At 37.5% G+C, this 288358-nt stretch overlaps 1 protein-coding gene across 6 annotated transcripts; it reads left to right on the top strand.

Annotated features, from left to right (window-relative positions):
• Window positions 1-73715: 73715 nt before the first annotated feature.
• Hrb27C (Heterogeneous nuclear ribonucleoprotein at 27C) lies at window positions 73716-214508 on the top strand. 6 transcript variants are annotated; one of them, XM_083118351.1, is made up of 14 exons: window positions 73717-73877; window positions 99889-99945; window positions 117331-117371; window positions 136761-136927; window positions 145522-145563; window positions 155396-155582; window positions 158072-158154; window positions 161586-161687; window positions 165431-165569; window positions 181212-181349; window positions 190562-190684; window positions 191386-191549; window positions 193952-194036; window positions 213591-214508. In XM_083118351.1, the coding sequence occupies exons 1-14, from the start codon at window positions 73840-73842 to the stop codon at window positions 213749-213751; spliced, it is 1527 nt and encodes a 508-aa protein (XP_082974477.1). In that variant the 5' UTR covers window positions 73717-73839; the 3' UTR covers window positions 213752-214508. The 6 variants fall into 6 exon arrangements, with proteins under 6 accessions (XP_082974479.1, XP_082974477.1, XP_082974476.1 ...); XM_083118350.1 differs by having other exon boundaries at window positions 181209-181349; XM_083118353.1 differs by lacking the exon at window positions 145522-145563 and having other exon boundaries at window positions 73716-73877.
• The last annotated feature ends 73850 nt before the right edge of the window (window positions 214509-288358 follow it).

Here is a 288358-nt window from a genome sequence, read left to right as displayed (position 1 = left end):
AACTTCAACGTGCAATAAAGACAAACCATGAAATTCATTATGTATGCTTTGTTCACCAACAATAGCTTCTAAAGGTTTAATATTAGACGTAGATATTTGATCACTTGTAATTGTCTTACTCGCAACTCCACCATTATTTTTCCTAAACTTGCATTTTACATGCCAATGACCTTTCTTTTTGCAAAATGAACATATCGAATATTTTGCTGGACAATGTCCAAGATCATGTCTTCTGGAACATCTGTCACATTCTTCGGTGCTTTTATAACTTCTATTCTGAGGATTAACGAAGTTCTTTCTGTGTGCTTGCGAGGACTGAAAACATGGTTTCAATTTCTGTGTCCCAGAAAATGCAACTAGATTAGGACTATAATCTTTTTCACGATGTATGAACATTTGTGTTTCCCGTTCAATTAATTCCATTTCAAGCACAATATCTTGACATTTTGCTGGAGTCAATGTAGGTTCAGATAGTAATTTCTTTCTAATGGCGTCAGACCGAACGCCTACAATTATTTGCTCTACAATGGCTTCCTGTAAGTAATGGCCAAAACTACATTTAAGTCCTTGTTGCTTAACACGTACCATAAATCGTGTTGCATCCTCGCCGCTTTCCTGTATGCATTGCCTGAACTTAAAACGTTCCACATATTTGTTTGTTCTCTGGCCATAATGTTTAAGCAGATTGTCCTTGAGGGTCGAATACGTTTGCCGTTCGACTGGTTCAGGTGCTAGGATAATCTTCAGCACTTTGAATGTTTCAGGTCCTATAACTGCAATCAGTATGGGCACCTTCCTGGCTTCATTAACATCATGAGCCAAACAAGACTGTTCAAACCTCGTTAAATAATCTTCTATTTCTTCCGAATCTAACCGGAACTCAGAGAATAAATTCAAACCGAACATATTCATAATTGTGGTCAACTAAATATCACAATATCTTAAACACAATCCGTATCACACTGATTTAAACTTTGTTCTTGTACAATTATTGTAATCAATACACAAACCGTGTAATCTTGGTTCTTACCGTAGAAATTGATCAAGCCGACACAATTTCTGCTTGCATAAACCTATGCTGGAATGATGATCGTCGCGTACTCTTCGTGACGTCTTCATCCATACTTCTTCTTACGAAGAATCACCAAGAATATCCTACCGACTGCGCCATAGATGTAAGCCTTGTTTTGTTGTGTGTGTGATTTCTTATCTATACATATACAAGACATACAAACACGTAGGTTCAAATTAACAACATAACTTTAATGCCTGGAAGCCATTCACGTACATCTTACACACTGTTACTATAACAACCAATCAATAACATAGAATACAAATTCTTCTTCTCCCTCTTATCATGCGTCTATCAAGTACATATCCAGGTACAGTTAGAAGTAAATTTTCGTTGTTAGGGATGAATGAAACATAGGTTGATATATATTGAAACTTAACCCTCATTCTGAAAAATAACTTGTCTCTTGGTTTTTACCATTACCTAGTCTGTTTACGAAAAAGGGATATAATTATAATTACTTTAGATTACGATATTATTTTAACAATAATCTCCTGATAGAGCATGAGGTTTATTGTGTCCTCTTTCATTTTGCTTTGGACTTCTTAAATAAAGTAAGTTGCTTGCATGTTGCGTTAATATTCTCAACGAGTTTCCGTGTGATCGTAAATCCCTTTTTATAGGCTTGAATTACTGTTACATCATTTAAGATTAGTGTTCTTAGCATCTAGGTATTGCGAATAGGTTAGGCTAGTACGTTTGTTGCATTAATATTTGTACACTTTATCTCTTTGCTCGCATGTACTAAGATTTTAATGCAAAAAATGATTTTAAAGTAATGTAACATACAACCAAACCACGGGAACTTGTGCTTCCAAATATTTTCCAATTAGACACGGGAATTGAGTTTTCAAAGTTGGAAAGCTTATTTAATACGAAATTCCAATCTTACAAGCTCCTTCCTCAACCTTCTGTACGTAAACTTTTACAAAATTATCTTGCATGCATAACTTGGACAGTAAGTTTTCATTCCACAGCAATTTGATAGCAATTATATACTAACGATGATAATTCTTTACGAACTTACAGTAAGATCCAAATGTAGAATGAAATTTTATCTATATCGCCTTTTTTCCATTGGCAATTTGAAAAATAAAGGTACGTTATGCAGAACGGTAAAGATTGGATTTTACTTTTATCAATATTCTTTACGTATTCTCTGATGCCAAATAACATTTCAAATGTTCTTCAGTTGAAAGCAACGTTCTGAACGAATAAGAGAGAACTATTTACTCAGAGAACTAAATATAATACTCTTACATTACACTTTGTTAAATGATGTAAATGGACTCTACTTGACTAATCCTGTGACGTCACGGAAGCTGGTGGGAGGTCCGTATGTAAGTATCTCGGAGGCTACGATCTAACCCCCGATAGTTGACATAAAAGTGTTGCATTGCCCACATACAAAAAAGCAAGGTTATTAGAAGTATCAAAAAAGAGCACAATGTCAAAACTTGAAATGAAGCACAGAAATGCTTATATCTTGATTTCCCAGTTCATTTATAGTTCATACTAAAACTCTTTACAGGTTTTCACTTCAAGGGGGTGGAAATTGATGACTTTCAAATTGAAATGCAAGTTTTCTAATGTGTAATCCAAGGCCACGCTTCTGCATTACAGATATGCAGAATTGTTAAATCCTTCTAATAACCTTGGTTAAATCAGTATATTTTGATTTCTAGTTCAAGCCTAAAAACAATAGAAAGCATATATTGTATACTCAGAGAACTAATATACTAATATACTATTTCATACTTTATTTAAAACTAATACATATTGTTGTGGCAAATTAGTCGAGTGGTATCGCTTTTGCTTTACTATTTAAAGGTTGTAAGATCGAATCCAGTAACGAATGTTTTTGATATATATTTGCAGTTTTCTGCTTTGTCACTTTAATTCTATCGCATAACATGATTATTAATTGAAACATCTTTCATTCACTTAATTATGATAAATTAAATATATGTATATTTTAGTGAGAACTGGTAGAACTAACTTACGAATAATTTGTGTCATTATTAGTACAGTGCATTTTAATATGATCAATATTTATTGACTCGAGAAAAATATAACATTACGTAATTGTGAAATTAAAACCTGATAATTTCTAAAAGAGAATGATGTCTTAGATCTCAATCTTCCAACTGAGGAATAATACATTACTAATGTTTTCACTTACTTTCTGTTGTGCCATAAAAGAGCGTATAATTTCTTTCTTTATATATAAGACTATCAAAATTGTAATTCATCTGCCAGACTGTTGCCAGATTAAATTATGAAAGTTAATATGACAATTTTACACAATTCTAGCAGCATAATTCATATCAACGATTCATGATCAGTTTTTATATTGAGTAAAAGTTGTATAATAAGTACTTATATTACGCTGTTTTGTTAATTTGCAAATAGTGAAATTATAATACTACTAGCTTCCGCTGTTGCTATCAGTCGTAGGTCCAAAGATGCAAAGAACAACTATTTCGTACCATTCATTTCCAAAGGTTTCATCTCCTTTGTGACCAATAGATTCGTTCTTGCAAGCATATATATGCTAACAATATGAAACATGAAATAATGTGTATAGTTTATATTTCAATGCAGAAGTCTACATACAGAATTCCCTAGCATATGCAGGATTTCTTCGGAAGGGATGGAATTGAAGAGGTGTAATTCTAGGCGCCAGAATACACAATAAAATAAATAATTTTAAAAGTTGTTCCAAAATGGTGTCTTGTGTCATTTTAAGGGGAGTTTGCATTTATCACTTTGGTTCTTTTGTACTGCTTTCACTTTAAAATTTTGATTTTCTCAAAATTTTGGAGGTGGCTGTAGTCTCACAGTTTTCCCCTGCGTACACGAGTGGCGGAATCTAAAGGTTCTAGCGCCTAAGATGATTTTAAGAACCAAATGTAGGGACAAGAAACGCCTTCCTTAAATACGACTTGTTTACCTAACACTTCCACTTCCATTATATCCGTAAACGTGTCTTTAAAGGAACAGCATTGACTCCCGCAGCTATGAATTAGAGGTATTATGAGTTATTAATCCTTTGGTTTTCTTAGAGAGAGAAAGAGATCTCATCGATCTCGTCCCAAAAAGTCTGGAATTGTTTGGTATCATTCTCGCCTTTAGTTTTAAAAGAATATCGCACGCTGGTATCGAAATTCGAGACGGGACTGAGATAAAACAGAGATTACTTTCATCTCCCCACCATCTCTAATTTCAACAAAATCTCCATAGGCCTATATAGGCATAAGTATAGCTTTGCGAACACCTATTGACAAAGTTAATAACTTTAAGTTATGGAAAAAAATAATGGGTGATAAGTTAGTGAAGCTAAGGTGGACCACCGGCCCACGCCAAAAAAGTTGTTTTCGAAATTTCCTCTCCTTTTAAAAACCGCTATGATATCCCAAAATCTGACAAATCTGCTTGGAATTCCTTCCAGAACATTTCCGTGAGTCTTCGTGTGTTTTAATTTCGTTTTTGTCTAGCTAGATATTTGAAATAGTTTCGTGACTTTGTAAGCCTATTAAACTATTGCGAATACCTAGACAACAGCGAAATCAAACGACACGAAGATTCACCTGAATGCTCTCGTCGGCCAAAGGCCCAGCCAAACCTTTATGGCACATGTCGTTCATATAGACTTTCACAATTGTCGATTTTTTTATTCCAAGTCAAAAATGAAGTGGGCTGTGTAGGGTCATAGAAATATCTGCACAACAATTATCAGTAACTTAAGTGTTTTCATGAGTCTCTTCAAAAATTATTAACAAGATCATAGTGCATGAAATAAATTTTAAATAAAGCATATGAATGAACCTATAGGTCAAATCACAAACCCTGACACCTTCTGTAAACAAAACCACCTGCATGCAGAAAGCATTGCAAACTCATAGAAGTAAAATAATCCACACGAAAATCCAGCGTTGTTACAGGATTCATTACGTAAGGTAAAACAATGGCAAATTTGTAGTATGGAATACGCTGCCGCAAATGACGTCTCACTTTAAACCCAATGCTCTTTCTTTTTTTACTTATTGCTTCACCTTTATGGTTAACTCTTTGCACCAGTAATCATTTCCCATAAATTTGGCTTCTTTCTTTGAATATATTTTACTTGCATTTTTTAGACAAAATGATATAACATGGTAATGTATATTTCTAAGGTTTGATATAGATAGGAGTGTATTTGAAATATGTTTCTACATTTTATGTAAATTGTATCTTATGTAAATAAAATATATAATGGGCATAAACAGCCATATGCATTGCTGTAAGTCCAATAAATATATTGATGATGATCAAAACAAGACAAAAAGTTCGTAAATTTATTGCGGTTGGAAACTTTGACAAGCATCCTAATAACGATTTTTGTTCCGCCAAATATAGTGCACTTCGTAAAATAACTTGGTGACATGGCAAGGCAAGATAAGTGTGAACATTTTGTAGTAATATAACTTTCAATGAGCTTAGAGATTTGTGTACATAATGATATTTTATAACGTTGGTTATTTTCTAAAAATAATCATGTGAACAGCAAGGAAGTAGTGCAACTTAGTAATATTGCCTGACTTAGCCTTAAAAAATAACATGCCGAGTTCTATGCGTGAGGGAAAGTCTTCGTTTACTCCGAGCTTGTTTTCAAAACACCAGCAAGGACAGCCTTTGAAAAGGGGTGAGAAACAGATTCTACTCAATATTTATGTAACGTTCTGTCAGTAGTATCCTGAGAAACCAGTAAATGAAGTGGTTAAGTTGGTATCCCAGTGCAGTGGTGTGTCAGTGTCTGCAGTTTTAAGGGTTATGAAAGAGAGAAAGACCGGGAGAGTAACAATGTATGCGGCTGCATATTCGTCTGATGTTTTGAGAGCGGGTTCTCACATTCAGAGGCTCTTATATAAAATGAATAGGTGCGGCGAACTATGAGTGTAACAGCAGATGATTGCGGTCATGGATCAGCTGACGCGGAGTGATACATCGAATCGGTGAGACCGTTTGTTTACAGAAGGTCTCAGGGATGGTGATTTAAACCTTAGTCATTTCCCAGTTGGTTCCGCAATTTTGAATAACAACTTCTTCTTGAAGTTCGTCTTTTTGTTCGATAGTTCGGTATTCGACCTGCAGCTTAAATTAGGAAATAAACCTCTGAAACGAATTCAGGACACCTTGATTCAAAGATAATAACTAGGATCCGGAATGTATTGTCCTATAAAACTGTAAAATATCTACGAGGTTATTATGTCATAAAAATTGAAAAAAAATATGTAATGAAAAGTTAAAAATATGTCGTGTAAAATTGAAAATATGTCAGAAAAAGGCAGGAATATTCCCAGGAGAGCCAAAAATATGCATAAAAGTGCTTTCGAATTTCTAATTATACGGGAAGTCAGTATCTTCCAGGGAAGTTTCCACTAAGAAGAAAAGGGGGGGGGGGGGGTTTGAGGTTTTAAATGAAAACTTTATTGTCCCTCAGCTCCTTCCTCTGCAGCCAAATGTGATCTTCCAGCAGGATGGTGCACCACCGCACTGGAGTTTGGATATTCGTGAGTTTCTGGACAGAACATTCCCACAGCGATGGATAGGACGCGATGGACCAATCAGGTGACTACTGTAATCTCCCGACATAACCCACTCTGGATTTCTTCTTGTGGGGTGATGTAAAACACGGTCTACACTTCACCTGTGTGCAGGGGTGCACCCCCCCAAAGACCAATGGCGATCCCCCAAAATCATGTCATGCGTCCCCCCTAGATAATATCATTCGGGCCCTCAAACGATATCGTAATCCCCACAAAGTATTTAATTACGACAGCGTGTCTACCGAAAGTAACTTTTTTCTTAGCTTTACTGAACACTATACTTGGTCTGCCCCTCCTTCCTAAACAGAGGGTGCCCATCACTCAAGACTGCTCCTATAATCGTTCATCATAAAAAATATGTTGGATGAATACGTAATAATTGATGACTATTTGAATGAAATACCATGTTAAACTGTCCATATTTTTTCATTGTTCGATTTTCGAAAAACTTAAAGCTAACAAGCACATTTATTGGTAAAAGTAAATTAAATTATGTTAACATGCATATAAATAGTGTTTATGATAAAACTCAGTATTTAACACAAATTGTTACACAACTTAAGATAAAGATAGAAAATTCAATCTTGGCAAACCAAATAACATGCTCCAGCCGTATGAGCGCTTGCGATTCAATTATTGTTTCACGTTACATTACAGAACCCTAGCTAGAAATTCTTTAAGCTCATGGCGATAATCTAATGTGGTTCCTCTTTCAAAGATCTCACCACCCCTTGTTTTTTTTGGGGGTAAATATAATTAATTATTTTAGTAACCCATAACAATAATTACGGGATTTTATCTTCAGTGAAAATTTAACTTTCTAAAGTAAAATTTTCCTGTGACAAGACGTTAGAAATGCGGATTCGCTTAAATTAAGCTGTATACCAACACTAAGCATTATATTTTAAGAAGTGATGTTATTAACGAATATCGAGAATATCGCTTATGTCTTGTAATGCAGCTATAGTATAAAACTTCACATTCACCTCAGCAGAGCGCCTAACACACATTCTTGCAACACATCATTGCGAGCGAAGAGACCAAGAAAATTTTTGCATCCATTTCTTTGCAGACTTTCAAGAATATTAATTTAATGGGGGTGTCAATACTTTTTTAGGGCACCGAGATATTTAGTCCTTTCCAGCTTCCCTTTTGGCACGTTCGGGGTCGAAAACATGTGGATACCGTATCGCTAAATACAGTTTCCAAAATTTAATGTTCGAACTCTCTCTCAACTACAGAAATCCCTTGACAATCTAAGATTTAACACTTTATCAAGAGCTTCTTATCTCCTCCTTTAAATTTAATGCTCAATCCTACCACCAAAATTTCCATGAGAATTTTAGACTTACTGTTAATATTTAAGAGTAGATATTGCCCCCTCCAAAAAATTAATTTTCAGTCTCCACACCAGAATTTCCGCAACAGTCTAAGACAATAGTAATACACAATAATTGGATACCCCCATCAATTTAATGCTCAATCCCCCTCTAACTAAAATGCCCGACATAATCTAAGACCTATAGTTCTTGATACTGTCTTCCCAAACGTTCAATTCAGAATCCCCCCCCCCAGAACTTACGTGTCAATTAACGCATAATATGTAAGAGTTGAATATTTCTCCCCCCTTCGAAAACACCCAAATACTTTATTTTCTTCATCTAATGGATTATATATGGTGCATTTAATGTGTAAAATCTTTACATATATTTTGGAAAAATATATAAATGTTGAATTTTATATTATTTGAAAGGAGAAAATCCCCCCAAAAAATCTCGATGGCGCAGCCTGCGCCATAATCCCCCTGTAGGCGCCCCTGCCTGTATGTGGACCTTCGTATCTCCACAGGAGAATTGAAAATGTCATCAACTCCATCATCCCTGACATGCTAGTGCGCATATGAGTCGATATAGAGTAATTTTGAGGGTTACTAAAGGAGACCACGTAGAAGTGCACTAATTAAAAAACATATTTAAAAAATCGGTAGACAATTTTCACTAGTTTTGTGTCATGAATTATAATAAAAATGTGTTTTCCTTTTTTTCAAATACAACAATTTCATACTGCCGGCCCCTGTGGCGGAGTGGTTGGCACATCGCGCTATGAGGCCAGGGGTCCCGTGTTCGGATCCCAGCTTGGCCATGATGTTTGTGAGTGTCTATTCATCAATTTCATCATATCGTATCAATTCTACAATTTCATACATTTTATGTATGACGACAAAGGTAATTACTTTCGATTCTTGTCTACCAGAATCACAGCCAGGAAGCAGTCGCTAGAAACTCCAAAGTGCTATCGTAGACACTCGCTTGGCGAATAACACTTATGCGAGAGGTTGTACTTGAATAGCAGTGAATGGCAATGAACACACAATATACTCTAATTTGGATTTTAGGTCTCACTATGATTATCTCGGCGTGATGTTAGGAAAATACCTGAAGTAGCTGATGTTCTCGAAGTCTCGTGGTATGGAAGAAGAACATAGACAACACATACAACAAAGACTAAACGAATATATTTTCCATTACTTAATTTTAGTACTTGATAAGCCTTTCGGGTGGGGGGTGTCCCCCTAAATACGTCCTTCGTGTCCTTCAAAGCAGTATGATTCCAATATAATCTTACTCTTCCAATAACTTCAGAGGAAATTATACAACAAAGACTAAACGAATATATTTTTCATTACTTAATTTTAGTACTTGATAAGCCTTTCGGGTGGGGGAGGGTGTCCGGAGCCCCTGGATCCCCCTAAATAAGCCCTTGATTGTGTGGCAAAATTGTTACACTGTAAAAAGCTCGTTCCTGTTTCATTGCAAAGTGAGCATGATGAAACGGAGAACTGTACATGGCGAAAGCAGAGACGTAATATTTAACGTTGTTGAATATTTGGAGGGAAGTTAGCAAAGCGCGCAGCGACTACAGTAATAAGACAGGTAAGGCGGGAGGGAAAGGAAAATTCTGAAGTACGAAGAAGGGCAGTGTGGACTGAGTGAGTACTATCATTTTCTTAATACTTATTATTCTCTTGATTTCGCTTGATTTTGTTATTTTGGTCAGTCTGTCACTAGAAATAAACAACTGCTAGATAGATTGCAACTGATTTTCTGCATGTGGTCATTTGATCGGCTACCTTGTTTGCAGGAGGGGCTCAAGATAAAATTTTTCACCCGGCGAGGTGAAATTTTGGGGCCCCCTACTTTCCAACACCCTCCAATGTAAATCATAACCATGCTATATATTAACGGTTTTAATGACGAAAAATAATAGCCTTATTTTAGAAATACTTTAATTCTGTTAAAGAACGTGTTTATTGTAGGTAGGTGTTTATTTAATACCTACATTAATTGATTGATTGATTGATTTGGTGTTTTAAGTCCTCTTTATGCACAGTAAGGCTAATCGGGACTGGACCTACAGTTTAAAGTGGGATCCGAACCACTTGTGCCTCCACCGGGTATCGAACACGGGACCCCTTGAATACAAGGCGACGACGCTACCACTGCGCCATCGGGGAGGCCTATTTAATACCTACATAATGACATGAAAACAATAATAATATCTTAGCTTAAATTGCTATATGATTTTGCAATATACTTATTAAGTTGTTATTCAGCAGTAGCTTCAATTCATTCTTGACAACAATAAATCCAACTCTTTTAAAAACCAATAACCACGCACCCGCTGGAGACACATAGTGGTTCGGACCCCTCCTTAAACTGTATGTAGTTTCTATTTGCTATTCTGAGCATAAAGTGTAATTTAAAAATAAACTCACGCTTAGGATTTGACTCTAATCAAGGAAGATGCCCCGGGTAGTGGACCGGTCCTGCTTGTTACATGTATGCAAAAATTATTATTATTCTTGTTCACTATTATCAGTGGAGCGAAGGAGAAAGTATATAGTAAATATTTTGCAAATCGAGAATAATATTGATACTGTAGATCGGTATTTTTGTGCTTTTAGTGATTTGTCAGGTGATCGAATGTTGAATTATCTATACCCAATAACATCACTCTTCTCGTGATCGTCGGAAAATTCACCGAGATATTTCATTAATATTTTTTACATTTTTCATGAAAAAAACTCTCCCATAGCCTCATTGTCAGTAAAAGGTATCATAACTTTGGTTGCCAATGCCAATACATTTTGCATCATTATGTACAAAAAAACGGGAGCGAGTATTTGAGAGGGGTGATAAAACACTTCTTATGGACGCGAGGCTCAAGTGCACACCCATAAAGTCAGACCACCGGCCGCCACTGTCGCGAAGATGAGGATGAGTCGTGATATGATGAAATTCATGAAGGGACACTCACAAAAACCCATGCCCAGACCTGGATTCAAACCCGGGACCTCTGGCGTCGTGGCGCGCTGTGCTAACCACTCCGCCACGGAGGCCGGCTTATTGCAATTGTAATAAGAACAATAAGTTAATATAAAATAAAACAATTGCAATAAGGTGATGTGCTCCTACAGTCCCGATGGCGATACACATGTCCAAAGTGTAATCCAGTCTGGATTATTTTCTGTTAAATATGATAACTGGTTATTAATTACTAGAGGAAAAGGTAGTAATATGGACCCTTCCATTTTGTGAATTACAACGCATAGAACAATTTTAAAAATTACAAAATAATGATAATTTTAGAAGAGTATTTTATTTTTTAATGAACAAAGTTAAGTATTACAAATGTTTAACGCTTAAAATAGCTGATTCTTTTGATAGAAGAAATGAAACAAGGCGTCATCGATTTTTAAAACTATCTAAAAAGGTCGTACATACATACATGCATCCCTCTCAGCACATAAGAATATAAACAAAGCTTTCTAAAACGTGTATGTAACATGGAACTCGGTTCCATATTACCAGTACTATGGGATTCATAATTCAAACATTGTCGTCTTGAATAACATTGGGTCTAACAATTTAAAACGAACATGACTCATTACGTGGAGGGCAAAGTAATAGACAACTGACAAGTGTCATTATTAGAGTGCAGCATCGTGTTCTTGAGATATTCAGGGGTTTCATATTATTTATCAACAGGATTTCATATTACCACTTTTTCCTCTATTCAAGAAGAATCAATTGTAAAGCATTAATGTGCATTATCTTACTGTTTTATGTAATTATACTGTTTTGATGATTCTTTTAGTTTTTTAATTACTCAATATTAGTAATAATTTAGATAAATATTAACATTATCCTTTCAATATTTGTGGGGTAAACAATATTCCTGGGGTAATTGTACTAAAATCAATAATTCAAGCATAAAATGCAACCGGCATGCAATGCTAAATGTATAAATCGCGATAATTTCGTTGAAATATACACCACACCACAGATAGTGAACTCGGCACTCCATACGCACCCCTAGACACCAGAGAGGGCGAACTGTTAAATTAGTTAAAATGAAACTCATGTTCGGACTCTGTTTATGAAGCAGAATTTTCGTATTGTCTGAAACAAGTAACAGCATTTTCTTTCAGTCTCCGAACCCCTCCTAAAACTCAAAATACTAATAAGGTTCTAAAAGCACGATCTGCACAAAAATAACAAAAACAGAAGAATGGAAATCGAAAGCAGGAACCAAGAACTTGGACTTAAATTTAGGCCCTGGGCACTGGATGCGGCAACAGTGGTGCATTCAGGACTTTCTCTTAGATTACCGGGGAGTATGACAAAATTTTCTTGTCTGTCTTCAACTATCCGGAGCCTGCGTCAGTCTTACGACATGTATTTTGAATGTTTCTTAAGTTGTATGAAGTTACAGCTGCACAACGTGATGTACTTTATTGTTTTTTTATCATTATAATCAAACGAAAGGACTGCTGAATGCGATATAAACTTTCTGAAATCTTATTAAAATATTATCACGAAAAATCTCCTTATTTTGTTTTTACTTTATGAATCTTGCTCGAAGCTAACATCGTGAGAACACCCTATTATGGAAAAGAAATAACTGTATACACGAAAGAGCCTCGACAAGTATGCGAGTACTATGTTTATACGGTCACGCAATTGGTAGTGCACGATGTAGTGATTGAGTTGTAAGATTACAATGCACTCTCATTATAAACAGAACGTAGGGGAGAGTTGCCTATATTGTACCACTTTCGCAATTTTTGGATCATTGTCGACAAAATATTAAATATATATTCACTATTGCATTACTAAAATAAAATTTACTATTTTATGCAACACTCCACTAAGTTACAATTGACTTAGTGAATTCAAAATATGTTAAATAGCTATTTGAAAAGAAGTTTACAAACGGTACAATATTGGCAACTGGGCTCCTAATTTGTACCAGTGGGTTCCTATTTCGTACCGGATAAAAAGTATCACAGAAATAGTGTCAAAGTAAAGAAGTAATACATTTAGGCTTTTATACAATCTTTCAGAATGTATTTACTGAAGCTAATAGTTAAAATGAGAACTTCTACATTCAATATAACAAGTTAATGTGCAAATGAAAAGATAATAATTGAAAGTTCAGTTACTAATATGAAATTTGCTGAATTAGGGCTATACTTTCATATTATAGCCTGGGAGCAGTAAATCACACATCACTTTCACAACTACTACAGATATAGATCACAGCATTTTTCTTTACTCCTGAACATGAATCGTGGGTCCACAGTTTGCACTGGACACACTGAGTCATTGCTTCCACGCTACATGCATCGCAGATATTGCAGTACCAATCTTCTGCATGTTCATGTGGAAGAGTGGATGAGGATGTGCTGTTATCGGGGAATATTGCCTCTCTATTTGATGCTGGTTCAGTTTTCGGTCGACACGTTTTCTTCGTTTTCTTTGTACCTCGTCTGTTACCAGACGTAGAAGGAGCTTCGAACAGAACCGCAGATGCAGTGGTGTCGGGATGAGACGTTTTCAACTTTTTTTTACTCAACTGTCTTTTGTATGGATAAGCAGTTAGTTCTACAGCTGGCTGGGATCTCTTCCGAGTAGAGTGTTTCACCCTGACAGGGGATATTTCTGCTGGGGTCACCTTTGCTCAGGTCACTGGTCGTGGGAAGTCAATAGGAGCTACATCGGCGCCCTGAACCTGATCGACAACCTCTGTAGGTTGCTGAGAAATTTGAGAAACTGCAGCAAAATCAGAGTCTATGAAAACGTGACGGTTTACAGGCCAGATACCACACGTTTTGAAATAGCTCTCTGCAACAGCTGAAGTGCATGCACGACCGTAGGCTTGTGCAAATAGCTGGGACACATGATATTGGGTTTGTTTCTGCAGATCCGACATTGCTTCTAATCCAAGTTTCTATGGCTTCATCATAGTACCTTTTTCAGTGGCGAGAAGAAACCGACGTCCAAAGGCTGAAGTCGATGGGTTGTGTGCCCAGGAAGCTGCGCAGCATTATTATCCCGTGATCTCTGACCACAGTCAGAGCTTTAAGATTTTTAGAGTGGGTGGCCATCTAGTAGCAAAAGAACTTTCCTTTCCGGGGAACAGTTCACGTGCTGGATGAAATGTCGGAGGAACTTCACAAATAAATCCGAATTCGTGTACCAACTCTCGGAGACTTCCACCACACTTCCAAGTGGCGCGCCCACCTTCAGGGCATCCTCATTCTCTGCCTCTTGAATATGATCATGGGTGGTACGTAATGTCCTGAGGCGTTTACACAACACACAACAGTTGTAGTGACACCTCTCTCTGCTGACGTGATTCCTCCGACCTGCTTCTTTCCTTTCATTCCCACTATTTTCCTCGTGTGTTTCTGCACATTGGTCACTCCTGACTCATCCATGTTATAAAGTCTTGTGCCATCCAGTCCATTTGAATCTACACACTTTTCCAATACGTCAAAGAAAGCGTTTACAGATTCTCTGTTAAATCCCCTGGCTCGAGCGTATGATGTTGGCTCTGGCTGTCTCACAGATAACGTGGGGTGTCGTCTCATGAAATTATAGAACCACTTTTTACCTGCCCACGTTTCTGTTTGTTGAAATTATGGGACAAATTATGTGCTTCCGTTATGTCGAAAGCTAATCTCCTAACATCTGATATTGACAATCCAAAGAAACTTTCCTCCATCTGAAGAAGGTATTCCTCAATTTCCTTTTCCAGTTCTGGCGAGAAAACTGTACCACGACCCATTTGCCTCACAGATTCATTCGCATATGCATTTTTGGCCTCTAGATGTCTCTTCAGAGTGGATTTTGGGATGCCGTACCGTCGACAACATTCATTTATCCCGCAATCCCCATTCCTAAATGCAGACATGGCCATCTCCAACTCGTCTGGTGTCCATGATCCGTACGTCCGTTTCGTATACATCTGAAAAATAAAATTGGGGTACGGACCATTAGTCACTTTCATCGCAGTTTCCTATATTGTACCGCCTTCGACACAATTATTACTTCACACACTGCTAAAACCTTCAAATGTTTCTAGCAACTAGCAGAAACGTGCACAAACACCAAACATCACTGCCTCCCTCGCTACTGAAGATCTTTCAATAAATGCCGCTAGATGGTACTCATTGGCATGGATGACAGAAATCCAGCTGTGGTACGACTTAGGAGGAAGTACAATATAGGCAACTCTCCCCTATAATCATATCCATGTCTGAAGAACATCTTAAGACAAATACTAGTATAATTTTTACGATATCAGTAGCTTTAGCGGTATTTCTACAACATGTTAATTAGAAATATATATATATGTATATCCAAGTTTAAATTTTAGAAGCAACATTTTATTTCAACTTCACATGTTAAATCGTAAATTTTTGTGACAGAATTTGGTACTACTGTAATATAACTTAATCCACACTTTACATAATACAGTATTTATTGGCCTATTTGTATGAGATGCATCTGTCAGAAATTTACTACATTCAGCATGTGTAATTTGTTTATACCCAAATATTACATCGTAGGTTAGGCTGTTTTTGAATTCATGAAAATATTGATGCTTTTGAGCTTGTAGTTTTTTAAGTTCTTGTGTCCCAAAACAAATACTTCTATACAAAGTTCTGAAGTTATGATAATTGTCCAAATAACCAAGAAATCCACTCAAATCATTATCCAATTAATTGTATCATTAATTTTGTACGAGAAGTTTTCTTTGCATTAAATCATAATGGATAATTTACCAAGTTGTTGGCTCAATACTTTTAAATAGCCAAAATTACAACCATCCCTTTTATATTGCTGATTCCAGTCTATTACAACAATCGATGAACGGTATGTTAAGCAGATTTTTACGGATTACATGCTTGCAGAATCACTGGATGCTCATCTTCTTATAGAATACATTAAAAAAAATGTCATAAGAACTGCATACTTATCCATTACAAAACTCAAATTGGTCTTCGATGTGGATACTTAGACCGAATAAGGCATGCTACACAAGCGTCCTCATACCGTATGAAGCACGCCATTATGAATCACTGATGCCATTTCAGCCACATCCTAAGTTACCAGACATTTTTCGATTTAAGCGCGGTAGTACAAAATACAAAACTTACATTTTTTTGTGCGTGAATACAACCAAAACTTTTAGGAGGACAGCAATTAATTTTTATGTTAATTTTGAAATACAAGTTCTCTAATATTTAACTCGAAATTCAAAGTAATGAAATATTTCCCTCTTGCGGAAATTTAAGTTTTACCCTTTTTCCCTATACGTGAGATTACAGACTTCATACTGCCAAAATCAAATAAGAGTTGAAATAAAATAAAAAAATCAACATGTCTGCATTATCGAAATATTATTAGATTTCGAAAGAATTTAGTAATTAGCCGAAAATCAATGAAGATTTATAGAAAATCGCCCGCGAGTTAAAATCTTCCCACAAACTATTAAAAATAGGAATTTCTTATGTCTAAAGATTACGATTTTTGTGATTGCAAGAATAACATGCATAAATCAAGCAATTACTATTATGCTCAGAAATTTTGGGTATCAATATTGATATTATTGTGAAATTATTAGTTTTATGACCAAACACGTAAGTAAAAAAAAAAATATGTGACTAAAAATTTTTAACTTTAACCTCATTAAAAATGATGGTCATACTATGTACAATTTCAGTTATTTTTACCACCACATTTCAAATATTTCCATTTTTCTTTTCATCTTGTGACCCATCCAGTCCCAGGCCTGTTTTGTGGCCTTGAGGCTAATCAAGACGATGGGAATGGAAGTTGGTGAATGAGGGAAGCTCACAAAGGAAAACCTACGTTCTTGGGACTCGAACCCGGAACCATAGGTATTGGAATAGTGATCCGAGAACTCAACTTGCTCAGCCACCGAGCCGGCTCTTTCAATTTTTAATAGACGAAAGAGTCCATTGCCTTAACCCAGTGGTTCGCAAAGTGTGCGCCGCGGCGTCCTGGGTTACAGGGGCGCCGCGAAATGTTTTAATATTTTCACTGATATAACACTTACTTGTTAGTCTACACTACAGCGCCTTGAATAACGTAGTGTGGAAAACGACCCAAGAAACTGGTTCCCCAGACGGATGAGAAACATAGATGGCAGTGCGATCAATGTCGGTGCTAATTTTCTTATGAAAGTAATGCGGCTTTGTTAGTTTTTGGAATATATTATGTAGATTTGTTTGTCTTGAAAGGCGGTATGTGAATTGATGGAAACAGTTATATTTGTGGAGTGATTTGCAGTCACGAAATGACATTAATTTGGAAAGAAAAGTAAAATAAAATTAATAAATAAATAGCATGCGTAACACAAGAAGAAACATCGCAAAGTGATTAAGGACGTCAGGGGTTGGATTGTGTATTAGAGTTTTATTTTTCTATGTTATTAGGATATAAATAGTATCCTGAGAGATATTTCATACCGAAGCGACAAACCACAAGTGTCGCTTGGAAGCGAGCAGTCTGTAATCAATGCAGCCTTTCGAACCGTAGGGACACAAGCTCTGACTGCACCATTTCCTCAAGAAGATTTTACACCAAAGCGACACGCGACAAACGATACGAGGATTTCACACTAAAGCGACACGTGTCCTTCGGTCCAAGGCAACTTTCACACCGAAGCGACACATGTTGCTTGGAAACGAGCCAATCAAGAGCAACATTTCACATCGTGGCGGCATGACGGGAAGCACAGGCCAGCGTTCGGTTGGTGAAATCCTCAAGCGACAAGTGTCGCGTGCCCCATGTCGCTTTGGTTCGCGTGTCGTTTGCTGTTTGGACCCTCATGTGCAATGAATGCTATTTTACAGTCTGGAAGTGTGTGTCACTAGTGTGACAGTATGAACATCCCGTGTCGCTTGTCCCATTGGTTTGAAAGTTTCCTTACACTCGTGTCGATGGCACTAAGAAAGTTTTGTGGGGTTCCCCTTGTCGTTTCAAGGAATCATCATTATCATCATCGCCGCGATTTTTTTAAAGCGGAAGAAAAGAGACAGTAAATATCAAAAATACAAATGCTTCAGTGTGTATATCTTTAGAAGAAATGATGATGATGATAATAATAATGAACCTAATTCATACACAAAAATTTAGTTGGCAAGAGCATTCCACGCGTATTTTTTCTCCCGTATTATTAACGAAAGTATGACGATAACAGGACGTGATCGACTGTCTAGAATGTTCGTTAATATCCTCGCGACCACTGTACCAAATATCATAGCAATTATCACATTCATAGAAATGCTTCATGTAAAAGAATTAGACGTTGCAGCGAAAACTCCATTTACTTCCATTATAAGCAGACGAATACCAATCACCGGGTTCAACAGCAGCGCCTCTAGCGGATCATTTTCGAGTGGAACCAGCCAGAGCGCGCAGAACTCTGCCGTTTTCCACACTACGTTATTCAAGGCGCTGTAGTCTACACATGGTTTTGAGGCTCAGTTGTCCCACTATTACAATTGTAAATTCAATCAATGATATGATTTTCCCAAATATGTGCTTATTACACTTCTTACACTTAAAATGTTTCTGAATTTGAAATATGCATTTATTTTTAAACTTAATGCAAGCAACCTAACCGCACTAAGTGAGCGTTGCAAGTGTTAAATAGGCCTACATTCTGACTTGGGTGCCGCGTAAAAATCTTGAAACACTAAGAGCGCCGTGAAGTGAAAACGTTTGGGAACCCCTGCCTTTGCCGATAACACATTCGGTATTTCGCTTTGTATGTACTGTCAAAAGTAAAGATATTTAGTCTTCTGACAAGTGTCAAGATAGCCTTGTTAAACTTGCATATTGCTAAAGCTTTTAACTTAGCTATTACTTAGCTAGGTTGTATTAGTATTTCTCTCTCTCTCTCTCTCTCTCTCTCTCTCTCTCTCTCTCTCCTTCTCCTATTTTTAATCTCGCCTTTTGAGTACGCTTTGAACATTGTACTTTCACTTACGTTTATAGTGGAACCCAGGGGTGCCCACAAATTTTTTGGGGGACATTTTATACCAATTCTACATATCTTCACACAAAAATGGGGGGATCATATCTTTTGATTGACTTATTATTGATTTTTATTTTTGGTTATTATGTATAGTTTTTCTACCTACCTGTGGGTGATCGTGGCAATAGGGCTGAAATAAAACACCAGCTCTTAAGCCTTTAGAATCGGTTTGGATGGAGGGGGGGGGGCGTGGTATTCGCATTAATACAAGGTTAGTCGAGCAGACAAACTGTGCAGAATGAGGTTCTTAAATATGTGTGTAGAATACATACAGTGACGCATACACAGGGGGTTTTTCTACGGAAGTCAATTCTAGGGTAGCAAGGGGAGACAAACATTGACGGCCAAAGACACCTGCAAAGGGGGCACAGAGGAGCAATTACCCCTTTGATTTCAAATTTTATGCAATTAAAAATAAAATTTGCAAAATTTTCTTGCTTGCTTCGCTCCCATTATCTCCTTTTCTCGTTTTCGTCAAGTTCAGAACTGTAGATAAGGGCGGCAGAAGCCGGCCATGGGCGCCGAATGATCTAAAAAAAGTTGTAAAAGAGAGAATGCCATTAAATCAATATTGTTTTCAATTGCAAAAATTGGATCAAAAAATGTTCTTGCTCGCTTCGCTCGCATTCTGCTAGTTTTCCGTAATCTAATATATTTAAATAATATGTATTGTATATTTGTATTGAATAAGCTTTGAATACGTACAAAATTTAGTGTTAGCTTGTTGCATATGCATTTTCTATTTTATGTTGCTCCATGTTGCATATGTATAAACATATGTTGTACGTGAAAGTTACACATGTAGCTTCGGAATGCATTTATCATTCATTTTCTGCCATTCAAAAAATACAGTTTGTGTGGTTTATTTCATTATTAGCTAATGTGAAATTGACGGTGTTGAAAAAATATTTCAAATCGTTTGTTCCAAGCAAATGCTTTAACACAGACTTCTACCCCCTTCTTGCGTAATTTATGAGGATAATAACGTCTTTGATACTACTACTTCTGGTAGTAGTAATATTATTAATAATAATAAAGCCACTATTAATGTCATTATTATTATTATTATTGGTACGGTTATCCTGGTAATCCCTGTAGACAAAAATTCGTGGTTGCACCTCTGGTATTATATTTTTCAGCAAATTTTGTCTGACAAAAATAAGTTGAGTAATGAATTCAGTATAAACGGGGGGGGGGGGGGTATTCTACCTTTTGGGGGGAGTGCGTCATAGGTCTTGGGGGGGATGGGCACCCCTGGTGGAACCACAAGCAAAGAAACCTATGCACACCCGCGACTTCTGTTACCGTCTGCCACCTGGAGGGGAGGGGGAGAGTGGCCCGAGTTGAACGGAAGAAGTGAAAGGTGCGCGGAGACTTTTCGCCGAAGGTTATTTTCCTTGTGGTCGCTCTATAGTGCCGACACACTACAAGTTTAAGATGAAATTATGTTCTTCTTGTAATATAATTAATTACATTGAACCCCATGAGTACTAATTAATACATTGGCACATACATTGGTTTTATCTGTTATAGATTTCTAACGAATTACTAGTGAGAATCATCATAATAAATATTTTCTAGTGGGTATATTTAACAATACACTGCTTATTATGTATCACACGTCATAAAACATGATATACAGGGTGTCCCAAAAGTCCCTTAACAGCCGTCCTAGAGACGTGTAGTGCAGAGATTGACATGATTTGAGTATATAGTAATACTGTAGGGGTAGTGGGAACATGATTGCTGTGGGTGACCATGGTGGCGGCCATCTTGGTATCCGCCATATTGAATGGAGGTCAAATTTTTTAAATGGGAAGGTATATGTGTGGTACATAATTTTAGGCTAGAATTGCACCAGAAACAAGAATATGAAGTCAGTTTTGAGATATCTTTAATCTGTGAAAAGTTATTGCGCTACAAAATGTGCTCAATGTGCTCGCCATGCTCCCGTAAACACATCCGTAAGCAAGTCTCCCATGCACGCGAACATTCAAAAGAGTTTCGGGAGTGACAGCGGCACAGGCCTCAGTGATTCGTTGACGAAGGTGACGCATATCACGTATTGGAACTGCATAAACCATGGCCTTAAGATGGCCCCACAAGTAAAAATCAAGAGGACTAAGGTCTGGGGACCTGGCTGGCCACTCTCTTGGTCCTCGTCTGCCAATCCACCTACCAGGAAATTGGACATCAAGGTACTGCCGAACAATGTTCCCATAATGAGGTGGTGCACCATCATGTTGAAAAAATTCTGGGAGAGACCCATCCGGCATACACACTAACGGTAAGACAAGATCGCGTAGCAACTGCAGGTAGGTCTCTGCATTCAATGTCCCCTCAATGAAAAATGGACCTATAATTTGGGTATTCCAAATTCCACACCACACCATAACTTTTGCTGGCCAAACCACGTTCCCCGGGTTTACCCAGTGCGGGTTCTCAGAGGACCAATGCCGCAAGTTTTGATGGTTGACCTCACCATTGGTATAAAAAAATGCCTCATCCTCCTATGAAGATCATCTTCACTGAGATGTTGTTGCGTTTGCATCTTGTAGGGATGCCACTTGTGTTCTGGCATAATCCTGCTAATCGAACTCTTGCTAACACCACATTGGGCGGATAGTCGTCGAATACTTTTTTCACGAATGATGCCAGAAATGCCGTTGTTGTTTCTTCATCCGTGGCTGTTTTTGGTCTTCCCGATCGACGTCTATCGTGCACTGCACCCGTTTATTTGAACCGCTTCATCACATTGGCCACCCTAACATGCGACACTGGCGGCCTAAGCGGATGTCTTTGATTGAAGTCATTGGCAATGTCCCGTGAACTCCTTTCGGCGGAAATGAGGATGATCTCAATTCGTTCCTCATTGGATAACATCATGTTCTTTGTCACTTACACTTGCAACAAAAGAGATATGATATCAGTTATCACAATTTCCATACTTTATCATACGTCATCATTTATTCAATATTGCATCAATAACTTTTCACAGATTAAAGATATCTGAAAACTGACTTCATATTCCTGTTTCTGGAGCAATTCTAGCCTAAAATTATATACCTTCCCATTTAAAAAAAATGACCTCCATCCAATATGGCGGATACCAAGATGGCCGCCGCCATGGTCACCCACAACAATCATGTTCCCCCTACCCCTACAGTATTACTATATACTCAAATCATGTCAATCTCTGCACTACAAGTCTCTAGGACCGCTGTTAAGGGACTTTTGGGACACCCTGTAGAATAAATATTATGTAACTTCCGTTTTATGATATCATTCAGTGTGCCTAATAAATGGATTGTTTTTAATTTGACAGTCAATGCTGCCATCTCTCGACAACCAACTCAACATTATAGCCTCGTCTCGACTGTGGGATTTGTTCTTTGTATCCTGATTGTCAAGTAATATTTCAATGTCCCCAGATATCAAAACACACCAGTTACATCTGGTTTTTCAACTGTCAGAACTCTTCTGCTTTCTGGCTGCCATCCAGAACAACCATGACGTCATTCTGCAATGCAGATTGTCGGCTTTATATCTGAGCTTACGAGCTGTAAACAAAGGTCATACACAATCTCTCTCTTCCAGCTCTTTTATGGTGTGCAAAATACAATAAAACTGTTAAAGCACACGTGTTACGGGTTCTCCACTTTGTTGTACACGCTAGTTTTAGCCCAGTACCAGTGGCGTACCCAGGATTTTCGAAAGAAAGGGATTACGTATACTTTCTTTTGAGTAGTCAGTCCTCATTTTGCCATCTTATCACGCCTTTGCCGGTTTTTTTCTTCAGAAATACTGGGCCAACCACCCTTGGGCACGCCACTGCCAACCAAAGTTAGGTTAAATCTCACAAATTTACCCAGCACCCTCTGGTTTCCTGTGAGCAATAATTTCCTCCTATAAATCTCCCAGCTTGTTTGATACAGGGTGTCCCCAAAATGTATACACACCCGTACTCATGATACTCTGTCCCAGCCCAACCCTGTGGCCGAGTGGTTAGCACATCGCGCTGCGACGCCAAGGGTCCCGGGTTCGAATCCCGGTCGGGCTTGGTTGTTTGTGAATGTCCATTCATTTCATCACTCATCCCCATCTTCGCAAATTAGCCAAAAGGCACAAAACGCGAAGTAAAATAAACTAAATCAAATCAAAAATCAAATCAATACTCTGTCCCGACTATCTCCGGAGCAAGGCCGGCCTAAGCGGCAGAGAAGGGAGGGGATCGAGTGGTCAGAGCGAAGCAGTACACGCTGCTGAGAAGGCTAGTAACTGCAGTCGTTTCCCCCTCCACGCATCCCCATTTCCTCTCACGTATTCAGTGGTGGAGCCGTCTCGCGTCATTCACTAGATTTGTTCGCTTGCTGCAGAGTTAGCCAGGACAGACTATAAATTTTCATTTGTAATCGAACTCAATCTAAATTTTAAGGAAAGAAAATTCCTCCTCTATTGTTATCGAAAACGAAGAGAGAATGTAAGTAAAGTTGTTGTTGATGATTTGGTGTAAGTCCAGTTTATGCACAGTAAGGCTAATCGGTACTGAACCTAGAGTTTAAAGTGGAATCCGAACCACTATGTGCCTTCACCGGGTATCGAACCCGGGATCACTTGATTACAATGGGATGACGTCACCACTGCGCCATCGGGGAGGCCATAAGTGAAGTGCAAAGCCAGTTAAGGGACCTTCGTGGAGTTACAACAACGTGACTCACAATTACTCGAATTAGAGATAGATTTAAAGAGGTTGGGTCAAAACAAAAAAACAGGCCTCCCCGATGGCGTAGTTGTAACGTCATCGCCTTGTAATCAAGGGGTGCCGGGTTCGATACCCGGTGGAGGCACATAGTGGTTCGGATCCCACTTTAAACTGTAGGCCCAGTCCCGATTAGCCTTCCTGTACATAAAGTCTAAAACACCAACTCAATCCATCAATACCGAAAACACTATTGCGTGTACAGTCACGGATACTTATGTGTGGTAATAATCCTATTGAAAGTCAGTGAGATTGTTGCAACCCAGAAGTGTCCGTGATTGTACGTCACATTAAGCACAGAATTTCACCATACACCCTATTCCTTTTTCATGCTGCTGGTTCCGTAAGAGACAGAGACTGTATGTTTTAATGATACACGCTGATATGCGTAAAATAAAGTAGGCTTCCAGTATTGTTGAGACTGGCACCAAATCAATACCCATGAGCTCAAATATTTCAATAAAGATAATTCCATTCTATCACATGGTCCGTTGTAGAGGATGGTTGAAAAATCCATCCGTTACACCTACTACCGTGCGTCCATTTCGATCTTCAGCCGAGAGATCGGGAGAAGCGTGGCGGCCGGCGCTGACGGAGATGCCGACATTTGCGGCCTGTAATGCCCGCTTATTTTTATGGACGTATGCAGACATTTATATAAATATTGCAAAACAAGCACTAACCTGTGTTATAAGAGTTGTTCAAACTGATATGCAGCAAGTGCCAAGTATGTAGACTTTCGGGGAGAATACGTTGAATAGCCTGAAACTTTCGTGCCTGTAGCTAAAGTCCTTCTGGGTCGGGCCGAGAACATATCAGTCCCTCGTAACGTGAACCTTGCGGCTGGCATTCCAATCCTCTCACTGACACAATACACATACACACTGCAGTAACACAAACAAGTAACGGCAAGTAACCAATAATAACATTCTTGCGCACAGTACGAAATTAACACGCTCTTGGTTTACATCTGCTCGCCACTATATTCACAGCTCTGTCGCGAAGGAACAAAAAAGTCGAGCGTAATCTTGATACAGTGTTGCACATTCGAAACCTCCAAACGATCCCCATCGGCACAAAACTCTTTCAAGGATATAAACTTAAGCAGGACGTTACTGGTCAAAACTATGATTAAAATGTTTTATTATCTGTGGCTCTTAACATCGTTTCTAAAGCGTATTTTTTGTGCAGAACTTGGATGAATTACAGATGATAAATTATAACACAGGTTAGTGCTCGTTTTGCAATATTTATATAAATGTCTGCATATGTCCATAAAAATAAGCGGGCATTACAGGCCGCAAATGTCGGCATCTCCGCCAGCGCCGCCCGCCACGCTTCTCCCGATCTCTCGGCTGCAGATCGAAATGGACGCACTGTAGATGGTCACCTAGATTTGATTCTTTATTGGCAATTAAAGTCGATTTCCATTTAATCTTAAACTGCTTGTCAAAAAATCACCGTAACGTCGAAGAAAAATGCAAAAATAGCTGAAGCATCTGCTGTTGTTTCCAGAACTTTACAAAATCTCAGCACATTCCTTGATGAGACATGCAGCCTTCTAGAGAAGTCTGTACGTGGTTTTAACGAACTTCGGAATAATTTTGGGGTGTTAAAAAATGAAGTTAAAGAAGTGGCCAGAAGGTAGCAAATAGAAACGTCAATTTCTACGAAACGGAAAAGAAAAGTAAAAAACTTCTTCGACGAACTGAAAGAAGATATTGAGTTTCTCGACCCAATGGATTGTTTTAAAGTAAAGATTTTATACCGTGCTTTAGATATTCTAGTAATCAAGTAAGCATTAGATTTCAGAGTATGAAATAAATCAAGGAAGAGTTCATCTTTTTAAGCCCCACCACCCTAACGGAACACACCGACAGACTGTTGAGTGAAATCAAAAGAAGAAGCATGTCGAACAGCATTGAAGTTGCAGAATTCCTCTTGATAGAAAACAAAATTCTGGTTATTATAGCATTCCTGACGTATGGACTGCTTATATGCTGTATCTGACCCTACCTGTGACGTCTTCATCAGCTGAGAGGTCGTTTTTCAAGCTAAAATTAACAAAAAAATTACTTGAGAAGCACAATGACAAGAATGACATTGAGTGGAATGGCGCTGTCAAGCATAGAAGGCGATCGGGGTCAAATACTGGACTTGACCAAACTAGCAAAATAATTTGCTTCCATCAAAAAACGCAGAGGACTGGTAATGGGCATTTAGCAATATCGTAATTTTTATAGTAACAGTGTACTTTCATATATAATTATAGCATATCGTTACCGACCATACCCGGAAAACGTATCCTAAGCATTTCCCAACTCCGGAGAGCACTATAAATGGGGTTAACAACCTGCCTCGGGAGCAGAAGCCAACGAGAACACCAAGGATCAAGATCGGGTCGCGAGAGCGCGACAGTGCCGGAAGCGGAGAATCGACTACAGGGCCGCCCAGAAGCCGTGGGGCCCAAGCCGGAGCCTGTCCAGGCGATCCGGAAATAAGTATCTGGCCCTTTATGGTGCTAATCCTTTCCCCTTAACTTCTCCCTCTTAATAATCTATTGGAGTGCTTACCAAATAAAACTTAGTCAATTAACTATTCAATTTGTGTTACGTTAATTACCTGCGCTATCTCTGTCTCGTCGCCCGTAGGGCAACGGCCCCTACCCTCAAATACAGAGGATGAAATCCGGTACGGCTAAGGTTTTGACGCCCCCAATTGTGTCTCCAGGAACCAGCCCTGGGACAGAACCTTAGCTCGTAACGATATATTCTTATACAGTTTGTCTGTTGTCTTAAGCTTTCGTACCAGTTCTTTCTCTGATTCAAATTACATGTATATATTTTCATATTTTATAGACCTAAAAGAAATGTAGGAGTGAATTGATATTATAGAAAAGAAAGCGTTTTTTAACGAGTAGGGGCGGACTACTGAAATTGGGGGAGGGGGGCGCAGAGCGTATTAGTTATGCTACTGCTAATAAGGTATCAATTCTGTTCAGAGCAGTATAAACGTCTTTAATAAATAAATAAATTATATCGTCTATCGCCCTCGCCAAATTGTTACGTATTCACATAACAGCTTCATAAGAAGTGACTTTGTATGTTTCGCCACGCCACGCCTCAAAAGCAGGTCTGGATTTCGGGACGATCAAAAAAAAGCTGCTCACTCCTATAAATTGAATCAGAATTCTCAGCCAAAAGGCTGATTGAATATAAATTCAGGACGTGGAGAAATAATCCGGTATTGATGTCTTTGGATATTTTCCCTCCTTCAAGTTGCAGGAAAATCCGAGGATAGAATGGATGCCACGTTTGCATTGCAGCATGGATTCCGCTTTCCCTGTGCCTTAATGTGTATTGCATGAAGAAATAGAAAATCCGGCATGATCTTATTTTCTTTTTCTTTTCTTTATGCTGAAAAGAGAATTAAAAGTTGATTTGAAACCATTTCAGAGGCAAAGCTACAGGAGAGATGGATATTTCGCAGTGGGGTCTGCCTCTTTGGACCACCAAACACGACACAATTTTAAGACTGTATTACACGTATTACAATACGTGGGGGAGGTGAACGAAAAGGTCCGTTTACCCCCTCCCTCCCGGAACTTTTAATTGTTCATTTCAGAAAACAAAAGAGCAGAAAGCGTGTTATTTTTATTATTAATAACAGAAATAACATTGATTTAGTTAGTATTCGAACAGATTAAACAAAGTAAAATTTACTATATAAAAAAATTAGTGTAAAATACAAGAACTAGGTTAAAATTTCATATTCTACCATTTAATCCAAATTGTAAATTGCTCCAGTTTTCAAAATTCAAAAAAATATAGTTTTACGTGAGAGGTCACAAAATTTACACTTTACGAGGAAAATTTCGCCCTAACTTTCTTGACCGAAACTTGTATAAATTTCAGTACCTTAACTCGACGCCAGGGGTCCCAGGTTCGGATCCCGGCCTGGGCATGGATGTTTGTGAGTTCATCAATTTCATCACATCATAACTCACCCCCATCTTCGCAATTTAGCCAAAAGTGGCACAAAAGCGAAGTAAAATGAAGCAAACAAATCAAGCAATCAATCAGTACACTAACTGTAAGAAATTTGTAGAAAAATGGAAAAGCAGTTATGTTGGATATTCACATGTCTGATAGATCGAGTAGCAAAGTGTCCCCATTGACGTAAATAATAATAATAATAATACATTTGCAATAAAATTAGTTAATATTAGGTAATTACTTTGTAATGTTTCCTATTGTATAATAACAATTATAACCGTGGTAATAATAATTATTGTTGTTATTATTTAAACTATTATAGTTTTATCAAACCTGATCCCCCCCCCCTGCAAAAAATTCTGGTGACGCCCATGGTATCACATAGCGATCGTTCCAGGGAACCTATTACAAGCATCATCTTCCAGCACAGCATACTGAGCTGAAAATTCAGTGGGGATAGTATCACGAAGAGGCGAGAAGTAGGGGCTATCCATCGGAAGGAAGTGTCTTGGTGTGGACGCCATACTTGTAGCACAACAATTTCCGGTTCGTAGGTTCACAACATGCCGCTAAAGGGAGTTAAGATTGTGTCATATAGGAAAGGAACGAACATTTAAAAAAGGTACTTACTTGGTCATAGTCAGTTAGGTTACACGTTAAGTATACTTGAAGAAGACATGAACCAGAAAAAAAATTTTTTTTGTACAACCAGAAAACTAAGTTGAGGTATTATTATTACTTTTTTGTCTTTGGCATTTGGTAATCTCTGCAACATTGATAGAGAAGGGGTCCTAGGTTTAAACACTGGTCAGGCAATGGTGTGTCATTGTGTTTGTCCCATCATCAATTTTTCCCAGTTTATTATTTATATTCATCGTCATGATTAACACAAATAGTAGAATAGTGACTTAAAATAAAAATGAGCGTTTTGTATGTCTGCATTCTAACGGGAACGAAACCATGTGTATTACCACATCCTGCTGAGTCACCCTGACTGAAGAAACAGGAAAATAACTTATTATTCCGCTTTTTATATGTCCGTACATCTCGTACTTTTTCACATACATATAGGCATCCAAAGATTTATATGCTTTAAGCGCTTGCGCTGTGTAGGGAAAATGTATTTCTATTAAATATGTAGGCTACAAATATCGCCAAATGTAGCGGACTCTGGTCCGTAAAACAAAAAAATAGCGGAGATAGTACACGATGTGCTGACAATGCGTCAACCAATGATACGCTAATCAGTCAATATGTAGGAATAATAAATACGTACATCTTTCTTTTCTTCTTGCATTGTTCAAGGGGGAGAAAATTACCACTATCCTCCTGACAGTCCCAGTGCAGCCCAGTTACTATTTTAAGGAAACGGAAATAGTAACTGATTTACTTCTTTGCGCAAAGTAACATTTATTTCAAAAAGCACCTTTCTAAACAGTGTGATGAAATGCAGTTATGATTTTATTCAAGGAGTTTTCCCTTACTGGCTGCTATTTTTTTTAATCCAGGTTATTCCAGCGAAAACAAATTAAAATAAAGGATTTTTGAATGGGGATCCCCTGCATTTGCTTCAATTTGATCGCAACTGGCATGGGGAAAGAAAAAGCAGAAAGAACAAAGAGGGTGCGAAATAGGAAGAGAGAGAGAGAGAGAGAGAGAGAATAAAGAAAGCAGAGAGTGGAAGAGTTAGAAGAAAGAGGGAGAGACGCAGGGAGAGAGAAGATCACATAACAGAGTGATATAGGAGAAGCACGAGAAAATAAAAGCGAGAGATAGGAAAGAGAAAGACATAGAGAGCGAAAGATACAGAGGATATAAAGAAAAAAGAAAAAGAAAGACACGATAGGAAAAACAGGATGTATAAAGATAGAGAGGGGGGAAGGAAGTAGTGAAATAGAAACAGGTGGAGTTATAGTGTTAGAAAGAAAGAGATAAGATAAGCAGAATCAACCAGAGAGAGAGAGAGAGAGAGAGAGAGAGAGAGAGAGAGAGAGAGAGAGAGAGAGAAAAGAAAGGAATGTGAGTAAAAGAAGGAGAGAAATCTTAGCAGCCAACACCAAAGCAGATCCATCTAATATAATTTCTTCCGTCCTTGAGCCAAAAAAAGAAATCTTCCTGCACCATCGTTAATGCCTCGTTTAAGCAAGCAAAACAACTCCTTCTTGGTTTAGGGCATTTGTGAGGTTTTCCATAAAGGAATTCACATAAATACCTATTTCGAACTACCTTTATGTTGTGATATTCATCAGAAGGGAAAAACCAGGTGCGCGCGTCACATGCAAACATGTTATGAAAAACGAAAAAGAAAGAGTAATCACAAAAGCACGTTCTTTCTGTTAAAATCAATTCTGGAACACATTTTTATAGAGCGATAAAAGCAACACATTTTTTCACAAAGCTCTGCATCATAAAGAAACCTATAAACAAGCGTCGATACAGAGTTTAAATGAGCATTTTATGCCCAGCTTTTATTATGGATTTGCTGACTTTATAGAGCTCGGGCAGAATATTTGATTCCCTCCCCGGACCCTCCATAAACGGCGCCAGGATTTGTGCTTATGGGGTGCGGTTTAATCCATCGCAAAAAAATAAATAAAAAAAAATGCAATTTTTATATTTATTTATCTATCCTTATACATCCTTACTGTAATACTCCTTGTTATTGTTACTATGTTTCTTGTTTGCAGTAAGGTTGTACTTACGCTCGCATTAATGAATGTGCATATTTTATAATGATTTGCGTCCCACATTATAAATATAATACTAATTTATTGTTTGAAGGGCTCGGGTTTAAGATATGGTAAGTGGCATTTTGGTCATTTTTGATTTACAAATTAAAATGTTCCATCCTTCAATTTTCGAGTGAAATTGCCATGTCATACAAATTACGTTGGAATCTGTGAAGCCTTCTGATTTTAGTAAACACAACACGAAAACAATTTATCTACAGCATAGCTTTTAATAACCATTTTTCTTAATGAACTCAGAAATGACCAAATAAGTATTGTTAATACTTATATAACAGCGTATTGTCTCCAATGGCAATAGGCGTATATAGGGATGGATATTTATGCATACCAATTACATGAATACAATAGATTACAAGAAGAAAGAACGAACAAAGTATATGGAAAGAAGGGAAACACAACTGCATTGACAATTGCATAAAGCATAAGAGTACATCACTTAGTACATCATTACTCACAAGTTTTCCTTGTAGAGAGGTTACTGAGTATTACTACCTAGTACATAATGATAATAATACACAATTTGGTGGGGGGAGACGTGACGTGACGAAATTCTTTCATCACCTTTATCGTACTCAGCATTCCTAAATCTGTAAAAAAATCACACTAACATTCCAGGCATCATTTTGGTCTTGGGTTATTTGAGAGGGAATACAATTCGAATCAAAGTATTGAGGGGTGTGTTGTACCCCCTCCATAAAAATTGGAGGGTACAATCATGGGCGTATATAAGGGGAGGGTTTAAAATTTCTATATCTCGCCTGTTGGTTTAATAAACATTTTGCACTAATTACATAATTAAATCAACAATAAATCATTTCATTATAATGTAACTTGAAAGACTTTTAAATTTTTCATGCAATAAACAAAATGAAGATGATGTTGTTGATAATTATCAACTATTATAATTGGTGCGCAGTGATATACAGGCTACAATGAAAATGTTGAAAAGAAAATATTTTATTGATTAATTGTAAACTGTTTAATGATAGTAATTAGTAACCTTTTAAAATAAAAAGATACTTAAGCAATGGATTACTATTATTATTAACGGTCTCTAACTATTACAATTTTACTACTCTTGGACTTCTGAAAGCTGAACCCTTCCATTATTTTTATATACGGCCATATGGGTAGAATGTACTATACCTTCCGTTCTTTTGTCACTGTTCAGAACTGGCTATTGGTGAGACCACTCTATGAACATTTTAATATATAATTCAGTCTTTTGCATTCTTCTCCTTATATTTCGTCATAGAGGAAATGTATTTCTGTTTGTGCACGTTTATGTTGGTAGCAAGCAATCATCATCAATGTTCTCTAATGTGTAAACACTGTTTGAGTGTCCTGATAACAGTGTAACCGATAACAATGTACTGATTAGTTGAGTTCAGTCAAACAATAATCACGATTGGATGGAAAATATAGGCTTGGTGTAACTGAAGTCCATCCAATCGCGATAATAAGGTAGATAGCCTGAGATCAGAGGAGTCCTGAGAAATTTAATTTCAAGTGGGTTCAAGGGTGGACGAGATATTTTGAGATGTCCTCTGCTTTTCTGCTCATGGTTGAAATTATATATACGCAAATATCTTTATCTCTATCCCTCCTCTGTTGTAACATTTTTCCTTTTCACGTATCCCCCCCTCTCTCTCTCTTTCTCTTTCTCCCTTTATTCCTTTATTTCTTTCTCTGTTTCTTTATCTCCCTCTCCTTTATTTTTTATTTTGTATTTGTAGTTAAACACTTAGTGTATTAATTTATTTTTGTGAATCTCTTACAAGTATATATGTATTATTTTACATATAGGTTACTGCTCCATTTGCAGTTTGTCATATACAGGGTGGGGCACGAACAGTTGACACATTTAATCTTTGAACAGCACCTTTATTGTAGAAGGGAAATGAATGACACCTGACACACAGGTAACTTGGTCCTTGCAAAATACACTGCACTACATCATATGTTCAATGTGTCCTCCATGGAGGAGTACAACCTCTTCCAGGCGAGTAGACATGTTTCTGACAACTTTCCTGCACAGATCTTCATGAATTTCAGCACACAACTGAACAATCCGGGCACGCATGTCGATAAGAGTTTGAGGCCGTAAAGGGAACAGTCTCTCTTTCAAATAGCCCCACAGAGAAAAAATCGCAAGGATTTAAATCTGGCCTTAAGGGTGGCCAAAGGAATCCATCATGATGGCGCTGTGGGATAAGGCTATGTTGGAGAATGAATTTGTGCCACTTTGCCACTAATCTGTCAATGAACACCTAGTGGTTTATGTAAGACGGGGCCTCACCTCATACCGCAAACAAGATACTGGATTATCTGCGGGGAATATTCGGTGGTCGCGTGATGTCCCACAGGTACCCACAGGTACAGGAACATGTCTACTCTCCTGGGAGAATTTGTATGCCGTTATAACACTGCACTACATCACATTGAACATGGGTCATTCCATGTCAAATCATCCAGAATTTTGTGAAAATGTCACCCACCATCCCCGATTTTGATGAAATTCGGTATGCTTATAGAACTTTTGATGCTGATTACAAAAATGACAACTTTTTTTAAATTGGTCAAAGGGTTCAGAAGTTACGCGCTTTTTAAGATCTCCGTGTACGCCACATGCGGCTCCACTTTGAATGTCACGCATTAGGTTATAAACGATTGTATCTTCCCTCGGGTTTGCCGTAGAAACTTCAAGTTTGTTTTCTTTTGTTCAGAATAGTATAAGCTTTCATTTAAATAACGTTTCAGATGAATGCATCAATAAACATGTATTTTTATATATAGTTTTATGTATTTTTTTAGAAAAATAAATGACTAACTTCAAGAGCGAATTTCATGCAATGCCCCCCTTCAATTTCCACCCAATTTTATATGTAGGTAGCTCAGATGCCTGATGAAAAAATTGTGATGGGCGGTTCAGAGACAGGGTGATTAAAAAATCATTTGCATAAAATGACATTAAAATTAAATCTTCTTAAAAATTAGCACAAAACCTGAAGTACAATATGTTTCAAGCTACAATATTCAAAATTTATGTTCACTATATGTGAATGTAAGCATAGGCGTAACCTGGCGGGGCAAGGGGAAACACTTGACACTACCGAATTTATATATTAATTAAAATTTACAAGTTAAATATATTTTGTGATCCTCCTGGCACTTGAGGAACAAACGAATAAAGAGTAATAATTGTGGTTTTTCAAATGTATTTATCAAATAATCCTGGACACTATTTTTATGCGATGGAAAACTTTGTGATTATCTCAACCCGAAGATAGTTTCCAAGTGACACCCATTAAGATAGTACCTAAAAATTGTACTCTATGCATTGCCAAAATTCCATGTACTACTTGTATAAATTGTGCCGTTCACATTTTACATGGATATTTTGACCATTCCAAACACACTAAAGTATTTGACTTATCAATAAGTACATATGTCCATACATTTGTATTGTTAATGTCCACTGGACACAGAATATTTTGTGGCCAGTAGTAGGAAGTTGATGGATCAAGTGGATGCGAGAATTTAATAGCTGCATCTCCATTTTCACGTGGACTTTTGAAGCAATCCTACAAACAAGTTTGAGTCACGCACACACATGCTACTACATAACTGTTTACAGTTTGAATTCGGAAAGTCACTTCTTCACAAAAGTCAAACCATACAGTTATACAAAACATATTACATCAGCACATACTATTTTGCTCTGACTGTTAAACAAGTAGTGTTTCGAAGTAAATAGTTACAAAGTTAGAAGTACAGTTACTTTTTATTTAGGAATTCTAACTGTAACTAGCTACTTTTAAAAGTAAGTACCTGTAACGTTAACAACGGTAACAGAGTTACTTTTTACAGTAGGGAAATAGCTAAATTGGACAATTCTGTTCAAGACTATAAAAATAAAATATGTACCTTCTCCGGATGCTACGTGAAAGGATTTTCTTGGAATTGCTGGCAAGGAAGCTATGCTTTGTTGCATGCTAAATTTAGAACATCCACGCTTTACTGTAACTCATTTCTAATTGCATGTGAAAACTCCATTGTTTTTGGTAGACTGCTGTGTTCGTTTGGAATGTTGTTGTCCAGCTAGGAAAAAGTCATTGTCGAGGGAGTGGATCTTTGGATCTTGTTGAACTTGGAATGGAGGAGAAAGAAATAGGTGCAAGTGGAATCAATGACACCATATTCAAAATACCGTGGTCAGCATACAAATGATTTTTTAATTATAATCGTTCAAGCAAAGCTGACTGTGTTTTCCATAATTTATTAGCAGTAATAATGTAAATATATGAATACATATTATGTACTAGAAACATAAGTAAAACACGGAAGTCTTCATGATCATTGATTTTGTGTAACTTTTACACAAATCAATGATCATTAACAGTACGTTACTGTTACAGTAACTGAAAAAGAAACCCAGTTACTTGTAAAAAGTAACTTACGGAACCTGTAAGTTCAAAATAGTGCATACTTCCTAGTAGTGTTGTAGTACTTTGCAGTCGCTGACACATTGTACTGTGGGTTGTCATTTCACCCTAGATGATTACTAAGAAATTTATGCCTTGAATACTGTTTCTACGGAATTGGTACATAATTGCCGTACTTGTTGCTTTATACTATAGAAGTCTATACAAGTATTTTTTTCTGTTCCAACCATCCCGTCACAAGGATATTTTCTGTGGTATATGGCGAAAAACTCAATTTGAAAAAAAACTTCAATCAGCACAAATGTGTAGTATTAATTCTTACTTCATATTCCGTATCCCCATGAAGAGTAGCCAAAAAAGAACTTCCATATTGAGATAAAATGCACAAAAAGAATGTTCTCGAAGATAAATTTGCTAAACTTGAGAATGTTAATAATGATTATATATATATATATATATATTATATATATAATTATATATATATATTATATATATAATTATATAATATATATTTTTTTAAAAAAAATGAAGACTGTTGAAACTTAGATACAGTGGAACCTCGAGTTTACGTTATCCAGGAGACCAAGCTGAAAAAAATTAATACGCGGGAAAATGTAAAATCTTAGAAAATTTCTAAACAATTTACTATGTTGGGACCACCAAGATTGAATGCAAAATGAAGGAAAATGTAAAATCGAGGAACTTCAATATGAGTTCCACTGTAATTACTACTTGCAAATTTTAAATTAATCTATAAATTTGGGAGAGGGCAAGAGCTTCCCTTTGTGCTTCAGGTTTTGTGCTAATTTTTAAGTAGATTTACTTTTAATGTCATTTTATGCAAATGATTTTTTAATCACCCTGTCTCTGAACCGCCCATCACAATTTTTTCATCAGGCATTAGTACACACTCTGAGCTATCTACATATAAAATTGGGTAGAAATTGAAAGGGGGGGGGGCATTGCATGAAATTCGCTCTTGAAGTTAGTCATTTATTTTTCTAAAAAAATACATAAAACTATATATAAAAATACATGTTTATTGATGCATTCATCTGAAACGTTATTTAAATGAAAGCTTATTCTATTCTGAACAAAAGAAAACAAACTTGAAGTTTCTACGGCAAACCCGAGGGAAGATACAATCGTTTATAACCTAATGCGTGACATTCAAAGTGGAGCCGCATGTGGCGTACACGGAGATCTTAAGAAGCGTGTAACTTCTGAACCCGTTGACCAATTTTTAAAAAGTTGTCATTTTTGTAATCAGCATCAAAAGTTCTATAAGCATACCGAATTTCATCAAAATCGGGGATGGTGGGTGACATGGCCTGGATGAATTGACATGGAATGACCCATATGTGATGGCAGTGTATTTTACAAGAACCAAGTTACCTGTGTGTCAGATGTCATTCATTTCCCTTCTACAATAAAGGTGCTGTTCAAAGATTAAATGTGTCAACTGATCGTGCCCCACCCTGTATGAAACATTATATTAAAAAAAAAAAGGTTACACACGCGGCCTTGCTGCACACTTAGCTGGGACAGACTATAGGCCAGGGACTTTCAGAATGTGTTCCGTTATTTCCTCCTTGAGATTTGGCAGGATGGGTTGATTGATTGAGTTGGTGTTTTAATCCACTTCATGCACAGTAAGGCTAATCGGGACTGCACCTACAATTTAAAGTGGGATCAGAACCACTATATGCCTCTACCGGGAATCAAACCCGGGACCCGTTGATCACAAGGCGACGACGCTAATTCTGCGCCAGCGGGATAATGGGATAACAGGGAACAAGCTCCACACTGCGGATCCCATCTTTGGTGCATGACGTTCTCACACCGTCCCTCCCGCAGAGAATTGATAATACTAAGTCGGCTTCTCATTGGACATGGTTGTCTCACCCATACTTCTCATGTGCAAAAGTTGGATCCTCCACTCTGCTGTGTATTTAATGTTATTTTAAATGTTCGGCGCATTCTCGTGGAATGCGCTGTTTTTAATGTCCTCAAATTTTTCTTCTTTCCCACACCTTATCGTCCATGTTGGGAGGAGATGACAATGTTTAACCAATTATTTTAGATTTCTGAGAACCACGGATCCTTTACACTGTCTCTTGGTAATATTTTAGTGTCTCCTTATCTTTTATATCAAAATATTTGTATGCTTTATTTTTTTATAACGTTCATAGACATAGGTGTAGCTTGGGACCTAACTTTGGGGAACAGAATCTAACTTGGAGCTTAGCTTGGAGGGGCGAGGAAGGGGGGAGTTCAGAATTGAAAAGTTTTCAAGCCCATAAAAAATATCATCCAGGACTATTTTGATAAATAACGGTTACATTTGCAAAACCATAACAATTTTGTTACTTTACTCTCTCAGGTTTCAGGAGGTTAACAAAATACCATTACGTGTAAATTTTCATAAACTGAACATTTGGGGGGGGGGGTTGTGTAACCCTTGCGCCCGCCACGTTAGACCTATGCTCATAGACATTTATATTTCCACACACACTTATACATATCAAAGCATTCGTGTTACAACGTGCCAGCACATAAGTTTCCACTACATGTTTTCACTTTAATACAGGGTGGGGCAAAATTCAGTTCCCAAAAACAGTCACAATTTTACGTTTATCAGTTGTCCACCATCTCCTAAACCATTCCTGACAAAGCGAAATTGCAAGGCAACCCCAAGATATCAGTGATTACGAAATATTACTATCAGCGAACTCTTTCGATCATTGTTTCCTCATTCCGTTATTAGTTCCATATGTAATGTGTAAGGTGACTTACGCTCCACCCTGTACTTCTACAATTCTGACTTTACACTCTATATACCTTCATACATTGAAATGTAACACATTCCAGCTACTGCTACAATTTATGATAAAGCTTTGTGTTCTTCATGATATTCATGGCAAAGCCTATTTGAGAGGAAATAGCGAATTATTATGTCTTGATAAGAACTACAAAAATTACAAGTATGTTCTGTATCTCATAAACAGTTATAATTCGAATACCGTGAGATATATATTGATACTGTTGTTAAAACAATTTTCAACTTCATATATAAGGATAATTATTTAAGAACTCTTTTATAGTTCTATAGTTGAAATGTAACAATTGTAAATTTTAATGCATTTTTAATTTTTTTTTAGTTTTAGGTTATGTTTGCTAAATATTTTGCAATGTTCTCTTGTCCAATACTGTGGTTTTGGATACCATGTAACATGTAACCTTGTAACATGTAATACTGCTGTATTGAGGCTGAAAAGCTGTTCTCGGCAGTTTAAAAACACTTTTAAATAAATAAAAAATAAGTAAATTGTTCCTTAGATATCTAGATTTGCCCAAGGAGTATTTTGAAAGTGGCTCTAAGATGGCGCCATGGTAACGATGTCGCCTAGCAACTGGTCCAGGGTTCTTACTATACCTTAGCTTACCTTAAACTGTAGGCCCATTCCAGATTAATCCGTGCAAAAGTGGATTTAAACAAACGTGTTCATTTGCGAAAGAGAAGCATGTTATGATTTCTTCTCTTCTGGTGTACAGTGCTAAGTATTTAACTTCCTTTTCATGTATATGATGTTATTTTATGTTAGAGAAGCTGCTTTTAAGAAAACATTACGCTATTCAACAATCCACTTTCATCATGCCTATACATACTCACACATACTTGTATAGTCAAATCAAGGTCAAAGTTGTTTCAAGTTCACAGGACTGGATCTACAACTTAATGTGAAATCTAAGCCACTTAACCCGGGACCTCTTGATTATAAGGCGATAGCGTCACCACCATGGGCGCCCGCAGGGAGGGGGGCAGAGGGGGCACTTGCCCCCCTGAGATTTCTGGAAAGAGTTAATGTAATTCGAATGGTGAAATTGTAAGGATATTCTGTAAAAAAATATTGTTTTCTATGACTTACAGGCCGTAAGTTACAGCAACTATTATTATTATTATTATTATTTCAAGTAGGGCTACATTTAAGTTTACAGTCTATTTTACACTGATTATATATCTATAAAAACAGCTTTTTGTACTACATGAATTAATGTTAAGTATACAGTTATGCAAATTGTATAGATATACAGAATATGGAAGTTACAAATGTATGTATTTTTAAGAAAAAAACATTAGTGGTAATAATAATAACAAAAATAAAAACAATAATATTAACAGAAATAATATTAGGCCTAACAATAGTAGTAATAATACTAATAATAATAATAAAAAAGTTTGTGACTCTGCCCCCCTGAGAAAACATCCTGCGGGCGCCCTTGGTTACCACTACGCTTTCGAGGAGGCTCGGTTGTGTGTGTGTGTGTGACCGTTATGTGTTGCTCATTAAGTTGAATTGATTCATTGATTTTTATAGTATGGGCACATCAGCACATATTTTTGACAGTCACGCAATACGGGGATAAGACACTTAACTAAAACAGAATAGGTCCCTAACAAGAAAATAAAATATATGTTAAAACATCTTTATTTATTTTTTTAAATTAATTAATCCATTCATTCATTACTTAACAAGAATTAAAACTGTGCTGTCTCTGAAAGTTAAAATCTCTTTACGTATCTCACTCAGCACAAAGAAGGACAAACATAGGACAACACACAAACCTGCAGGGAATTATACTGGTCGTAGGTTCCAGAGCCACGTTGGCTTGCAATAAGAGTTACCGGGGTGTCCTGCATAAGGTTAACATTTGGGTGTCTTACCAGAAGTTCGCTCCTTACACCCCTCATTAAGTCGAAATGCGGTAATCACTACGAACCTGCGTTTCCCAACGGTTCCACATCGTAATGAAACCTGCTAAAAGAGCTTCTGCCAGACGTGCGACTAAGATTTGGTTTGAGTGTGATTGTAATAAAGGGAGTTTTCGTTGTAACGCCTAATTTTTTCCCCCAAAACATTTCTATGGATGGGAAAATTGATATGATATTTGGTACAGTGGTTGCAAGATGATAACTAATATTTTCAAATGCTAGAATTTTCCCAAGGAGTATCAATAATAATAATAATAATAATAATAATAATAATAATAATAATAGTAGTAGTAGTAGTAGTAGTAGTAGTAGTACAGTGGCAATACAAATATGTTTATTCTTGTTAGTTTATTATCGTTAGTGATATTTTATTATTGTTGTTGTTCTTCTACAATTCAATTTATTGTACGACCTCCCCCCCTTCCCCCTCCACACACACACAAAATATTGCTGGATACGCCCATGATGGCACCTGACTCCCTTTTCTCCCCAGCACAGCTTGAAATACGGATACTTGGGAGAAAATTATAGTTTTCCGTTATTTAGCCTATACTTGCTTTTCTGTCACTTTTGGTTAATCGCGACGATGAGGATGAGTGATGCTATGATGAAACTGATGAAGGTACACTAACAAAGAACACCCATGCCAAGGTCGGGATTCGAACCCAGAATTCCTGGCGTCTTATCGCGTTGTGAGTAACACTGGTCTCCAACTTAAGACAGCCAGTACTTCCCATGAGTGTTGGATAAATTTAACTAGTTAAATATTAGACCCCGTTATAGCTTATTTTCACATAGATTAATGGTAGATGGTCAGTCGAAATTATGCACGGAAAACCTTAACTTGAGCTTTTCAGCATTGACACTTTCGTTACGAAATCCTACTTTTCAACATGGCTACCCCTGGATAGAGGGTGCTGTCACTTTCTTTCCCAGCGTGTTGTGTCGCCCATCAGCAAATGACTAACGCCTGCTGAAGAGGGGGGATGTCGTAAGATGTTTTGTAAGTCATTTTGCAACTGAAAATAATGAATATTGCATAATTCGTACACGCATGACTGTTCTAAAATATTCATGCTGCTCTAAATTATCGTTTTCGTGGACTTATTTGCTCATTTCCATTCAGGGGAGGAGTGTCGTACAACAAAATATAGACACAATGTAAGATGGCGCAACGTTATGGTAATTTGTAACGTTTTGTTATATTCTGTATATCCAGGGAATTAATAAAGAAAAAAGGAAGTCTTATGCCCCAGTACATGTGAGTAATATGGTAATTTACCGTAACAACAGCCGTATTTCGAGTTTTTCATTACGCATAAAATAGGTGAATTGAAACAAAACAGCAACTTGAGGAACAGATGATTTTTCATTGGGTGACGCGTAGACAGCGCATCTAGTCTCATCACTGCTGAATTCTGGCTTTGGAGATGGGAGGCCACTATGATGCTGGGTCAACACCGAAATTTCGGAGATCGAGCCCAGGGCAATTATCACTAAAGGAGAGAGCACTAACCCGAAGCCCAAAGAAGTATTGAAGAATTGTTGGAGCCTATGCCACTATATATTTATTTAATATCCGTCTGTCAATAAGGACAATGCCGACCCCCATGGCAGAGGGGTTAGTACATCGTGCTACGTCGCCAGGGGTCTGGATTCGAATCCTGGCCTGGGCATGGATGTTTGAGTGTCCATTCATAAATTTCATCATATCTTCACTCATCCCCATCTTCGCAAATTAACCAAAAGTGGCACAAAAAGCGAAGTTGTTTAGTTGAATTGATGTTTTAAGTACAGTATGCAAAGTAAGGCTAACTGGGAGTGGACCTACAGAGCCACTATGTGCCTCCACCGAGAATCGAATCTGGGATCCGTTGATTACAAGGCAACGACGCTACCACTGTGCCATCGGGGAGGCCTAATAATTATAAAATTTGTAAAATATTATTGAATGTACTTTTAGCTAATCGCGACGATGAGGATAAGTGATAATTAGACGAAACTCAATAATGGGGGAACCCCCGAATGTATCCTAACCTCCACCCGCATACATTCGAGGGTATGCGCATGTCCCAGTGCCTCTGTGTTAAACTGGGACGGCAGTTGCTCGTTTTACGGTTCCCCCGTTATTGTTACGCTCCATTACTTTATTTGAAATTTGCATTTTACATAAATCTGGAAATAAAAATTTGATAATTACAATAATATTTAATAACATAATATATAACATAAATATAATTTAGTATAATTACATTGGTATCAGTACAGTACAATGTTAATACATCTATACCTTTCATTTTTACATGAACCTTCCCTGGAATATGTTTAAAATACGATATAAGTATTGTGTGTATGTATGCATTGTTTAACATATACCGGATTTCGGGATCCGAAATCTATAGTTTTGAGCTCACGCGCCCTGCATGTTCAATTTTCTTGTTACAAACAGTGCATAGGGAGCCAGAGAGCGACAGTAGATCAGCATGTTGTTTAAGACCATTGATTTGAGTTATAATAATTCAGTTGAATGGGTATGCTTCACCTCAGAAACTAGGTGTTCCGCTGTCGGTCTCCAGATCCCATATTTTGAAGACAGTTTGATGTGATCATGCGCGGTCAGTTCCCATTTGGAATTGTAAAATGTGTGTGGAAGAAAGGTACCTGCTGCCTTGTATATCTGTTTGCTGAAATGAATACACTTCAGCGGAAAGCAGCATAGTAGATATGAATTATTGATTGATAAAATAGAGGTAGTACAATACAAAAGGTAAAAAGTATTTGAAATATGAATGAAATTTAATTTCAAATGAGATTTATGGATTAGAATTTATAAATGCATTGTATGATAATATGTAGTCTAGAGAATAACGCCGGAATACCGACGTTTGAATGGTAGCTGGCGTGCCAGCTAGGTGTTGTGAGTTTGTTTTGAAGCCATTGATCTTTCCATTTAATCCTTATTTCTCACTCCTGGTAATCGGTCGGGGCGAATTCTTCTCCGCTCTGCGGCCTCCCTTCGTCCAGTGGAGACCACACAGTGCCTTCGTCTGGAAACATTGGTGGGTGCTTCCTCCTCCTCCTCCCCTTCCTCCTCTACAGGAGTAGGAGGCAACGCACGAGAAGCAAGGGGCCTTCCAGCAGTTCTTCTCCTGGTTTCCATGGCAGATTGGGTCTGTGGTATGTGTATTGGCTGGGGTGGTCGCCTTTGCTGTTTCTCGAATCTTCCCAGATCCTCCAAAGACACGGCGTCTGCGATAGGGATGGCCAGATCCGGATCCTGGCGGATCCGAAATCCGGATCCGGATCCTAAAATTTTTCGGATCCGGATCCGGTACTTTCGGATCCAGAATTTTCGGATCCGGATCCTTTTTGCCAACCCACATGCGCTTCTTTGGAAAGTAAGAATGTGCTTATAACATATTGTTACCTGCTAATATACACATATATATAATATACATACACACACACACACATATGTACATACATATATATATATATATATATATATATATATATATATATAGTGTGTGTGCGCGCGTGCAGGATTTGTAATTAATTAATACACTTACAAGGAAGGTCTAAGTCTCCCCCTCCGATTTCCATGAAACTTGGCAGGTGTATAGAGGCACCCCCCTCAAATGTCAAGATGAGGAGAAATTGAAGTGAGGATCTGACCCCGAAACCACGTAAATATGGCATAGGGAGAAACAGGAGGCATAGGGCCTCTCTATACACGTGTCAAATTTCATGAGAATCGGAGGGGGACACAGGGGTCAGATGATCCCCACGTCAATTTGTCCTCATCTTGACATTTGAGGGGATTTTGCCCCCTGAAACAGTTTTTTAGCTGAAACAAAAAAAAGTATTTCTTCCATTGGGCCCCACTATACACCTGCCAAGTTTTATTGAAATCGGAGGGACACAGGGATCAGATCCTCACTTCAATTTGTCCTCATCTTGACATTTGAGGGGGTTTGACCCCTAAAACAGTTTTTTAGCTGAAACAAAAAAAACACGTATTTCTTCATTTGGGCCCGTTTATACACACACCTGCCAAGTATCATGGAAATCGGAGGGGGACACAGGGGTCAGATCCTCACTTCAATTTGTCCTCATCTTGACATTTGAGGGGGTTTTGCCCCCTGAAACAGATTTTTAGTTGAAACAAAAAAACACGTATTTCTTCCATTGGGCTCCACTATACACCTGCCAAGTTTCATGGAAATCGGAGGGACACAGAGGTCAGATCCTCACTTCAATTTGTGCTCATCTTGACATTTGAGGGGGTTTTGCCCCCTGAAACAGTTTTTTTAGTTGAAACAAAAAACCACGTATTTCTTCCATTGGGCCCCACTATACACCTACCAAGTTTCATGGAAATCGGAGGGACACAGGGGTCAGATCCTCACTTCAATTTGTCCTCATCTTGACATTTGAGGGGGTTTTGCCCCCTGAAACAGTTTTTTAGCTGAAACAAAAAAAACACGTAATTCTTCCTTTGGGCCCCACTATACTGCCAAGTTTCATGGAAATCGGAGGGGGACACTTAGATAACCTCCCTTGTTAGTCTTACACTTTGTAATTATTTAACACTGCATATATTATAATGTTTTATTTTAATTTGTAAAACTGTAACTGTAGAACAATTGTATAATTTTTGTATAACATTTCTATCTTGTTATATGTGTTAAAGGTTTCATCCTGGAATGGAATGTCTTACATTTATGTGTGTTTTCATTTCCAATACATTCGAATGAATACATATTCGTTTCAATGGCATTTACAAAATCACCTCTGACATTTGTGCACGAGTGTGTTAGCCGATGCGTAGCAAAGTATTTTAGGAACAACACTTGAAAAAAAATCTTGTAGGACTAACGAAAAATTTATTTGTAATCGAAGATCATAATACCTTTTAAGGTGTGGTAATATTATAATGGAATTGAGATACGAAACTCTCGGATCCGGATCCAGATCGAAACTTTCGGACCCGGATCCGGATCCGGAACCAGATCAGGAACTTTCGGATCCGGATTTTTCGGATCCGGATCCGTTTGGCCATCCCTAGTCTGCGAGTGCCTTGAATCTTCCTATCTGTTGCTTAGAGAGCAGGATTGTTATATCATATGTTGGAGGTTCCCTCCTCATGTTTTTTGATGTTCTCACCTGATCCTAGGCAGAAGAAGACCTTATGCGAAACTGATGGAAGGACACTCACAAAGCATGCCCATGCCTTGGCCGGGAGTCGAACTCGGGAACGTTACAGGGGAGAGAGATCGAAAGTCCGCCACTTAACCTACTAATTTTTATATATAGAAAGAATACCCCTAAGCGGTAGCCTTCCCCACACATCTTCAATTATCTCAATTATCTTTTTCACTCAAACAGACGAACACAAACATTCATGTACGAACCGGAATTCAAACCCGGAACCCCTGCCACGGAGGTTGATAACCTACTTCGGCCACCGAACCAGCTAAAGTATTATTGAAGGCACAAATTCTTGAGTAATAACAAACATACTATGGTGTCTTGATTTTTATCGGAGTATAGTAAGCCCATTAAGAAAGTTCAAATACCATGCGGCTACAGACAAAAAGTGTTCGTGTTATTCTCACAAGAGAATTCCCGTTTCGGGATTTCATTCGAAATACAGAATCTATGGGTTTATAATATCGTTTGAAGAAACAGGTACATACAATAATCAGTAAATTGTTATTTGTTTTCATATACTCTCAAATTATGCTCTTTTATTAGTTCACGTGAGTCTTGTGGGCCAGCACTTTTGTAAACATGGGACCAGTTCAATAAAAATTACAAATAATATGTTAGAAGAAACGTTTACAGTTGTCTTTATAATAAAATTACTCAAACACATGTTTGCTTGTCCATTATTATTTTGTGTCATTTTAAAATCCCTGAGGTTCATCTTGTACACCCTGTACCTCATCATCAATTTGGGAGCTCTTCCTGTGTTCCTCTGAAAACTGACAAAATACCAGTTTGTTGTTTCAGAGTATGCAAATTTGACCTGAACTTGATGATTTCAAGCAAATTTTAATGCACTTGCGTTACGGAAATCACTGTGTGTACCCATCAACATTTGTATTTCGTTCATCAGATTGATCTATCAATTACTCAAAATCATTTTACCACGTGCATGGTATCAAATGATTTGACAACACAAGTTCTACAGGGGCTGTAGAGCCACAGGGTAAGGTAAGGTAACTGAAAGTGTTCCTGCCCTAAATCTGTGATGTAATAGGAGTAGAGATTCTACTGTACGTACATATGAGTTAAGAGGCGAGACGGGTCCTTACTACACGTAGAAGTCTAACACGGCAGAGCAAGGACAAAAATCTCGTGGATAGAACGAAATTACGACTTACTTTGGGTGCCCCCAAACCTGATTTGCTTACCCAAACATCACTGCATACCCAACCCAACGCATGATAGCGAAAGCAGACCAATTGCAGAACTGTTATGAAACAGGTATTTGTACATCATTACCACCTGAATTGTATCTTTAAACAGCTCTCAAAAGTTAATTATCAAAGAGTTTCATCTGTACATGATATTACAAGACTTCTGTATGAGAAGCAGTGGCGTCGCCGGATTAATCATCTGGGGCGGGGTGTTGAGGGGGTGCGGAATAAAATTTAGGGGGTGCGATGTTGAAAATAAAGAAAGCATGAAATATGCATGCATGTTTTAGCAGAGGCGCAACTACGTATTCTTGTTGGGGGGCAAGTAACAGGATAAACGTGTCAATAACAAGAATGACATTATTATTATTAGTAATAGTAATAATAGTATCAAATATGTTATTTTCCTCGTAAATATCGCAAAAAGAAGTCGGTGTTAAACATTTGTGTTGGACAAACGATTTGAAATATTTTTTTCAACACGTTAAATATCACATTAACTAATAATTGAAAACAAGCACACAAACTGTATTTTTGAAAGACAGCAAATGCATGACGAATATAATTATTTTTGTACATATGACATGTATAACTTTCATGTACAATATATGTTTTACACATATGCAACATGTTAAATTGTGTACGTATTCAAAGTTTCTTAATACATACATATATAACATTATTTAAATGCATTACATAATCAATTCATCCGCCTCATAACAGACCAACATCAAAAATGATACAAATCTCTCAAATGTGCGCGCTCCTTTTCATCCAAACTATTGTTCATGCATATAAGACCAAACTGCTTAGCAGTAACAGTCTGAAGTACTTAGTTGGTGTTCCTTCTCTCTCTGGTAATTTACAATGCACTACATAAGAGAATGATATCGCATGCTTCGCGCGCAGATTGCAGATTATGGCAAACTGAAAATAATATTAATTTAATAGGGCGCCACATTCTCTATTTTATAACGTCTTTGTTTAGATTGTTCGCCGCTCCCTAGCTTCGGTTTTGAACTTTTACGAATTTACGAAAAAAAATACGAAATATACTTTTATTTGCATAAAATTTGAAATCCAGGATCGCAATTGCTTCTATGTGCCCCTCCCCCTCCCTCCTGCAGGTGTGCCAAGGGCAGTCTGGAAGAAAAAATAAAGAAATACATGAAAACTAATTCCATCTTGAGTATAATTTTGTCCTGCTACTCTTAGATTCTGCTAGCCTTGCTCTTTTTTTTACTTCTATGTTTGCCCTCTTGCCCCCATACAATTGATTTGAAACCACGGTTGGGGGTGGGGTAGTGCCCCCTGTCCCCCTCTGGTTGCGCCACTGCTTATCTTCCCCCTGTGGTTGCGGCACAGATGCTGTGGTGTCAGGACAAAACTCGAAGTGCACGGTAACTTTATCTTTGTAAAAATCCCCTTTCTGCCCACACTATCCCCACCAACGATCTGTAACATTTCATTGCGAATTTTGGGCTCCTCGACAAAGTCTGAAATGGTACTTTACTAAACATGTTACGTGGAAGATCTAGAACGTACTAACAGGTAAACTACCCGTCACGATATAACTTGTGTTAAATAATTTCCCGAACACGACCTGATGATAACTTGAAAGCACCTGAATTTTTTTCTTCCAGTGCGACTTGGATAACAGAGGAACTACAAATAGGCGGACAATAAAACCGTTTAATGCCAAAAAAAAGAACTCACTGAGCTGTAGGCAAATTTCGAAAACCACAAACAGGCCACTTAAAACAAAAGAAGAAACAATTCTTAACAATACTGACGAAAGAAAATTCAACGAACGGCCTCTGATCTTTATAGAGGCTGCCGACAGTACAGAAAAATATATGCGGCTTGGCTTCTCTTTCAATGCTTGACTAGCCTCCCCGATGGCGCAGTGGTAGCGTCATCGCCTTGTAATCAAGGGGTCCCGGGTTCGATACCCGGTGGAGGCACAAGTGGTTCGGATCCCACTTTAAACTGTAGGTCCAGTCCCGATTAGCCTCACTGTGCATAAAGTGGACTTAAAACACCAAATCAATCAATCAATGCTTGACTGTTGTATACAATAACAGCAGTCTCACTACAATACCTAACATTCGGGCGCTCAATGTGACTACGACATATGACACTGTAAGAGTTAATGTTTTCAACATATGTTTTGAATAGGGGGTGCGTAAGAAAATTAGAGGGTGCGCAAGTACCCCTTCGCCCCCCCCCCCATTGGCGCCGCCCCTGATGAAAAGTACAATACAATTCTACCTAGCTCTCCAAAAGTATGCCGACCTCCATGGAGGAATGGTTAGCACATCGTGCTACGACGGTAGAACCGGGTTCGAATCCGGTTCTTGGCATGGATGTTCTATGTGAGTGTTCCTTCCTCAATTTAATTCTATCATGACCCTCATAGTCGCGATTAGTCAAAAGTAGCACTAACAAAAATCAAATAATTTTTTTCAAAGGTATACACACCCACCCACATGCGTGTGGGTGTGTGTTTGTGTGTGTGTGTATTATACACACCATCGTACACACATACACACATACATTGAAGAAACTAAATAACAGCGAAAGCTTTGACATGTTCTTTCACAAGTACCTGTATTTTATATAGAAGGGGCCTTTAGTAATATTTTGCTGGAGGGCCCAAAATTTGGAGATCCGGCACTGTACACAACATATAAATCTTCAACCTCGAGATTCCATGTCAGTCATATTTGATTACCACCCTACAAAGAAACAGAACATTTGTTTGCACTTGGCCAGATCCTTGACAGATCGTATTTCCCCTTAGTAGTCTCGACTTAAAATGTACAATTTAATCTAATCACCCCCACCCCCTTGTAACATACACTGATTTTCTCTTTTTTTCCTATCATACAGCTGCTCTAAAAATAATAATGAAAATAACATTTCAGCAATAAAAACAAATGAACTTTTGTTGTTATCTGTTATTTTTCTTATCATTATCTTTCACCCAAAACGATGACTGTTGCCCTGACGAAAGGGATAGTGTGCAGTGCATGCTTGCTCACATTAGATCAATACGTTTTATTGTTGTCTTATCCGTGAGTGTGTGTTTCTTTATGAATAAGTAAGCTGCTGTACACAAAGTCATTTCATAACTGCACAGTATTTCGTCATTTTATCGGCACGGTGGCTGCGAACAGGCCTTTCAATAATTATTAATGCATAAGCTTCGGGTCGGGTGGCATGAAACTGCGTTCAAGTATTCAATGTTGCAACAGCGCTCGAGTCCATGTTGCCAAATCGCTCAAACATGGTCTAAAGCTTCCGTGTTGCCATTGCTTACTTCCATTGTTCGGTAAAATCAACTTAAACTTCTTGATAAGAAAGATCCTTTATGTTTCTTGCGTGGCTTTAAAGTGTCCGATTGCCTGAATACAAATTTAGTTTAGAAGTAATGATTCTTTGCTTTCAAACCCCCCTTCTTTAGAATAGTTAATTACCAAGGTGTCCCGTCCCCTGTATTAGCGCAGAAACCTTATTTCTGATACGTAAACGTGGCTTGTTTGAGTTTATTTTTAAGCTCCCTAATCGGGACTGGACCTACAGTTTAAAGTGAGATCCGAATTGCTATGTCGTTCCACCGCGTACGTGGTTATTTGTTTTGTTTTTTTAAATAGAGTTGGATTTATTGTTGACAAGAATTAATTGAAATTACTGCTGCATAACAAAAATAAGTATATTGCAAAATCATGTATCAATTTAAACTGTTGTTCTGATGTCATTATGTATGTATTAATAAACACTTACCTACAATAAATGTGAACTTTAAGGAAGGTTTCAAACCGAAGCGACAAGCGATATGTGTTGCTTGGAAGCGAACTGTCAGGAATCAATGCAATCTTTGAACCGAAGAAACATGGTAAGTTGCACATGTTGTTTGTCGCGAACTGTACGTTTTCTCAATACCATGTATCGTTTCTCCTCGGTACGTTGTTCGCGCATGCGCGGTGAATGTTTTACATTAGACTGAAGGCTTGCGTCGTGATTCACACGCTAGATACCCCAGAAAATAGAGCTGATTTTAAAATTTAAGTAAGTTATGAATGTATCTCTAATATTTTATAACCCTTCCTGAGCTACTTAGGTATATTCCTGTAAATTCACCACAGGCTTATGTATTTTAATGCCCGCAGCCCCGCCAGCCTTCTTCATCGGTGCGCCCTTGCCTGGAGTTCCTAACTCACCAATTAATCACCACTGCGAAGGGGTGCGTTTAAAATGTACAGGTATCTCAATTGACGTGCATGTAAATAATTTTACACGACATAGTGAATGACACATACAGTCCTAATCACGTTGTTATCAGTCAGCTCCTTTGAGTCCCGAGGAAATCCCCCGTGGTCGAATCTGAGGCCAAGCTCATAAGAACATAGATAGATACAGGATGTCCGAAAATGAACTTCGGTGTTTTGAATTCAAGTTACTTTATTACATTCTTAATCATACGTGTTTGTAACGTATTTTATGGAAGTACAATGTTCAAAGTTTCATTACCTTCAGTGTAATTAAATGTGTGTACCATTTACAGCGTTACACACATCAAGCCGATATTCCACTTGAGTCCACACTCAGGTGCCCATATCTATACGAATTTCATCTATGTATGGTTGTGGTTATTCTTTAGCCAAGAGAAGGATTGTTTTCCTTTATACACAATGTCTTTTACGTAGCCTCAAAAGAAAAATTCAATTGGCACCAAATCGGAACTTCGCGGTGGCCAAGGAATGGGACCTGCTCTGCCTGCTGCTATCTGGTGAAGAATGTGAGAAGTAAAACTTGCTTGTTGTCGCTTCACGATTAAGCTCCAAACACCATTTCATGCTGCAATAAAAATAATATACTCGTGTTTGAAACTGGAGTTTCAATTCTATTTCCACCACTCTCGCGGTGATCTATTCGGTGAAGCGTCTGACTGCCACGCGGGAGACCCGTGGGTGATCTAAAGCGAGCTGGTGATTCCGCATAAAGGGTCTCTGGGGCTCACCTAAACTCAAATCAACGTGTGTGTATGTGTATATATATATGGGGGGTATAAATAATTGTGTGTGTCAATAACGGGGTCAGAGGGCAGACTAATCTGTCCTTACCCAAATTAAACAAGAAAAAGTGTGTATATATACGTATATATATACACCGTGCGTCCATTTCGATCTGCAGCCGAGAGATCGGGAGAAGCGTGGCGGGCGGCGCTGACGGAGATGCCGACATTTGCGGCCTGTAATGCCAGCTTATTTTTATAGACATATGCAGACATTTATATAAATATTGCAAAACGAACACTAACCTGTGTTATAACACGCAAAAGTTCTTCTATAATTCATCCAAGTTCTGCTCTTATATACACAAATAAATACGCTATAGAAACGATGTTAAGAGCCACAGATAATAAAGCATTTTAATCATAGTTTTGACCAGTAACGTCCTGTTTAAGTTTATATCCTTGAAAGAGTTTTGTGGCCATGGGAATCGTTTGGAGGTTTCGAATGTGCAACACTGTATCAGGATTACACTGCAGACGAAACCGATAAAAGTGAATGGTTTTCTTGAGCTTCCTTGCAATCCGAAATATCCGAGCTCGAGTTTTTTGTTCCTTCGCGACTAGATGAAGACAGAGTTGTAAATATAGTGGCGAGCAATGTAAACCAAGAGCGTGTTAATTTCGTACTGTGCGCAAGAGTGTTATTCTTGGTTACTTGCAGTTAGTTGTTTGTGTTATTGTAGTGTGTATGTGTGACGTGTCAGTGAGACGATTGGAATGCCAGCCGCAAGATTCACGTTAGAACAAAGATTTTTTATGTATGACACGTACGTGAAAACAAACTCGTGTCGAGACGTGTGTAGGTAATTTGTACAGAAATTCCCATGCGTTTCAACTCCACACAGAGATACGGTTAGACATCTTGTCCTTAAATTACGAGAAACTGTATCGTTAAATTTTAAAACACCTAAGCAAAAACGACGGATTCTAACCGAAGCAAAACTCGATGATATTGGTGCAGCGTTAGAACGTTCTCCAAACAAACCTCTACGCCGTGTTTCACAAGAGGTGGGCGTGTCAAAATCATCGGCACATACAGTCACTAAGCTACTAAAATTAAAACCATACTCTTATAACACAGGTTAGTGCTCGTTTTGCAATATTTATATAAATGTCTGCATATGTCCATAAAAATAAGCGGGCATTTCAGGCCGCAAATGTCGGCATCTCCGTCAGCGCCGCCCGCCACGCTTCTTCCGATCTCTCGGCTGCAGATCGAAATGGACGCACGGTATATATATATATATATATATATATATATAATATATATAAAGTGCTCCCTTCTGCTATGCACCGCGCCATGAAGGCGTATAGGGGGTGTGGGGTTAGGGAGAGTCTCCTCCAGGTACCCATTTTATACGAAGCTGGGTGGGCGCCGGAGCCGCTTGAACAGGTGGAAACATATAGGATATATAAATGCTTTTTAACCCAAATATGCATTTTTGCATAGTATATATTTAAGTGTACACTAAATGCGCCTCCTCGAGAAGAAAATACTACCCCCTTCTATCTCCCGACTAATTTTTCTTGGTGCGTGTTTGTGTGCAAACATTGCATAGGGCAACTATTGCTTTTCGGTTCACTTACTTTCTGCACAGGCATGGCAAGGAAAGTGAACCAAAGGTGGCCAGAGTTCCCAAGGTGGCCCACATCACGAAAATCATATTAGTATTTAACAAAGTTAACAAATGGTACTATATCAATGTACGCAGTCTCCCTCTGGTGCACTATGCAGAAAACGAACTGTCTCGGGCTGCCAGCAGCCATTTTATGTAAGTTATTGTGTCAGGGATCAAGCAGATTAGTTGCCGTCGTTATTTTAAGGTAAGTAAGAAATGTGTGTGTGTGTGCACGTCCTTGAAATTAACGAATGTTAATATTTTATACATACTTTCAAAGCTCGTTTAATTATTTTTTTGATCACATAGTTACATTGTAAAATGTTATTGTGTCAAAGGAACGATACCTATTTATGTTGAAAAACGTAGTCCAGAGGCATGTTCTTAAGGTGGCTTATGGTGGGGCACCTTGTGAACAGGTTACACTCGCCTCTGGAATTTACACTCTTTTCACATTAAAATACGTTTTATTATTAAAGATTACCTACTAATGTTAAATTTGCACAGACTTTCATGAATTGCTAAATGTTATTAATATGCTGGGTTTATATGTTAAATACTTCAGTGATAATTTTTTTGCGGAAGTTTTTCTTCTATTTATTTCGTTATGCGTCTTTACTGTACATAATGCATGTCACCAATCAAAACTGTGATACTATTAATTTCTCTAATAAATTATAAAAAAATAGTAAACATGAATCAATTTTTTTTCTTAAGCGCAAGCAACATTTCCTACGAAGCTATAAGCAGTGGGCCACCTAGGAAACAAATATTTAAAATTTCATAAATTTATCTCTCATTGGAGATTTGTAATTTGCCCTAGAAGCAGATATTACTTTGCTCACAACTTGATGAAGGATAAATTCACAGAATATGAACAGAAACTATCACATTCGTTCATCTTGTCTATGAGCGGAAGTATAATTAGCTGCAAGTATTTAGAAGATTCTTTATCTGTACCTTTGCTGTCTTGGTTGATGCCTCCCGTTTAGACAAAAATCTGTGACTTGGACGTCATCATCCGCATTCCTACCACATCTGCATCAAAGGTCAATAGCTCCCAAGTTTTTGGAACGAAGGGGAGTTTCATTGCTTTGGCCGGGGGTGGAATGCACGCTATAGTCACTATGATTGAATGCTGTGCATGTATCTTGGTTTGATGATGCAGATATACACATATAAAAGTAGCAGAGTATGTAGTGAATAATGATGTTAGTAACAGTCAAGTAACACTTCAAGAGATGTGGAAAAAACTGTAGCATCTTTACCTTCATTTAATACTGTTAACTCTTTGAAGGGTGGTGGTTTCCTGTGGTAACCACGTTTTTTTACCCCTTTGAGGGGCACAAATAGAAATTGCACTTCAATTTTGAAAATAATGCTAATGGTAATTCTTATACTAATTGTAATATCATTTCTATAAACAACATCAAACTGTGATCAATGTTTGTCTAGATATGACGTCATCAAATGTGGTTACTGATGCTAACCACTGCACACACACAATTGCATATACAGAGATGCACAAAATGCAAGCAAAGCAGAGAGAGACAAGAAAATGTATTTTATTTGTAGCATTTAGTTAGTGCTCAAACAAATTATGGTAATTACTTCACAGGTGGAGATGAAAGTCTGAATTTTAATATTATTTCACTTAGTTCGAAGGTAATTTGCATGACAATTATGCACAAAATTGTATAGCAGAAGATGTCTTGCATGTGAAATTAAATCTTGACATAAATTTTCTTATGATGAAATATGCTGATATTTGCTGATGAACTCACAAAAAACTCTTACTTGGAATGAAAATCTTGAAAGCAGGTCTTGCGGTTCATACATAAGGGTACTTGGCATGTACTACATGACCAGATGGTTTGCACAGGTTTTTTTCCTTGAGCTGCAGTAAGCACATCTTCTTGATGTAGACTTCTTTGGCTGATGAGCATTCTCTGTCAATCGGATTGCCGCATCCACCGATGGCTTGTATTTTTTGACGGCTACAATTCCTGTATTCTGCGATCGTGGACTGTCAGCTTTCCTTGATGACACTATCTGTTTACTCAGAAGTCCCTGATAAACTGCTCTTCGAAGTCTTTGTGATTGTACTGTTCCAATTCCAACTCCGTATGAATGATAAAAACATTCACAACACAGCAATCAACAAAGTGAAAAAACAGCCGGTGCCACCATTTTCTGCTCTTTCTGTCAGTCTCGTAGTCTCCTTTAAGACTAAGTTCCTTTTCAGGCTTATTGCCTACTTTTCCTGTATACACTTGGAAACGCAAATTATAATAAGACTCATCGCACAGCATCCAAATTTTATAACCTCTTTTTGTGGGTTTATTACACATGTACTGTTTCATTACGCTCCTCCCTTTGAATTTCATCATAGACTCATCTACAGCAACTTTTTTATGAGGTTTGTATGACCTTGCAAATGATTCTTCTATCAAATTCAGCAAAGGTACAGTTTATCAAAATTGTCTTCCCCCTTCTTGGGCATCAAATTGTTGTCATTTACATGTAAATGGCTCAATAAAAAACTGAAGCGCTTGACTGTCATTAGGGATGAATTGTAGGAATCATGCAAATCCGGAACAGACGACCAATATTCTCAATAGCTGGGAAGAACCTTTCTACTCTAATTTCTTGTCCACTTGTTGATACAAAATGTTTTCCTTGTTGGGTTGCATAAAGGTTTGTGTGAAAGCAATGTGATCTACCAAATCGTCCGTAAAGAGTTCCTAGAACAAAGAATATGGCGTAGGATTCTGCAGATCGTGTATATGTTGCGAAACTCCTCCATCTCCAATGAAGTTAGGAACGTCAGGCACGGAAGCAGTCTGAGTCCATGTCGGAGTTTGTGACACATCTACCGGCACTGAAATGTGGGATGAAGGAACGGTAACAGTTTGATTCCCAACAGGCTCGGACTCCTCCCTCACACTATCACTGTCACTTTCTCCTGCTGTGATGCACGTAGTGTTATTTGGTTTATAGGTTGGATCGTCATCTGAATCGGTACAATCATCCAGGTCACTTTCAGGGTCCCAAGAAATGTCTTCAAATAGAATCTGTTCTATCGTAGTTTTATAAATATTATTGGACGCCATTTCTGCCTAACACAAAGCAATGTACCTTGTATGTGCCGTGTTTATCGCTGCTAACCACATGCAAAATATAGCATTTCAACAAACAACATGCAACAAAGCATTATATACTTCTTACCATCAACAATAGTGAGTGCAGATAGAAAAAACGGACACTAAATGTACAACAAAGCTTTTCTTACAACTGATCCATTCATCAATGTTAAAAAATGTCACAAACACGCGAAAACAGCCAACCATGCCAAGCACAAGACCGCTGTCTATTCACGGTAATCTTTTCAGAATGCAATAACTTTCTTGTGATGCGATCTACCGGCAACTATACGAAATTTATCTGTGGCCAGCACAGCTAACCACATCTGCATGTAGCCCCACAAAAATCCAATATATGTGGTTACTGCAACTAACCACCGCCCCTCAACCGGTGCAGTGGCGAGCAAATCCTTGCCCCTGAAAGAGTTAAACTTTAGAAAAATGGACTTGGTTTACAAACCCCCCTGATAACCTCTGAGCCCCCTTGGAGATCAATTCTAGCTACGGACCTGTCTAGAAGATTAACTATGGCCACCTTTGGTTCACCTACCTTATTCGGGACTGACCCTGCAGTTTTAATACGACTCCAACAACTACGAGCTCCACTGAATATCAAACATGGTACACAAGGAACGACATAACAAGTAGCGCTTATTTCAGTTTCTATGGTTACTATACGCAAATTACAAGCGTATGAAATAACCTACAAACGTATTAACAGTGAAAAGATACAACTGCAGTGCAATAAAGAGAAATATTAAGTGGCATGTAGAATAAGCGCGAGAGAAATAAATGTGAAAATAATTAAGCGCAAAAATCAAATACAATAATTTGAACGGGAGTCTTTTTGAGCAATCACGAACAGGATGCCCGAAATGCATTTAGCGCGAAAGTCGACACCAGACTCTTTCTCTGGACTCTGTTCCTGTAGTCTTACTACTATTATCACACGATATCTCTTTCTCTTTCTTCCTCTTTCTATCTTCATCTCTTTCTCTTTGATCGTATATTTACTTTCTATTTTTATCTCTCTTATTATTTTCTATTCTCTTCTGTTTCTCTGTGTATTTCTACATTTCTCTTTCTCTCTCTCTCTCTCTATTTTTGTCTTTCTATCTCCAGAGCCACACAGAGAGGAAAGAGTGAGAAAGAAGGGGGAAGGAGAGGGGAAAGAGAAAACAGAGAAAGAGAAAAAGAGCAGAGAAAGTGTGAGAGGTAGAGAGAGAGAAATAAAAATAAAGGAAAGAGAGGAAGAGAACAAAGAGGGAGGAAAGAGAGAGAGATGGAAAATAGTGGGAGGGAGGGACAAACATAGAAAGTGGAGAGAAAGAGAAAAAGGGAAAATGAGTAAGAGAGAGAGAAAAGAGAAAATAGGGATTGAGAAAGAGAGAGCAAGAGAGAGGGAGAGAAAGAGAAAGAAGAGAGAGAAACGAGAGAGAGGCCTTGTAGCTTTCCCACAGGTCTTTCACCATCACGTTTCCCAGGAAGAACCTTGAAATTTTCTATCCTCTCCCATGCAACGTGGCCTGCCCAACAAAGTCTTCTTGATTTAATTATTCTAATAACATCAGGGCATGAAAATAAATTGTGCAGTTTAGTGTTACATAAACTTCTCCCTGTTGTTTCATTCCTTATTAGATCCAAATATCTTTCGTAATATTTTATTTTCAAAACAAGCTTCCGACGATCAGACTATCCTCGCTAACAAAATACTATGCTTAACACTGAGTTGAGGACTATTTTAAAGTTCTGGAGATTAATGAATTATTACACTTCAGCGCATTTGTCCACAGGATGGTATTAGGTGGTCACAAAATGGCCGTCATCAAAGTAAATGATATCACGTTGCGGGAAGGAAGTACGAGAAGTATCATTTCATGGTCGAATAAAAATATACATAACAGGAAGCCATAATGATGGATATGACCGATCATCATCATTACGGCTTGCAGAATGGGTAACGGAAATGAAGTCAATCTATGAATGGTTCTGCTTTAATATTTCAACCGGCGTGTACGTGGCAAACACTCTTTTATTTATCCTCCTGTGACGTAAGTACGTACATATAAAAGTTGTACTTGTCGCTGAGAGGCAGGAAGGGCGGGAGTAAAGTTTGAACAGGACCGAACTGGCAGATATTGATATACAGGTATTACACTTGTCAGCTTCAGCTATGTACAGTCGTCGGCAATACAAATGGGACACAAAGATCCCGAAATGCTCGCTTCCCTGCAAGGCGTCATGTGTGTTGCCTAACTTTACGGCGATAAGTGGATTTTAATTGAAAATATTCAACTTCTACCGCCGGTGTAGAGTTAATCAACATACATAACGCCTTGCGGGGAAGCGAGCATTTCAGGATCTAGGTGTCCCATTTGTATTGCCGGTGATTGTACTTACTTTTTTTTGGATCTTCACAAATAAATAGGCTGTCAAAGTTGATTCTTGAGGAGAACTACATGCTCTACATCAGTCAAATTAGTAATAAGTTGATTGATTGATTGATTTGATTTATTTTACTTCTCATTTCTACCACTTTTGGCTAATCGCAAAGATGAGGATGAGTGATGATATGAACTTTTTGAAGGGACACTCACAATGAACACCCATGCCCCAGGCCCGTAGCTAGAATTGTTCTCCAGGGGGGCTCACGGGTTATCAGGGGGGCTTTGTAAACCAAGTCCAATTTTCAAAAGTTTGACTGTATTAATTGAAGGTAAATTATGTGTGTGGAGGTCATTAAGTTATATGAATTTTAGAAATATCATACAAATACTACATTTTTTCTATATCTCTTAAAACCTCGTTTTTTGAAGTGTTGACTCCTTCTGACATCATCCTTCACTACGCACCCCATACTACTTTTGATGATACAGATATTTATATCACAGAAGAGAAATGCGCAATATTCAATGATTGTGCCTACAATACATTCCACCCCCGGCGGAAGCAATGAAACTTCCCTTCGTTTCCAAAACATGCGAGCTGTTGACCTTTGACGCAGATGCGGAGGTAATTTGCATGATGACATCAAAGTCACAGATTTCTGTCTAAACGGGAGGTCCCAACAGGGGCAGCGAACGTACAGATAAAGAAGCTGCCCTGTGAAAGAACCTTCTAGAGTCTAGAGAAGACAATCTTCTAAATACTTGCCGCTACTTATACTTCTTCTTATAAATAACATGAAGAAATGCGTTAGCTGTTGTTGATGTTCTGTGAATTTATCCTTCACGAAAGTTGTGAGCAAAATAATATCTGCTGTATACATTTTTACTCTTCACTGCAAACAAATTACAGAAAATAGTTTTGCCTAATATCAAGGAGGCTGAAGCCGGTGACACGGGTGGGCGGGGGAGGGGCTGACGGCAGTTCCAGGGGCCGCTCAGCCCCAAGAGTATATTAACATTAACTGATTTCCCAATTGGTATTAATTGGAATTGTTAGGTGTTGAAACATGCCAATGACAGTCAGCGCTTACCAAATTAATTTAAAGATGTTTGCTTGAGAAAAATACAAGATTCCATTAGATCCAGCAGTTGACAATGACAACAAATTTTAGCCTAATTGTATTTTATATTTGTCAACACATCTGGTCAGCCTCTGCGACGAAGTGGTTAGCACATGTAGCTAAGACGCCAGGGGTCCCGGGTTCAAACCCCCGGCGTGGACGTGGGTGTTCTTGGTGAATTTCGTCATAGCTATCATCACTCATCCTCATCGCCGCAATTAACTAAAAATGGAAGAAAAGCGAAGTACAAAAAACCAAATCTATAAATTAATCAAGTCAACACGTGTGGACAGAATCGAACCATACAGGTTCGATAACCGGTGGGGGCACATGGTGCTTCGATCACACTTTAAACTGTCGGTCCATCCCGATTAACCTTTCAGTGTATAAAGTGGGCCCCCGTGGCGGAGTGGTTAGCACATTGCCAGGGATCCCAGGCTCGAATCCCTGTCTGGGCTTGGATGTTTGTGAGTGTCCATTCATTAATTTCATCATATCATCACTCATCACCATCTTCTCAAATTAGCCAAAAGTGGCACAAAAACGAATAAAATAAAGCAAATAAATAAATAAAATAAAAACACAAACCAATAATAATGTAACTATTACTCTTGATGATTATGCCTTAATTTATTTATTAATAGTTTATTAATTAATCAATGTATACAGTTAAAAATGTATACTGAAATTTTTTGGTATAGATTTTATTAAGAAAAAGAGAACCACTGCTCTAGATTACAACGGAGGCTCCTTTCAGTATTCCAGAGCATTTCGAGTGCTCAAGGGGAGGTTCGTGTGATCATACCCCCCCCCCCCCCGGTCGACCCAGTATTTCTAAAAAAAAGATCATAAAAGGCAGGAAAAGATTTTTGCAAGTTTAATTTCATCTTAATCTCAGAAATTATATCGGAACAATTATGTCAACATGATAGATGAATAATCAGCGCTGTAAAACTAAGATTTTCTAAAAGATGATCGTCAAAACAGAAAACATACCCATTGGAACTCAAAAAATTAACATTTGCACAGTATTTGTTTACGTCACTTGCAATTTTCACAATTTAAGTGTTATATTGATATTAGTCCGTTAAAGAATAATACATAATAATTCCATACGACTGTACTTTTATTTTTATAGTTGTTATTAGTAACCGACTCTTTTTTTTACATGATATCGTACTTTTCGACATGGCTAGTAAATATGATCCTCTGTTTTATATACGCACATTTATCGAGAAGAATTGTTATTACAAAAAAATCTTACCTTCTCTTTCATGTTTTGCAACCTCTAGGAAGTTTTTATTTACAGGAATTATAATTTTGAAAGTGTTGTAGAGTGAGATTACTTTCGTAACATCTCTGGGTGTTCTGCATTTCGTAACGCAACTCCCATGCTGCGTTTGGGATCGAACCAAGAACCTCTAGATTGAATTGGGTGATGTAGTTATTTCTCATTCATCTCTCAGATGGTTATCACTCGCTTGGCCTAAATGTGATAAATGCAAGAGGTTACCTTTTAAAGGAATGGCGATAGAAATTAGCTTAGATTAGATATGGGTTTTATACTCTCCATGACTGAATCGATATGGATTGGTTAATGAAAGGATATTACTTGCCTTACAAATATGTGGAGATTGTTCCTAGCTTGTCCTCTCAACTATCACTTGTCTGACCTCCCTGTCAGACATCGAATCTATCACACACCATCGTCCAATAATCGTTCTCCACTTTGCTCCTCTCTCACAATCCGCAGACCTTACTCTCTCTCCTATTCTCGCCAACTGCTCACACCTCCTGACAATTCCAATACTCATGCCACATACGCCTTCCAAGTCAATCACCCGACCTTTGCCTGATTACTTATTCAGCATTCCTTTCTCTGATACCTGCTATGCTAAGACTTTATACTTCTTGCCCAATACAACTTTTAAAGTTACAAAATCTATATCCTGTGCTTCCTGAGTTCGACTCCAAGTATTGAACCATTCCAATGCTGAATCACTCAAAAATACCGGTAGCATTTGCCTTTTCTTTGAGTCATTCCACTCATTAAGAATAGCTAAACTTTCAAATTTGTCAATGAATTTTAATACATCCTCGTGAATGTTACCTTGAAACTGGATAGTTTCGAGAATGTCGGGGTGGATAAATCTAGATTGCGCCATGATTTTATGATTAGCCTATGCGCAGGAAAAATGCTTGATTAGCTTAAAATTAGCACTAAGTTGCTTGTTTTCTTTTCTCATCCCCCCGTGGCTTTGACAGGGCATTATCAGCAATCCAATTGTTTACTCTCCCGGAAATTTTATAAGTTAGGTTCAACAATCGCGTAACAGAGTGACGACAGTACCGAACACATCTTTAAAATATTTAACCAACCTTTATGCAACATCCTAATGTTAATTCTCATCTTTTCACAAGCCAATCGCCGAATAACCTAGTTAAAACTCTACTCTTATTTATTTGCGCCTTACCGCGTAGCATATTGCTAGGCCTACCTTTGGCTTTCTTTTCTTGATCTTTGGTAACAATTGATAATTAACACAACGTGAAGCGCTAACAAGTGAAAATTCCGGCGCCATATCGCACGTACGTAATTATAAAAGCTAGAAGGCTCTATTATTTTCATCATATTTCGGGATGAAATAGATGAAAATCGCAGTATATCACGTACTGCAGTGTTTTCTCATCGCATTTGCAAAAAAATGGATGAGAAGCCCTAAGCAGACTCCACCACGCATGACTGAATCGATATGGATTGGTTAATGAAAGGATATTACTTGCCTTACAAATATGTGGAGATTTTTCCTAGATTGTCCTATCACTTGTCTGTCCTCCCTGTCAGACATCGAATCTATCACACACCATCGTCCAATAATCGTTCTCCACTTTGCTCCTCTCTCACAATCCGCAGACCTTACTCTCTCTCCTATTCTCGCCAACTGCTCACACCTCCTGACAATTCCAATACTCATGCCACATACGCCTTCCAAGTCAATCACCCGACCTTTGCCTGATTACTTATTCAGCATTCCTTTCTCTGATACCTGCTATGCTAAGACTTTATACTTCTTGCCCAATACCTTGGGTACGATACGATTTGCAGCTTGGGAGCGAGTCAAAAGGTTCGAAGCCTCCAATCAAGAAACGAGCCGCTGACCTCATCTCAACCCAGCATCTATCGCTAACTCTCCCGCTCACGCTCTACACTGTTGGTAGGCTCGCTTGCTGGACTCACAGAGGAAGCTGGAGATGTTTTGAAAGTAATCGGACTATAACAAAAATTAATAAATAAATAAATAATGGATGAAAGTAGTACGAGGACAAATATGTGCTTAATACAGGGAAACCATACATTAATATTAAATTATCAGATAGGGCATAGTGTATAAGAAATATCATGCGCATACTAACTCAATATTCTTTTTTTTGTTTGGTATGATTTTGGGAGTTTCTCCGATTCCTATCCCCCTCTTTGAATTACACATACTCACAAACAGAAGGGAAAGCGTAGTGTAGAATCTAAATTCTTGTGTTATCTAACCATGGCAACTAGGAACGACCAAAATGACGTTAAGTTTAGTGTTCTTTGTGCGTTAAGATAGAATTTAACCCGTTCGAGCTACCCTGCCGTTGCGCTTTAATATATTAATTATTAGGTTCAAAATAATGTAATTTTCGTGAACTTATGACTTGCTACATGATCTTGAAGGTTTTATTAAACACATTTTTATTATCGATTTACGCCAGAAACTCTTACCTTCGGTGAAAATAACGTTTGAATAGCACTCCAATGTAACGGTAACCAAATGACGAACGAAATTGTTTTGGGATACAACGAGCTTGGAGCCGCCATCGGAAAAGTTTGGCATTATCCATTGTCTAGTGCGGCGACGTCTTTGTAAATTATTAGTATTTCTTGTTCATAGGAAATTTTCACGTAGCAAGGAAGAGCGTCCCTACCAATGTTAAGAATCATAGGAAGGAAGACGTGCCTGTGTTCCGAGCGGACAGGATAACATGGAAAAGGGGTCTCTGAACGGTTTTTCTGTTCCTCGCCGTAACGCCGAATCGGAAAGTTTCAAAGCTGTTCGACTCTTCGTGTCTCTTGATCTCAGTTTGAGGACTTAACCGACGTAAAGATATATTATTTTAGGACAATTGCAGTATTAAGAGAAGGGATAACACAGAATTATTGATAAAGTGAAAGGAAGTAGTGAAAAAAATGTGGTTGTTTGTGTTGACCTAGGACTTAGCACAGTCAATGAAGGACAAAAAAGGGCCAATGCACAGTGATCCGGAATGCGAGAAAAATCGGCAAAAATCAGGAGCTCGCTATTTGACCCCAAAATCAATACAAATGTGTAAGATTAACATATTTAAGGTAAACTTGACATTTTAAGTCCACAGATTTCACATGAGATTGATTATTTTGATTTTTTATACAAAAAGTATAATTTTGGCCTTGAAACCACAGTAAAACTAAACAATACACTTGGAAACCGAAATCCATTTCTAGAAATAGATTGATTGATTGATTGAATTGTTGTTTTAAGTCCACTTTATGCACAGAAAGGTTAATCGGGACTGGACCTACAGTTTAAAGTGTGATCCGAACTACTGTGCCATGTGCCTCCACCGGGTATCGAAACCTGGACCCCTTGATTACAAGGCAACAACGTACAGAAATGGATTAAATAATAACAAAAATAACGATTATAATGATAGTAATAAAATAATAACAATAATAATAATAATAAATGTGAGAAGTATCGTTAAAATGAATTTATGCGCAATAAATGTTTAAAGCGAGGAAAACAGACTTCCTATCAAATCACTTTCAAGATAAATTAATATCTTTTAAGGCATTAAATAATATTTATTTACTAGTTCCGATATCTTTCCTTCTTCCTTTAAATGTACTTTGGTTGTGAATGCGAGTTTCTTAGACGTATTTATTTTCCCGGAGAAGCTCTTCAGTTTATCACCTATTATTTTTGTTGCTACTTTCTTCAAAACTGATAATTTGTTTTTGAGATTGCATAGAGTGAAGGGAAACCACTACAAGCCACATTTTTTAAAATGTCAACTGAAATTATTTTTAAGAAAATTATCTTCTTTTCGGCAACAGTTTTCATATCCTTAAAATACTTTGCTGCAGCACCGCGACACATCAACACTAAAGGTCTTAATTACCGTAGAGCTGGTAATTAACGTAACACAAATTAGAATAATAAAAGGGAGAAGCTAGGGGTGAAAGGATTAGCACCATAAAGGGGCAGATACTTATCTCGGGATTGCCTGGACGCTGGAACTGTCGGTTGGGCGTTGGTCCCGCTGGCTGGCCTGAGGTGTCTCGCCTCTGGACAGACCCCGGCTTGGGCCCCACGGCTCTTAACACAATCTTAAGCGAAATTTTTAAAATTTATAGAATCTAACACGAATGAAACAAATAATTAATCTGATAATTTCTATCTTCATCAGATTTTTCAGGAATAATGTTTCGTGGATTTCTATGAGACACCATCAGCATTAACCCGCAAGGACAGGTGAATGGGTAAAAATGACCCAAAAGATTTTGAAACATTTCTTTCATCTTTACCAATGAGTGTGCCTGAGGCGACCCTTCTCAGTACCTTTCCAGTAAACACTTTCGAATGTCATGACCTTGAATCAGCTATGAAGCTTCGTTACTTGCCCTCACAGGGCCGTAGAAACATGGCCTCTGTAAATTTCACCCACATGGACGCTCCTGCGTTTCAGCTTGGTATTTAATTAAACATGATCTTTTCTCTCATTTTTATCAATCGTCAAATACAATAATAATGTTCAAAATTAATACAATTAGTTTAACCAATAAAGATATTGTTAATCAAATGCTTTAATGTAATTATAACTCGGATTTACAAAGTAATTTTGCTTCTGGGTAATATTTATACAGCCGTGTCTTTGGGGAAAATTTTAGGGAGGGTGTTGATGAAGGTTTTGGGAGGTGTTAGGGGTTTCTGGGGACGTTTCAATAAATTTCTGTTACACTGCACTACTTCTATATGTATTGATTATCAGCTGATAGCGAAATGGAGACGACCTATTTCCCTAGCGCGAGCACACGTGACCACGTTTGATTCAGGGTTGCCAGCTGACCCATTAACAACGGAGCACATGTTCACAAATAAGCTAATTTGTCAAAAATAGCAAAAAGTAGCAAAACTTTTCTCCCGTACCGTTTTGGCATTATTTTAAAGTATCCTTTGCTTTAGAAAGCGTCGCGGGAAATACGTAGAAACGAAAGCTATGTTAACTCAAGATAACTTTTGTATTTTCAAGTCAAACATAAAAACATTATATTTTATTGTAATTCAAATATGTGTTCTTTTTCTGTGCATTACTGATAAGTTGTGAGTCTACCTAGCACAATTATATTTTTCGGTGAAAAAACAATTGCTACAACAAGTCTTAAAAATAAGTACAAAATATAGTCCGAAAATTCCATTTTCACGAACCGTCATTTTGAGGCCCGAAAACAAGAACAAATAATAAATTTAGAGATTTTTTTTATGGCAGTTTCATGCCCCATTTAGTTGTTTACAAAAGTGGTAATGTTTAATCCCCTTATCGAAAAGTCAAAATTTCTATTTTTGCCGATTTTTTTCGCATTCTGGTTCACTGTGCAATGTCGGGAATAAATCCGTAAAAGCTGAATTTTGGTCAGTTTTTAGAACACTACTAGTAGTGCAAAATCCCAAAAGTCCCCACCCCTCCTCGCGGTGCTTCCCCCCCAGCGCCCCCCCCGAACATCAATTTCGCAGACTCTCAGTTATTAACCTATATCTCCGTAACCAATGGTCGTGGTCAGCATATTTTAGTCCTAATCCTCATTAGATGGGCTACAAAAAATATTCTGTTTAATATTTCGATAATGTCGGTGGTTTCTCCGTAATTTAAAAAATAATCTTCAAAAAATTATTGTTTTCTAGTAGTTTCTGAAGTTTTTGCCTTGTGACTTTTAAATTAAATGACAAAAAATTCTTTCGAATAAAAGTTGTAGCCTAAATTTATAAACTTTAAAACGATATCAGTTTTAATATATTTTAATGAAAGATGCGCCATAAAATGTGTCTCCAAATGGAGGACAACACCAAAGGGGTGTATTTTTATCACAGTCCGTCGGTTAAGTCCGGAATCATTGACTTTTCGATAAAAGCATGAGACTCAATAGATATAGTCAATTGTTATACCACTTAAGACATGTTCAGTCGAGTAGCCAATCGCCATCTGCGTGCTGATGGCCGCCATCTTGAAAGGAGTCCGCCATATTGGATATTTTTGATTTGATATATCTCTGGAACGGTGACACCTTTCAACTTCAGGATTTTTCAGAAATGCTCCAAATAGTGTAAACTTTCATAATATATCAATACATCTATTTTTGAAAAATAAAAATAGTGGTCTTGTAGAAAAACTCACTATTTATAATACTCTATGTGAATAACTCCGAGTTAAAAGTCTCAATAATTCTCGAACCATACAATAGTATTGTATATTTGGTAACTTTTTGTATTTATAAATTTACCTAAAATAACATTTTTAATATATATATATATATATATATATATAACACAATTTGATTTCTGAAAATATGAACGAAAGAAAAACAGATTTTCTTGTAACTGATGATACGAAAATAGTGAAAATTGTTTAGAAAATATTTTGCTATGAATTTTTCATAAGTTCATTTCTCTTCTTTGATCAGATCTGAAAATTGTATCCTTCACATTCGCATAATGTAGTGGAGGCAAGATTTTCCATTCAACACTTGGAACATCCAATTCACTTTTACCTTGGCGCCTATTTTATGATTTCTTTCTATACCGCGTTTGTTACAACCTGTCCCGGTTCCCGCGCTAGCTGATGCTGGCTTTTCTCGGTGCTGGGGAAAGTCAAAGCCAGGCAGCCAATTAAAATACGCAACGTGGCAACAGCGTCTACGTAAGCTCCTCTCTTCTGGCTTCTATTTGCTCCTCGCTGTCCAGCAGACGATTTTTTCCTCGTTTCTCATTTGCACCGAAACTGTCGAGCGATCCCTAGCGCGGGAAACGGGACAGGTTCTAACAAACGAGGTATAGTTATCAGCAGCAAATACTTACATACATTGCCAGCCATTGACGTATCTAAGGACCTCTGTCGCTCTGTACTCCTCCATCAGAAATCAGCAGAGCTTGGTTGAAAATAAAGGCACTTACGAAGACACCAATCCTATGGCTATAAGTGCTGGAGGTTCTTTCTTGACACATAAATTTTATTATTCTAACATCCTCATGTTGACAAAAGTGAATCATAATATCCCATTCTAACCATGTCAAAACTAGGGATGGCCAGATCTGGATCCTGGATCCGGAACTATCGGATCCGGATCCGGCCGGATCAGAACTTTCGGATCCGGATCCGTTTGGCCATCCCACATGAGTGCTTCTTTGGAAAGTAAGAATGTGTTTATAACATATTGTTACCTGCTAATATATATATATATATATATATATATATATATAATACACACACACACACACACACATATATATATATATATATATATATAGTGCGCGTGCGCGATTTGTAATTAATACACTTACAAGGGAGGTTATCTAAGTGTCCCCCTCCGATTTCCATGAAACTTGGCAGGTGTATAGAGGGGCCTAAAGGAAGAAATACGTGTTTTTTTGTTTTGGCTAAAAACTGTTTTAGGGGGCAACCCCATCAAATGTCAAGATGAGGACAAATTGAAGTGGGCATTTGACGCCTGTGTCCCACTCCGATTTTCATGAAACTTGGCAGGTGTATAGAGGGGCCCAAAGGAAGACATACGTGTTTTTTTGCTTCGACTAAAAATGGTCGAATAACATGGGTACCTGGGGGAAACCCTGGGGTGTAAAGGCGGTCAGGGGCGTGATGCTGATCACATCACCCCGACTCACGACCGGATCAAGAAAGTGTGGGGCGTTACCCCCACACCCCCTATACGCCTTTATGGCGTGGTGCTATGCACAGGGGAGCACTTTACCTTTTACTTTAATGAAATATGTAAGTTAATTAATATTGCATTGTTGTTATAACGTGAATAGGTAAAAGATAGTACAATAATAGAGATATAACAGCATCTAGCTTGCATGTAGTTAAGATCGCCAAGATTTGCATAAAAACAACTGCCCTGGCAAGGAATTTAATGTCAAATAGAGAAATAATTGAATATTTATTGAATAACAAACAAAAGTTAGATCCAATTAACGAAAAGTAAAGTTTCTGATTAATATTTTATGGATATTATCATTATTTGTGTGCATAAATATTTGGAACCTTTCATAATAGCCGTATGAGGCAAATTCTTTGCCTTCCAATGAGTTCAGTGGAAATAATCATCGATTATATAACAAATGCTAAACAATTATATTTTGATTATTTACTTTTACTTCTTGGCATGTCTTTCGGGGAAGTGTCCGGACCCCTTCCTAAATACATCCTTGATACTTAGGTGTAATGTGATGGCATGGGAAATATTCTATTTTAGAACAGAACACACGAATGTCCTGTTATTTAATGCAAAATTTGCATAACTATTTTTTTCTTTGTTTTTCTTAGAATTATGTTTTTTTAAACACATTTTAAAAGCAGATAACGATTCTGAAACATATAAAGCTCTGGACTTCGTCCTGGTCTTATTTGGATTTAACGGAACAAACAATCAGGAGTTCGAAATGTGAAAATTTCGAACAAAGATACGTCTATTCATTTTAATGCATGTTGAGATTAAAGGGGGTGAGGAGGATCTTGAGCCACCCCAACCAGGAATAATCATCTCCCACCCACTGGATATAGAAACCACATTATTGAATATATCATGCTTATAGAGTTCCACTTCAGTTCAGTTCATTCTAATTTTAAATTCCCATAGCTACGCATAAAAAAATCTTTAAACAATTTATGGCAGATGTGTACCACATCCAATGTCTTTTAGAAGCCATGTATTTGGTATTTACTCAGACATCTGTAGGGCGTTATATTAAAGAAAGTACTATCATTACATATACAAAACCGAAATCTTTCAGATGTCAGAGTAAGCAAGGAAAGGCATACGCTCAAAATGTTTTTGTTTTTTCGTTTCAATCTTTAGTGGACAATATGAAGAACCGCCCAAGGTTTCTTTTCGTATAGAGTAGTATTAAATGCAGATACATGTGTGTGTTTTAGGGTGACATGTCAATTTCTCGTTTATGTGAAAAGGTAAACTTTAATGTAAGCAAAAGCATGTGCGCGTCACAGTTAAAGATTTTCGCATCTACAAAGAAAATCCAAAACACAATCCCAACTCGCCGGCCTCCGTAGCGGAGGGGTTAGCATAGCGCGCTAGGACGCCAGAGGTGCTAGGTTGGGCATGTGAATGTTCATCAATTCCATCATATCATCACCCATCCTCATCTTTGCGATTAGCCAAAAGTGGCAGAAATGCGAAGTAAAATAAACCAAATAAATCAATCAAACATTCTCATCTCACTTAAAGACCTTGCGAATCCAATCCAAAATCTACCAATAGAACCTGCAGTGAGTTTCATCTATCTCGTGCATTCATCTGACTAATGTAATTTTCTTACAGTTTAACTTTAGGGTATAACTTAAAAATGGCGTTGTGTTCGTGTTGCATTCGATACCAAAATTAGATTTTAAGTAATTAATGTCCAATTATAAGTATACCTAATACATAGGTAAAAATAATTCCCTCCCCCTTCCTCTGATAATATCGCAAATTGACCCTGTTTAAATGTCTAGGAAAAAATTCATTTCACCTAGGAATGATATCGCGATGCGATGAGTCGAGAATTGTCACAGCCTCATCTCATCTCCTGTGTGGCGAGGTCCTTTTCGTTCATGTTTGTGTTTATTTTTGTTTCGGTTTCCACTCAGAAGTTATTAAAATTATTCTAGATTCACTTCATGCTCAGATAGGCTAATCGGGACTCTATTTTCAAAATCTCTTAATACGAGGGTGGATTGAAACGTTCGTGGCCTGACCTAGAAAATGAGAAGATATTTGGATAAGATATGTTTTAATTTTCCACGTAATCCTCCTCGAGGGAGATACATTTACGCCACCTCTCCGGTAACGCTGCTATACCACTTTTGAAAAATGATTCCTCAAGGTCTGCAAAATACCCCAGTGCAGCACTTTTCACCTCTTCATCCGAAGAAAATCGCTGACCCCCCAAAAACTTTTTCAGGTTTCCAAACAGGTGAAAGTCCGAGGGGGGCAGATCAGGCGAATAGGATGGGTGCGGCAACAGTTCGAACCCACAGGAATGAATTTCTGCCATGGATGCAAGGGACGTGTGAACGCGCGCATTATCCTGGTGAAAAACAACACCTTTCTTCGCAGCATTCCTGGCCTCTTAATTTTAATTTCCTAGCGTAAACGTCGCAGCAGGGTGCAGTAGTATTCAGAATTGATAGTCTTTCCTTTTTCCAAGAAATCGATTAAGATAACGCCCCTAGCATCCCAGAATATTGATGCCATAACCTTGTTTGCCGACAAAACCTGTTTGGCTTTTTTTGGGGTAGGAGATCCTTGTCGTTTCCATTGCTTTGATTGTTTGTTGTTTTGATTCCGGTGTATGATGGTGCACCCATGTCTCGTCCATAGTCACAAATCTGCCAATAAACTCCTCCGGATCACTTTCAAACAGTTCCAAACAATCACGGGAAAGGGTGCGTCGAGTGCGTTTGTGTTCAACTGAAAGCAACTTGGGTACCCATCTCGCAGACACCTTAGAAAACCCTAAATCGTTCACGATAATGTTTTGTGCTCGCTCATAGGAAATACCCACAGTCTTAGCTATCTCATGGATTTTGATTCTGCGGTCACTCAAAATCAGGTTACAAATTTTATTGATATTTTCTGTTGTGGTCGACGTTGCAGGCCTGCCACTGCGGGGATCATCTTCAATGCTGTTTCTTCCACGCTTAAATTCAGCCACCCACTTTTTCACCATGGAATACGAGGGCGCGGAGTCTCCAAGCGTCTCTATCATGTCCGTATGAATTTGCTGTTGTGTTAAGCCCTTTTTATGCAGGTACTTAATGACAGCGCGATGCTCTATTTTCTCCATGTCACAAATTTCCGTCACTTCTGCCCACTAAACGTCCTCACCTGAAACAATAGAGCAATGAAATGTAATGAAATTTTACACAGTGACTACCAAAGGATATAGCTATGCAACTAATGTATGAAACTTAAAATTAAAAGCTTCCTTCCTACTCAGGCCACGAACTTTTCAATCCGCCCTCGTATATAGTAGGTTTAAGTATAGTTTTCCGAACACCCTCTTACAAAACTATGAAAAATATGGGTGAGGTACAGCAGTACATTGTACCCCCAAATTGGTCTGTAGTGTCTCTTCGCGATCGTGTAAGTATTTCGTTCTGGAAATTTCCATTTTAAATATTCAAAAGAAAATGGGATCAGTCATATACTCTTCTGATGAAGATTTGTATCTTATCTTCGAATCGACGCGACCACTTCTTTAGAAAAGTGTACACCCCCTTACGCAAAGGAGCATTCGTCTGCAGCGTAATTATCTGAGAGTCAATCTGATTCCATCGTTCCACACACATTTTAAACAATTTTCATCTCCTTAAAGAGGTTTCCAAGAACTTGGGTCAATAAACTAACTAGTAGCAACCACAATGTAGTAGAATAAGTTTAGAATGGTTTGAATTTCTGTGGTAAGGAAGATAATGTTTAGGGCTATAAGTTATAAACAACATAACTTTTTTTTATTGGGGGAACTTAAAATAGGTTCTTTCACCTTGCGTCTGCTGTCAAATTAGCAAGGGGGGTACAGGGGGTACAACTCGATTTACGGATTTAGGGGGTACATTACCCCTTTCAAAAATTTAGGGGTACAATGTACCCCTGTACCCCCCGTTCCTGCGCCACTGCATGTGAGGACAACGCATATGCCCTCAGACTACAACGTATGTACTCTATAAACTGCATAAGGATGTATACCTTGTCAATTGTAACACAGAACCTTACTCAAGATATCTCAATTTGGAAGACTAGCGCATGCAAGGAAAAAAAAAGCCCAAAACTCTCAGTGGCAACTTAAATTGTTCACCTGGGAAAGAGCCTCCATGATAAAAACTTATTTTCATACATCAAAACTTTGTGTAATCAGCAGTGGGTTTTTGACGCTCAAGACCATTACAACCAAACACAGCGTACTAACCTCTGTCCTGGGAATCTATGGAGCAAACGAACGAAAGTAAGTCTCTGCCCAAGAGGGGCTCGAACAATGAAATTTTGCAAGGAAACGGGATTGTGTGTTAAAAGCTTATTTTCAGCATATAAGATGATCCTCACAGACAAAATTGCAGAGTTTGACCGTGGATAACATGAAAAAAGATAGTTGCCTAACTATATGGCGAAGAGTGGATTTTAAGAGCAAATTTCCAAGGCTATCTTCTGTCATCGCCGTAACGTTATGCAAGATAGTGCGTATTTCGGGATATAGGTGTCCCATTTTCATTGCCGATGACTATATCTAATCAGCATTTTTCAGGATTTTTGAACCTAAGTTTTTTGAACCTACTTCAGGATTTTTGGAGCCTAATTTAAGATTTTTAGAACGTATTTTAGAATTTTTAGGACCTATTTTAGGAACTAAATGCACACTTTTTAGAACCTAAAAAATCCGAGGTCTTATTATCACTCATCCCCATCTTCGCAAATTAGCCAAAAGTGGAGGGGAGTAAAATAAAGTAAATCAATCAATCAATCAATTTAAAATAAAATATAATAACAGGCAAATTATTCAGTGAGTTCGACCTCAACAGGCCCATATAAGTTGACGCCACTGCATGGTAATACATTTGCACCCCACTCTACATGAGTGAATGAGCAAAAGAATCAATAATGAACACTTAATTTATTTGAAGGCATGCTACTCTCCACGTTTACGACATTCATATTTGTATTCGCATTAAAAAAAAAAGAAATCTTACCCAACCAGCATGTGTTACGTTTCAGCGTTGCGCAGATGACGGAAAATGAGCGAAACGGGAAGCTATGTTGTAACAGCAATAACGTACGCAGCACCATCTAGCGGAGTCAATCGCCTGTTCTTCAGAAGCCATTTTGAAGTTAACTTGTGTTTTTTCTGTGATCCGGCTGTGCTTGAGAAAGTGCGACAGTATATTTAGAAGTAGAACTAGACACCAAAATGAGAGTGAAAACAGAATCCGACAATGAAGAAAAGGGGTAAGTATTGAATATAACTTGCTAATAATTACAATTTGTTTACAATAATCTAAAATGCGAGCATGGGAATACCGCGGAATTGTGGGAAGTTGTACAATTTCATTTATCCATTCGTCATTTGTAGCCTGAAGGAAGATTTTAATTTCTATCTTAAAAGAAGTGGAAGTGGATGATTTTAATGTTTGTGAATGTTTTATAATTGCTGCTTAAGCGACAGTCGATGATATCTCGGACTGCAGTATAAAATAAGAAACAACCGGTACGTGGCAATGACGTCTTTATGTCGCCGCTTGCCTACATTCTTATTTGAAAAATGTAAATACGGGAGTTTGATTCCCAGTACGTTGAATATAGATTGGGAAAATGTAAACTAAGTTTTTACCGCAGTTATTATTTGGGAGAATTACTCAGAAGTCCATTCTAAACGGAATGCATCCGTTGGAGGTTCCAAGGCATGGCCGTAGAAGAGAGCTTGTGAATATGTAACCGGCATTTCCAAACAAATGTTGATTTTTCAGACATTAGGCACGTGGCATTCGTATCAAATGACCAGCTTTATGCGATTTTATAAAACTCCTAGTAGCTAATAATTGAAAATTCGACTTAATCTACATTGTTGTACATGCTCATCGGACCAGTATGAGAAAAATAGCGTGTGGTAATAGTGTGAGAAAGACAAGTTCGCCTTTCCATCCTGCAAGTTGTTTTTCTCCCTCCATTGATGTTAGTTGTCCTTCACGTTGTTCAGTTTACATGTTAAGCAGAAACTTGAATAAGGCGTGTGTTTGTGGTTAGTCGAAATAACGCGTAAACCGTAAAGGGGGCTGATTGGCAGTAGTGTAGGAGGTCCTTAGTGTGGCACAACTTCTATGATTTGTCCCCAAGGCTTGACCAAACATTCCTCCTGCTAATCCAATTCAGGTGCTTACTAACACATGAATAGGTTGGGAAGGCCAGATTTTGTCCTTTATTATGATTATGTTGAGAAGTGCATACTGTGTTGATTCTATACATTTCATGTAGGTTGTGGTTTTTAGGATTGCTTTGATTGATTGATGAAGTACTTTCTTCCCATGTGCGCATGTAAATGTTTGTCAGTGCAAAAGGAATGCTTAAGTAGTAGCCACTTATGAGGGTAGTCACTTTTCAACCTTCTTTTCATTACATAATTGCTCACAAATTGATATTTTCGGCATGAGTTTACAATACCGGACCACTCTCCAATTTCTATAAAATTTCGGTGTCCTGATGACGTATCTGTAGTTCATATTTGGAGGTCACTTGTTAAAATTGTGGCCGTGGTGGCTCAGTTGGTAACTTGTGTGACTACCATGCTAAAGGTCCTGGGTTCGATCCCTGGCCGGTTCAAATGCGGGAACTTTTCTAACGGAAGCGGCCCCGGTGCCCACCCAGCGTCGAATAACATGGGTACCTGGGGGAAACCCTGGGGGGTAAAGGCGGTCAGGGGCGTGATGCTGATCACATCACCTCCACTCATGACCAGATCAAGAAAGTGTGGGGCGTTACCCCCAAACCCCCTATATGCCTTCATGGCCTGGTGCTATGCACAGGGGAGCACTTTACCTTTTTTTTACCTTGTTAACATTGTACATTTACGTGTAAAATAACCTTGTGATTTACCACGGTGATTGTCCATACACAGCAATTCCGAACCATCTTTCTTTCGCAATTCACTTCCTTTACGCACAACAATCTTGCTACCTTGTGTATTGACGTCAGACGAGGAATGCCTATGAGGTTAGGTTGTTCCATTAGCATAAATACAAAGAAAAATTAATATTTTGGCTAAGAGAACTATACCATCTCTTGCCTAACATGAAAAAGCTCTCTCCCGCGATGTCAGAACACAATGTTGTTAAAGTGTTGTGCAATAAGTGAATGTTGATTTCTTCATGGGAAAATGAAGTCTTCCGTCGAGCTACTGTTCTTATGATAGGGTTACAGTTTATTTAGTTTTTTCTCTATTTCCATACTTGACCGCCAATTATTAGATGCAGATTCGTGATTAGGAGTTCAGAATTAATGAGTAGGCGAAATTTAATAGAAATTGGAAAGTGGTATTGTAAACTCATTCCATATTTTCAATAAATTTAAAATGCACAATTTTCTTTCCCTAAACTTCATAGTTTCTTTCACAGTCATTTCCAAAAAAATGCATACACAGACTGAATCATGTTCTTGGGTGTTTTTTTATCCTTCATTTTCTTTGCTGCTATATGTTTCTACAAATAATTAATTAATGAATTAATTTCATACAGCAGAAATTACAAATCTGTGTAAAAGTTGATTTCCATTTGCCCTAGGGATAGTACTGCGGGGTATATGTGAATTCCGTGAATGGTAGATGAATGATGAACCGAACTGATGGTGATGGGACAAAAATGATTTATTCAATCCTTAACTAGGGTTGAAACATGGGACCTCTGGCTTTGTAGCACATTATACTGGCAAATATTAAATACATGAAAAATATTTAAATTTTTATACAATTTTTAGAATTTGTGGGTGCTATTCGAAACTTGTGATAATCTATCATGTGATACTTTGTGGAACTAGTTTTGAGTTCTGTTGCAGTTCAATGAAGAAGAGTGTCAAAGTAAAATGTACAGATGATCAACAAGTGATAACAAGGGGACAGATCAGGGCATTCTATAACTGTTTCTTAATCTTCATGAAGTCCATATACAAAAAGGACACATTTGTTTCAATGTATAACTTTAACTGTAATCATGTGTCTTTGACACACTGATGTTGATGGTGCCTAGTTTCTCCCATAGTTGGCTCAGTAGTTCAGTTCTTAGAGCAATGGCACAGTAATCCAGACACCCAGGGTTTTGGATCCCTGGATTTTTTGCTGGAATTTCTACATAGTACATCTCATGTGGAGTAGGTAATTTTGTATTACCTTAGAAACTTTTGGTACACTGGAACAGCAAGGTAAAGACCAGTTATAAAGGTCCTAATTTTACCAGTGCTCACTTGATCCTTTTCGATAATGCCCTGGCATCAGCCAAAAGTCCAATTGAGCCTTAATGTGATATCCTGAAGTGTTAAGGCATGAGAACCATTGAAAGCTACCAGTGGCATTTCAGGGTTTTTGTAGGGGGAGTTGGATTTATTTCGGTAACCATTTAGGGATCTTATTGTTATGCTCAGAGAACTTAACCTGACATGCCTAACCTAACTACGAAAGCATGTATTGGGAAGTTAAAACCCAGTGCCAAGGAAACACGCCGTAATTGCTAAAACTCCGCAGTATGCGTTAAAATCAAAATCGAACCATGTAAAAATGCCATACGTAACATGATGAAATCACAATAAAAGAAAAGGAACTTGGGCCTTTATTTAGTAGTCAGCCTCCTGTTTTGCTATTGTTTGCTGTATTTGAGATTTTGGGTGGGGGATGAGACCCATGAGGCATTTCACCGATAAGCAGATTGTTTAAAATATGAAGCATTGTCTGCTTATGTGACTGAGCTATATTTTGTATTTGTAGTTTTCAACTATACTGCATTCCTTGGTGTACTTCTGAATTCAGCCCTTTCACACCATTGTACGTAACTGCAGTAGCCACAGTGCATAAAAGGGCTATGCACATGTACAATTTCAAAAGTGGTGTTTCCTACGCTACTGCCTGAATGCCAGTACAATTCTTCAACAATAGTATGTGCAAAAAAATCATGATACATGTTTGGGAACACATTAGTGGCCTTTGCATGTAAGATATTGAACTATTGTTTTAGAGCTACTGATACGTGCATACATGAAAAGCTTCATGTGTAAAGGTGAAATGGGAGCTCTGTTGGTACCTGCTCAAACTAGCTTTTTGTCATGGATGAAGCAAAAGTAAGTCCAACTGGACCTAATAAATTTCTGATAGATTTAGTACATAGGTATTTACAGAAAAAATCCATGTCTGCTGGTTAGAATTGAACAATGCAGCAATAGAAATCTGAAGATGTTGTATAACTCTGCAAATAGACATTTTGCAGTGCATGATGTTACTGATTTCTCTTGTGATATTTCCTGAAAACTCTTGGGATTCCAACATTCCTTGTCTGGTCATATGCACGGGTGCACATACTTGAATAATATTTGCATGCACTCACATAGAATTGCTGGCATGCCATGGTTAATTTTTATGAGTGTATCGCATGTTACATGTTTTAAGTCAAAGTCTCTCCCCGAGCTCAAAAGAGAAGTGCTTATTACCCTTGAAACTGTTTTCGAAAACAGTATTTTTTACGTGTTTGTATGTATGGAGTATAATTAATTGTATGTATGGAGTATAATTAATTTAAATAAAAATACTTCAGGTGCTATCAGGCTTATACATGATTCAACTTAGTTTCGGGCCGACCTATTTGAAACCCTGACCAGAAACCGGTAACACTGGGCCAAATCGCTATTTTCGGAACCCTATTCCAGGTTTATAATCAACGTTTGAACTACTTCGAGAATTCCATCATTCGTCTGATATTATATTTCCAAACGAATTGCATGTTGGCACGTACATTCCCATTCCTGCACTGTGACACTCTCTTGCACTTTAGGTAAGAGCCCTTATTTCTCTCAAATTTAAAATTACGTTTCGTGCGGCAACGTGACGCTTTATGGTGCTCCATACACCTGCCGCAAAATGACTTTGGTCTTCATAACAAAAGCACAAGAAATACAGAAAATTCATGTGAAAAGCTATTAGATACAGCAGAAAATGCATACACTATACCTGCCGCAAAATTAGTTTGGTATTGAGAGTGTCACGGTGTTGCCATATCATGCGGTACGGTACGCAGTGCAGCCGTCTGACGCTGTGTCGAGGAACACGTGTTATGAAAAGGAACAATGATGAAATGTGTTATTGTTTTTCGAGGAAAATGGAATAACAATGATGAATCTGTTATTGTTTTCTCTCTTCATTTCCATCTCCCTTACAACATGAACGAATTAACGAAACGAGCATTGTTTACAGGTTACCTTTTCAATCCATTCTGTATACACACTTCCAATAATCATTTCTTTCCGAAGTCCCCGTTAAAGTCTGCCCGTCTTTCAATTTTACAGCAACTGAGTTGGTGGGGCGTCTGACTTTCACGTGTGAGACCCGCGGTGGTTTGTGGTACTTTTTCAAATATCCCGAGCGGCTCCGGGGTCGACTCAGCCCAAGTGAGTACCTGGGGCAAACCTGCGGTAAGGGCGGTTGGTGAACCACATCACCTCCATAATATGGCCGAGGTCGAGAATGTGTGGAGCTTTACCTCCACATCCCCATATGCCTACATACTTTACTTTATTTTGCGTCCATTATTTTTTTTTTATATGAGAATCCCAGATATTTTATGACTGGCCTTAAAGATGTTTCCCCACCTTGAAAAAATGCCGAATATTTCAACGAAACTTGCAGTTTCCCAACAGTGGGATAATCTTTCCTCCTATAATAAGAGTAAATATGGCGAGGAATAGCATCTTGCTGAAAGGTATCTAAATTTGTCACGCGTTTATTGATATTCCTCTTCTTTCCTGGGGTTTCCAATTTTGAAGCCTCGCATTTATTTATTTATTTATTTCTACCACATTATATTTTTCTTTCCCTATGGTAACAATAGTGTTCTTAGACACGCTGAAAGCAGCAGCAGTCCTGTCGAGAACTTTATTTACAGAAATGATTGGAGCCCCATTTTTTTTTTCTTGCTCAAATTATTTGCGCTCAGAACAAACCATCTCCCGCGTTTGTCCTTTGAGAAGAATTCCTTTTTCTTTTAGTGCATGGCCTCTTTGGTACATTGTCATCTCGAGTATTGCCTCCTGTGCTTGACATTCTTCACACAAGCTCACGACACACTCAAGAACACAGAAAATTATGTACAAAAAATAACAACTAAAACAACACGCTATATACAACAAGGAATACTCTAAACTCAATAAACACAAAACAACGGACCGGTTAAAATATCACAGCAATGCAACAAACAAACAACACGTCCTCTACCAACAACATGAAATCTGATCGCAGGAAGAATTGCCCGATAAGCGGCAACACCGAGATAAACGTTTTCTGTTGCTAGGTAACCAGGGCTTGGGTCACTGGGAAGATTTTGATTGGCTCGCATTCCAGCAACCCACCCTCCCGCAGTTCCGTAGACCCGATTTCAACACGTGCTTCCCAAGCGTCAATACCAAACTAATTTTGCGGCAGGTATAGTACGGAGTCATGTTGCCTTTACTTTTGAGAACCATTTGGATGCACTTGGGCATGGAAACACCATGACTCTGGAAGTGATTGAAGCCCATGTCAATGCACCACATTTTCTTCAGTTCTGTTTGGAGGGTCTGTAGGTTCTGAATCTTCTTCTTTCCCAGGAATTGCTTCATACGATGCCAACAATTTTCAATTTGGTTGAGATCGGGGCTATTCCCAGGCCACTCTAACATCTTTATCTGTGTTCCTCAAGCCATTTCCTTACCTTCTTAGCCATGTGACAAGGAGCGTTATCATGTATAAAAAGATAACACTCGTGGATCTGAAGCATATCCACCAAATGGTCCTTAAGAACGTTGATATATTGGTCTGCGTTCGTCACGTTTTGCGATAAGAAATATAAACCTGCCCTGCCCTTTTCACCTGAAAAACACCCCCACCCCATTACAGACTGGGAGTGCCTAACGGTCGGAACTGTATACTTTGGGTCGTATCGATCTGAAGATGATGGACGTTGAACCTTAGCAGCTTCCATTAGGAACAGTTGGAATGAGCTTTCATCGGAAAACATGACTTTCCTCCACTGTGCTGGTGTCCAGTGTGCATATTTCTTTGCAAAAGCAGGATGGTCTTTCTTCATGCGGGCAGTGAGTAGTGACTTTCTAGCAGCAGTACGACATGGTAAATCCACATCTTTCTGTAATCTGTGCTGGATCGTGCGAACACGTAACGTTTTCCAGCAGACTCTGGTTCATTTCCTTAGTTCTGATGCTGTCAGTCGAGGGCTTTTCATTATTTCTCTCATTAGGAGAGTGTCTGTGGATTTGTTTCTTTCTTTGCCTCCCACCACCGAATTTGTGCTTTGGAATGGCAGTCCTCTGGCAGATGCCAGTACCTTCATTATGGTTGATTTTGTACATCCTGTTCGTTTACATATAGTCTTTATCGGGACGTTTTCAGTTCGCCATGCAATAATGCTGACCTTTTCCATGCTACTAAAGTACTTTCCCGGCATATCACAAATACGCCTGTACAGTAGTCACATATATCCAACACACATACAGTAGGAAAATATCCAACGCAAAGTGCACCACACGAAAACACAGCAATTTATCACCACTACAGCAGAAAATCACCCTTCCTGTGTCAGTTAACAATATGAAATGAACTCTCTTATCAGCAGTAATACACTGTTGCCAGGTACGTTCATGCAGAAACAATTCTGTGTTCGAAACAAAACAACATAAATACAAGGCTACGAAGTGATAGACCGCTTACTACAGCAGATTTCACATGAGGTCTCAAGTCATTTTGCGGCGGGTGTATGTACTCGATAGGGTTCAAGTCGCAGTGATATAGTGAAAATCTAAAGACCTGGTAGGGCTGTAGGTTTTCAAAATGGTATCAGCTCAATATACCACAGCTCAACATACCAGATTGGGAAGATTATTTTTTACTTTCCGCAACAATTCTGACTTTGTTTTATATCGAAACTGATGTTATTTCTTAATAACCATTCTTGAATCTCTAGTTTCTTACTTTTTGTGTTTGGGACTTTATTGGTTTGAATTGAATGGTATGTTTCTCCCCCTCCCCCCCTGATAATTAATTTCTTCCTTAGCAATGGCTAAAAGTTTCAATATAGTAAGAACTTCTCTTTTCACTACGTACAGTTGATGGATTTTCCATCGCACTATACTCTCATCCATGTCTTCAATATCAATCGTGTTCTGTCAAGCACGTCTCCGTTTACCAGGAGTTGACAATTTCTGGTCAGGGGTTTTGTAAATCTTTTTTCAGTTTTTTAAGCAATGACTAACAGTCCCGTTAGATATACTGCTCTCTTTAGGGGTTGATTGCGAGGATAATTCCACCCGTCTTTTCTCTTCACACTTCTCGATGATTCATAGTAGCAAATTTCGCTCACTGCTGTGCACAACTTTCGACATTTTACACTACCCAAAAACATGTCTATGCACAACAACACTCCTCGAATTCTTGAAGAGAGTAAAATTAGTAACACTGTGTCAGTGGAAGTGGGAAGGTCCTTGCCCTTTTCCGAGGTTGCAGAATGCTTGGTGGATGTATACTTGTTCCATTCTTTCGTGGTCTGTTTAAATCCATATTTAGTTTATGTGATCAGTTCATAGGATCCTGGTGGCAACACCAAGTCTTGGTATGGACTGTGCCAAATAGCCAATTCAGAGATACCTGATCGTTTCAGCCCAAGAGGCTGATTCACAGTTATTTGATTATAATATTGAATACTATTGACATTTTAAAAGCAAGCTAGCTTTGCACCAGTTGCCAGATAAAAATAAGTAAAAATTGTTCACTTGTTTGAGGTTTACATAAGGAGACCATTAACTTTTAGCAACAGTGTAAAAAACGTATGAATGTTTCGACATTCATTAAGAATCCCTGTTTCTATCTTTTATTTGAAGCAATTGAGTTTGTTGTATTTAGAAAGTATATGCATGTGCGTCTCTCTACTCCTGGTTTACATGCCCTGGCAAGTAGTTAATTGCACAATACAGAGCAACCCATTGAAGTGTAGGCCTCAGTGTCAGGGTTTGCACTATTGGCAAGTGAGGCACTTGCAGCATTTGCTCTATCGGCAAGCTATAACATGGAACTTTTATACCAGGAAAGTTTGAACTTCACGTGCTGATTGAGTTTAACACACATGAATCATAGATACACCCTGTTTAGTAGAAAACATTTGCTGAGCCATAACACAATTTTTTCAGTTGAATACACTAGCAAAAACACAATATAAATCAAGGACCCTTATCACTTCACTCTTGAGTCTTCTCTCAGGACCTCTGTAAAACCTGGTTTCTACCCCCCCCCCCCTTGCCAGCTTAAGTTAGTGGGTGTCTTAATAAAGATGTATAAAAAATGTGTGCGCATCGAAAGCAACTAGTTTGAACACCTCCTTTTATAAGTGTTGTAACTAAATAACTTTTAAAAATAGCTTTGGAAACCATTGTGTGCTTGCTTCATCGACACACTACACTGATGTGGCTCTCTATACTTTTGGATCGCGCTGTATTTTGTGGCAATGGTGAAAATGGCTTTACCAGCAAGGTGCTTGTTACTAGTATCTTGAAGCTTATGTCCAATACTATTGCCCCAAATCTGTCTGAAAGGTGTGCCTTTGTTTAACTGGTTTCCTTGCAAGTTGAAGTCTCTGTTTGTGGAAGGTGACTGAAATTTTGAATAGGAGACTTAAAGTTTCAGGGTGGCGACAGACCTGGAAAACCGGGAAATGTCAGGGGATTGGAGGTGAGAAAAAAAGTCAGGGAAATGTCAGGGAATATCGTCTTCATTGAGTTCGAACACTCTTTTGACGAAAATTGTTATAACTCGGGCACTATGGGAGCAATCTACTTCGGATAACTTTTGTTTTGCAGCTAAAACAACCAGCGCATGCAACCGTGTACAATTTAGAACACCGGACCAAGGAAGTGGGCTTGGGGGGGAGGGGGCACGTCTCCCGAATTTCAATGGAAAAAACAAAAATCTGGAGTTTGCCCCCTCTTCTCCCGCTATTTTGGGGAGAAGGCGCAAATGTTAGTATTCTTTTCAAAGAATGGACTTTTCTCAAGAGAATGAAACATGTTTCATGTTCTTGGGTGCCATACAAGTTGAATAATAAGCCAAAATGTTTTTTTTTTATTTTTATAGAAAAATAGGTAATTTGCATTTTTGGAGGAAAATTGTTATAACTCGGGCACTATGGGAACAATCTACTTCGGATAAGTTTTGTTTTGCAGCTAAAACATCATAGCATGCAACCGTGTACAATTCAGAACGCTGAACCGAGGAAGGGGGTTTGGGGGGCGCGACCCCCGAATTTCAATGAAAAAACCATAAAAATCTGGAGGTTACCACGACTTCTCCCACTATTTGTGAAGAAGGTGCGAACTTTAGTATTATTTTCAAAGAATGGACATTTCTCAAGAGAATGAAACATGTTTCATGTTCTTGTGTGTCATACAAGTTGAATAATAAGCCAAAATGTGATTTTTTTTTTACGAAAAATATGTAATTAGCATTTTTGGAGGAAAATTGTTATAACTCTGGCACTATGGGAGCAATCTACTTCGGATAAGTTTTGTTTTTCAGCTAAAACATCATAGCATGCAACCGTGTACAATTAGGATCGCCAAACCGAGGATGGGGGGTTTGGGGGCGTGAGCACCGAATTTCAATAAAAAAATCATAAAAATCTGGAGTTTGCCCCCCCTCTTCTCTCGTTATTTTCGGGAGAAGGCGCAAACCTTAGTATTATCTTCAAAGAAGATTGAAACTTGTTTCCAAACGATTCCAAAGAGAATGAAACATGTTTCATGTTCTTGTATGTCATACAAGTTGAATAATGAGCTAAAATGTGAAACTATGAAAAATGAAATTAACACCACTCTCTGTCCTGTCTGTTTAAACTCGTGAGAGATGGTCATTAATATTTCACTGAGTAAGATTAATGTCCAATATTATGAAATAAAATACTAATAATAAATATGTAAATATTTTAATGTCATATTTACTCGAATCAGTCAATCATAAAAGCAAATCACTTTCTTCAAGAATGGACTTTTTTCTGCCAGCCTTGCTAAATTTTCACTTTCCATTTTTACCAGGGGTGGCCAGAAAGTAATTTCTGATTGATTTTTCGCAAACGCCAAAACCGTGAAAAATGGTAATTGCTGTGATATTATGTTTAGGAATGTGCAGTGATGTCTGGACACATTTTTCGCCCTTTCTAAATATCGAAATAATGCGAATTTGGCATAAAATGTGAATTGTTGGCGTTTTTAGCGATTTTTTTTAAAGAAATTACCTAAAACAACGAAAAATATCTTGAAATCCAACATTCTTGTCTTTTCTAGGCCATGTTTGTGTACATAGAACATGCAAGTTTTCCAACATTTTACTCAAAAGTAAACTATAGAGTTATACGTACATGGAATAATTCCGACAGCCACATTAAATCATGTATTTCCCACGATTTTTTCAACTTCTATCAAAACCATTTGCATCACAGAGCAAAGTGGCAGGGTTCTAACAGGAGATCGAGTGCGTATCTACCGTCACATGGGGGCCACCACATCTTCGTATTTGTCGCACGAGATATGTTTTGAATTACCAAGCTAAGTGCGCTCCATCGGCATTTGTCGAGCGAGTAATAATGGAGCCCAGTCGTTAGGGCGTCTGACTACTATGCAAGAGACTGGGGTCGATTCCCTGCGGGGTAGAACCGGGATGTTTTCCACCTATTCAAACTGCTCCGGCACCCACCCAGCATCATACGAAGCTGGTACCTTGAGGAAACTTTGAGGGATAAAGGTAGCCAGGAGCGTGGTGCTGATCACATCACCCCCACCTTTAACCGTGATCAAGAAAGTGTGGGGCCCTAACTCCACACCCTTATACACCTTCATGGAAAAGTGCAGGGGAGCACTTTACTTTTACTTCCTAAAAAATCTGTTCCAACATATCAAACTGTCAAGAAAATACGTAGACCATGTGATCTACAATTTAAAATAATTGCTTAAAAGCACAATGGAGTATTAAGTTTTGGTATATTTGGCAGATAAATGTTCTAAAACAAAAATGCGAATTTTGGGAAACGTAATGCTGACAAGTCAAAAAAAGATAATGCTAATTTTTGGTGCCATAATATATCGGTATCTGTCACGTGAGATTGATTGATTTCAATTTTTTTGGGTGTGTTGCCACTTATGGTCATTATGCACCCTTCAGTATATACGGGGAAAATTCCATTATCTAAAATCCTTACCTTAAAATTAAAAAAGGGGTATGGAAAATAACTTTCGCAAAAGAACTTTCAAGATATCAAACGCTCACGAAGAGGCGTAAGCCATGTGACTTACAATTTGAAACTTCTTCTTCTTCTTCTTATGGCGCTACAGTCCACTGATGAACCTTGGCCTCCTCTGTGATATGTCTCCATCTATCTCTACCTTTTGCCACAACTTTCCAATTTCTATACTGGAGCTTCCGTACATCCTCATCCACTCCATCCACCCATCTTAGTTTAGGCCTTCCTCGCTTCCTTTGTCCACCTGGGCTATCCAACATCACTCTCTTTGCAGGGTCACTATCACTCATGCGTATCACATGACCTGCCCATCTTAATCTAGCCGCCTTTATTACACCAATAACTGTTGGTTCTTGATATAAGTCGTAGAGCTCCTTATTAAATCGCTTTCTCCATTTTCCATTCTCACATACTGGTCCCAATATTCTTCGTAATATCTTTCTTTCAAAGGTCTCTACCAGCTGTTCATCTTTCCTTGAACTGGTCCAAGTTTCCGCAGTATAGATCAATACAGGTCTTATCAGTGTCTTGTAAAGTGTTAACTTCGTTCTTCTGGACAATATGGTGCTCTTAAAATGTCTCTGTAGTCCATAATAGGCCCTATTCGCTGCTATAGGTCGTGCCTTTACTTCCTCCTGTGAATCATTTTCATGTGTCACAACAGAACCCAGGTAGATAAAGGCATCCACTCTATCAAAGGTATAATTAGCCATTGTTATGGTCGGTGATGGATTATATCCGTGTGCTTTGCCTGCTGCCATGTACTTAGTCTTCCCTTCATTCACCACCAATCCCATCTTCTTTCCTTCCCTTTCTATGGCCAGAAATGCTTCTACTATGTCCACATCATCTGCATATGCAAGTATCTGGATTGACTTTAATATATGGTACCCCTAATTTGCACCCGAGCTTCCCGTATAACCTTCTCTAAGGCAATGTTAAACAACAAACAGGACAGTACATCGCCTTGTCTTAGTCCATTTTCTATTTCAACAGGTTCTGAGAGTTGTCCTCCTACTCTTATCTTACTATTGGAGCCCTCCATAGTTATCCTCACCATTCTTATTAATCCTATTGGAATTCCAAGATCTTTCATTGCCAGATATAGTTGGGTCCTGTTTATACTATCGTATGCAGATTTAAAATCAAGAAATAGATGGTGCGTTCCTATCCCAAACTCCAGAGTTTTCTCCAGTATTTGCCTTAAGGTGAATATCTGGTTAATTGTAGATTTTCCTGGCCTGAACCCACATTGATATGGTCCAATGCACTTTTCTACATATGGTAGTAGTCTTTTATATATAATTCTTGCAAATACTTTATGTGCAACGTTCAACAATGTAATTCCACGATAGTTTGCACACTCCATCATGTCCCCTTTCTTGTGGATAGGTACTATGATATACCCGTCCTCCATTCACTTGGCATCTGTCCCTTTTTCCAGATTATGTTTATTATTTCCTTCAAGCCTCTAATGACACTCTCGCCTCCATGCTTAAGCAGCTCTGCTTGCAAGTTATCTATACCAGGTGCTTTACTATTTTTCAATATCTTGACTGCCTCCCATACTTCATCTAACTTTGGACTTTCTATGCCCTCTTCTCCTTCCTCTTCTTCATTTAACCCTTCTTCGAGCATATCTGCACTGCCATTCAATACATCATTAAAATGCCTTCTCCATCTTTCTAAAATTTCACTACTGTCACTAATTATATCGCCTGTTTCATTTCTACAGACTGTTGTCCTTGGTTTAAAAACATCTTTTGTATTATTTACCAGCTTATACATCTGTCTTACATTCTTCTGCTCATGCAGGCTTTCCAACTGCTTCATCTCTTGCTTCATCCATTCCCTTTTTTTTTCCTATGGACTTTCTTCTCAATCCTTCTTTTCTCTTGATATTCATCCCTAGCTCTCCTTGTTGCACTTCTTTGCTGCATCCTCTTATATACATCATTCTTTTCTTTGGTTACATTTTGACATTCCTCATCGAACCACGTTTCTTTCTTTACTGGCTTTTGTGTTTCAAGTATTTCCTTTGCTACATTACTGATCCTCAGCTTATATCTATCCCACCTCTCATCTACATTTTCCACTTCTGCCGGTTTCATCCCGACAAATCCCTCTTGTAGTTTACTTCTGTACCTCTCAACCACCGTTGGATTTCTTAACTGCGTGACATTAAATTTAATCAGGCTAGTCACCTTCATTTTTCGGCTATTAGATATTCTTGCTCTAATCCTTCCCATAATCAAATAATGGTCGGAATCGATATTAGCCCCTCTAAAAGATCTAACATCAATGGTATCTGATCTATGTCTACAATCTATCAGCATGTGGTCAATTTGATTGTAAGTTTTTCCATCCGGAGCTCTCCATGTTATTTTATGAATATCCTTGTGCTGGAACAGAGTTGTTGTTATTACTTGATTCCGAGATGCTGCAAACATTATTAGCCTCATACCGTTGTTATTTGTTGCTTTATGCATACTTTGTTTACCAATTGTTGGTTGATAGACGTCTTCAATGCCTATCTGGGCATTAAAGTCTCCAATTACTATTTTTATGTCATTTTTTGGGCAATCATCATATGCTTTCTCTAACGCATCATAGAAATCTTGTTTTACATCATCTGTGGATACTTCCGTGGGTGCATGTGCATTGATTATACTGTAATTAAAGAACTCTCCTTTAACTCTTAATGTCGATAATCTTGAACTTATAGCTTTAAATCCTATCACTAGATGTTGTAGTTGTTTATGTATTATAAACCCAGTTCCTAGCATATGCAGCCTTTCATCACAGCTATAGAAGACAGTTGCTTCTCTCTTTTCCAAAACTCCTTTTCCGATCCAACGTACTTCTTGCAATGCCACTATCGCAGGCTTATAATTATTTAGTTGATCCAGCTACATCCTCAATGCACCTGCCCTATACAAAGATAGCACATTCCAGCTCCCTGCATATAGATCCCTTCCCTTTCCATAATTCGCTTGTCCATTGTTCACGCCAGTCCGTCGTTGGTAGATCTGTCCGGCTACATTTCTTTGAGGTCTCGTAACGTGGTTCCTTTTGTGGGATGGGGTTGTCGGCCCCACGCCCAACCCTTATTCTTGGAGGACCAGGATTTGTTTAGGGTTTACTCTCGTAGGGCAGCTGGCTTCACTATGCCTTACGAGTCTGCCCCACCCTTGGTTTTCTGTCAGGGTATCCTTCCCTTAGCCTTTGGGGATCCCTCCCCTCCCTGCAAGGCTAAAAAAGGGGTATGGAAAATAACTTTCGCAAAAGAACTTTCAAGATATCAAACGCTCACGAAGAGGCGTAAGCCATGTGACTTAAAATTTGAAACAGTAGTTTAAAAATACCATGAAGGAATAATTTCAGATATTTGCTAGAAAATGCGCTAAAATGAAAATGTGAATTTTGAGAAAAATAACACCGTATAGTAAAAAATAAAAAAAATAAGAAAATACACCAATTTGAAAAAAAAAGGTCCCTACCGATTAGGCATAAATAAAACCTGAATATAAGTTGTAATTTATTGCGTTAGTAACAGTGAGTCTTAACCTAATTTTCGGCATAATCACCACCGTTATTCTGGTATTTGTAGTAGCATGGCACTAAATTTTGTATGCCCATGGTATATGTGTCTGACAGCAAAGACTGGAACTATCTCTACCGCAGTGTAGCTGTCAAATCCTTGCCCTGCTAGAAACCTCTTCAGTTAAACAAAGAGATGAAAGTCGGTACATTCAAGGCCAGGGCTGTACAGGGAGTGGTCCAAGATCTCTCACCCGAAGTGATGCAAAGGGCCCGTGTGTACTCAGCTGTATGGGGTTGTGCACATTCGATTGGCCTTCTGTGAATTGTCTGCACCATCGTCTGACCATACTATCACTCACGACGTCCGGTCTGCACACCTCACATGATTGCTGGTGGCTCTGATTACTACACGTAGGCTACATCGCAGTCAGTGGGAGACTGTATGAGAGCTGCAATCTTTAAGCTAGAACTGTCCTAAAACGGCTGCATTGCAACTGTACCAGATTACTGCTACATGCGACTTCTTCCTGCCTGCATGGGTGTGTGTGTATCTCTGACCACCAGTGCTGCGTATAGGGACCATTGGAGCTTTTTTCAGGATGCCCCTCGTATATGAACTTTCAGAAGCTTTTATTATTAGAGTGTTCCTGTTTTAGTGTTTGATTAGCTAAATCAGGTACCTATACAATGCAATTCTATAAATTCCTTGCGTTAAATTTCTAATAGGCAACCTACATACCCTTTTCGACAGCAGTAATGGTATAACTGCATGTTGTCAGTTTCACAGTACTTGGGTATACTGTACTGAAGCAGAAATCCCATTGATAATGTAAGGAAATATGACACTTTATTTTGTTCGATTCAATTGTTTCACTTATATGAAAGAGTTAAGTTGTTTGCTTTACAGGGAAGAGAGCTTTATGCATTGAAAAATGAGTCCGCACTCATGGTTCTTGCAAGCAGAGGGTTCCAAACCTCAGTGGAAATATCAACATATAATACCGAGAATGTATAAGGAGACTGATAAATTACAAATTGTATTTCTTAATCAATCACACTTCACTCTAATTTCATAACTTTAAAGTCGTAACTTTAAAAATAATCAAGTATTTTATTTTAAACTTACTGCATATGACAAAATTCCGTAATCCTTCCCTAGCTTGTGAATTGTAATAATTTTCCAAATTCACTATTTTGCAGTTTGAATTCAAATCATAGAGAATAGAGAAATTGAGTCAATTTCATAGAAGATAATATTGGTACTTAACAAATCCATACCTGGATTATTATTTCAATTTGCAAAAACATGGATTTAGTTTAATTTGTAATTGTCAGGGAAGAATGTAAATTTTGTCCTGGAAAACCTGGAAAAGTCAGGGAATTTCATTTCTGCTTGTTTGTAGCCACCCTGAGTTTACACATGCGAGTTCAATAGTAAAGGCTTCTCTAACCCAGAATCAAAACCTGATGTGCAAGCTTTGTAATTTAAATATCACGATTGTCGAGATTCCATTTTAATGCACAATAATGTGAAAAAAATAAGTTTTTTTTCAAAGCGGGAGTCATTTATGCATGTTTTAAAAGGGGCCAAAAAAGATAATTGAAGCTGATTCTTTTGCATTGAATACAGCATCAGGCTTTCTGAAAGCAAATGGCTTGACGACCTGAATACAAGCATGTCAATGGTGAGTTTATAAAAATAGTGCAAAACTTTTTTTTCATTGTCCTCTGCAACTTCCAGGGTTTCCGATCTTGTAACACCTCATTTCTTGTTGAATTTGTTTATTCTAATATCATCTGATATCTTATTTACTCCATTAACCATTCCTTCCAGTGCATCTTCTAGCAAGCAGGTCTTCCTTAGCCATTAGTTCTTTTCTTTTCCTGTATGTTTCACCATAGCAACATTTCTAATGCTTCTAGTCATTTTCATTTCTTCCTGGCATTCATGCTACACTCCACACAAAACATGTCATTACTGTCTTCTGTAATTCTTTGCTCAAAGTGCATAAAACACACTTATTATATTAAAGGCTTCCTTTGTCATTGCTATTTAGATTTTGATTTCCTGATTGCACCTCATGTTGCGTCTTATGTACCAATGTATCTGAAACTGTTATCTTCTTCAAATCCTTTGCCTCAATCTTGTGTTTGATTTGCCTGGATTTGTTCACAATAGCCATTGACTTTGTTTTATTTTTAATTCTGAACATCTCACACTGGACATTTAAGCCCTCTCACACACTCCACCATGGCTGTAGCCAGAATTTTATTTTGGGAGGGCTTCATCCCTTATCAGTAGCTGCCATTTAATGGTGAAAAAGGGGGATGGGTGGGTAGAAGCCTTGAAGATAAATTTCTCAGTATATTACAACTTATTATGCAAGAAGGAATTAATTACCTCTATACACTATTTACATTATATTTGTTGGATTTCAGACCCTCCCCCTGGCTAGATGCCTGCTGTCCACCTTCCTTTTGTCTTCTTGCTAACCAGACCATGTTTTCAAATCTTGTACATTTATTTATTTTATTCTTCTTCCTCTAATTGTTACCCCACCCTTATTCTAGAAACAGTTCTTTACTACTACTACGTAGATATTGAATAACACAAATGATAGGCAGCATTCTTGTACTACTACTCTCACAATTTCACTTCCATCTTGTATTCTCAGTTTAACTCATTGTCTGATGTATGAGGTTGGATCAAATGAAAACTGAAGAGTGGATGTATTGGGTTATATTTATGTATGTGTCTGGCAACAACCCTGTGTAGAGGTAGAGTGGGAGGTAAGGAAGGAAACCCCTACTGCATAATGGACTCGCCCTAGATAATAGTGCATGAGCATGTGATATGCATAGGCGATCAGGCAGCAGTATCGTCGGAGAAGCGGCCTGTTGTCCTCTGGAGCGATATTGCTACATAACAACGCACAGCCACATAACTCAGCTGTTACAAAGAACACGTTGGCAACGTTTTGGGTAGACAGTGTTGGAACACTTGCCATATCACCATGTGACTTCCATATCTTTGGTCCGTTGAAAAAGGCATTGAAGAGTCGGCGCTTCCACTTGGACTTTGTTCATAACTGGTTCTGATCTCAGCCAAATGAGTTCTATGAGCAGGGTATTCACCGCTTGGTGAAACAGTGGCACCCTTGTGTAACTGGAGATTACGTTTAAAATAAACCTTGTTCATTTCATTCTCTGGCCCCTGTTCTGTTTTCATTTGATCCACCCTAATATATATTGCTTAACTGACTCATCTTCTCTTTCCAATCTGAACATTTTTTTTTCAGTATCTCTGCCATTCTAATCAAATGCTTTCTCCATATCTACGTACAAATGCTATAAACTAGGCCCATTCCGATACTGGTACTTGTATAATTCCAGTTTAAAATAACAAAGACTAGTTAGCGAGTCATAACAATGCATCATGTCACATTCTATTAGTTACATTATATTTTCCCAATTATTCTCATATAGCATTAATTTAAAATGTCTTGTGACATTTTATGTGGACTTCTTTCTAGATCCAGAGGATGCAAAAGAAATAATAAGAATTTTTTGAAATGTTGCAAGCCTTTTTACACTGAAAAATTGGTGTATAATTGTAAGTGTCCCTACTTCAGTTTCATGTAAACAACATTCTTATTTGGGTGGACTTGAAGGAGGAAAATTGTGTAAAAATATACAATAATACTCATTCGTCCGGCTCTGTTTATGCTCTTCTAAAAACAAATCTGTGCAGTGTCTGTATCGGCCAGTAGCCACACAAAAGACGTAGACAGAAGGGTAGGAATCCTCAACCCTCCCTCCCCACAGTGACGATGAACTCCGGGATCAGCCCAGGATGATGATAAAGCTGGTTTTGAAAACACGCACGTTATTGCCTTTGATCTTGTCATCTGCTTCCCAGGAGCGTACAGCATTTCTCGGAAATCTACATGGAACTTCCTGTGTTGGACCCCCAAGTCACAAGGATAGGTGAATGATCCTTTGACAAGGACAGATCTTGCCCGCTCTTCTAGCCACTTACGATACCGATACATTGGTATTGGCTCAGCCCATTTCCTCTCCTGAAAACAAACTATTCTTCTAACACTCCATCAACCTTAGTGTATAAACATTTGTTTAATACTTGTAGAAGCCTTTTTACTGAGGGTGTTGTCAGGTTGATTTTTCTGTATTCAGAACTTCAGTTTCCTGATGCTTTCTTCGGTAGAGGAACCAAATCTTCCGTGAAGTCTTTGGGTCTTTCTCATAGATTTCATTACATAAGTGTAGGTGTAAAAGTGTAACTTTCCCTCACCTCACCACTCCTGTTGCCTTTCCGTTCTTCATTTCTCTGTGCTTCATTTTCTATAAGAAGGTGATCATTTTCATATTATCCTTTCATTGTATAGCTCTTCTACATAGTATAAATTCGTATTCCTGATTTATATCTGTGGTTTCACAACTTTTATGATCTTTTAGCATCTGCACTATTTTCATATAGTTTGTTTTGCGGTACATCAAATCATACCTTTCCCTTTTTTCTAGTTTCTCATATTCTTCACATTTTTGCTTCATTGTTCTTTTGCCTTATCAATTTCTCTTAGCTGGTTATGTTTCCTGTTGTTTTGTTGTCCTCCTTTTGCTATACCCTATTGTTTCTTCTGCTGCTTTCTGTAAGCTTTTTATAAGTTTTAATGTCAGGTTTCTTCTTCATCTGGCCTTTGAATGAGCTTTTATTTCACCCTCCAGGAGGACACTTATCTGAATTTACAGCAGCTCCAGGGAAAGTTTCTTTCATTCTTCAGACAATTTTGGATGCTCTTTTGTACAGTAATTCACACTTCTGGGTTGTAACAATCGTATTTACTTTGTGAGTTCATTAGAACCCTGAACTGCTTGTGACTATCAAGATATAGTCTATCTGGCATACTTTATTGTCCTTGGAGGATGTCCACATGTATCTTCTCTTTATGTTGTTGGAGTAGTGTATATCAACAATTGCAGAGATCTTTTACAGGAACTCTTTAAGAGTAATTTCTCTCTCCTAATCCATGACTTCCTTTTGTTTTCATCCTCCTATTAATATGTACCGTAGTTATCCACCTGCTCGGTTAATCTATTATTTTTTTTCATGAAAACTTCACAAATGCTAACTCCTTTTCTTGCCTTGCTGTCTAACCATTATGATCCTGTCAATCAGATAACGCACTATTTGTTTTTCACACTTTAAGAAACAATTTTTATGTATTTCATATTTTTTTGGTTCTAAATTGAACATTTTTTGTGTAGACTGTGTAAATAAAGAAATTACTGATCAGAAGCTTGAATTTATTAAGTGATAAGGTTTTAATGTTTTATATATTAATGTTAGTACCAATTCTTGTTTTAGTGTTCAAACGTACTGGCTTTTAGACACTGGAAACTGATGGTTATGTATTTGTATTGTCCTTACTTTCCCAATATTGAGATTTCAAAACATGATGGGCACAACATTGTCATGGAAACTGAGGGAATGCGAGACTATTTTGTCGTGGCAATTTTTGTATTTTTCATGGACACTCCAGAGAACACAATTACAATTGTGTTTTAAAAATTTATAGATGGCAAATGATTTGAAATGGCAATTTTTGTGATTTTTATGTGCAATTTTTTACTTTTATATGCAAATTATGCAGGTCTCAGGTTATAGCATTCAAAAAGAGTATCTGTGATGCAGTTACTTGTAAAAAGCAGAAAACTTTTCTTTCCTGTTGTTCCTGAAAGCAATTCCTTTGATTGCTTTTGAGTATTGTTGGAATCTTGAATAAGGTGTTAACTTTGTGATTTTGGTGATGTCATAATGAAGTCACTGCTGTACGTGCACAAGTCCAGTGTGTACAGATATGTGTAACTTTTGTGATTATAGCAATACTAAGAAATTGACCTGTGTTGTAAAAAGAACAAAGAAAGCTGAAGGGGTACAAGTTAAAAGTTCAGCACCAAGCTTTTGACTTTGTCATAGAAGTATCACACGGAATGAGATTTGATGCATGTTGAAAGAGGGTATAATTTCACTCAGTTGGCACTGCCACTCTTGGCAGGTTGAAAGATAGGTCTAAATATGACGTTTCGAACATGTGGAACATTTTAAAAAAATATGATTATATAGCAAATACAGTGTCATTTTTTAAAGATATGAAATTATTCTGCCTACAAGATTTTTAGACATGAAAATATGTCCTTGCTGCAGGTTGGTTGTTCACCAAAAAAATATTTTTAGGAATCTTGAGACAAGTTAGTGAATGCACAATGTCAGGGGAAAGAATAGGTCTGTTGTTCACTCCTGTTCACGTAAAGTGGCACACTTCATAGGTTATAATTACCCATGGTGCAGAAGCCTGTAAGGGCCAGGGCCTCACTCCCACCTTGAGGTGGGAGATCATCCAACCAGTTACAGGGTGATGTGTGGTCACCATGATCAACTCCCAGTCGTTGTAGGTTTCTATGATCAGGTTACACTACTTATTTGGAGCTCCCCAATTTCCTCACAATGGAGGGTGGCTGCAGGTCACATGCACAGGTAAAATCTCTGGAGAAAAGTTAAAAGATGCCTTCGGCATCCTGGAGCCGAAGGCATGGTAGGGACACACTTCATAGGGTTGGGCAGTTGAAGAATGTGTGATTTTATCTGAATAGAAGTGTACATGCCACTGAGCAATACTTTGTCAGCACTTGGAAAAGAGAAAGTACATTCTCGAAAATACATTTTTAAGGAGACCTCAGTGGATGGTGTTAGGTTTGGCATTGAGCAGCATGCCTGAATCACTATTTCCCCATTCCACACTGCATACAATTTAGGCACAAGAGATGTGCCTCATCAACTGGACAAATCCAAACTTGAAAGAACGTAGATATGCCAGTGAAAAAATGCATGGTCAAACCTGGGTTTCTGGCATACCTTGCCATTGTTCTAGCAAATGAGCTACCAAGCTAGCCCTGGTTTAGCTTGATTTTTTGTTAATATATTATGTTAACCTAACATTAACTGTATTTGATTCACCAAAACTCTTGATAACTGTATTTGATTCACCAAAACTCTTGAATATGCATAATTCCAATATACTATAATTACAACAAAAGGAGCATGGGCATGCTGATTTACCTGTCTCAAATTGTTTGTGATACTGCAAAGGGATCTGTTACCTTTGAAACACTGTTGACTTCATCATTGCATAGTTTCTCCATGTGTAGAGATGTAAATGACCTTACTGTTTTACACACACAGGAATTGTACTACATGAAGATTCCAGTGGAAAATGTGGGTTTACATGATTTGAACCCCGGTCTCTTGACATACTGTGCCATTCCTCTACCAATGGAGCCACCCTTAATTTTTGCATAATTTTTTGCTCTTGCTGTTTTGCTTGCATGCCTCTGAGCTAGGGTGACCATAATATTTTGACCCAAGGAGGTCAGTTTACCCCCCACTCCCTTGTAAAATCAGTTAGGCCTAACTATAAAATTATTGCTATTATTAACGTATTGTTATCAATGTTATTTATTAAAGAATAGATGACATAAATTATACAACATAAACAATAATTGAAATATGATTTCCTCATTGTCAAGAGGTATTAATTGGTAAAATCTGTATGACTTGCATAGTGTTTCTGGTTCCTTTTGATCAACCTTTGATGTTAGTCCTATGCTGAAGTTGAGAAGTGGCAGAAGTATTTATCAGAAGAACTAATCTCCTTGAGAACAACTTTATTCTTCCTCAAACGCTGATAAAACTCCCTACATATCTGACACACAAAGCGATATTTGTCTTTTGACTTCATGTCAAGATGCAGGAATTCAAATTATTTTGCTGCACTGTATTGGAACTACATGTATGCTTTTTGACCATGCTTCTTCATTGCTCTACAGATAACAGAATACACACAACACAATACATCTGTCTGCTCGAACTTTCTTGGTGGCCATGATGCTAGTTTAAAAATTTAATCAACATTTTTTTTAGCATGAAATTTCTCTCAAATTTAGATTTGGTTCATGCCCACTCCTAGACTTTTATAAAATGGGACAAATAGTGGCTTTTTAATAATATTGACAGGACGACCCAGACATGCCTCTAAACTGGACTGTCCCATTCTCTGAGCTAACGTTAGCCACCTGAGTGCAACATGATAATCGTTGCTCACATTTGATGGTAGCATAATTAACCATGAGTGGCAATTCTTTTTACATATCCCACTGTGTAAGTTGTAGTAATTGCTATTACAAAATATACCTAACAAAAAGGCAAGAGTGAAGCACATTGCTAGTTGCTGTGAATGTATAATCTGTCCCCTCTATCTCTGGAACAAGCGAACGAAAACTAGCCCTTGCAAGTAGTGATGCGAGACAGCTCCAGCAGTGAGCACGTGAGAGGGAATGGGATTGCAAGGAGGGGGAAAATGTTTGTGCAGTTACCATCCTTCACTGCAACGTGTACGGCTTTGCTCTGCCCACTCAATTTCGGTGGGGCCTTTCTCCGGAGAAAGCTGGGACAGATTATAGAGCTCCACGCACTCACAATCTCTGCCATATGGGGTGGTGGTGTGACCAACACTGCTCCAATTGCCTCCCTCCCAGGCACCCATTTTATTAGCTGGGTGAACCCTAAAGCTGCTTCATATGTATTCACATCCGATGTTGTGCACCCTGGGAATAAGACCTGTCTTATACACCCTACCGACTGTATCACCCAATCTCTCGAACATAATTATTTGATTCACCAAAACTCGTGGATCTGCACAATTCCAAAATATGATAATTACAACAAAAGGAGCATGGCCATTCAGACTAATTTGTTGCAACAGACACCGCAAAGAGTATAGTTCTGAACATATTGACTATTATTCCTTTCTGGTTTAAAATGCTTTTGTTGTACTGGAATATCAATAAATAAATTAGCTTGATCTTTATTTTCGTTCCAATCTTGTGAAGTGGCGTCTGTTGCTGATCCAGGCTTATTATTCTTTGATGCAGCACACATTTTTTCAGCTGTTTTCGGCAAAGATTTATGCTATTGAGGTACAGATGTGTGACAAGGCTGAAAACATATTCAAATTATTTTGCTTATCTCTTGGAACATGTGGGGGAGGAATGTTTGAGAAGAAATGTCTGCCAATTTATGTCTCTGGGAAAATCTGTGTGGTAAACCTAGTTTGTTACATGAATATACTCTTGCTTCGTGTTGAGCTTACCACCTTGTGGACTGGTTGGCATAGTGCTACGATAGCAGGTTCAAATCATGGTCAGGGAATGAGTGCATCACTTTAATCATATCATCATTCATCCTCATCATTCTGATTAGCCAACAGTGTCAGAAAAGGAATGCTAAAATAACAACAACAAAAATCTTGTTTGGTGTTCAGGTCAGTGCTAAAGGACAGGGAGTCTGAAAGTGGGCCAAACTAGGAACCAAGTTGGTGCCGTTCTGGGGTTGGGATTCAATATCTGGAGATGCCCTGTTGTCTTTATGTTGAACTAAATATGTACATGTTGCATGAAAGTTTTGTTTCAGTTTGTTTGACATGCTTGATGAAGATTGTTACAGCATGCTCCAAGAGCCACTCTTTTAACTTTTTGCTTATGTAACTGGTGCTGCATCATAATTTCTTGTACTAGAGCATGTGCATTTCTTCTTGAAAATTTCTGTGTACACAGATGGCTTTAGTTCAGTTTCTTCCACAAATACAGTAACAAACACTTTTTTTTCATTTGTCTATTGTTCTTTGTAATTTGTGTTTTATGTGCTTTTCACGTAAGGAGAGTTTGTTTCTTCTGTGCTTTGGGTGTGCTTGTAAAACTACAGTTCATAATTTTGTATTATATTGAGTGGTTGACCTTAGTGCCTCTGTTTTTCTCTGTATGGTGTTGGTGTTCCTGCACATCTTATTTGTAGAAGTTTAGTATTTTGCGCTTCTCCGTTGTCCGCTATTTAACATTATTGGTCATTGATTCTGTTAATGTTGCAGGCAGTTTAAAAGAGATTCAGGAATTTGGTTTTTTAGCTTCGCATCAGTAACTGAGAATCTGAAGTTTTTTGCTTCTTTTTGATAATTCTGGTATCTTGATTTACACATTTCTTCTAACGACTGCAGAGAATATATTTTGGGTCAAAAGATATACTCTGCAGTGTTGCCAAACTTTTGTAATGATTTGCATTTAAGATTTATAGTTTGATAGGCAAAGCAATAAAATACAATCCCCTTGGGGAAACATTATTATATACAGCTTCCATATACAAGAATTTATTTGGCAATACTGTGTCATCAAAGATAGTAAGTTAACTTTAAGGAAGAAAGCATTTGAGTGTTTAATTTCTGGAAGAGAACAGAATCCAGACATAAAAGGCTTTAAAATATTCATTACAGACTTCCAAATGATGGATCTGGGACCAAGGCGCGGGATCTGGCAGAAGATGAATCCAGGTAAGTTTGTTAAAAATAGCCAAGTTTCTGAGAGGAGTGTTCTCACTCTGTCTTAAAAAGCATGAAATTTTCACATAATATAAGAGGGGCACATTTATCGCTCAGATCTGCACACAGTATTGCCAATTGTTGATACAAGTTCTTTTGGTAATTGTAAATATATATATTTGTACTTAGAATGTTAAGGTTGGCAACACTGGATTATCATCTTTACTTCCTATGTAAGGTACAAGTTTTGTTTATCCAATCGAAAGCACTGGGGGGCAAATGAATATGATTACTGCAGTTTTTTTTCTGCATTGATTATAGGTTTGTATTGTGATGCTAATGTTAAGTAGATTACCCTCACACTATTTGGAATTCTTATGGTAGAAAGAAAAGTTTTGTACAGTGTTTCAAATTATAAAGGTGACATTGGACTAGCAAGACTTGATGCTTTGCTATTCCTAACTTTGGTATTGGTGGTTGAATCGTTTTCTGTTTGTCTTCTTTCACTTCATTAATCATTCGTATTGCATGAATTAATTTACTGTACTTACTTATTGCTTCTTGTTCTGCAATAAGTTTTCTGCTTTTTGGGACTATATAGAGCATAGTAACCCTGAAAACTTCACTGATGAATATTTGAGCTGCCTATTACTTGAATGCTGTTACTATTTCAATAAAGGACACACATCCTTCATTCCCTTACATTTCCCTAAGGAAATTGATGTAATGTAGACTGATAATTTTGTGTGTTTTCTTTGCATATAAGCTGTTGATTGGAGCTGCATTAATTCCTTTTAAAAATACTAGAGCGAGAATGGGATCATCGAACGTAAACTGCTAATTGAAGAGTAATTTCAGAGCATCTGTTGTCTTTTTTATCGCTTCATACAACGATGCTGAAACCACATTCATCAGAATACTTTTCGCAGGATTCGTCGCAAAATGTGAGAAAACTTAAAATGTTCATTTTCAAAACACTTGCGAGATTTGAAATTTATAAGCACATTACACTCTTGAGTAATGTAAAAGACTAGCAGCAGAGTGCATCTGAATATAATTTAGCACCTCTTAATTGCACTTGGTTGACCTTTAAGATTTTTGTATATTGTAGCAGTTTTTGTAATCAGATTTTTGAATAAGACTTTTCTGGTGCAGACCAAAGTTCCAGTTTAGCCTTAACAAAATCTGTTCTGAAAGAATGTCGGACTGATTAAATTGTAAATTTTACATACTTAAAAATTACTTTATGCTGCCTACAAATTTTTAATCAGACTATTTTTAACTTGTACAAACCACTCACATAGCCTCAAATTGCTCTTGGAAAGGAACTTACTTATACATTTCAGTAAATAGTTTTGAGCTTTGCAATTTGTAGAAGGGGAAAATATTGTTTCAAAGAAATAAAGCAGTGTATTAAATAGAATTAACTTTGCATTATGAAAACAATTTCATGCTCGTTTTTTTTTTTTTTTTTTTTTTTTTTTTTTTTTTTTTGGCAAATTTAAGTACTTGTATCCCTGATCATAGTTAAAAACTATACTAAAAATAGTATAAAATTATTTTAAAAACCACTTACGTAAGTGAATATGCAATTGTTGAAGAACGATGTTTCAGGGTACAACTGCCCCCTTCAACAGGTTCACAATTCTTTCTAAGCACTAAAACATAATCCTGCGTTGTAAAGTGTAATATGAGGATTAGGTAGACGGTGGGTTAAAACACTTAAAAACTGTCCCTGACATATTTCAATTTTGAAAAGAAACCTCACAATTTAAAAAACACATTAAAGCCGAAAACATCTGTATCCAGTAAGATCCCTTAGAAACGGGAACTCGTAAAAAAGGATAAAAACACCGAATCATGCTTTTGTTTACATTGAAATATTATTAATTAATTTTAAATTGCATACTCACTTACGTTGGATAGTTTACCTCTATGACAACTTATACATGCTTGCAGGTAACACACATATCACTAAGAAATTGTAAAATTTGACAATCTTCCTTATCTTTTTGTTGAGAAGCAGGAGTATCCCCAGGATAAATTAGATTCATATAAGGGTGAAGATAAACACAGGCTAGAAGTTCAATCTTTTAATAGCAGGCGTAATAATTCTGCATACAACAAAGATCCGAACACACAAGCCACCCCAAAAGCAACGTGCCACCATGCTTCATTACTTACATACCATCTCCTTCATGCCATGATGCAATTACACTTTTATATTTACATAACCAATACACTACAATAAAATACAAATTAATGAAAAATAAGTGAGAATTACAATTAGTTGCATGTATAAATTATTATGTTTACCCTATTAAGATTATTAAATTAAGAATTTTAAATCTTGCGTACTGTACTTAATTTGACTAGGGAGTATGACTTCTTCCAGACCCCCTTTTCTCTCTGCAATTGCCACACGATATTCTAACAAAGAAAAGAAAAGTATGAGGTGTATTTTTTAAGTAAGTACCATTTTGATATGTACACAAAACAAGTAAACTTTTTGTAACAATTTTATTGTTACACGAAAGACCACACTTTTATCTACTTTTCCACATAATTCCCACCAATATTAAGGCACTTATCATATCGAACCACAAGCTTTTATATTCAGTCGTCATAGAAGTTTGCCGCCTGAGTTGACAGCCACTGCAACACAGCCGTTTTGAGGCTATCGTCGACATTGTGGCGCTAACCTCCGAGATGCTTCTTCAGTTGCAGAAACACGTGGTAGTCACTGGGTGCTAGATCGGTGCTGTTTGGAGGATGATCAAATTGTTCCCAGCCAAATGATGCGATGAGATCTTGAGTTCGATTGGCCGCATGTGGACGGACATTGTCGTGAAGCAAAATGATCCCTTTACTCAGCATGCCGCGCCTTTTGTTTTTTTTAAAGTCTCACAATATGTTTCGTAATTTATTGTGTCACCACGAGGCAAAAAATCAACAAGCAACACCCCCTTCCTGTCCCAAAACATGGCACACATGATTTTCCGGACTGAAATTGTCTGCTTAAACTTCACTTTCTTGGGCGATGTTGAATGCCGCCATTCCATGGATTGTTGTTTTGTTTCGGGTGTAACGTAGGCCACCCATGTTTCATCGCCTGTGACAATTTGGCTTAAGTACGCGTCACCTTCAGCTTCATAACACACAAGAAAAGTCAAGGCGCTACCTAAACGTTTGCTTTTGTGCACCTCAGTTAACATTTTTGGTACCCATCGTGAGCACAATTTTCGATAGTTTAAGCGTTCGGTAACAATTTCATAGATAACACTTCTTGAAACTTCAGGGAACTCCTCTGATAACGAAGAAATCGTGAAGCGTCTGTTCTCTTTCACGTTTCCGTCGACTTTCTGCACCAAAGTGACAGTGATCACTGAGGGTCGCCCACTCCGTTCCTCGTCATAAACATCCTTTCGGCCATCTTTGAAAGTTCTTATCCATTTGCGTACCATTCCATCACTCATAATGTTTTGTCCGTACACTTCACAAATCTGACTGAATTTCAACTGCTTTCACGCCTTTAGCACTAAGAAAACTAATAACAGCGCAATTCTCAATTGGCGGAGGCATTTTAAATACACAAAAGCAAATGTATACACGATCGATTGTTGCCGCAGTGGCGTCTGTAGCTTGCCAACAGATGTAGGTACACAGTGCGCATGCACGGGACACCGACCACAGCGCTGCATTTGCGGAATTTCAAAACTGTACTTAATTTAAAAATACGCCTTGTACAATGTGAAATAATTAAATATATATGGAAGGTTTGCTTTGCAGGAGCATAACATTTTACTGTGTCCATGTAGCAAAATTTTGAAAACACCTTTGTACAGCTGAAGAACCATTGATTACTATGATATTAGAGTAATTACCGTCCACCGAGGGACACTTCAGATATTGAGATAGTCTTTTTTTATCGGTCGTCGCAGCTTAGTAAGATCGTGACTGCGTGGTTCTACACAATAGCGGCAGCTTTCCCTGAATTGTCGTCACCGATAAAATAATAACTTCCAGCTCTCAGCTTGCGGAAGAAAGAACAAATTGTTGAACCTGATAACCTATGCCAGGGTTTATAGTTTATACATACGATTCGTGTTCCACACTACTATATAATCTACTATTAACACATAAAAGTGTATATACACATACATATAGTATCAACACATCAATATATAAAATCACAGAGTTTATATATATATTGAACGTGAACAGCCTAAATGTTACAAATGTATTTTTGTTCACTTTTCTACCCCTTTTGGCTAATTGTGAAGATGATGATAAGTAAATAATAACATGTGGTGCAAGAGCCCATTGAGGGCCTGGGCCTCCCTACCGACTGCCAGCTGATTGTACTCACCCAAGATATCATCCAACCAGTTACGGGGTCACATGTTTGTCAGTACGACAAACCTCCAGTCGTTGTTGTAGGTTTCCATGACTGGGTTACGCTACTCATTCGTAGCTCTCCAATTTCCTTACGATAGTGGGAGGCCACTGGTCCCATACACTGAACGAAATCTCAGGGGAAAAGTTGTTTCTCTTCCCCCAAGAGACTCGAAGCCTGAGCTCAAAGCATAACGCCTTAGAACTCATGGCCAGGATAAGTGGTGGTGATATGAAATGAATGGACAATCACAAATATGATAAGGGTGACAACACGAGCCCCACATATAAATATATTAACTGAGAGTCCAGATCCCCAAGCCTCGCTAATTTGCCAAATGCCAGGATGCATTAATAGATAAAGCAAGTCTAATTCTCTTGTTAAATACAGCTTCAGTTTTTGTCGTACGTGTTTTTTTGGTAGGTGTTTTTCATTAAATTTTATTTTCTTAATTGCTAATTTCCAACTTTATCTAAGGAGGGGTCGAATTAATAAAGATTAACAAGAACTAAGAAAAGAAAAGAAGGTCAAGATAAACTTACGAAAAAAGTCAAGAATTTTGGATTTGCTATTTTTTTAGACAACCTGATAAAGAGTTCATGGATTGTTTAACTGACTAGTAAACATGTGACCCCGTAACTGGTTGGATGATATCTTGGGTGAGTACAATCAGCTGGCAGTCGGTAGGGAGGCCCAGGCCCTCAATGGGCTCTTGCACCACATGTTATTATTTACTTATCATCATTTGTGGGAAATTGATATTTGGTTTTGTGAAATTATATATAACATTCCATGAGATTTTTATGCTGTTGTTATTTTATTCATATTGTGCTGCCATACTTCATAAGCAATAAGTACTTCAAACCCCTGCACACAACCCTCTCAAGAGGTGTACGGGTTCAAAGGTACTGAAAGGTAGTGATGAACTGGCTACACAGTTCACTTGCCAATTAGCCATCTTTAGGTAAATGGTTTGCTTGTATTTATATAGCCAATTGAAACGTTAGATACACACTATGCAAATATTTTGCATAATTATATTCTGTCTTCTGTGCACAACATAAAAGTTAGAAGGTTAGATGGTGTGATTGTTGACTTGACAATCATTTCAAGGTTCTTTATATTAGTTAGTATTAGGTAGATGTTTACTCCCATCAGTTTTTCCTACATCTTAAGTAGTTTGAGTAATTGAAATTTATCAATTAGTTTCTATTGTTCGCTAGAAGAGTGTTACGGAAGGGCTAATCCAGAATATAAATGTATGATTGCAGAGGTTTTCTCGGGCAATCAGCCAGGTGATTTCCCCGATAGGTTTCAGAGCTTTCGAGAGCTAACATACTCTTATCTTCAGGGATTGAAGTGCAGGGTGAAGTTGTATGTATTTGTTGTGGGAAGGGTCCGGTGTAGGTGGCGGGCCAATCAAGTGGCGTTTCTCCGATGTCCATGCTCCCAGTAGAGACGATCCACAAACCGCCATCGAAAGTCAGAAGCCTACTTTGAAACCCTAAAGACGATCTAGGACAGAAGACACCCGGGGTTTACCGTATCGTCTGTACCTGCGGTAAAGCCTACATTGGACAAATGGGGTAGGACAATGGAACAGCATTGCAAAGAACACACCAGCTACATCAAGAATTTTCATCCCGAAAGATCAGCGTTAGCAGAACATTCCATCCAGGAATTGACTTGACAACCACAGAGATCATCAATAAATCATCAAATTACTGGGACCGTCTCATCAAAGAAGCAATATCCATACACGGGGAAAAGGAAAACCTCAACAGGGACACGGGACTCGAACTGGACCCAGCCTGGTTAGCGATAGCCTACTGGGAGCAAGGATGTCTGAGAAACTCCACCTGATTGTCCCGCCACATACACCCCCCCCCCTCCCACACCAAATACATATAACTTCACCCTGACTTGTCTCTGTACTTCAATCCCTGAAGATGAGAGTGACGGTAACTTTCAAAAGCTCGGAAGCCTATCCGGAAATCACCTGGCTGATTGCCCGAGAAAACTTCTTCAATATTCGCCCCCAGGAAAGCTTCAAGAAATGTATGAAGTTGGTATTTTACTGGTCCTCCAGCTTTGCAAATTTTGTATTTGAATGATTCTCCAAAACTTTTCAGAAATAATACACGAATTTCAAGACTGTTTTTTAAAATCTCTGAACAATTACACTTGAGACATTACTTGAGGCCTTAATCAAAGTAGTTGAACCTGGCTATATGCATTTTAGCTATTATGATGCTGATGTCTGGAGAATTCCATTCCATCAGAGTGACACAAGCAATTCTAGTGTGGCTTAGTAAATATTCAATAAAAGAAAAAGGAAAATGTTATTTTTTTTAATATTGAAAAGTGACCAAACTTGTAAGCTGAATGAATGAAATTTGTGCATGACAATATGTTCTGTAAGTTTTTCAGAATAAAATCACAAAACCAAGGGAGTTCTTTTGAATAACACTGAATTTTACTCTCCTTGCCTGTCAGAATCTCACTTTTGAACATGTTATATTTATTTAAAATGTATCATTAACATTATACAAGTTACATTATTATTATTAATAAATTGTCCGTGCTCAAATAATGATACTATGACGATATGTTCGATAAGCTTAATTCTGTATAATTGAATACATCTGATTGTGTGGATGGGAATATCTAGGAAGAAGAGAACTTTGTAGGTAAAGCCATTTTTTAGTTACTGAACTGAAAAATCACCTATTTTTGACGATTTGGCAACTTGAAAATGATTTGATTTGATTTAGTATATTTTACTTCATTTTTTGTGCCACTTTTGGCTAATTTGTGAAGATGGGAATGAGTGATGACATGATGAAATTGATGAATGATACAAACACCCATGCCCAGGCCAGGATTTGAACGCAGGGCCCCTAGCATCGTAGTGCAATGTGCCAACCATTCCACCACAGCGGCCAGCAATTTGAAAATTAATCTAATGCTCACTTTTAATTGGCAGACAGATTAATCAAGATAATTTGTCACATGAAACTAGTATTTGCCATTACATATAAAAACTCTTTATAAATTTTTTATGTGGAACAAACAGTTGGAGATATCAGTGGGTCATGTGAGATCGATTATTGCCCGATTGCCAGACAGATGGTCTGCAGATGGGATTTTTCCTGAGCATATACATAGTTTATGTGAAAGTGATGTACATTACTGCACATGACACACAACAGTATATACTGAAGAGAAACCAAATACATATCGTCATATCTGTTAAGGTTCGCTTGAAAGATTTTGTTATAAACAGACAAAATGCTTAACGCCAACACTTACTGTTACATGGTGTTGGCTTTATTCTGGAAAAAGATTTAACATCTTTTGGTAAGATGTCAGGAACATGCTGGGTGAAGCAGTCTTTTAGGGTCATTTCTGTTACAGGCAAGTTATGCACGTTTTTTGTGTGTTCTGCCCTGGGAATATGATTGCAGTAATTGTTCAGCTTTGTGCAGGAGTGATGTGTAGAAGGCAGAGACAATAATCTCTTTTGGTTATAGTACTTGCTTTTATCTTGCATTGTAGCTCACAGTGACTGATTATAATGATAACCTGTGGTGCAACAGCCCTTGAGGGCCAGGATCTATCTACCAACTGCCAGCCTCACTCCCACGTGCCTCAGCAGAGATGGGAGATCATCCAACTAGTTAAGGGTATAGTGTGGTCAGCACGGCAAACCCCCAGTCGTAACTGTAGGTCTCTCACATCGTGACTAGTGATATAAATATTGCACCAGTGTGTAAATTCAGATGAAAATTTGCCATTTTAATGGAATTGTTACAATATACTCTACAATTTCTGTAGAAACTGCTTATTTTTTCACACAACGCCAGACTGGTAAAAATCAAGCCAATACGAACACTTGTTGTCCAGGGTAAAGCGCGAGTAATAGGAATTTCAGCATTTTTTTCAATCTGCACATAACAATGGCAATGTACAGGATTAATTTTCATCGCATGTAACATTATATTCCAATAATAGCTCATATTAATGTCTGAAATGCAATGAGACCTCTTCTCTTGAGACAAATCACCTCTGACCCATTTGTCCAGTTGGTGACCATGGACTATCGTTTGATATGTGCATTCCCTGGGTCACCTAACGAGATTACACATGAATTTGTGTAACCCATACAGTGTTGTCATCAGTCATATTCCACGGTTTCATCTTTATCAAGAAATTTCTGTCACTTGATGCAACATATGAACACCTTACATGGCGTGGACTGCCTCTGTTGCTTTTCTTTTGATGTTAAGGAATAGAGGTAGAGTATCATTCACCACTCCCAAGGAGATGTAGATTTAAGAACATTAGGAACTTGTTTAATGTAACTGCTAAAAGCACATCAAGGGAATCAAGAAAGACTGCTGTGAAATATGCCCAAACGTTAATTAGATTAGCAAAAACTTTTAAGTTGGAGAGTAAGGGCCGATTGTATAAAGCAGTTGATCCTCGATTAGCCAGCAAAATTGATCTGCAGTCACGCTGAACTCTGATTTTGTGTTAAAAGTTGAACTGAGATTAAGTCTCAGCATTCGGCGGTCAAAGTTAACCCGTGAATTTTCTCCAATCAGCAGACTTTGACCGTAGTTGTAACATGGTTGTACCAATGAATATTTGCTTAAAATATGTGTTGCAAGTGAACGTATGTGGCAAGATTGAAAGACTGGAGAATAAATATATAAATCCTGTTTCCATAATAACAATAAAGAAGCACCAAGCATGCACAACGAGGTGAATAATGATAAATATTTTTTTCCATTTTTCTTTCTGGCCATATTAGGCTATCGTGTCATTCTTATTTACTGTTTGAAATATTGTGTATTTTTCCTTGAAATTTACCTTAAATTACTGCAAGAGCATATTGTTTAATTTCACAATCAGAGAAAGATAAAATTGAGAGACATTAAGTGTTGATACAAACAGAAAATATGACCCGCTTAACACGTTCACTGCCGGTCCATTTTGCATTGCATACGCCACAGGCCGTTGCCTGGATGTGTTGCACACATCAAAATCAGTTACCTTGATTTTGTTTATATCACAAGTATTTTTTATATTTTGCCAATGTGCAATTAATTTTTGTTATTTTGGAGGGCGTCATGCGGTGTGTCACCAGCCTTTGTCATTTTTTTTTTTTTTTGTGTGTGAGAAGCCAGTGTCACACGGTGTGTGCCATAGTATTATATCACTCCTAACTAAAAAATGTCTGAAAAACGGAATTGGGTATTGCTAAAGATAAACAAGAAACTTTGATTGTTACAACAAATACCATACATTCAAAACTGAAAAATAACTTATCTTCTAAGAAATATACTTGCTTTCGGAATCACAAAACTATCTATTCTTACACACATAAGAGGGAAGAATACTTCCAGAACAATGAACGTGAAAAACAACTTCAATAAAAATAGTAACTGTATGCACCTACTCACAACACTGCACAGGCAATGACACAACTCTTCAATTGTTGTGGAATTGTGCAAAACAGATTTCCAAACACAGTCAGGGTTGATCTTCAGAGTCTGTGCAGTAACATTGTGTTGTCTACTGAATGTTGTTTTGGTTGGACACTCGCAATCTTGTTCTGTTCAAGCTTAGATGGAAGGTGTTCAATAAGCCTCGGCATTGTTGTTGGAGGTAGCTCTTTCTGATAATACCACCATCACTAGAATCGTTTCCAGTATCACCGACACAATCATCATCTTCACCATCTGAGTCATTCATCATATCAATGCATCATATGTTCTATGCCAAGAGTCTTCCAAATTATAGCCAGGGGGTGGAGCTGAAACCCCTCCCCCCAGGAATCCTAAAATATCAAATTTAAATAGTGTATTGTGATGATTAATTTTACTTCATTAGCAGAATCTTGAAGAATATGTTATAATATACTGAGAAATTCTCATGTTCAATGCTTCTATACCTCTAGTGCTTCTCCTGTAGATGGCAGCTACTGATAAGGGATGAGGCCTCCCCGCCTGCCCCAAAACAAAATTCTGGCAAGGGGCCTGGAATCAACAATTTTTTCACTGGAGATGTAGAATGATGCCTGGGCAATTTTATGTAACTTTGCGTTGTCCTCTTGTTTACCCGGTTAGTACATTGTCCTTTTGCGGTCCTGGAACATATGGTTTCATAGAAACAACACAATACACGTAACCACAAAACCAGTGGTGTAAACCAATGCAGTAGTATGTCCCTCAGAGGCCGGAATGAATAAAACCTCCCAAGCTAATAACCAACTTAAACTGGCGAATAATGTCAGTGTTACACACAGTGTGACGTCGGCTTCTGTCGGTAAGAGCTGATGACACACTGTGTGTCACCGGCACTGAATGTGCTTCATCAACGACACACGGTATGTGTCACCGGCACTAAACGTGTTAAGTTTTCTTTTGTTGATATCATTGTGAAATTTGCATTGGGATGAAGAGGGAGTATAAAAATATTACCATTTCACTTTATTGCATACAGCCAAGTATCATTGTAATCATGTAAACTTTGTCTGTAGTGTATATATCTACTGCTTTATGAACTGAGCACGTTGCATTTTAGTTGGTAAAGCTTTCTGTCCTGATATATGAACAAATCGTATCTCCTTTTATTTCGAATAATTATTTGTTTTATTATATAATGAAATGTTTTTGACATATTTAAATCCTTGAGGACAATCACCATTGTTGTTTCAATATTTCTTTCCATTTGGGAAATTGAGACTAATTTTACATTTCAAAACATGGTTATTCAGTTAAGTGTAAGGAAAATTCCATATGTTACTTACAGGAACTAATGGTCCACCTGTAACACGTTATCGTGTAGCCTAATTAAATAAATATAATAAATATCTCCTCACATGAACAATAGCTCCAAATCAGAGTGTAAGGAAGTAGTTATATCTCTTTTTAGTCTTTTTAGTATTAAAAAGGAAATGCAGATTTAAAAAAAATATTTTTATGCAAGCATATATCCACCCATTTGCAACCGAGAACAGATAGTTGCTTTCATTATTAATGACAAATCATCCATGTGCAACTCGCACAAGGAATAAATGGACGTTTAGTATCTAATTTACATGATTTTACTAAATTTGCAACATCTACGAATGTCTACTAGGCCCATCACATCAGATTTATTCTTTATTCAAATTTTAAATATATGCATTTTCCGAAAACTACTTTAAAACATTTGCTGTTCAGTGTTGGACAATTAGTAACATCACAGGCACACTAGCAATATGTCTGGATTTGCCATATTGCCAAATGTATTTCTTTGACCTAAGATCAGGATTTGATCGAAGTTCGACAAATTGACAGCTTTATACAACATGATACAAGCTTGAACTTAGTTCATTCCCGGATTGTAGATCAAGTGTGTTCTCCAGTTAGTGATGTTTATACAACCGGCCCTAAGTGTTTTCATTCTCCATAAATATTTATTCATTGTATTTTAACCTTCAGTAGATTGCTGGTTCGATAATTCACTTCTGTCCAAAAATTGTTATTTATGAATGGGCTTTACTCTTCAACCAGTGATTTTTGCATGTGTTTCACTTTTGCATGTAATAATGAAAACAACAAGAAAAAAAAACTTGTCTGCAACATGTGTCAATTATGAGTCCAGCGGGATACATCTAACTTTCAGAATAGTCAAAATATTTTGATTTCATAAATTTTGCATATTTTCATTTTTTTTTCTTTGAAAATTTGGGATTACATGTGCTCGAAGAGCAGTGTCTTGTTATGCTTTCCTGCAAATTTGGTTCATCCAACATCCATTGGGCCGATGCTAGAAATGATTTACTGGAATTTTGTCCACAAGATGACACACTGCTTTCCTTGTAAATTATTTTCCCATGGCTTTGAATTGTTGTAGGAATATGCCACAGCTACAAAATACATTTTTCTTTAGTTTTGGTCTATTGTGGTGACCACAGGGGTATGTCGAATAAGACATTTCATGTAAAGTTTGTTAGCAGGTAAACTATAATTTTTGCCTGTGCAAAGAGTCTGCTCATAAAAGAAAATCTGCAATAATTGGTTCTCTTACTATGATTTCTTTTGTATATTGTGGCAAGTATGAAAAGCATGCATGTCAAAAGTTCCAGTCTGTAGAGTCCAATTCATGGGAGAGGCTTTGTGTTATTTTAATTTATTAGTTCTGGTTGGCTTAAATGTAAAGCCATATTTTTCTTTTATATCTTAGTAAACAGTCAGTCTAATGAGCTTGATGTCCCATGTTAAACATAAAATAACAATGCTAATTAAATATTCTAGAAATAATTAAAATAACAATACGATATTAATAAGCCAAAACTGAGAAATAGAAATTCATTTGTAAATGTTTGACACTAACAACAGATGTATGTAACAGATGGAAAGATAATTCAGTGAGAATAGAAAAATAGGAGTTGCCAAAGTGAAGAAATGGAACAACGAAAGATAAATGTAAGTTCATTGAACACAAAAATTCTATAATATAGTACTGCTAGTCCTACAACCATGCAAAGTTATGATGGAAATCATTCAATAGCATATCTCAAAAAATTGAATTGTGTTATGCAATATGAAAACAGCAAGATTGGTGCTAATTAGTTGTATGCTAGGTAAATATTGAAGGAATTTGGGCACTTATGAAATTATTTAAAAAATCATTTTGTGAGTAATTTTAGTTTTTTGTGGGATGTTTCCAAACACTTCTAAAAATAAGTATTCTTCTTGCAGTAAGTGGTATTTGTGTTGTACATAGGTTACATAAGCCATTTCTAGAACTAAATTCTAAGTATGTTACCTGCACTTATGTCTAACAATTAATCTGTTGTAACTGCCCCATTGCTCATAAAGTGTATTCTTATGAAAATGCAAAGTGATTTAGGATATTTCATAAAGATATGTTCTGTTACAAGTAGATTTTCTCCTTACATAAGAGTTTATTAAGGACAACTTATAAAATACATAACTTTGTAATTACATGTGCATAATGATGTGATCTGCTAGAATGTGGCTAAGCATGTCAAGTTTTACTTTGATACAATTCCATGCTCAAGGGACATTTCCGATGCCGTGTCAGCAATTATAATGATAATTTGGTTACTGAAATCAGGTTGGTTATATTTACAGATAATGATGGTTGAGGTTTTTCTCAAATCCCCATCAGAAATAATCCAGCAGTACAAATTCCAGCGCTCAATGACCAATCCACTGGCTTGAGAAATGTCTGTTGAACTATCTGCACACTTTATCATACTAATGGAGAGACTTGCATCATCTTGCTGGAAGTGCATGTGCCCTTCATGCTGATCTGTCAGATTGTGGAATGAGGAGCTGTTGAAGCACAGCCACATAAACAATACTGGTTACAATGTTCTTCTTGAAAAAACAAGGCTCTGCACAATTTTTCTATACTGAGGCATCCAGAAAGCACATTTATCTTTGATGATTCTTGCTGCCCCAAATCCTCCAATTGTGGATAACTTCATTGGAGACCTGAAATGTGCAGTCATTACTGAACACTATGGGGTCTAGGGTGTTTACTGTTAAGTGTAACACAAAAGTATTTCACTGTATATCCAGTGTGTCTGCATGTTGGTTTCTTCTGATAGTGACTGAAAATTGCTTGTGGCACAGTGACACTATTGGAACCAGAACACTCAAGCAAGTATGCTTTGTGCCTATGTATGTAGCAATCTTGATATGACAACTGTGTGGGGTTGTCCTCATCTTTGCATCAAATACGCATCAAAACAGAATGTTTTTCTGCTTTGTATCATGTTTCAGCATTATGTACATCCTATGAATACATATCTATCCACTTTATATAAACCATTAAAGCACTTTTTATAACATTATTTGTGGCATGCATATAAGGAAGAAGTCTACTACTTGAAAAATGAATTCATGAAATATATTTTTTGAGGTCTTGCAGTTCCCTTATCTTGTGGACATGTTTTTTGAAATTGAATTACAACAGGGGAGGTAGATGTTTACTTTAGTTTTAAGGAGCCAATGTCCTGGTTTGTATTGTATATCCTAAATGAAGCTCCTTGAATTTGTCATGTTTGTTCGTACTGACAACCTTGATTAAGATACGAGGTGTGGCTAGAAAGAAACCGGATTGATATTGCTGTCGGCAAGCGCGTCAAGCTCAAGCGGTGCATGAGTGTATAATGTGATATTCTGCCTATCGACTGTGTGATTGCCCAGGGTGGGCGGCAGTCAGTGCCTCTGTAGCTTGTGGACGAAGTGAACCGTACATCTGTGCTCCGTCGGAAAAATGTTAAGTGTGAAAGTATTAGAACAGCGTATCAATGTGAAGTTTCTTATGAAACTCGAAAAATCCGCCACACAAACTTATGGTTTGTTGAAGGAATTGTACGGAGATGAGTGTTTATCACTCACGCAAGTGTTTGAGGGGTTTCAAAGGTTTAAAGAGGGACGAGAGGTGACCGCGGACGACTTGCGTTCTGGATGGCCTTGCACGTCAAAAACGGAATCAAACATTGCAAATGTCGGTGAATTGATTCGAATTGGGTACCCGAAGGTCAAACTGTCAACCAACATTATTTCATTACAGGGCTGACGACCCTTTGTGTTCGAGTAAGAAGACGACGACCTGATTTGTGGGAAAGCAAGTCATGGATTCTTCATCAGGAAAATGGTCCTGCCCACACGGCATTGTCAGTCAAGGCTTTCTTGGCCAATCATGGGATCCCAGTGTTACAACATCCACCCTATTTGCCGGATCTCGCTCCGTGCGACTTTTTTTAATTCCCAAAGGTCAAATTAGCGCTGAAAGGAACCAGATTTATGACCGTAGGATCTATGAAAAGAAAAGCGACTGAGGTCATGAACATGGCTTCAGAAAATGATTACCAGCACTGCTTCCAGCAATGGAAGATTCGTAGGGAGCATTGTATCGATAATACAGGGGAGTACTTTGAAGGGGATAATGTTCGTATTGTACAAAATAAGCAATAAAAGATTCTGTAGCAACAGTCCGGTTTCTTTCTAGCCACACCTCGTATGTGTACAGTACTAATAAGAGGGTGTTTATTACCTGGCTTGGGCTGCAGGTAAATATAGCCCTTCCTGTAAGTCTACTGGGGACAGGATACCGATTGAACAGTAATAATATTTATGTAATTTTAAACACAGTATTTGTGTTAGAGGAGGTAACTATGCAAACATTATTTAGGGGTATCAGAAGCAATATTTTTTAGTGCAGGTGGTAAGTATGCACTTATATTTTGAATATGCTTTCCTACCTTGTTACTAAAAGTGATTGTATTTCATAATCGTTTTAGGTTTTCATGTATGTTTCTTCTGTATTTGTTTCCATTTTGTAATTGTTAAAAAAATCATTCTTTCATATGCACATTATATGTATTAATAACAGTATTAGGGATGGGACCGATTAATTGGTACTCTATTGGTATCAGCTGATATAGGCATATCGGTTTATCAGTAAAATTACTGATTATTTTACCGATCTGATATATATCTATTAATATCTTATGATTTAGTGCAAAATTTCACCATTTTAACATGTTAATTATGGATGCCATACTTTGTAAAAAAAACATAAATTTCTAAATGTGGAAGTTCTTTTGCAGTGCATTCACCTTGAAACACAGATTTATGAAGGAAATCAGTGAACCATTCAGGTCTTCAAGGAACATTTGTAATTTTATATCGGATCGGTAGAATATCTGTTATCGGTATCAGTAAATTTTGTATTGGAACTTATCGGTATCAACCAAAATTTCATATCGGCCCATCCCTAAACAGTATATAATTTTGCTCATAAAATAATGTCTCATTGAGTTCTTCAGCTTGTAATGCTCAAATTAGGAGACACTATTCTCCATCCACCCAAAGAATGGAGTTACAATAAACAAAACCATGTGACTTCTGAGAACTCTTCTTATGTGTTGGTTCTGGCATTATTTTGCCTATGAATATATTGGTCATAGCTTCACACTCCATAATATAAGGTCTCAACTTAAGTGTGGCATCTACATTGAGGGGTAGCCCCCCTCTAGTGTACTGCACTCTAACACTGGGTGTAGTGCAGGTGCATCTTAGTGTCGGGCTGGTGCAAGAAAATGGTGTTCAACAAAGTAGACCCTGTATTCAATAATTAGCGGTGTTAAAGATCCAGATTATTCAGCAAATACCAGTTTGCTACTTTAAACTTTCACTGGTTGGTTAACATGTACCACATGACTATACACCAGTTGAGTATATAGTGAAAATTGTGCTGACACCCAAATATGTGACATCAAAGTAGATTGCCCAGTGTTAACACTTTGTACTTGCACTATAGTCCTACATACAAGATTCCTGCACAGTTGCCATTTGAACAACCAATAGGATTTCTCAGAAACTGTGTGTTTGTTTACTTCATTCTTGCACCAGACAGAAGATGTAATCTTGAAACACTACATCTTGTGATTATTGCTAGACAGATTGACAATCCAATGTCACTGATGCACATGGCACAAAAAATTACATGTGTTCCAATTCAAGGCTTATATGTTGATACCCAAATGCTTGATTCCAATAGGCTGGCAGTTATAGCAGTTTTAACTGCTGCTATTTGTATTAAAAGACATGCTCATGTGTCTGTGTTTTTATGGTTGTAGGAAGATTTCCAGTTACCATCTAAGGCAATGTAACAGTAAAACAATCCCTTCATGGTATATAAATGCAATTGTAACCCAACATAAGCAATTTGTTGATTTACATTTGCAATTGGAGTATTTGTGCTCTTATCCTTAAATATTTGATGGAATTATTTATTGTGCAATGAAATATGGCTTCCAAATCATAACTAGGTTTTCTAGCTATTTATAATAATTATTGTGTAATATTTGATGATTTAGGATGGTGGTATTTGTAGCAGCAAGTGTTTATAAATTTTTTATGATTTTTGACGTGGGTCTTACTATTTTCTATTTGTCTTTACAGAAAACTGTTTGTTGGAGGATTAAGCTGGGAAACAACTCAAGGCAAGTTACATAATTTAGCATTAAGTATTGGAGAGATTAGTTCATAGTTTTTCTCTGCCAATGGCATGATCCAATAAATGTCTACACATATTACAGTATCTTCTTACATGCTCCTTTATATTAAGACCTTACAGAGAATGAAACAACCGCTATTTTGTAGTAGTCTATGCACACCTGCCATTTGTTGTGATTCTCTCACACTACATGGACGAAAGGCTTTGTGAATTACTCTTGGAACACGTAAACAACAAATAGATCAACATTTTGTGTTTTAGGATGAATATTGGATGGATATCGTCATAATATATTTCCTAAAAATTAATTTGTGTGGATTAGTTTTCCCCATCTATTTTTTTGAAACCTGAAACACACCTGCAAAGGCTTTGGTCAAAGGTAGAAGCTCTAATCATTAGGCTGTGTGGGAACTTATCTTCGTAAGTCCAATAGTTAATAACACTGAGAAGACATTCACCTCTGAAACTTTAAATGGACAAACAATTGTATGTATATATCCTCATATTTTTTAAACCTCTTTATGAGATTAGCATTTGATATTGTGTATAAAGACAGTTAAAAGAAGCAATTCATGCTTTTACACTACATTCTCCTGTCTTGCCTCTTGGATTGGTTATTTTCCATTTTCAGGAATTCTTGATTCTTAAACAACTGTTTTCCTTCAAACATATGAACTATGCTTTGATCACTACAATTAGTACAACCTTTAATACAGGCTTGGTTTGCAATTTCTTAAAAATGCTTTCTTATAGATTTTTTTTTAAAGAAAGGATCTTCTGTGTTTGAAATCTGGCTCTGTAGTCATGACAAAGACTACTCTGTAATCCATCCATACATTTGAAAATATCCTGTAAAAAGGCAACTTATTGAAAAAGAATTGTACATTTTGGGAAACTTTTGAAATTGAGTAATCTCACCTGGCCTCGTAGGTGCCACTAATTAAAAATAACTGCTCTCAGTATGAACATGAAACAAGAAGTCACCAAAGTTTTGCTCACCTCCCTTGAATAATAGATAACCTGTCAGAGGGGGAAAAATTTTTGCAATGAGTAGAAGTGAGAAATAGTGTTGTTGAAATTTGGTTGGAGCATTTACTCTATGGATACAAATAGGTTGAAATTTGCAGGACGTTGCTAAGGAAGACCATTCTTTAATGACATGTTACTACTCACATCCCTACATTTTGGAAAGAAGCACGTAAAAACATTTTCTTGAAAAAAAGATAAACATTTGGGAAACTTCTGAAATCAGGTATTTCTCATCAGGCTCTTAATTGAAAATGATTCTTTGAAATAGTTCTTTCATGCCCCTAATTGTTGAGGTTAAATTTTGAGGAAAAAAATAGGGCATTTATAATTCACCTTTGTGACCATGTAACCTCTGTGTTGCTCATGGGAGACAGAGGGGATGGGGGTTGTTAGGAGGGAGAGCTTCAACTAGTGTTTGTGCGACTGTCAGAAGCACTTGTTCAAGCATAGTGCCACCTTGCAACATGAATATACCAAGATCCTTCCTCCTACAATACTCATTTCAGAGCACAGCCAGCATCTTCGCAGGGTGTGGTGGTGAACTATCTAACTCATCTCTGTTAGTGCTAGGGTAACATATGTTTCAGTGGATCAGAGTGCATATTGAGGAGGAGAAGAAAGGTATTCAGGATTGGTTTGTCAAAGAGGTGAAGAAATAGCTTTATTGTCCAGTGATGCACATTGTAGGAGTTAGTCATTTGGTCAGCCATGTCAACATATTCCATTGTTGTAGTCTTATACCACAACAGGCTTCAGGGAATAGTCACGTTACATCACCTTGAAAAGGTAGTGTGGAAAATGGCATGGTTCTGGGTGCTCTGCATTATGATCCACTAAAGGTGCTGGTGTCGCCAACGCTACGTGGTATTCGTCTTCTTAAAATGGAAGTAAGTGGAGTTTTCTCTGCAAAGTCTGATTCTTTTGCATGAAGCATTTCTAGGAATGGGATAATTGCTATGACATTCGGTACATTGGATGTGGAGATATAACAGAGATTCTAGACAGTAGACCACGTCCTGTTATCATGACTCATTAATAATACGGGAGAAAATATATGTGTGGAATGCTCTTGGTAAGTACATTTTTGTATATGAAATACAGGGTCCTTCGTTAAGCCTTGAGCGCCTTGACGGCGGCACGCTTAACGGCCGCCCAGACACCAATTCCCGTCAAATCGCGTGCGATATCTCCGCTATGAAAGCCGCTAGCTTCAAAATGATTTCAAGTTCTCAGAATTATAGTTACAATTACATTCAAAGTTGGCATGTTTTTAGGAAATTCCACGTGGCTTTGGTAGCAAGACACGCTAAAAGGGCACTTAAGTTTCCTAACAGCTCGTGGTGGCAGAGTGCCAACTGAAACACATGGCTTTGAGTATAACTTGTGGATTTCTTTCTTAACCCCATTCCATTTCAGTAACTTTGTGATCTCAGTTCAGTCGTATTTTGAAAGTGGGTACGTGTTACAAGTGTTCTTGCGCTTTTGTATTGTTTTATACAGTGTTTATTAAGCATATAGTCTTCCAGGTGTTATTTTGTGTTTTGCTGTAGTTTTAATAATGGCACACATTACAACAAAACGTTGGGACTCCCCGATGGCACCTTGTAATCAAAGGGTCCCGGGTTTGATTCCTGGTGGAGGTGCATACTGGTTCGAATACCACTTTAAGCTGTAGGCCCAGATCCGATTACCCTTTAAGTGGACCAACTCAATCAATACAACGAAACGTTTTTATGTGCGATTCGTATCTGATTACAAATTCTTGAAGAGATGTTTGTAGACGATTTTCAACAGAATTCCCAGGTGTGCCTGTTCCACACAGAAATACCGTACGAAACCGTGTGTACAAATTGAGAACGAGAGTCGGTTAAATTTCTGTAAATGAATTATTTGGACTGTTAGTGATGGGTTAATTGATCCACGATTAATAGTCTTCTCTAACGAAGCAAGGTTCCATTTACAGGGAACAATGCAACCTTACCTCCTTTGTGAAATCATTTTGAATAAGGATATCTATCCTATCTTTCTAAATTTAATTTTATTTGAAAAGAAACTATTCTTTTATCACATTTTGATAAAAAATTGTGACTTTTATCTCTCCTTTTCGAGCAGAAATGGGACCTATCGTCCATTGTTGAACTCGTTTTGAAAAAAGGATATCTAGTATTTTCTAAATTTAATTTTCTTTGAAAAAACGCACTATCCTGCAATATTTTTATCACATTTTGATCACACACTGTGACTTTAACTCTCCTTTCCCAGCAACAATGGGACCTTTCGTTCATTGTTGAACTCATTATGAAAAGGGATATCTAGCCTTTCCCAAATTTAATTTTCTTTGAAAATAACTCACTGGCCTACGATACTTTTATCACATTTTGATCACAAGAAGTGTATTCCTTCATCTGTTGTTTTTCATCAATGAGAGAGCGCTTTTGTTCCATTGTTGTACTTTCTAAGTTTCAGATTTGCAGCCTTGTTTAAATTTAACTTTCTTTAACAATCTCGCATTTCTGCAATGTTTCTCTCACATTTTTATCGCATGTTGTGCCATTTCCCAGTTTCCTCCCAAATTTAGCAAAATCAACCGATTCAGTGTGCATGGCTACATGGACGTAAGTGTTTTCGTGCTCATCTCGTAACTCGAACCCACGACATCTCAATTCTAAACTAACGTGGCTGCTTCTGCCGTTCCTCTTTTGTCAACCTGAGTTATCGGGTAGCGTTAGTAACATGTTTATCTATGGGGGAAATTGTAAAATAAAGTCAATGCAACAAATCTTCAGACATTAGAAGAACTGAAGAAGAATATCAATAGAGAAACTGTAGTAATTTCAGAAGCTGAACTGTTGCGTGTAAATGGATATTTCCGAAAAACATGCCAAAACCGTGTGGATGCATCAGGACATCATTTCCAGCATCTGTTGTTGGAATGGGCAATGCTACCTACCAAAAAATGACTATGCAAGAGAGGATGAATTTCTCCCCATCTTGCAAGTGGAAGCAGTTTTTGAAGTTGATTATTAAACTAGACATGATGTTTCAATAATATAAGATGTATTTTCAGTCCCATGCATTCCTTATGGAGGAAAAAAGAAACAACTTCAAGTTTACGCTAATCAAATGGGAGTTTTCTACTTTTCCTACAACAAATATAATCTTCAACATGACCTCTTTCAGTTCATGTGTTTTTCTACACCATCAAAAATTTGATATCCCCAAGGGATCAAGTAAAATAATGCATCCATTAGTGTAATGCTAATTTTTCTCCCTCTCCTACAACCATCCACCATATATACACCTCTCTTTCTCCCGTTCACCATGGGAAAAGGTGGGTGAAGGAGGGGCAGTTTAGGGTCTTTCCTGAACCTCATGTCTGGCTGGACACTGAGACTCCTCCTTGTGGTCTAAAGTCTTTGAAATATATGACATAAGCAACACACACAGCATGTCAATGCACAAGCTTTCATAGCTAGAGACCTCATTAAGAAAATATTTATCATTCTTTGTTTTGTTTAATGCCTTCCTCGACTAAGAACCCTTAATACAATCATCCTGAATGTGATTCAACTATGATGACATTTGCCATGAATGGATAAATTTGCAATTAAGATAAAATGTGACCTAACTATAAATTATCAGTAGAGCTGAGCCGATACCACCATTTTGCTGATGCCGATACCCACCGATACCGATACTTGTATAATTCCAGTACAAAATAACAAAGGCTAGGTACCGAGTCATACTAACTCGTCACATCACTAGGCACGTATTTAGAAATATATAATTTGGGGAGCCAGTTTGAGCCTAGTGTCTCAGAAATATAATAATAAAATTGTTTCTATTTAATACAATTATTTGTAATTTGAAAAATAATTAATTAATTAATTAGTACATAGTTTCTCCGATGTGTACGGAGTATTGTTGTATGTAACCACAGACTAAGAAACGGAGGAAAGTCAACGTTAATACTTATTTTGTTCTATCTTGACTAAAAAATATTATTACATAAATAGTAAAAAGACGCTATAAAATCAGAGATAAAGCAGCAAATATTCATCTATCTTACATGTTGTTAAGACCACTAAAAACAACAGTCATGGCAAGGAAATTTATGTCTTAGGAAGTAAAAAAATTGAATATTTATTGAATAACAAAAATAATGATTGTACGACCATTTGATGAAAAGTAAAGTTCCTGATAAATATTTTATGTACATTATTGTAAGTACATAAATCTTTAGAGGGGCCTTTCCGATGGTGTCGCCGTCGCCTTGTAATCAATAGATCGTGGGTTCGATACTCAGTGAAGGCACATAGTAGTTCGTGTCCCACTTTAAAATGTAGGTCCAGTCCCAATTAGCTTATCTTCCTTACACTGTCATTCAAAGCCGTATGTTTTCAATCTAATCTCCGCGGAAATTATTGATTGATTTGCTTTATTTTACTTTGCTTTTTGTGCCACTTTTGGCTAATTTGCGAAGATGGGGATGAGTGATGATGTGATGAAATTTATGAGTGGACACTCCCAAACAACCATGCCCAGGCCAGGATTCGAACCTTGGCATCGTAGCGCAATGTGCTAACCACCAAGACTACTAGAAGGAAAGGCTGGGGTCAGACACGCCTCTTTTCGCGACTGCCGCGGGTGTGACGTCATGGGCGGACAAAACCCAGTTGAGTCTTTACCCCATACGGAAAGAAACGTGGAAATGCTGATCTGTTTTGTTCTTTTCGCTCCTTTTTTCTTGTATTTCTGGATTGTTGGGTTCAGGGTACGAAATCCTGGAGTGGACGAGGGGGGGATTTCCCCCCACCAATAATAATCTTGCCCTCAAAAATCCCCCCACCAAAAAATTTCCCGGGGGGGGGGATAGTTTTTGTTATAACAAAGAAAAGATAAGCAATTACTTTTAATTTCAAATATACCTTACTAAGAATAATATCGAAAACACACACAAATTAGTGTGGCTGTGAGTGTTGAATGCTTTCTCTCTCAAGAGATCACTAACAAATCTACATTAATACGCACAATAAAAGTAAAACAAGAATGCAAAACAATAATAACTATGAAATCGAATTGATTTATATTAACATAGTGCACAAGCCAAAAAAAAAACTTACACATAATAAAACCACTTAACTGCCATAATTTATTAACATCTTTAACCGGTTGGTAATGGAATTAGTTAACTGCTTTACACTATCTGATATGTATGAAAGTAACAAATTAATTTCTAATTAATAATCATAATAATTATTTTAATTGAGTAATTTATTTTTACTTTTAATAACATTGAAAAATATGTACTTCGTATAATTCACACATATGTTTGTGGGGAGGGGGGTTTTAGGTTAAGAAGTTTCTCCCCCTCACCAGTTTTCAATTATTTCGCACCCTGGTGGGTTGTGGGGTGCTGCAGTTTACAATGCCTTCAGTGAGGTGTTGCGACGTGTCGTAATCTCCGATGAAAAAATAAAAACAGCGGGTGACAATATATAACTGAACACATCGCATCTAACGAGACTTGTTAGTGGATTGCGATACCAGTAGTCTCATTACACAACATCAGACTACCATACACTTCAATTGGGTTACAATTATTAGAATAAAAAATAATAATATTTTAATTTATAATAATATTGTAATTTATAATAAAGGCTCTCACAAGTATAGTAAGATAAAAACTGCAGGCATATACCCCCAATTTAATATCCTGCCCCACCAAAATTCCTATGTCAGTTTTAGGTTCACTGTTGGTATTGAAGAGTTAAATCTCGACCTCCTCCAAATAATTTAATTCTCAATCGCCACACCAAAGTTCCCACAACAGTCTAAGCGCAACAGTAATTAATACTCAAGACTTGGCTATCTCCCATCCTAGTGCTCAATTTCCTTACTATAGAGTTGGAAACTTCCCCAACCAAGGGTAATTCCACATCAGAATTCATGATAAAAATTTAAGGTTTAATATGTAATAGCTGGATATTGTGCACCTCAAATAGATATACCGTGTTGCCGAGAGGCAACACTGGTATGTCTCGTCGCGTGAAAATTCCATCTCTTCTCGTGTCTAGTCTCGTTAACAACACTAATAATACATAGTAACTGTTATAATTCCCTTGGAAATACACAACTTGCTATTTATATACGAGTGATACTTAAATGACAACGTAGTTCAACTTCCGTCCTCCATTGTTCTATTATTTATTCAGTCAAATTTTCATCACAATCGCCCCCCCCCTCCCCAAAGTTAAGTGGACGCAACCAGCTTTCACATACCCGCCTGTGGGCACCCTTGTTCGACATCCCACTGATTATATATATATATATATATATATATATATATATATATATATATATATATATATATATATATATAATCGTTCAGTCGAAAGTTGTTTAAATTGTTTGTGACATAATACACATGGAACTTCCTCACATTTCTCCCTGTGTAGTTCAAAGATCCATAAGACTCACAACTGTAATCTGAATAAGGAAAATTAATGATGAAATAAATATCAATAGTCGAAGCAAAGTTACCAAATTTGAAGAAGTTAAGTGAAAACAGCCCCTCTCTCACTCCTAAAAGAGAGCAATAGATGAGGTTGTTTTCTTTTACATATTCAATTTATCCATAATTTTGGCTTTCTGCCTTTATTTAACAAAACGCATGACCAGGCATATTAACTTCAATTTTACATGAAACTTTAGGTTTCAGAGAGAAATGTGACGACCTAAAAACTACCGATTCAATACATATGTTAATAGCTGTATAATCCAATACTGAAGACATACATTATCTCGGATCCTAAGTGAACCTGTATATTCAGTCCCAGCTAGCTTCTGGGCATAATGACTGCTCTTTTTTGTTCATAATTTCTGCATTGATTCCGCTGCGAAACCGTGGCGCGGAGCGATCTGTCCGCCCGTGACGTCACGCCTGACGTCAAGGACCACGTGATCAGGTATGGCCCCAGCCTTCCTTCTAATAGTCTTGGCTAACCACTCCGCCATGGGGTCGGCTTTCGGCGGAAATAAATAGCCATCATTGGCCGATACCGACAGTCACACGAAATACAGAAGTGAAGAGGATGAGTATAAATTGCTGATTCCCCTTTGTGCTTGAACGTGACAGAGTGACCTTCATCCCTCTTTTCCAAGAACTCTGCAAATACCTGACCCGGGATTAGTGCCGTGGGCAGGAATTGGCAATGAATGGTTTATTTCCCACAGCATTAACTAAGCAGTTCGTTCCATTCCCTCATGGTCACGTTTAGGTTCAGCATTCGCTTACCCATGCCTTTGATCTTCCTATATGCTTCCCAGGAGGGTGGATTTTTTCCCAGTGTTTCTAGGAAAATCTATGGAACTTCCTGTGCTGGTCTCCCAATCGGTCACAAGGAAGGCTGAAGGAACTTTTAAAAAGTACAAATGTTGAGACGAGCTGTTGCCTTTGCCCGCTCTTCTAGCCACTGAAAATCTTTGGTATCGGATGGTATCGTTAAAAGAAAATCAACCGATACTCACTGATGCCGATACTGCCGGTATCGGCTGATACCGATACATCGGTATCTGCTCAGTCCTAATAATCGGCAAACTGGTATGTTGAAGTTCCCTAGTAATGTAAATTGAGTTTGGTAAATATTTCAAATATCAGACCAAAGTCTTGAATGAAGTGATTCATCTCGGTCTGGTCTCTATTTTAGATATATCTGTCAGTCTTTTGTTGATTTTCACATGACTAGATCTTACACTTAGAAATTCAGGGAATATTAAATATTATTCCTGTACATATACCATGAATTTAGATTCTTGATTATTTGTATATCCTAATTTGTTACAACAGTTCTAACCTTTGAAAAGAAGTTCTTAAACATATGTTTTCACCATTAACGGGAGGCCATGCTATAGATCGACCACAAGGAAAAAACCTTGGCCGAAAAGTCCCCGTGCAGCTTTCCCTTCTTCCGTTCAGCTTGGGCCATAAGGAAGCATGGTCCACTCTCCACTCCTCACAGCAGTATGGGGCAAAGAAGTCTCAGGTCTGTACAGGTTGTTTTGCTTGTGGTTCCACTATATCATAATTCCACTCTAAAACTACATTGTAAACTGGGTTACATTAAGGTAAAATACGAGGGCCACTATTTATATTTTGAGCCTTGGTAACACTGATTGAAGTTAGGCGCGATTTGACGTTTGCACGGAATCGTCTGGCATTATTGACCTTAACGTACTTCAAATGTTTTGTCAATAGCTTGATTTGTGTTGTTTATGTTGCCTTGGAGATTGCGCAACAACAATAAAATGGAATTAACTCGTGAACATTTTCGTGCGATGATTTTTTACGATTTTCGACGTTGATTATCAAGACACGAGTGCATCGATCAACTTACTTCCACATTTGGCGATGAAGCCCCATCCTTTGCCACTGTGAAACGCTGGTATAACGAATTTAATCGTGGCTCACCGACGAGATTTGCGAAGGTCGTCCAAAATCAGTTGTTGTTCAAGAAAACATTGATGCTGTGCAAAACCTAATACTGCAAGATTGTCATGTGACATACTGTGAGATTGAGGCAACCATAGGCATTAGTTCCACCAGCATATATAAAATATTACATGATCATTTAGCTGTGAGAAAGGTATGTTCTCGTTGGATCCCACATAATTTGACAAAAATTCAAAAAGACGCTCGCGTCAATTGGTGCAAACAAATGCTCAATAAATACAATCGTGGTGCTTCAAAAGACGTATATAAGATTGTAACAGTCACAATAATAACTATGAAATCTAATTGATTTATATTAACATAGTGCACAAGCCATATGCATATATCATGGATATATGCATATGAGCCGGAACGTAAACAGCAGTCGACTGTATGGTGTTTCAAGATGAACCCAATCCAACAAAAGTTGTTCGCGCTCGAAGCACATCGAAACAAATGGTCGCCTGTTTTTTCGGGAAAACTGGTCATGTGGCTACTGTGCCTTTAGAGGAACATAGAACGGTCAACTCTGAATGGTACACAACAATTTGTTTGCCAGAGGTCTTCGGTCAAATACGGAAAACAAACAAACGCCGTCGGATCATTCTTCATCAAGACAATGCCAGCTGTCACACATATCGTCTAACAACCGACTTTATGAACAGTCAAAAAATCGAATTAATGGGTCATCCGCCGTACAGTCCTGATTTGGCACCCAATGACTTCTTCTTGTTCCCGAATGTCAAGAATAAATTGCGTGGACAACGATTTTCGTCGGCGGAAGACACCGTTGATGCATTCAAAAACTATATTATGGAGGTGTGTCAAGAAGATTGGAAGAACTGCTTTGACAAATTTGTCAGTTATTTGCAAAAAAAATCACCCAACTCTTTTGGTCACACGGGGACATGTAGTTATTGCTCGAATATGTTGAAAGATGTTCTGAAACAGGTTTCCAGGGTTCAAATCCAGACTTTGCCATGGGGTGTTCTTTGTGAGTGTCCCCTCATCCGTTGCATCGTTGTCTCGATAGCCACAAGTGAAGCTAAATAAAAATCCAATGAAATTTTTCCAAGAGAGCATGTTGCCTCTATTATTTGCTGTTGAGTGTTGACGACTTCACTGTAACCCCGGGCAAGGAACCCTTACATGGGACTATCAACCTGACCAGCTGAATTAGTGCACTAATGAGGTGTTGCTCTTCCATTTTCCCACTTCTCACCCAGTTTAAGGGAGGCAATGGTGGAGTTGGTTTGTATTCTACACATTGAGAATAATGCATAAAATGTTTGATGGGAGCTCGGGATTCCACCATGGAGGTCTTACAAAAATAATATTTGGAAATAAACACTTCCACCTGAGAAAATAAATTAATTTTAAAATGTTCATGCAATATTACTTCAACTGTGTTGTACTAAGATCAAAGTTGTGTGACTTTTGATATGACTGACACTGATAAAGGTCAGGTTAATTATAACTAGGGCTTGGAAGTTGATGACCTAACAAATGTCAAAAAATGATAAAAATTAACTCAAATTATTTTTGCAATAAACATGAAAGCTTGATTATTCATAAATTACAAGAGAGTAGTTGAATAATTCAATAAAACCCGTTGTTTTGCTGGTTTAAACTACTGAAGCAAAGGGATAAAAGCTATCACGTGCCAATGTAATTTTCTTTATTTTACTTCAAGGTTACATAAATTACACATGCAACGTTTTTTTGTATAAGTCATTCATCTTCTTTCAGACTGGTCCTTCCATGATGCAGTAGTCAGTCAGCATCTGAAGATATTGTTGTGTTTTGCGTACATCAGATTACATGTTTTAAAAATTTTGACTAATTTTACTTTAAAACCACATATCAAAGTGATAATAGAGGGCACCAAGGGAACCTCAAGGTAGACTTCACACAAAGTATTTTAAGCTTGGTGGAGGAAAAATAGATTTACCACAATATTCTTGATTAATGGAAAACTTGTTAAAAGATCATGTCAGGAAATTTAAATATCTAAGTTATGCTTGGAAATGCATTTAAAATTCATGAAAGAGGAGGGGAAAAAGGACATGAAAGTAAAAACAACCCAAAAAATGTAAAATAAAATTAATGTTTTCTGGTTCTAACTGAAGGGAAACTGACTGATACCATGTTTTGCATGGTTTTCAAGGTATAAAAAAATATGATGTGTCTTCAACATCAGAGCCCTAATTATAACCATGTTAAATACGTGACCCAATGTGGAACCAGATCTGGTTTAGTTTAATTTTAGTTAATCTGTCCCATTCTCAGTGTTTGTTTGCACTTTTTGAGAAAAGTTATCTTCAACCTATCTTATCTTGCGACTTCTGAACCCAAATGGCATAAATTATAACCAGTAATTCTGAAGTCGATAATACTTGTTTCTTCATTCTTACTTTACAGCATTGGTTCAGCCTCAGCCTACTTCTGCTTTCTCTTTGACTACAACCAATCTTCTAATTTCTAGTGTCTGCCACTTTGGTGACCGACCACGTTGCATTTTATTTTGCGACTGATGTTTGTAGGTTCCCTGGCTGGGCATGGAGGTTTCTATGTGTACCTTCATCAGTTTCTTTTAATCATTGCATCCTCATCAGTGTTAGCTAAAAGGAGAAAAGTGATGCAAAATTACAAATAAATGTCTTTCTTGCAGTCTTCACTTTTCTGTCCAACGTTGTACACTTTAGTTTGTTTTGTTTCTTATTTGACTGCCCAGAAATAATTCTGAGTTCGGAAATGGCAAGCAACAACACTTCAGTCATAAAAAAATCTGAGAAGTCATTCTACTGAATGAAAAGAACTGTTGTATGATATACATTCTCACATATTCCATCAAGTTAGAAACTATAAACCAGTACTGCAGGGTAATTATAAATGATTCATTGGGTTTGAAAGGGCTACATTAATAAATATATAACACATACAATAAAGAATGATACATGAAAATAAACAAACAGTCCAAGTTTCAGAGATACTTTCACAAATGTTCAATGTGGCTTCAGGGTGGCGACAGACCTGGAAAACTGGGAAAAGTCAGGGAATTTGAGGTGTCAAAAAAGTCAGGGAATTTTGTCTTCATTGACTTATCGTTATGGAAGTCTGCACGGGAACAGGAAATCTCGTTCGTAAGTTTCGGCCTCAACTTTTAGGCCCCTTTTATGTGCAACACAACACAACCAGATGGCAGGTGATATATATATATATATATATGGATAAAAGCAAGGAGGGCCAAAAGGGCTAAGTAAAAATCAAAGAAGGTAAAAGGAAACACTCACCGGACAGTAGAAAAATTCAAAATTTTCGCTAATTTCATAGCATCATCGGTGTGAGGAGAAATAGACGGAACCGGAACTTCCTGCAGATAATCGTGCACCATCTGTGCACGGTGTGGACAGGCATTGTCATCCATCAAGACAAATTCGTCACCAATTTCCTGATGAAATTGTTCCACAGTCGTCTGGAGAATGTCCCTGACATAACGAACAGCTGTTTGTGTCCCTCTAATTGGAATTAGGGACGTTCTACGTCCGAGCATGATCCCTGCCCACACCATGATTCCTCCTCCTTGGTATGGATGGACCCCCTGGACACCACGAAGCTGCTCCTGCAGTCCAGGGCCTCGCCACACCCGTCCTCTTCGTGAAGATGGCCTCAGACAGAGCCTTCATTCATCGGTGAAGAGCACATGAGCCCGATGACCGGGTCCCCGATTTCGATGTGCACGGGCCCAATGTACACGGTCGCGCCGATGCCATGGCAATAGATACTGGCGCCGGAGAGGTATTCTGGAACGTAAACCACTTTCTCGGAGTCTGTTACAGACAGTTTGGTTTGACACACGCACACCAGCGGCTGCCTGGAGGGCATGAGTGATGTTCCTTGCCGTCATGGTATTCTGTCGCCAAGCTGAGAGTCGTACATAGCGGTCATGTGCTGGTGTTGTGACCCGTGGACGACCTGTCCGTTGACGATCTGCTACTGTTCCTGTGTCTGTATACCGCCTCCAGGTCCTACAGACATCCCTTTGCGCCACTCCAACAACCCTAGCTACAGTCCGTTGTGACATGCCAGTCTGCAGCAGCGTGATTATCCTGGCCCGATCAAACTGCACTGTCGTACGTCTAGGCATACCTTGCACACAGCTGCATTCGCTCGCCTTCGCTAACTGGACACAAGGACCACCTAACTAACATTCGCCGACTACCGTGGAGCTACGCTCGAACACACGCATGCGCTTGCCGACTCCGGTAGTCGTCTGTGGTGATCGGTATTGCACGTCGACCGCGATACTTCGCACAATGAGCTCTGCTTCATCGTTTATTGTTGGTTTCGGCATGTTGCGGATGCTTTTTTGATCACTTCTCGGGTGATGGAAACCTTTTTGACTGTGTTTATCTCACCCTCTTAATTCTTCCACCCATTACAGTAGCACCATCATATTCTTCACCAACTATTTTTTTTTAAGTCCACACCCACTCAACTCGGAGAGAGTAGAAGTACTACAGTGTGTGTCAAATATCCTGCATATGGCGATAGCCAATAGCAGCGCACTTCAGTGGTGCCATGTCGAAATCTCACACGGAAAAGATCGAAATGCCTTGTCAGGGAGAGCACGGAACATTAGATAATATAACATATATTAAACTTAATGGGAGAAAAGAACGTACCTGATTATGCCAGAGGGACTGCCAGAGAGGGGCTCCTCGTCACTCCAACAACTGCTGTCGTTGTGCTCATAGTCACTGACCGCAGTACTTTCGCCCTCTGTGTCATCCTTGAAATTTATTATAATTGGGTCCAAAATTTCGCCTCGATCTATCTCCCTTACAAAATCGTTTTCCTGTAATTTTTGTGCATGTTTAACACAAGCGGCTCATTGTTCTTGTGTTACATTGTCAAGTTCTTGGTTAACAAGTTAACAACACATTTTAATGTGTGGTTCTGTTTTACCCATGTCTCGTCAAGGTAAAAAAGGGCCTCCCCCATGGTGCAGTGGTAGCATCATTGCCTTTGGAGGCACATTGGCGTAACAATGTCACTTCTCTCCATCAGAAATTTGCGACCGTCATTGGTTTTCCTGTACTTGAAGCCTAATTGTTTCAATATTCTCAAGATGGAAGTTCTAGAGCCTTTGTAAGATATTTTGTCCCGTAAAGAATACGTTGTCTTTTTGACAGTAGGAAATTCGCCACAATCTTAAACTTCAAAGATGGTTCTACGAACTACGTCTTTTTCAAAGTCATCTAAGTTTGTCGTTCATTTCGGTACGTTAATGTGCTTTCTAGGTGATTGAAACATTGGAGCAGGCCCCGATCAACATTGTTTTGCCCCCGAACATATCCGAAAAACGGTAGCTTGATTCACACCACACGCTTGAGCTGTTAGAGCCTGGCACTTCTTAAAGTCCATTTTACTTCCCTATTCTTCATTCGAACATTATTTTAAAAGCAGGAACGAAGGGAGGGCAAAAAGGATACAATGCAAATACGTTTATAATAACATTGCTTCTACAGAGGGTATGGTATAAGCTACAATCATGCTTGTTTTTCATACATAACTCGCAAATTCATTATCTTTCCATCTGTTGAACTACTGACACTTGAAATAATCTATTTATATCAGAGCGCCAGGTACAGGTGAAACAGGTTCTGAACTAGGCAACGCCACACTGATTCGCTGGTGCTGTTGAGCCGTTCAAGGCCATATGCAGGAGATTGGACGCGCACTCTAATAGCTGAAGCTAACCCAGATGCAGTTACAATTTCCAATAGGGACAAGTTTCCCATTCTGATCTAGAGTTTGGAAAATGGTTTATCGACTTGCGGAATTATCAAACAGTTGGGAAATTTCAAATTATCAAATAATTAGAAACTGAGGAATACTTAAACCTTGAATGGTATCAAACCATATCGGGATCTTCTAATGAAATTATAATATTCGTGCTATAAGTTCACGAGCAGCTACTTCGGGAGAAATTAGTGGCATTATAGAATTTGTGAAATGTCAGGATTGTTCTGAGTATTTTCCAGAGAAATTCCGAAACTATCAGGAAATTGCAGACATTTTCTTTTTAGTCCCATCTGGTGTGGAATTAATTTCTTTCCTATCCATATCCCGTTCTATACGCTTGTAATTTATGAGAACAAAATAAGTCGGAAGAATTTTTTACGAACAAAAGTCTGCACACAGCGTATAGAACAGGTAATGTGGTAATTTTACTAAACCTATGGGGAGCTTTGGACCCATTGATCCCCCCCCCCCTACCCCTTAAATATGCCCATGCTCGTATCATACAAGGAACTTGCATACCGGGTGATGGCTTACAAGCCCACACTTTTTTTATTACTAAAATTCAAGAAACAATTTTATTATTGAATCACTGCTTTCTTTGCTGATTATATATGTGCAGTTATTTATTAACTATAATAATTACGAATAATAAGCAATTATTGCATGAGTGTTTCATATATTTTATCATTCACTAAAACTCTCAAAATACATAATTTTTTAAAATGCTTTTTTGTTTGTAGAGGTGCAGTTGCTTATTAAATATAATAATTACCATCACTACCAACCAATTGTACACTGTCACTGGCATGAGTGTCTCGAGTGAGATGCATTCAAAGATTGTGCCTGATATGCCCACCAAGTGCATTTTGCCTCCTAATAACATTACATTTATGGTTTTTATGAACAAAAGTAATACAGAAATATTGGGAACACGCTAGGGAACAATGTAATTTATTTTCAAACAGGTGAAAATCTAAGAAAAAGAGGTGGTGGGCTTGCAAGCCCCCCTCTGCCCCTCGGTAAGCTAGGGTTAAAATTGTATCGGAACCACTATGCAATATGTTTTCCACTGGGAAACTCTTGCTTGCTACATCATGCAAACATTTTTAGCTAGTTGTCAAATATGTCGCTACAAACCTGTAAACTCACAACAGTAACTTCAAGTAAAATAGGTTAGCTGTAATTGGTAAAAACCCAAATTTCTGTTTTTTCGCCCCAAAAAAACTGGCTTTTTATCGAAAAAAAAAGCCAGCTATTTTGCAACTCTAGTATTATGCAATAAAGTCCGGAGTATTTTAGTTGCTGTGACTTATTGCATAATACACATTGTTTGCACTATATGTTGTGAAAAATGTTGCAGAATATGGGCAGGTGTTGGTTTGCTCAAACATCTACACTTTGAGATATTTTGTCACTAATGTTATAGAGCAGTTGATTAGAAGCTTGCACATTTCTTCTTCACTAATGTTATAGAGCAGTTGATTAGAAGCTTGCACATTTCTTCTTTTTTCAAGTACAAAAGATCACATGTTTGTATCCCACTCGGTTTTTTTAGGTGTCCACAGAGCAATGTAATATATATCTAAATATTTATGCAATTCATACTGGAAGGAATGTTCTTGTAGCTCAGTTCCTTTATTTCTGTTCGATGCAATATTCATCAGAAGTCATACTGATTTGGCAACTGAGTTCTGGTTCAACTGCCTCCTTTACGCTACCAGATGCCATTTTCAACTAACAAGAAAAAACGTTGTTAATTACGAATGTTTGTTCAAAACATGCCATTTGCACACTATTTACAAAATGTAACAAAACTCAAATAGAAATGTTCCATCATTCCATTTTAGTGTTTCTCGATTTCTACTGAATATGTTTCCATTTAAAAAGTACCAAGAGGAAATTATAATGATAACTTGTGTGCATTAGGTCCTTCAAGCTGGTAGTTAACTTTAAGGTGAGCTGCTTGAGGCAGAGGTAGTGTGCTTGTTCGTGATTAATATAGTCGTTAGTTTGGTTCTTCATCGCAGAGGTTCTCTCCCCCCCCTTCCCCAAAAAGAATATAGCTTTGGACACTGAGGTTATCCACTCTTATTTGAAATTAATAATCATATCTGTATTTCATAAGGCGAAAGGAAAGATTAAGAGGCCCATTCTTTCAGGAAGCTATTTCAGTGGTGATAGCCCACGTGGAATGTGCAGATTCAAGTATGTAGAGCAAAGTCTGAAGCTGGTAGTTTTGCATGTTGCGAATATATCTTAATACAGGGCATGAAATTTCAAGTTTGAAGTCCGTCGCCGGACTAAAATCTTTGGTCGCCACTATTTTACTGATAAATAATACAAATATGAGCAATTATTAAAAAGAACATACACTGTCATTCTACACTGAAGTACCACTTATTAATCGCAGCTGCTGGGCCAAACACTGACAGAGGGGGTCCATTTACTGAAACTCGGAGCAAATCATCCAGTGTCTCAGTCTTCAGAGAGTTCCTGTAAGTAGTCTTATGTCTGTTGTGACAGCTGAAACCTCTCTCACATGAAGCTGTGCTCAGTGGTAGAACAGCACAAAATGTCAAAATCTGGAGCAAATTGTGGAATCTTGCTGAATATTCCTCACTGTGAATCTTCTCCAGCGTCTGATTCAAAGTCAGAGAAGTAAACAAAAGTTTGTATTCTGTCCACTCTGCTAACAGAACATCCACTTTCTCATTATAGAGGTTCGGGTTGAAGTACATGTAGAGCTACTGAAGAATATTTTCTTTGGGAGGCCAACCCAAGGTGTCGAAAACATGGAGACATGCAATCACATCTGTTGATATAGATTGCAATCTTTGTGTGATATACACCTTCGCATTGTTAATTAAGTTTCCTCTAACAGTCTGAAACTCTTGCTCTCCATTTTGAATGTTTGTGAGCTGCACATCCCTGATCTTCCCTGAAATGGATACATGGTCTAAGAAATCTTGTTCGCTTGGTCCAACATTAGATTCCAGGTCAGCCAAAACTGAAATACAGTGTTTAATTCTTATTTTCAGAGATGAAATCAAAAGATTCTTATTGTGTAATTTTGTAGTGCCACGCTTAAAGTGTTCAGTTTCCTGTAAAAATCCTAAAGGAAGTACAGAAGCTTAGCAAATTTAAATTGCTTCAAACTTTTCAGCAAACCCTTAGCTTTAGCGTCATCATTGTCTCTTCCATGGGCCACATTTTCAAGATGGGTCACAACAGCTTTCCATGATTGCAAGCGATCTCTTACAGCAATGAATGTGTAACGTCAGTACTGTATGATATTGGGCTGTTCATTCTCACAATGGAAACCCCTGGCGAGGAACTCACAACTTTCAAGAAGTTCTTCGTCGCACACGTGACACATGTATCATTAAATTAAAATAATAAATATGCCATTATACATTTTTGCACTGTTGCTAACCAAATTTAAAAATCTTTTAAAATCTTCTGCAATATGATAAGAGTGGGAGAATATATTGCCTAGTTATTTATGCTGTTACCAGTAGAGCCTTGTTTAGGAAGGCCACTCCAGTACAAGAATTAATTATTTTTAATTTAGTCTTGTATTAATTAATAAATTAAATGTTTTAATGTCACTTTTCAAAATGTGTATCTCCATCTTAGCTGGATTCTTGGCTTTCTTAGCCCCCATTTGAAAGAAAATAAAATATCCTGAGAAAAAGCAGCTGACGCCCGAATTATTTATTATTATTATTATTTATTATTTACCCCTGATCATGACATTTCGATTTTCTCTTCTGAAAATTTCTCAACTTTTGAAATTGGGAATTTTTCCCATCCAGAAAGTATGCATTTTAATAACTTCCCATGTTGATCAGAAAACTTCCACCTCGCACACATTTAATGAACACATCTGAAATGTGCTATTCCTTTCACCTTTTCGTGTTGCATACTTGAATTAATTTTTCTGGTTTTCCCATTAATGGGGGGAGGTTACCATTTTTTGTATATATAATTTACTAAAACCTTCGCTTATTAAGGTTCTAAAATGTTGTTTTTCTCATTTTCTTGTAGAAAACCTGCAAAGGTACTTCAGCCGATATGGAGAAGTGATCGATTGTGTAGTCATGAAGAACAGTGAATCTGGTCGGTCACGTGGTTTTGGATTTGTGACGTTTGCAGACCCTGCCAATGTACAATTAGTTTTACAAAATGGACCACACCAGTTAGATGGACGAACAGTGAGTAACAAGCAATATATGCATATGATTTGTAGATGTTTGATTTGCTTTCATATTTTAGTTTGTGCATTGAATTTTAAATATGGATTCCCTAGAATTTCTGTGTAAGAATAGTAATTTTATATACACTTTATAGAATGGGTGTGTATGTGTAATAGGCTGCATGTGTGTGTGGGGGTATGCATTCTGTACTGAAATTATATACATTTAATATACATACTAAAATGTTTTTCATACTTTCGGGTGTAGTAAAGTGCATAGAACATTTTGGAATATTCACAAAAAACTAAAATTAGTAAAAATATAATAATAAAAAAAAGATGACATTAAAATTATACTATATGTTAGTAATATATAAGTGTAGTGGTAATTCTTTTACTACAAATTGCTGTGAATTAGAGATGCACCGATGCATAAGTTTTGCGAATGGTACCGATGGCAGATTCTTTTTTTTACATTCCCTGAAAAGTAATAACCGTAAATTAGGCTGTTTACTGTAAAGGTTACTTGTTCAGATGGTTTGTAACATGGAATGAGTACACTTTTCAGTTGTATGCATTATTAGACAAAATCTTCCATCAAGATTAGAATATAAAATTAAATTTTTATCCCATTCTAGGGATTGAATTGAGTGGCATAATTTAATTACATACAAAATATTTTTTTCTTGGGCTGCATTAAAAAAGTTTGCCACAGATTGGATTCTTCTTGTATTTGTTCATTTATAGTCAAATTAACAGTGTGCGTCATGCAAACCTCCACAGGGTATTCAATAACAACTAATACTAATGATCAATTTTCTATATTTACATCGGGGTTTGGAACATACTATGGTTTGAAGTAATTTTCTCATGTAATTTTGCTATTAGTCTTGCAAATACAGAAGCAAAATTATAAGAAGCCATTTACTTGTAACAGAGAAGTTGTTTAATTTTCCTGCTACATATTATAAGTTAGTAATGCATTGACTACTATCTATAGAGTTTATCACAATATCATTTAAACATTGATAATATGTGAGCACCATGCATGCAAAATTTGTAAAAAATAAAGGAATAGACACTTTGTAAGTTTGACCATCACATTCACAAAAATTAGACTGAATTCATGAATATCTGCAATGTCCACCATACTATTTGAATTTTGTTCCTTCTAAAATATTTTTTTCTTAATTCTCTAGTTTCTGAGATGTTCTAGGCTGAATATCAAATAAACTGATCCTATGGCCATTTCCCAAAGGTGCAAGAACGTACTTGAAGCGAGCATCCTCCGAGTATGGTCTTGGAGTGCGGTCTTGGAAGTCGTGGACTGGAAGTGAAAGTCTTTCGAATTGCACTTTGACTGCAGTGCCAAATACTGTCATTAGATAAAACTGAGTACTCGTTGTTTTCCCCACGTTTTAAACACTTGGCTTTCACCATAGAAATCACGTTGCATTTTCAAATGTTCGTACACATACATTTCCACACATTAGAAGCACTTTAACCAACAACTTGCTGGCCCATAATGTATATTTAACCTGTGTTGGTGGCTTTCTAGCTCCGCGATTTTAAACAAACTAACGAGTGTGGAAATCACGTGACAGAGTCAGCTTCCATCTGGACTGCGAGCTATGCACTTGCGTACTCCTGTCCTTGGTGCTTTCGAACTGTACTAGGTGACATCACTTCCGCCAAAACCATGCTTCAAGTACGTACTTCGTACCTTTTGGACAGAGCCTGTGTTTCAGTGATTTATGTTTCTATTCTTACATGAGTTAGCAACATAATAATAATGTCCAAACCATACAGCATGAGATTAAAAACCTTAAAAGGCTATTTTTGTTTAAAAAATATTGCATCCACCATTGTCAGAATGAATGTCACGTTGTAGCTAATATAATTAAATTACCCTTCACCTGGCAGTTTATATTTGGGGTACCGTAAAGGCTAGCTTGATGATTGTAGGGTAAATAATAGTAAGATATTGTTAATCACTACAAAAATGTAAGTGTAATTCATAAGCTTCTGTGTTCAGCTACATTTACAATAAATTATATATAAATGAAGAAATATCAATATCGTAAAACTTTTGATCGTGTTGGTATATTATTCCTTATTTCCACAGTAGAACTAATTTTTTACTAATGCATATTTGCTCACCTAAACTATGAATTTATGCACATTTTTGGTAGCAGATTTCCCTCTTGCATTTTTGTAAACATTATTTTTCTGTCTTAAAATTTTCACATGTTTGCAAGAATCTTATTTGTGAACACATTCAACTTTGTAATTCATTGCTCAACTTCACATTTTTTTGTGCCGGAAATTGCCATCAATATCTGTGCATCAATTCTCAGACAACCTGCACTATCTGCCAGGGGACCTGGGTTCAAATCCTGGCCTGGGCATGGATGTTTCTTAGTGTTCTTCCATTAATTTAATCATATCATCACTCATCCCCATCTTTGCAAATTAGCCAAAAGTGGCACAAAAAGCAAAGTAAAATAAAGCAAATCAATCAATGCACAGAGGATAAGCTTTACATTTGACACATTTTTGCTCAGCTGATTTTCAATTTGCATTCACTTGCAAGGACACATCTTTCAAGACCAGTAAGGAACGAACTGTTGCTGCCATGTCAAAAACATTACAGCATCTGTGAAACTGAAGTATAACAAGTTTTTCTAACAAGTGTAGTCATAATGTCTCAAAAAAGTTAGACAAAAGTTTTGGTTGAGTGCAACAACTTTCTGACCCAACCTCATAGAACAAATAAAGTTTCATCTTTTTTAAACGATCATTGAATGTGCCAAAATTTAAGAATGCAAAGTTAGACATGAAAATAAAAGACTTCTCTCCGTACAGTGTCCATTTTGATTATTGAAACAGGAGAATTATACTGCATTCCCTTTTATCCACATTAATGTGAAAAAATTCAGTCTCCTTGAGACTGATATTAGCATCCCTAACTTTTCTCATTAATTTACTAAAACTAATGTTGATAGTATCAATTATTTGCTGATGCATGATTTAAGTATTGTGCACACCCTTTAAACAGTATTTCTTTTACATTTATCGATTTTATTTAATATTTGAAGGGTTCGGGGGTGAAACATGGTAAGTGACATTTTGGTTATTTCTGAGTTTATTAAGAGAAAAGGTTATTAGAAGCTACACTGTAGATAAATTGTTTTTGTGTTGTGTTTACCAATTTCAGAAGCTTTCACTGAGTCCCATGCAAATTGTATGACATGGCAATTTCACTTGTAAATTGGGAATGGCACATTTTACTTTGTAACTTAAAAATGACCAAAATGTCACATTTTACTTTGTAACTTAAAAATGACCAAAATGTCACTTCCCGTGTTTTACACCCGAGCCCTTCATTTCTTGGTTTTTCCTACATTTTCGTTGCATTATTAGCGACAAGTGTTTTAATCGCTAATATGCCTTGTCTTCCTTCTCTTACAACCAATTTATTTTAATACACTACATCTCAAGATTTAACCAACATTTTGTTTCTAATTTTTTGTTTTATTTCTATGCTGTGAATTATTTGTCCTGGTTTGTAATTAAATTTTCATTGTAATGCAGTGCTTTCCATTTTAATGACAAGCTGATAAATAGTTTGGTCAATTTTCTTCTTCCTTTAACACACATTATTGGGAGGCACAATGCATAAATTTCACCTTCGCTAGAAATTTAATTAGAACGTTGGTTATCAATGTACACTTCATCAGTATCTACAAAAAAAAAAAATTACATTAGCCCATTCCCAATCAAAAATATCGAAACCTAAGCACATCACTGTCGGTACTCTCATGCTACAGACAAAAGTGGTCGTCACAGTTATGTTAATTCATTTCCATTGTCGATGGCTTTTGGAAACACTGAGAATCCAAGTTTGAATTATGCAGAGAAAGTATCTTTGATGCAAAATTATATATAGGCATGTAGATGTTTCGAGCATAGGTTGAAATGTAGTCGAATGTGCATATGAGAAAAGTAGCTGTTAATGAATGATTTAGGTAATTCATGTATATTACATGTCAAGAATGGCAGGAAAGCAATAATTGATTTGATTTTGTTAGAGGAAATGTGCTTTATTGAAAACATTGTAGTTCACTCACGAGCCGTGAGGGCTAGCAAATGTCATACACAAATGTTGAAATTTTAATATAGCTACAATAAACTTTCACTTCATTCGTCTTGATTGTGTCTGCTAAGCTGACTTTGTACTTCCCATTAAATCTGGTCTGGTGTGTTGATTACCTGACTCGATGTCTCCATCGAAGATTTTGGATCAACCAGGATTTGAAAGTAGCAGCTTTTAGTTTAGCACTGAATATATTGGATTGCCATGGCAAGTATGCAGTTCTCAAGCTGACTGGACCTTTTGTGGATGACAATTTTTCTCTCCTTTCAAAAAAACACTATGATGTTCCAAAATCTGAAAAATTACAATGCTTTCACTGTTGACTAAATATTCGCAAGTATTTAATAGGTTTATGTAGTCGCGAAATAATTGACAATATCTAAACAGCGAAAGCAAACTGTACAAAGGTTTACATGAAATCTCTGGAAGAAATTCTAAGCAGATTTAATTTTTAAGATTTTGTAATATCATAGCAGCTTTTCGAAAGGAGGGTAAAATGTGAAAGTGTCTTTGCTGATGTCGGACAAAGGTATAGTTGAGCCTTAATGAAGAAGCATAGCCTTATTTTGAAATATTTTAATGCAGAACCATGGACTATTTCATGTTCATGTAGTATCATTCCAGTCATTGGGGCAGCTTGACAAGCCATTCCATTCCCAGGGTGGAAAATCTTGACAGGGTGGCGGCTTTGGGACTCATTCAGCCTCTTAAGTAATGAGCACATGGGGCAACCCTTGGGGGGAGGGGGGCTAAAGGCAACTGGAACATAGCATTAATCACATCACCTCCTCACCCCTTATGTGGCTTGAGAGCATGGTGCAATCAGGGCCTCCCCAATGGCATAGTGGGGAGGCCCTGTTGTTGCCTTGTTGTCAAGGGGTCCCAGGTTCAATATCCAGTGGAGGCACATAGTGGTTCGGGTCCCACTTTAACTGTAGGCCCAGTCCCAAGTAGTCTGGGTGTGCACGAAGTAAAGGTAGACTTAACAAACTGAAGCAGGCATGATGCTATGCATAGTGATAACATTACCTTAACTTTACAACAGTTTTACAATTTTTTCACATTTATTTCAGCAATTAATTTTAATTTCCCCTAGTTGAATCACGACTGTGAAGCAGTTGATACTTTATCAAATTGAATAGAGACGAAGTACAGAGAATTATTGACTGGTTTTCAAAGCAATGTGCTTACAATAAAAATTTCAACGTGGAAATAATGGAACATTTTAATTAAGTTATCTTAGGCATATGCCGTACTACATCTAATCTTTTGGTAGTAGGAGGAAGAAACAAAAGGAAACTGTATTTCTGAGAAATAAAAGGGGGAAATGCTAAATTTGTTTCAAAATTTTCCTCCCAAGATATAACATTAGGGCTAAATTTCTATCAATATTTTTCTCCCAAGATATAACATTAGGGGCTGATTCGATATTTTGAATCTATACCAATACCACTGCTGTTACCATTGCTACCACTGATTCCCACCAATACTGATACTTGAAAATTGTAATAACTCAAGGAGGTTCATAATATTTATGAATTGTAATATCTATTTCTTCCATTAGAACCATATCATAGTAATTATCACATTCGGGTCTGGCCTCATAATACAGCATTTTTACCTCTGGTCTGCAGTTTTTGGTTTTTTTTAAAAAAATCATAGAAAAAATATTTTTAATTTGTTTTTATTTACCACACATTAAATTTTCTTTTCATTTTCAGACATTTTTGAATATTTTTTTCAGCAATGTTTTGTGAAAAAAAAAGAGTACAACATTGTAACAAATGTTAATATAGAGATATTTTAACTTTGTAATCTGGAAATTTCAATAATTAACTACATAAAGTATCAGTGCATGTAGGAAAATCAAGCAAGAGGCAAGATGAACAGACCCAAAAAAATTACCTCTTCTCACTTCATTCATAAAATACTAGAGTTTGCAACACTGTTTATATTGTCAACAATTAATTATTACTAATATAACTTACCTTCCAAATCTTCCAAATTCATCTGCATCATCAAAATCTTCGCTAACTTCAAACTCTGAGGCGGAATCCTCATGCAGAATTTCCACTATGCAGTCTGGATCTAACAACACCATTCTAAACAATGCAACATACATCAACCCGACAACAAACAGTCCCAGGTGCGAGATAAATATAGCACATGAGTCACCTAGAGGTCGGAATTTCAACAGAGGGGCTTGAATGAACATGCACATGAGATGAAGTATGAACATAGCCTGTAGTTCAGTTCAACAAATTCCCCACTTAAGGGGTTAAAATTATGCATTTTGCATAATTTTCAGGAAAATTAGGGTGCAAGTGTTGCTTGCCATATTTGCACACTTGGACTCGGGAAATCGGATTGACTGGAATCAGTGATTAAATTCTAACATACTTTCACTGGAATCAGCATTGGTTCAACCCTAATGAAAAGTATTTTTTTAAGAGTTTGAATTGTGAATAATTAGATGTTAGAATTGCACTTCTGCAAAATTTATGCTTGGTCTTGAGTGGAATTAACTGTCATGCCATGGCAGCCGTTCCTATTACAGTACAAGAATTTGAATAAAATAGATGCAGTGTAAACTTTTTGTTTCATTTAGGTGAAAGCAGCTGCAAATGTTTCATGTAGGAGTCTAACTCAGGATACTTGAAACACAAAAACTCTCACTTTATAGTTGTTTACTAAATGCCAGTAAACTTTTCCTAGGACCAATGTGCAATTGTAAAGTAACCAGTTGTAAATATCTCATTTGAAATAAGTTTCATACCTCAGCAGATTACACCAGTACACATATGATATACTTAGTTATATGTGGTGAACAAGTATCATTAGTCTCGCTCCCTGAACTGCTGGTTTGAGCATCTCACTTGCACCTGTGCAACCTAATGAGTGCTCCATGAGGTGTGAGCTTCCTGTCTGCTCCATTGAACTTGCCAGCAAGCAGAAGAGAAGTCAGGGAGCAGTTTGAGTTTAGAAGTAAAATATACTGTGGGGAAAGGCACCCTCGTTTGCACAGAACTACTACCTGTTTCTATCATTTGCCGTAAGTAAAATGCTGCACGAATCGGATGACAAAAGGTTTCCCACTGCACAAAAGTGTCTCTCTCCCTCCTTTTTTTTTTTTGGTCTTTTTCTTCACCACCTCTTACAATACTACAATTATACTGTTCACTATGCAGTCCATACATGTATGTGAGAGTTCTTCCACAAATACATCAGGCTGATCAGCTCTGCTCTACTGTTTTTGGTCCCATAAAGAACATGGTTGTTCCATTGTATTGCATCTAATCCTCATTCTTCCTTATTGTTGTGAGGTTAAGGGACATTAAATTATAAATAACAACAATTATAAACAAGGAAGCTTGCATGTTGGTGTTGCCATCATAATTTCAAACTAAAAGCATCCAATTTTAATGCTTTGTTCTATCTTTTTCATTAGGAAAATGCTATTTTGTATTTTACACATGGTTTGGATCTTCAGCTGTAACCTTGAGCCTACATAGGTACTCTATTACAGTGATGCCATGGCTGTGGCACTCATGTATTTTACAGTAAATAGTACTATTCATTGTGAGAGAAACAGAGGAGTGTAACTCCAATTTCTTAAATGTATCGATCCGCTTTATGAGCTCTATTTGGAGTCAGATTTGATGTATTTCCATCTCTTCTCCTTAGTAATAAAGTAGTCACGTATCATCAATATACTGATTTTTTTGTGAGATACATGGATGTGACACCAAGTAGAGCTCTTCAAAGTGAGTATATACATTAAAAGAACTGAGCACAGCATTTTTTTCTCTTCGTGTTACGTTCCTCTGTTTATCTCATGATACATTGTTGTCAATAGTGCAAAAACAAAGAAATGTGTAAAATAATTAACATTATGCTGGATACTTTTAGGATGGGTAATACTATTACAGCAGTGTGCGGGAAAGTGAATTTGGCAGGAAATAAATGTGCAAATAGCAAAAAAGGAAAAGGCCTCCGGCATTGTCGGATCAGAAAAGTAAAGCAAATATAACTTGTAGCTTCCATTCTGAAAGTATTTGGCATAATATTACTCACATTATGGATGTAAAGTCACTATATGTATGAATTGCTTCTTTTATTTTGTCTCCCCTTATATAATGATATTAATTTGTTGTATAGATATTGTGCTGTTAATTTGACTGCCATAAATATATTAAAGAATCGGACTACGTACTTTAAATGAAGGCCAATTGTATTGGTGCTCCACTCCCCTAATACATTATTGTCTGACCACCGGCACTTAAATAAAAATCGGTGCACCTCCTTTCTTTTCGATGTCGTCCTAAATTTAAGTTGTAATCAATAATTTAATATTTTTTTCAACGGTTCATGTTCATTATGTTTGATTGTTAGGACTAAGTGAATGTTAGTGTAATCATATATAGTATAAAACTACTACTGACCTAAATACATTTCAGATTGACCCCAAGCAATGTACCCCTAGAGGCATGCAGAGCTCTGTGAGTCTGTTTTATTATTTATTTAGTTGTAATTTCTTCACCGGAAGTTTAGCTTCAAAATGAAAACATTTAGTTTCATGTTCTGTTGGTACCAGTGCAAATCTAGTTATCGGTGCACCTCTGCTGCTTAACGTAGATATTTATTTAACTATTACATTATTAGCATATAGTGGAAGAGATATTAATTGTGCTTTGCTGTTTACAGCAAAATTTGGAGTTTTCAGAGTAGAGGAAATTTATATAAAAATTATATATACACACATAATGTTATGTAAGTTGATAAATCTATGGGATATTGTATGAGATGAGATTTGTGTGTAAACAAGGGGGAATGTGAAGTGCTGGATTTGTGGATTGCATGTTCTAGTAAGAAAAATGGAAATAATAAAATCACGGTATGGTTGGGAAATTTTTTCTTCTCAGTTAAGAATTGATTGGCAATGATTAATTTATTTGTAATTCAGTAATATATTAAAATTGATACCTTGTTTTAAAACCTCATTAGCTAGGACCAAGAGGAAGGTTTTAGAATTTAATCTTTACTTAATTACTGTACACCAGCATATTTTCGATTACAGATTCCGTTATTTGCATGTAACTTGATCTTTGACCCACTTCTGTCTTTTGTGTGTTTGTGTGCGGGTGCTTGTGTGCATGCATGCTCACGCACATAATTATTGGAGTACATATACCATTAAGGCATATAAAGATTTATTTATTATAAACTTCCAGGATGGGAGTGGTTTATGTTGATTGCTATGAAGTCTTGGTGCCAAAGGTTTGAATCCTGTGTAAAGCATGGGTCAGAGCTTCATCTAGTGTTGTGTCACTTATTTAATCGATATACCATTCTCAGTGGTATGCTGGGTTCAAGACCTGGGCTATCTCATCATATCATAGTATTTGAATGGACAGATATTTGCGGGCGGGTGTCTCTTTTTCGTTAATTTATGTATCAGTTTCTATATTGAAGTGATTATTAATGTACACTTCACAAATAATTATGAAAATGTACATTGTATCATTAAGAGAAAAAATAAGGAAAGTATTTCATGCTTATTTATAAAAAAATAAGGGCCCAAGAGGTCAACAGCCTCTTGTCATGCTAGTTTCCAAGTGTTCATTTGAAAGTGATGTCCTTGGCCCAGAGGGAATTTTCTGTCGTAAGCAACAATTTTCCCTTTCCTGTAATAGTTTCACTTCAAAATACCACCCTTGTAGGGAAGATGTCACGCCGGGAATAATGAGTTCGCAACACTGACTGTATTATAGCAAGAAGACTGCCAAGCTCGATCCACGCAGCTCCCTGCAGATTTCGAAGAAAGCGGGCAAGATAGCCAACTCCCAGTGTAACAACTTCTAAGAAATTGGTGTGCCAACTCCTGAAACGCCATCATCATCTCATTGAAATGAACAATTTATGCACATTTTGTGATCGATTTTTTTCTTCTCTTCTGAGCCTGGGCTTTGCGGATAGCCTACATAGCCTGGTATACGCCTTTGACTATTTTCTTCCGTCGTCATGATTCACTTCAAGAGGTCTGATATAAAATATTAAACTCGAAGATATGTAGTTGTTGTTATGTTTTATCAGAAGATTGTGGATTGAAAGAAGTACCAAGTATAATCTTAGTGAAACAAATTTTGTTACTTGCCTGGCCAACCAACACTTTATCTCCCCTCGAAGCTCGTTGCACTCCGTACTCTGCTCTGAATTGTCCATGGATATCTTTCGTTGTAAGGCAATAGGTTGCAACAAGTCAACAGAATTATATATTTAACTACAAGAATACCAAGAGACAATGGATAGCCTTTGGGAAACCTTATTTATATAGGGGATAATTTACCTTGTTCAGCAACTGTGAAATCAAAAAGGTCGTAACTTGGGGAAATTGTCTAGTTGACATAAATTGTTTAGGCATAAAAGTCGTATCTGAACATTTATTTCTCAAATTTGCAATATATCGTCGATTTTGTCATAAGCTTCTTGCTCAAGGTTTTGGTTAAAATTATTATTTGTAATAAAATGTTATTCAACTTATATCTAAAGGCCAAAACTAATTTTGTGAGGTTGGAAATCCACCTGGATGCTTTACATTTCAATGAATTACATAAGGAGAACGCTTGTCATAAGGTACTCACGTAACACCAAGTATATCTAACAGGCACAAGGTTGCCGAACTTGTAAATTTTACAACATTCCATGGTGACAAGTCACTTGGTTGCCCTGCACACCTTAATCACTTCAAAAGAACATCCAGTACAAACTACCTAGGCACTAGCTTGTCCAACAATCCAATTTCCTTACATCATCCTTTGTGGGAGACCTGTCCTCCAATCTGAGCTGACCAAAGCGAAACAGCTTCTCCCTTCCAAGGCACAGTTCCTGCAGTTTGAATTATCTTGGTTGCGGCATTGGCTGCCCGTGGGAGTCAAAACTCAATATTGAAGCTGATTTTTAATTTGTTGGAATGAAATTTGAATGGGAAATTTTGAAAATCCCAACATTCTTCATATATATTGGAAGATTTTCAGGGTGGGAATGTTAAAAATTTCCTTACACTGAGATCTTTGAATGATACACACTAATTCTCATTGAAGTGGCCTATTTCACATTTGTGGAATAAACATGTCATGTGTAAGAAATGTTTAGAGTGCAGAAAACTTAAGAATTAAGGACTTTTATACGTCACCATTCAAAACTTCCAGACTGTTTAGGACCCAAAAAATTGCGAAGCAGTTTCCTGAAGTGTGGATTGGGACTGATAAATTTTTCTGCAGAAAAATTTGTATCCTGCACACCCTTAGACACCACACAACATATTAGTTTTGCATAATAGATTAAGGGATAGCAAAATCATACATGTACAACACTGACAAAATTTAAGAGTCCAGGGATGAATGTTGTAGAATGGCATGCAAAGAAGTTCTACTATGTAAATAGTTCACTGCCATGCTCATTCATTGTTTTTACGCATTGTGAGGTTCAAGAATTGAAACGAGAAGCTAACAAAACAGTTGGCAACCTGTGCATTGGCTTCAGTATAATTTTATTACTTAACCTTTTGCCGCCCAAGGCCTTCTTCACAAGTAAGCCTCTATTGCCCGAGCCGATTTTGAGTAAAATGCAGAGTTTCAATTAAATGAGTGTAGATCGGAGACTAATTGCCCTAGAGAGATGAGTGATATACCGTTGTACGTGGAATGAACCAGAGATTCAGACTATATGAAATTTTTGAAAATTCGGCGTATATGTGGCGGGGGGAGGGGCTAACTCTCAAAATTCCAAAATTTCGGAAAAAAAATTTGGTTCCCCCCCTCCCCCCAAGGAAAAAGTACATGACAGTGTCGACATGCACATGGAAATGATCACTGACATGTAAGGAACACAAAAATATTTGCATTATTATCATATGACCAATGTAACTTGAGTTGTACCCCCAAAAGGAATGGTCGGCACGCCACTGATTCAAGCTTCAAAATGCAACGGTACCTTGAAATGACTATAGCTCAGAAACTAAATGCCCTAGAGATATGAAAGATATACCGTTGTACGCAGAATGAATCACAGATTCAGACGATATATAATTTTTGCACATTCGGCGTACATATGAAGGGGGAAAGGGGGGAAATCCCCTCAAAAATACTTTTCTTAAAAAAAAAATGGTGTTTCCCCCTGCCCCCCCCCCCCCCCGTCCCGAAAAAATGTCAAAATGCACAAAATGCAAAATTTATGCAAATTTGGTGTATATGGAGGGGGAAGGGAGAAAACCCCCAAAAATTATTTTAAAAAATTGTCACTTCACCCAAAAAATGTCCTCGCACTTGGGCACAAAACTACACCTACGCACAACATTCACGGACGAAAAGCTGGAACGTAGTGACAAATTAGCGCCAATTCTTGTAGCTGCTTGAAATTCTATTTTTAGACAATGCTGGGTAACCCCTGTTGCCACTTGTGCTAAAAATAAAACAAACAAAGGTTTCCTTCAGCACGCTTCGAAATTCCATTCTCACAGCACAGATTCAACAACCAGTCTTCCCCCCCCCCCCCCTTGCATGCGCCCTCACGGAAAACTTTCATTTTGACATCGGATACTGATAAACAAGCTTCCTTTGAATGCACTTAGCAGGAGGGAGTGAAAAGCATTGCTTTAGAACAACAAAGCCGGTCTTTTTTTGTCGGCAAAAAATTGACCTTGAAAAGAGACTCAAAAGAGAAGGCCATTTTCCTGCATTTCCCTCTCCATTTTCATGAAGACAAAAAAAAATATGCAAAAAACCATTTCTGTTAAATACATGTGTTAGGAACAATATAAAAAAATAAAATCGAAATTCTAGCCAAAAATAGAAAGTTATAACGTAAAAACTACGACCTTGACACAGCGTCTCGATCGAGATGCTTGGTCCCCTGAGGGTTACTTTTGTGTATCTCGTTCGAGACGCTTGGGCAGCAAAAGGTTAAAAAGGCATAGGCTATAAATGAAAATGTCTTGGGCACCTTCGCTGGAAGTGGTTTTGCATGTCCCTGTACCAATCTGATATAAAACTAATTAGAATTATTCACATGGCTCCTTAAGTGGTGCCAAGCTGCAGCTATCAGCCTTTACAGCTGTCTGAAGTGCTTCACTGCCCACACAATTTCTTCCTCCTTTTTTTTCTCTCCAAAATTGGGGATAGGGATTACATGCTCTCAAAGAGTGGCCTGTTCCTCCTCCCCTGCAAGAAGTCCATCCAGTGTTTCACAGGGTCAATGCTAGAAGCAGTTTCCTGGATTTTTCTGTACGATGGCAGCACTGCTTTTCTTATACATTATACCCCCCCCCCCCCCACAAGAAGTATCTACTAGGGGGATGATCGAAAAAAATAATACAAAGCCTGTAAATTCCAGTTGTTATTTATTAGATTAATACAGACAGACTCACGTGAAAGGACACTTCATACACTACTTATCAACTAGTCCCTCCCCGGTTCAGGCATTTATCCCAGCGCTACATGAGGTTCATGATGCCTGTCTCGCAGAACTCTGGGTCCTATTGTCGGAGTGAAAACCTTACTTTGTGCTTGACATTATCATCATCCGAGTGAAACTAGAGTCCTTTGAGGAGCAAAGAAAAAAGAAATGGCAATTGCTTGGAACAAGCTCCGGGAAGTATACTGAAGGATGGAGCACATGCCATCCAAAACATGCCAGGCCAGGTTTGCATCATCTGTTCTTTCAACTGGCAGTTGTTTTGGTTTCCGTTGTCTGGTGGCTTTGCAGGGTGGTGACTGGAAGGTTGGGTTGTTTGCTGCACTTTGTTGCTTTGTGTTCTTTGGGCAACGGTACTATATCCAAATTCGCAATGTGGAAACACCAAACTTCACGTATGAAATATTAAAACCTGGGTTTACTGCATCCATCATGAAAACTAGGTTTCTTGTGAAAATTCCATTTGGGGCATGAATCTTAATTTTCTTGATGCTTTGATGTCACAAAAATGCTTATTTGCTGTGTATATTCACTCTTCCCAAGAAATGTGTATTATTGTAAAACACGGAGTGCAAAGGATATGTGATCGATATTTTGTAATTTTCTCGTGTGTGTCATGTTGGGGAATGTACCTTCTGTAATTTTAATACAGAATTCTCTTTGGGTGTGTTAGTGAAGTTCATTAAATTTATTTTCTTGAAATAGTAATTGTTCATTTTCAGAAATGAACTCCCATTCAAAATTGCAGATTTGAAACTTTATTATCATGAGTCTGCATGATATGCAAGAAGCAAGTACAACTTGTCTTGTCACTTTGGTACAAAAGTTTGCACTTATTTCTGTAGTTTTGTGTTCAAGTGACATTATTATGGTTATTTCTGCCCAAAAGCTCTCTTATGCGCATGAAAGAGGAAACCCTGAAAGGGACTAATTAATTTTCTATGACAGTTTTATAATAACAGATTGAAATCACTGTGTGTGGTTCTGATAGTGATACTGTAAATCTCAAAAAGTCAAAAGATGAGGACTATTAAAATTCTTTTTTTCTGTAGTCACTACCTTTTAAATACTCAACATTTCAATACATTTGAATAAACAAACACTACGGTAACATTTACAAGCTGCCAGTCAATGCTAAATGTTGAAATACTGTTACATTTGAATTTACTCGTGTTTCACATTTAATCTTCTACTTCTGTTGTGCGAATTGGGAATATTGGCTTCAACAGTGTTTTAACCATTGTGTTTATAAACTTTTCTCTAAAAGAGAGGATAAGAAAATTTCAGCGATTTTTTTTTTCTGTTGGCCTATTTCAGTTTTTGAGACTTTATTTTTTATTGTGTTTTTGTATCCGTGCATGTTCACTTACTTCTGTTCAGCATCTACCTTGCTGAATATTGTTCAGATGTTCCTTTAAATCTCTTCCTAATAGTCCTTTTGGTATTCCCCATGTGCTATTTCTTGTATCCATGGCACTTGATCAAATAAACTCCAGGCAGTTATGAGGCATATCCATTACAGGAAATGAGCACAATTTTTCGTAGTTCTATGACTGCACAGGCAGCAAAGAATTGAATTCAAAATATGAGTATTTAGATCAATAGTGGAGAAAGGCTTTTACTTGCAACAACAACATAAAATGCCAAGAAACTCTTCAAAGTGATGCCACAATACACATGCATATGCTACCAAATTAGTGTAAAATTGTACCATAATTTGAACTAAATGTAAAGAAATTAAACTTTGTAGCATTTGGATTTGATGTGAGATGAGTAAGCAAAAATATCATTGAGACTGTGGAAAATGAAATTTCCAAATTTTGCATGTGAAAAATAATTAACACTTGTTAGGCTGGCACTCGATTGTTCTTAAAAAAAAAAAAAATGTGAAATATCAAAGTTTGCCAGTACAGGGTGTCTACTGACCTGGGAAACCTGGAATTAGCCTGGAATCTACTTTTGTACCTGGATAACTTGGAAAAAGCCTGGATTTTTCTCAAAATTACCATTTTCACTACATATGTCCACTTCACTTAGGGGCTTATGTTTTGTAAGTACGTGGATGGCGACCACGGGGATACCTGAGCAGAGTCTGTCGCTGCCTCCACTTGAATTTTGGGGGGGAATTCTGCGATTCAAGGGATTTAAAGCTTGGTCCTGGGTATGACCAAGTATGTATGAGTATGAGTAAATTTTGTAAAAATAATGTAACTGGCCATTCCCCATCCAAGAAGAATATGCAGTAATTATATAAATTAAACATATGCTTAGAATTTAAATTAATAACTTTTAGAACTTTTGTAGTAAAAACAAAATGTAAAAAATATACTACTACCAAGGGATATGAATTACACGGCAGTTAAAGGTGAGAACTCAGCTTGCTTTTGTTAGTTACTGCAAATATTTGTCAACCGGCCTTCTGGTAGGGGTTATCAACAATAACAACTTTTCTTTGTTTGAAAAACTGTAGACCTGGAAAATAATATAAATAGACCTGGACAAACCTGGAATTTAAAAACAGATATTTAGTCGACACCCTGCAGTAATTTAGCACCTAGACCAACGAATGAATTTTGTTGTTTCTGATGTTGCATTGCTTCATTAGAATTAGTTGTAATTGGTGATGTGATAAGTAGGAAATTTACTAAGTAATTTAGCTGCAAATTATTTTTTGAACAAATTCCGATTATGATACTCAAGTAATTCTGATACATAATTAATTTTAATAGAAATGCAATGGAGTTTACAGCACCCCGAATCTTACAAAAATTAGTGTTGTGTATATCCCCTAAAATATTTTATATTGCTGCAAGAAAACAGCTTTAAATCCCATGCCTTAGGTTTTCTCCCTTACTGAAGAACAATACAATACTTCAAACATAGGAAATTGAGTGTGTCAGTGTGTTTTAAGGCTACACTGGAATGTTAGTCTGTGCCAGCAAAGTCATTAAAAAATATCCTTTTAATAAAACTGGTATATTTCAAATTCTGAAATATGACATGTTAGAATTCCTCATAGAACATTCAAGTCCATCTGTGTGAGGCTTGTTTTTGCTGTAGTCTAGATATCTGACAGAAATTAGGCATGCAGCACCAAGAAAAAATCATAGGTATCTAGAGAAGAGAGAAAGTAAACCACAAGACGATTATAGAAGGAATTCGAAACACATTTCAATTGTCAGAACTTGGAATGTAATAATGGTTTTTCAAAAGTTGGAAATGACAGTTTGTTCATGCCAAAGTTCTGGCACAGCCATAAATATTGGAGTGACCATTTCTGATGTAGATTTTGGTTCCCAATTGTAATTATTTATTACCCCATGTATTATACGAGGTTTTTAGTGATTTCTTGTTTAAAAAAAGTTTATGTACCTAGAAAAATACAGTGTAGGTAAAATTTAATTTTTTAAACACACAGGAAACACATTCAAGGTCTCACTGTGTTACTTAAGATAATGAAAATTTAGGGAGGATCATTAAAGAAGTCAATTCACGCAAGTACAGTAGAGCGTCGATTATCCGAACGTCGGTCAACCGAACGACCGCTTAACCGAACTGTGTACTCGCTCACTTTCAGATATCTGTAATGAAAAAAGTACGTGACTTAGCTGCTCGTAAGCGTGTAGGCTTGCTTAGACAGACCAAAATAAAGGATTTTTTTAAACGTTAATTTTGTGTACTGTGTGTATTGTTCATGCAAAATGCGTATGTAATATGTACATATTTTTGTTTAATAAACTGTACCACATACTATATATTCCTACTAAAGTTGCCTTTGTACGTTACTTTGTAATACATACTTAAAGAGATGCCTGTTTTTATGAATAAATTTACTGTACAGTACTTCTTTTTGGCAAATAAACATGTACAGTTCGATTATCCGAACAAACCAGTTTTCCGAACACCCATGTCCCCCAATTACTTCGGATAATCGACGCTCTACTGTACTTTATATGTACAAGGTACATGCTGATATAAGAGATGAACAACATATCCAAATCGTATTTTTCCACATAATCCCCATGTTTGTCAAAGCATTTGTTTCAACAAGATACATGTAAGGTTACTCTGAGTTACTTTTTATTTTCCTTGGTTACAAAATGACCAATTTCACTTTCTGTAGAACCATGTCTCCAAACGTACACAATAAGCCCTCTGCATACTTGATTAAGAAAGATACTAATGACATGCATTTTCTTATTTTTACCATTGCATCTCTTGTTAACTATTGTAGTGTTTAAAATATGTCTGTTGGAAATTATTAATTATTAACTAAGTGAACTTCCAAGAAATGATGATCGTAATGTCTGGAAATTCTTCAAGGTTGTAAAATATTGCTGCCCAATATTTTGTACAATAGCACCTGTCCTTGTGATTGTACTTGACTATTATCCTTGATACAAAAAATCGGGCCGCCTTGATGGCATAGTGGTAATGTTGTCACCTTGTAATCTAGGGGTGTGGGGTTTGATACCCAATGGAGGCACAGAGTGGTTTGGATCCCACTTTAAATAAACTACTCCTGTTTAGTCAACGTGTGCATACAGTAGACTTAAAACAAAAACTCAAACCTTGCATAAAATCCATCAAATTCTTCTCTGTTAGGAACACCATGTTTGTCATTCTCAAGTGCTTTATCTAGTTTATTACATAAAACAGATGCTGTGTAGGCCCATCCTTGTCAGTCCACCAATTTTGATTAAATTAGCAAATTAAATGTATTTAATTCTACGACCTACATTTGTGGACTTTTTAGGTGTAGTTATCTTATTTTTCGATCCATCCCTATAAATCTTGGTACTTCCTTGGTGCTACAAACTTACAAGTTTTTAAAATGTCGCGTCTACTTCAAATTTTCAGATTGATCCCAAAGCCTGCAACCCAAGAAGTATGCAGAAACCAAAACGGAATGTCAATTGGCCAAAGGTTTTTCTTGGAGGTTTACCATCAAATGTTACCGAGACAGATCTGCGGGGTTTCTTTACTCGATATGGGAAGGTGATGGAAGTGGTTATTATGTATGACCAGGAGAAGAAGAAATCTAGAGGTTAGTCATTATTCAAATAAAAGAACTGAGCATTTCAGTTAGGTTGCGCACTAACAAGAAGATATGCTTTATTGTATTTCTTGAGTATTAATTAAAATATTTATTAAAGTAACAATCATATTGTTAATGAGTTATTTTTTAAAGATATAGTGAATATTTTAAAAGTCGTAATGGATTTTCTTGCATTTGAAAAGAAAAAAAACTCCAATTAAAGTGTTTAAACTGCATATTAGCCATTTCTGAATGTTGATGTATTTCTTAATCCTAGTTAATAGGTCATAGAACTCTCAGGTTCTTGTACTCAAGATGAATATGCTGTGGGCAACTAACTTGATTTTTGACTTTGATATAAAGGTGATGCACATGGAAGTTATTTTTGGAAATGTTTGCAATCCAATTTTGAGGTGTGAAAACTGCTTGCGGTGATATTTTTTAAGGAAGCAGGAAATACTTCGCAACAGTGAAGATGTGTTGATTCTTGGAGAGACATTTATTGCTACACCAGTACATATACTTTATTTCCGTTCTCATAATTTCATTACTTTAATCTAAGGAGGTAGAGGAGGAATCTAAAATAAAAGTTTCATTTTTTTTTTTTGTTAAATGCGGTTTGTCAAAAACTTTTTTTTTAATTTTTCTTTTTATCATTAATTTTAAAGTTGTGCAAAATGCACAACATTGGTTGACTTTTTAAATTTTATGTAATATATCTTTTAATTACAGTTGAGCTTAACAATTTAGTTTGGCAGGTTTTTGTAATATTGGATGTTTTTCTCCACAATAAATCCACAATTCATTATACATTATTTTTAGTATGGTCCAGCTGTTGAAAACGCTCCAAAATAATTATTGATCAAGTTGACAAGTGGCATTTTCTCAGGATGTGAAAGCTAAATCTTATGAAATGGCGATACGAGTGTTCATCGTCTTTGTTACAAGAATTTGAGAGCTCCAGTTGATGTCGACGTGGCAGTTCTTTTTTTTTAAATCTCCATCATTACAGTTTTCATTTACTACATTATGGGAATTATATGTTTTAAGTGTTTGTTTTGTCTTTTATTAGGTACCTCTGACAGTTATTACCTGTAGTATGTTTCATGCTTTGGGGTACTCACTGCTGCCAATACATAACCAAATTTTTTAGTGGAAAATTAGTTGCTGCTTCAAATATAAATTTTATATGCATCCTTTATTCCTTGTTTCCTTCATTAATTTGATTCTAGAATTAACATTCGGCTCTAGCAAGTATCATTAGGAAATAATTCGTAAGTAGTCAAAATTTGAGAGACCTAGCATATCTCGATTGCATTAGTTATAATTAAAAGTAAGCATAGGTATGCCTAGGTATAAGTTAAAGCATAAGCTGATTTGATTGCTCCATTTTTAATTAGTTATACAGCACATAGATAAATATATATACATATATTTATATATATCAGGATTTTAACCCCTTTGGACACACACAAAATAAAACCATCACAGCAATTAAGTCAGTCTTGAATTCCTGTAATGTTTTCCTTCTTACCATCTTCATTTTAGAATATGCTAAATGACATGTTACGGTGCTCCTGGTAATCTTCAAAGCAGCATACATAGTGGAATATTATTGGGGGAAGTGTTTATTTTCAAAGAGAAAGTTAGTGCATGATTGCAAATCAAAAAGTTAATCGACTGCAAAATTTTAACGGGGTCATGTAATAGAAAATTATATATTTGTTCAACATTAAAGGGAACAAAATTGAGACTAGTTTTTATTTCAGGGTGTTGTAGCTGCTGTTTCATGTAGGAAAGTAATTAATAAACATTATAATTTGTTACTATTCAACCCTCTTCCATACATGTATAACTAATGTAACAAATTGTGTGTTGACACATCATGTGTACTAAACTGAACTCTCTGCTGCTTTTAAATACCTGAACTAAATTTGATAAATTTTCTCTGAAATCTTGTCTCGAGTGTGGAAATGTTTTGCTAAAAAAAATTTGCTTACAGTAACCCTTGTCCAACCCTTTTACCCTTTTTAGTGTCAGTCACAAGTGAATACTGTGTTGACACGTTCCTTGTCGTGCAGTGTGGTTTGTATAAGAGTGCACACTGATATCATCAGTTGAAATGGTGATGGTATGTTTATGCTATGATGTTCAACTGTATGCACATTCATGTTTGCCTGCCTTGAAACTTTCTCTGCACAAGAGCACAACTATTGTTTCTCAAAATTCTCTGGCACATAATTGTTCTTTTTTGTGAGTCACGGTCACGTTTGTGATAGCTGTTTTGCAAGGCAGCATGAATGATTTTTTATGTGGCACTGTGCACTCGATATGTGTGCTTCACAGGGGTTAAAAACCTGTACATTATATAGGAGTGGGTTGTTAGACAATAATTATATAAAATATACATGAGCTAGCTTATAATTCTGGGCAGCAGTGTTGAACCCATGTTATGAAACCTAAGTTAAGAAGTTCTTAATTGATTGCTGTGACAATAGGATTTGGATTTTTGTCCTTCGAGACTGAAGAGTCAGTGGAGAGGTGTGTGGCTGAGCATTTCGTCAACCTAAATGGGAAACAGGTATATGCTGGTGCTGTATATTAAAATTTCTTAGTAAGATATTTTTGTAGGTTAGGTGTTTGAAAGATTACTATTTAGGTGTTGTCTTCAAAACAATGCCAAAATATTTTGAGTGTAAAGAAATTAATAGTAAAAATCATTTCCATATCAATTTCATGCTCACTCTTAGTGTAGGCAGAAATATAAAAGTTCCATGTAAAAATTAATATCTTGTTAATACAACAAACCAAGATTTATTCTAGTCATGAATATAATTTTGCATAGAGCTAGATAGCAAAGTACAGCATATAGTTGTAAGTTTCATAATAGGCGACATCTTGTTAACTAGCCCTTGTTTTACGTAATTAATCACCAAGATAGATGTTTAAAATGAAATCTGGCACCATGTACAATATAATTTCGAATATTTTGCAACTAAAAAGGAAAAACTTGCAGTATATTTGCCTCTACCATCTCCTTCTACAAAGAATGTTCAAAACTGAAATCAATTTTAGTGATGAAAATCCTGTACATGAATGTTTATTATGCTGTAAAGATAATTCCATAAATCCTAATTTTTGAAAAGATTATTTTAAATGACAGCATAATAAATTTTAACATGATGAAAATGAAACAGGATTTTCATCATTAGACTGCTGAACCTGTATTACTAGAGTTCACAGCTTAAACCAACTGTAACGTGGTAACAGTGTATTCCCATAATCCGTACAAACTTCATGTGGAAGGTGTGTGTTTTTTTGCGTTCAGAAAAGGAATTCTTATTATAGTTCAGTATATACTATATAAAACCCTAGCATTTTAAACTTAATATTGATATATGATAATATTTGATATAATTAGTACAATAATAACATTTGAGAGTAAATTTCTATATAATTCCAGTCAGTAATTTTTTAATTCATATTAATTACATGCTTTGTATTACTGTGTGTATTACTTCATACTTCCAGTTTTTCTCAATAATTTCCAATAACAAAATATGTTGATTCTTTAGAGGTTGTTAGTTAATATTGCTACATAAATTTAAGCTAAATATATAGAATTTCAGGTGAATTAAAAATAAGCATTAGTTGCATGAAATAGTACTGCTGTCGGAAGTTTATTTTAAATATGTATATACTTTATTTTAAAATTATAATCTACACTTACAAACCTGAGAACATATCTGCCTCTGTTGTAAGCAAAATTTTATTCACTGGCAGTGTTGGAAATTTAGTGGTACATTAAATTCTGAATGTAAGGAAGATGAATACCCTGGTTTCACAATAGTTCGTTAAAAACTAACAACAATGGTGGTAGAAGTGTATTCTGAGATAACGTAAACAATAAAGTAGTTTAGTGGTGTGTATTTTCTCCCATCCACTACCATGTTAGAGGTGTCATTATATTGCCCTGAAGGTTGGTTAGTAATAATGTTAGGATTACATGTTTTTTTATCCTTTTTTCCTAACAATTTAAATATTTTTGGTTAATTAACGTTTTGGTTTTTTATATCTTTGTGTCCACTGATTTTTGATTTGACACCTTTGTTGATATTGTGGTTGAATATAATTCTGATACTAGCCCGTGTTTGTAAACTAATCCTATGACAATGCAAGCTAATAAAATTGTTTATGAATATTATCTATGGTTCAGACAAAAACGGGTTAATTTATATGTATGAAAGTATATAGTATTGATGTTAGTAGTTTTTATTCTGTTTTTGGTCCAATCTGTTGATTTATCTTACTAACACCAATAAATATGACATCCTCGGTTTCCCTGTGTGTGGCAAAAGTGGACAGTAACTGAAGATTTTTAAGTTACCGAATGCATTGATACATACTGGCGAAAGAGTTAAGTTGGTGTTTGAAATTTGTAGCTCAGGTGATATTATAGTTCCAGACAAACTCAAAGTTGGTTGTCCCTGTGAAGAAAGCAATTTTGTGAGGGCATCCTCATGGACATGTGACCACATGCCTCGTCAAGATTATGAGAATAAATGAATAGAGACTTTTCTTCAAAGTTTTTCTGGAACTATATATTGAGAAATGCAAGCGTGCATTTGTGCCATCATGGCCCACAGTTTAAAATTCCAAAATTCTCGTGTCTTGAAAAGTAATAGTAGTAGATTCTATTTTTTGAAGCCAAATACTCCTTATTCTGAGTACACATGACTCAATGAAGACCTTGTCCTTCAAAGGACTGGTACCAGTACACCAGTTGGATTATGGTGCCGAGATCAATAATGCATGGGCTCTTGTACCCAAACCCCCTGTTCTTTCATAGGACTGTTCAAGCACATGAGACAGTTGTATATTTTTATCTGTTCATAGAAGTCTCATCCTCTCGTATTTCTGCAAGCTCCACTTGCATGCACAACTTCATCTTTTTTATAAGTGCAAGATTTTACTGTGAGCATGCAGTGTTTGTTGGACTTCATCCAATGTCTAATCCAACATTTCAAGAGAGCACCTCTTCTTTCATCTTCAGGACAACAAGTTAATTTTTGCTGGTGGTGATAATTGAACCTACTAGTGTGCTGGTTTAGTACCCAGCAGTTTGCACAGACAATATGGAATTTACTGCAAAATCCAGCCCTGATTAGTGTGAGCACAAAGTAGACTTAAACCTTGATAAACTTTGTCAAACATTGGTACCTATGATCGGTATAAATCTGGTTTTCTCTTGCGTCATGGAAATAAGGCACAGGCCCATGATAGGTTTGATTCCCACCACAAAGAAAAATAAATTTATTCACCTAAGGATGAGGGAGTACTCATAGAAGATGTAATATGAAGATAATGGATGATGTCCAATTACCATTGCATGCTAGTATAGAACCATTGCCACTAACATTTAGACTCAAGATTTAAGTGTTGCTCAAGTAGCACCTTGAATGCTTCTGTCCTTTGATCTGTGTCCGAAGATTGTCCTCATTCTAGATTGGTAAATGGACATATAAGCCAGCATTGTAGCTATAAACTCAACAGCTTAGACCTTTTGCAGAATATTTAACAAGTTCAACAAGTTCAACATTTGCATAGAATTCATTACAGTACATTTAACAAATGTTACATTCAGTTATTGTGTGTTAGCTTAAAGAATGGAGCTACATATCCTGAACTGTCTTTCTTGGTATTGTAGGATGCTGAGGAATTAATAAAAAATAGCATTTAGAATTCATGCAGTAGATTCCACACAGTAAAACAACTACATTAGAAGGAATTTGTAATGTATCTGTTTAAAATAATGTACAAAATGACAAGTTCTATACATTATGTAAGTCTCTAATTTGTAAAAATGTTTAAAAATTATACATATTGACAACACCTTTTAATTTTCCAAGCTGCATTACAAGATCCTTCCAAAATAGAGAACTGTTACAGTAGATTGTAAGTGATGTAATATGACCGACAGGTTGTTAATTCGATTGTCTCTTGGAAATTCAGGTGGAGATCAAGAAGGCTGAGCCACGCGACATGAAGATGAGTGACGGACCACCAAACCAGTGGGGCCCACCACAAGGTGGACCTCCCATGGGAATGGGTGGTGTAAGTTTAAATATCTCAAAGAAGTCCTGCTAATCTTGGTAAAATTGATTAAGTATTTCAACACGTGTACATGGAAGGAGATAAATTTTTGTACATGTGTGTTTTCATGGGAGGGTGTTACATGAATGGAATGCCTTGAAATTTGTGTACATTTTAATGCAATTTTTTATGTTTACATATTTAGTAGATCTATGGGATGATAATAATAATAATAATAATAAAAAAACTTAGCTTCTGAAGCTTGGACATGAAGATTCTTACTGTGATCAGTTTCTATACCTCCCAGTTCTTTCGCAGAGGTATTATCAAGTTCTTGAGCCAGAATGGCTTAAAGTTTTAATTTGTAGGGAAAATAATTACTTTTTACCAGTATCCTAGGAAATTTCGTTAGATTATGTAACACCTGCCTTAAATACAAACTCCTGAAATTGTATATATAAAAGAAAAAGCAAGTTGATTACATGAAAAACAACACACTGGCACAATTCTCATGTATTTGCTGTACTTTAGAATTTTTAAAAATTTCCTAAATGGCAGCAAAAAGTGGTAAAATGAAATATTTATTCGGGGTTACAGTTGTTGGAAAAAAAAAAAATTGCCGTGATCTTAAGTACACAGTTGGCATTGCATTTATTTAGTGAATTTCATGCCTTGTATATTTGTCTTGAGAAAAATAGTGTTCATGGTCAGTAGTGCATCAAAATTACTCATGCTATGATCCATGGAACAAGTGATTGTTTCATCAGGGTGGCTACTCACAGTGAATTCCGGGAATTCTGTGTGAATTATTGGTTCCGGGAATTATATGTGAATTCTGCGTGAATTATTCTCCATAGACGTGAAAAATTGCAACTTGAGGTATTTTTTGACAATTTCGCTTTTACTTTTTGTTATCGAGCAAGGGATAGAAAGCTGCATGGAAAATGAAACCGAATTCTCTCAATCTGTTCAGTCTGTTAAGTGTCCTTTGCAGAACAATCTATCTGACAGAAGGAAGGTTATTACAACATAAGATATCTTGAAGTTGATTAGTTAAATTTGAGTTTGAAATTGTTATACAAATAACAATTTTTCATAGATTGGTATATCCCATAACATTTGTGACTCGTGTTTGTACAGATGCATTTCGAGTCCAAGTATGTGAAATGATAAATGTAAACTTCGCACCTCAAATTAAATATTTTAAATGTATGTGCCATTTAATTGAAATGAATTAGAAGTTAATATATTGTTAATATATTTGTGTGTGTATGCTTGAGAGAGGCAACATAAGGTTGTGAAATAGAGAAAACATCTGCTTGTATAATTGAATTTTTGGAAAGTTTGCATTGAAAACCGGGAATGATACTTGAATTTTATCATGGTCTTAGAGTGGCCACCCTGTTTATGGTCATTTATTTAATGGATAATTCAGCATTAATTTCTCAGGTGCTTCTTGATACAAAATTGCTTGTTAGAACTTACAACTAATAGTCCATCCAATGTAAATAATAGTTCATTAACACACATTGTAAAGTCAAACAGTTCTTTGATATTCTGTCATGTGAAAACTTTCCAGGATTTGCATTGACTATGCAGTGCAATTCCGGTTAGTGTTTATTTAACACAAATTCCATTTAGATTTCACTTCACAGCAATGGAACATTTGTAAACCGTGTTGCAACTTTATTATGTTTGATTATTAATGCCAGTGGATGTGTTTATTCACGAGACAAGTGGGTTGCTGCCAGGGATTGGAAAAATTGGAAACTTATTTAATTTAGTATTTTAGGATAGAGCATGGTTTTGCACAGATAAACTAGATACCACTTGCTCAACCATTGTGGTATCAATGTAAAACACCAGAAAAGAAAAACTGGTGAAGCCAGGGTTGACTCGGTAGCTCAGTTGGCAGAGCAGTGGCATGGTATCCCAGAGAGCCAGCCGTGAGTCCTGGTTGGGCATCCATTTTTCACTTAAATGGAGCATTTATTGTGAATGATACCACATTCCCATTCACTGATGTACACTTTGAAATGTTCTTTTTCTAAGTAATGTACAATGAGAAAGGATTACATTAGAACTACAGAGGGAAACACCCTGTATAAGGAACTGCGATTCAAATCGACAAGTATTGATGATCTGATTCAATGATTCAGGTTGTAAGCTGATACCTTTGCAGTGGTCAGACAAGTAGAGGCAAGTTTAGTGAGCACTAGCGCATCACGTGGCCATACCTGTAAACTGTACATACATGTGGAAATGAAGTTATTTTTCAGTGTTAGTCAGTTGAGCTCAGTGTTTCTTGCCAAATGGGGTTTTTACCACAATTAAATGTGTGGCATGTAAAGAAATCTGTTTCGTTTAGTTATGAGAAGAATTACGTAATATGCATAAGGACTATGTTTAAAACAATTTACACATCCCGAGTGCTAGAGACGTATTGTTTTTACAGTTTTTTGGAATTTATAAAACATGAAGCATGTAATCTGCCTGTTGACTGCTCGCTCTCTTGGAGTCTTGTTAATTCTCGAAAGAACACGAAGGAACTTGTTTCAACAGTTGCACGAAAGCTCTGCATTAGTGAATCACAAAATGAAGCATAATTCTGAAAATTTGAACTTGCGCTAGAGATTTCCTTTCATATTTGTGCATAAAGTCTAAAAAATTGCATTTACAATGTACACTAACAATGCAAAGGGGATTGTGGCTACATTGAGGGAAATTTTAGATAGGGATACAAAGTAAATGTCTTTTGATACTTTTAAGCATGCATATTTAGGTATATTTGGTAGGCACTTATTTTGCATATGGACATGTAGTTTTATAAATAACATTCTTAAACTTGCATATAGGTGTGTGTGTGTATGCGTATGCAACTGAAATTATCATTCTTCAGTAAGTAATTTTCTTTGTTTAAGCCTAAATATTAGTTGTATTTTTTCCCAGGGGAAAAAGTTAAATTGTTATTTCCTATCTAATTCTATAGTATAGTGGAATCCTGATTCTAAAATTTCCCACATTTTACAGTTAATCTTCATGGTCCCAATATATCAAAATGTTATAAAATATTCCTGCATTTTAAGTTCTTTCATATTGATCTTCAGCACAACTTCATTTGTTGAATTTTCAAGAACATTAGGCATTCAGAAGAAAAGATATTGTGAAAAATTGTCATGGTACTTACACACAGTTATTTGGCCTCAAATGCATGCTAGAGCATCTGGTAAAATTAGGAAGAAAGGGGCAAATATAAAATAGGATATTCCAAAATCTGTCGTTTGTTGCACTAGTTGCTGGCTCTTTTGGGACAGTGCTCCTATTTTCACACTGGTGTGGACATTGATTCACTGCTATACACAAGTGAATGTTGCAATTCGTGCATATGGGAATCCAGATTCGTGTCTTTAGTTTTGGTTGGATCTTCAGTGAAAGTACAAGACACTCTGTCCACTAGCAGATGGCATGTAAATTGCAAAAAGTGCAGGCTATTTCGTGTAATCCTGTCTGGCTTTAATGTGCAGTGTGCAGGCAGAGTGCTCACTAACCTCCACAAGTGAGAGATGCTAAAGTCTCGTTTAAACATCCTCCTAAAATCATCCTTACCCCCACAAGATTGAAAACCCTGGAAGTATAATTTTCAAATGATTGGGTACCCATAAACTTGTTTGACTACAATGTGTGGTTTGCGTGAATCTCTTGTTTCAAGAGGAAATATTTAAATCGTTGTGTTAGAAGTATTTATATTTCCAATGTGTTTTCAGGGTATGGGCCCGATGGGAGCACCAAATGGACAAATGGGAGGTCCAATGGGTGGACCAATGGGTCCAATGGGACCGCCAGGAGGAATGATGCAAGGGTACCAGGGATGGGGCACACCACCTCAGCAGCAAGGGTATCCTGGTAAGTAATTAATGGCCATTACTGTTAGTTCTTGCATGTTTGTGTAGGAATAGTCATGTTCGTTTTGACTCTCAGCCTCTTTTACTGTGTATTTGTTTAGCATAGATTTGGATTTTTGAATGTTTCCTCACATGTCACATGAGTACTAATAACTAGGGCTAAGATTTCCATAAATATATAGTAATGCGTGCTGTGAAAAACAAATTAAGGTTCTTCGTTAGGACACATGTGTGTATATTAATGAATGTCTATGTGCTATGTGAGGCACTGGTTCACAGGGATGGGTGAACATTCATAGCTTTTGGCTGGATAAAATTCACTAGGCTCGAAATTTGTACATCCATTTGGCATGGAATTTAAGACACACACTTTTATGTACATTACTTGACCTGCAAATTACGATATAATCTAGAAAAAATGTTCTGGTATGATGTATTGTTACATATTGCCAGAAAAGAAACACTGCTTTTAATGAAGAGGTAAAAAAACAAGTTTGTGAGCCTTAAATGAGCAATACTAATTGCTGCCTTTTTGTTTAATAAATTTGTAGCAATCAGTACTTGCTCTTATTTTGAATAACATGAGAAACTATGAGGTATAGAGGAACAACATGGAAAGAAACCTTTGCAGAACCTCATCGCGCTGGTGGGTGGGGGAAAAGACAGGGGGGAGGAGCTTTTCAGCATGGCCACGTCAGTGTTGCCAGACCTATTGATTTCTTGGTAGAATTCCTTAATAAATTATTGCTATGGAACCTCCAACGGCCTGCTCAAAAACACGTTTCCTGCTCATCTTACTTGAACATGGAGGGGAGAGGTAGAGTGGATTAGGGGGGCAAAAGCTTTGATAAATGTTCAGTCAGTAAAGAAAACCCTCATTCCATCTCACTGTTTTATTGTATTGGTGGGTACAAAACAGTGGCGTAAATAGTGTCAGGAACCATCAAAAATTCCCTTAGTGTAATTTTAGGCGTATTGTATATTTATATATATTTGTGTGTGTGTGTGTGTGTGTGTGTGTGTGTGTGTGTGTGTGTGTGTGTGTATTTTAAATGCAGCAACATAGAGGCAGCATAACTGACGAATAAAGCATGCGAGTGTTAATAACAAGAAATTTGCTAGAGAACGAAGTGGCATAGTTCAATTACAAAGGAAATAATGTACCCCCTCCCCTGTAGTTGCTTGGAACTTTCATGGGCTTGAAAATACATAGTTTTCTATCCTTAATATACTATTCTATACTTAAATATTTACTTTTGTAGAAAATTTAAGTAGTATAGAATAGTATATAAAAGTACCTATTATTTCAGACATACGAGTTGATTTCAGTCACAGTAATTTACATCCATTTTTATAATATGGATGTAGGAACGTGATAATTTCAAACTCAAGTGGTGTTTTCTGAGAGGGCAACATGCCTCATTTACCCACCTGATAAAAATACATTGTTTCCCCCTCGCTGGAAGAAATCTGCGGACGTCCCCTTGCCCCCCAGTGCGCATGTCTATGCCACCTCTCCGCCCCAGAGAACGTCGTTCATCCGCTACTATTAGATCATCGGAATTTGTAGCAGATATCCCATTTTTTTTCAAGTCTGACCTGGCAACACTGCTCCGAGCACAGAGAACGGCAGGGAAGGTGCGCGAACGCTTTTGACAGAAGGTTATTTTCCTTGTAGTCGAGCTCTAGTCACTTCGTTAGATATCTTTGTCACCTAGAAACAAACTTCTGGCTTCATAATCTTTCGCTTAGAGATTTATTTCTTTGCTGTGCTCATTATAAACCTGCTCATTGAAGTCCATGTAGTGCCGATGTCCATTGTATAGTGGCCATCGTAACAAGCTCAAAGCTACAGATTACAGGCTTGAACCCTGTGTAAGGCATAGATGTATCAGTGTTTTCATAATTTCATTCAATTCATCAGTTCTTTATAACTGGAAACATCAATTTCTTTCTTTTTTCTTTTCTTTTTTTTTCTTTTCTTTTTTCTTTTCTTTCTTTTTTCTTTTCTTTCTTTTTTCTTTCTTCACATTTCGGTGTGGTTTTCCCTAAAAATTCGTGCCTTTATATTAGCAAACTCTTCTGTCAAATATACCTAAAGTAACACCTTCATTGTGCTTTTAAACTAGTGTTTTAATATAAGTCAAGTCACATACACCAGTTCATGACAGTTTCATACTTTGGAAATTAATTTTGAGAAAATTATTTTCCGTTATTTCTCGTGCGACAAATACCAATGTTCAGGCTCCAGATTGATGGTAGGTGCGTGCTTGATCTCTGCCAAAGTGTGTCACTTCACTCGGTAACAAAGCTTTTCTCACTTGACAAATAAAAACTACAGATCCTGTGTGGCCATAGTTGCACACTTGATCACCACACCACTTCGTTCGGTAATGCTTAACATTCCGATAGAAGATGAAAAAAAAAACATCGAAACATCCATTATAGTATAACCACAAGCAAAAAAAAACTTGCGCAGACCCGTGACTCCTGTGCACCATACTCCCACGTGGAGGGGAGGGGCAGAGTAAAGCATGCTTTCTTATGTCCTGAGCCGAACGGAAGAAGGGAAAGCTGCGTGGACGTTTTTCGGCAAAGGTTTTTTTCCTTGTGGTTGCTCTATAACAAATGGTTTCATGAAGCTGTTTGAAATATTCCATGTATTACACACACACACACGATAGTTTGATTAAAGTGGATAAAATTTGGAGAAATGTGCACATTATACAGTGCGTCCATTTCGATCTGCAGCCGAGAGATTGGGAGAAACGTGGCGGGCGGCGCTGACGGAGATGCCGACATTTGAGGCCTGTAATGCCCGCTTATTTTTGTGGACATCTTGCAAAACGAGCACTAACCTGTGTTATAACACGCAAAAGTTCTTCTGTAATTCTTCCAAGTTCCACCCTTATATACACAAATAAATACGCTTTAGAAATTATATTAAGAGCCACAGATAATACTCTGTAAAACATTTTAATCATAGTTTTAACCAGTAACGTCCTGCTTAAGTTTATATCCTTGAAAGAGTTTTGTGTCGATGGGGATCGTTTGGAGGTTTCGAATGTGCAACACTGTATCAAGATTACGCTGCAGACGAACCGTTAAAGCTAATGGTGTTCGTGAGCTTCCTTGCAATCCGAAATCTCCTAGCTCAAGTTTTTTGTTCCTTCGCGACTACAGAGCTGTGAATATAGAGGCAGGCAGATGTAAACCAAGAGCGTGTTAATTTCGTACTGTGCGTAAGAGTGTTATTCTTGGTTACTTGCCGTTACTTGTTTGTGTTATTGCAGTGTGTATGTGTGTTGTGTCAGTCAGACGATTGGAATGCCAGCCGCAAGGTTCACGTTAGAACAAAGAATTTTTATGTATGACACTTACGTGAAAACAGACTCGTGTCGAGACGTGTGTAGGCAATTTGTACAGAAATTCCCAGGCGTGTAGGTGGACATCACTTTGAACAACTCTTATAACACAGGTTAGTGCTAGTTTTGCAATATTTATATAAATGTCTGCATATGTATATAAAAATATGCGGGCATTACAGGCCGCAAATGTCGGCACCTCCGTCAGCGCCGCCCGCCACGTTTCTCCCGATCTCTCGGCTGCAGATCGAAATGGACGCACGGTATATGGCCATAAGTATGGTAAATTTTCTTTATTTAACTTAAAATACAAGAATATCAAATTTTCATGCATTTTTTTAAATGCTAAATGTATTGAAATGAGCGGGAAAAGCCAAAATTCATATTTTATGCCAAATTTGCATTGTTTTGCTATTTCGAATGCATGAAGAATGTGTTTAGAACATGGTACCGTACATGAATAATCACGTTTGAATTATCACATTTGCAAAAAATAAAGATCCTAATCATAGCAGTTAACCCAAGAGGTGGAAAAGCAACATATTAGTATTGCACAGAAGTCCACATAGTACTAACATTCATAGGTAAAATAAATTTCATTTGTACGTTGCACTTTACTGTTAGTCTGACAGAAACTTATGCTTCTTGTTAAACCTAAAATTTTGGTTTGGCCAATATTTTTTAAGATCCTTATCGAACAACTTGTCCAAAACAAGAATCAAACCGATGCCATCCTGTGACATCCTTGTCACATCTTCCATTATATTTTGTGATAAAAATAATTACTGTTTGACATAGAAACTTCGAATTAATAGAAATTGAAACAGAAAGCTTCATAAATTACAATGATCATAAATGAATTGAGCGGCTTGCGAGTAAAACTTGATAACCCACACTCTGTTCAAACGGGCGGGGGCTGCATCCCCCGAATTTCAATGAAAAAAGCATCAAAATGTGGAGTTTGCCCCCTCTTCTCCAGCTACTTTGGAGAGAAAACCGGAACTTTTGCTTTTTTTTTAAGAATGGACCTTCCGCAACAGAATGAAACTTGAATCATGTTCGTGGATGCAATACAATTTGAATAATAAGGCTAAACGTAAAACTCTAGCGAATTTTAGCCAATTTGCATATTATTCATAAAATTGTTATAACTGACACTATGGGACCAATCTACTTTGGATAACTTTTGTTATTGGAATTTTCGTAAACACGATTGTAAAACATGTTCCCGAACGAACTGTCAGTGTTTCAACCTCAATATACAAATATAAGTGTGGCAAACCCTCGATAATTGTACCTAAAGCTGTTTGTAACATATGTGTTACAGAGGCTACAAGGGACATACTTTTTTGGTAACATATGTGTTACGGGGGCGGACTAAGGGTTAATGATGGATTTAGGAATATTCTCGATGTCAAACACCCACTCCTCAAAAAGTTTCCCCAGTTAATTTTTTTTTAAAACGTCTCGGTCCATTTCTACATTGACCTTTTTTTCTTTCTTTTTTTCTCCACGTGAATGGTTCTGAAGAAATGTGGCGATTATATTGTGTGCATTTCCTTCCAACACTGCTCTGAGTATTCAAGAAATTTATTTTTGTGTCGGGTGCAAAATAAAATTTACAGTTTTGCTTATCAGAAGGCGCAGAACATGAAGTTGCTTTTACTCTTTTTCTTTCTTTCTGGAGATCTTCAAATGAAAACAGCTTTACCAGATTCAAAACAATGAAGGTTTTCCTTCGAGCTGGATGAGTCATTGCTGTTATCAGCAACCCGCAGCTTTGCAGACGTTAGACTAAACACTGGCGACAGAAACAAGGAGACCGGCTGCAAGTTGGAGCATCAGGTGGTCCAAGAGAAAATCCTCTGCAATTTAAAGATAACTCATCTGTCGAAGATGAAACTTTTATCAGCAGTGTGAAGAAGAAAGAAATGATCTTTGCTTTATGTTTTACCATGCAACAGACAATAATACGGGCAATATTTCCTATGCAGACAATGACATAAAAGAAAGAAACTGAACTGAATTCTGCAATTATCACATTGCCGTGCACACCAGTGCGGAGAATGAGCTGGGACAGGGGGCGATCCCTTTTTTGTATTATTTGTCCTATGGTTCTTGTTCGTTTTCGAGAATGGATCCAGAACTGGTTGCTCCATTTTAGAGGTCAAAGGAAAGGAGGAGGGCTCCACTTCCACCCTCTCCCTCTCATGTTTATCAGCCCTTGTGCACACACGAGCAAGAAAAGAGTAGCTTAATCAATCGGGCCTCCCCCCCCCCTACATGTTTGTTGGCAGGAAAAGAGGGAGAAGTCACTCAGCCAACGTAGTACTTTTTTGGGAAATACAAAACTTATGAAGTGGGAAACTGGAGTTAGGATGCACGAAAGATCGAAGTAAACTTTGTGGAAACCTGGATGACAACGTATTAGCAGGTTGATTATCTTTGATTGGCCTGTGTGGCTTTGATTTTCTCTAAGGGAGAATTCACACCGAAGAAACATGCGACATGCAACACGCAACACGAGTGTTTCACACCTAAGAGACAAGATGCACGCGGCAAGCGACACTGGTTTTTTTGCTCACTTTGCATGATGGTACCGATATAATTGCATTAATCAGTTTATTAGTCACCCGAAAATAACGTAACAAGAGACATTGTGATATGTAAATTGCGTTGTAAAATTTGTGCAAGTTATTGAAACTTGGGAGAGGCATGTTGTGCACGAGAAAACTGAGAAATAATGTGCACTGACCTCAAACTGTATACGCTAGACTTTTCAGCCTGAATAAAGCGAATACCTAAACACTAGAGAAATGGTTCTCAACCTTCGTGAAACCATGTCACGGTATTTTTTTTAAAGTCAATTCCCATAGCCGAAGAATTTTCCTCGTAAATCTTTACAGTATTTAAGATTTTATGCATGAATTAGCATGTACCTATGAAATTAAATATTGATAAATAAATTCTGGCATAATCATAAGAGTAATAATAGTTTGATTACATGTGTAGGATTGTTGACAAATATAAAAATATGAAAGACAAAGTGGTAACATCGTCTCCTTGTAATTAAGTGATCCCGGGTTCGATAACCGGGGAGGCACCGGGCAGATCCAGTTCCGATTAGTCTATTTGTGCATAAAATGGACTTAAAAAACGAAAACTCACAACTCAAATATGATATTGGGATTATGATAGTTGTCAACCAGTTTCAGCAGAACATTTCGGTGCTCAGCATAGTTGATACGAGGGCACGGCATCGGGTTGCAGCCCGGCGGTTGAAAAACAATGCACTAGAGTATTTTACTACGTTGACTAATATATTTTGGACTAAAGTGCCCCATAAGCTGACTTTCACAAATAAAAGCAGTCAGGTAAATGGCCAAAACACGGCCTCTTTTCACAATGTTGAAGGCAAATTACAGCCGATAGATCAAAAAACTTGATAAGAGAAATGAAGGTTGTGTTTAAATCTTAAAGCATTGTTAAAACATTGTACATATCGATACTTTATTATATCAACAAATTAGAGGTTCAAACATAATGCCAGTTGGGCTAAATACAGCTCGTTGGAATCAAGCATTTGCTGCGCATGCGCGAACAACAAACTGAAGCAACACGATGCACGGTATTGAGAAAACGGCACAGTCCGAGAGGCACGTAAGCGACACGCGACACGTGCATCTTGCCGTGTCTCTTCGGTTCGAAAGGTTGCATTGATTACTGAGTGTCGGCTTCCAAGCGACACGTGTTTCGTGTTGCATATCGCGTGTTGCGTGTCACGTGTTTCTTCGGTGTGAATTCTCCCTAACAGTTTCACTTTTTTATGAAATGCAGAGGTCAAGTGCTATTGGATATCATTCCAGCGTGGTGGCTATTTTTAGATCAGACCCACTTGCGAGGGGTAGAGCGCTCTTGAAGGGAATGATCGTGAATAAAATTAGTACAACAAACTTATTTTTCGGCCGATTTTCTTCAATTTTTCAACTTTTTTTTTCAAATTTTTCACGGTTTCCAGGAAAAGAGTTCTTACTTCGAGAGGATCGTTATGTCCTGGATCGTAGAATCGAGAGCCGACTGTAGTAGGAGTATTTATGAAACCTAGTAAACCAGCATACTCTGAGAGGAAACAACAAAGGAGATAAAAATACATTAAAACCTCAATATTATGTTTTTCAGGGGACTGTGTTGAAAGTTTAAAATCCAGAAACACAAAATCTAGGTTCTACTGTATATTTTACATGTACTTCAAGACTTGAATTTGAACCTTGTTATGCTCCATTTCTCTTGTGGGGAGAATAACCTGCCTTGGCTCGACCTGTTACTTGTGTTCGTTACTTCCCAGGCAAAACACTTAAAAAACTAACAATGAGGTTCAAATTGAATTAAAGATACAGAATAACTACCATATTCTTTACCATGGATATTAGGGAAAATCTCAGTTCTTTTATCTCAATGATACCCAGACGTTCAGTTTAAAAATATATATAAAAAAATATTTATTTCGTTGATTAAATATATACAAAGAATTACATAAAAAATAACCCCACATAAGAAATGACATGATCCTCTTTAATTGATATATAGGAGAGGTTCGTACGCTGGCCTAGACCAGCAGTACTAATTCAAAAATGTATCTAGCTTGTCACTAGCATACATGACATGTTTCTCTAATTCCCCTCCCCTTCTTGTTTATAATGAAAATTGCCTCACAAATAAAATGAGTCTACTTGAGAAATTACAACTACTACTCGTAATATGTGCTGTTCTTGAAATTATATAAAAACAAAACTGTTATGATTCCTTTTCCACCCTGTCACAGTCCCTTTAATCTCAGATTAAATAAAAACGGGACACCTTGACAGTGTTGAATCTACAAATTTAAACTAATAATTTCACGAAACAAAGTACTTGGCTTGTCTGCGATGGATAGACATATACTTGTAATTAAACACGTCCCTTAATTCCCTCGGAAACAAGTTTATCTAAGAATAATACAAATGTCCACCGAAAACTAAGCGTTGGCTTGTCACCAAATGAATCAAGAAAAAATGCGTGGACTTATATATGCATTTCGATGAATGCAAATGGTTGATCTGTGACCGGTAGCCATTTGACTAGCCCCGCCACTCTACCGGTACCGGAAGAACCTTCCAAGGTCTCCCCTCTTGCCCAAAAAACTTAAGAATGCCAACCCCCTTTACTCAATCGGTTTTCTTATATAGGCGATAAAATTGCCTATCACAAGCTTGTAGCCTTTTTAAAGTTGAAGTGCTTAGAAATGCATGTGTTTATAGATGCTGAGATTAGCTTTGATAGAACGCTTTGTATTTCCCCTTTTCCACATTTGTGTTAATTCTCTTTTATTTCTAAACTCTTGTTCTTCCTAAAATGTCTTTCTAAACTGCAACAAAGATCAGAATTTGACATTTGACATTCTGTATCAATCACTTTTGAAGCATGCCACTAATATATTATTGTCATGTCAATATTTTATAACTGCTTCTGAATTGCATGATTTTGTGAATGTTTCATTGTTGTGTTAATTTAAAAAGATGCAGGTTTGTTAATATTTTTTTCGTAGGGAAAGAAGATGAATAAAATGCCAAAAAATAATAGATATTTACATTAAGAAATTGTTTTTTGAGGGCCAAATTTTATCATCTATAAATGGTATGAAAACAACCTTCGAGATTTGTATATTATTTGTCAAAAGTTACCCGGGTGACTTAATTTCTACTTGATTCTTGATAGATATAGTTTTAAACCTTCTTCATACATAAAAAAAATGCATTACCTTATCCAATAGACAATGATTTGAATTGTGATTCCAGGGCAGTGGGGCCCACCCCCATCTAATCAAGCTCCAGTAAATGGTATGTCAATAGCAGATCTCTCTCATTTCTGTTGATGTCTGTGTTTAGAATAGTCCTAGCTGTAGCGCGAGTTGTCTTAATTTTTATAACCTACATACATGTTCCTTTGGAAACTCTTCCCATAATTGTGTGTGTGTAGTCTTTTCCATTACAAAGTTCAAATTTTAGGCTTGCATAGGGGAATGTTCCTGTAGTGTGTGCATCTTTGTACCTGATGTCCCCAAGATAGAAATGAGATTCATATTTAGCTAGATTCTAACAGCATCATGATATAGAACTTCAAGTTATGTGTGTACGGTGATTTTGTTCTGATTACTTGATAAAAAACACAGTTTCCTTGTTTGAGCATCATGGTCTGTGTTTTAATTTTCACTTTCCTATTGACAGAAATATTATGTTTGTTACTTTTATGTTGTAAGCATTTCTGTTTTCCAGTTTATATGTTAGAGAGCCATTGAATGTATGTTCTCTTTTCGTGTAGTAATCTTTAGCTTTCTGCGGTGCTAGATGGAAAGTATATTTCCTATAAGGTTGAATGCAGTTGAGAATGTTTGTAGTTTCTCATGTTTGATAGCATTACAGGTGTATGAATTTATTTGAAAGATAACAGGATTAATTGTCCATTTGTGGGGTTTATATTAGAATTATATTTTTCAATTATGTTCTATATGTGAAACTAGTTGTACAGTAATGATCAGATTTACCACTGTATCAATTTGTCATTATTCAACTGTTAATCCATTCACTTATTTGAATATTTGATAGGATAGATCATTTTGTACTCTCAGTATCTGTTGGCATGTCGGTGAATAGACATATTGATAAAATTGCCAATAATTTTAACAAGTCACATAATTTTACAAATAGTTTCAATTGAGTGCACAATTATTTTATCTTGTTTCCATGTACATTCATAAAAAAATTCCTTTTTCAAAAAAAAAAAATTCTCTGCTCCATGAAATGGTACAGATTTTTTAATATTCTACCACACAAAACGCCTGTTTGGTTAGCACCATTTGCAAAAACTTTTGTTATATGTCTCCCCATACCCTGGTAACTTGGGGAGGGGATACTTCCTTCATCAGGGTATCTACAGATTGAGAATTCCTTGAAATTTTGCCATTGAGAATTTCATATGGATTTTCTTCGTACTTGAAAATTGACTGTGTTTAATTCAAGATGCCTCTTTTTTCCTGTTGTCCATTAGAAGCTTCATTGAAAGTTTATATCATAACTTGAGATGTCATCTAGTACTTTATTTTGGACACTTAATCTGTTCACCCCTAAGAGAATCATACATAAAAATTTTATGACCCTCGTGTTTCTCGGGGTATACGCCATATTGGAAACTGGTTGATCGTGAGGAAGAAGCGGAACTTCAACCGCATCCCTTCCATCGCCTCTTGACCAGCCCCGATGATGATTCTGAGATGGAATCGAAATCTTGGAAGAACTCTTATAAAGTGTCTTTTATCATGCTGTTTGTGTGCTTTTTATTGTTTTGAACAAGAATCATACATGTAATATCCATCAGTAAGTAACAATGTGTGTGTGTTTGTGTGCTGGTACTGTGGTACACAACAGAAAACCTCAACTTCCTGTATTTTTCATGTGAATAAAAAGAAATCGTTAAAAAGATTTAAGATCAATTACTTGCGTGTGTGAGTACGAGATGTCGATCAAAACAGTGAGTAATACACACATCGCAATATGTTATCGTATTTACTCATGTATAATGCACACTTTTTTCCAAAGTTTTTGCCCCGAAAAAGTGTGGTGTGTATTATGCAGGGAATATTTTTTTAATGTTTATGGAACCTTATCATGTTATATATCGTTGTAAAGCTTGAATTCTGCAGTTTATGAATATGGCAACAGTATTCCATTCAAGATGACAACACTTATTTGCAATGCGTTTGAAATAAGCTCATTGCAAATTGAAGGAACGTTCTGATTTTTATGGTACTTTGTATGAAAAAAAAATAAGGAAAAAGAAAATAATTAAAATGTATTACTGGCAAAATAATATTACATATATGGAGTGTGTAAATGAAAGAAATCCTATGCTGCTAACTGCTAGTTTGAGAGTCCTGAATGTGCCTCCTAGAAATGTTTCGTTAGTCATAGAAAAAGTACAGATTTTGAAGTTTTAAAGAGGAAATTAGCAAAACCACTTACAAGTGTTTCAAGGCCATGTGCTACAATTTTTCACTTTGTAATGTAATGTTCTCCTCTTGGTCCACATAGCAACAGGTGACTCATTGAACAGGAATGATGTCATTCATTGTTGATCGACATAGCAACAGCTTTACGACCTGCAACTAAGAAAGCCATTTATTGAACCTGAATTGTACTATGCACTATATACGAGATATAATTGTTTGGCACTTTTCCCTATCAAAAACCAGCGTGTGCATTATACACGCGTAAATACGGTATTAATCTCCGATACGGGGAGGAAAGTGCGCACTTTTGAAAAGTTGAGGATTAAACTTAATAGGGCACTAATTAGGATCAGTTTTCTCAAACAATGTAAAAAGATGGGTGTTTTACTGTTTTTTTTTTTAAAATGGGGATATCAACCCCTAAGTGTTAGTGGGCTAGAACAGAAAAGAGGATTGCAGCTTAAAATGTTAGGAAAGTTCATAAGGGAAGCATATAGACAGGTAGAAAGACAACCGTGAATGTTATCGGTTACATTTAGAAATTGGAGGATGACTGAACAAAATAACATGGAGACGCATCGAAGAGCGACATTTTAGGACTGTTGAAAAGGCGAAGGCTAAAGATATCGACACAATTAGGAAGAAAACTGCCAAATTGGGAATTAACAAAAGGGTGAATGGAGGAAAGAGTGGAGGTGAGGGGGATGGTGAAAACAAGGTTGTCGTTTTGAATTTAACAAAACGAACCTCCTGAAGCTTTGACGGAAATTACGAAAATGGGACACAAATTCGCCATCAAAGATAGAACCTTTGGGAAGAGGAATTTATTATTGCCACTGAAAAGATTGTAGGGAGGTTAGACGAAAAAGAGGACAAGACTATGGTTAGGCAAAAGGTATGCGATACTATTGATGAACAAATGCATAGAAGCGTCAGGGATCAATGCTCATCTAAGGGTACTAATAGGACCCAAAGGGAGGTAAAAGGCAATAAACTTAGGGAATGCTTGCATAAAGTGAAAAAAATGAGTTAAAGACAACAATCTGTATTTAATCAGGTCTGACAAGGAAAATAAAATGGTGATACGTGAAGAAGAAGAATATAACAAATTGGAGGATAGTTTCAGGAATAATGATTACGAAGAAATTAAAGGGAATCCTAACTATAAGATTAAGAATGAGGTCAAAAAAGGCATTGAAACCAACATTACACTGGGTAGTGCAGAAAAAAAAGAAACTCCTTAAGGGCGTCAAGGAAGGGAATATTCCCAATGCATTCTGCATACCAAAGACACGTAAAGAGCGGGTACCTCTTAGACCCATTATCCCCATGTACGAACACCCAGGCTATGGTTTAGCCAAAGAGTTGATTAAGAGAATGAGGGAAAATTAATGTAGACACCCAATTTAGTGTTAAAAACTCAGTTATGGTAAAAGAGTCCATTGAAAAATTAGTTATTGGGGAATCGGACATGATCAGTAGCTTTGACGTAATTAACCTGTATCCCAGCGTACCCCGGGAAAAAGGCGGGTACTGCTTGCAAAGATGGAAGTAAATGACAAGATCTTGTGACAGAAAGAAGGGTTGGCTATGGGAAACCCTATATCAGGCCTTGTGGCCAATATCTTTATGCACTACGTCAAAAAAATTGCTTTAAAACGTGTAGGGGAGGGGTTGAAATATTATGGGAGGTATGTCGACAACATCCTCATTATTGGGGACGAACACGAACTTGACAAGGTTTTTACCGAATTAGGGAAACAAGATACCAGAATCAGCTTTACCAGGGATAAACCTAGTTGACGGGAGGATCAATTTCTTGGGCCTGTGCCTTACCAAAACTGACAAAAGGATTATAACTGTGGTTTTTCATAAACTGTTGGTAGGTGACTTGTACCTCCACAAGAAATCCGAACACTCCAATAGGATAAAGTCAAATGTTTACCTTAATTTTTTCATCCAAGATGAAAGATTATGTAATGACGAAAAGGAAAAAGAAAAAGAGAAAGATAAAGAGGGTGGGTATAAAAAATGGGTACACAATACTGGATATGGAAAAGGTGGCCAAGAAAGCTAAGAAAATAATTAAGAGGGAACGCTCCCACAGCATTAAAGAGGAAGGGAAAGACTAAACCGGGGAAGGAAAGGGCGGAAATGAAATTCATTTTGTCCGAATCCCCTATCGGAAAGGTGTCTCCGAAAGAATTGAAAAGACAGTGAAAGAATATGGTGTAAAATGCGGGATGAAAGCACCTCGGAGCATCGAAAAGCATTCCACAGGATATTAAAAAAAGGGGAGCAGATACGCATGATAACCCAGAAGAGCAAAAAGGGAGTTTATAAGATTGGATGCAAACGCAGGAAGGAATACGTGGGACAGACAGGGAGAAGCATGCGTGTCAGGTGGGATGAACACGACAAGGATATTAAGGAGGGTATACCCAAAACTGGACTATCAGAGTACATATTGATTAGTGGACATAAGATCGCAACAAGGGAAGTTATCAGTAAAGTGAACAACAAAATGGATAGGAATGTTTGTGAAACAGCGTGTATATGCACAGATAATTGGAAGAAACTTAACAGAGACGACGGCAATTTGGAAGATGGGTGGATTGCATTTTTCAAAAAATGGGATAAAGCCGTAAATAATAACTCCAAGATAGGTTTCCATGTCACATCCGAGGTTAAGAGGGCTGCCGAGGTGGAAATTGAGTTCACCTTGGATCGGTGACGCACCAGTTTCAAGAGGGGGGAAAACTACGGAGGGGAAGGTAGCTTCCTCCTCCGTGTTGAGCATACGCTGCACATTCGCTTCTCCCAAGCACTGACCAGGTGGCTTCTAACAACTGCTTCGGACATTTCTTTTAAGTTTTTTTAGATTAGGAAATACATGGTTTTTAGATATGAGTTTTATTAGAGTGAAGATTTTTACAGCTACAAAGTGGGGTCTTTTTTTCCATAGGTGTTTTTTACCATAACCTTTTACCTGTATCCTCAACTAACACTTTCTTAACGTGACACCATGTCAGGTGTCGAAGAATACGTATTACCTGAAGAAGGAGGCAGTCTTGACCTCTGAAATGTTGTTTTGATCGACATCTCGTACTCTCTTTTAATGATTTCTTTTTATTTAGCAGTGAGTAATACTCACATCCCAATATGTTATTTTTCATGTGGGTGATTCAGTCAAATCAGGCATTGTAACCATTTTTGGTGAGCAGGTGTGGATCCTATGGTTATGAAACACCCTGTACGGGTTGGTCTTGATTTTTAGGGTTCATATCCATATGTTTCAGACTCTCTTACTTAGCTGCAAACAGTTTGGTTCATGTCAATATAAGACGGTTGTTTTAATCTACAGTGATGTCACACATTTTGTATTTCAGATCTCTCATATCTGTTTCAGACTCTCTTATTTAGCTGCAAACAGTTTGGTTCATGTCAATATAAGACGGTTGTTTTAATCTACATTGATGTCACACATTTTGTATTTCAGATCTCTCATATCTGTAGTCCACTCAATTCACTTCTGCATGAAGGTAATATAATAAACTTGATGAAACTTTTCTTGTGTTTGAATTTCTTTTAGAGAGGTAGCGAAAAGTATTACAAAAATGATATAATCCCAAATGTGGAAGATATTGCTTTGCTTTCCACATTCTCAGTATCATCATCAAGTTGATGTGGTGGAATAGCTATATTCGGGCTTCACTTCTGTCATGTGGTGCCTTTTGCAAGCTGATTTTTCTGCTCACTCTTTTCAATATTTATTTAAATATTTTCAATATCCCAAAACTAGGTTTTTGTGAGAAACTTGCGTAATTGTCTACTCTGTGCTAGCATCTCTCTCACACCCCTGTTTTTTTCCTTAGCTTGTCATTTTCCGTGTTTTATCCTTTCCATCTTCTGGGATTTGCTGTTTTCAAGTACCAGTGTGAACTGTTATGCAGATTGAGACTTGCAAGGCAATGTCCTAAGTATTGTATTTTCACCTTACAATTAGGCACACACAGTAGAAATTTATACAATAAATAAAGGTTCGTCCAGGACTTCAACCTTAGGCCAGAGTTAGTCTTGGTCGAGCCTGCATTTTTTGCTTAAAAATTCCCACATAGTATAGTACTGTGTGAAACATGATCAGATATAGGTTATTCCCGCATCTTGTGTATTTGTGTTTGTAGGGGAAAGTGATTGATAAGCATTTGGATTATTTATTGTTTTTGTTTTTCAGCAGGTTACGGAAACGCTCCAGGCCCTGGAGGTTACCAAGGATGGGGTGCCCCTCCTGGTCCCCAAGGTCAACAGATGCCTCCTCCACAGTGGGGTGCTAACTATGGTGGACCCCCACAGCAGCAGGGCTATGGTGCATACGGTAAGTTAAATCATTTGAACTCCTTTATTGTCTGGGATATGTTAATCATTTTGAAAGTTAAGTTTGAAACTTGAAAGGGTTGTATGTGTGTGTTGTCTTAGTGTGATATATAGGGACCTTGATTTCATTTATTTGATAATTCATACATCGAGCTGCGGTGGTCCAGTTGGTAGGGCATCTGACTGCCACAAGGATCACCCAGGTGGTTTCATACCCAGGGTGGGTGATCTAAGGTTGGATATTTTCCAGCCCTGTCCTTGCATCAAGCAGCTCTAGGGCTCACCCAAGCTCAAATCAATGCATACCTGGGGGCAACCGTAGGGGGTAAAGGCAGCTGGAGTGTGGTGCTGATCACATCACCTCCAAAATGGCTGAGATCGAGAATGTATGGTGCCCTTCCCCACAACCCTTAAATGTGTCGTCATGGCATGGTGCTATTTGCATGGTAACTACATTTACATTCACCTTTAACTCCTTTACATCTAAAATATCTATGCAACACACATTATCTTGCCTTCCTGCTGTGCAGTGCGTGTTCCTATTGTCTTGCTTTCTCTTGCTCGTCACCTTTTTTCTATTGCATAAAGATTGCAGCCACCCATCATGACAGAGTGGTTAGCACAATACACTACAAATTCAGGGGTCCTGGGTTTGAATCCTGGCCTTGGCATTCTTGTGAATGCCCTTTCATCAACTTTATTATATCAACTTATCCTCATCTTTGCGATTAGGCCTCCCCGATGGCGCAGTGGTAGCGTCGTCGCCTTGTAACCAAGGTGTCCCGTGTTCAATACCAGGTGGAGGCACATAGTGGTTCGGATCCCACTTTAAACTGTAGGTCCAGTTCCGATTAGCGTTACTGTGCATATAGTGGACTTAAAACACCAAATCAATCAATCAGTCGTCTTCGCGATTCATTAAAAGTGACAGAAATGTAAAGTAAAATAAACTAAATCAATCAGTCATAAAGATTGCAAGAGTACTGACCAATACAAAACAAAGTCAGTATCACTAGAACCAGGTAGGAAAGTCTCCATTAGGCATATAACACCACATAAATACATATGAAGATAAGAACAGCATATCCATCGTGCATTATCCCAAGGAGCTTTACACTGACACTACCACTCAATTTTGACACTCGGACTCCCTTCACATGGTGAAATTATAGCATAAAGCTCTTCTTGGAATATCAGCTATGTAATAGAAGTGAGAAACAGTGTCCAAACATCTCTAACACTAATTTAATGCATGTTTGTTGAAAAACAAAATGCCGATCTTTAATTCAAATTTGAGATATGACTAATTTTTACTTAATTCAAAATACAAAAGATTTTAGAAATTTTCGACCATCTGGTAAAAAATCTTAAGTGGTTGTTCAATTCTGTAGGGCAATGTTTTATCTTTTTAAGTTCCATCGAAACTCTTTATTCCAAAATATGTTCAACTTGAAATGCTTAAGGCTCGGCTAGTCCTTTGGCCCCACCAGGGTAGCCGTTCTCAAGTTTGCCTCTCCTTTCAAAAAACCACTATCATATTCTAAAATCTGAAAAATCACATTGGCTTAAAGTTCCTTCTAGAGCATTGACTTGAATTTTTGTATGCTTTGCTTTCACTGTTATCTAGATACTATCAATAGTTTAATAGACTTATGTAATCACCAAACTATTGAGAATATCTAGATAACAGTGAAAGCAATCCACATGAAAATGTACATCATTGGTCTAGAAGGAATTCTAAGCTGATGTAATTCTTTTATATTTTGGAATATCGAAAGAAGAGGAAAAATTGAAAATAGCTGCGGGGCCAAAGGTCCAGCTGAGCCTTCAACACTAGGTAAAACCTAATCATATTTATTTTTTTTATAATTTAATCTGAATATATTTCTTTGTAAACATTTAGAATTGACAATTACGTTTTTACTTAAATTTGAAAAATTTAAAATGCACAAATCTGCTGTATGATAAAAACTGCTGTGCTATTCTCATTTTCTTTGATGAGATATACTTTATATAGATACATAAATTAAAATATGACTACTGCAATCTGACTTTTATTTTATCATTAATTGTTTGATGTGTAATTATTCTCTCTAAATTAATTTTATCTCCAAAACTGCAACTGGAAAAATAATTGAAGAGCTAAATTGAAAACTACTACTTGGGAAGAAATAGAAAATAGTGAAAATCATTAGCCAGATTTAAGATTCTCAGTTTATACAGATGCTGGCAACATTGTCCTGATATAAACCTGTATTTACATAATCTAAACTTCAGTTATTAATTACCATTGAGAAATCAAGGTCCTTAGTAAAAATTTGTATTGTAATGCTTCTCTTTTCTGGTATGGTGAAGGTTTTTAAATATTCGTAAACATCTGGTTACTCATGAAGTGTTTGTTCCTCTTAATCTGCTTAGCTTAAGTGAGATGCTGAAATTTGAAGTGTGTGTTTGTAGGGTTAGAGTAGGTGAAAAATGTACAATTTTTGTATATTTTTGGAAGGTTAGACTGAGTGAAAAATGTACAATTTTGGTGTTCTGGAAATTAAAATATTGTCCTAGTTATTGTTTATTTAGTTTACAAAATTACTTTATAGTAGAGCATTAATTATGAAATTTCTTTAGATCGTACAACCCCATTTGAATTTTAACTTTAAAAATTCTCTCACGAAGAATATGTTATTAATTAATTATAATTAATGCATGCATTATTGCATCTTATGTGATAAGTCATAGTTTTAAATAGCGCACATGAGTATCATCTTAAAGAAGTACTGCTGTCCCTGTGTGGGGAACAATGTAGCAATAGTTTTATGAAAAATTATAATTTTATCTTATTGCTTATAGTAACATGGGCAATTTGAAATTATTTGAATGCTAGTTATCATGGTAGAAATTTATAGATCTGCTATCCTGGACTTATGACATTGCAGTCCTTAAGCATGTTTTTTTCGACTCCTATTTTATTTAACCTTCACAAAAAATATGCATCTTTACATTAATTTCTATTGAGTTTCTAACATTGGGGTGTTTTTTGTATGCAATGCCTTGCATAATGGTAGGAAAGAAAGAAGGTATGCCTATTTATATATAAAACTGTGGATTATTCTAATAAAAGTGACATATTTATAGTTGTATCTTTTAAAGAAATATTATTTTGAGTGTACATATAGGAATTTGGAATTTAAATTATGTAGGGCGTATGTGTGATGGGGACCTCCAATTTTCAGTACAATTTCTCTACTTCTTTTTACGACAGTGTATTAGGAAAGTAATGAAATCTCTAGTTTCAGAGTTATTTGTGTACTGGAAATAATTTCCCATGCCAGAGTTTTGTGAACGTATTGACTAAAGTAATACTTTCATTATGTTTTTGATTCTCCACAAGAATTGGTAACAAAATAAATAGTACTACTTATTATTAGGGTCGGATAGTTATGCATTTTTAATATTGCATATGCAAATGCATATATGTATATAAACATCTTGCATATTTTAGAGCCAATAACTACTTTTTTTAGAGAGAGAGAAACGAGGACAATGCAATGGACGGTCTATAGATGATCTTAAACTTGGCGTGTCAGATACTGTTGGCTTAAAATATTGTATCTTGTGAAGTAGAGCTAGTTTTTTCTGAGTATGAAAATATTCTTGCCAAAAACCATACAAGTTCCAAGGTTGAAATTTTGAGATATTGTGTTGTAATCAAGTGCGATTATGATCTGTAAGGAATGCAAAGTTTCTTTAATTTATAAGCAGCTGTGTAAAGTAAACAACAGTGTGTGTAAATAATCAGAACTGCAACTTCTATGATTTTTACATGCTAAATCGCATGAGCAGGAAAAAAGATACCAAAAATCTGTTTACATGTAGGGTTTTTGCAATAACTGAAAGATGACATTTAATAAAGGTAAGATGTTTTCGTAAAGTACATATTTATTTGCATATTTTGCATGCACTTTTCAGGTATTTTGAGTGCATAACTATTCGAGCCCTACTTATTATACTAGATCCATTTTTTATGGACACCTAACCAAGGAAGCTATTTCTATGAGCCAGTCATCTTTGAGAGTTTTTTTTTTTCTGGTGCAGTTTGTGTTCGGCCAACATTTAACTTTGTGTCCAAGGGTGCCGAATGTCACTGGTGGCACCAAAGAAACTAAAACAGAGACTGTTCATCTTGCCAAACATACTGTAAGTGCGTAGTTTGTCTCGTGCACGTACAAATGTATGGGTTGCTCAAGATCTCTGTTAGGAGTGACCCTCATGAGTTTTGGGGGGAAATTGTGGGTGAACTTCAGCTTATTGTACTTTGTTTCAACATGCGAACACAGGAAAAGGGAAAGCCAGTGTTACACTTGGCATTGTTGTTACAAAGGCAGTTAATGCTGGTCATGCAGCATCCACTTCACAACTTAGATTGTATATCTGATGTGTGTTCCTAAACACAAGGTGATGTACAGCTGTGAGTGTCCCAACTTTTCGTTGTCATTGTAATTGTGAAAATTGAAGGTCCCTAGTAATAGTGAAAGGATGCGTATATAGTAATTATTAGGTTAAATAATTTGTTGTGCAGACAAAGGCAGACACGGTGGTTCAAGAAAGTGAAGTAAAGTCTCTGCACTGATTGTAGGCAAGGCATATTGCACCACAATTTTCACTCCACTGAATGAGGATGAATTCTATTATCAAAATTTTGGCATGTGAAACATGTGGAAATGCTCAGATATTTTGCATATGGTTAGTTTACTATATATATATATATAGGTTGATCAATAGTTAATTTATTTAACCTTTACAAACTCAATGATGTTGGGAGGGGGTGTCTCAGATCGAATGTATAATTGAACAAAGTTTAGTTAATTTTTTTTCCTGTAGAGTGATCCGGCGCTCACCCAGTGTCGAATAACATGGGTACCTGGGGGAAACCCTGGGGGGTAAAGGTGGTCAGGGGCGTGGTGCTGATCACATCACCCCCACTCACGACCGGATCAAGAAAGTGTGGGGTGTTACCCCCACATCCCCTATACGCCTTCATGGCATGGTGCTAAGCACAGGGGAACACTTTACTTTTTTTTTTTTTTTTTACTTTACTTTTACTTTTGTAGAGTGATCTGGTTTTGAGCATACCTATGTGTGTTTAAGTACAGGGTGTTCCAAAAGTCTGCAATGTAAAGGCCTGTCCCATTCCAAAGGGAAGGATTATATCATGAGCCTTGCAGACATGGATACGAGCATGCAAGTTGTGTTGTACATTGCATAATATTTCTGGTGTTATAGTCCAATTGCATAATATTTCTGGTGTTATAGTCCAGTATGCAACACAGGCTGCCAGTATCAACACTGCAGCACATTATCAAAAAAATTGCTTGAAAGTACAATAAATACATTTCAGCTATTTATTCTTTCGGTTTCCGTATAAGGCTAAACTTTAGTCCCCTTACCCCCCTTTGTAAAAAGTTATTTTCACTGTATCACTTGAACTCAAAGTTTGTTCATATACAAACACAGTGCACACATTATATTCATACACAGGGTGTCGAAAAAGTAACGCAACTGAGATTTTGAATATACGTAACTTTTGTACAAAAAGCGATAGAGACATGACACTTACACTGGGTATTAACTTTGTCTATTTGGATATTGTTAAAACATTAAACAAGAAAATCATGCTCTACATGAACATTCACTATGCGGAAAGCAATACTAAGGTGTAAAACTTGTAACTTGTATGAAGTTAAAACGAGCATGGATAAAAGACAGCTGTGGAGTCGCTTGCAAAAATTTTCAGTGTGTATCGATGGTCTTTGTGGGTATTTATCCAAATGATAAAAGGCCAATACATTTTTATGGATTAGACAATTATAAGGGGGTTATTTATGGCATATTCATTTTTTATTTATTTATTTATTAAAATTACAACTTGTACTGGCAACATTGGTCATGTCAGAGGGCAGTACCAGGTGTGCCCAACATCTGGCTATGCTATTCAATCATTGCCCAGATGAAAGAAAAGATTTGAAATTTATCGTACGAAAATATTGGTAGGTTCGGTAGATGTGTAAGTATTTAACTCCAAATTATAATCATGAATATACCAGGTTTGCTTTAAAATATTAAAGAATTACATCAAAATATTAAAATACCTGTTATGTAATCACAAAATCCAGTTTTTGACATCAAACTTGTTCAATATATGTAGACTCTACAAAACTGTTACGTGGCATATTTGGCTGGCTATCTGATAAAATTTCAATTTATACTGACATCACTGGTGTGTGCCAAAACTGTAAATTGGCATCAACTCAGTCCAATGTGTAACCAGAAAAAAAAAATACCAGTTTTCATTATGTTGGCACGAGAAAGCATTGTCTGCGATGAACAAATATAATAGGGAAGAAAGTAAAACATGCAACAGATGTTAAATAAAATAAATATTTACAACATCAAGAAAGAAGAAGAAGAAATTTTCCAGAGTGGTTAGGAAAGAACTCCACCGATTCATAGTTACAAGTTTGAATCCTGTGTTAGGCATTAGGTATTGGTAAAAACAGCCATTTATGTTAGACTATTGAAGGAAACTGTGGGTCTATTAAAAAAAGGCATGGAACTGCATGAAGGAAACCGTGGGTCTATTAAAAAAAAGGCATGGAACTGCATACTCTACTTGTGAATTGTAGTGTGTTGCAGTTTTGAAGTACGTATTTATTTATACTATAACTGCACTTTCGATGTTATGCTGCCATTAACCTCCAGATTTTCTATATGATCACAGCTGGATTCAACAATCTATTTCAAATTGCAATATTTTTTACTTCAACTATTCACAAGAAGTGGAAATAACAGCACTTCAAATATGATAGATTACTTGGTACTGGATGTGTAATATTTCAGTGGCTGAGCCATGGGGATCAGTAGTTGAACACTTTTGTTGTCCAGTTCAATTGACATTATCCTAAAGAATAATCAGCAGATTTAAATTATCTTCACTGTAAGTGCCTTGGATTAAGTGTGTTTTTCTAAACTTCTACAGTGAAACCTCAATTTTACGGTTTTCAGGGATCGAAGTTGGAGAAACTTAAAATGTGGGAAAATGTAAAATCTAGGAATGTTTTGCTATGTTGAGACCGTCAACATTGAATATATAATGCAGGCAAAAATGTAATATCTGGGGTTCCACTGTACTTGATTAGCTTAATACTTATTTTACTTCTTCAAAATTTGGTGATTTAGATTTAAAACCTAGTTAGAGGTGCATTTTTTCAATTCTTGAAATTTTAACATAATGCTATGTACTATGAGTTGTGGAGTTACCAAGAACTTTCAGCTATTGCAGCATAGTACAACCTGGTATAATCTGTGTGAACCCTATACTATTATGAATTTACAAAAAATCTTTTTTTTTTTTTATATACTTCCCTTCCCATTCAGATTTGTTTTTTGGCAAAGTTATATTGCTTCTGTATGTTTGATCATTTGTAAGTGTTCCTCAGCAAAATGAAAAACAGGAAAACTTGATCAAACTATTCTACTTTGTTTACTTGAGACATTTTCTGTTGACATTCTTATGTAGATTTGAGTTCTGCCTTTAAGTAGAAATGCAATTATTGATAAGCTCTGAATTTTGTTATATCACTAATGGTATGTTTTATATTGTGCATAAATGGCTAGAAAGGAATTTCAAAAAATAGTACAGTGTTCTTACCCTGGAAAGTAGTGATAAAATCATTGCAGCTTGATGATAAATTATTTTTTCTTGAGTAGAAGTATGGCTTTTTTTGCATGCCATTAGGAATTTTCCACATTAAGAAGCTTCCTCCTCCATTGCGTAATTTTCAAGTGTGTTGGAATAATCAAAATGATTTTTTCTTTCCATTTGTATTTGCCATTATTAGAGGCACATATTTTTGGTAAATAAAGAAGCAAAATTTCGGTACAAAAACTAAGTCAATTTCGGGTTCAAAAGCGGTAAATAAAATAAAATATTGGTGTTATAGCGGTGAAAATTTGGATGAAAAGTGGTATATAAAATGACATTTTGGTTTTAAAATTGTGAATATAATCCTAAATTTGATTTAAAAACTACACTTATTCCACAGAATTAACATTTACTTCTAATAGCACATTTATATAGTTATCAGAGTATTAAGTTTATTTCTGTGTAAAGAAGTCCATTTTTGCTTCTCCAATATTAATAGCAGAATTAATCCATTTTCTGTGAATTGCATAACTCACAGGATACTTCAGACCTTGGAAGGTGTCGCGTTTGTGAATAAACCCTGAATTTCGTGTTTGAGTTAATTTCGCTTTTTGCAGTTCATTTCGCATTATTTTTGTGACAAAACATGGTCACAAAATGCATCTCACACCTTTCAAAAACATGAAAAATTAACACTACAATGTGTTTTTTCAAATTTCGTTTTTTCGTCAAAAACGAAATATGCATGCCCCTAGCCATTATACATAAACTTCCATATTTCATTGCAGTAAAGAAATAAAATGTGGATTATGGAAAACAACAGGTTAAATTTGATTTTCACATGCAAAAATATCATGCTTCTATACAATTCAAGTAGATTACAGTGCATGCTGTATTTGAACACATTAGAAACTTATATCTGAACTTTGCTTTGTATTTAAATTGTAGGTAGTGATTCAGAGAGTTCAAGAGGTTATGGCTGGATTTTGTTCATTTTAGTTTTTCTTGATGGAAGCTGTAAAACAGAAGTTACAGTATTTGTAACAAAATTCTAACGATATAACTAGAACTTGCATTTGCCCTTATTTTATTCATAATACAATTCTACAATCTCACACTATCTGCAATATGTTTCACAGAAAAAAAATACTCTGTGCATTACGTGCGAGGTAACACTTCCACACAGCATGTCACATTTAGAAATTTTCAGATTTTATTGCATGGCATGCCTAGTTTTTTTTTTCCTTTTGCACTTTGTTTAATGCAGAAATATTCTCCCATTTTTAACCCACATAGTTAGAGCAATGTAATATCATAGAAAAGAAAAGTTTAGTGATTGATTTTTTTCAGAAGGTAGTTAGTTATTAGTGTCAAGTTTTTCTCTGATAAACATGTTTGATTCCATACATGTATCTTTTCTGTTTGAATCACAGTCGGGAAAGAAGGACCCATATGTGGATTAATTTTAGCTGGTGAAAGCAGGAAGGTCTGAGTAGTGTGTGGTGTTATTACAGGGCCCCCCCAGGGTGGACCACAGACAGGGTATGGGGGAAACTGGAATTGGAACATGCCACAAAATGGGCCTCCTCCCCCAGGGGGGCCTCCAGGCCCCACTCAGGGGCCCCCCGGTCCTCAAGGTGAGTACTTGAGGAATTATGCAAGCTTTTTCCTCCCCCTTTGTAATATTAAAGGGAAGGGTGTGTAATGAAGTTTGCCAAATGTTCCATCTTAAAGCTTGTAGTAGATCTTCAGTTAGTTCTTCTTGTGCTTAAAATATGCCCTAGTGGTAAGTGTCGATTACGGTAAATCAGTGGATTGGTGTCTGCTTGTGTACCTAGGTCTGCAATGTAATAGACAGATTTGTGTTCAAATTCTGAATCACCGTCAGACGCATGCTACTATTGTAATATAGCCTAACATTAGAAGATAACTTCTATAATATGTAGGCTGTTTAGGTACTGTAGTATTGTTGCTTTAATTGTAGTTATGCATCATAGTGTTAAAATAGAGTAATCTAGATTTATTAAGTAGCCCCCTTTAAATTTAGTGACAGGTCTGTAGCAGTAACAAAGTATATTATAAAATATTTACATCTTAGAATTTACTTCTGTTATGTGGGTTGTCTGTTGAATGTTTGCCTGAGCTTTCTATTACGTGTTGTCAGTTTGGGCAAGTCTTCTGTTGTGTATTCTTACTGCTTATGGGTGTGATGTGTTATTGTTATGTCCATGTAATTAGTTTAGAGTATAACTTCCAAATTATATATGTAGGTAGTTGATTTGTATGCTGATTTTTTAAGAAATGATATTTATGGGTGCACCATGATCTGTTTTTTCAGGTGACATGTATGCAAGACAAACAGGACCTGGCGCAGTAAACCCACCTGGACCCCCTGCACCACCAGGTGCAGGACCAGCAACACCAGGAACCGGTACACCAAAACCAGGCGCCGAATTCCAGAGTTATCAAAGCCAGTATGGTTCTATGGGCAATTATCCACAGGTTTGTTTTATTTATAAGTTGCTATGAGGGCTGATTGATAAGTATTGGAATCAAAATGGTGTTGCAATGCCTCTTGAGACAAGTTACACTGCTTTGACAGAATGATTTGCTCAAGCCTTGAAAATAGTCATGTATAGCATCATAATGACCTCATCGGTGTTCAAAAGTTTCTTTCTGCAAAGCCATTTTTTGGTATCTGGTGAGTAAGGAGCATGATGCAGGAGCAATTTGAAGCCAAACTTGCGAATTTTATGTATTGCAACAGTTGAAGTGTGAGCTATTGCATTGTTGCTAAATGTGGTAGTTTCACTCGACTTCATCAATGTTCTAACAAGCATGCGTAATACTTGCCAGCTGTGATACCTGCCAAGTGGGAATTCCTTGATTTCTGTGAATTACGCATACATTCTTCATGAATTTTTATGACAAACGTGAAAAATGACTTATATTTAATTCCAAATGCAGTTTTGAGCTTTTTAAAAAAGCTGTTATCCTTTAGATACATTAAAGGTTTAATATTATTACTGTGGCACATTTTGCCTTCCTGCTGGCATTGTGTAATGCCACTATCTTGTAATTAAGCGATTCCAGGTTTGATCCCGCTGAAGGCACATTGTGCAGAGGTATGGATTCCACTTTGAACTGCAAGTCAAGTCTTGATTAGCCTTTGGAAGCAAAGAGTGGATTTAAAACCCCAAAATTTTGAGACTTTGTTTGAGAGAGGTGACCATTTCATGTAAGAGTACAAACAAGAGTCGGAACAACAGGGTTGCTACTCTGGAAAACAAGGAAACGTCAGGAAATTTTGCAGATCGTCTGGAATTTACATGCATTTTGGAGTCTGCAAGAGAAAAAGTTTGCAAAACAAACAAGCAGTTCACTTTCCACTTCTGGATTCGGTTCTTGTGATTTCACTTCCAAAAAAGATTCAGTTTAGAAACTTGTTTCTTTCGTTCTTGTGATTCTCAGTCTTGTTCAAAATGAAGGTTCAAAATGTACCTGTGTTACCCTAGCCTGAAGGCTAGATGCACGTGATTGCAGCACTCAATACATTTGATGCTGATTGTAATTTTACATTTTACTGTTTGAATTTTCACGTGTTCTTGTGTGTGTGTGTAGAATGAAATTTGCTAAAAAAGAAGCTGTGAAAGTGAATATTCATAATAATTAACTGATTATATATTTAATTGAAAAACACAAGATTCACAAGCAAAAATCATGACGATAAACATGTCTGGAAAAATTTCATATTTCGACTGGAAAACCTTGAAATGTGACGACATTTCATAATCAAAAAATCGTACCTACCCTGAACAATCACTACTACTCCCTTAATGCAAGTTTTATTATTAAGTAGATGTCTCAAGTGTATTTGGTTAATTCTGGATTTCAAGAGGAGAGTGAAATTCAATTGTAGCTATATATGGGGAAGGGGGAGAGAGTATATTTTTTATCCGTATATATTTGCATGTTGGACAAGGAATATAAGTAATTAAGTATATATTTTGGGAAAAAATAATCAGAAAAATCAAAGTCCTGGTGGGTTTAAATTTTTCATATGATGTTCTACAGAATGAAAGTTCTAATTTAAAAAAGGGAAAATAGAAATTTGTTACTGATACTATCAGCTGTACATAGTTTCGGATACTTATCAGCCTCCTGCAGTATCCTCAGACGTAGTAGCGTTCATGGTTTGAATTAGATCTTGCATCTAAACTTTTCGTTACATAGAGCATTGTGTAATGTCAGTTGGTCTGTGCAAACTTTTTCAACACAAATGTCAAATGTGAGAAACTTTAGTACCACACATAGGACTATTGTAGGTTATTTATTTATTTATTTGTTTGAAGAACCATGGTATGGCATATGATTTTGTCATGTGGGTGATGCAGGTTTGATTCCTGGGGTGGGCAGTTTCAGGTGGAGATTGTTCGACAGTTTCCCTACAAGGGGGTGTAAGGGGTGACCTTCCACATAGTACACCCAATTGTCAACCTCACTTCCACGCAGTACACCCTGGACTGCATTTAATTATAATGACGTTTCTTATTCTGATTAATGATACAAAAACACACAAACATTAGAAACACATACTTGTTATTTAAAGAAGGTATTTGAATGCTAACTTGAAATATTTAAAAAATATTTATTAGCACTGAATTTGAAAATTCAGGTGCCTAGAGAAATTTTTCACACGAACGGGCACCTTGGTATTTTCCTATCCCTGAAAATCAGTGCCGTTCATTTTCTATCAACAGTCACTGTGTGTTGAATAACATCTAGTAAAAATGCATTCTACTTGTTTGCTGTTGCATATTTTAAGTAACTTGAACACTTAGGAGATACAGCATGCAATATGCTGTTGGTTTTCTATGTAAGAAGTTTCCTTTTCACTTTTCCAGGAAGCATCTAGTTACGGACCAGCCAGGAGTTACACCCAAGATGGCGTGAGCCAGACAGCAGGATATTCACATCCGCCCCCACCAGGTGGGACATCATTTGAGTTTTCTGAATGGACTTCATGACATCGCTGAAATCTGTGGTGCCTTTGGATATAAGCCAATAGTACTTTGATTCCTTTGCACTCTGTTGAAAGTTATGGTGAAAGACCCATTGAGTCTTTGTAAATAGAACTTTTATTATACAGTTACTTGGACTTGTCCCCTTGTGGTGTGCGTGAGACTTTCTGTGTGAAACTCTTTGTCTTGTGTGTTTTAGTTTTTTTGATGTGTGTCTTGCCCTGCAAACGTGAATTATTTTAAAAAGATGACGTTAAGTTTTTTCCCTTGTGTGTAATGAGGTAATCAATTGTAAATCTTTGTAGGATATTGATATCGTGCTTTACCCTGCTGGAAGTAGTCTTTTTATCTGTCTGCAGAGTCTGCATGTATTAAATCTCCTGTCAGTCTGTTAACCAGCTGTAGATGCTGGGTTAATGTATTTGCATGCATGCAATCATATTTAATTGCTCACAATGTTTGGTTTGTACTGTACACAATTTCGGAAATCTGTAGAGCATTAGAGGAGTAAATTATGAGAGAATAAGCTTGAGAGTATTTGTGCTTTTCTTTTCCAACCTATTTCTCTGCATGCTTCCAGCTGGCTTGAGTGTTATGCAGTACGCGGGGAGGAGGTTTCAAGAGAAGGGCTGGATTTATAGAATAAAAGAAGCACACAAATTTGCCATGGCATCCAGTAGATACAGAAGGGGAAGATTTTGTAGAAAATAGAAAGTTTTTTTTGGGTGGACAAGTTAGAGTAACTGCATAATATAAAGTATTAATTTTGAGCCTTAGTTTTTGCCCTTGAGGCATAATTGTGAAAGCAGTGGCTTTTTATGTTTTCTGTAATTGGCCTTTGAATATAATAGGATCATCCTAGACGAACCGGAATTTCAGTGTTGTTATGAAGCAATTAAACATTGAGTTGTCTTATATTATTGTGAAGAAAGGTAACAGACATTTTATTCTTAAAAAATGTGAATCATTGTTTGTGTTACGTGTTTATTTAATCCAGTAATGTTTTTTTTCTTCCCAATGTTATATCACATCACAATGTTCTGCTTACTTTCACACAACATTGTAATTCACTTTTGGTCTCTTGTGTGCTTGTAGTAGAAGTTTGTGGTAATAATGTTCTTGCACAAGCCAAAGTGCCAGGTTGATTGGCATATTTTAACATGGCAAGTTCATTTCAAATCCTTAGGAGTGACTCGGTTTAAAATAGGGTTACAAGAAAACCGAAAATAATGTAGATATTCTACGTAATATGTGTGTGTGTGTGTGTGTGTGTGTAGTATGCATGTGTATATATAAAGTGGAATCCTGAGTTATGTTTTTTTCCCGCATTAAACATTTCATCTTCATTCTCCCTTTGGACAAGAATGCTTTAAAATTTTCTCATATTTTAAGTTCTTTCACCTTGGTTCCTTAAAAAACGTAAAATCAAGGTTCCACTATATCTGTGTGTGCTTAATTCTGGACCAACAAAGGCTGAAATCTAAACATACATATATGTTCTCTCACTTTTAGATAACATTTCTATGTAGCTAATATCTTTTCGAGTTTTCCTGGTTTAACTCGTAGAATTTTTGTTGAAAAATGTTTTTATCACCATGGGAAAACTTTATGAATTTAATACCAGATACGAACTATCTTCTAATTCAAGGTTATTCACATTTCATGGCTAGTAAGGTACAATTATTAGTGTCAGTACTAGAGTCCTGCATAGGACCACTTTCGCTTAAATCCCCCATCCTTGAGCGTACCGCGCTTGTAGGGAAATGATTATTAGTTGTTATCGCCACGTGCGAGGTCGTCCCGTGTTACAGTCTAATAAGCAGCACTGTCAACCTAAAACCCATACGTGAAAGGAAACTACTCTATGCAATTACAATTCTAATTAATAAGTCCATATAGGACTATGTAAGACCCAAATATGATATACAGGGTAAGTCCTAAAGAGTGAACCTACTTACACAGTTATTATGGTGTAATTATTTGCGAGAGAGAACCAAACTACGAATATAGAGAAAAACTCGGAAAGTTTTATTCTCACTTAGTACGCTTTGCTGCTGCTCCGCCAGGATCCCTAGTGTGGCATAATGGTGAGTGATCAGCAGAAGGCATATTGTGTGTTGTAGTTAGCTAAGACATAAGCATGCTAAGTGTGAATGAAACTTCCCGAGTTTTTCTCTATATTGATGTCTTCTTTGATTTTCTAAAATAAATAATTACGTTATGATAACCGTAAAGTTAGTTTCATTCTTTTTGACTTAGAGGATACAATATCTACAGGCCTAAATGTAAAATGAAAGCCCTGGGTACACATAGTGACAGACCTGTCGAAGTAATTCCAAATATCGTAACACAGTGCAACAAATGCCTATGTAACATTGTTCACTGTGGAAAAGGATAATTGTATTCTGTGAAATAATAAAATGCACAAAAGTAATAAAATATTTACATTCGAACATTTTAATCTGACAATCACAAACTTATATGTATACGTATAAAATGTCCACCTAGGTAGTTTCAGCCCACAACCATCAATTTCATTTTCACATATTGCTTTGGTAACGTAAACGACACTACATTTTAACATGGAGAAGATGACTATGTTCATTTAAGTTTCAATTTCACTGCATCTTTCACTTAGCAATCCATATTTGAAGGCTTGGTACTGCAGACAAATGGCGGTTATATGTGCACTACTGGGCTTCCACTGTATTCAGCTTGTTTTCCCTGGTCTAGCGTTATTCGTGTGTGATGTCATGGCAAGCAGAGAGCTCTCAGTTCCGTACATTATCTAGCATTATGAATGCAAACAATTGGGCTCTCGAACGGAAATCCTCCCACTGCAGCACTCTAGTCAGTACAGATAACTATTAATTCCATATCAAAGTAAACATCGCCTCATTTGAGTTTCAGTTCTAATTAAGCAATAATAGTTTATTCTTACCAGACATTGGTTAAGAGCACGAAGAACAGTTTCAATGTCCAGCCAGACTGGGGGTTTGTGTGCTGGATTGTTGTATGGAGAGGGAGAAATCTTTAGCATTACGGTCTTGGGAGTATTATTTTACTTGTTTTCTAGGGAATACCAAACGTTAATGTAATAGAAAAATGCACGAACGGAAAGAGGACAGTTGACAATTTGATTTGTCGGAAAAGTAAAACTCCTGTTTGATTAACCATAACTTTGAAGTTGTTCAACAGTCCCATGCAACTTTGAAGTTGTTCAACAGTCCCATGCATTCCTTATTAGGGGGAAAATGCAGGCAAGTTCTTGCATTTTTTTTCTCCATAAAGAATGCATGGGAATCTGAAAATTCTTATTATATAATTTGAACATCATGTCTAGCTTAATAATCAGCTTGAAAAACTGGTTCCACTTGCAACATGGGGAGAAATCCGTAGTCTATTGTAAGTTTGGTTTCTTTTTAGTAGCAGTACCCATTCCAACGATATTGAAATAAGTGCACACCTGGTGTGAAACTGTCACTCTTGGCCTTAATACTGCCTCTGGCAGCCAGAAAAATGGTTATGCTGAAAACTTAATAGTGCGGAACAAAGATCTTTTTTCTAAATTCTGTTTTGTGGCAGGGTTTCCACCACTCTTGCATTTCTTGGGCTGTTTTGAATCACAGAACAGATGTTCGGAACAATTTGGCCCACATTCCTTTTCCAAGTTAGAAAATCACAATGAAGGGTGCAGCTACTTGACTGCTGCTTCCCAGTAAGAAACTTTAAAAGTACCATTAATCCTGCTGTTTAGTTCCGGACAAACTTAGTCAGACCTTATCTTCTCGCAATCTCGAAACATTGAAGTTTGCTTATCTGCTCTTCTTTTTTTTTCCTGTTACTGCAAGAGGTCCCATTTTATTGGGAGTACTGAATGCCACTCTTGTTTATCCGGTAAGAAAGAGATATGGATAAGCTTCACAAGCAGCAACCAAATTAACAGTACTGTGATCTTTTTTTTCTGATGAGTATTTACGGCTGCCCAGTGGGCACCTCAAGGATCACCTCACTTGCTAGTAGTGTTGAGTAGCTAGACCACTGGTTAAGAGGCTGCTTCTTTGCTCTACATAAAATTCTGTTGCTAACAAAGTTCAAAATATTCATCTGTTAGTTGGAATGTAAGGGACAGGATGCACTTGCAATATAAATTTGAAGGTAATAATATGCAAAAAGAGAGCGCTTTTGATGAATCTCATACATATTGTGTATATAGGAGATTGCTAAACTCTCCGATTGCTAAACTCTCTGAGTAGAGGTACATATTTCTGGTAAATAAAAAAAGCAAAGTTTCCGTACAAAAACAGCCAATTTTTTGTTCAAAAGCCATGAATAACATTAAAATTCAGTGTTATAGCGGTGAAAAATCAGATCAAAAGTGGTAAAATTATATTTTCGTCTTAAAATTGTGACTATAATCCTAAACTTGATTTAAAAACTACTTATTACACAAAATAAACATATCCCTTCTAATAGCACATTTATGTTCTAACCAGAGTATTAAATTTATTCCTGTATAAAGCGGTCCATTTTTTCTCAAATATTTACAGCAGAATTAACCAATTTCCTGTGAATTGCATAACTCACAGGATAATTCAAACTTCAGAAAGTGCCGTGTGTCTAAATTTCGTGTTTGAGTCTATTTTACATTTTACAGTTCATTTCTCATTCATTCGTGACGAGGCAGGGTAGGAAAATGCACCTTTCACCTTTCAGAAACATGAAAAATTAACATTACAATGTGTTATTTCACATTTCGTGTTTTCGTCAAAAACTAAATATGCATGCCTCTATCTCGGAGACATTAAATGACATTGCCTTATTTGAAAATACAGGGCAAGCTACCAAGGATGAATTGAATTTTTGATGATAATTCCTTCATTCATAAAACATAAGATGTAATGAGATTATTCTTTATGGACAAACTGGCAATGAAAGTATAGTTTGCGATAAACTTTTATGTATTTGCAAGATCTTTAATTCAGGTTTGGTGAATGAAAGTTACAGTTGATAATACAGTAATTAGATATAAGCACGTTTCTACTTTTTCCACGAAACTGACTTGCAGTTCTATTAATTTTGGTGGCCTCTGCCACCATCCACTTGCGAACTTGTTTCTTCACTGCTGGAAGCCACAGAAATTAATAGAAATTCTACAAAAAGTTTTGTAGAAAAAGTTAGTTACTCGCTTACATCTAATTAATAATTAAGATCTTTAACTTTCATTGACGGAGGTACTCTATGTCTTTGTCAGTTCCAATGACTGCCATCTGCTAAAGCATGCAAGTGGTAGTATTGGACCAAATGTTACTTACCAACTTCATTCTAAGATGCACGAGACCATAATCTGCCATGTAGTGAAAGCAGCAACACATGCTTATTTCAATTTATTTAACTTTGTGTCTTTCAAATGACTTATTGAGCTTAAGACAAGGGATAAAGGCTGAATTAAAAGTAGCGGTCTTGGTAGCAATCTAAAGAAATTACACACATCCAGTTTGTACACTCCTGTTCAGATAACTTGACACATACTTCAACTCTGCAACTTTAAAAATGCACCACTTTATGTGAAGAGGAGTGTACCAATATCTTGTGAATTTCACTGTAGTAAGTAGCATTTTGTAAATGCTGTGTGTTTTTGGCAATGAAATGATGAGGAGGTCAAAATTCTTCATTGATAGACTTCAGCTTGTAAGTCTTTGATACTCCATTTCTCTAAAAATATTTTTTTTTAAATTTAGGTGGTGGTATGTGCATATGTTTCATAGCAAGGAAAAAAATTGGAAATGAGCCATTAAATTCTTGAATTTTGAGTGCTGAACTATCATTTTGTAATGCTGAAATATATCTTGAATTATCTGAATACCCTGTGCTTGCAGAATATGGACACTGGTGAATCTCACTTGGGAATGGGATCTGCTTTGGTCCAAGGCTGCCCAAAGTGTGGCCTGTGGACCATGGCCCACTAAACTTTTTAATGTGACCCACTTTAGCACTTTGTGTTAACTAGCATTTTGAGTTGAACATAGTATGCTCTCGAAGCTAGAGATCAAGTTCAATCGCGGAAGCAAAGAGTTCCAATGCACCAAGAATGATACGGGGACCTCACCCCTTTGGCAGCAATATGATAGGTTGGCTTTCTTTTGCCCTCAAGTGTGCAAAGCTTGTGGTGAAGTCTTGGTACTTATTGTGTGAAAAAAGCATGGGAATAATGTGTGAGTATTATATATGATGTCACTTGAAAGAATTTAAGACAAAACCCATCTAGTCACTTCAAGACATCTTACTTATCAGCACCGCCAAGCTCAAACCAGATATTACTAATTAAACAAAATTCCACCCCAATTAAACTTTATTAAATTTATTTCATGTACCAAGTTAAAAATAGACCTGTATATAAATAATAAAAAAAAATTAAGGCAATTCTCTAGATCAGCAATTCTCAAAGTGTGCTCTGCGAAGCCCAGGGCCTCCATGATGCTGTCCATGAAAAATCCCTCGTCACACCTTCATACTTGGTAAGTCGCCTCAGTGACTAGTAAGGGCAAAATAAAGCATTGCCTATCATATTGCTTTCAAAAGTGTGAGGTCACCACGTCATTCTTGAAGTGTAATGAAAGTACTGCTGAAGTAAACCGCCACGAAGGGCATTTCCCCGATGCTATTCTTCAATGCTAGATTGTTCGAATTTAAAACACTTGCACAACGATTACTCCAGTTTCTTCCACCTCTTCAGTTCATTTGGCTTTACTTGATTCAGGGAAATTGTCGAATTGTAAGTACTCACATTTGGTGGTGTTGAACATTTGCCATAGCATGGTGGCTCAAGACTGGAAGGTCTGACATTGAGGTCAGTAATTAAAACACTTCGTTTCTTACGAATACTTATGCAGTTGTAAGAGCATTTTCTTTGATACTATGAAATAATAGTTTTTTATTTACTAGATGGCTAGAGCATCAGAATCCCTGAAAGTGTAATTAAAATAATCATTGCCATGCATGCATGTAACACACTATAATTAACACATATAACACACATGGTGTTGGCGAATACCAGTACTTCTCAGAAATGTAATTCCTGAAACCATATTAGCAGTAGAAGTACAATTTTGCTTTGATGGGTATAGAAAAAATGTTGGGGCTCTGCAGTCTTTGGGTGAAAAAGACTCCACGATTTGAAAAGTTTGACAACTGCTACACTAGAGGAGAAATTACCAAACTCCCCGATGCACAGGCTAGTTCCTCCATTTGAATTGAATTTGTCACGATATGCAAGATCTCACCCTTGAGTTACTATTTGGTAGTCTTTCAGTCTACCAAAATATATCTTTGTATAGCTGTGGTAGTCAGGGGAAGGTGGGCATTCTGATACATAAGGATCTCCCCGTCCCTCCCTCTGCTTTGCTGATTAGTACTGTTAAGATTCTTCATTTGTAGTGGTATGCTAACAATCATAATGCCTAGGTTATATGCATGTGAGACAAAGAATGTGCTTAGTGTATTGCAAGATTGTTTTTGTTATTGTTTCTTGAAATGTTGATTAGGGTGTCTGCCACCTATAGTGGGGGTGAAATTAGCGTGAAGATGCGATATTGCAAAGATTCTCTCATGATCGGTTCCAGGATCTACAGTGTGTAATAAGTATACACGAGCTATGAAAACTTCTCGAAGTTACTGGTAACTTGTTCTCATTTAAGAACAAACAGAAGAGCATGAGAAAATTGTATGGACATGTACAAAGAATGAAAGAGAAGTAATCAACGAGAAAGAAACTCTGAAGTTTCTGGGGAGACTATGAACAAGGTGAGATATTAGGATATGAAAGGATATATATGGTAGAAGAGGATGCCAGAGAGCATGAAATGGAGCAGTCTAGCGAACACTCTTCTGCTAAAGGGAATGTGACATGATCAGAAAAGAGAAGAATTTTACTGGTTCATAAGTGTTGATAACATTCAGTATATACAGTATTTACGCATGTATAACATGCACCCTGGTTTTTTATGGGGAAAGCGACAATTACATCTCTTACATAATGCACCGTACAGTTCAGGTTCAAAAATGGTTTCCTTAGTTGTAGGTCGTAAAGCTGTTGCTATGCTGATCAATCCCCCCTACCACTGTGTTTAGCATCCCAAAGTTTTCACTTCTGTAACCATTTTGTTTATTCTGTAGTATAAGAAAGTGGGATGAAAGTTATGGATTTGCAGTGTGCAGAAAGTTTTTTTCCATTATTTCTACCGTGACAGACAAATACTGCTGATACGCCTCCGGTGTGAGAGGAGGCACATACTAGGATTCTACAGGAACTTTTCTTACTGCCTCAAAATGTTCCAATACAAAGTGAAAAATCATGGGAAACTGCCATTTCACTTTTATCATTTTTTTAAAATTGTTATTAGTAGGCACATATTTCTGGTAAGTAAAATAGGAAAAATTCAGTACAAGAACAGTCAATTTCAGGTTCAAAAGCAGTAAATGAAATAAAATTTGTGTTATAACGGTGAAAAATCTGAACAAAAGCCGTCTATTTAAAATGACATTTTGGCTCTAAAATTGTGAATATAATCCTAAATTTGATTTTAAAATTGCAGCTATTATACAAAATAAACATATCCCTTCTAATAGGCACATTTATGTAGTTTCCAGAGCATTAAGTTTATTCCTGTATAAAGAAATCCATTTTTGCTTCTCCAATATTTACAGCTGAATTAATCAATTTTCTGTGAATTGAATAACACTCAGGATAATTCAAACTTCAGAAAGTGTCACGTTAGTTAAATAAACTCTAAATTTCATGTTTGAGTCTATTTCGTATTTTGCAGTTCTTTCGCATCATTTCGTGATAAAACGGGGTAGGAAAATGCACCTCACACCTTTCAGAAAGATAAAAAATTAACATTACAATCTGTTATTTCACATATCGTGTTGTCGTCAAAAATGAAATATGCATGCCTCTAGTTACTAGTAAAGAAGTCCAACCTGGTAATTTGAACTTGTGCCTGTTGATATATACACATTATATACATTGGCGTAGTGAAAACTTTTGTGTTACCTGTCTGAATTATTCCATTCATAATAAGCATTTTTTGGGAGCAAAACATTTGGAAAAAGTGTACATTGTACATGAGTAAATTTACCTTGAATGAGGTATGCGAAAATAATGGCCGATTTTGAACTGCAACTTTGAAATTCTATAACTTTATTCAAACTTATTTTTATTGATCAATATAAAAACGAATCAGTACAATCAACACATTTTTGCCAGTGAGAAAGAAATTAATTTATTTTAGCAGCATCCTGGTTGAAAACATGTTCAACAAGTTATTTTCTCATTTCTTATCATACTTACCCCAAGAGGTAGAAAATCACACACATACCTTTGTCTCTACTGTTTCCAAATATTGTAATATAATTTTATTTTATTTGTAAGGCCTCTTTGTTAGTGTAGTGGCTAAATCTGTCAACTTGTAATCAAATCGTGTGTGGTAATAGACAAAATGTTTTGGAAGTGATGATAAATTGTATATATTTTCAACACTATCACCAAAGAATGCAAGCAAGTCGAGAGGTGGTATTTTGAATGTATCATTCCTCATTTTAAACATAATTTTGTTTGAAGTAAGTCTTGAAGCTTTCCTGGTGACGAATGATGAAAAGATTCTCTCTCGGGCTATCGACCAGGGAGTTGCGGATGAGAGTGATGTTAGCCAGTTTATGGTTTCAATGGCTTTGCAACTGAAAAGTTTCCATGCCATATGAAAATACATAGGTTAGGGTCAAATGGTGGCATTTTGAAAATTCATGATTCCTCATTAAGAAAGGGTGGGTTCACTGAAAATTTGAAATAAGATAAGTGGTCAGGTGACACTTTGTTGGAGAGGTTTCTTAATATCAAACACATTTAGCATCAAACTGCTTTTTCTATGGGTCATTCCATTTGAATGTAAACCCAAAACCTGCAGTATATCTCCATGGTAAATGACAAGATTTCCATAACGTAAAGCCTTTCCACACACAAAGGACATGCTGGTTCACTCACGTTTTGGTACACAACACTACATACGGTGCCAAACAAAACCATGTTCTCACCACTTTAAGGTCATGTGTTGATAGTCCTCCGTGGCCATGTGGTCAAAGGCGCTGTGCCTTGGACTCCAACTGCAGGATGGCATGTGTTCGATTCCTCCTGGATTTTTGGCCTGTGTATAGGACCGGTGGCAACCCACCATCATGAGGAAATTGGGAGCTACGAGTGAGTAACGTAACCCGGTCTCTGAACACTCCTATAACAGCTGGGGGTTAGATGTGCTGACCCCATGTCACCCGATTACCAGTTGAAGATCTCCACACCTCTAGGTAGGACTTGGGAGGGAGACTGGCAGTTGGGAGATAGGCCTGGGCCCTCCAAGGGCTGTCGAGCCACGGGTTGTTATTATTTATTTCATGTGTTGGTTCTTTCCAGTATTTCTCTAAAAAGAAGTACACTCTCATCTGGTGTCTCACCACTATTGATGTCTAACCACAACCCTGGGCCAAGGCTGGTGGTTGAGAAAAGATTTGTTCCTTGAAAAGTGCTGCTTAATTTGTCTCGGAAAACAAGTTACTGTTGTCTCCCAAGGAAGATCCTTGGTCCGGTAGGAAAGAATGCCCTGCCATTTTCCAATCGTTCTGCACTCATCTCACCATAGCCATAGTTGAAAATCGCTGATATTTAATTGTGATGTAAGCTGCCCACTAAAGACTACAAGATGGCTAACCAATGCTCAAACATGGAAAGACATGCACAAACTCAAATGCAAACCTGTCAAAGTTTATTGTGTGAGTCAAGCTGTTCATGCTCCTCCCCTTTCCTAAAATGATTTTGTAATTTTGCATGAAGAAAGTAATAAATGTCAGGTTAAATATATGTATAGGTCATATGTCAAGAGCCATGGTAACTTAGTCATTAGGGCATCTGACTATCATGCGAGAGACCCGGGTTTGATACCCAGCAGGGAGAACTAAATTTTTTCCACCTGTTCATGTGGCTCTGGTGCCCACCCAATGTCTTATAAAGTGGGTACCTGGAGGAAACACTTGAGGGGTGATCAAGAAAGTGTGAGGCCCTAACTTCACACCCCCTATATGCCTTCATGGCATCGTGCAATTCGCAGTGGAGCACTTCACTTTAATTTTTACAGATTAAATATGTCTTCGTACATATGTTACAATATAACCAAATATGTTAAATGTAGTCGTACACCATTGGTTATCAAACAAGGTTTTTGGTCTTTCATTGAAGATCCAACTATAACTGCAGCCACATATTTGGGTTCTCACGTACATGGGTTGCCACATTCCTTTTCACAGGGAAGCGAGAGTCTGAATCTACATCACTGACAGGATAGGTTGTTGTCATCCGTTATACATCTATTATTTTCCCAATTTTACACATACAAGGCGTAAAATGACATTGAGAAAGTGTTCAATAATTATGAAAAAGAAATTGATAAAACTGCAGGAATCTACTGTACCTAATGTGGATGTTGTGAAAAGAATGCACTTTGGAAAAACTGGATGAGTAATCAAAAGTGGCCTGGTCATAAAAATAAAAGATGAGAAACTAGCCACGGTCTTAAGTAAACACATAATTTTGAGGCATTCTCGGTTACAGATGCAGGGTGGCTACTTGCCGGGAATTATGTGTGGATTATTCTGTCCAGGAATTCTGCATGAATTTTTCTCTGTAGACATGAAAAATTGCGACTTTTATTAATCCAAATCACTTTGAATTTATTCATATTTATAAAGGCCCTGAGGCATAGAAAATAAACAGAATTCTCTCAATATGTTTACTTTAGTAGTCCTTTGCAGACAATCTGAAAGGCGGATGATTATTGCAAAATATCTTGAAGTTGATTAATTAAATTTGAGTTTGAAATTCTTGCAGAATTTACAATTTTTCATAGATTACTATATCCCGTAACATTTGTGACTTATGCTTTTAGATGTATTTCGAGCCCGAGTATGTAAAATGGCAAATGTAACTCCACACCTTAAATATTTGATATATATACCACTTAATTGAATTGGAATTAGAATTTTCGGATATATTAGAATCTCACAAACCCTTTATATTAATAATATATTTGTGTGGGTAGTGAGAGACAGTACATGAGATTGAAATAGAGAAAACATCTGCTTGTACCGTTGAATTTTTAAAAAATTGAACTTGAAAACACGGAATTATACTTGAATTTTATCATGGTTCTAGAGTGGTCACTCTGAGATGGTAATGTCTATCTTTGTTGAGTGAGTCCCTTCTGGACAAGTGTTTTTCAGTGTTCCATGGGAAGCAATGTGAACTTCTGTCCAGCCAGAATTCTTTACAAGCTGTTATGTTCCCAAAGGACTCGCAAAGTGGAATCTTGGTAATCATAGCAACATTACGAGTTGCCGTATATATAAGGGGAATAGTGAAAGTAAGGAGCAACAATTTTTCATGAATCAAGTTTTGGTTTTGTTAAAAAAAAAACATACTACATCATAATCTACAGACTTTTCTTTACTTTTCAACAGTCTTCATTTCTTTGCATGCATTTTTTCCACCTTTTTGGTAGCTTGAACTCCGTTCCAGCTGCTCGTAAACACTGATGCACTGCTTTCTCTAATTCCTCCGTTGTCTGGTAGAGTTGGCCTCATAACTGTTCCTTCACAAAACCCAACAGATGATAGTTGGAGGGTGCAATGTTGGGTCTGTAGGGAAGGTGAGGCAGCAGTTCCCACCCTCATTTTCTCCATTTCCTCCCTGGTGAACTGAGCAGAGTGCGGGCATGCATTATTGTGTTGAAGGATTGCATTATTGTGATGATGGATGATTTTCTTTCTGGTACATTATCTCGCAATGCACAAAACTGAACAGATGATATTTTGGAACAGTGCGGTTGTGCATTATTTTGTTGAAGGATTTTTTTTTTTCTGGGACGTTTATCCCGCAATGCACAATGGAGCTTGTGAAGTGTTTGGATGTAATTTTGAGCCTTTTTGGTTACCCAGGTTCAAGAAATTCAACCAGAATGCACCCCTCTGCATCCCAGAAGATGGTCTTTGCTTTCTGTTTTAGCCCGACGTGGAATAGTGTCATTCCATGTTGTGCCACTTTGTTTCTGGTTCATAATGATGGAAACCCCCCCCCCTCTTTCTCTCTTTTTCATATATCGTCACCAGTTACAATACTCAATAAAAAATAATCACCTTCATTGTGATATCTCTGAAGAAGTTCTACAGCGGTGTTTTTTTTTCTGCACCTTGTGGTCTGCCGTCAAACGTGGGACCCAGTGGCAACAAATTTTTCAATAGCCTAACCTTGTAATCATTTCCTGCACTGCACCGTTTCATATCTCAGTATTGAGTATTGCTGCAATTGTATCCACAGTGACCCGCCTGTCTTCTTTAATGATGCTGTCAGCTCTTTCCATGTTGCGTTCCGTGAAGGCAGTCCGTGTGCGACCACTGCAAGGCTTATCTTTGATGCTCATGTTTCCATCTTTAAAATGTTTTACCCATCTTCTAACACTGCTAGCACCCATGCATACATCTACATATGCACGCTGAAGTGTATGGTGAATTTCAGAAGGACTTCAATCAAAGCACATCAAAACTAAACATCACTGTCAACCATTTTGAAACAACTGCTGGTGCTCATGCGACCGAAGCTAATGATGTCACACTACCTTGACGTGTTCAGTAAAGTCTGTATTTTGCGATGATTTACTTCTTTTGCATGTGTGTATTCTGATTTTTTTTAAAATTATTGTTCATAATTTTCAGTATGCCCCTCGTATATAACTGGAAACGATTCTGTACCATTTTGTATGTATATGATGAAGTGAACCCAGTAGTTAGATACATGAACAATGAAGTTGTTCTAATGGGAATGCAAGTAAGGAAATGAACCTCATACACCACAGTAACACACACGCACACCAAATTGAGAAGGTCACATTGATTAAAATAAATAAGTGACATTAAAAGAAAATATATTTCTGAGATGAGACTTGATTAAAATAAGTAAGTGACATTAAAAGAAAATATATTTCTGAGATGAGACTGTAAACTCTGGTGGTAGTGTCCATAAGGTAGGAACACTGAAATTCTTATTGAAGGTTTTCATAATCACTGTTGTGTATTACAAAAATAACACAATAAATTCTCTTTTTGAAAGTGTGTTTCTTGTAGAGACTTCTTGAGTTTTTCAATGGGAACTACGTGGGGTACCCAAAAGAAACTGAAATTTTGTAATAAAAAATGTGTATTTAATTTTAGGAGTTTCAAATTTAATCTTCTTCAGAGTACTGTCCATTTGATGCAATGCAACGGTCTAAACGTGTTTTCCACTTTTCGAAGCAGTTCTGAAACTCTTGCAAAGTGATGCCTATTAATGCCTCCATCGTTTCTTTTTCTTTGCCTCATCCACGTCTTCAAAACATTTTCCTTTGAGGACCTTTTTCCATTTGGGGGGAAAAAAAGAAGTCGTACGGAGCGTGGTTGGTAAATATGGCAGGTGTATGCCATTCAAGGCTTTGTGCACTCACTTTGCCATAACTCGGGGTCGTTTTCATCGCGTCAAGCAAATGTTTCGGAACATGTGGGTAAAGTACCTGGTTAACAGTTTGACAGTTGGAAACTAATTCTGCATGAACAATGCAGTTTGCAACAGAAAAAGGAATCAGCATTGTCTTGACATGTCTCCCCGAAGGAGGTTGGTGTGCCAGTGACAATTTTTCATTCCTGAAGCAGGAAAACCACTCGTAAACTTCTCTTCCCCAGAGCAGCTTCCTTGTAAGCTGTTTCAAGCATTACAACTGCTTCCCCTGCCGTTTTTCCTAACAGAATTTCACAGCCACACGTTGTTCAAACTTTTCAGCAATCACAAAAATTGACAAACAAGTGAGAGGTGTTTAACAAGAAATTTTTACTATGTGGCACCAACACTTCACTCAATCACGCCGGTCGGCAGGCTGATGCAGAAGGTATCTAGTGGCGGAAGCATATACTACAATGGGCCTGTCCACCAGAGAACAAGTCCGGTTTCTTTTGGTTCCCCCCCACATATTGCAAAAACATTCCTGCAGTAAGAAAACGTAAATGTCTTTATTTGAGCACTCGGTACAATTGAAATGAAAGACCACATTGGACATACCAGGTGTATAAGCTTAAATCTGCTGTTTTGTAGTCAGAAAAACACATGGTTTGTTCATAGAAAGCAACAAGAAATTTATTCAAAGTACTTGCCCTCGCGAGCTACACATTTTGCCCACCTCTCGGGCAATTTGTGGATACCACGCCAAAAAAAGTCCTCCTCTTTCGAGGCAAACCACTCAAGCCATTTTCGGATGTCTGCATAGGAATCGAAGTGCTGCTCAGCGAGGGCGTGGCCCATCGACGAAAACAGATGGTAGTCGGAAGGGGCCAGGTCTGGTGAATAGGTGGGATGAGGTAGCACATCCCAGTTGCATTTGTCCAAGTAGTTTTGACGTGTGCGATGGGGCGTTGTCGTGGAGGAAAATCAGCTTATCATGTCTTTGTGGATAATCTTGCCTTTTGTCACGGACCGGCACGTTGCAATTTGATCAGTTGTTGGTGGTAGCGGTGGGCAGTGACAGTTTCACCAGGTTTCAACAGCTCAAAGTAGACAATACCCTCTTGATCCCACCAAATACACAGCATCGTCTTCCGGTCGAAGCGATTTGGTCTCGAAGATGTTGATGGTTGGCTGGGATCAACCCATGATTTCTTGCGTTTAGGATTCTCGAAATATATCCACTTTTGATCGCCAGTCACAATCCGATGCAGGAAAGACTTTCTTTTTTGTCTGGCAAGCAAGATTTCACATGCGGCACCCATTTTCGGATCTTTTGAACCTTCCCCATGGCACGTAGACCCATGGAAATAGCTGCTTGAGTAACACCCAATTGCTCGGCAAGCATCTTTTGCGTTTGGGTATCGTCCTCGTCCAAAAGAGCCTGCAATTGATGGTCCTCAACCTTCCTGGGCAGATTTTCACGCTTCTTGTCGCTCAGGTCAAAATCGCCATCTTTGAACCGACGAAACCAATCCCTGCACGTTGTTTCCGATACAGCACTGTCACCATAGGCCTCCACAAGCATTCGATGCGATTTGGCAGCCGATTTCTTCAAATGGAAGCAGAAAAGCAGAGCTTCCCACATACGCTCTTTTTCTGGCACAAAACTAGACATGCTTACCACAGGAACACTGTCGGTTGTTGTCTGCACGTGCTGATGATGTGCACTTTTTCGTGTTGGCAGATGTCCAACTCATACAAACACCAGGTATTGTGTGCCCATGGTAGCTTCATACGCTCACTAACGCCATTTATGAGCAAACAGCAGATTTAAGCTTATACACCTGGTATTGCCATAATGGTTTCTTTGTAAGATGTCACCTTTTGTCTAGATTTTTGATACCATTTACACTTACACTTAGTTGCAGCTCAATCTCGTCAATAACATGAAATTCCCTTAAGCTCATCAGTTTTTTTTGGATTGTTGTCATATACCTTAACCTGTTGCACAGCTCCAATCCAGGGACATCAAATATTAGGTTCAATAAGATTCTGGTAAAAGTGGTCTCTGAAATTAAGGAAATAATTACCAAATAAAGATTTGAGGTTGAGGTTTCACAAATGACCACATGAAAAATAAGCAAACATACGTAATAAATCTACATAAATTTCTGTTTTAGCTCCCCCCACCCCCAAAAAGGTAAACCGATAAGGAATATGCAGAGAATCCATAACACAGATAAAGGGACAGATTGGATTTGTTGAGAATCCATGTAGAAATACGAACATGATGAATAAAAGAATACGAGTAGATCCTGTAAAATTGATGAATAATAAAACTATTTAGATATTGCACGCCTTCGGACAACAGAATATCCGGATTTGGACATCCCTACTGACTACGTTTTAATGGCTTACAGCTGATGAACACTAAGCAGTGTTGTCCAATGGCGACCATAACCAGAAAACATGTAGTAGCTCCAATTGGAAAACCCTACACAGTGGAACCCCAATTTTACATTTTCCCACCCACATTATACATTCAGACTTGATGGTCCTAACGTAGCAAAATGTAAAATTTTCCATGATTTTACATTTTCTCGCATTTTAAGTTTCTTCAGCTTGGTCCACTGAGACATGAAATCGAGGTTCCATTGTACATATACACAACCTTTCATAACTTAATTACTACACATTCAAGAAAAAAATACTGGTATTCTGTTTATCTGGATAGTATTTGGTTAGTAGTAGTAGTGAGTCCCCCTCCATGTAGGTTTGCCTTGGTATGGGTGAGGAACCTGAGTAGCACAAATGGTATTCATCTTCATGTTCTAGTCACCATTCATATAATTTTATTCATTTCTGTTCTTTTGTGTTCCTTTTTTTTTAACCCAGAATGTGAGGGAACTTTCCGACTGCAGCATGGGGATTTCAAGCCAAAGTGACAAATGCAACGTGATGCACACTGTTGAGAAAATGGTCCAGTCCAAATGACACAAGTGACATTTGAAGCTTGTCGTGACATTTCCGTATGAAAGGTTGCATTTATTTCTGAAGTTTTGTTTCCAAGTGGCATGTGTGGCTTGTCACTCTGTCTGAAAAGTGCCCAAGTGGTAACATTTGAAGTCACTTTTGTTCATGTGAGGTTCAAGCACCTGAATCCACAGGCTGTGTAATTCTCTCTCGGACGTGTGTGTTCCGTGTCTTGTGTGTGGAGAGTGCCAATTCACAGAGTTAATGGCATAGTGGATTTAAATTTACTACTGGGTGTGTTTTATTTATTGAGTAATGATAACAGGTCTTTGATATGTTTTTAAGGAAATTCCCAGGTGGCCGCGGTGGCTCAGTCGGTAACGCGTCTGACTACCATGCTAAAGGTCCCGGGTTCGATCCCCGGCCGGTTCAAATCCGGGAACTTTTCTAACGGTGGAAGCGGCCCCGGCGCCTACCCAGCGTCGAATAACATGGGTACCTGGGGGAAACCCTGGGGGGTAAAGGTGGTCAGGGGCGTGATGCTGATCACATCACCCCCACTCACGACCTGATCAAGAAAGTGTGGGGCGTTACCCCCACACCCCCTATACGCCTTCATGGCGTGGTGCTAAGCACAGGGGAACACTTTACCTTTTTTACCTTTACCAGTTTTTTATAAATGAGGTTAGTCATTTGATGTGTTGTTAATGAATTGATCTGCACAATATTTCTTGTAATCTATTGACTAAAATTAGTTGTTTTTTGCTAAGGGGCTTTTGTGTCTACATTTGGAGGAGGGGCCTTCCTGGTGGAGGCACATAGTGGTTTGGATTCCACTTTAAACTGAAGGTCCAGTCCTGATTAGCCTTACTGTGCATAAAGTGGACTTCAAACACCAAATCAATTTGGAGGAGGGTGCAAATAGCCTCAGTGCCTGACACACACGATGTTTAACAACAACTATGAGTAAGTTGTTTGGAATAGATGCTAAAATACCTACAGTTTTGATCATATCTGAAAATCAAACTTGTCTTGTGCCTTGCCTGCCAAAAAGGAATGGAATAATGAGAATTGTGGGGTCTTTCTAAAATGATTTCATAACAATGGCAATTTTCTCGTGACAATATACACTGTGTTCAGGAATTATTGTTCCATTTTGTAAGTCCATATTTTCGCCAATAGTGAACAAAAATACATGATACTACTACAATTTGAGAGAGGAATATTTGCCATTTCACATAGACCTTAAATGCATTTATTGTGAACCCCATGTGTGTGACAGGACAGGTGTCCAAGTGGTACTTTAACACAAGCCAAATCTTCTCAAGCATGTCTCGTGTGACATTTCTGATGGAACTCTGTGTGCAATTTCTGCCTGTGGTGTTTCATGAAAGACCATGTTTACGTTCCTCCACTTCCACAGAGACTACCAGAATTGCAAAAGTGAATTGACATTACCATCGGAAATGTCACACAAGACATGCTTGAGAAGATTTGGCGAGAATGGGCTAGAATGGAAGTAGCGCTTTGATACCTGTCCTGCCAGACATGGGTGCACATTGAATGCATTTAAGGTCTGAATGAAACTTCATATATTCCTCTTTCAAATGGGTGTAGTATCATGTATTTCTGTTCACTATTGGTGGAAATATATTCTTACAAAATCGACCAATAATTTCTGGACACTGTTTATGTAAAGGTAGTGTACCTTATAACTTCTCCACATGGACATTATATATAAAAAAGAATGCTTCAATGTGGTCAGTCTCAAGAAATATTGTGTGTATGATTGATGTACAGTTTGATAATGTTACGTTGAAAGAGTTCTGGGAAATGTGTCCAGAAGATTGGAAGGAACTTTCAACATAATCTCTCTTGTATTATTTTTCAATGATATGAACAGTTTACAGTATTATTTGAATGATGTCGAAGGTTGCATTGTGTATATTTAAAAGTTAAATAATGTGTCTTTTCATGGTGTAGGTCAACAGGCAGACTTCAGCAACAGTAATCCTGCCTACACAGCAGGCCAGGGAGACGCAACAGCTGCAGCAGGGTACGCCGGAGGTCCAGGTCCACAGAGAGGCGGCAACTACAGCCAGCAAGCTCAAGCCCAGACCTACCACCCATATAGGCGCATGTAATGGCGCATTGTTCATTCTGAATGAATTGGTAACATTGTTGAACAGAGATCAATTTTGTGTTACCATTTGTCAGACTACTATACAGGAGCATTGTGATTCACTAAAGTGTGTGGAAGTGAAGTTATTTTTTTTAATCAAGGAAAAAACTTTTAAAAAATCTCCACAGTTGGTTGTCCCTTTTCTCCATTGTCATGTGTTAATCTGTACCACTTTGTATGGCTACATCAAATGCTTTCTTGATTGATACTCCATGTGCAGAGTGTCATTATTTTTCTTGTGTAAATGAGTACAATATTTTTTTCCTGCTAATGATTATGGAGAAAGTGTGACATAATTATATATATAAAAAAGAAAATTGACGAGTCTGTTTGAGAGTGATAAATTTTTTGAATATATGTAAGAGCATCCCAAGGACTATAGTGTAAATCATTCCTTATTCTCTTTTTTAAATAGTCTCCATATAAACAATAGTTTGTATGTAGAATTGTACAGGCATGAAATGTCAAATTTGAAAGAGAATTAATTTCTGAATTTTATTTCCATCATTTGGTGGTTAAAATTTTCCATGTTATGGAAGGATTTAAAAATGAGATTTGTTTTTGATAGAAGTCATCACAAATATTATTCTGTCCATCTGTTTTGTACAAGCCAGAAATATTAAAAATCCTTATTCACACAAACATTTTGTTAAGCTCTGTGTGTTTGTATTGTAGTTTAAGGTATGTTTGTGACATAAATATATGCACCTTTTAAATTATTCACATGATTTTATTTTGTTTTTAAGTTTTAAATTTCAAAAAGCTTATGTGGGTTGTCACTCAAGTTTCAGAAGCTGCACTAATGCTAGAATGATCTTCACTTTTTTCACAGCTTCCAAATTACAAGAATCATGTACAGTTATGAGTTGTTTTTGTTGGTAGGAGTGTACTCTTCACAACTTCTTAAGTGACCACTCGGAAAGAATTGTAAGTCCAGAATTTGTAAACTTAGTAACATTGCACTTCAGAGCTAATTTTGATTTGGTCCCTGAACTATGCAAAAAACACAGGGGTAAAAGGGTTCCAATTTTGCACAGTCCATCAACTTAGACACTAAACCGCTAATGTAATACACACATTCAAACAGACACAGTAAATCGGATTAAGAATCTTGAATTTTTACGATTCTGCATGCTCGACCTGAAATCAGATAGGTTTGAAACACAGAATAGGGTTTTTCTCCACCTGGAGGAAATTGCCATCAAGTTTGAGCAGAAAGAGGCAAATTTGTGACTAGTGTATACAACAATACTCTGCATAATATCGAACAGTTCTCAAAAAATCATCATTTTCACAACTTGTTGAGAAAATGTGCTTGGGAACAGATGAAGGTGTATGTTTTCGTAATCGTCGTAGTGTCAAAGTGTTTCTGAGGGTATATTGTCAGTAAGTCATTGTAGAGCATTTGATTAGACACTGGTATCCTTATTTTTTGTTAGCTGAACACAGACCATTAATATTAGAACACTGTAAAAATTAATTTGATGCTCACTTCGAGGGATGTTCCTTCTGCACATTTTTTTTTATTAAAGGCTTAATGGTTTGCTAAGATTTAAGGTTAAATTTTTTTTCTTTCAGCTATTCTTCATAAGTTGTGTTAACACACACACACTGTGACTAATTCACATATCACAAATATGTATTGAGGATGCTATATGTAATGTTGTTTAACTCTTCAAGCCGGTTCGACGTACATGTGTACGGACCCTCATAGTGCTTCTAGAGGCAGTTTGATGTACACGTATACGTCCCGTGTAGTAGTGACGAAATGATGCATATTCTGCCATCTGTTGTTTTCCCACATGAACGAAAACACATGTAACTCAAGAGTAGACTGCAATGTGCTGCCATCTGTTGGTTTTCCTTCCAATCACATGAAATTCTGTGTGATTGCATCAGAAAAACAGCTGAGAAATGTCGTCGCACGAGCAGGTAAAGGGCATCGAAACGGACGAAATTTGTGCATTTTTAGAGGAAAGTGACAGTGAAGGTTCAATTTCTTCATTTCTATCTACAAGTGAAAGTGAAGTAAACTATGCAGAACAGGAAGTAGATAGTGTCCGCGATAGGGAAAGCGAATTAGATGGCATTACATCCTCACCTGTTGCGTCATCGAATGTAATCTGGAACTGGAAAGAAGTTGACGACTCTTTCAAAGCAAATAAACTTGCGTTTTGTGGATTGTGGGGTCCCCAAAAAGCAGTCAATAATGTTCTTGATCTCTTTTTCTTGTTTTTTGACACAACACACAACGTTGGACTTCTAAACTAACAAAAACACAAGACAGGAGGAGTACTTTGTAAGCGCAACATGTAGGTTCTTATTGTTATTATTATTTTTGTTATTATAGTATAAATGTCATTATTTATACATTTTTGTGTAGTGTGAAGTTTTGTTTACAAGTCCTGAAAATTTTATTGTAATTGAGCAAATGGTTTTTAAGATATGTTCAATTTTGTGACATTATGCGAAAATTGCTGTTTTGGTGATTTAAAATTACCGCCTCTCGCAGCGGCTGATGAGTATTTAACTCCCGGCTTGAAGGGTTAAGACATGTATTGGTTATTCTCGTCACTGCATACCTAAAATATTGATTATTTGTTTGTTCTGTAGGACCAATGGAAGTGCGTAGTTTGACTTTCCAAATTAGTGGACGTAATTATTTCACTGGTAGATTTGATTCAACACGATAGAACACTCAGTACATAATACTTACTGTGTTTAATTTACACTCATAATAATACAATATATACACACTTGAATCATAGATGTTTGCACATGAAATGTTTTAGTTATGGTAATATGGATTGCATCATGTTTTGCACACACTTCGCACACATCTTCCCCGAGTTCTGTGTCCTTATGAAGTAACGCTCCCAGCAGGAGTAAAAGATATACAAATGAAAAGTGGAATGCGAATCACACTGAAACTTTAAAATTCTCTCTCCCCCCCTCCTTCTCTGAAAGATCCAAATTAGACAATGAAAGGTAAATTGCTCTTCACATCTGGAAGTGGTACAATCTTGCCGAGAGCTTTTCGGTAGACTCTATCCTTGGTGCAAACCACGGTTACACAAATTAAATTGTCTTTCCCTGGGAACACTTCTTCTACATCGTCCATTTTCCAGGACAATTGGGTTACATTATCTTCTTTCAGAAGCACAAGCAATCCTGGGTGTAGGTTGGCTTGTGTGGTAGTCCACTTCTGTCGCTATTGCATACAATGACCAGTCTGGACCAGTTTCTCCAAAACTCGTTGCTATCTGGAAAGTCTGTATTCCCTGAGATTAGTTAAGTCTGGTTGAGGAAAGTAAGTGAGTAGACCACCAATAAGAAAGAGACCTGGTGTGAGGTAGCTATATTCTTCATGAGAGTCAGGTAAGGGTGTAAGAGGCCGAGAGTTTAAGTAAGCTTCAATTTGTCACAGTTGTGTTGATAGCTCTTCGCATGTCAGAACAGCATTTTTGACAACTCTACAAAGATGGTACTTCATGGATTTTATGACGTTTTCCCGGACACCACCGAATGATGGGGGTCTATGTGGAGGTGAAGTTTTCCATTGGAAGTGTTCTTATGCTGCATACCTTCAACCTTTGAAGGTCTTGCTTGAATTTTTGTGACTGAAGGAACAATTGAAGCTTCTGAAGTTCATTTGTAGCTCCTTGAAGGTTTATACCATTATTGCTAATAATGGTGGAGCACTTGCCTTGCCTTACTGTAGATCATTGTATGTGTAAGAATTAACTCACACTCTAGCCTTCTTAAACCCGAAGGTTTATGGTTGCAGCAATACAAGCCTTCCATCTCTCTCTCTCCTGGGCAAGATCAATCCAATCTTTTCCATCTTTACCAATTTTCTTTAGGCCCATCTCAAGCGTTATAATGCTGCTATGAATGCTTCAGAGGTAAAATATGTTACTAAATTGAGATGTATTGCTCTAGTAGCTGGACATGTAAAAGAAGCGATGTATCATTTTTTAGTGATTTTACTTTTGATAACTTATGGTCCGGCATAGTCTATGCCCACATGAGAAAATGCTTTGCTAGGTGTAACTGTGATGGATGGGATCTGTCCCTTTACAGGGTGGCGGCAGACCTGGAAAACCGTCAAAAGTCAGGGAATTTTAGTCAAAAAAAGTCTGAAATGTCAGGGAATTTTGTCTTGATTGACTTTATATATATATATATACCTATACCTACCTACCTCCGTGACACCAACCACTTCCTCCAGAAAATCAGCACCCTCCCACCATTGCCCCCAAATACCATCCTTGCCACCATTGATGTCACTTCCCTCTACACCAACATACCTCACTCCCATGGCCTCCGCTCCATAGAATTCTATCTCAATAGCAGACCCAAACCTCACAACCCCAGCACCAACTTCCTGACCCACCTAGCCCACCTTGTCCTCACTTGTAACAACTTCACCTTTGAAAACCAAAATTTCCTACAGATCCGAGGTACAGCCATGGGTACCAGAATGGCCCCATCCTATGCAAACCTCTTCATGGGCCAACTTGAGCAAGAGTTTTTGGCTACCCAACCCCTCCAACCCCTCCTCTGGCTCCGCTTCATCGACGACATCTTCATGCTCTGGACACATGGAGAACCATCCTTGTCAGCCTTCCTGGACCAACTTAACCACTTCCGTTCCCTAAAATTCACCTGGACACACTCCCCCAACCAGATCACCTTCCTGGATGTGGACGTGCACATCGAGGGAGGACACCTGACTACCTCCATCCACATAAAACCCACCAACCACATGCAATACCTACACTTCTCCAGCTCCCACCCGTTCCACACCAAAAAAGCAATTCCATTCTCTCTGGCCCTCAGGGGACAGCGCCTGATCACTTCACCCACCTCCCGCCAGAATTATAACCTCCGCCTACACCAGGCCCTGGTTAACTGTGGATATCCCTCCATCCTGGTCACCAAGCAAATATCACGAGCTGCCTCACATACCACTACCACCAAGAAACCTGCTGCCACCAACCCACCTGCACTCATCACCCAATATCATCCCCACCTCAACAAAATCAGGCACACACTGCACTCTCTTCTCCCAATCCTCCACAGTGATCCCGAAACCAAAAACATATTTCCCGACAAACCCAGGGTGGTTTTCAAACGCCCCCCTAACCTCCAAAACATCCTGGTCCACAACACTCCTTCACCACACATCCAACACCCCCCTGCCCATAAATGCAACCGACCCAGGTGCAAGACCTGCCCCATCCTCATCACTTCTCACACCCTCCAGGTGCACACGGCCACTGGCAAATTTACCCTCCATCCCAAAGGGACCTGCCATGCCTCAAACCTTATCTACATCCTCACCTGCAACATCTGTGGTGATTTTTACCTGGGGGAAACATCAACGGCCCTCAACCTCCACATCAATAACCACCGCTCCTCCACCCACAACCTGGACTTCACTGTCGCCGTCCACACCAACCACCACAACATCAGTTTCAACGACTGCTTCCGGGTAGCGATCATCCACCTCCTACCCCAACCAGCCAACACCTCTGTTCGCAAAAGAAGGGAGAGGGCCTATATATCGGCCATGAGTGCAACCACTCCACCTGGCCTGAACAAGGCCACCCAGTAATGCCCAACCCTCACCCACCCTCCTGCCCTCCCTCCCAACTCATCCTACACACTCACAGTTTACGACGAGCCTGGTGACGAAACAGTGTTTTTTTCGTTCTACGCACCGCTTCTTCTTCAATGGGGACCTGGCAACTCTGCAGGACCCCAACTTCCGGTTCCGTCTTCTGTTTCTTCTCACACCGATGATGCTATAAATTAGCGAAAATTTTGAATTTTCCTACTGTCCGGTGAGTGTTTGCTTTTACCTTATTTGATTTTTACTTAGCCCTTTTGGCCCTCCTTGCTTTTATCCATTATATATATATTATATATATATATAAGTCGTTATGGAACTGTACAGGAACAGGAAATCTTATTTGCTAAGTTTTGGCCTCAACTTTTAAGCCCCTTTTATGCACAACACAACCACGGCGCCAGAAACCAGTGATGACAGGAGAAAGGAGAGAGAGAAATTTCCGGATTGGCAGAAAAATGTGTTAAGCCTCTAAATATTACGTGGAAAATGTATTGAATTATCCTTTTTTCTTGTCCATATGGGAGTACTAAGGAGACAGAACTGTCAACAGATGTAGAGGATGGGAGTGGGTGGTGCCATCCGATAGTTGTTGGACGTTATAGTAAGCAGGGACCTGTACTGTGGACCGTTCCAAGGAAAATACCAGAACCACTTGGTAAGGCGAACAGTAACGCTTCTGCTGTATCGTTCCGTTCGTACCCGAGGGAGCTTTGGGTACACATAGTGGAACGTTAAAATACCCGTAAAAGTTCGACATGATGATAGTTTATGGTAATTAGAATATTACCAATTAATACATCTGGAACAAAGGGAAAGTTAATGTACGCCATATCGAGAAATGTTACCATCTAAGGTACAGATCTTAAATTCCGGTTGACCTGGCATTGCCAATCAATATGATTTTGGTGAAACTGGAAATTAGACGCCATATTGAAAAATGTTACATCTTAAGATAGAGAAGTGAAATTCGGTTTGACGGTAGCTTATGCAGGGTAGCGACAGACCTGGAAAACCAGGAAATGTCAGGGAATTTGAGGTGTCAAAAAAAGTCAGGGAAATGTCACGGAATTTCGTCTTCATTGACTTCTTTTTTTTTTTTTTTTTTTTTATTTAAAGATATCGTTATGGAACTCTGCACGGGAACAGGAAATCTCGTTCGTAAGTTTCGGCCTCAACTTTTAAGCCCCTTTTATGCGCAACACAACCATGGTGCCAGAAACCAGTGATGTCAGGAGGAGATAGAGAGAGAAGAGAGAGAGAAATTCCTTCTCAGTTGGAATTTTAAATTCGAACTCTCTTTGGGGGAAAATTGTTATAACTCGGGCACTATGGGAGCAATCTTCTTCGGACAACTTTTGTTTTGCAGCTAAAACAGCGCATGCAAACGTGTACAATTCAGAACACCGTCACCGAGGAAGGTGGGTTTGGGGGGTGCACGTCCCCCGAATTTCAATGGAAAAACCATAAAAATCTGGAGTTTGCACGCTCTTCTCCCGCTATTTTGGGGAGAAGGCGCGATCTTTAGTATTCTTTTCAAAGAATGGACATTTCTCAAGAGAATGAAACATGCTTCATGTTCTTGGGTGCCATACAAGTTGAATAATAAGCGAAAATGTGATTTTTTTAAATTATTTTTTTTTACGAAAAATAGGTAATTTGCATTTTTAAAGGAAAATTTTTATAACTCTGGCACTATGGGAGCAATCTACTTCGGATAAGTTTTGTTTTGCAACTAAAACATCAGAGCATGCAACCATGTACAATTCAGAACGCCGAACCGAGGAAGGTGGGTTTGGGTGGCGCGTCCCCCGAATTTAAATGAAAAAACAAAAATCTGGAGTTTGCACTCTCTTCTCCCGATATTTGGGAAGAAGGGGCGAACTTTAGTATTATTTTCAAATAATGGACATTTCTCAAGAGAATGAAACATGTTTCATGTTCTTGGGTGCCATACAATTTTAATAATAAGCGAAAATGTGATTTTTTTTACGAAAAATAGGTAATTTTCCGGACTGAGGAAGGGGGCTTGGGTGCACGACCCCCGAATTTCAATAGAAAAAACAAAAAATTGGAGTTTGCCCCTTCTTCCCCCGCTATTTTGGGAGAGGGCGTGAACTTTAGTATTCTTTCCAAAGAATGGACATTTCTCAAGAGAACGTAACATGTTTCATGTTCTTGGGTGCCATACAAGTTGAATAATAAGCCAAAATGTGAAACTGTGCGGAAATGTGGCATGGATATATTGCGGAGAGGGAGAGGTTGGTCATGAATATGAATTTCCCAGGCTTGCTCCAGACCTGTCAGTCTCTCCACCCAAACATAAGAGTATGAAGGTCCAAAAAGCACACTCATTTCGTAATCAGAACCATGATACCATATGGTATCATCGGGCCAGTACGACCTTACTCTGATGATACCATATGGTTGGTATCATCGGAGGAGTAAAGGTTAAGCCTCTAAGTATTATGTGGAAAATGTATTGAATTATCATTTTTTCTTGTCAGTATGGGAGTAGTAAGGGGACTTGTCAACAGATGGAGGGGATAAGAGCGGGTGGCGCCGTCCGATAGTTGTCAGACGTCGTAGTAAGGCATTGTGTTGGGCAAACTGAAGGAACATGGAAACAAATAGGTTCCATTGATACATACGACTTTGTCGAATATCGCCACCCGACAAAGTATCTCACTACAACAAGCAACAGAAATTGCATGGACTGCAACATCCAACAAAAATCGCATGCATAAACAAGAAGAGCTTTAGACTGCAAATATGCTGCTGGAATTTTATTACACTTCTTATGAAGGTTTTCTTTCATCATCCTGACGTTTACTGGTTTCGCACAAGTTAACATACGTTTACAATGACATTACACTATTCTTAGACATGAACAAGAATTAAACCAAACGGGATATATATTGAATACTATCACGAAAAGTGAAACATAAATCTGCATTGGTGAACGTTATAAAAATTTGCAAATGCATGCTCCCAACCTCAAATTTACTGTAACACTAGTACTGCAATGAAATTAATGCCACTCTCTGTTCTGTCTGTTTAAACTCATGAGAGATGGTCATTAATCTCTCACTGAGTAAGGTTAATGTCCAATATTATGAAATAAAATACCAATAATAAATACGTAAATATTTTAATATATTTACCCTAATTACTCAATCATAAAAGCAAATCACTTTCTTCAAGAATTAACTTTTAACTCTGCCAGCCCTGCTAAATTTTCACATTCCATCTACTGATTTATGCGAGGGGTGGCCAGAAAGTAATTTCCAATTAGTAGGGACATTGATTTTCTGCAAATGCCAAAACCGTGAAAAATGGTAATTGCTGCGACGTTATGTTTAGGAATGTCTGGACACATTTTTCGCCCGTTCGAAATATCATAATAATGCGAATTGTTGGCATTTTTAGCGATTTTTTTTAAAGAAATGTCCTAAAACAACGAAAAATTTCATGAAATCCAACATTCTTGTCTTTTCTAGGCCATGTTTGTGTACATTGAACGTGCAAGTTTTCCAACATTTTATTCAAGAGTAAACTATAATGCTTGTTATACATGGAATAATTCCGACAGTCACATTAAATCATGTATTTCCCACGATTTTTTCAACTTCTATGAAAACCATTTGCATCAAAGAGCAAAGAGGCAGGGTTCTAACAGGAGATCGAGTGCGTATCTACCGTCACACGGGAGCCACATCTTCAGTATTTGTCGTGCGAGATGTGTTTTGAATTACCAAGCTAAGTGCACACCATCGGCATTTGTCGAGCGAGAAATAATGGAGGTCAGTCGTTAGGGCGTCTGACTACTATGCGAGAGACCCGGGGTCGATCCCCTGTGGGGGAGAACCGGGATGTTTTCCACCCATTCAAATTGCTCTGTCGCAGAGGCGTGGCGTGCATGTAGCCGCTGTTACCGCAGGTAACACCAAAATATAAAGAATCGAAGAACCCGTCTTAAAATATTATTACGTACATAAACTGGTAATATTGTCGTAAAGTAAACATTGCAGACTGACATTTTTTCTGACACCGGCAAAAGCGAAGAGGAGGACTGATCCGGTACCCTCCACAGGCAACATGAGGAAGGACCCTGAGCCCACGCAAGGAAGACTTCGCGTTGCGGCAAAGACTGACCGCGGGAGGAGGAGGCGGGTTTTTGGCATTCCTGTTTAGCCGGCGCAGTTGCCGGTGATCCTTACCGGAAACATACCAGTGTTGCCATATTCAATTGACAGAAAAGAGCTAAGTCGCCTAATCGGGTCTATCTTACTCTGAAGGTGTCCAGTCACACTGGGGAACGATGGCGCAGTGTTAGTAGCGTCGCCGCCTAATAATCAAGGGATTCCGGGTTCGATACCCGGTGGAAGCACAAGTGGTTCGGATCCAACTTTGAACTGTCCCGATTAGCATTACTGTTCATGAAGTGGACTTAAATCGCCAAATCAAAATTTAAAAAATCAAATCACACTGGGGCAAAATCAAACTACCAAGTGATATTTTGTATTTACACTAAATATCAGCAATTATGAAAGTCCTCTTTGTCCTTCTTCGACATCATGGGCGAGAAGGAGAGGAGAGGGATGGGTATGGTCAAGGAGTCCGCTGTCCTTCTAAAAATGTCAACCTAAAATTCTATACTTCACACATATCACAAATTCCTGTAACCGAAAAATTATTATAATTGTTGATAATACTGATTGAGATTGACATACGTTTTCGCAGGAATGAAATAATTTCGGATTGAAGCAATGTTTTTGAGGTGGTAGATCTGTTTTTGGGTGAAAACAATACTTACAAGCATAATTTCCCGATTGTTATCTTAGCACGCTCTGAAGTGTCAGGTGTCGTAGGTTCGAATCCTCAGCAAGAAATGGTTATTTCAATGTTCGTTGTTATTATTTTACTTACATAATTATAAAAATTAATAATTACATACACAAAGAAATAATAATTTTATTTCAATAATTCACCATGCATCGTCATCGTCACGATTATTATATAAAGCGAAAGCCTTAAAGGTAGCAAAGGACGTAAAATATACGAAATAGTAGTGGTGTCAGAAATGAGATTTCAGTGGATTTACCGAAACGTGGGAGTGGGAGTAGTTAGGAAACAGATGAAGACTACATCTACTCTACATACGTCTTATTCAGGCGCGGTTGGCCCTATAGCGCACAGGATCAGTGAACCCCCAGTAATATACGATAATCACCTCGAGAATGAACAATGAACAATATCTTTAAATTTTCACATTATTTCGCTAAAAATTCTACACAATAAGTCATGTATTTGTGCCCGTAACACGGCGAACTCTCTTGCTGAGAAGAAGAAACCGCGAATCGGCCGCCCTGATACAGACCCTCAGTTGAACCCCCACAGGACAGCTCGTGCCATTGTGAAAGCTTCGTGCGGGAGCAGAAGCGCGAGGAGGGTATAGGACAAAATACATGGGCGATGAGATTTGCAGAACCTATGTTCAACCCAACGGTCATGCGCAGTTCGTTCTCTCGCAGAAGGCGCGGGACAAGGCTCCTTTCTCGCTGCTTCCTCCCTTCCAGTGTTGCTGCGTGCGGTTCAAGTTTGAAGCGCACACATTACATATTCAATCTTCTCTTGTATCATTTTTGCACCGAACTTCTTGGAATAAATGCAAGATTGTGTCAGAGATGGATGAGTGGAAACAAATAGAAGCTGGAATTAGATGCGATGAATTAAAATAAAGGAGATACATTACCAAAATACCTTGTGCATGCATTCAGAGGTTTTTCCTTAAAGGTGGAAACACTTCGGGTTCGCGAAAGAGAAAGAATGGCGCCAAGACGTGACTCGCTGTCGCTCGGTGTCAAAGTCTCAAGTTTTTTAGTTTTTGAAGTGCTTGGATACTTGTTGGAAAGTATTAAGTGATGCTGCGAGTGAAACGAGGGATGGACTTTACCTAGGTTATGTCATTTGATGCAGTGTAGGCGTTGCTGTCCGCGCAGGTAAGAAATGACCGATAGAAATGCACATAATTAACGTAAACAAACTTCCTTGTCCACTGAAAAAAAGCGTGTGCTGGTCGACCAGCCCCAAATTTGAACAAACCTGTCGCGTATAAATGAAAGGGTCTCAGGTTCGATTTCTAGTATGCGCATGCCATTAGTTGCCATTTCCCTTTAACAAATGTAGGACCAGTTCTGATTAGTCAGCATGGACGTCCGGAAGGGGAAAAGGGGGCCGCGCCCCCCATGGAAATTGAATGTAAACCAAAAATTATATATTACACGCATATAATTTAATTTCAGTCACAGTAATTTTTTGTAATTGTTATAAAAGCGTTGCAGTAACTTTAGACTGAAGGAGTGTTTTTTGCTCCTCGTGGGGAAAAAATATATTACTTGCCCCTACTTGAGGATGTCCATGATATTCCAACAAAACTCAACTTTTTTCATAAAGGCACAATTTATTGTAGTTTCAGCCCTAAATTTATTCGCACACCCCTACAACAAAACCTTATACTCCCAGATAAAAAGAATTCTTGACAAAGCTTTTAAACCCTCCCCCATCCTTTTGTTGGGCGAAGGAAGTATATTTTGCGGAAAGTGAATATATGTCACATCACTTCAGTGAACCCCCGGGTAAATAATGCACGAGCCGCGCCTGGTCTTATTTGAAACGAAAAGTTTCGCGATTTGAGCAAATCTGGTTTCAAAAGAACTAAGATGGCAACATTAGTAGACCTGGACTTCTTGCAGGTTCCGAAGGAAATATTGGGGAAGGGGCGATGCTGAGAGGGGAGGGGGCAAGGAGGGTGCTTCACGTGTTACAAAAGTAAACAACGGTTTGTGGGAGGGACTGTGCAGTGGGAGTTTTGTGACTGGTGTCTTTCGTCTTTATGTTGTTTTCGGGCATTGTCAATTAATTTATGGAGCTTGCACCGAGTTCCGAGGTGGCGGGTTCATCCTATCTGGACAGTGCGTGTAATCGTGCGATAGAAGATATTTTGAAACAATCAGATAATAAAACATTTTAATCATAGTTTTGACCAGTAACGTACTGCTTAAGTTTATATCCTTGAAAGAGTTTTGTGTCGATGGGGATCGTTTGGAGGTTTCGAATGTGCAACACTGTATCAAGATTACGCTGTAGACGAAACCGTTAAAAGTCAATGGTGTTCGTGAGCTTCCTTGCAATCCGAAATCTCCGAGCTCGACTTTTTTGTTCCTTCGCGACAGAGCTGTGAATATAGTGGCGAGCAGATGTAAACCAAGAGCGTGTTAATTTCGTACTGTGCGCAAGGAGTGTCATTATTGGTTACTTGCCGTTACTTGTTTGTGTTATTGCAGTGTGTATGTGTGTTGCGTCAGTGAGAGGATTGGAATGCCAGCCGCAAGGTTCACGTCACGTTACGAGGGGAGCTGATAAGTTCTCGGGCCGACCCAGAATGACTTTAGCTACAGGCACGAAAGTTTCAGGCTATTCAACGTATTCTCCCCGAAAGTCTACACACTTGGCACTTGGTGTATATCAGTTTGAACAACTCTTATAACACAGGTTAGTGCTCGTTTTGCAATATTTATATAAATGTCTGCATATGTCCATAAAAATAAGCGGGCATTACAGGCCGCAAATGTCGGCATCTCCGTCAGCGCCGCCCGCAACGCTTCTCCCGATCTCTCGGCTGAAGATCGAAATGGACGCACGGTAGTAAATACTGCTATACTGCTAGGGCATAATTCTTCTCCAAGAAATGGCGCGCTTCTCCTCTTGAACCTTTCAAGGAAAATGACATTAGATAGCAATGGCGTTCTTTCATCAATTTCATCTAATCATAACCAGTCTCATCGTTAGGATTAGTACGTACATAGTTGCAGAATAGGGACATAAATAAAAATTGCAATATTTTCATTTGTACTTACTTCCAAGTGATATTCACCGATGTCATTTTGTGCAAATATTTCATGAAACCAAGAAATAAGGCAGAAAAATAATTCACTGCGTGAATCAACGTGTTTATTAAAATGTGGAAACTTCCAAAATTCCCGTGCTTCATTCCCTTCAAAATGTCCTAGTGGTGCGGATTTGCTGTTTGTTTTTCTATTTTCAGAGTAGTCATCATCTGGGTATATTGCCTATGGGCCAGTCAAGAATTTGGTATGATTTGGGGGTACTAATTTTCCTTTATGTCACAGTTGTATGTGCGTGTAAAGATACCAAAAAGACATGATTCCCATTTCAAAGTGATAGCTATAGAAATGGCGGCCAATCCATGGCGGATGTTGACAATTAGGAAAGCTATTATATCTCTGACACTAATAGTGCGATTTCAACATTTTCTTTTTGAAATAAAAGATTAAAATGTGTTCTATATTTAAAATTATCTTAGGACTTTAGATATGAGCAACCGTTTAGTACTTAATCACGGGTTAGAAAAAAAAATCGTATTTTTTACTTATGGTTTTATGTTCATTTTTAATTTACTAATAATCTAGGTATCAGAGATGAAAGTGTTCCAAACAAAAATTGTAGCGTAAATGCTTATCTTTAATTTGACGTATTACACTTGTTGTTTCTGACCTAAGAATTCATACAAAACGAATGAATTTTGTAGTGTGTGCATCGGATTCTTCTAGCAGCAAGTGTCCTTAGTCCTATTTAATTACACCTATTGTAACTGGTATTGACAATTGAAGAGTATATTATTGTTACATACATGTAATAATTTGAATTTGAATTTTTTGGAACGTCAGCACTTAAGGCTATTTTGCACCCGTCACGGTATACGGGGTTCAGCCCCTTACCTTACCTAAATTAACTGTAATGCTAACTGTAATGTCGTTAACTAAAATATTATAACATTCTGACAGGTTAAACGTTGAGCACACATAAGGACAAAACACAGACGCCAGAGCCTCGTTAGTCTACATAGTGCAATCCAGGGCGTACTACGTGGAAGTGAGGTTGACAACTGGGTATCCTTCGTGGAAGGATCACTCCTTAGACCCTATACATTTAATAACATTTAATACTAATAATATCAATAATAATTGTTATTAGTATTATTATTATTATTATTATATTATTATTCGCTAAGATGAGTAAAGGAAGTCTTTAAGGATCTGAATGAGGAAGGTAAGAAAGTTGGACTAAAAATTAATGAGAATAAGACAAAGATACTAATCCAGTCAAGGAAAAGAAGAAACTGTGAGCAGAATATGGTAATAGAAAACTTTAACATTGAAATGACCATCAACTTCATATCTAGGTGCTAACCTGAATGTTAAAAATGAAGAAATAGCAGAAATACAAGCACGTACTCAAAGAAAATAAGACCTACTTATCGATATTACCATTAATCAAATGTAGAGACGTCAATTGGAGAGCTTGAATGATGTTAAACAAAACACTTATTCGTAGTATTGTAGTGTATGGATGTGAAGCATGTACTCCCACGGAAAAAGCTGCTAACAAACTTGACTCATTTGAGCGTAAAATCCTCCATATTCAGTCAAATGGAGGGTGGAAAATTAGATATAATGATGACATTTACAAACTATATAATCTCTCCTTATATGTATAAATAGAAAAACTGGTAGCGTCGTCGCTAGTGTAACCAAAGGGTCCCGGGTTCGATACCCGGTGGAGGCACAGATTCCACTTTAAACTGTAGGTCCAATCCTGATTAGTCTTACTGTGCACAATAAAACCAACCAAATAAAATAGAAAACTAAACAGGGCTAGTCATGTAGTCATGTTCGAAGTTGTCGGGACGTTGAAATGTTTTAAGTATCGGGCCAAGCCACTGACTCCTAATTTGGTTTTTAACTTGGGAGTGATGTAATTTGTCATCATGCATTTCGTCCAACTGCTTATTTGCTGAAGGTCAAGAGGCTATGTTGCGTACTGCCGGATTCACATGATTGGGGATAGCAGCCCAGAATATTTGACATTGTGGTAATAGGGTGAGTTTTAAGCCTTCGTAGTTATTCAACCGGCACTTTTATAGTAGGGGAGGAAAGTTTTCCCCTCAGACCTGGGATTTTCCACTGCAACGGCTCTTTTTGAAAGACAGATCCCCAACTGGGAAGCTAAGCATAGGTGAATCTAATGTCCAGTAAATCATAATCAAATAAGTACATGTACATATACATGGCAATCGCACATAAACACAAATAAAAACATATTAATAATCCCTTTTACGTAGGAGGTGGCTAGCTATTAATGAACATAAAAGAAAAGCCAAAAGAGATCAATCCGATCTTTACATAGTTCTCCCCTTGAAAAGGAACAAGAATAAAAGGTACACTAAAAGAAAGAAAACAAAACAAGAACATCATACAAACAAAATCTTTCCCCATAATAAGAAAAATCAACTGGTCTCAGTGTAACTGTAATTGAAAACAAAAGGGTCACTAGTTCATTTCACATTGTCCACAGATGAACTAAACTTCCTCTTCCTTGCAAACGCCGCCACTTCAGTATCCTCTCTGGGATGAAGGCTTCCTGGCAGCATCTTCCCATTTATTCAATTGCGACATTTCTAAAGCAAGGGTTTGTCGTTTTTGGTCTACCTTATTCATTATCGAATTACAAAACTCTGGTAATTTTAATAATATAACTTATTTATCTGTAAACAAGCTGTCTACTAGAATTAGCTACACATATTTGAAAAAATTGGAATTTTTCCCCCTGAACACTTCAAATTGTATTTTTGGCATTTGGTGAGTTGAGACCAAAACAATCCATTGTAGCTTGCTTCGTGCTTCGTGGAGTAATTGAAGTTAGAAAATTGCTCACCTTGCGAATCGCACACGAGACATATGCAGATATTCATAGCCTCCTCTGCCCCTCCCCGAAGACCACATGTCTTCAATTATCCTGCTAGAGCGGTGTCTGTGTCGGGTCCTGATGAGATTAGGAACGCCGAGCGTGTGTGTACATGACGTGGAAATACCATGTTACAGTTTATAGAAGGTTTTTGTCTTCGGTATTTGAAAGGAGGGAATGTTTTTACGAGAGGCAAGTGAGCGTGAACAAAACCAAACAAGATACAGATTTGACAATGCTTTTATTTTCAACATAATCTCTCTCAAATGCTGTACACTGTGTTGAAACTTCTTTATCTTCTGAAGAACTCTTCATTTTTGGACCATGAGACCTCCTCCACGGCTTCAATGGCTGCATCGTCGTTGGATAACTAAACTGGAACCCGCAGTCATGGATTGTTCCCATGACAATCGCTTGGGTGTGTGCAGGAGCACTGTCCTGGTGGAAGAGGACTCCTCTGGTCAGCTTGCTTGACCTCTTTCCTTGGCTTTGCACTTCGAGACGTTCCAATAGGTCAGAATATACTCTCCGGTGATGGTGTGACTCCACCCAAAGAAATCAATCAGCTCATAATGGAAAACCTAGCGAATCCCAAAAAGCTGATGCCATCACCTTCCCGGTTAACGGGGTGACCTTGGCCTTCTTCGGTGTGAAAGATTATGCATGCTTCCATTGCTTCAATTTAATTTGCTTTCCGGCTGATAGTGCTGGATCCAGCACTCATCCATAGTAATGAATAGAGCAAGAAACTTGTCCACAACATCTGCTTCAAAGAATTCCAAATTGTTCCTTGACATCTTCTGCCGAGTGTGCTTCTACTCAGGAGTCAGAAGACATGGGACCCATCGAGCAGAAAGTTCTGAGATACCAAGCTCTTTCTTCATGTAGTCGGCTCGCTCCTATGAGATGCCAGTTCTGCCTGCCACCTGACGTGTTGACAGTTGGCGATCTTGTATGATAATTTCCAAAACAAGGCCATTGTTTCCTTGGTGATGGCAGTTGCTGGTCTTCCGCACCTCACTACCACTCTTGATCTGTTGTACCCAGCGCTTGACTGTGGCATATCAAGGGGCATTGTCATGTAAGCTATTGAGGATATCTTGATAAACTTCTGATGGTGACGTTCCTTTCAGATGATGGTATTTGATCACCACGCGATAATCCACTTCTTCAATTTTTATCAATTCAAAACTCTGCAATAAAAAAATGAGAAACGTTAGAAACATGAGCGTGGAACATGATACTAATTAAGAGTGCTGCTATCATAAATATAATTTCGTTTGCTAGCTACCAATTTTCTGTGTTAGGCTCAAAACCTTTCAACCACCCCTCGTACATGAGAAAAATACGCCATAGTCATCTACGTCACAATTTACGAAACCGAAGCATTTGCTAGATCTATCTTTGTATGTTACACCTTATCGCACAAGAATAACAAAACTTTAAATATCTAAGCTTGAAGCTATTTTTAATATTTTAAATTGATAAAGGAAAACGGCTTAAAAGCAGCAAGCGCAAACTACAGTGGAAATGTCAGAAATAAATACACTTTAATCACGTAGGTTCCTAGTGTCCTTTATACAAAACCATATACTACTTGGTTAGACTTCATACATGGAAACTGGAATGTATAAATTAAGTTTGGATTTGGTAAGTACAATACTGCAAAACGAAATTTTCGTTTCGGTGATTCAACTGCAGCAGCTACAAAAAATATTGTTAAACTAAATACTATTGTTACTGAATAACTGAAACGTGTCTGTGTGGAATATACAAGCAACTTTAATATAAATAAGAGTACTTCTGTTTTTACATTCGAACTACGTTACTTCTTTTTGTTATGTATATATTAGTTTCTACTACAAAAGGTAACAAAACTTACTTTAACTGCCTGCAGTCCTTCATCTGGGAGCCTTCATGGTTCCATAATTAGACGCAGATTCCTGCCCTTAATGTCTCTATACATTTTTTCCCCTTTAGCCATATTACCGCGAACTGGAGTTCCACCCTCAGATAGGTTGGTTCCTAAGCTTTAGATGTTTTGGTGAACCAATCGCTCACCCATCCCACCCCCACCCTGAACCCCGTTAGGGGCCCCTGCCCCCTTTTAGAGACCCTTAGTTCCCTCTTGGGAGAAAACCAGCACCGAGGAGGAGATTTTGGCAAATGGGAGACTTCCAGGTCAGAGGGGACGTGGGGGAACTCCGTCTTCCACCCTGCTTCCCACCAGTTCCCTCCCGCCACTTGGGGATGGATCCCCCGGGTTCCCAGATGCTGTATCGGATGGTGCAGTGGTGAAGCGCCCAGAGTCAGACCCGCCGTGGCCAGCGCCGCAAGAGGCGAGAGAGGCTAACACCAAGAAAGAATATGAAAGGCTACAGTACTAATAGAATACAGAACGGAAAGTACTAATAGAACAAAGGACGGAAAGAACTAATAGAAAAAAGACGGATAGTACTAATATAATAAAGGATGGGAAGTGCTAATAGAATAGAGGACGGAAACTCAAATAGAATAAAAGACGGAAAGTACTAATAGAGCAGAGAACTAAGGGAGGAATTAAGGAAACTATGCTGACTCCAGCCACCTGCTGGCAGCCGAAGAGCAACCTAATGACATGACATTCCCCTTCACAGAAGCTGTGGCAACACCTAAACACCCTCACGTACTCTTACAGCAAATTTGGACCTAAATCTTTCTCATTGTTCTGTGCCTCCTGTTACGAGTGACCGTCCCTAACCACGAATAGGTACTGGAAAGAATCAGGGTAGAAAGCCATGGATGCCTAGAGGAGGAGATACTATGTGAACGTCGAATTGACACAAGCGTGACAAATCAGGCCAAACATTTTGATCTGATGCAGAGGAACTATTGAACTCTTACTATCATATTTGTTAACATGAATGTTGTGAAAAACTATATAGAAGAGAAGTTTATACTACGTGTAAATGACTGCTGTGGTGGAGTGGTTAGCCTAGCGATTCCTGAAGCCAAAGATCCTATGTTCGAATCCTGGTAAGGACATGAATACCTGATTCTGTTAGCCTTATCATCTGCCATGTTATTGAGCATGTAACAACCGAGATACATTGCCTGAGAAAGTAACGTACTTTCAAATGACTCTTCTGATAGTGACGCCATGCGTCACTGGGGGAATTGCGGAAGTGATTAAAAAATGCAAAGAAGAACTAAATGCCTGGATGCGATAGGAGACAGTGTACAAGCAACCCTTCCCCTACTGTGCAGAAGCGGAATGTTTCCTACCATACCTAAGAAGAAAAGAGGATGGAGAACGATTAAAGCGGCGGCTGGTGGGTCCGAATTAGGTTCAGAGCTAGAAGCAAAATCAAAATACTACTAGCTCGTCACCTATAAGGGTCAGTCAGTGGAAAACAGGCCACCTCGTATATCTCGACATGTAGATACCACGGCATCACGAAACTCCTGCTGCCACTGGAAGGGGGTTCCGTTGTCGTTCGGAAGATGACAGTCGAGTCGCACGCTTGTGTGGAGCAGTGCGAATGCGAGCCGTGTGAAGTGCAGGCATACAGAGACTTGCTGTCCGGCACATCGTGGAGGCCAGTAAGGAAGAGCAGCGAGCAGTCGTGCGTTTCCTGGTGGCGAAAGGCGGTAGTACGCTTGACATTCACCGTCGAATGAGGGCGGTGTATGAGGAACATTGTTCATCTATGTCGCGGGTGAAGAAGTGGAGTCGGAGGTTCATTCGCGAAGGAAGAGCGTCATTGCAGGATGACCAGCAATTTGGACCATACGGTCAATGTTGTCCGAGACATGTTCCTCAGATTTCGGTGGGAAATACTCCACCACATACCTTACATGTGGACATATGCCCCTGCGATTATGCTATGCTTGGTGAGCCGAAACGGCCACTGCAAAGTCGACGGTTCAACTTGGACATTGAGGTGAATAGATGCAGTGAGTGATTGGTTGTTGCATCAACCGCCTACCTTCTACATGGCTACCACTGGCCTACTGCCAGGACGTTGAGACAAATGACTCAACGTTTAGGGGAATTACTTTTAAGGTGAGAACATAGTTTCATAGTTATACAGGGTGGTCTGTTTTCCACTCAATGACCCTTATAAATATAAATAAACACTTCATATGCACATGCTATTTAAGATGATAATTTAAGAGGTTTAAACGCGTGTGGAGTTCCTGGTCTCCTATCGGACGCCTCCTCAGGTAGCGGATAGAGGAAAGCTCACTAGATATACTGGACACTGAGCAATCAAAATACCCAGGTGGACCAAATCCAGAACTACAGCCTTGTAGTTAGTAGAGGGATTTACAAAGGATAGGGAAAGAGAACCCTGAAAACAAATCACCTGGCGCTCCAGGTTGGGAGTTGAGCGTAAGGCTGACACTCTTGCCCTGTAAAAGAGCAACTCGGTGAGAAGCCAATAAACGAGCCCTGGAAGGATAGATTTTTAAGAAGACGACCAGGACAGACCAGGAATATGAGTAAGATCAACAAGGAAAGAAGAATCAACTTTACAACCTGGAATGTACGCACTCTATTGTTAAGCAAGAGGCTGAGAAATATGGGATCAACATTATGGGAGTTCAAGAAACAAGATGTAAAAGTCAGAATACCTGTAAGTCAGGAATCCACATATTGTTTAATATTTGCGGAAATGGAAAGGAATACGGGACAGGTTTCATTGTAGATAGGAATATGAAGAAAGTTGTACTCAATTTCACACCGATCAACGGGAGAATGTGCACCATGAGGGATAAAGGAAGAATGTTTAACATCACAGTAATCTGTGCATATGCACCAAATGAAGAAGCTTATGCTGAGATCAAAGATGAGTTTTATGATAAATTTGAGTATGTTTATGATACAGCACCACAACATAATGAAAAACTATTAACAGGACATGTAAATGCGAAAATAAGAAAAGAAGAAATTTTTAGAAAAATAAGTGGCAAATAAAGCTTACACAGTGATAGTAACGACAATGGTCTGAGCTTAAAATACTTTGCTGTAAGCAAAAGAAGGGTAGATAAAAGTACTCAGATGCAAAGAAAAAAAAAATTAAGAAGGAAACATGGATCTTACCAGATGGAATCACAAGACACCAAATAGACCACGTGGTAATAGATGATAGAGATTCTTCAGATGTAATAGATGTCAGTAACTGCTGAGGTGCAAACTGTCGATTTGACCACTTTTTGGAAAGAATTAATTACAGAGAAAAAATTGCTTGTTATAGAAATAGCAAAGGAATCAAACAAGAAATATATGATACAACAAAGGAAATAAAAGATGAAACGTATATATGAAGATATAAAGAGGCATTAAAGAAGATATTGGAACAGAAATATGAGGAATGGCATAATTTTGATATAGATCAAAAATGGAAAACAATAAGAGACAGCATTCAACATACGGCAGAAAAAGTACTGGATAAGAAGAAATCAAAAAGAAGAGAAGAATGGTGGGATGAGGAATGTGATATAGCCATAAGACAAAGAAATGAAGCAAGGATGAAAATAATAAACAGAAACACAAGGGGAAATAGAGAAATGTTCAAGGAGAAGAGAAGAGTGGCAGATAAATTATGCAGAAGAAACAGAAGAGAATATGAAAAGCAAAAAAATTGCAGAGATAGAAGACACATGGAAAGGAAGGAAAAGCAGAGAGAACTTCTGGAAACTGAAAGAAGAAAATAATGGATTTCAACTCAGGGTTTCCTTCTGCAAAGATTAAAGGGCAATCTGATAGGAAACAAGGAAGGCATACTAAATAGATGGGCAGAGTATTTTAGTGAACTGTTGAAGACATCTGAGTATTAACCCAGGAGCAAAAATTGATAATAGGATAATCCAAAGAGATAAGAAAAAAAAGATTAATATATACAAAACAATCGTACGCCCAGTTGTAACATATGGGTCAAAAACCTAGACCTTAGGGAAAAGGGATGAAGAGGTGTTAAGAAGCTGGGAAACGAAGATCTTGAGAAGAATTTTTGGAGCAGGGAGAGAGAACGAAACCTGGAGCATATGAACAAACATAGAAATACAAGAACTGTATAATTGGATATTGTAACAGAGATTAAGTGTGGAAGAATTAGATGGTTAGGGCTTGTGTAGCGAATAGAAAATTGCAGAGTGCCCAACAAGGTATTAAGCGGGGGACCAGGTAGAAGAAGAAGGATAGGAGGACCTTGGAAACGATGGCTCGCCGACGTGCAGGAAGACCTGAGAAGACTGGGAGTCCGGAGATGGAGGTCGAAGGCAACGGATAGAGACGAGTGGAGGCTGGTTGTGAAGGAGGCCAAGGCCCTACATTGACTGCAGCGCGAAGGATTATGTAAGTAAGTGAGAGGATTGGAGATCAATTATAATGTGCATTTACTTAGTTAAAGTTATCTGATAATACTTTAAAAGTTAAACAACATGAAACTCAGTGCCAGAAGGGTCAGATTTAGAGTGAAAATATACATAGGGTGAATCGGATAACAGGGTGAATAGGTCTCTTTTGAAATTCTCTCTCCCTACTCAAAAACGAAACGAACTGAAGGATATGTTTCGATGTGACAGTGAAGTTTGGAAATTCTAGCATGTAGTGAACGTAGAAACTACCAGGGAGTAGTGTATTTGAAACTGCCAAGCAGAAAATACTCATGTTAAAGGAAAGTTGAGATGTAAAACTGTGTTTTAAAAATGCTTAGTTGAATTTATTGGTGTTTTACTGTACTATATCCGATATTTTAAAGATCATTTCTGCGTAACATGGTATTTGCTTGTGGTAGAAGAAGTCATGATATTTCCTCTTAACTTTTGTCGTCGTTACATCCAACTGATGAACAGAAAATTGTTGCGCTTTGGGTGATTAGGCTCAACACTATATGTGGCTGTATTCCACAAATAGCGATGTTTAAAGTAAAGAAAACCACCCATCATTTTCTGTTTCCCCAATGATTCGTTGACAACCTTCGAACCCGTCACGTTTCCTGAATTATGTTTGATTCTTTTGGATGGACATGCGTCACACAAGAACTTAAATACATTGAAGATCTATGAGAACAAATACCTCCACATGATATGTTTACCAAGCAATATGACACATCGACTACAGCCCTTGGACTTTCCTTCTCCAAGTGGAGTAACTTCATACGCAATACAAGAGGGTGAGAAAAGCAAATACATTATCATTAAAAGCATTTCGAAGGCAGCATGGCTGATGGTAGCAACTCCAGTGATTGCAGAAAATGGTTTATGTCCCATATGTGTTTATCCTCTGATTGAACAGTCTGCTGTAGTTAATAATATGGACTAGTGACTAATGTTGTTTGTTCTCTCTTATAGTGCATCAGCATTTGTACGATGAAAGTTGCTGGAGCCGCATCCTTCCATTCTAATTCTGGCCATTCAAGCACAGAGTTTCGTGTTGTTTAAATTTTATAATATTAACAGATTACTCTACCTTAGTAGATGTACATTATGATAACTGACATCTAAGCCTCTTAAGTTCTCAATTTAAGGAACATGTGCATTTAAGTGTTTCTTTATAATTCAATTAAAAAAAAGGGCCACTCTGTACAACTATTAAACTATGTGCTCATGTTAAAAGCAATCTCTGTAGACGTTCAGGCATTTGTCCTACCGTCCTGGCAATAGGTCAGTGGAAGCCCTGCAGAAGGTGGGCGGTTCTGCTAGAACCAATCATTCCCTACATCCTTCACCTCAGCGTCCAAGTTGAACCGGCAACCACGCAGTGCCCATTTCAGCTCACGAAATATGGCACAATCACACGAGGACATGTTCGGATTGTAAGGTGGGTGGCATAGTATTTCTCACCGAAATCTGAGCAACAGAACCTGGACAACATTGGCCGTATGACCAGGTAGTGGATCGTCCTGCATTGACGTTCTTCCATCGCGAAGGAACCTCAGACTCCACTCCATTACCAGCGACTGAGATAAACAATGCTCCTCATCCACCACCGTCGAATGACGGCAGTGTATGGGGAACATTGTTCATCTCTGTCGCGGGTGATGGAGCTGGTGAAGGAGGATCCTTCGCGAAGGAAGAACGTCACTCTAGGAAGACCACAACCTGTACCATACAGCCAATGTTGTCAGGGACCTGCTACTCAGATTTCGGTGGGAAACACTCCAGCACCCATCTCGCAATCCAATCCGGACATGTCCCCTTGCGATTGTGCCATCTCTCGTGAGCTGAAACGGGCACTTCGTGGTTCCCGGTTCAACTTGGACGCTAGGTGAAGGATGCAGTGAGTGATTGGTTGTTGCAGCGAGCACCCACCTTCTACACGGCTGCCACTAACTTACTGCCAAGAAAGTGGGACAAATGCCTCAACGTCTTCGGGGATTACATTTAAGGTGAGCACATAGTTTCACAGTTATACAGGGTTTTCCACTGACTGGCCCTTATACATTATAAATAAACACTTCATATGCACATGTTTCTTAATTGAGAATTTCAGGACAGTTCTGTGTCAGTGTAAGCTGTGTCTGTTTGGAAGTGAACGTGTAGCAGCAGTCGAAGAGGCAGGCCGTGCTTCATCGGCGTCAATTCGGACAATGCTGCATGTGTACAGAAAATAAGTTGGAGGACAGAATTATGGAAACTACGATAAGAAAGATTTGGAGAATGCCACAAGAGATGTGAAGACTGGAAAATCAATACACGCCAGAGAACGCAGACATCAGTGATGAATGAGAAATGCAAGATCAACAAGAGAGAGAAAGAGGGAGAGGGAACATGTCAGAAACCTGCAATCGTGTTCTAGAAGAGGATATGATGTGTTTGTAACAGTGCTTTATACATACACAGATAACAAAAAAGGGCAAACGCGAAAATATGAAATTTGATATTCTTGATATTCTCGCTCCTTACAAAAAACCAAACGAACTGATGGAAATGTTTGGATGTGGCAGTGAAGTTTGGAACTTCTAGCATCTAGCGAACATAGAAACTACCAGGGAGTAGTGTATTTGAAACTGTCAAGAAGTACAGAATATACTCGTGTTAAAGGAAAGTAGAGAAGAAAAACTGTTATTTAAAAATTTTTATGTGTATTTATTAGTGTTGTACTGTACTATATGGGATATTTTAAAGACCATTTCTGCGTAACATGGTATTTAGTTGTCGTAGAAGTAGTCATGATATTTCCCTTAATTTTGGTCGCCGTTACATCCAACTGATGAACAGTAAATTGTTGTGCTTTGTGGGATTAGTTTCAACACTATATGTGGTCGTATTCCACCAATAGTAATATATGAAGTAAAGAAAACCACCCATAATTTTCTGTGTCTACAATGCTTCGTTGACAACTTTCGGACCCACCACGTTTCCTGAATTCTGTTTGATTCTTTTGGATGGACATGCGACACACAAGAACCTAAATACGTAGATGTTTTTTTGAGAAGATCGACATACATATGATATGTCTACAAGCCATATGACACATGGTTTAAGTCCCATATGTGTTTATCTTCTGATTGAACATTCTGCTGAAGAACCACAGGTGTTCAAATGTGTGCGTGATCAAGGAATAAGGAAGTTTATTTGTGGAAAATGTGCTAACAAAAGAAAGGTCCTACACTCTGAATCTAAAGTTTGTATTTGAAACTAAATATAATATTATTGCCTATTTCAATGTTAGGTAATTGACCCATGTATCCCTCACATGGGACCCGATTCACACAATACTCTTAAGGTTGAATATGGTCATACAGAGTTGTAATCTAAATGCTGTGAGCAAAATAATAAGTGAACTTAAAAAAACATTAGTTGCTGGCAGTTAAAGTTCAAAGATCAATTTTTAACTATATAGGTATAGAATTACGAGACGCGTTTGGAAAATAAAGCAAAAGAGATATATATGTAAGGAAAAATATCGTCTAAATCTGAAGTTGATTTAGAGGGGAGCAATGCTAAAGCTATGTGAGAGCCTGTGTTATAAATTATGGCTGCGAGAGGTACATTTGTACGATATAAGACATAAGTTGTCTACACTGACAGTAAACTTGATCCTTAGTCTTTCCGGAAACGTTCATCAGACAGTGCTGAGCTGAGTTTTCTACGAGTCACGCGTGCAGGAAATGGGTGAGGTGATAAAGAATCTCGCCAAATGTGTAGTGCGGGTTGTGATGTGGTTTCTCCAGCATGCATGACTCACAGGACTAGTCTTTACAGGTTACGTACGTTCAAATAAAAAAAAAAGGTGGTAGTTAATAATATGGACTGGTGACTAATGTTGTTTGTGCTCTCTTACAGTGCATCAGCATGTGTACGTTGAAAGTTGCTGGAGTCGTATTTCTTATTCTAAACATGTCCCTTCAAGCACCGAGTATCATGTTGTGGTATTAACAGATAACTTTACCGTAATGTACATTATGATAATTGTCACTAAACCTCTTAAATTATCAATTAACGTACATGTGCATATGAAGTGTTTATTTATAACGTACAGTCAGTGGAAAACCCCGTACAACTATGAAACTAATTGCTCACCTTAAAAGTAATCCTAGTAGAAGTTGAGGATTTTGTCCCACCGTCCTGGCAGTAGGTCAGTGAGAACCCTGTAGAAGTTGGGCAGTTGCTGCAACAACCAGTCACTCACTGTATCCTCCAATTCAGCGTCCAAGTTGAACCGGCAACAACGTAGTGCCCGATGCAGCTCACCAAAGATGGCATAATCGCACGGAGACATGTCCGGATTATAAGGTGAGTACTTGAGCGCTTCCAACCCAAATCTGAGCAACAGACCCTGGACAACATTGGCCGTATGGTCCAGATCGTGGATCATCCTGCAGTAACGTTCTTCCTTCGCGAAGGAACCTCCGACTCCACTCCGTTACCCGCGACAGAGATAAAGAATGTTGCTCGTCCACCACCGTCGAATGACGGCAGTGTATGGGGAACATTGTTCATCTTTGTCGCGGGTGAAGGAGCGGGTGAAAGGAGGTTCCTTCGCGAAGGAAGAACGTCACTGAAGGGCGATCCACCACCTGGACTATACGGCCAATATTGTCGGGAACCTGTTACTCAGATTTCAGTGTGAAGTACTCTAGCACCCAACTTACAATCTCGACATTTCCCGTACGATTATGCCAACTTTGGTGATCTGAAACGGGCACTGTTGCAAAGTCGGTGGTTCAACTTGGACCCTGAGGTGAAGGATGCCGTAAGTGATAGGTTGTTGCAGCAACCGCCAACCTTCTACAGGCCTAGCACTGACCTACTGCCAGGACGTTAGGACAAATGCCTCAACGTCTACGGGGATTACATTTAAGGTGAGCACATAGTTTCATAATTATACAGGGTTTTCCACTGACTGGCCCTTGTACATTATAAATAAACACTTCATATGCACATGTTCTTTAATTGTGAATTTGAGAGGCTTAAACATCAATAATGATGTACATTTACTACGGTAAAATTATCTGCTAATCACTAATCTCGGGTGCATTCGGACGCTGGGGTGAATTCGGACAAGAGTGTATCTCCTCCTTTGTGGAGCCGGCAACATTGCACTAGTGTGTTGTGAGTTCCTGCATTGTCGCTTGTGGCATTGCTGAGTTATGTTTAACTGATAATATTCAGTTGTTGAACTTGTGTACGTGTTTCAATGTACGTGTGAGACTTCTCTGAAGTTAACAGATAATTTATATTGTTGTCCTTAATAGCGGAAACTATACGCAATAGCTGACAAAAAAAAATGGGAATCAGGAATATTTGTTTCAAGAACGTGTCAACAATGTAGGTGTGACGATAATTCTGTGATAGTGTAAGCTGTGCCCATTTGCAAGTGGACTTGTAGCAGCAGTTGAAGTGACAGACCGTGCTTCATCGGCGTCAATTAGGAAAATGCTGCATGTGTACAGAAAATAAGTTGGAGGACAGAATTATGAAAACTATGATAAGAAAGATTTGGAGAATGCCACAAGAGATGTGAAGACTGGAAAATCAATACACGACAGAGAACGCAGACATCAGTGATGAATGAGAAATGCAAGATCAACAAGAGAGAGAAAGAGGGAGAGGGAACATGTCAGAAACCTGCAATCGTGTTCTAGAAGAGGATATGATGTGTTTGTAACAGTGCTTTATACATACACAGATAACAAAAAAGGGCAAACGCGAAAATATGAAATTTGATATTCTTGATATTCTCGCTCCTTACAAAAAACCAAACGAACTGATGGAAATGTTTGGATGTGGCAGTGAAGTTTGGAACTTCTAGCATCTAGTGAACATAGAAACTACCAGGGAGTAGTGTATTTGAAACTGTCAAGAAGTACAGAATATACTCGTGTTAAAGGAAAGTAGAGAAGAAAAACTGTTATTTAAAATTTTTTATGTGTATTTATTAGTGTTGTACGTACCATACTATATGGAATATTTTAAAGATCATTTGTGCGTAACATGCTGTTTAGTTGTGGTAGAAGAAGACATATTTCCCTTAATGTTTGTTGCTATTACAGTGATTCCAACTGATGCTCCGGTGATTAGGATCAACACCATACGTGGCTGTATTCCACAAATAGTAATGGTTAAAGGAAACGATGGCGCAGTGGTAGTGTCGTCGCCTTGTAATTAAGGGGACCCAGGTTCGATACCCGGTGGAGGCACATAGTAGTTCGCATCCCACTTTAAACTGTAGGTCCAGTCCCGATTAGCCTTACTGTGCATAAAGTGGACTTAAAATACAAACTCAATCATTCAATCAATGGTTAAAGGAAAGAACACCATCCATAATTTTCTGACTGTTTCCCCAATGCTTCTTTGACAACTTTCTGACTCGCGACGTTTCCTGAATCCTGTTTGATTCTTTTGGATGGACATGTGCCACACAAGAACTTAAATATTTTGAAGTTGTATGAGAAGAACGACATACACATGATGTGCCTACCATGCCATACGACACATCGACTACAGCCTTTGGACTTTTCGTTTTTCAAGCCTCCAAATCACACATTTCTCAGAGTGCAATAACTGTAAGCTACATGAGGGTGTGAGAAAAATAAATATATTAAACTTGGAAGCATTTTGAAGGCAGTATGGCTTATGGTAGCAACTCCAGCAATCGCAGAAAATGGTTTGCGCCCCATATGTGTTTAAGCTCTGATGGAATAAAAGTCTGTCTGAAGAACCACATGTGTGCTCAAGGAAGAAGAAAGTTTATTTGTGGAAGATGTGCGAACAAAGAAAAGGTCCTACACTCTGAACATAAGGCTTGAATTGGAAATTAGGTACTAATATTGCCTATTTAATATTGCCTATTTCAATGTTAGGTAACTGACCCGTGTAACCCTCACATGTGACCCGATTCACACAAAACTCTTAAGAGTGAATATGGTCATGCAGAGTTGTAATCTAAATGCTGTGGGCAAAATATAAGTGAACTTAGAAAAATTTTAGTAGCTGGGAGTTATAGTTCAAGGATCTATTTATAACTATATAGGTATAGAAGTACGAGGTGTGTTTGGAAAGTAAAGACAAAGGGATATATATCTAAGAGAAAATATGTAACACATAAGTTGACGACACTGACAGTAAACTTGATCCTTAGTCTTTCAAGAAACGTTCATTAGACAGTGCTGAACTGAGTCTTGTACGAGTCACGTTTGGAAGAAATGGCTGAGGTGATAAAGAATCCCGCTAAATGTGTAGTACGGGTTGTGATGTGGTTTTTCCAGCACTCGCGACTCACAAGACTGGTATTTACAGCTTACGTATGTTCAAATAAGGAAAAAGATTGTAGTTAATAATATGGACTGGTGACTAATGTTGTTTGTTCTCTCTTACAGTGCATCAGCATGTGTACGATGAAAGTTTCTGGAGTTGCATCTCATCACTCTAAATCTGGTCATCCAAGGACCGAATTTCATGTTGCTTTACTTTTGTAGTATTAACAGATAACTTTACCGTAGTAAATGCACATTATGATAATTGATCTCTAAGCCCCTTAAATTCTCAATTTAAGGAACATGTGCATTTAAGTGTTTATTTATAATGTATAAGGGTTATTCAGTGGGAAAAAGACCACTCTGTACAACTATGAAACTATGTGCTCACCTCAAAAGCAACCTCAGTAGACACTCAGGCATTTGTCCTACCGTCCTGGCAGTAGGTCAGTGGAAGCCCTGTAGAAGGTGGGTGGTTGCTATAACATCCAGTCACTCAATCAATGAATCCTTCCTTAATGTCCAAGTTGAACCGGCAAACATGCAGTGCCGATTAAGACCACCAAAGATAGCATAATCGCACGTGGACATGTCCGGGTTATAAGGTAGGTTCTGGAATGTTTCCCACCGAAATCTGAGCGACAGGTAACGGACAACATTGGCCTTATGTCCAGGTAGTGGATCGTACTGCAGTGACGCTCTTTCTTCGAGAAGGAACGTCCGACTCCACTCCTTCACCCGCGACTGAGATTAACAATGCTCCCCATACACCGCCGTCATCGACGGTGAATATCTCGCGTACTAGCACCTTCCGACACCAGAAAACGCAGTCTGCTCGATGCTCTTCCTTACTGGCCTCCACGATATGCAGGACGGCAAGTCTCTGCACATCTGCACTTCACACGGCTCACACTCGCACTGCTTCACACAATCGCGCGACTCGACTGCCATCTACCGGCGACTACGGATTCCCCTCCCAGTGGCAGCAAGAGTTTCGTGGCTCTGTGGCATCTACATGTCGAAATACGAGGTGGCCTTTTTCCCAATGACAGGCCCTATAATTCGGACCACCAACCGCCGCTGCCTCCCTACCCCAGACGGCACCAACTGCGACGAGCACTCCCCCGAGCGACACCACCGTTACACCGCCCAACACGGCGTCCAGTTACCCAAGGGACCCACTCCCTGTGGCACATGAGGGTGGAAGTGTGGAGTTTTCACCAACGAGTGCTTTCCAGCAGCCGCTGGTGCCTACGTTCCCACCGACTTGGGTTACGTCGCCCACCGGCCATTCACCCTCCGCAGTGCTAGTCCCCCCCCTCCGTATAGGCCTGGATTCCATTAAGCCCATTTTGGCCTTTTGGCCCGTGTCCGAATCCGCAGTTGCAACCCTCGCTCGAAGTGGGAATTCCTATTCTCTGTTTCGGAAATCTCTGGACCAAGCGAACAACAACAAGTCTCTGTGCGCAAGTAGTGATACTCCCTCTCTCCCATTCATTCTCCACCGTCATGGGAGGCCTTGGTCAGCAGACAAGAGTATAGTTGGGGATGCTTTTCCGAGTTTAAGGATGGTCTATGGATTAACCTGGAGACAATGAAGTAAATGGGGAATGCTTGAGCAAATTATCTCATCCGAGTGGATCCTTCCCTCAGATTTTCTTAACTGGAGGAATAGCATCTCCCGTGTTCCCCTCACTTCGAGCTCTAGGTGCAACACTCCAAAGCACTTGCTACCCGTCGAATCCCCGTACCGTTCTTCTCTGAATCTGCGTCACATGCAGAGTTTGAGAGGAGAGGAGGAAGGTGCGACAAGTGCACTTTTAATAAGCCTTTTAATGCTCTCCCCGAAATAGGAAATAGTTAGGCTGGATAGTCCAATGAACTAACCGATTCACTAAATATACACTGGTAATGGCAACAGACAATCTGCCTCCGATAGCGAATTGCTATCGACAATTGCACCCTTGAGTGTGCGGTTCACGTCTAAACTTCCACCTGGCGGGAGAAAGCGGCAACAGTGCTGTTCTTTAGCAGTTAAACCAGGACGCCTTCAAGGGTAGGGGAAAGCGACGGGAAACAAAACGGATTCGAACACAGATTTAAGTCTTGGGTCAAATGTGAGGGCGGTAGAGGAAACGTTGGTGGGGGATATTTTCTGATAGAGCAGTCTCATTTGATGTGTCCTACCAATTAAATAAATTCCCATCCAGAGTGCATATTTGAGACAAGGCTATATTTTTGTGGACCTTTCTTGATTTTCGCTAATAGACACATCGACCGGTGTCGACCTTCTACATTTGCACCCTTCTCCCACCCCCTTCTGGCCACGAGCCATAATCCTCCCACGGGGTGAAAAGTCGGGTGGTGGCTACTGCGTTTCGAGAGACAAATAGTTGCAAACTAACTCAGCGTCCTCACCTTCAAACCAGTGGCATGCTCAGGGTTTTCGGAAGGGAGGGGTTACATAATCACTTTTAGTAGTCATATCTCATTTTGTAATCCTCTCCTCCCTATAGCGTTATTTTTTTTAAATACTAGGCCAAAAGGAAGATAATGATCCCTACCAACTCCCCTTGGGCACGCCACTGTTATGCAGCAGGTTTCTTTCTTCCGAACATGGAAGCTCCATTCTGACTGGCTAGAATTTGTCAGCGTTTCGCATCTTTGTTAAGAAAAGTCCGCTGTGGGAAGGGCGGTGGATCAAACAGCAAGGTGGATCTCCAATTATTGCCGCTTCCACCAAACCCTATTTTGCTGCCCCGTGGGGTTGACCCAAGACAAACAGAATTTTAAGCCAAAACAAGCTCCATGGCTCCCAGTGGCTTGTGGGAACTGTGGGTCTCACCCTCTCCTGCCCTTCCCCTTCCCCCTAAAGCTGAGGAGACCCTTAGAAAATGGAACACTAGTTTTTCCCCTCTGGCCAAAAGGCCATTCATCGAGGGCTTTTCTTGTATTATAAAGAACAGAAATCCTTTTTTTTTTTTACGTCTAATTGAACCTGGAAAAAAATATATTTATTTTAGTTTTATGGAAAGCTCTAATAAACAATATAGCTATACCAGTTCCACAATGTTTAATGCTTTCTTAATTGCGAACACACAAGAGGAATTAAAAAAAACCTTTTCCTAATCCACTTCCAGTATCCGTATGGGAATTAGAGTGCACTTGGGAAAATATGCACCTTTACACGTGATATACTGCAATTTGTAGACACGAAGTAATAACTGTTGTTGTTTGAGGGTTGTAAAGTGTGAGGATGGAGCTATTGATGACAGAGCAGTTCTTCTTGAAAGGCAACACACCTCAAGAACTTTCCCAGGAGATGACAACGGTGTATGACCCAGATGCCCTATTCTGGGAGGCCATAAAGCTCTGGTATATGCAATTCTAATACCTATGTGGAAACGGCTCCTAATAATGTTGACACTCTTTCAACTTTAATAACGAAGAAATTATTAAAGATGACTTGATTGGATTTTTTGCATTTGAAGCTGCAATGTCTCTGTTGATCATCTGCCAAGGTGTACTCACTAGTAGGGAACGGATTTTTAGGTGCTAAAAAAGATGGATTTAGGACTTTATAATCTCCATCTTAGGACTTTTAGGTGCTTATAATAAATTGAATTATTAATGAATAATAATTTTATGAAATATCTGGTTTTAGATTCAATTTGTATGCAAAAGTTACTATTTTTAGTGCAATCAATAATATTCTTATAGAATATATAGAAATTTACAATTTGTCCAATGTAAAAACTTTCTCATGGTTTGAAGTACTGCACCACCATATGCTTTTCAATGTATTCCGTGGTGAAGTTCTTCCAGTCATCCGTGAATGGGCGCTTGTACAGTCACGGACACTTCTGGGTTGTAATAATCCCAATAACTTTCAATGTGATCGTTACAACACAGAAGTGTTCACGGCGAACCTTCTCTCTATACCGCAGGAAGTCATTGGTGAAAAAAAAAATCTTCATAAATGGAACTGCTGCTGATTACCAAGGCAGGTTTGGGGCTCCCTGAGCCGGAGGCGTAGTGGAAACGTCGTTGCCTTGTAACGAGGAGATCGTAGGTTCGATATGCGTTGGAGGCTCCGTGGTTCGGATCCCACTTTAAACTGTAGGTCAAGTCCCGAACAGTCGATCTATGCATAAAGTGTGCTAAAAAAACTCAACATCAAAACTCAAACCGCATGCAATTTCGCAGTGGTTTTGTCTATACTAGGGCAATTGTAGTTTCCGGTGCAACCCTCCCCTTTCCCGTAACCGTTGTGTCAATTGGGAAAACAGCTGACATGACTGGTCACTTGCAGGGTTGTCTTTCCTAACAGCCAATCTTGAAATCTCCCTGAGCTGTTGGAGGCCGGGAATAATGATACCCAGTGGAAGCACATAGTGGTTCGGATCCCACTTTGAACTGAAGGTCGCGTCCCGATTAGCCTTAATGTGCATAAATGGACTTCAAAACACCAACTCAATCAACAACTGAATGATTTCTTAGCTAGGATTCGGTCCCAAAACATTCCGCATTATTCTTTGGTATGCTACACCTACGGTCCCTTTAATTGCCTGCGAAGTACAGCGTTTAATAACGGAGAACGCCTCATCCAGTCAGTTTGCTCTACATTTTTCCAATTTCGTGATGTAGGCTGGAAAATGGCGGAAATCTGCACAGACACTAACACCCCTTGCTGTTGCATTGTTTCTTTTGCCGCTCGGATTCGTTTAAAGTTTCAAGGTTGAAGGGTCTCAAACCTTTGTGGTTGAAAATGACGGTCGCTCTTAATAAAAGTTATTTTTCAAGTTAAGCTAATTGTTTCAAAGTCGTTTTTCAAGTCAAAATAGGGCTTTTAGGCATTTATAGGAGTGTATAGTTCAGTTAGCCATTTTTAGGTCCTATATAATTTCAGTAGAGGGATGCTGGGTACATGAAAAGCAAAGATCTCTAAATAGCATAAGTCTAGGACGTAGCAAAAAAAAAAAAGTATGGACCAAGAAATCCGTTCACTAAACATTAGTGTACGCAAAATTGCAGAGATGGCAAATTCTTCTTTCGAGAAACGTACGAAGAGTCGAATATCCATCCAGATCTCCAGAGTTAACACCGTCAAATTACTGCCTGTGGGGAACTAAAGACAGAAACACTGAGTGAAGTGGGACATGCAATTGAGACGCTTCCCTTCCTGTAGAAACCGTATCTGTTGTTAATGGATCTGCTCAGATTGCACATAATGTAGCGCGTAAAACATAGATAAGAGGTGCGATGAAAGAGAGCAGATTTAGTGATGCCTTTCTTATATCTGTGCATCGTGAAATAGTACAAAAAGACAAAGAACTTTTCATCAACATAGTTAGAGATGTTTATGGAAAGGAAGCAAGTTAAATCCACTTTCTATTTGAAGAGTGGACTCAATCCTGAACTTGTCAAAAACATTAAGTATTTTCAGTTCAATTTCATGATTTGTATAATAATAATAACCATAATAAACGGTAAAATATAAGTTTCTATCACCGAAGGGCAAAATGTGAAATCTTACTCTGCCCCCGCGTGCGAAAAAATCTTGCGGAGGATTTTATCTTAGCGTCCACTGGTCTGGTCTCGTTCTTGTTCCAATTATTAAGAAATCGTCTCGGTCTCGGTTCTATCACTCTTCTCCAACACTAACAAGGACTTTTATCCTTTCTCTCATAACATATTTTGCTTTCCTGAAAGTGAGTGTATCTCCTGGGCGTCTAGAAGGGTGTATCTTGTGTCATAAATGTACGCCACAATTTAATAATTACAGGAGTTATATAAATAAAAATCATTTCTTACCTTCTGCTTGTACAGTACTTCTCTTGCAAGGTGCTGTATCTTCTGTTCTCCTATTTCATTGGCTTCTGAGGAGGCTTCGAAGTCGTGAACTTCATGCGTCACCACTCTGGCAGTCTTCCATTGGTGGCTTCTCTTTCCACTTGTCGAAGCCTTCAACTGTCATCTGAGAAAAAATAAAAGGGATTCGTTTCACTATCCCATTCGTACCACAATTTTAACTGTATTCAACACAAAACATTGTGCAAAATATAGTTGCGTCAGGACATACATTAAATTATATACGCGATTTGATTATTCAAACAAACATAACTTCCAAATATTACTTACTATATATGGTGAGTCTTCGAAATTATTTATTTACTGCCTCAACAGAGGTTATTCCTCCAAATTACGGAAGGGAGATAAGCAATCACACAAAATATAAGTTTATTCACAAAAAAATAAACAGAACCAATACAATAAACGTACATACATACACAGACCGATAATACAAGTACAATTACATAATCATAAATAATCAAATTAACCATCCTCCTATTGTAAGGCCGCCACCAAAATTTTGATGGCGTACCGCGCCATTATCTCCCCCTCCTCCCGCCATTTGGGCGCACTTGTCTGAACACTTCGCCAATCATTTTAAGCGCCGCAGTAAAAGGCAACGCTTGTTTCTGTAGAAATATTCGAGCCTGGCTTCACCGTTAAAACTGTCAAGTGCCAGATAGGTAAAATGACTTTGTCTTTGTGTATGAGTGACCTTTTGTTAGTAAATACTATATAAGTCTTCATTTAAAAACCAAAACAATGTTTCCGGACTGCAACAACGCACGAGTTGCTAATTTAAACGAATGTCTTATTTGTTTACAAAGTCACACTCAAGCTTCTAATGATAACCTACTACTTTATGTGCAATTTGAAATAAGGGCATTCTACGAAATGTTGTCCTACTCCATGTAAATTACAAAATGAATTCGTATGGTAACTATTATTGTTTTTAATTGCATTCAGGTTTAGATGTTTTTGAATGCATATAATTTGCACATTTCACCAATAAATCTGCAGCATGTATGCTTCAAAGTCAAATGAAGTCAAAATTTTCTACATTTTAAAGCGTCGCACACGTAACGCACTTTTGTTAATGCTTTTCATGCATTCAGCCTATGTCATCATACTCAAGTTGTTTTCATTTGTTAGCAGACACCACAAAGTACTTCATAATTCTATGAAATCAGTTCATATGAATATTTGAATCCAATCTCATGTCTAGATTCCTAAATCTTGTGTCTAAAATGCCACACACGTAACGCTGGAATAGGGAATTTTGGCTCTTGTTGTATGTGTTCGTGTTGGTTATTTATTTTATATGTTCATGGATGAATTTAACACGCAACTTCTTATTATTATTAAAAAAAAATACTGATCACTAATAACCTTAGTGTAATCGCGAATTGTTAAAGTTTGGATGAGAGCACAGTGTACATGAAATACTTATTATATAACCCATACTTACTTTCTTTTCCTTCATAGATTTTGGCTTCAACTTCTGTCTGACTGTGAAAAGTCAATAAGTTGTGAAATTTGCTTTCCAGTCACCGATTTCTTTTTCATTCATAGCTATTTTGGGCAAGATCAGCTCCAGGGAAATGGTTAATATGTCGTCATTGTTGATCTGGTATATTGTTGCAATTCAACAATGTAAATGTTAAGGCTCGGTAGACGGATGGCGATGATGTTTGAAATCAGAGAATCTCTAGAAAATGTTGTTCGGATAGACTCAAGGGCAGTGGCGTGGTATCGCTGAAATGGTAGGCACTAGTGTTGGGCTTGTGAACGGGGAAAGGGGGTGGGAGTGAGAGGGGGAGTTCATGTTGTTATTGCTGTGATTTTTTTAGATGCAGTAATTCCATTGTTCCAGAGAGCTCCAAGATCTAGGGAGTACCAGTGTTTTAAATTCCCAAGTTACTAGACTTCATGGTTCCAATAATTTGAAAATAAAGAGAACTCCGAAGTTTCAAACACAGGTATATTAGGCGGAGGCACATAGTGGTTTGGATCACGCTTTAAACTGTACGTCCAGTCCCGATTAGTCTTTCTCTGCATAAAGTGGATTTCAAACAAAAACTAAAAGAAAGAAACGAGTAGACTATATTATTTTCGTTGGAGGATACAATGGTGTTTTGAGCGTAATCGTGAAGCAACATGTAATTTTTATTTCACACATTCCTCACCAGATAGCAGCAACGTGACATAGCTGTACGACCTAAACTGTTCATAGAAGCAGTGCAACCGATATCCAGAAAAATGGATAACCAGCCAGATAATTTGATATATTATATCACCCCCTTCCCATTTAAAATTTTGAAGTTGAATTCAAGATGGCGGCCGTCATCGTTACATGCCCAATAACACCCCCCCTACCTCTATTACAACCCTATAATGTTAAAAGAAGTCTTGAAGCTTTCCTGGCGAAGAATGACGAGAAGATTCTCTCAGGCTATCGACTAGGTGAGTTGTGGAAAAGATTCCAAGCTTTCTACCCTGAAGATGAGAGTGACGTTAGCTCTCGAATCAATAATATTGAACCACACGAGCTACAAGCGACAGGACTTAACTTTAAGTGACGTCGATACCAGCGTATAGTAGCAATGACGGTCCAAGAAGTTTTTTTTTAAAAAATCTTCATAAACGTTAATTATTCACCACAGACAATTCCTAACGTGCGTACATGAAAACCATAAATTCTACACATTAATATTCCCTGGAAATGATTGTTTTCGCATTTCAGTATTTATTGAGATGTAATTGCCACAATACATCTCACTGCTCTTAGGTTTTCTCATACGGTTTTCATGATATAAATTTTCAAAGTTTGGGTTGCGCGACTTTTGAAACACTCTGTAGAACAAGGATTCCTAAGCTTTTTACGTTCGCGGCACCCTTCAGAATGACATTAAAAACTTGGGCCACCCTTGTTAGAATTTTTTTTTTTTAAAATCTTAAATCGAAGTGGAATATTATACGCTATCAGAAGCAAGTTAAATTTATTGAAAGATAACACAAGGAACAAACAGAAAAGAATACAGCTTACTACAATGGAAATCACTCAAAAGAGTTTTGTTTTATTAATGTGAGACTTGCGATTGATGCTTAGAGCACAAATGTTTGATATTAGGCCTTACAATATCACCCTCAATGTTACGCAGTTTATTTCTTGCTTTGGTTTTTATTCTCGCCATAGCAGAGAAGGCTTGCTCGCACAAATATGAAGTTGAAAAGGGTAAAAGATTAAGAAGAGATCTCCTTGAACCGCAGACCTCCAAGAACCAAGCTTTCTCTTAAAACCTTTGATTTTATTGGTTGAGGAAATTATTGTTTCCTGTCGCCCCTGCATTGATTGAAATATTCAGTTCATTTAGCTTATTAAAATTATCTAACACATACGACAGTTCCAAATACCAAGAATCACTTGGTAACAGTTCATAAAGTGTGTCTTGATTTTCTTGAGAGTAATTAATTGGACTTAATATTTCTTTGTTCTTTTCTTTTTCGTTTCTCGTTTAATGCTAAAATATTTCGCGGCACCCCTACGCCGATCTTGCGACACGCCGGTTGGGAATCACTGAAGAAATGAAACCCACGTTTACGATACAGCTCCATTTGAAACCAGCACAATACTACAGAAAATGAACAATACATTTTCAAATGCGGACTGGGAGACATAGTAACAATCAAATACACATTATTACTGTGAAAATATGATGTTAATTGAAATTTTAAGCCGCAACGCAGTTGACTTTCTTCTTACAGAAACAACATGTTCATTCTTGACAAAAATGTGTAATGTCACCAATTCATGAGACTGACTACCTTTGGTGATTTCAGTATGAGTTTCGAACCTCCGGATACAGAAAAATGCTGTTTCACATGTGCTAGCTTGTTATCATTATTATTTTGTCATCTGGAGATGCGGCGATGACAAAGCAAAATAATAATAACACCATTAAGCCTTGTTTCCATGATTATGAAAAAATATAAATATGCTGACCAAGGCAGTAATTTATTTTATTAAAAACATAAACTAAACGTAACGTTTCAACCTTCTAGCAAGGTCTTCATCAGACTCTGTATCAAGTACAAAAGTAACAAGATACCAAAAACAGGGCATTATATATACACAAAACATTACTCCCTCCAGACTATTAGAAAGTTGTTTTGGAACTTTCTAGCAGGTGGCTTCCACTAGTGAACTGTACTTTCACCTAAAAGGCGAAAAATATATACTTTCATATAGAATGTGGATTGGGCTTTATATCTCACGCTCTTTTTCCTTCATTTTCTTCCTTCTCCTCTCCTCTTTCTCTCTTGTCCTTTCCACTCTTTCTAACACTTTCTTCCATTCTTTGTTTAACTTCAGTCCCCCATTCCAGTTCATTGTGTCTTCTTCACCTTTCTTCTCTATTTCCTTGGCTTCCTTCCATTTTCTCACTAGCATTCTCTTCTCCCTTCCTATCTGCTTAGCCTCATCCCACTCTATGTCATGTCCTGTTTCTCTCGTGTGAAGAAAGAAAGAAGAAAGAAATGGGAAAACAAAGAAAAGTAGATAATTTGAGTCAGAAAGAAAGGGAAGGGATGAAGAAAATCAAGAAAAGAAATGATGTGGTGATAGAGCAGGCAGATAAAGGAGGAGCAATTGTGGTGATGGAAAGAGAATGGTACGAGAGGAAGTTTGAAGACCTAAAAGGAAATGGATATGAGGAGATTTGTGGAACAGAAGAAGAACAAACTATAAAAGAAAGGGTCATACAAGACTGTAGGAGGAGTGGATTCAAGAAATGCATAAAGGAGACAGGAAGACTACCAAGTTTGAAGGGCTTTCCAAAGATACACAAAGAAGAGATAAAGTTAAGACCAGTAATGAATTGCAGAAACAATATTTTGGAACCCTTGGAAAAGAAATTAAAGAAAGTTATTGAAGTGTTAGTAACACAGCAAGAAAGCAGAGCAGTTAAGAACAGTGAGCAAGTAGTAGACCTCATAAAAGGACTTAAGTTAAATGAGATGAAGACGACAATGTTTAGCTTAGATGTAAAAAGTATGTTCCCAAGCATCAAGAGGGGACACGTTTTGGACATTATTAAAAAGAGAATGGGAAAGGAAATTATAGGAGAATGGGATAGTGAAAGGGTAGTGAAGGCGCTGGAAACCATTTGGAATAACGGTTACAGTATAATGGGAGATAAAATAATGTTATTGAGTGAAGGACTGAATATAGGTTCTAGCCTAAGCCCAGCATTGGCTGAATTGGTTATGAATGAATGGGAAAAGAAAGTGTTAGAAAAAGGAGGTGACAAAATAATTCTGTTTTGCAGATATGTGGACGATTGTTTTGGCATATGGAAGGGAACAAAGAGGCAGCTCGACATTTTTGCCAAAGAAATACAAGATGAAGAAAGAGGGATTTTATTGGAACTTGAAATAGAAGAAGAAGGCAAGTTAAGCTACCTTGATATATTGATGAAAAGGAAGAGAGGAGAAGAAATTGAAACCGCTTGGCATCAGAAGAAGTGTGCAGCAGGGGTATTCTGCCACAAAAGAAGTGATGTAAGTGAGGTGACAAAAATAAATTTCATAAAGAATATGGAGGACAGATTAACGAAAATATGCACGAAGGAATGTGAAAAAGAAGGCAAAATAAATAGCCTATGGAAACAGCTGGAAAAGAATGGCTATGAGAAGCAGGATAGACTGGACATAAACAGAAGAAGGAAGAAAAGAGGAAGGGGAGAATTGGAAGAGAAAGAAAAAGATGAAGAGAAAGAAAAAGATGAAGAGAAAGAAAAAGAGAGGAGGTTTGGAATAAGGAGTATGGGGGAGACCACAGAAAAGATATGCAAAGTGCTTAGGAAAGCGGGAATAAAAACTTACAGGAAGGGAGGGAGAAGCATCTTAGGAATAGCGAAGAATGCAAACAAGAAAAAGGAAAACAGAGAAGATTAAGAGGAAGGGATTATCTACGAAGTAAAATGTAAAGAATGTCAGAGTGTGTACATAGGAGAAACGAAAAAGAGACTGAAAGATAGGTTGAAACAACATAGGGATGATGTACGACTTAAGTGGGAGAGAAATGCTATATTTAAACACACGAGAGAAACAGGACATGACATAGAGTGGGATGAGGCTAAGCAGATAGGAAGGGAGAAGAGAATGCTAGTGAGAAAATGGAAGGAAGCCAAGGAAATAGAGAAGAAAGGTGAAGAAGACACAATGAACTGGAATGGGGGACTGAAGTTAAACAAAGAATGGAAGAAAGTGTTAGAAAGAGTGGAAAGGACAAGAGAGAAAGAGGAGAGGAGAAGGAAGAAAATGAAGGAAAAAGAGCGTGAGATATAAAGCCCAATCCACATTCTATATGAAAGTATATATTTTTCGCCTTTTAGGTGAAAGTACAGTTCACTAGTGGAAGCCACCTGCTAGAAAGTTCCAAAACAACTTTCTAATAGTCTGGAGGGAGTAATGTTTTGTGTATATATAATGCCCTGTTTTTGGTATCTTGTTACTTTTGTACTTGATACAGAGTCTGATGAAGACCTTGCTAGAAGGTTGAAACGTTACGTTTAGTTTATGTCTTTAATAAAATAAATTACTGCCTTGGTCAGCATATTTATATTTTTTCACAAAATAATAAAAATATTGCTTTTTAAATATTTTAGAGAAGAAGACAAAATAAATCAGAATATTTGCATATTTGAGAGAAATTAGTCAAGTAACACCATTAAACAGCTAGAAATACGCAAGATATTCACTAAGTTCAGCGCATCGAAAGGAGAACCCAGTTCTACACCCCCTCCTCCCGTGTCCAACCCTCCCGCTGCGTTTCCGTTGAATGCAATGGTGTCAGGCGGGCCAGCTCATCGCAGCAGGTCTGCAAATCCAAGGTCCTTCGACCGCTTTTCCCCCGCTTTTGAAGATCTGGTCATTAGATACCTTTTTTTTTCAGCCTCCTTGTTTACACACACGGCAGGGTTTCTGTGACATCAAGATGAAACTTCTCAGAATACCCAGCACTGTAAAGCATGCAACGCTCTTGTTTTTTAAGAAAAAAAATGAAAAGCATCGCAACGCAACTTACACAGAATACATGATGAAAGCAATGGTGCATAGAAAAAATATAAGTAAGCAAAAGCATAAATTTCCCCACTGTTAGTGCTAGAAAGAACTGAAAAAAAAAGCAGTTCTGGATCCATTCTATTTTCGTCATAGTATTTCTTCTTTTAATTATTTTTGGATCCTGCGGTTCAAATATCGTTTTTTTTGGGGAAAAAATGTTCTTGGTTTAGAAAACACGAAGTACTTCCTGCTCTTTTGTGTTTACTATGCTTACAATTGACAAGATTGATCAAGATTTTTGTTCTCGAGGTGATAGACATACTTACTCAAACAGAACCTTTTCCCTAACATATCTTACTTTCACACCAGGGATGGCCAAAAATATCAGGATTCCGGAAAATCTACTACCCGGATTTCGGAAGCAATCCGAATTTCGGAGAGAGAAGTTTAACAATTTTTCCATTTTTTTTTTTAAAGAATAGATTTAGCAATCTCTACTTCACACGTCATGTACGAACACTGTTATCATCATTATCAATGTAGGAATGCCCCCTCCCCCTTTCCCTTCCCGGGTTGAAAGATTGACCCTGACGTTTGGCAAGTCTTGCGATGACTACGTAAAAATGTCACGCTTCGCCACTGGATGGTTGTACTTTGAAATTCAATGTATGGATCTAGTTTGTTAGTTCTCCTTTACTGTGTACTAAATGCTTATTTGCTATAGTTACGTTTGTGGCGCATTTCTCATAATTAGATTATAATCTCAATAGAGAAATGAATGAGTGAATGAGAATGCATCACTGGAAAGTAAGAAATCGCTCCCAGCTGCTGTTTCTAAAATAATAGAAACAATGTAAATAACTATATTAATTTTAAGCCGCGACTGTGCCAGTATTAACCATCTAGGGATGCTGAGAGGGTGCGGAATGAAATTTAGGGGGTACGATGTTGAAACATTCATTTCAAGAAATCTTTACTATAATATTATTGGATAGCCAAAATTGCGGTCTTGTTCGATTTTTGCATATTTGCTTGTTTTTTTTTCCTTAAGGAAAATGTATATGCTCTCTACGAATTTATCCAGGGTGCGAAATCCTGTGGGGACAGGGGGGATTTCCCCCACCAACAGTCTTGGCTTCAAGGATCCCCCCCAAAACATTCCGGGGGGAGAGTTTTTGTCACAAAAACAAAAAGTGAGCAATTATTTTTTACTTCAAATATCCTTTACTAAGGATAGTATCGAAAACACACACAAAGTAATGTGTTTGTGATTGTTGCATACTTTCTCTCTCTCTCTTTCAAGAGCCTATTTACAGGTCTTATACCAATAACAAATGTTATATTGATATAATATATTCATAATAAAGGTAAAATAACAATGCAAGACAAATATAACTATGAAATCTAATTGACTTATCTTACTAGAAAGCAAAAACTAAACAAAATCTTAAAAGATAATAAAAATATTTAAACTATTTTGTCATTTATAAACATCCTTAACCAGTCAGTATGGGAATTAGTTTGCTACTTTTTAAATATCTGACATATATAAAAGTACATGTATATACTTAATAATAATAATAATAATAATAATAATAATAATAATATTTTAAATCTTAATTTACTTGTATAATTATTATTATAAATATGTATTATATGTATAAACATTTATATATTTATATATTTGTACATATGTATATATGTATATATATATATATATATATATATATATATATATATATATATATATATATATGTGTGTATGTATGTATATGTATATATGTGTGTGTGTGTGTGTGTGTGCGTAGATTAAGATCTACCTTCCCCCCACCAGTCTTCAATGATTTGGCACCCTGAATTTATCCATTTCACTTGATGTGAATTTCTACTCTGGTAAAGTTTTATAGTGCATATAAATGCATATTTGGGACGTTAGTCCATATTTTAGCTTAACGTTCATATAATTATATGAATTATAATTTACATATATTGGGAGTAATTTTCACGTAATTGTTCGTTTCAAGTTTGTCTGATTCATTTTCCCCGTTCTTTGCGTAAGCATTAAAAAATAGCCTACTTCTGTCTGGTCATGGGCACTAGTTGAGTGAACGACATTCCAAAACTCATCTCATAGCCTGATCTGTTTGCGAAGATAGAGAAAACCCACCCTTTCATCAACCAACTGAGGACTAAAAGTGGTAAACGTTGTAAGTGCCAAAAGCGTAAGTGTTGGGAAATCGCATCGTTCAGCACATCAGGCCGTACGAACGTTCACCCTAGTGCCTTTTTACACGCCCTTTGAACTCCTTAGAAGGCTACCAGCCACTTTTCACGTTTACCACATTATCAAGCATGGCACATTTCACAGTTTAACGTGGAAAACGTTGTTTGAATTCTTGTGGCACTTACAGCGTTTACCAATTTTAGTCTTCAACTACCTTTCAGAGATGTGAGTCACATTTCCAAATTCCAACGACAACACTGGTGTCGCGTTATTTGAGGATTATGTGTTAATGTGACATCTTGATAAATATGTGAATATGTGTGTGTGCTGAAAAAGTGATAATAAATTAGGAGAGAAGTAACAGCATATTGCTCCAACAGTGGGTAGAAGACAACGATGTAACAAAAAGGAAATCAACCTCACGGCACACTACAAATGTGATTAATGTTATAATCTTTTTATGTGATTTGATTTTTATATTATTTCTGTGTTTGTGAAGTTTCGGTGTTTAGATATATTAATTCAGTGATAATCCTTATTATGTTTCTTAACATGAGCGTGGGAGTTCTTTGTTGATGCCCCTTTATCTATTGCAGACAATTTATTTATTTTTTCATTCGTTGGTTTCTGCCCAGGTGGAGGTCTTTCCTTGCAACCACCATGCTATTCGATCTTCAGCTCTTCGCTGTCTAGCAGCGTAGAAAATTTATGTAAAATTTAATACTTTTAAAATATTTTGGTTGCAAATTTCTGGACAATAGTAATGCTACAATTTCTACTAAATTTCACAATAATAATGAAATGCGTTCATTTGTATTATCTTTTTGAATAGAATCGATTTCGATCGGTTCCAACTCTCAAAACATTATTGTAGAGTGAGTGCAACTTTTTGAATCCATATTTCTTACTGACGTAATGATTTTTCTCCAATACAAACATCAAGAAATTAGCTCTAGTCGATTCTAATATGACTTCTGTTGACTAAAAAAATTGGTTTATACTGAATTCGGTTAGTTCACCTCACTCTTGGTATTACCTACCATGTATTGAAATAGCTTCTCTTAGTAGATCGAGACTGTGGCTGGATTCTGGCAATAGTAGGCACGACATCTCAATGTATCTACATTATGTCCACTCGATTTAATTTTCCTTACATTCCTGTCAACAAAAGGCTGTCGAATTTGTCCAGCGTCCCTGTTTCTTGTAGCATACTTGGTTCCGGAAGATTGTCAAGAAAGTCACCAGTGACCAATTTTGCAAATAGAGAACTTTTGCACCGTGTTATGTTTATATAACGAGTTAGTATTTGCAGGCATATCCATACAGGATCTAAATGAGAGGAGGAAATAAATTTCATTCTTTGAAGAACTGGAAGCTATAGATATTGACAGGATAGTGTAATTGTTGCATTATTACTAAGTACTCCTTTTTTTTAACATGTAACAATGTTTATAACTATTGTTTGGGATTTAAGTCCGTAACTAATATTAAAAACGAAACGAAATCTTCTGGGATGTATTCCTCACATCTGAACGCATTATGAACATTTATTTTCGTAACTGAAAAAACTCCAAGGTTTTAAAATGAAGTTTCCAGAGTAAGGCGTATGAAAGAGTTTGATTGATTGATTTTGATTTGGTTTCTTTCACTTCGCCTTGCTGACACTTTTTGGGTAATCGCGAAGATGTGAATGAGTGATAATATGATGAAATTGATGAAGGGAGACTCACACAGAACACCGTGTCCAGGCCGGGATTCGAACCCGTATCGCACTCTACTAACGAAAAGACTTTGCCTTTTCATTAAAAATTTGAAGTCAATCAAGAACATCAATAAAATAATAGACTCTAAAAATGAGTAGTGATGAAATAAGTTACTTGCGCAAATAATTCGAAAACGATGCTGATACAAACAATTAGTAAATTTTATTTAACATCCACAAATGTACTGTTGTAATGGAGATTCTATTCGGGATGAAATTTAACGGTGTAACAAGTTATACTAGAAAAGGAGAGGCGAACTGATTATGAAATAATCCATTCTGATCACATGAACATTTTTTCTGTTTGGTTTAAAGTATTATACCTATTGCACGAAATTGTGTTGTATTTTTAGTATTATGTAGAAATGAATGTTGCTGCCCCGAACCGGTTGTCGAGCACGTGAAGTGTTCACCTTTCAAAATGTCCGGGTTCGATCCGCAGATTGAGCCTTTGGTAACGCCCCCTTTTTAATTTCATCATTGGCGAATTTAGCGGGAGGGGCACGTGTGCCCTCCCCCCAAAAGGGTATCTAAAAATGAGTGAGTGAGTGAGTTTGTGTTTTAAGTCCACTCTATGCACAGTAAGGCTAATTGAGACTGGACCTACAGTTCAAAGTTGGTTCCGAAGCACTGTGCCACCACCGGGTATCGAACGCTGGATCCCTTGATTACAAGGCGACAACGTTACCACTACTCCATCAGGGAGGCCCTGGTAATTATACCTATATTATAAAAAGAATTGATGTTACAATACACTAAAGGTGTTCGAGTAATCTTTTCCCAGAATGTAAAAGAATAAAATAAAGTGTAGCACAAGTAGATTAATCGGGACTATATTTACTAGACACAGGAAATCGAATCAGGGACTTGCCGACTATAAGGCACTAATGATAACTGGTGAACTGAAGACACAAAACTAGAGCATTCTGGGTAAAATCTTTTCTATGTTTGTGACAATTTCTCCAGAGGAAATGTATCTCTTTCTTTATGTAATCATTGTTAATACAAACAACGCAAAAATATTTGTTTCTCAAAAATCTACTAATTCTATCGTCTTATGATGAAAAGGTATCGAGTTCGTTTCCTGGTGGAGGTACATTGTACAGTTGTTCAGATTTCACTTAGTCCAGTCCCAGTTAGTTTATCTGATCACATTTGGACGTAAAAGTGATCTTTGTAATTGGCCTTGATGTGAATATTGTGTGTGTGAATGAGGCTGTATATGAGGCGTTGCGGATACGAAGGGCGAACTCAACAAACGTACACTGTGAGGGAAATGCGTTTCAAGTTGTCAGGCACAGTGCGAAATCCACAAAAAAACGTGGTAACAGTAGATCTGAATGTTTCACGCGTGATTTCCAAAGTTTTTTTTGTGGAGTTCGGAATGTGCCTGACAACTTGAAACGCATTTCCCTCACAGCGTACGTTTGTTGAGTTCGCCCTTCGTATCCGCAATGCCCCTTATAATGTATATAAAAATCTGCACATTATATTTCCAATGTTGGATTCATATATGATAACTGATATTCAGTGCCTCTCCCATGAAAGGAATTCTAGACCCGCCGATTAATTTAATCATGACTCATCCTCATCGTCGCGATTTGCCAAGATTGGCACGAAAGCAAAGCAAAGTAGCAGAAACACTAAATACGTACGCAGAAACACAGTATTCGCTCAGAACGGCACGTCAGCACTTACTGCGCAGGCCAACTTGCAACGTGGCATAGGCGTTTCTAACAACAGAACTTAATCTATTGCAAATTTCACATTGCATGCAATAAAATAGCTTAGTGCACCAAACATACGTAATTTCATCATCAAATTTATGAATTATACAGCGAAGTCTTCCCCACTTGTTGATATTAATTCATAGCAGCATATGGAACTTCTACATGTTGTAATTATGGAACATTTCTATATACTCTGTAAGCAAGAGATAATTTTAAATCATGCCATTCTGCAATCAGAGACAACTGAAGTTCAAGTTTATCAAGTTATTTTGTGAATTATGTTATTTTATATCAAATAATACTAGTATAGAATAACTGTACTCACATCCCACTGTAAAAAGGACACTCCAACGATTACAATAAGGTGTAATGACCTCAGCAGTGAATCATTGGTCATTTTGAATAGTACGTGAAGACATTTTCTCATAATATCAGAATAAATTGAAAATGATTGAGATGAAATAATAATTTTGTTTCAAAAATGCTTTTTACCGAGAAGAAATACGACAAAAATCTGTAACAAGGTATATTGACCTTTATACAATTAGATTGAATATAATACGGGAATGTTAGTAAAAACATTGGTGTAGCATTTTATTGTCCGTGAACTAGATCTGTGGAATGTTTGTAATCTAGAGTGACCACCTCAACAAATAAGGAAATTGAGAGAGATAAGTATAAACCGTGCCATGTGATATATCATCTTACTAGATATGTCCTTTGAAACACTTCTTTCACCCTTTTCTCATTAACACCCTAAAAGTTGTTCATTAATATTTCGATTCTAATGAATTAAGGAATATTTATTTGTTACAATAGCTAATGTCATAGTTTGACATTTGAGTATGGACCACAAAGAAATCCCCATTCTTAGCCCTTGGGAATTTATGGCATCTGTGTGCTTGTGTAAGAAATATAATCCTCTTGAGCTGTACTTTCAGTAGAAGGAGGGAGAGGGGAGTAAATCTCATGCTTTTCATATCTGTATATCTATTTGTATTTTTGTTATTTATTGGTGCTTTCCTACCCCTTTTGGATAACCGCAACGATCAGGATGAGTGATGATTAAGATAGAATTTATGAAGAGATATTCATGTAGAATACGCTCATGTCCAACCCTGGAATCAAACGTCAAACCCGAGATCTTCGGTGGCGAGTTCGAAAGTGGATCACCGAGCCGGTTACAAATGCTTTTATGGTATTGGCTGTTGGCAACAAAAAACAAATTACCCTCGCGGTAGCTCAGTAGTATACCTTGGTGCAACCTATCTTGACAGTGACATCAGCTGGGACCGCACTGCAACTTGATGTATCTCTCCGCACCAAGCATGGAACATTTTCTCCGTCACATTTGCGTCTCGGAGTCCGCAGAGAAAGCACATAGAACGAGCGGAACTTTCTTGAGTGCAGCTGATTTTCATGCAGAGAAATGTCAATGCTTGGCGCTAACGAAATACGAACACGAAAAGATAAACAAATAAAAATATATTTGGACTGAGAAACTAACGGCCTTTTAATGTTTTGAATACGTGTAATAAACGAAGTACTGACATAAAGTAAACTTTGTCTTTGCCAGTCTTCCACGAAAGCCACTCTTGAAGTACTTTTTTCTCGAAGCATTGTTTGGTACATTCTCATTGCGAACAGAATGATACGGATTATCCATGACAATTCCGTTATTTTGTTGCAGTTTGGGTAGAATATCGACGAACCACGTCTCAAAACCAGGGTTTCGGAGCGGAGTGCGGAGCGTACTAAAGGAGCGCTCCGGAGCGACTTCGAAGCGTCAGTTCTACTCCGCTCCTCGCTCCGGAGCGGAGCGTGAAACACCAGCACTCGGCTCCGGAGCGGAGTGGTTCGGCTTTCTGAGACACACGCTCCGATCCGAAGCGGAGCGTGATACAGCAGCACTCCGCTCCGGAGCAGAGTAGTTCAGATTTTTTAGACGCACGCTCCGGAGCGGAGCGTGAGACAACAGCACTCTGCTCCGGAGCAAGGTGCTTTTGACAGCACGCTCCGATCCGGTTAGGAGTTCTTTTTACACGAATGCTGTAATGCAACTATGAATAATGGGAATGTGCACATGAGAGTCGACTTCCGTGACGGAGTGGTTATAATAGAACCACATGGAAAAGAGCCTGCAGTCCTGTTTCCACGTACTCTAGTTGTTTGTCTGTAAGATGGAGGGAAGGGACAGAGTGGATCATGCTTCCTTATGGCCCTAGTCGAACGGGTGAAGGGGGAGGTGCGCGGGGACTTTTGACCGAAGCTTTTTTGTTTGTGGTCGCTCTACCGCACAACACCCTACGACGTCAGGGATCCGTGGGGTGGTTCAAATCCCGGCATGGGCTTGCACAGGGTCAACGAAGTTAGTAATAAGTTTGTTTTATACACTTGTATGTTGAATTGTATCTTCTGCAAATATGCTGTATAAAGAAACGAACTGCCGGAGTACTAAGTGAGGCGAGTGTACAATCTTTGTGTGTATCGTTCATCAATTTAATCATAACATCGATCATCCCCATCTTCGCGATTAGCCAAAGCGACAAAGAAGAGAAGTAAAATGAACTATATCAATCAATCAATCATGCACATTAAACATTGGTGAAACAATACAAGAATGCTGTTTTGGTTCAATGGAGAGAGAGAGAGAGAGAGAGAGAGAGAGAGAGAGAGAGAGATAGTACGTAAATTGTTCATTTGATGTATGTTGAAATATGAATTACGTAAATAGTATTTTTGTATTGAGATGTACTATTTTGTATTGTGACTCTTAGATATAAGAGTTTGAATGTTATGTGTTGAATGGGTTACGAATAATTTCAAGCAATCAGTTTTTCTGCTTCGCGGATTTGTCCGACCCACCTCCCCCATAAAACAGACAGCTTCGTTTTGTGCCGTATTCCGTGTTCCTTGCAGGTGACTCAGTGCAATCGGCTAGCGCATTGGTCTTGTGCCCGTTTTAAGAGGGGAAGAGGGTGAAACTGGTACATAGCTTGTTTGTGTGTGCTTTCGGGTTTGAGAACTTCGTTCGCTGCGCTGTACGTTGCGTTCGACTTACATGGTAAAGACATCGCGTTTGTCAGACAGATCCAGTGTTGCCAGTTGTATTAGAATTATGCTACACCAATTCTGGCTAGATTGTTCTCTTTTAAAAGTATTACTTGCGCGTGTTGTTCTTCTCTTCATTGTCATAAAAAGAAGCCTTTAAAAGCTATGTTCTCTTGTATCATTACATGCATATTATGTGTGCTTGTCGACGGTGATGTATGGACATTTAATGAAATTTTTAAAGCCGCTGATACATGGACATCTTCAGGATTTTTTCCAGGAAGGGACAAGCAAGATATTTGTCCAAGGGAGGGGGCAGAATTAGGCAGAATTTCCCCAAAATAGTATTGCACCCTTTAAAAAAAATCTACAGTTTGAAGTTATCATGTTCCTGCAACGCCCTTGCAATAATTAACATATATTACTGTGACTGAAATGAAATTATATGCGTGAAATATGTACTTTTTGATTGACTTTCATTTCCGGGTGGCGTGGCCCCCTCCCTTCCGGACTTCCATGCGAATGGAGAAATCATTCCAACCAGTCTCGGTTAATGGAATTATAAGGTGACTAGATTTGTTAAATCAATATACAAGAACAACAAAGAAAAATCCGTAATTGTTAATTCTATGCATCATAAGCCACGAGAATCATGGAAGATCTATACTGTAATAATGAATTGAAGGAAACCATGCGGAGTTTTTATTTATAGTCTACCTGTTCAAGTAGGAATGGAAAGGTGCACAAAAATAGTTACAAAAATGTATGTAAAAGAAAACCAAGTATTTCGATCAAGTTATTTCTATAATTGTAATCAACAATGACCAATTGTCCTTTCAACTAAGTATATAAGTTTCAATTTGTCTTTTCCGGACTATTACCTTTGTCTTGCCGTTAATCGTATATTTCTCATGATCCGTAATTTTAAACAAATCCTAGATAAGTCGGTAAAAAAATAGGACACCGAAACTATGGAAAAGAAATATACTGTGATAGAGAAACAAACACAAAGAAACACCAATGACATTAACGCGGGTCAAACCAGCACCATTTGTCGTTGAGAGCTGAACTCACATCCACGAACTCCCAGAAATATTTCCATGGAATTCGTTATTCGTCTGATATTGAATACCCAATGATGCTTTCTGTTATGTAATAGACACTTATGAAGTGAATACATTATTAGGACTTTGCCAGATTTCAGAAAACACACACACACACACACACACACACACACACACACACCCACACACACACAATAACACACACATAGGTAAAAAATATGAATAAGAGGTTGTTCATTTGGATATTAATTTCCAAGTTGTATTTTTATGCTCTTCTGAATAGATGTAAAGAAAAGTGAAGTATCTTATTGTTAAACAGAATTACAAATGTATATTTGTTTAAGGATTAATTTATAACAATATACATTGCAATTATACATTCAACACACGTTGAAACAATGCCTTTTGTTATGGACTTTTGGTGGATTTAATACTCAACAATACGCTATCGAGAATAGACCTACAGTTTAAATCCTACCTAAAGTGGGATTCGAGCCACTATGTCCCTCCACCGGGTATCGATCCCAGTGCCCCTTCATTACAAGGCGACGTTGTTACCACTATGTTATCGGGGTACAGCGCGCTACTTTTTTTCAGTACACATTTATCAATTCTCTCATTATCATCGTCGCGATTAGCCAAAATTCAAAGCTAAGTAACAAAAATCAAATCAAATGCCATCAGTGAGGAAGTCACGTAAAATAAACCATAAAATTCAGGACATGCCCCTATGCAAGTAGATAATATTACATTTGGTGTTTATCACGGTTATTAAGGTTTATACATCTTGTTTCGACTTATCTGTTGACTACACATTGTTCATTACTGAAAACTCGCTTTCAGTTTGCTGTGTACAACGTACTTAATACAAAAAAATATTAATTTTATAGGTATGCGTTTTCTGGCTTTCTAGACTCAGAAAGTTAAATATAGCAACATTCCATTCCTCGTTTCTCCAAAATTTTTGCAATTTTCTTATAACCACCATGCCTATTTCCAGGTTACTGCTTACAAACTTGAAATATTAGATCTGGCAACCAGACATTTTGTAATTTTTGCAGTAGTATACGTATGTAACCATTAAATCCCTATTTCAACTTCCTGCCTTTAAAATTGGGAAAAATAATCGATATGACAAACCTGTATTTCATACTATTTAAATTCCCCTGTTCAGCTGTATACAAACAGCATTCCGATTTTCGACTTAATACCTTCATAAAATTAAACCAAATGTGGCAACTTACATTTTTGGTTAAGCCGGTTTTCAACTTTCTAGTGTCAGGATTTTTAAAAAGTTAGATGTGAAAACTCTGTATTTCAAATTAAAACGTTTCCTAATTGGCCGTGTTTACGGTAACATTAATAAGCTTGATTCCGATTTTCAACTTCATACATTCAAAAATCGAAAAGTTAAAATTAGCAACCTGAATTTCCAATTACTTTAAACTTTTCCCTTTCGTTACATTCAAAGTATCATACATAACCAGCGTAAAAGAAAGTTATATATGGCAATCATACACCAGCTAGTGTTTTACATGAACACCTGTCTGCCTTTTATCTTCCTCCGTACAAGTTGCTTCGCCTTTACTCTGCGCGCTCGAGCCTTTAGAAGGTCGGATGGATTCTCTGCAGTAGTTTCGCCAGTGTTACTCGATCCAATATTCCGGAATAAGTCACTTCTCCCGCGGCGTGGACTGTAACGTCGGGCCGATATGCCAAAGTGATTAGCCCGAACCAGAAGTTGAACCGAAATGAGTTTCAGTCGCGATCCCTGGTGACAGGAAATGAGAGAGTCGTTCCATTCTCTCAACTTATAAAACCACAGGTGGCACACCTGCTATTGAAATATATTGTCCCCAGAAGTAGTAGTAGAGTAGTATATAAAAGTGATAATGAAAATGTAATAATAATAATAATATCGCTCTCTTCATGAAAACAGTCCAGTGAAGATCGAAGCTTCCCCTTGCCTCCTCCACACCCCTGACCCTCCAGGTTTGCCACACTTCTTCTACGCTTCACAGTTGACACATTGCGCGTTGTACGTATGCGGTTCATTGTACCTTCCCTGGTGTATTGTGTAAGGATTATTCCTTGCTTATTGGCAACACTGTAGGTGAGTGACTTAATCTTGTCTGGACTGTTTTCGTGGCGTTAGCTTTAGTAATAATCAGTTTTATAACAACAATAACGGGCGATTTTCAAATGTCGTACAAATTCCACAAACAAAATTACTAATGTACTCGGAACCTTTGATCGTTAGTTTTCTGTATACACTAGTATTATCCAACTTCGGAGCGCTCCGGAGCTACTCCGGAGCGCTCCGAAGTTGGATAATACTAGTGTATACAGTTATTGTTATGTTGTTATAAAGTTGGGAAAGTTCTTAGAATATCGCTCCTCGCTCCGGAGCGGAGTGAACCGTTCCCTAAAACTTCGCTCCTCGGTCCGGAGAGGAGCGAGAAATTTTCCGAATTGTTCTGCTCCGATCCGGAGCGGAGCGTGTCAAGGTAGCGCTCCGCTCCGGAGCGGAGTGAACCATTTTCTAAAATTTCGCTCCTCGCTCCGGATAGGAGCGAGAAATTTTCCGATTCCCGCTGCTCCGCTCCGGAGCGGAGCGGGCTAGGACATCGCTCCATTTCTTAGAATCTCGCTCCTCGCTCCGGAGCGTGGGCAACAGCCGGAGCGTTGATCCGCTCCGCTCCGAAACCCTGCTCAGAACGCTGCCTCAACGCCTTTTCTCGAACGAAACAACAAATAAATAATTTCCACAAAACCATCTTGTCTTCCTACATACACAACAACGAACCTTCCATTTTTAGCTTAGATCTGAACTCTGAGCCTAGACGGAAAGCATAATGTGACAGGCACGTATCTAGAAATACATTTCGGGGGGGGGGGGTGGCGGGGGGTCCGACCAAGTTTCTCAATAATACTAATAATATAATTAGAATAATTATATTGAATTAAAATAATAGTAATTGAATATGTAAATTTATTAATATTGCATTGTTGTCATTACATGAATTGGTAAAAAATGTCAAAAGATATATAACAATATCTATCCATTATGTAACTAACGTGTAGTTAATATCGCCAAAATGTGTGTAAAAGCAACAGCCCTGGCAAGGAAATTTATGTCAAATAGACATAGAATTGGATATTTATTGAATAACAAAAAAAGGACTTAGATCGTATTGTAATAGGAAAAAATAATTGTACTGTGATCGCTTTTAATTGCCTATTGGAATTGACGAAAAGTAAATTTGGTGATTAACATTTCATGCATATTATTATCATACGTAGTAGTGTGCATAAATCTTTGGAAGTCATATGAGCCAAATTCAGCGGGCTATAACCATAGATTGTACAACAAATGCTAAACAATTTTTAATATTTAATTTTAGTACTTGCTAAGTTTTTCGGGGGGTGGGGGTCCGATTCCCATGGACCCCCCCTAAATATATGCTTGCAATGTGAAACAACTGCTGTGCCCTCCCAATTTTGTTTACAGAACGGTCGAATCCGACATTAACTCACTTTCACAGCAATCCGATATCGGTTCATTGGCGCAGATATTGGTGGAGCCAAGCAACAATGTCGTCTACGAACGAACGCTTCGTTATCTCAATACAAACCCAGGTCGTACAAAATACGCCTCATTGTTGATGTGCTTATGGATCACGATCTCAATCAATTGCGGCAGCCACTTTTCCCACTGTTGGAAATTTAGTTTTCCCATTGCCCCTAAACGTTTGTGTGACAATTGAAATCGGCGTTTCATCAGAAGTACATCGGAAATATGAATACGTTTACATCCCCCTCCCCATATGACTATTCAAAGTTTTCCCTTTACAATGCGCTCGCTGAGGCAACCAGTAGACAAATGTAGAGTCGCTCTTACCCTCACTTCGACCTGCAACCCTGCTCCGAGATTTGGGTCAACGAACCCACCCATATTTTTCTAAATTTTGACTTTCAGTGAACAATCGCACCAGATAATCTTCATTTCAACAGATTTTTTTAGAATCTAGCATCTGTAATACATTTCCATGTACTGTATGCGATGCAAAGTGCTTCAAGTAAGGAACTATATTTTTGTGCTTAAGTCTCGCGAACTTGCCGTTCGAAGGCGCGTTGCCATCCCGCATTCATTATCTGAATTCAAATCAGTTTCGTTCAGTTTATTATGTTTACGTTTTGTGCTCATTTTAATGGTTATTTATCATACGTTATTATATTCTGCAAGAATCCTCTCATTGTGACATTTTGAAATTCCTTCTCTTGTATCTTAATCTATTGAATTTCATTCCCTTGTTTTTCTTTTTTCCGAGTGCAGACAGTGAAAGTATGAACGCTGTAGGTTTGCAATGCTGTTACGACGTCACTGTCAATATAGGTTGCACCTTAGTATAGTCTCTCGGCGGACACCGGTGGTGTTGGACGTGCTGATATCGTTCTCTGGTAGTGCGTTTCCCGAGTGCAGCTAGTGAGTCAACTACGTCTGAAAATTGATTGATTTAGTTTATTTTACTTCGCGTTTTGTGCCTCTTGGCTAATTTGCGAAGATGGGGATGAGTGATGAAATGATGAAATGGATGAAAATGGACATTCACAAACAACCATACCCGACCGGGATTCGAACCCGGGACCCTTGGCGCCGCAGCGCGATGTGCTAACCACTCGGCCACAGGGTCGGGCAACTACGTCTGGAAAAAAAATGGACTTGTAGAAGAAGCGACAAATCGGTAAACCAGTAAGTACTATAGTGACAAGTAAGAATAACGAAATGAATAGACTAAACACGATAAAGTAAGCTTTCCGGTGAATGCTCCAAAACCGAGAGCAACGGATATACATGAATTTATTCACGGACAACTCAGTCTACATGTTGACGAATTGATGGGAATACAACTCCCGACAATTATGCGTTGTGTGTATATTAAATTTGTGAGAGAAGCGACAATGAGAAAACTATTAGAACAACATGAGCCTGACATGGAGTTTCGTTACGCTAATGGCAATAGTGTGAAAGCGTCATTAGAAGATGCGGGAAGAGAGGTGAAATTTGTGCGTGTCTTTAATCTCCCACTGGAAATGGACGATGATAGTGTAAAAGAAAAACTGCGAGAATTTGGAACTGTCGATAGTGTAGACAAAGAACAATGGTTGGGGAACTTTCGATACCCAGTGTATAATGGAGTGCGAGTGGCTAAAATGGAAGTCACAAAACCAATACCTTCATTTCCGCTCGTTTCAGTTTCACGTTATCTATGATGGACAGCAACGGACGTGCCAGATTTGTCACCAGCCTGGTCATGAACGTATAGAATGTTCGAGCTTCGTCAGCCCACTGTCCTGAGAGTTCCGCTCAGGCAAGGACGAATCTAGAGTCAAGTAGCGCAACAACAAGAAGGTGTCGTAGGAACCTCGGGACCATACCATGCACGAAGTTCCATCCAGTGAAACACCTTCTACTAGCTTTGAGAACTTGCTGGAATCAACTGTAATACCTACAGGAAGTCACCCTTACCCTCAGAAGGACGGAACACCTACCAATCCCGTAGAAGACAAAACGAAGAAAGCGGAAGTGGCAGTTGCGGCTTCGAAGACCCCAGAGGAAGATGGTACACACTCTTTGGTAATTGAGGAAGATTGCTTTGATAGAAAATGGACGAAATCCACCTTCTACATAACGCTGCCATTGAAAAATTTACATCAATCTTTTCTGCAATTGTCTACAAAAACACTACCTTCCCTCGTGACTTACTAAGGTGAAATTGTTCGGCCACAAAACTTCGAACCGAAAGTTTGTCATTACTCATATTTCCATGGTACGGGGTTTGATTGATTAAAGTTATTTTAGGCCACTTTTCTGCCACTTTTCGTTATTCGCACGAGGAACACTCATGCCCAAGCCGGGACCCGAAGTCGGGAGGTGAGATCGAAAGTTGACTTAAGAGGGAGGTGGAGTTTGGCGAAGGTCGCCGTGAAAAGTGCTTAAATTTAACATGGGCTTTTTTGCATTTTAGGACAAAAATTTGCCGGAAAACACGCAGTAGATGTGAACTTACTTTATGAAACTTTGAGTACATGACACATTTATGCAATTTCAGTTCGATAAATGTGCACAAATTCCATTATTTTTTTTCAATTTCCCATAAGGAAATACGTAAATAAGCACAGAATGGTTATAGGATTTGTGGGTAGCACCAACGAAAGTGGCCATTATGATGCATACTAACGTAATGCTCAATCCTTCTATGACTAAGCTAGGGAGGGCTTTTCTTTCAAAAGTCACTTGCACAGCCCAAAATGATTGTTTAAAAATGTCATGTATTATCGACGGCGAAAGATACGGCCGCTTCAGCCGAATTTCATTCGTGATAGTTCGCCACTTGGCCACTAGATGTCTCTGTTCGAAAATTGCCCCAGGCTGACGGGAGGGCTAGTTCGCGCGGGTGTTTGAATCCTCTGCACAGCTGGGTTCCGTCCCCTCGTCAGAAGGTCCCGTAGCTGTCACAGCTTGATTTATTGCCTCTTTCCCAGGCAAGAAAGCAGGAAGGCCATGAGTTTGTGTATGTTTGAGTGTAGAGAAAAAAAAGGTAAAGTGTTCCCCTGTGCATAGCACCACGCCATAAAGGCGTATAGGGGGTGCGGGGGTAACGCCCCACACTTTCTTGATCCGGTCGTGAGTGGGGGTGATGTGATCAGCATCACGCTCCTGACCGCCTTTACCCCCCAGGGTTTCCCCCAGGTACCCATGTTATTCGACGCTGGGTAGGCGCCGGGGCCGCTTCCACCGTTAGAAAAGTTCCCGGATTTGAACCGGCCGGGGATCGAACCCGGGACCTTGAGCATGGTAGTCAGACGCGTTACCGACTGAGCCACCGCGGCCACGTTTGAGTGTAGAGAAGCAGAGCATATTTACCGTGAATTGCAACCAGTGACACAGTAACTTTATCTCGACCCCTACCGCGAAGGACGTATTTAGGGGGTCCAGGTGTCCCAACCTCCCCCCGAAAGACTTACCAAGTACAAAAATTAAATAATGAAAATAATGAGATTATAAAATAACTTCAATTAAGTAATGAAAATAAGGTTGTTGTTTAATCGCAAATTGTTTATTTCCGCAAGAATATTGGAAAGCAATACGATTTTGAATGACAGTACCAAAGAAGATTTATGCAAGAATTATTACTACCAAACAAAATATTACCAGGAATTTTACTTTCGTCAACTGGATCTAACATCATTTTTTCATACTCAATAAATATTATATTCTTTATCTATTTGACATTAATTTCCTTGCCAGGGCAGTTTCTATTTTTTACAAATTTTGCCGACCTTAACTACACGTAAGCTAGATAATGAATACGTGATGTTATACCGCCTTCTTACCTATTCATGTAATAAAAATATATTAATTAATTTAATATAATTATACTTATTTTAATTTAACATTATAAATATTATTATTTTGAGACATTACGTTAGGACGCCCCTCCGAAATATATATCTAGATACGTGCCTCGTGTTCGATTTGAATAAAATGTAGAAAAGGCGGGGAGGGTGGTAGCGCTTCCTCTTTTTACATTTCGATAGTTTTACCTCACACGTAGTACTTTGTGCAGATAGGAAATGCGTGTACACACACACACACACACACACACACAATTGATGATTCGTAAAGGAACTTCGTTAAATTCCCATGCTTGTTCCGCTCACAAATCACATCCTCTCCAAATTACAATAACCTATTATTGTTGTTGCTTACATATATATGTGTGTGTGTGTGTGTGGTTCCTAGAACTTCACAACTTCCAATCATAAACTTGATGTGACTCTTACAAAATATTTGTTTTTGGAGTGGAAAGATCATGAAAAGGTCTACTGTTTCTTTGCAAATCTTCAATTAATGTAAAATTTAGTATAAAAAGATAATTTTGGCTGACTTGCTAACTTGAGATTTAAAGAAATTATTAATTTGAATTCTTCATTAACAATAACAAAAGCGACATAAAATGTAGAAGGACAAGATTCTTGGCTTGGTTGAGAATTACATTAGAGATGTACAGGTTAGGAAAGGGGAGGGAGAATTCCCTGTCTTCTTCCTCTTCAGCGCGAACCCTGCCTTCTACATTCTACATGTCCATTCAAAATGTCTTCTTAGTTTCGGATATATTTTGCCTCCCCTATAGCGTAATGGTAAAGATGACCCTCATAATGTCAAAAGGTCCCGAGTTTGGTACCTGGGACTCCAGCTACGGGACGCGCGCAGGTTTGAGTCTCGTGGATGAAGCGTAACAACTTTTCTCCTGATATTTCGGCCACCCAAACTCGCGGCCCGCGGGCCCCATGTAGGCCCCAGCATACGTTAATGCGGCCCGCCTTGGCCCCACTTAACACTTCATGCTTGAAATTATCTATACATTTGTAGTTATCCCGTTTTCTCTTTTCTCGTGATACAAGACCAGACTCATCCAAACTTCAACACATTGACCAATTTTCTCTACACAGGTATACATTCCATTATAGAGTAGGTGTTGTGTCAACTAAGCAAGGTGATTGACAGGTTACTTCTGAAGTACGAAAATATCTTGCCAGCTGGGGGAGGGCAGCGTGCATACTTTCTGTTGCCTATGAGTCTGTTTCTGGATTTTCAAGGATTTACCTGGAAGAAAAGCCAGTTTCTGTAAAAGTTTCAGAGAACCATATCGCTGCCCAAACTTCGTTGGAGTAAGAAAAGGACTATAGAAGAGGAATGTAGATTTTTCAAGTGAAATGCTTACTTTTGTTGCGAAGTGAATACTGAAAAGCGTAGAACTTTTGTACCCTGATAAAATAAATCCATTCAGAAGTATTTCTTTATCACGAAATAAATTTGCCATAATCTGTGGCGTAGTGGTTATCACAACCCGTTGCGACACCAGAGGTTGCGGGTTCGAATCCTGGCCTGAGCATGGGTTTTCTTTGTATGTGTCCCTTCATCAATTTCATCATATCATTACTCATCCTCATTCGTCGCCATTAGGCAAACGTGGCAGAAAAGCAACGCTAATAAAAACATCAGAAATACAGTTGAGGAGAGGATTTATGACTTAGTCAATGAACAATTGAAAGCGAAAATTGTTCGTGTTGTTGCCTTTTCCCTCACAATATGCGAAATTACGCACGTCTGTGAGCTAGCTCGGTTAGCTCCCTTCATTCGTGGATGCGATTCTTATCTCGATATGACAGTAAAACTACTTGAATGATTCCTCCCCGTGACACAAGAGTTGATATTTTGAAGAAAGTGAAGGTCATTTTGCAAAGTTACAGTCTTCCGTTATATTAAAACTTTTTAATAAAGTTATAATTTGTCCTTCCCAACTTCTCAGGAATACTAGGAATGACAGGAATATTTGTCCACAGTAAAAATACTACGTGATGAAGTTGGAAACAGGTTTCAAGACTTCAGAGGGTGCGAAGGGCAATAATCTTGTTCTGCTCTGCTCCCTTTTCTTTTGATGATGCGTGTGCAAGTCCTGACTTCGAATGGAACTTATTTAATTGCAGTGCAACTCGTATAGGTGGGCTATCCTTGATTTTTCTTATATCTCCCATAGCAGTATCCTCGAATAAGCTATTTTGCTGTAGAAATTTTATTAATTTTGGTTGCACTTGCCTTGGTGAAAAGTTGTTTTCCATAATGAACATTAATGAAACAGCCGAATGATCAAGAATGACTGACAAAACATTTGTTGTCTGCATTAGCATTAAGAGTTTCCATGCTAACAAAAAACTTATTGCACACTTTTGAGAAGCTTGTTAAAAAAACAGTGAAATCTGTGCGAAACGATACTATAATTGCAAACAAACAGTTACAATTGTAACCAATTTATACTCGAAAGTAACAACATGTAAAATACTATAACCATGGAAAAATATGGGGGGAGGTATATATAATTTACATATCGATGCTGCAATAATAATCACTGGAATCCCCCCCTCCCTTCGGCCCCATTGGGTCGAACCACTTAGTTCTGGATTTTAAGGTGTTGGGGTTCTACGGTAGATGTGTGGCCCGGATAGTTTTGACATTATCGTTATGCAGCCCTACTCACGAATTGAGTTTGACATTGCTGGTCTATAGGACCTGTTGAGGATATGTATGTGTGTGTGTGTGTGTGTGTGTGTGTGTGTGTGTGTGTGTCATAGAACATCACTACTTCCAAACAAACATGATGTGGCTCTTACAGAAACATCTGTTTTTGGAGTGGAACGATTACGAAAAGGTTTACACTGGCCTCCCCGATGGCGCAGTGGTAGCGTCGTCGCCTTGTAATCAAGGGGTTCAAGGTTCGATACCCGGTGGAGGCACATAGTGGTTCGGATTCAACTTTAAACTGTAGGTCCAGTCCCTCTTAGCCTTACTGTTCATAAAGTGGACTTAAAACACTAAATCAATCAACCAACAAATATGTTTACTGTTTCTTTGCAAATCTTCAATTAATGTAAAATTTAAAAACATAATTTTTGCTGACTTTCTAACTTGACAAATTATTACTTCGAATTCTTCATAACACGTATAGTGCTGACCTTGAAGATCATACTATAATTAGTTGGACTGAAATTTCACTTGGGAAGCAATCAATTAACATTGGGAAAAATCACAATAGGAGAAAGCAACTAATGTGATGCAGGAACTGGTCATATGTTTCCACAGGGGATTCCCATCACCACTGAGAGTTTGTCCCCACCCTTGGCCGATTAGCCGGCCCCGTGGCGGAGTATTTATCTCATTTCGCTACGACGCCAGTGGTCCCGGGTTCGAATCCAGTCTGGGCATATGTGTCCTTCGTGAGCGTCTCTTCATCGATTACATCATATCATCATTAGCCAAGAGTGGCAGAAAGGCGAAGTAAAATAAACAAAATCAATCAATCTTGGCCGATTAAAACTGCTGTGAACTCCAACGATGAGAACTGTGCAAAGGGACTTAATTCAGATCATAACAAAGAAAACTACTTCATCAAAGTGTATGTTCAATATTATACTATTGTTTCCTGACATCTTTGTTACTACTGTACATTTTGTTACATTGTTTTGTCCGTCTTTCTCCTTTAATTGTTACTAATTCTTGCCTTATTATTATCATTATTATTATATATCGATTTTGTATAAAAGAACACCCCCTTAAAAAAAAAAACTTTCAACTGATATTCTCTACCTCCTTCTTTCCTTCTTTACTCTCAATTGATAATTCTAACCTCAACAAGAAAATTCAACATAATTATAGTAGCCACTGTAATCAACCAAATTTATTCAATCAAAACTTCAGCGATGAAGGTTCTGTCTCGGGAGCCTGCCACTCTTCTCGTTCCATGCAAGAGTCAGCCAGCAAGCAGTGAAATGCGAATTGCTTTGCCAGTGGAGAAATTTTAGCCTCCGAAACCAGAATGAAAAGAAACAGGTGGGTATCCTTTTCCTGGAAACCTCACTGCGGGAGTCACGCGGAGGGGAGGGGGTGGTGAAGGGAGGAAGGTTCTCTTCCTAGTCCTCTGATATGTCGCTAGGTGTCTCTGTATCGCATCGGGCCAGGAAACTACTTTCATGCCAACCTCCAGGCCACTCTTAATCAACTTTTTTTATTTTTAAGAAAACCCCTCAGTGGTAGTAGTTCCCCTGTCATTCTTCGTTCTTCTTTCAACTCGATTCTCTACTTACTCATTCAAACACCCATGTCGTACCCGGGATTTGAACCCCGGACCTATGGCCTCGAAGTGTAATCTGCTAACCACTTCTTCACAGACGTCGACAACCCATTCGGTCATCAATGTGTATTCGTTGTACAGTTAACAGCAAAGATAAAGTTTGGCCATTGAATTTCTTTCTACATTTTGTATTTAATTCATGATCGTCGTTTTCCGAAAAACCGAGGGAATGAGTGATGAATTCAGGGGATGACCAGTTGTGGGGGGGATTGAAAATTCCCTGCTGAAATTACGAAGTCCCCTCCCCCGAAAATTTCAATAACCTGGCAGAGCATTTGAACAATGACTAAGAAAATATATATAAATTGTCGTCCGTTTTGATAACTTTTAAGTAGTAATTAAAATAAAATTCCTTTCAATTGAACTTAACATTGAACATGTGAAGACAGCAGCTGTTATAATCTATCCAATTACATGACTGATTGATTTTAAGCCCACTTTATGCACAGTTAGGCTAATTGGGACTAGACCTGCAGTTTAAAGTGGGACCCAGTAACGAATTACAGGATGCATAATTCGTCTGCATGTATTGCAGGTTATTTCGCAGGACGCTGTTGAAAAATAGGACATATTTTGTTTTTAGTAATGTCTGTCATCGCAGACCGCAGGACATGACCCTCGAAAGAAGGGACTGTCCTGCGAAAATCAGGACGTCTGGTCATCCTATCCAGAGAGTTCTAGCGAGCGGAGCAGTAAACAGAAGTAGTAAAAGTATACGATAAGCTCAATCGCTATTTAATATTCGCAATTCATTTGCACGTACTTAGAACTAATTTGCACGGGTTTTAATTAATTCGTATGTACTTAGAATTTATTTGCATGTACTTAGAATACTTTACATTTATGTATTTGCATGTTTATAACTTTTTATGAATATATAATTATTTATTTTATGAAAAATATGTATATAGAAGGTAATTAGAGGTACTAAACGCTATGCATATGTTTTTATATTCATTACTGCAAAGTATGTAATGTATAAATCGATAATAATTAATGTTTATAATATTGAAAATAAGTTTTCTATGGTTTATGAACCGCTATGAAAAGTGGTAATGCTACGAAAGAAGACGGTCCTGGTATTCGAACCCGCGATATGTAATATTATTAATTAGTACTATGTAATAATTGCATTATATTATGAAACACGGTGGTGCAACACGCTAGACAGAAGACGGTGAACTCCGCGCTCCGCGCTGAGGGTAGACGAGAAAGGAATTTGGGAGATGTGCGGTCAAGGTCAAATGACGTCACAACGTCAGGACAAAGAAGGAACCCGATTGACCAATCAGAGAACGCGTCGGTAGATTTTCAGAACCGGTTTTTTCAAGGTTAACCAGTACGCAAGAACAGGGGAAAGCTATGCAATGCTGTAGGGCAGGGGAGGGATTCAACCAGACAACAAAGGATGTCTGGAAATACGCAGCAAGGGTTAAATCTCTGAAGCTATGCGTCGCTTGTAGAACCGGTTTCCGCCGCCAATTAATATTCCGCTCAGGTTTGCCTTCAAGGCACAGGACGCTTTAGCGCAGGGTCTTTTTATCTGTACTATGAAGAAGGGAGAGCTATTAGGGACGGGGCCTACAGTTTTTACCATTTGCTTTTATCACGGGGTAACGAACCTAGGACCCTTTGATTATTGATTTAGGTAGTAAATGTATGTTACTGTGTGCTATTTAACTTAATTTTGAGTTTATTTTTTACCAAACTTTGACTTTATGTCAAACATTTTCACAGCTTATTTTTATTTTTACAAAAATAACACTATTTGTACTATTCAGGCAACATTTTTAATTAAATTTTGGATTCACAAAGACATTTTTTTCAACTTTTAACTTATTATTTTACAATTTTATGTTAATTTTTTACCAAAATAACACTATTTGTACTATTCAGGCAACATTTTTTCATTAAATTTTGGACTCACAAAGACATTTTTTCAACTTTTAACTTATTATTTTACAACTTTAAGTTAATTTTTTACCAAAATAACACTATTTGTACTATTCAAGCAACATTTTTTATTAAATTTTGGATTCACAAAGACATTTTTTCAACTTTTAACTTATTATTTTACAATTTTATGTTAATTTTTTACCAAAATAACACTATTTGTACTATTCAGGCAACATTTTTTCATTAAATTTTGGACTCACAAAGACATTTTTTCAACTTTTAACTTATTATTTTACAACTTTAAGTTAATTTTTTACCAAAATAACACTATTTGTACTATTCAAGCAACATTTTTTATTAAATTTTGGACTCACAGACATTTTTTTCTACGTTTAACTTATTATTTTACAACTTTATATTAATTTTTTACAAAAATAACACTATTTGTACTATTCAGGCAACATTTTTTCATTAAATTTTGGATTCACAAAGACATTTTTTTCAACTTTTAACTTATTATTTTACAATTTTATGTTAATTTTTTACCAAAATAACACTATTTGTACTATTCAGGCAACATTTTTTCATTAAATTTTGTATTTACAAAGACATTTTTTCAACTTTTAACTTATTATTTTACAACTTTAAGTTAATTTTTTACCAAAATAACACTATTTGTACTATTCAAGCAACATTTTTTATTAAATTTTGGACTCACAGACATTTTTTTCTACGTTTAACTTATTATTTTACAACTTTATATTAATTTTTTACCAAAATAACACTATTTGTACTAATCAGGCAACATTTTTTATTAAATTTTGGACTCACAAAGACATTTTTTTCTACGTTTAACTTATTATTTTACAACTTTGTATTAATTTTTTACCAAAATAACACTATTTGTACTAATCAGGCAACATTTTTATTAAATTTTGTATTTACAAAGAGATTTTTTTCAACTTTTAATTTATTATTTACAAGTTTAGGCTTATTTTTATCAAAATAACACAATTCAATCTGTTCAGGAAAGACTTTTAGTCGCATTTTCGACACACAGAGTGTGTGATCTCAACTTCTATCTGTTTATTTCACAAGTTTAGGCTTATTATTACCAAAATAATACAATTCAATCTGTTCAGGAAAGACTTTTAGTCGCATTTTCGACACACAAAGTGTGTGTTCTCAACTTCTATCTGTTTATTTCACAAGTTTAGGCTTATTATTACTCAAATAACACAATTCTATCTGTTCAGGAAAGATTTTTAGTTATATTTTCGACACACAAAGTGTGTGTTCTCAACTTTTATTTGTTTATTTTACAAGTTTAGCCTAATATTTACTCAAATGACACTATTTATATTATTCAGGCACTATTTTTATTACATTTTGGACTCTCAAAGACACACACACACACACACACACACACACACACACACAGAGAGAGAGAGAGAAAGAGAGAGAAAGAGAGAGAGAGAGAGAGAGAGAGAGAGAGATTTTTCCAAGTTTAGGTTTCTTTCCACTCAAATAACACAATTTAGATGTGTTTTGAATTATATTTTGGATGCAAAAGTATGTTTTGACAAGTTCTACCCTTTTATTTCACAAGTTTAGGATTTTTATTACTCAAATAACAAAATTTAATCCAGTCAGGAAGGATTTGTTATTATATTTTGGATGCACAAAGAGATGTTTTCAACTTTTTTACTGATTTTTTGCAGGGTATGTATTAATTTGTATTTATTTTGTTTTGTATCATATATACATTTACAAATTTTTAACTTAGAGTTTAGTATTTATTTAAATCTTTTCAAAAACACTAAAGAAAAAGTACTTTTAGCTAAAATGTAAGCCACAGAATATATTATTATTATTATTATTATTATTATTATTATTATTAGGGTTTACTGATTTCCACTATGCTATTTTTGGTTCTGTATTTCTATATGTATTTATTTAGGTCAGGTTACGCCTGCTACGTAGGAAAGTTTGTTTATTTTAGAGTTTGCTGAGTATTTTGTTACTTTTATACTAGGTAAAGTTTTCTAAATATATCAGGATGGGCTCCATCCATATACTTTTGTTTTTGCTGTTTGGAGATGATGTGATCAGCATCACTCTCCATCTGCTTTTTATTTTATGTACCCAATATTATTTTGAGGCTTAGTGAATTCTAGAGCCTATTTATGCAGGAGAGAGGGCTTGAAAATTTTGATCTCAGATAACCTACTACTATTTGTCAGAGTATTTTAAAGGATATTTTATATTTATTATGTGCCACTAGAATATCAAAGCTTGCTTAATTTTTATGTCTGTAACGCTGTTATTGTATTTCTAGCTAAGCCTTACTGGATAAAGTACACGAAATGTTTATCATTTCGACTATTTACTTTTATACGAGGCCAAATTTTTAGTGTAACGAAAATTATTGTGTGTCTATAAAGACTGAAATCCCTTTATCGATGGGTCCACAACTGGACGTTTACCAACATTGTTTTTTTTTTAAAAAATATATATAACCATTTATCAATGTATTGACAATTCACAGGACAAGACGAAGTTCACAGACGACTAACTATATGGACCATAGGTCCACTTGCTAAACTTTTTTCTATGCTAGAAGAATAATTTAGCGTTATAGCCTTTTTCAAGGTATTTTTGAAGTATTACTGGTGTTTGGGTGCATCAACACTTGGGTTATTTCCATTTGGTTTATTATACGAGGCCACAATCACTATTTGAACACTGAAATTCTCTGATTGAAACTTAAAGCTCAGGTTGTAACTAGGGACTTAGTATGTATATCGATAATTTATAGGACAACACGAACCTTACAAAGGATTGTAGGTGATGTAAGCCCACACGCCAGAGCCTTGTTAATCTTCAAGAAGCATTTACAGCTAATGCTACGAGGAAATGAGGTTGATTTTTTACTGTTTCACAAGAATGCTATTTTTTATACACCCAATATTTGCTTTTCAAGTAACTACATGTACCAGAAGCACTTACAGGCCAACTCTAACTAGACTACGACTTATTCTATATCAGGTGCTAAATTTATAAAGAACTATGATTGTGTATATTTCTGAGGAAGTACGCAAAAGCAGATTACCCGATTAAAGTATCTGAAAAACAGATTTTTCTATGTAAGTATATTTTTATTGACTGGATTATTTAACAGATCAAACAGGAAGACTGCAAAATTCATTAAATGTAGTTCTATAGTATAGGTGGTTTCAGAGATATAAAAAGAACAAATATAAGATTTCGCTTTTTTTTTTTTTTTTTGCTTCTGAGGCTAATCGCGACGCTAAGGGTAAATGGCCAGGAAATGTAACGGAGGAGAAACAATCCCAAAAGTTATGGGCTGCATGTAAGTTAATACCACAGAGATATTACAGTAGGTGTAGGTTCTTCCACCAGAACATTTCTATCATAATAATACTGGTTATGCTGTACTGTTAGCTAAAGATGCTGATATTTGAGAAACTTAAAAGCTTATTTGCAAAATTTTAGATAAATAATAATCTGTTAGACTGTAAACATATTTTTTATCCATTCTGCAAAAGATCCGATGACAAAATTTAAAAATTGTTATCGTCCAGACAGGGACTCGAACCCTGGACAGATAGGTTAAAAGCCTAACGCTATACCAACTAAGCTATCTGGGCACAAGGTATTCTTTTTTGAAAAGTTAGTTATGTTAAGAAATATATTGAAACACTTGAGAACACTTTTGGTCTGGTTCGACAGACAAGGAGACAACATTTCCAAATTTTTACAGACTGGGTGTATTTTTCCACTATAGAGGCCTTCACTATATGTAATTCAAAACGCTAAAGTTCAGCTAGCTTCCAAAATTGAGGTAAAGATTGTGTCTGGCGAGATTAACAAGTTACAATTATATCCAGTTACGGACAAATAAAGCTAAAACTCTTAGATTTACTGTACTAGCCAAGTTTTAGTAATATTTTCTTCACTTTAGTACAAATACCAAAGAAATAGGTATATTTTATTTATAATTTGACAAAATGTACTAGTATTTAATTTACAAAGTTAGGTAAAAAACAGTATTTTTAAAAAATATTGTTACTGCCTTCAAATTTTATGTTATTTAACCACTAACAACTGGTTTACACTGTTTGGCATCCTTTAAATAGGAAAATAAGGAATTATTTGTTTAGTATTTTTACTACTTTATATTTATTTAAGAAAACAATTCTACAGTTTAACTTAATTTTTAACAAATTGTTACTAATTTCTATATCAAAGTTATGTTATTTAGAGTGTATGAAGGCGTATAAAGTTAATATTTGTACTTATCAGTGCAACTAACAATTATATTTTACACACAAAAGATGATGTTTACAGTTAAATTACTTGAATCAGAGAATAATATTTTACAGTAATTGATTCATTCAGAACTAGTCAGTACTTTTATGCATGAGAAAGTTTTCTTAATTTTCTATTACGCATGCTATTTTGTGCTATTTTTAAATGTATTTCTAAGGCAAACTGGTTTAATTTTCTACTTATAATGTAAAGTTGACATAGTTTTCGCACAATGCTTTGTACATTTGTTATATTCACTACTTACAATCCAAATATTATGCTTATTTAATGTATAACTAACTAACTTTCTAGCCTTCTTAAACCCGAAGGTTCATGGCTGCAGCAACACATGCCTTTCATCTGTTCCTGTGCTGAGCAAGATCTATATACTCCTTTCCTTCTCTACCAATTTCCTTTTGGTCCATCTCTACATTATCCCTCCATCTTTGTTTTGGTCTTTCTATTGGTCTTTTACCATCAGGTTTCTCAACAAGAATCCTGTATACTCTTTTTTCCTCTCCCATTTGTACCACAGGATCTACACACCTAAGTCTTTTTGATTTAATCATTCTAATAATATCTGGACATGAATACAAATTATGTACTTCCAAATTATGTAACCTTCTCCACTCATCTGTCTCCTCATCTGTTTTAGGTCCAAATATTTTCCTAAGGATTTTATTTTCAAATACTCTCAATTTATGTTCCTTTTTCAATGTAAGGGACCAAGTTTATTTACTGTATTTAACTTTTATTTTTTGTAATTAACAAAAATTAAAAGCTTATACTGTAGTTATTATATCTTTTTCTATCAGCTTATTTTGAAATTAATATTATTAGGTATAGTCTTTGATTTATAACTATATTGCTTTTTTATCAATTTATCTAAGAGTACACGCAGACAAACACATGTGTTCACACTTTTATGTAAATAGATATGCCATTTTTCAATATTTTAGTATGAAGATTGCACTTTAGCTATTTAAGCAAGGGTAGGAAAGGTAGGATTTCTGAGAATTTGTTGCAGGATTTTGTTGTCCAAGTATAGATGAGAACTGAGCTGGGAGACTGTTTTGAACCTTTTCATGAGAGTTTGCATGTGAACTGTATGCAAATTGAGCACTATTGACTGTGCATGCTTCCAAATTTTGCTGTTATTTTACATCAAGTCTGTGAGACTGTAGTCAGTTTTCCCATTTCAAGTAGTTTTTATTGATTGTATTTGTAAATGTTGTGGGGACTTAGCAGTTTTATGTTATGAGTCAGTTTGTTGTAGAATATTTTTACATGATTGTTTTGAGATATTGAGTGTCTGCTGTTTTACTTGTAATTATTTTCCTTCTTGTGTTGTGTATTTGACTATATTTTGTCCAAGTTCGTAGTATTTAGAATAATTGTTATTGACTTGTAGATGTAGGGAGTAATAATCCTTTGCAAGATGCCCTATACTTTAGTCTGAATATTATTCTTAGTGTTCACTTTTGAAGCCTTAGTATTCTGGTAGTATTATTAATGTAGAGGTAAATTAGGCTGAAACGTAGGCATTTTTCTGATAAATTATACTCACTTAGTTGTTTCAGCAGGTAGAAGTTGCATGATGGTTTACTGCTGATGATGTTCATTTGCTCTTCTTATGTACTACGTATGATGTAGCTTACTTGAGTAATTGGAATTTTCTACTGAAAAAAGGATTGCTTGTCTATTTTATTCCTATGTTGTTGAGTTTGTCCATAAGCAAGCCATGTTTTTTACTCTATCCTATGCCTTGGAAGAATCTAGATATATTGTGTTTGCAGTTTTATGTTTCTCTAAGGTTTCAGCTATGTAGTTTTTTAAACTGTGCTATGGGTGTGACTATTGATTTCTCTTTCTGGATGCCATGTTGGTTTCTGTGTATTCCTCTTGCTGCTTGAATTTGACTTAGGTTGTTTGCTTTTTCTCTTAGATCTTTATATGTTTATTTGTTCAGTATTTTTTATTTTTTTGAATTTTATTTATTTTAATTTTACATTAACTAACAAATTTTAAATTAACAACAAAATAATATACTCTAGTGTAAAAACTTCTACTAACAAAAATGTACTATTATAACTTTTAATTTTAGAAAATTGTTTTTTTAAAACATTAACTTTGAAAAATTGAATTTTAATTACTTTAATTTTACATTAACTAACATATTTTACTTTAACAACAAAACAATTTACCCTAGTATAAAAACTTCTACTACCAAAAATATACTATTATAACTTTTAACTTTCGAAAATTGTATTTTTAAAACTTTAACTTTGAAAAATTGAATTTTAACACACTTTAACTTTAACAAAGTACTTTGAATTTTTTATGTAAAAGAATATTAAAAAAATAACAAATAAACATATAAAGATCTAAGAGAAAAAGCAAACAACCTAAGTCAAATTCAAGCAGCAAGAGGAATACACAGAAACCAACATGGCATCCAGAAAGAGAAATCAATAGTCACACCCATAGCACAGTTTAAAAAACTACATAGCTGAAACCTTAGAGAAACATAAAACTGCAAACACAATATATCTAGATTCTTCCAAGGCATAGGATAGAGTAAAAAACATGGCTTGCTTATGGACAAACTCAACAACATAGGAATAAAATAGACAAGCAATCCTTTTTTCAGTAGAAAATTCCAATTACTCAAGTAAGCTACATCATACGTAGTACATAAGAAGAGCAAATGAACATCATCAGCAGTAAACCATCATGCAACTTCTACCTGCTGAAACAACTAAGTGAGTATAATTTATCAGAAAAATGCCTACGTTTCAGCCTAATTTACCTCTACATTAATAATACTACCAGAATACTAAGGCTTCAAAAGTGAACACTAAGAATAATATTCAGACTAAAGTATAGGGCATCTTGCAAAGGATTATTACTCCCTACATCTACAAGTCAATAACAATTATTCTAAATACTACGAACTTGGACAAAATATAGTCAAATACACAACACAAGAAGGAAAATAATTACAAGTAAAACAGCAGACACTCAATATCTCAAAACAATCATGTAAAAATATTCTACAACAAACTGACTCATAACATAAAACTGCTAAGTCCCCACAACATATACAAATACAATCAATAAAAACTACTTGAAATGGGAAAACTGACTACAGTCTCACAGACTTGATGTAAAATAACAGCAAAATTTGGAAGCATGCACAGTCAATAGTGCTCAATTTGCATACAGTTCACATGCAAACTCTCATGAAAAGGTTCAAAACAGTCTCCCAGCTCAGTTCTCATCTATATTTGGACAACAAAATCCTGCAACAAATTCTCAGAAATCCTACCTTTCCTACCCTTGCTTAAATAGCTAAAGTGAAATCTTCATACTAAAATATTGAAAAATGGCATATCTATTTACATAAAAGTGTGAACACATGTGTTTGTCTGCGTGTACTCTTAGATAAATTGATAAAAAAGCAATATAGTTATAAATCAAAGACTATACCTAATAATATTAATTTCAAAATAAGCTGATAGAAAAAGATATAATAACTACAGTATAAGCTTTTAATTTTTGTTAATTACAAAAAATAAAAGTTAAATACAGTAAATAAACTTGGTCCCTTACATTGAAAAAGGAACATAAATTGAGAGTATTTGAAAATAAAATCCTTAGGAAAATATTTGGACCTAAAACAGATGAGG

The sequence above is a fragment of the Lepisma saccharinum genome, chromosome 3 (assembly GCF_977018435.1).
Source record: "Lepisma saccharinum chromosome 3, izLepSacc3.1, whole genome shotgun sequence".
Classification (NCBI taxonomy): Eukaryota; Metazoa; Arthropoda; class Insecta; order Zygentoma; family Lepismatidae; genus Lepisma; species Lepisma saccharinum.
This window is presented reverse-complemented; position numbering and strand designations above follow the sequence as displayed.

Bases quoted from the DNA above. Each gene is read 5' to 3' on its own strand.
- Hrb27C (XM_083118350.1), top strand. From the start codon at position 73,840: ATGAGAGTGAAAACAGAATCCGACAATGAAGAAAAGGG. The intron at 161,688-165,430 runs GTAAGTTTAAAT...ATGTGTTTTCAG, and splicing joins CTCCCATGGGAATGGGTGGT to GGTATGGGCCCGATGGGAGC. The intron at 191,550-193,951 runs GTTTGTTTTATT...TCACTTTTCCAG, and splicing joins CTATGGGCAATTATCCACAG to GAAGCATCTAGTTACGGACC.